The sequence below is a fragment of the Xiphophorus hellerii genome, chromosome 8, assembly GCF_003331165.1.
Source record: "Xiphophorus hellerii strain 12219 chromosome 8, Xiphophorus_hellerii-4.1, whole genome shotgun sequence".
Lineage (NCBI taxonomy): Eukaryota > Metazoa > Chordata > Actinopteri > Cyprinodontiformes > Poeciliidae > Xiphophorus > Xiphophorus hellerii.
In genome coordinates, this window is record NC_045679.1 from 14,878,174 (window position 1) to 15,113,837 (window position 235,664).

The 235,664-nt window shown below is 38.3% G+C and overlaps 21 protein-coding genes and 1 long non-coding RNA gene across 30 annotated transcripts; 8 read left to right on the forward strand and 14 right to left on the reverse strand.

Annotated features, from left to right (window-relative positions):
- Positions 1-456: 456 nt before the first annotated feature.
- On the forward strand, positions 457-18,533 carry setd1ba (SET domain containing 1B, histone lysine methyltransferase a). 2 transcript variants are annotated; one of them, XM_032570097.1, is made up of 18 exons: positions 457-568; positions 2,821-2,972; positions 3,196-3,294; positions 3,985-4,255; positions 5,059-5,180; positions 5,541-6,629; positions 9,348-10,106; positions 10,586-10,759; positions 10,964-11,057; positions 11,477-11,697; positions 11,772-11,850; positions 11,935-12,330; positions 12,775-13,998; positions 15,219-15,385; positions 15,462-15,587; positions 15,693-15,812; positions 16,331-16,468; positions 16,561-18,533. In XM_032570097.1, exons 2-18 carry the CDS (start codon positions 2,835-2,837, stop codon positions 16,732-16,734), a joined length of 5,391 nt encoding a protein of 1,796 aa, XP_032425988.1. In that variant the 5' UTR covers positions 457-568; positions 2,821-2,834; the 3' UTR covers positions 16,735-18,533. The 2 variants fall into 2 exon arrangements, with proteins under 2 accessions (XP_032425988.1, XP_032425987.1); XM_032570096.1 differs by lacking the exon at positions 457-568 and adding an exon at positions 1,516-2,591.
- A 2,997-nt stretch (positions 18,534-21,530) lies between these two features.
- Positions 21,531-25,234, reverse strand: car15 (carbonic anhydrase 15). Its single transcript, XM_032568969.1, has 8 exons — positions 24,812-25,234; positions 24,688-24,717; positions 23,086-23,262; positions 22,835-22,980; positions 22,639-22,731; positions 22,492-22,558; positions 21,892-22,052; positions 21,531-21,811 (listed from the first exon to the last, which is right to left on the reverse strand). Exons 1-8 carry the CDS (start codon positions 24,864-24,866, stop codon positions 21,599-21,601), a joined length of 942 nt encoding a protein of 313 aa, XP_032424860.1. The 5' UTR covers positions 24,867-25,234; the 3' UTR covers positions 21,531-21,598.
- Positions 25,235-26,135: 901 nt separating this feature from the next.
- On the reverse strand, positions 26,136-42,814 carry dgcr2 (DiGeorge syndrome critical region gene 2). 2 transcript variants are annotated; one of them, XM_032569393.1, is made up of 11 exons: positions 42,349-42,814; positions 38,806-38,838; positions 37,933-38,055; positions 35,753-35,839; positions 35,465-35,675; positions 34,741-34,817; positions 34,480-34,662; positions 34,189-34,392; positions 30,841-30,993; positions 30,404-30,640; positions 26,136-29,647 (listed from the first exon to the last, which is right to left on the reverse strand). In XM_032569393.1, the coding sequence occupies exons 1-11, from the start codon at positions 42,431-42,433 to the stop codon at positions 29,415-29,417; spliced, it is 1,626 nt and encodes a 541-aa protein (XP_032425284.1). In that variant the 5' UTR covers positions 42,434-42,814; the 3' UTR covers positions 26,136-29,414. The 2 variants fall into 2 exon arrangements, with proteins under 2 accessions (XP_032425284.1, XP_032425285.1); XM_032569394.1 differs by lacking the exon at positions 38,806-38,838.
- A 465-nt stretch (positions 42,815-43,279) lies between these two features.
- Positions 43,280-48,922, reverse strand: ess2 (ess-2 splicing factor homolog). The gene is made up of 10 exons (XM_032569395.1): positions 48,528-48,922; positions 47,720-47,888; positions 47,520-47,603; positions 47,230-47,399; positions 46,567-46,684; positions 46,290-46,423; positions 45,877-45,979; positions 44,982-45,091; positions 44,777-44,892; positions 43,280-44,682 (listed from the first exon to the last, which is right to left on the reverse strand). Exons 1-10 carry the CDS (start codon positions 48,669-48,671, stop codon positions 44,403-44,405), a joined length of 1,428 nt encoding a protein of 475 aa, XP_032425286.1. The 5' UTR covers positions 48,672-48,922; the 3' UTR covers positions 43,280-44,402.
- A 461-nt stretch (positions 48,923-49,383) lies between these two features.
- LOC116724796 (homeobox protein goosecoid-2) lies at positions 49,384-53,547 on the reverse strand. Its single transcript, XM_032570538.1, has 3 exons — positions 50,903-53,547; positions 49,872-50,116; positions 49,384-49,731 (listed from the first exon to the last, which is right to left on the reverse strand). The coding sequence occupies exons 1-3, from the start codon at positions 51,123-51,125 to the stop codon at positions 49,654-49,656; spliced, it is 546 nt and encodes a 181-aa protein (XP_032426429.1). The 5' UTR covers positions 51,126-53,547; the 3' UTR covers positions 49,384-49,653.
- Positions 53,548-53,650: 103 nt separating this feature from the next.
- LOC116724794 (uncharacterized) lies at positions 53,651-56,338 on the forward strand. 2 transcript variants are annotated; one of them, XM_032570535.1, is made up of 2 exons: positions 53,651-53,904; positions 55,572-56,338. In XM_032570535.1, exons 1-2 carry the CDS (start codon positions 53,775-53,777, stop codon positions 56,243-56,245), a joined length of 804 nt encoding a protein of 267 aa, XP_032426426.1. In that variant the 5' UTR covers positions 53,651-53,774; the 3' UTR covers positions 56,246-56,338. The 2 variants fall into 2 exon arrangements, with proteins under 2 accessions (XP_032426426.1, XP_032426427.1); XM_032570536.1 differs by lacking the exon at positions 53,651-53,904 and adding an exon at positions 53,933-54,390.
- Positions 56,339-56,413: 75 nt separating this feature from the next.
- rnf185 (ring finger protein 185) lies at positions 56,414-59,664 on the reverse strand. The gene is made up of 6 exons (XM_032570537.1): positions 59,083-59,664; positions 58,113-58,131; positions 57,915-58,027; positions 57,589-57,643; positions 57,139-57,256; positions 56,414-57,054 (listed from the first exon to the last, which is right to left on the reverse strand). The coding sequence occupies exons 1-6, from the start codon at positions 59,277-59,279 to the stop codon at positions 56,957-56,959; spliced, it is 600 nt and encodes a 199-aa protein (XP_032426428.1). The 5' UTR covers positions 59,280-59,664; the 3' UTR covers positions 56,414-56,956.
- Positions 59,665-60,275: 611 nt separating this feature from the next.
- LOC116724793 (chemokine-like receptor 1) lies at positions 60,276-62,302 on the reverse strand. 2 transcript variants are annotated; one of them, XM_032570533.1, is made up of 2 exons: positions 62,162-62,302; positions 60,276-62,045 (listed from the first exon to the last, which is right to left on the reverse strand). In XM_032570533.1, exons 1-2 carry the CDS (start codon positions 62,196-62,198, stop codon positions 61,021-61,023), a joined length of 1,062 nt encoding a protein of 353 aa, XP_032426424.1. In that variant the 5' UTR covers positions 62,199-62,302; the 3' UTR covers positions 60,276-61,020. The 2 variants fall into 2 exon arrangements, with proteins under 2 accessions (XP_032426424.1, XP_032426425.1); XM_032570534.1 differs by having other exon boundaries at positions 62,166-62,300.
- A 3,144-nt stretch (positions 62,303-65,446) lies between these two features.
- On the forward strand, positions 65,447-68,770 carry LOC116724861 (iron-sulfur cluster assembly scaffold protein IscU-like). Its single transcript, XM_032570630.1, has 5 exons — positions 65,447-65,626; positions 67,042-67,155; positions 67,293-67,403; positions 68,072-68,150; positions 68,250-68,770. Exons 1-5 carry the CDS (start codon positions 65,525-65,527, stop codon positions 68,339-68,341), a joined length of 498 nt encoding a protein of 165 aa, XP_032426521.1. The 5' UTR covers positions 65,447-65,524; the 3' UTR covers positions 68,342-68,770.
- Positions 68,771-69,021: 251 nt separating this feature from the next.
- tmem119b (transmembrane protein 119b) lies at positions 69,022-74,518 on the reverse strand. The gene is made up of 2 exons (XM_032570628.1): positions 74,274-74,518; positions 69,022-71,030 (listed from the first exon to the last, which is right to left on the reverse strand). The coding sequence occupies exon 2, from the start codon at positions 71,012-71,014 to the stop codon at positions 70,187-70,189; it is 828 nt and encodes a 275-aa protein (XP_032426519.1). The 5' UTR covers positions 71,015-71,030; positions 74,274-74,518; the 3' UTR covers positions 69,022-70,186.
- A 2,140-nt stretch (positions 74,519-76,658) lies between these two features.
- LOC116724354 (mucin-5AC) lies at positions 76,659-82,712 on the reverse strand. Its single transcript, XM_032569994.1, has 3 exons — positions 82,542-82,712; positions 82,218-82,325; positions 76,659-80,424 (listed from the first exon to the last, which is right to left on the reverse strand). Exon 3 carries the CDS (start codon positions 80,404-80,406, stop codon positions 78,904-78,906), a length of 1,503 nt encoding a protein of 500 aa, XP_032425885.1. The 5' UTR covers positions 80,407-80,424; positions 82,218-82,325; positions 82,542-82,712; the 3' UTR covers positions 76,659-78,903.
- A 1,401-nt stretch (positions 82,713-84,113) lies between these two features.
- coro1cb (coronin, actin binding protein, 1Cb) lies at positions 84,114-100,509 on the reverse strand. Of its 2 annotated transcripts, none has more exons than XM_032569992.1 (11): positions 98,361-100,509; positions 91,913-92,112; positions 90,453-90,575; positions 90,208-90,337; positions 89,898-90,079; positions 89,680-89,799; positions 88,602-88,706; positions 88,374-88,519; positions 85,730-85,787; positions 85,388-85,630; positions 84,114-85,059 (listed from the first exon to the last, which is right to left on the reverse strand). In XM_032569992.1, the coding sequence occupies exons 1-11, from the start codon at positions 100,492-100,494 to the stop codon at positions 84,940-84,942; spliced, it is 3,561 nt and encodes a 1,186-aa protein (XP_032425883.1). In that variant the 5' UTR covers positions 100,495-100,509; the 3' UTR covers positions 84,114-84,939. The 2 variants fall into 2 exon arrangements, with proteins under 2 accessions (XP_032425883.1, XP_032425884.1); XM_032569993.1 differs by lacking the exon at positions 98,361-100,509 and adding an exon at positions 96,643-96,954.
- Positions 100,510-104,608: 4,099 nt separating this feature from the next.
- ssh1b (slingshot protein phosphatase 1b) lies at positions 104,609-123,650 on the reverse strand. 2 transcript variants are annotated; one of them, XM_032570730.1, is made up of 15 exons: positions 123,122-123,650; positions 121,767-121,804; positions 119,123-119,223; positions 118,150-118,214; positions 117,661-117,782; positions 117,511-117,579; positions 117,209-117,274; positions 114,875-115,069; positions 114,667-114,760; positions 114,012-114,140; positions 113,660-113,706; positions 113,335-113,481; positions 112,920-113,120; positions 111,729-112,365; positions 104,609-110,981 (listed from the first exon to the last, which is right to left on the reverse strand). In XM_032570730.1, the coding sequence occupies exons 1-15, from the start codon at positions 123,191-123,193 to the stop codon at positions 110,502-110,504; spliced, it is 2,463 nt and encodes an 820-aa protein (XP_032426621.1). In that variant the 5' UTR covers positions 123,194-123,650; the 3' UTR covers positions 104,609-110,501. The 2 variants fall into 2 exon arrangements, with proteins under 2 accessions (XP_032426621.1, XP_032426620.1); XM_032570729.1 differs by lacking the exons at positions 121,767-121,804; positions 123,122-123,650 and adding an exon at positions 120,712-121,431.
- A 175-nt stretch (positions 123,651-123,825) lies between these two features.
- On the reverse strand, positions 123,826-129,837 carry svopb (SV2 related protein b). Its single transcript, XM_032568910.1, has 16 exons — positions 129,705-129,837; positions 129,355-129,488; positions 128,179-128,264; positions 127,997-128,095; positions 127,821-127,892; positions 127,599-127,723; positions 127,428-127,491; positions 127,214-127,339; positions 127,001-127,129; positions 126,812-126,885; positions 126,011-126,084; positions 125,818-125,922; positions 125,601-125,712; positions 125,420-125,501; positions 125,254-125,343; positions 123,826-124,735 (listed from the first exon to the last, which is right to left on the reverse strand). Exons 1-16 carry the CDS (start codon positions 129,764-129,766, stop codon positions 124,595-124,597), a joined length of 1,575 nt encoding a protein of 524 aa, XP_032424801.1. The 5' UTR covers positions 129,767-129,837; the 3' UTR covers positions 123,826-124,594.
- Positions 129,838-135,698: 5,861 nt separating this feature from the next.
- myo1hb (myosin IHb) lies at positions 135,699-147,203 on the forward strand. Its single transcript, XM_032568868.1, has 32 exons — positions 135,699-135,755; positions 137,433-137,594; positions 137,955-138,070; positions 138,765-138,963; positions 139,045-139,125; positions 139,212-139,391; positions 139,564-139,662; positions 139,745-139,858; positions 139,951-140,022; positions 140,108-140,227; positions 141,047-141,114; positions 141,192-141,297; positions 141,380-141,460; positions 141,552-141,643; positions 141,722-141,816; positions 141,968-142,014; positions 142,597-142,677; positions 142,767-142,872; positions 142,974-143,091; positions 143,194-143,307; positions 143,414-143,490; positions 143,606-143,674; positions 143,796-143,880; positions 143,978-144,140; positions 144,240-144,323; positions 144,641-144,734; positions 145,017-145,072; positions 145,150-145,285; positions 146,312-146,382; positions 146,485-146,582; positions 146,663-146,762; positions 146,837-147,203. Exons 2-32 carry the CDS (start codon positions 137,469-137,471, stop codon positions 146,855-146,857), a joined length of 3,069 nt encoding a protein of 1,022 aa, XP_032424759.1. The 5' UTR covers positions 135,699-135,755; positions 137,433-137,468; the 3' UTR covers positions 146,858-147,203.
- Positions 147,204-148,364: 1,161 nt separating this feature from the next.
- Positions 148,365-158,654, forward strand: LOC116723768 (sushi domain-containing protein 2). Its single transcript, XM_032568869.1, has 16 exons — positions 148,365-149,198; positions 150,246-150,444; positions 150,524-150,675; positions 150,766-150,933; positions 152,633-152,807; positions 152,884-153,085; positions 153,545-153,630; positions 153,953-154,221; positions 154,293-154,427; positions 154,513-154,677; positions 154,886-155,134; positions 155,358-155,541; positions 156,197-156,291; positions 156,374-156,553; positions 157,929-158,025; positions 158,163-158,654. Exons 1-16 carry the CDS (start codon positions 149,138-149,140, stop codon positions 158,209-158,211), a joined length of 2,466 nt encoding a protein of 821 aa, XP_032424760.1. The 5' UTR covers positions 148,365-149,137; the 3' UTR covers positions 158,212-158,654.
- Positions 158,655-160,552: 1,898 nt separating this feature from the next.
- On the forward strand, positions 160,553-162,206 carry LOC116723858 (heat shock protein beta-1-like). The gene is made up of 3 exons (XM_032569038.1): positions 160,553-161,144; positions 161,257-161,320; positions 161,724-162,206. The coding sequence occupies exons 1-3, from the start codon at positions 160,766-160,768 to the stop codon at positions 161,878-161,880; spliced, it is 600 nt and encodes a 199-aa protein (XP_032424929.1). The 5' UTR covers positions 160,553-160,765; the 3' UTR covers positions 161,881-162,206.
- Positions 162,207-163,831: 1,625 nt separating this feature from the next.
- taok3b (TAO kinase 3b) lies at positions 163,832-175,794 on the forward strand. The gene is made up of 8 exons (XM_032570653.1): positions 163,832-164,604; positions 167,702-167,938; positions 168,059-168,187; positions 168,281-168,484; positions 169,154-169,393; positions 169,480-169,692; positions 169,836-170,018; positions 173,295-175,794. Exons 2-8 carry the CDS (start codon positions 167,753-167,755, stop codon positions 173,454-173,456), a joined length of 1,317 nt encoding a protein of 438 aa, XP_032426544.1. The 5' UTR covers positions 163,832-164,604; positions 167,702-167,752; the 3' UTR covers positions 173,457-175,794.
- Positions 175,795-177,384: 1,590 nt separating this feature from the next.
- LOC116724819 (uncharacterized) lies at positions 177,385-178,397 on the reverse strand. Its single transcript, XR_004340281.1, has 2 exons — positions 177,889-178,397; positions 177,385-177,785 (listed from the first exon to the last, which is right to left on the reverse strand). It is a non-coding gene; the product is annotated as an uncharacterized LOC116724819 (long non-coding RNA).
- Positions 178,398-179,623: 1,226 nt separating this feature from the next.
- Positions 179,624-181,131, forward strand: m17 (IL-6 subfamily cytokine M17). The gene is made up of 3 exons (XM_032570564.1): positions 179,624-179,736; positions 180,109-180,257; positions 180,365-181,131. The coding sequence occupies exons 1-3, from the start codon at positions 179,682-179,684 to the stop codon at positions 180,830-180,832; spliced, it is 672 nt and encodes a 223-aa protein (XP_032426455.1). The 5' UTR covers positions 179,624-179,681; the 3' UTR covers positions 180,833-181,131.
- A 2,308-nt stretch (positions 181,132-183,439) lies between these two features.
- Positions 183,440-188,964, reverse strand: tescb (tescalcin b). Of its 3 annotated transcripts, XM_032570567.1 has the most exons (10): positions 188,852-188,964; positions 188,675-188,770; positions 188,072-188,141; positions 187,779-187,859; positions 186,567-186,706; positions 186,430-186,491; positions 186,186-186,290; positions 186,055-186,102; positions 185,766-185,875; positions 183,440-185,697 (listed from the first exon to the last, which is right to left on the reverse strand). In XM_032570567.1, exons 2-9 carry the CDS (start codon positions 188,736-188,738, stop codon positions 185,789-185,791), a joined length of 657 nt encoding a protein of 218 aa, XP_032426458.1. In that variant the 5' UTR covers positions 188,739-188,770; positions 188,852-188,964; the 3' UTR covers positions 183,440-185,697; positions 185,766-185,788. The 3 variants fall into 3 exon arrangements, with proteins under 3 accessions (XP_032426458.1, XP_032426456.1, XP_032426457.1); XM_032570565.1 differs by having other exon boundaries at positions 183,440-185,875; XM_032570566.1 differs by having other exon boundaries at positions 183,440-185,875; positions 188,872-188,961.
- Positions 188,965-189,390: 426 nt separating this feature from the next.
- On the reverse strand, positions 189,391-200,313 carry LOC116724815 (NACHT, LRR and PYD domains-containing protein 12-like). The gene is made up of 11 exons (XM_032570563.1): positions 200,086-200,313; positions 198,416-198,538; positions 198,235-198,282; positions 195,866-197,630; positions 195,592-195,765; positions 194,715-194,882; positions 194,342-194,515; positions 193,768-193,935; positions 193,257-193,430; positions 192,783-192,953; positions 189,391-191,955 (listed from the first exon to the last, which is right to left on the reverse strand). The coding sequence occupies exons 1-11, from the start codon at positions 200,144-200,146 to the stop codon at positions 191,709-191,711; spliced, it is 3,273 nt and encodes a 1,090-aa protein (XP_032426454.1). The 5' UTR covers positions 200,147-200,313; the 3' UTR covers positions 189,391-191,708.
- Between the last annotated feature and the right edge of the window lie 35,351 nt (positions 200,314-235,664).

The window sequence follows — 235,664 nt, forward strand, 5'->3', positions numbered from 1 at the left end:
GTTTAAGATTTGGATTACATATTTTGAATATCAACTGTAAGTTTGCTGTATCATTAAAAAAATGTGGGCTACAGCAGTTTTTTCCTATAATCGTTTTGTCAAGTTTTAAAAGTCTGTGGCTAATATGTTCACGTATAAGCAATTAAAAATTTAGATTAAATAGCTAAAAAAAAAAAAAAAATCCGTTACCTTATTAAAACATTTCCATGTAGGCTTAAATGATGTAGCTCAGTTAGAAATGTCGAAAATGGACGAGGTTATACTCGACTTCAATCCTGTCTTGAGGAGAAGAGATGGTTTTGCATATTGCCCACACAGATGATGCTTGAAGATGCATTTTCGCTGGCTGTCAGATGGGGTATGCTTGCCAGTGATGAGAGGAAGAAAAAAAAAAGAAAGACTTTTTGAAAAGAGGTCTAACTGTCGTGCTAATGGAATTCCTTCCTTTTCAGGAGACGCATTCCCACCCCCTATTAAAGCCATTATTAAAGGATCCGAAGATGGGGCTGAAAACATCCCTCCTGTCCCTGCGTTTAGGCCTGTTAACTGCATTCACCAAAGTGTTGAGGTAAATATTTTCACAATGAAAAAGCTTTCCCTCCATCGGTTTTCTATTAGGTTTTGGATTGTTTGGGATTTAAATATTACAAGAAATATTTTTTGTAAAAAGGACTACCTGAATATGCTTCTTTTAGATATTTAGGTATACCCTTGAGGCAAGGTCAGACAGGCGTTTGCACTTTGGACGTGTTTGGCTCTGAAATGGCGAGTGGACGACTCGAACCTAAACGTGGTTCTGGTTGTTTCCACCGTTCCAGGGCAGGGTACAAGACGAGCCATTTTGCTGTTTTGAGAGGAAGAATGTTGACAATTAATAAACAAAACAAAGAATTAGAAACACAATACATTTTTGTGAAAAGATATTTGTTATTTATGGCCTGCTTTGGACAAGTTGCACTTAAACATGTACAGAAATCAATGTCAACATATGAAACTGAAAAAAAAGTCGTTTTCATAATAGTTACTGCATGCCTCACAATTGACATTGTTAAACAATCAAAAATGTTACATTATATATTAAAATAATTAAAACTTACTTATTGCTACTCACTTCCTACAAGGCCATAACAGGAATAGTAACATCTATCACTTTAACTGTTTTCATGTCTAATTTAACATCTCCAATCACTTAAAACAGTTTATTCACATTTGGTTTTTCACTTAACAAATATAAATATTATATGGGTGTGCCATGACCTAGTTAAGACAAAGATGGATTCCAAGCAAAAGAAAAAAAAAGGTTGAAAATGTCACAGGGTATTACATCCAGTAGCTACATTCTCTTCCAATCTTCCCAATCCTTTAAAAGGAGCAAACATACGTTTTATCATAGTCCGTAAAGAGATGAGGAAACCAAGTGTAAAGATCCCTTTTGGAACAAAGGAAACCCATATAGGCCATTGAGTCCTGTTTTAAGGAAAATGGCTGCCGAGAGAGCGTACTCAGCCCCCTCTCCCTGCTCTCTCTGTTGAAGGACTCCTGAGCCGTTGCCTCTAATAGCAGGCAGCTCCACCGCTGCCGGGCTCTGATTGGCCCGCCGAGCTGCCGCTGTTAACCAGCCAATTGCCCGAGCACTGCAAAACAACAGGCAATGTCAAACAAAACCCAGTTTGCTCGACAACACGCTCTTCGTTGAAACAAAACAAAAAAACAAAAAAAAAAAAAGAAGAAAGCTAAAGATCAGGAAATACCAGTGAATTTTGAATAGTTTGATGACTATAATAAGTCAGGCATTGCTGTTTGTTCTAGTTCGTCCGTTAAGTGTCAACTGCCAGAAAGAAACGAAACAAGCCGCTGCATTCCAATAGTCACAAACGTTAAAGAAACTGTAGAAACCAGCTGCTAACTAACCAAATGTCCCTTTTAAGTCGTATTAATTTGATTTAAATGCAACATAAGTAGCCAACTGGAGTCTCTGGAAGCACTTGGGTTTCATTTTTCTATTTTAAAATATGCAGCGACACGTCTGTATAGCACACAGCTCGTACCCGAAACACCTTTATTAGCTTTCAGATGCAGTTAAGAAGATATTGCCCTCTGAGTTTAGCTTGTTTGCCGTTTAAGTCAACGCAATCAGCAGATTCAACACTGTTACTCAGAGTTATAAGTCTAGTGATTTAAGCGCACTAGACTATCACTAGAGCTCAGATTCCCATATGTTTTAGGTGTATTTGTGCTATTGTTCCTCGTGTTTATCCATTATGATTTTTTAGTTGAGTTTACGATGGAAATGGAAGCAACTTTGTGGCGAAAGTGCGATGTGCGCAGGGGGTGGGCAAGCCTAGCGGTGTATTGTGGGAGAGACAGCAGCTAGAGACCAGAGGCACACACACACACACACGCAATATGTGCTGGCTCTCGCCGAAAAGGAGGCAGTATTCTTCAAGCGAAATCATGTAATGTAAACGGAGAAAGCAAGGCGATTTCATCTTTTTGTGTATTTAAAAAAAAACACTCGATCGGACTAACCATGTCCAAGCCAGCGGAGAGGAACAGATTGAACGAAGACCATGGGAGAAAGCAGAGTTCAAGTAAGCTTGTTCTTTTTTCTTCTTTCTCCAGCTTTACTAATGCCTGTTTTTCCGTAAGTGGGATATACGCTACATCCAATTTTCATTTCCCCTCATTGCCGGAGTCATGCATGTGTAGCGCTGGGCTGTTTTAAAGTGTTTGGAAGGGCTGGTTGGTCGGGAGACTGTTTAGCCCTGGCTCCCGATAACGCTAGCTCTCCTCTCTCCCTGTCGCTGGCTGCCGTTTCAGGTTTGGCGAACGGCATGGACAGTCATCCCGTCTGCGGCTCGGCGGAGAAGAAGAGTCACCACTGGAGAAGTTACAAGTTGATCATCGACCCGGCGCTCAAGAAGGGATCCCACAAACTCTATCGCTACGATGGGCAGACTTTCAGCATGCCCGTAAGTGGCGCCGTTGATGCGGCCAAAAAGGCTACAATAGTAACCGAGGAGCCGACCTCCATGATGCCGTTACTATGTGGCTGTTTTGCCGTGGCATATTCAACATCCTCGAACACCTGTTTCACCAAGCAACAATTCCGATTTTTTGCACGACTACTTTGCAACAAGTTAATACGGTGTGAACCTGGCTAACAGGATCGTGTCCCATCCTTATCTCCAACAGAACCCAGGGATACCACCGGTGGACCTGGTCCGTGACCCGAGGATCGGACGTCTCTGGACAAAGTACAAAGAGACAGACCTACCGGTGCCTAAATTCAAGGTATCTGCCATCGGAGTCGAATGCCACATTGCTGCTTGAGGAAAACAGTTGCTGTCAGAAGTTGCAGACACACCCCCCTCTCTGTCATCTTTGGGTCTTGGAGTTAAAGTATGCACCGGTCAGGCATAACATTATAATCAACATGGGTATCCCGACTGAAACTGGAATGTACTTTGTTTTCTGACAACTTTTTGTCTGAATCAACATTCATTCTTCAGCCATTTGAGTTGGATTGGACCCCATGAACCAGACCCTGCTCACTAGGGCATCGCTTTTACTTCTTTGGACGACTGCAGACCAGAAAGGCCACAAGAGCTGCAGTTTTGGAGATGCTTTGATCCAGTTGTAAAACTTACTTCGGTCCTTCTGCTTGTCCATTTTTCCTGGATCTAACACATCAACCCCAAAGATAAAATGTTCTCTTGCTGCCTAATATAGCCCACATGCTTAACAGATGCCATGATGAAGAAATAATTATTGTCATTCATGTCACCTGTCTGGGGTCATAGTGTTATGCCTGATTATTGTATATCAATGTGTGGATACATTGTTACATTTATGGATCTAAGTGCTTTAAGGAATTTATTGCAGCTTTTTATCCTTATCTAACCTGATAGAAATGACCCCACATAGTGCAACATTAAACTTTGACGGCCCTTCTCACCTCAACCCCTGTCATTCCTCTCCCAGATCGATGAATTTTATGTCGGCCCTGTGCCTCCAAAGGAGGTGACGTTCGCCAGGTTGAACGACAACATCAGGGAGGGATTTCTCACGGACATGTGCAAAAAGTTTGGAGATATCGAGGAGGTCGAGATCCTGTACAACCCGAAGAATAAAAAGCACCTGGGAATAGCTAAAGTTGTTTTTGAGAGTGTGAAATCCGCCAAGGTTGCTGTTCAGTCGCTGCACAACACGTCCGTGATGGGAAACATTATCCACGTGGAGTTGGACCCGAAAGGTAAACAGTGATTCATTCATCCAAAGCTTCTGCAGGGTTGCGTTTATGCAGAGCAGGATCAGTTATAAGTTGCATGAACATGGATTTGAAAGATTAGTTTTACATGTTTGTCTTGAATGATCACAATGACAGTAGTCACGTCTTTACATTTATGTGTGTTGCCTGGTTACATGGACGTAATTGAATTTCATTGAAAATGAGCCCGGTCCCATAAGCCCAGAGCTGGGGGTGCTGTGTACTCCCACTGAGCATAATTGTAGACTTGAAAACAAACAATACCAATCTGTCAGAGTCGCATGCACCTCTGTTGATTTCAATTGATGTATCTTTTAATAAATGAGAAATATTCTTTTTACACTTAATAAATCTATTCAAAGTTCCAAATGTCTTTCAAAATCAGCATCTGAAATGCATTTTACCATAGAGCATGTTAATATATTTTTTCTTAATATTTGTATTTATACGGAGTTAATTCAGTAATTTTTTAAGTGCACTTTGAACTGTTTTCATTCATTCCAAAAAACTAAACATGCGCTTTTTAAAAGCTAAGATGCAGTTATTGTATGCATTGATTAGTATTTGCACTATTTGTCTTTTTAGATTGCCATAACAATCTATATTTATTTATTTGAAGGCTTTTAACACTTTGATAATGCATCCTTTGATTTTGCCACTGTTCTGTTTTATTGGCCAACTGTTACAGAGATATGTATTACCAGCTAAAATTTCTGATCACTTTTTATTAGCCGCCCTGCTTCTTTCTAAATCTTGCATCAGACCGGCTCATTTTAACTGTCCTGCAGGTGAGAATCGCCTCAGGTACTTTCAGCTCCTGATGAATGGCAGCTACACACCACGGACGCTGCCTGTTGGCGGAGAGGAAAACAGGGACGTTTCCCCTCGGAGTCTTGCAGAGGCATTACTGGTAAAAAGAAACTTTTAGCAAAATATAAGGAGTATTTTTACACAATGTTGTCTTGATGATTGTTTCTATATGGTCAATTAGGTGTTGTTTGATTCTCATTTGACCAGTATTGTTATTTTGTAAAATCCAAGCCTGAAAAGAGATGTTATCTTGACCTTTGACTCTGGTCTGAACTCTCAAAGCTGTAAAAAACAATGCACTTTGACCTTGTTGTAAGATATTTCCTGAGCCCAGAAACCTACAAAGTTTTAGATCTTCTCTTCACTGAAATGTTGCTATGTTCATATAATCACTTTTTTTTTTTTTCAAATTGCTATACGTTTTTCCCAATATAACTTATTTTAATGTCTTTTTTTTAAGGCCTGTGAACCCATCCGCAGGTTGTCGGAGAGCAGCATGTCTATAGGAGGAGTGTTGCCACCCAGCAGCTCCACCACCCCCCTCAGCCTGGAGACGGGTTACTCCAGCATAAGGCAGGACACCCCCCAGTCCCAGGGAACCCCTCACACCCCTCGCCAGCCGGGTACGCCCTTCTCTCAGGACTCCAGTTACTCCAGCCGGCAGTCCACGCCTGCGTATCAGTCGAGCCGTCCTGAGAGCTCTGGAGGCTACAAGTCCCGCAGGCACGAGAGCAAGTTCCAGGACGCGTACAACCGCCGGCCGGAGAGGCCTCAGTACCGCAGCAACATGTATCGGAATACTCCGTCTGATCAAGCTTCTTTCAAGCAGCACCAGCTGACACCACCTGAACCTCCACCTTCAACCCCTTCCTTTAACTACACAGCGCCTCCTCCTGCTACGCCCAACTTTAAGTCCGCGTTCTCGCCCTACCAAGCCGCTTTGCCGCCTGCGTTCCCCCCGTCAGAGTCGCCGTACCATCACCCGGCTCAAAGGGACGGCGAGTATCTCCGACCGCCGCAGCCGCCTCCGACGGCCCCGACGGACGTCTTGCCCGTTAAGGAAAGACCAGAAACGCCTCCAATCCCAGAGCCGCCGCCGGAACCTGTTCCCCAACCCACCACCCCTCCCCCTCAAACACCAGAGCGCTGCCCTTCACCCGGCTCCCCGGCGCTGGATCCGGAACGCAACAGCCTGGACTCGCGTATTGAGATGCTCCTCAAGGAAAAAAGGACAAAGTTGCTGCCGTTTCTGGATGAGCGGGACTCGGACAACGAGGTGCGAATGGAAGGTAGCCCCATTTCCTCCTCGTCCTCCCAGCTGTCCCCAATCCCACCCTTCGCGGGCGGCCAGCAGAACTCTCGGCCATCCAGCACGGGCTTGGAGGACATCAGCCCGACCCCGCTGCCGGACTCCGACGACGAAGAGCCGATTCCCGGAACCGCTTCGCTGATCAAAAGAATCGGCTCTCCCATCAACGAAAAGATGGGAAAAAGCGACCTCAAAGACGGAGCTTTTCCAGGCAACAGTCCCACTGAGAAAATGGACACGGTAAGACGCAGACACGGGGTGTGTGACAGAAACCACAAGAGTTTTGCAAGAACTGGCGCGCAGGTGGCAGCAGCAACAAGCCACACTTATTAAGTCTTGACTGGGTGATAGCAGTGTGAGGCTGGCGTTGATGAATGCAGGTGTGAATGACAGTTAAACAGGGACACAGGAAGTCAGGTCTAGTTTCAGTGTGAGATTGTAGTAGTAAAGACTTTGTGTCACTGTTTTTGTTCTGCCTTGTGTTGGAAATTCTGGTTTCTCAACAACTGCTGTCAAGACAGGCATCTTTGAAATAAGCAACAGTATAAATTGAATTGCGAGTTTAGATTCCTAACTTAAAATTGGCTTCACAATTATGAAGCTTGGCTCACACTCTGACCAGCAAGGCTACATTTCTGAACTATACTATCTTTAAAGGGAGAAACTCGAGCCGCGTTGCAGTTAAGAGAACAAAGCGTCACGTTTCCTCTTTCTAACACTCGCTGCACTTGCTCGCAGGGAGGAAAACACAGTTTGGCTGTTGGCCCCATTCAGCTTCACACTTCCTGGTTGTAGCAGAGACTTACAGTCGGGATTACGTCTCTGTTCTCATATTTCAACTTATCACAAAGCAAACAGTACAAACAGGTCATTTGGATAACAACGCCGTTCCCCTGACAAGTTTAGTCAGCCTGCTTCCACAACTGCAGCCGCTTGTGACGGATTGTTTTTGCACAAATGTGCAAAATACTTTAAAATGTTTTATTTTTTTATACAGTAGCTCAATCTGACACTGAAACATACAGAACATACAGGGTAAATTTATTGTGAGAGAATTGCCAGTAGTACAGTTATTGCCACCGACACTTTAAATACTTCATGCAACCCCCTTTTTGTCCAAAGAGACGGCGCTTTGTTTTCCACTATAGCATTTCACAAGGTTGGAGCCTATAGAGAGGAATCTTTGACCCTTATTTGCACAATCTGTCTAGATCACCCAGAGTCCGAGGTCCTCTCTCCTGCTCTCGTCTCTTCAGCTCCAGAGCTTTTCTATACGGACTGAGACGATCACAGGGAATGTTGATTTTTGTCTGTTCATAATTTTTTTTGTTGTTAATTTGTCGTTCTATTTTGTATCATTAGAATTTTAACTGACCAAATGATGATCTGGTGTCAGTTTTCTAGTAGAGACTGCGATAGCTGCGTTTCTCAGTCATTTCGAAGAGTTAATGCACTCTGACAAGTTCCCCTGCTCCTCAGCATCACAGATCCTCCACCATACTGAACACTGGGCATGAGGGGCTCTTTTTCCACATTTATTATTTTGTCACGCCACACCTGCTGAAAAAAAACCCATAGTTCCATATAACCAGATGAGCGCATGGCTCTGAAATAACCAGTGGTTGCTATAAAAACTTATTGACCTCAGGATGCCACCTCTTGCTGCAGCTCTCTAAAAGTTAGCTTCAGAGATTTCCTCTTGCATCATTCTGACTGTGTAGTTACCTTTAGCTATCAGGAGCTCGGTGTCGCATCGTATTTTCACCCCAGGAAAACAGGAAGCCACGCATTACGATTAAAAAGTTCCTGGAAATGTTGCAGTTTAATAGGCCAGTTAAAAAAGTGTGCATTTTAAAGGCTTTAGGTACTTTATTTTAATGTGATAGTTAGGAGTATTGACAATTTAGTCACAAGTTATTTTTATTAGAACAATTTTTCTGTTGGATTTTTCTAAATTGTCAGTGTAAGATTATTCTGCTACAATAAATGAACAGATTAGGGATTTTTATGAATCTTCACCAGAGCTGCCAATATATTTTCCTTCATTTGTATTTTGTTATTACAGTTTTCTGTAGTTTCTCCACTGTTGTGTTCTAATAAAAGAGGGAGTCAGCTCTGCTTGGAGCCGTGCTGACCAAAGCCACAGGTCAGCTGTGTTTGACCGCGCTAATGTGTATACAAAACTTTGAACTCAGATTAGAGCTGGAATTATTTATAGCTGGCATTCTGAAAGATTCACTAGTTCATTACTGATTTAAATGTTTCAACTACATCAGCTTCATTAGTCCTAACCGGTTTTAATATAAAATAGTTTAATAGTAATAACGATTATTTTAGGAATCGATTTTATCACTTATTCTGAAGAGTAGTCAATTAAAAGGATGAAAAGAAATTGGCATATATATGCAGATTTTTTTATTTAACAATATTATAAATAATTTGAAAGATAAATTTAATTCATTTTTTAAAGAAGAAAATAAACATTTTGTTGTTTAAATGCAATAATATAGCATTATTTAGTGAATTTGAACCGGGTAAAGCTAAAACTGCATCGCTAGAGGAGTTTTGGGTAAAACATATTGACATACAAAGGTGTTTTTATCCAAAAAATTTATATATGTTTCGTACAGTTTTTGGCTTATTTACTGCTCTGAATATGCTATTTTTTCTGCGAGTGGATTTTTTTTTTTTTTTTTTTTGAGTTTCCAGATAACGATTACTAAATTAGTTGATGATTATTTGAATAATCGATTAATCACAATTAATCAGATTAATCATTACATCTCTATTTAATAGTGTATTTAAAACCTCTCTCTGAAGTAAAAGTTCTCTGGATTACCAATCTAATTTTGTTGTTTGAAGACTGCAATCTCATTTGCTCAGAGAGCACAGACACGGAAAAAGGCTGACGACTGCACAGATATGGGCTCTTGACATGTTTGTCCCCTTCTCGCCCAGGCTCATCAGTCGTCGGGAGAAGACATGGAAATCTCAGACGACGAGATGCCAGGAGCGACCATCACCAGCGGGGAATGTGCCAAGGGCATCGTGGTAAATTCGGCAGTGTCCCCCATGCACACCATGTCCATGCACCCTGCCAGCTACCACGCCATGCAGCATCAAGCCGGCTTCGCCATCGCCCCTCAACACCTGGACCCTCACTCCAACATGCTGGGGCACCCCGCTCACCTGCGCGGTCACCATGGAGTGCCTCCCCATATGATCTCGCCCATCGGCCACTATCATCAGGACGTGATCCAGATGATGGGTCTCATGAACTGCGTGCCGTGGGAACGGTGGAACACGATGCACATATCCTTCCAGATGCAGCAGCAGATGCTGAGCCGCATGACTCAGACGAGGGGGCCGTATTCGTATCCGCTCTTCATGGACGGCGGCACCTCGGGGCAGTTCGGCGGGCTCTACCCGGCGTTTTCACTGGACGCCGCCGCCGCCGCCGCTCCGGCGTGCAGCACCAGTGTGCCAGGGCAACAGTGGCACCATCCCAGTTTACCACAGTTCAACCCCACGGTTCCTCCGCCGGGGTACGAGACGAAAAAAGAGGACCCTCATAAAGCCACGGTTGACGGCGTGCTGCTGGTCATCGTCAAGGAGCTGAAGGCCATCATGAAGAGGGATCTCAACCGCAAAATGGTGGAGGTGGTGGCTTTCAGGGCATTCGATGAGTGGTGGGATAAGAAGGAGCATTCAGCAAAGGTAAAATGCAAACTTCCTGAAATGTGTATGTTTGCACCGCAATCTGAAAATAGATAAAACGCTAAACCATCTACACCAACGTTGGGAGCAATCTTTCCCATTTGAATCATCGGTTCTTTGTAGCAGATAATGACCTTTCTGTGAGGTTGCTGCAGATTTGCCTCCCTGCGGTCCGGCTTTCATAAACTCAGCCAGTAGTTTTGAATTAATTGCGTGGCTGCTGTCAGTGGGACAATAGGCAGAAATGATGCATTTGCTCTGACGTTCACTATGTTTTTATGAATGCAAATACTCCTCGAAATCACGTTTGATTTATGTCAACCAAATCAACAGCTTTCCCTTCTTTGCAAACTTGTGTTTATGAGAGTTGCATATGTCTCTTTGGTTTATTTCTCAAAATAGGTTAGATAAAAAAAGAGGGTTTTTTGGGGGGCTTTTTTGGATTTCTAGAAACCAAAACGCCTTTTCATTTTCTCCAGGCATCTCTGACTCCAGTAAAAGGCGCTGAGAGCAAAGAAGAAGAGCGACCCAAACCCAAAGAGACGATAGGTTCCAGTCTGTTGGAGAACTGGAATAAAGGAGAAGGGCTCGGCTACGAAGGAATGGGTCTGGGGATGGGTTTGCGAGGAGCCATCCGCTTGCCGTCCTTTAAGGTGAGAAACTTTCCAGCGCTGCTTTTCGTTTAAATTAAACTTGATAGTTTTGCGGTCGAGTTATACACGATGCCACGTTCACCTCCCCTTGTCATGTGACCTATGACCATCCCATAATATACTTGTTTGGTCTTATAATGTTATGTTATGTAATATTGTTTTTTTTGAAAATATTAATGAAAACATTTTAACCCTTTAACTCAGGTGAAAAGGAAGGACCCACCTGATACAGCAACGGGAGGAGAGAGCAAACGAGCCCGACCGGCCACCCCAGCAGACGACGAACTGGAGGATGAAGGTAATAATCCACAAACTTTGTTGTAATTCATCAGGATTTATGGAAGGGAAATGGTACATTTTAAAAACATTTTACTAATAAATTTCTATCCTCTCATATTTAATGCCTTTAATAATAGTATAAGTGTGTAAAATGTTGTTATAGTTTAGTTTGCCTTGTTCCTGCTGTAAAATGTAGAATACTTTCACAGAAGCTCTTTTTTTTTAGTTCATTTCTATTGTTTTTATCTCCATATTGCGGTGCTGAAAAAGTTTGAAAAGTGCTTGAATTTTGCTATAGGAAATGTGTGCAAACCTTGTCCTTCTACTTCTTTCCTTCCAAATAAAATACATTAACGTGTGCAGCTGAGACATGAGATAAACGGTGTGAAAACTCTCCCAAAGCCCCCCAACACAGTTTTGGTGACAAATGTCTTCCAGAGAGAGACAGAGACGCAGCCGAGCTCCCGTCAGACGACTCCAAAATGGCCGGCGACGGCCCCTCGGCCAAGCGGCGGCCCTCGCGACCGCTCGAACTGGACAGCGAGGGAGAGGAGGAGATGGACACCTCGGAGAAGGAGGAGGAGGAAGAGTCGTTGTCCGACGCCGTCGATGAGGAGCGCGATGAAGACAAGGCTCCAGACAGGCTGTTGTCTGCCAAAGTGAGTCTCGTCAAAAAATCCTTTAAGGATGTAGGTAAACGACACGATGATGATGATGTCTAATGACCTCGTAGGAGAGTGCCGACGAGGAGGACGAAGACAAAGATGGAGACTCGTCCAGTGACAGCGGATCGTCAGACTCGTCCGACGACGGTACGTCAGATTCCTAAAAGAAACGTTTGTTATGGGTCTGATTGTATTTTTCTGTTATCCACCGTTTTGTGTCGTTACTTGCAGAAGCGGACAGCTCGGCTTCCTCCAAGGCCAGCTCCGACTCCTCAGCCGAGAGCTCCGACTCGTCAGGCGAAAGCTCCGACTCCGAGTACGAGATGAGCTCGGAGGAGGAAGAGACGGAGGAAGACGTGAAAGCGGTCGCAGAGAAGGTGGACGGAAAAGAGGCCGAGACCACGTCGTCTTCCTCCTCGTCCTCAACCTCGTCGTCCGATGAGGAGGAGGAGAACAAGGAGGAAGATGTCAAACCAGCGACTCCTCCCACCGTCCAAGTGCAGGAGTTTAAGGAGGAGCGAAGAGAGGAAGAGGAGCGGAGCAGCAAGTTCAAACGCAGACCTCCCAGTCCTCCCGAAGAGGAGACCCCCGAGGAGCTGAAGCCACTGGCGCACCAGGGGGTCAGAGGTGAGTGAGGGTCCACACCGAGCTCCTTGTGCAAAACCTGTAAGGTTCCTACTGTGCAACATCTGGAAACAGAACGGAAACATCTGGAACACAATTTAAATTCGTTTCAGGTCTGGATAAGAGTGAGGAAAATAAGAGCATGGAAAGATATATTGGCTTCCTTCCTTTTTTCCTACTCACTCACATATTACTTCCTTTTTGTCCTTCTTTCCTTTCTTTTTTCCTAGTGTCATTACTTCCCTTTTTGTTTCCTAGGTCCTAGGGTATTTAAAACCTGTTCACCCCTAGAGCCCCTAGCCAGGAGAGCTGCTGCCACCAGTGCAGGGGGCTTCAGGGATGAATTAATCCTGACAGAATAGCTCAAATTTTACTGTTTTAATATTTTTAAGATACAATTTGAGTTCAAAGATTTTTAACATCTTTTTTTTTAATTTTTATTAATAGTCAAAGAGGAGAAAGTCTGCGTTGACGTCAAGGTTGAACCTCAGGACCACATAGCAGGCCTCCGGCCCCTGACCCCCACCGGCGCTCTCCCTGACGGCGACCAGGAGGTCAAACCCAAAGGTAAAGCAGAGCCTGAGGAAGTGCCCTGCACCCCGACTCAGCTACCCCCCTCCCATCCTGTCGCACCTGCCCCGAAATCCGTCTCCACGTCCTCCATGCACCTCCCCCTCCCCCCTCACCCTGCCGTAGAGAGTCGCTCCCTGCTCCACCCGCCCCCCGGACCTTTGCCTGAGTTCCCTCAGCGACCCCGGCTCCCCACGGACGAGGACATCCCTCGCACGCCGGGCCGGGACCTGATGGAGCGCGCCCGCTGTCTGGGGAAATCCCAGAGCACCGACACGATCCCCAACACGCCAGGCAGCGACGCCCCTCTGACAGGCAGCAGCCTGTTGCTCAGCTCACCTCACATCCCCGGCAGCCCCTTCTCCTACCCGTCCCAGTCCCCCATCCTCAGCGCTGGCGTGCCTCGAACTCCCGGTAGAGACTTAACCTTCACGCCTGTCTTCCCCGAACCTGCAGCCTTGACGCTGAACAGGAAGAGCTTTGATGAGCGGCCTGTTTTCAAGGAGCCGCCGATCAGCGCTCCTCCGTCACTGGCAGCTGGAGCCGATCACTCAGCCGTCGCGCCTGAAGATCTACCGACCGGCGTTTCGGGCGACATCCCCTTGATGTCTGACGCCACCGCCTCCAAGAAGAAACCGGGGCGACCCAAAATCAAAAAGGCCGGCGACGAGCTTTCCTCCGAGTCCACTGATGTGCCCCAGGCGCCGGCTCTGGACAGCGTCTCCCTGACGACGGTCCGATCTCCCAAACACACCAGCCTGGACTTCCGGGAAAGAGACGTGGAGCCGCAGACGCTGCTGCCCTCCGGAGACGGCTTCCCCTCCTACGACGAGGAGCCGCCCGCCGTCGCCAAGCCGGCTCGCAAGACGCGGCGTTGCTGGGAGGAGCTGCTGCTGGGCAGCCTGTCCCCGGTCACCACGCCGCAGCGCGCCTACTTCAAGCCGCGCTCCGACTTCGAGGAGATGACCATCCTGTACGACATCTGGAACGAAGGCATCGATGAGGAGGACATCCGGCTACTGCAGATCACGTATGACAAGATGCTCCAGCAGGACAACGGCAACGACTGGCTCAACGACACGCTTTGGGTCAACCATCCTTATATCCTTTACTGCTGCTCCTGGTTCGATCAATCAAAACCTCTTGTTTACAATCTGAATCTTTGTGTGAATCAAAGAGCAGCTCCCCCTGTTGGTTAAACAGGGTTCGCACAGATGCTTGAAATCTTTGAAAGTTCTTGATTTTTGTATATTGTAAGGCAGCGACTAACGATTCTTTCAGTAAAAGATTATTATGAATATTAATCGGATTAAAACATTTCACGTTCTGCATATTTTTCTTTTAACCACTTGAGCAAATAAATTAATTAATTCATTCTAAATAAGAAAGCAAACACTTTATTGCCTAAAATGTAATAGTAACAGGAGATACATCTGTAACTAAAACATACTAATAACATTAACTTGTGAAAAACTCAGCCCTTGATGCTGGACTTATTAGCAATAGATTGTACAGCTGATATGTTGATTATTTTTTTGATTATCTGATAAATAATTGGATAGCAAAAGGTGCTTGATAGATTTTTGGTTTGTTACAGATTTTGTACCAGGTGACGCTAAAACTGCACTTGCGGAGTTCTGGGAAGAACATATTTACAGAAAAAGAAGCTTTTCTCTTTTTTATCTTCAATGAAAACTTTATTTTTTAAACAATCTGGGCTTAATTCCTGCTCTGAGTGTGTTGTTCTTTCAGCTATCAGCTTTTCTCCTACTCTATTGTCCAGTTAACGATCAGTTGATTACCAAATTGATTACCATTATTTAAATAATCGATTCATAACGATTAATCATTTCAGTCATTGCGTAAAGTTTGGTAATAAAATGCCTAATGTTTGACTAACAGTGGGAGAGACAATAGACAATAAAAAGACACATTTTTTATTCCTACTGTCTGAAGTTAAATCAAACTAAACTTTCTTGTTTTAGGTCAGTTAGACCTAAAATTATTTCTATTTGCTAAATGTCTAAAAACTTCGCAAATATTTTTTTTGAGAATCATTTCAAAACATGACATTTTGTTACATTTTAGTGTACTGTGCTGTAGAATGTACAATCACAAGCCATTATTAATAACGGGAGTACATAATATCATAAATAGTGATTCTTTAGTTTATTTGTATTGTATTGTGTTGCAGGAAAAGTTACCTTGAAAATGTTTGAAAAGTGCTTGAATTTTGCTGTGGGAAAAGTGTGCAAACCTTGTAAAAGCGAGGTACGTTCTAGGAGTTTTGGGTGATTTTTTTTCCCTTGACTTCTGTGCACCGACCCACATCCCCGGGGTGAAGAAGAAGAGGAGAGACGACGGCATGCGGGATCATGCCACCGGCTGCGCCCGCAGCGAGGGATACTACAAGATCGACAAGAAGGACAAGGTGAAGTACCTGCAGAGCTCCCGGGTGCAGTCGGAGGAGCCACCGGTCGACACGCAGGTGGGTGGAAGTTATATCTTAATTAATGCACATGTGTGTGTCGCTGGGCGTTAACCTGGGCGCTGAACTGTCGCAGGGCATGAGCATTCCTGCACAGGTCCACGCGTCCACCAGAGCCGGCTCAGAGCGCCGGTCAGAGCAGCGGCGGCTGCTCTCGTCTTTCGCATGCGACAGCGACCTGCTCAAGTTCAACCAGCTGAAGGTAATCCTGTCGTTTGGTTCCCACGGAGGAACATTTAGCAAGAGCAAAAGTGTTTTGGTACAAACAAAGGATTTTTATTCATTTGTGCGTTTTTGTCCTTTTTAGTTCCGTAAGAAGAAGATACGATTCTGCAAGTCGCACATCCACGACTGGGGTCTCTTCGCCATGGAGCCCATTGCTGCTGATGAGATGGTGATTGAGTACGTGGGGCAAAACATCCGACAGGTGAGACGCAGTTCGGCTCCATCTATACCACATATGTCAAAGTCGAGGCCCGAGGGGCAAATCTCTTGCCGCCATCTCTTTTTATGTGTCCCTCTATTCTCCAGACGCAACATTACATCAGTCGGTTCCTCCAGTTTTTTACCCAAATTATTTCGCAAAAATGGTCAGAATCATTGTGTTTAAGTGATGCTAACTCCCACCTGTGGGTGCCGGTGTTTGTCACTCCCACTACACTGATTATTGCAAAAAAATTTTTTTAAAAATCATAAAAACTGTCGTGAAATCCTGTGATAAGAAGTCCAATACGATTTAATTCTAAAATGTACAAATGCAGACATCTCTTTATTAATATTTGATCAATTCCTCCTATTTCTATTTCTTGTGTTCAGTATTTATGACCAGAAAAAACACAGAAGTGACAAACTAATGCCGCCGTAACACGCAGGAATGTTTGGATGCTGATCGTGTGAAGCTGAGCGGGATTGACGGAAACGTTTGTGGGTTTTTTTGGTTGCCAGGTGATCGCCGACATGCGGGAGAAGCGCTACGAGGAGGAGGGCATCGGCAGCAGCTACATGTTCCGCGTGGACCACGACACCATCATCGATGCTACCAAATGTGGCAACTTTGCCCGTTTCATCAACCACAGCTGCAACGTAGGGCAACGTCATCTTCATTTCACCAACACAAACTTTTAAAAAAAACGTTGTTTTTATGAGTTTTTTTATTGTTTATTTGTCGTTTGCAGCCTAACTGTTATGCTAAAGTCATCACGGTTGAGTCTCAGAAGAAGATCGTGATTTACTCCAGGCAGCCGATCAACGTGAACGAGGAGATCACGTACGACTACAAGTTCCCCATCGAGGACGAGAAGATCCCGTGTCTGTGCGGGGCGGAGAACTGCAGGGGGACGCTCAACTAACGGACCCCCCTCGCAGCGTGAAGCGACCCGGCGCTTCACCCGGGTCGAGCTAAGCTACCTGACCTGCACTCTTCATACATTAAACTCTAGAATGTTTACAATTCACGGTGCTCTTCAAATGAAACTGTGTTTATTTTTCTGCCAGTGTGACTTTTTCTCCCCAGTATTTCTGCACGACTCCTGCAGCATCCAGGCCCGGCTCGGCTCGGTTCGGGGCTCGGCTTTTTATTTTACACTTTTCTCCTCTCATTTGTCTCATAAGCTTTACCCCAAAACACCACTTGTGGTACAAGGAAAAACAAACTCACATGTTCAGCTGCTCAGTCACACTTTAAGATGCCTGAGGTTACTCCCTCTTTGGAGCAGACGAGCGGAAGGCGGAGCGTTCTCTCCGCTTCCTTCCCTGCGCGAAATAAATCAAACTAGACCGAGATACAAATGGTTAAATCTGGAGTATTCAAGCATCTTCCACCTGTCCAGGACAGGTCGTGCTGCTTCCTGTTAGTTTATGCAAAGGTTTAACGATGTTCTGCAAAAATTTGCATTAATCATATTCCTATATATATATATATATATATTTTTTTTTTTTTCTAACAGTTTGTTTAGGTATTTTCATGCCTATTTGTTCAGATACACTATGTATGGGTGCGTGTTTTGCATGAATGAGTGTCGGTACCTGATGGTGCGGGAATGTGAGTGCGCTGCCCCCTGCTGGCCGAAAACGGAAGAGAAAGTCAACTCAAAAGCAATCTTGAGTTTTCAGCTCTGGGGTGGAGTGGGGTGGGGGGCAGTTATTCATTATTTTAAGTGCCAAATTAATTAATTAATGTACGACTGTCTCTGTTTAATCATGAGGAAGCTGCTGATGTGTTAACGAGCAACCGCGAGGAACTTTTCCCCTCTCTTGATGATCATGTTTTGTTGTATTTTCAGTAACATCAAGGCGCCTGCGGCCTCCTCGCTGGAGCCTCTCTGTCTTTGTCGTTTATTTAGATGAAAGATAAAATACTAAATGCACTCGAGGGCTCGCACCTGCGCCCCTCTCCTTCTCAAAGCCCTGGAAGACCAAGTCAGTTGTCGCTTTTCATTCACTTGGATTAATAATGCAGGTTTCTGTTTGTTTTTGTTTTTTTTTTCCACCTCTGATGTTCATATTGTATATGAGAATCTGTACAGAAGATCTAAAGCTTTTTTTATCTTCAGAAATGTAACACTTTTAAGATCCTTTCCCCCGCCCCCTTTTTTTTTTTTTTTTTTTAATCGAAAGACTGAATATTTAAATATTTTCAGGGATCTGTGAAAGGAGCTGATGGTTAAAAGGTTGTTTATTTAAAAGGTCCGCTGTGTACAGGAAAAGCTTCCACTTCCCTTTTTGAAAGATTGTTTCTTGTGGAAACGTCTTCGTTTTCTGCCCATTTGCTTTGAGATCCTAAAACGTGTAAGTAGCTTAACTGTGAATATGATATAAATATATATATATATTTTTTTTTGTTTCTTGGGATTTGCTACTTGAACACAGCTCGGACATGTGTGTATCATAAAGGGGGCGAGCGCTGAGCTCGTCAGCTGGTAGCAGGATATTCAGCTTGTGTCAAGCTCCTGTTATTTTTGTTTTTTTTTTAAATTTTGTTGTAAATTCTATGAAAAACTCTTTGCAGTGTGGAAAATTAAAAAAAAAAAAAGGTGCAGAAATGGCACTGGGAAGAGGACTGAAGTTTCAGCCCATTTCTCGTGTCTATTTATTATAAGTGTATGAAAAAGAAAAAAATAACGAATAAATTTTTGCATACATCCATAAACAGTGGTTGTTTCTTTAATGTAGCAAGGAGGGCCATTCTTATACATTTATAGCATCTTAACACAGTTCAGAGAACATTACATGCATAATACAATTTTAATATGAATTTAAGAAAGGAGAGGACAAACGTCACTGAATCTGATTTATTCATTTCTGGGTTTTTACAGTCTTGAATTCAAAACTTTATTTCTTATTCTGTTATCTAAAATAAAATCTTAATTTCTGAAGAATAAACTGCTTCTTATCGATTCTTATATTTAATCTTTACCCGTCATCTCTCAAATGAAACAACTCCAATTTTGGTAAAATGAATCAAGTGGTTTGGTTTTACAGAGTGTGTGAATTTAGTTTAAATAAAATAGAAAAAACTGGATTTTGTGCCATGTTTTAAAGGGACCATTACACTTTTTTGGTGTCTAGTCCTCCAGTGTTTCCATTCCATTAATTCAGTACACAGAATTATTGTTTTATAGTAGAGCTGATCAATCTTACACACAATGACCAATAAAACGAAATATGTGTGTCTTTTACCACATAACTGGATTGGAAACCAACCTCAGCTTAGTTTTGTTTCCAGACTTACTGAAAAAACAGAAAATAACCCAACTGTGTTTTTGTTCTCTCAAACAACGTGAAAGATTGTTGAATCTTGAGGAATCTGGTTATTTCTGTATGCAGTCCTGTGAAATCCTGCCCCATTATAGATAACGAAGTCATCTGTAACGGATCTATATTTATCTGTGGCCAGAAAATGTCCCTGTTCTTCTGATTGGTTCTCAGAAATCAGGTATATAAACTTAAGCCTCAAGTAAAGCCAGAATGGATGAACGTCAGAATTTGCATCAGAAGCTAGGAAGAAGATTTTAAATATGTCTGAATTTTTAGGTATGGATTATGTCTGAAAGTCGTGAAATTATTCCACTTGTTCAGAATAACATAGTAGCATTAATCAGGAGTGTGTGTAGGTGTGTGTGTGTGTGTGACAGGATGGTGTGACCACAAGCGGAGAGGCAGGGCCGAGCGAAGCAGCATGGGAGCCAAACTCACACCCGTCTCCATCTGCTGAGCTCGAACTGATTGGTCCGAATCATAAAATGCTGCTCTGTGTTCTCAGATTTATTAAACAAACCCCACATTACGAGCCAGAAGTCACTGCAGTAACATCCTAAAGTTTGGACAAAAATGGTCTGAAAATGATTCTCAGAAAAGATGGGAGTAAATATTATCATGTAGGTTAAAAGTTAAGCACTGTTTACAAAGTTTTAGGATATTTTCTCATATTGACGATGTTTTTTCTGGTATCCTAAGTTGTTTCATTTTGTTTGCATGAAGTGACCCGAAGCTGCACAGGACCTGGTATTTGTCTGATTTATATTAGAAAAAATTGTAAAGTAATAGGTTTAGCCTCTATTTCCTTTTAATTAAAACCTGGCATATTTTTCAGTATAACGTTCAATGCTGAATATTCATCAGATCAAACAAAAGAGTGTGAAACAAACGGATTGGATAATCTCTGGCTTTCTTTCATTTAATTGGCTACATTGCCTCAAGGTCCTCTCCTGATTGGCTTGTTCCCTGTGTGTGTGTGCATTTAAATTACATTTTGTTTCCTGAGTCCTTTCCACAGTCGCCACATGCTTGCTCTTTTCCTGAGATGGAAACTATTTAAACCGATTAGCATAATGAAATGAAAACTACTGCAACACAAGGATGTTAGTTTGTATCTACTAAGCCTGCTGAGACATTTCAAGGTCAAACTAGATACAGCAAATCTGTAAGGGAAGAAGATTATATTTGGAAAAGTACAAAATTTTCCACTTAACTCTGTTGTTTATGTCTGATTTAATTTCTAAATATTAAATCAAATAACTTGAGTAATCTTCTTACCAAACATTTTTTTTACTTTTACTTGAGTAAAAATATGTTGAATTAATGCTAATCTGACTTGATTAAATTGTTGGAATGCATAAGTTATTTAATGTTATTCTGTCCCCATGCTTAGACTAAATAACATTTATGTTTTGAATTAAAACTTTAGACTTTCTCTAATGTTTTAAAGTCAAATTTTATGTAATTTTTCTTGTTTAAAGTTTAATTTTAAAAGCAAATGCATCTGTTAAACAGGTCAGTTGTTATATATATATATATATATATAGACAGTACATAGTGCAAGATCCAGTTAAAGTGAAACTGTTGTAACATTTAATATACAACAGCTGTTTTATATTTATTGTTGTGACGTAAGAGAAGCTAAACTGCACAAATGTTCTCTAAAAATAGACAGGACCAAGATGTTCATGGTAACTGTGGAGGAGCTGCAGAGACCCACAGCTCAGTTGGGAAAACAATAATTCGCTCTAGGCTCCATACATCTGCCAGTGAATCACAGCTGTGGCAGCATCATGCCGAGAGGGATGATGGAAGAAAGTTAAATACAGAATAATTATAATTAAAAAATAAGTTACAGGCTTCCAAAGTGTGAGGTTCTCTTAACACGCAGCCAGAGTGACAACAGAAGAGCCACTCAAGTAATATTTGAATAAAATAAATTGCTTCAGGTTGCAACATTAAAAAATGAGAAAAGGTTTGAGCATTTTTAGAAGATATTGGTTGATTTGTTTTTTTTTATTATCATTTTACAATGTTTCTGGTGAGCTGGACCTCATTCAGAGCAAAGGTTTGGACGTTTATCGTCATAAAATGACGAGATTTGATCTGTAACATTCTGTTTTTGTTCTTTAATAAGTTTGGTTATTAAAGAACAAAACCAAAAACAATATTTTGGGCCAGGCTACAATAATATATTATATTTTCATACATTTCATGGAGGATTTTTCCCAACTTTACCTCCGACTCTAATGAGAAATCTATATAAATAAAGGGAAAGCAACATCAGTTTGATGTCATTAGAACACCATTCTAGTTCATGTAAAAATATACAAAATAAGAACCTATCTAGGAATCAGATTTAAAAGAAAACACCAAAACAAAGACAAAGGACCCTTTGACACTTTCCAGTGAGGTTTTTATAGAAATCTCGGACATCATTGTGGGAAAACAGGAGCGTTAAAGTTTAAAGATGAAACCGCCCAGGACGATGATCTGCAGCAGATTTGACCGGTTCGGTCGACCGGCCGCCCCCCCCAGGAGCCCAGCATCTCTGGAGGCCGACACGGTGCGGCTGAAGGTGGGATGGACGTGTCTGAAGTTGTTCTGCAGAGGCGTCACCTGCTCTGCGTCTTCCTCTGTCGAGAAGATCTGTGAGGTAAACTGAGCCAGCTGGGGAAGAAATTTAGTTTTTGTTTTTTTTAACAGCCAGGCAGGAATCCTGTGATTTTTTTTTAGGAATCAGAACCAACCTGAGACCAGGAGATGTAGATGGGGACCTCGTAGAGAGTCCAAACTACGGCCTGAGAACAGGGTGGGGTGGTGAGGCTGCCAGAATAACGGTAATACTGACTCATGTTGTGCTTCGGCAGGAGACTCAGCAGAGGGAATGGCTTCACTTTAGTCGTCTGGCCTTGAGGAAAAGATGCAGCCATGTTAGAAACCTGCAAAAACAAAGTCTTACCAAGTACTTTGGTTCTAGTTTCTAGTGAAAATATCTTAATGCATGTGAAGTAAGACAAAACAAACCCACAAGTAACTTTTCAGCAAAAATTTTAAGTCAGTGATTCCTAAATATTGACGAAAAAGTTCTAGCACTGGCAGATTATTTCTCTTATAAGAAGAGAAAAATGTCTTGTTAAAAGTGAAGCTTGTACTTTTATAAAAATGAAAATGAAGGATTTATTTACTTAAAATAAGCTCCTGTATCTTGCTGAAAACTTGTTTGGAAATTTAGTTTTGTCTTATTTCAAGTGTTTTAAGATGTTTGCACTAGAAACTAGACCAAAAATACTCGGTCAAATTCAGTTTCTTCAGTGCAGCAGCACGTGATTGTAAGTGGTGAGTCTAACCTCTGTACGCTACAGAAGACAGTTTTTGCGAAATGTGTCCAAAATGAACATTGTCTGCATAAACAACCTGCAACAAAACACACAACCTTATGCAAAACATTGCAGCCACATTATAACTGAAGCTGTTGTATGTTTTCATCAACTAACATCAATGAAGAAGCCGAGAACAGCAAATCCTGTTGGATCGTCCAAAGCTGCAGACTCATTGGGGTGGACGGACTTCATGTTGACTATGTGCATCTGTGGACGACATCAAAACCGGCGCAGAGGCGTTAAGGGGCGGCTGCGGCGCGGCAGCCTGCTGAAACAGACGGAGTGGAGCTGCCTACTGACCATACTGTACCTCCATCGGATATCTGCGCCCGTCCACCGTGTGTTCAGAGCCGTTCGTCGCCAGGCCTCCCCAGTGGAAGTGCAGCTGGACGGTGTGGTAAACATCTGGAAGACCTCCGCCGCTCACAGCCATGCCGCTGCCAACCTGTAGCAAAACTGAAGGAGGAGGAGGGGGGAGGAAAGACACAACACGGATGTCAAATCCAACACTGAACACGACGGGAACTCTCTGTTGGTGAGGAGAATCTGCGGGATGCTCACCAGAGTGTCCGTCGTTCTCAAGCGTCCAGTGGCCTGCTTGGACCGCGTCGAAACCCTCAAGATGCAACGGCCCCAAGGAGTCGTTTCGGACCAAGTTTTGGTCCAGGTTGATGGGAGAGTGGTGGCGCTCGAGTAAAGGGTGGCATGAAGGGAAGGAGTCGCCCCATGAATATGGATCTGGTGCAGAGGTAAAGAGAGAATCACTGAGTCCACTGGACTCTCCAGAACAGGATGAAGATAAAAGTTAAATATGTGTTTCAAGAAGCAAAAAGAGAGCAAAAAAAGTATCAAAAAATATGTAATTTTCAGGGGATCTTTTTAAACATGATTTTCAGGTCAGATAACCCTGACTCCAGAACTAATTCAAACCCTCCTTCTTGCCAGCATACCTGTGTGGGCCCCATGTGTGGGCCCCATGTGTGGCCCATTGTTTCAATAAATGTTAAAAACAAAAATAGGGTCCACAAGTACCAGCTTATTGAAGGTTTTCTCTGAAATTGAAGGTTACAATTATACCTTTTATACTTTAATATACATTATACTGTCAGAAATATACTATTGATAGCATTGGGATGAGGGCTTTTCCATAAAATCAATCGGATTTTTGTCATTCTTAAACAGCTTTAGGTGTGTGTTTCGTATCATTTCCCACTTAACTGAAATCAGGTTTATTAGGATTCAGCCTTGGTAACCACCAAGGCTAAAGCTGATAACCTGGGAGGTGTGAAGCATCAACACTGACTAAGACGGCGCCAAATAAGACAGAAGTGATTTCTCCTAAAATCAACACCTTCAAACTTGCTTGCAAACCTGAGATTATGGGACTAAATTATTTAACTGCAGTTTCAATCAAAATCTTCAAAAGGAAACAGTGGTGACCATATAGGCAGCTGCCCAGGGCGCCATTAGAAAAAGGGGCACATGAGGATCATTTAAAAACATAAAACTATAAATACAAACCAAAAAAACTATATGTAAAGCAGGCTTTTAACTCTGGTGCCTCTGTAACTCTATTGAGCATTTTTTGGATGTACTTGAATAAACCTAAGAGATGATAGCAACAAAAAGTAAATAGTTTCCAGTCACTTAAGGACATTTAACCAAATATTAGTGAAGGTTTATGACTATATTTGCGCCTACATGCATTCGTAGGTTTTTATGTTCTTCAGGAACCACAAGGTGGTTTAAGAGAGTAAAAAAAAAAATCATAGTTTCAACAATGAAACTTGCTGAAATAAATCTGAAAGTTTCTGTTAACTGTGAGGAGATAAAACAAAAATCTACAGAAGCTGTTTAATAAGAAGCTGAGATGATCAACAGCTTCAATCTGTAGCATAAGATGCTGCTGAGCTAACATGGAGGACAGGATCAAATCGGGACGCAAAACAACTTTAGCACAAGAGAAATTTGCATCGAAAGCTTTAAAGTCTACCAAGTTGTTTGGAGATGAAATGTTTTACTATATTTTGGTTCAACAGGCTAATTACTGTCTATAAATTTAGTCCTGAATTAAAAGATTTTCAGACATAAAGCTGCTAAAATGATGGATCCAAATGTAAACCTACCCTCGTCGTCAGTCAAACCAATAGTTCGTTTACTTACCACAGTCTGGCTCATCATAGCAATAGTCCTCTGGAAGACACAAATAACCAGCACAATCAACCAGATGTTTCCTTAAACTTAACTAACCAGAAACAAAGTCTTTGATATCAACTTGGACTCTTACGCGAATCAGCGCACAACAGGAGCAGGAGCATGAGGAGAGCCGCGCTCCGCTGCATGGTGGCTCAGGCAGCCGTCTCAGTGCGTTGAGGTAGAATGAAGACAGATCTGCAGGAACGTCCGGCTTAAGTAGGGTGGGTGGTGAAAGCTGAGTTTTATTTTCTCTGGGACTGATCAGTGAACTGTGTCATTACCAGTCCAGTGGTCCTTTCTGATCAACAGCCTCATTGATGTGAGGACGGCTTCACCCCTCCTCCCCGAGGCCATCAGAGATGCTCAGTGACTAGTAACAAGAGCCATTCATGAGAGCCAGAGGATGTGCTTTTATCTATACATCAATGTGGGTATAAAGGTATTTTTATGCTCTAAATGTACATAAACACACTGAATTACATTGTTATTTTATGGTCTAATACAAATTATTTTATTATTTAATCTGATCAATTAAATACTTTTTTTTTTTTAACGGTCCGAGTTAAGATATAGCCGTAAGACGACATAAATAAATCAAATTAGGTCATTTTATGGTGTAAATCTTAAGAAAAAAAAACCCCAAAACATTTTAATTATAGTTTAGTTTTAAAATTATAAGGCAAATTTTGTGGCCCAAATCCTAAACAAAAAAAAGAAAACAAAGAGAAAGAAAAAATAAAGAAACATTTTAAGACTTTGGTCTAAATTCAATAATTTAAATGTAAGAATATGTAATTTTATGGTATAATACTGAAAATAAAAAAAAATCTAATGACTTGAGGATTATAAGGAAATTAAAATAGTTTATTTTATGATTTATATCTAGAAAAAAGGGGGGGGGAAATAGGCATTTTAATTTTAGTTTAGTTCCAAAAAAGTAAAGATAAATTTAAAAAGCTGATTTTGTGGCCCAAATATTAAAAGCAAACAAAAAAAAAGTTTATATTTATGTTATGGTTTAACTCCATAACATAAATATAAGTTAAAAAAAAAGTAATCTCATTGCATGATTAAAAAAATTATAATAATTTTTTATTTCATGGCTTGAATGCAACAACAATAAATAAATCAAAAAGTAATTTTATGATCCATAAATTTAAAAAAAAAAAAAATCATTTTTATAGTTTAACTTCATTAAAGTAAATATGAATTTAAAAAAGCTAATTTTATGGCCCAAATCTAAAAACAGCATTTTAATGTTATGGCCCAACTCCAATAATATAAAAATAAGTAATTTTATTGTGCAAGTCTAAATAAAAGCCACAATTTTAATCTCATGGCTTGAATACAATAAAAAAAACCCCATTAAAAAGTTAATTTATAATCCAAGTCTGAAGAAAAATGTTTCATTTTTTATTTTTATTTCTGATCCTTAAAAACAACCCAATGAATGCTCAGCTTTGTAATTTGACTCCATTCTCGTCACAAACCTGTTAAGCTGAACGTTGAGCGTTGCGCTTCAAGTCTCTCTGATCAGGAATACATTTCCTGATTCTGTCACTCGTTGCTCCGTCGGGGTTTGGGGGGGACAAAGCCTCCTTTCATCCCAGACAACACTCTCCAGCTGGGTATCACTCTCTGCTGCACTCTGAGCTGCATCATATTCGCTTACTTCAAATCATCTAAATCTCCGGGCGCCCCCCGTCTCACTGTTTAGGTCGGGGTGGGGAGGGGGATTTCCCTGCATTCCACCTTAAATCTCTCTGACATTTGGTCAGGTGGAGGGATTTCCTTGACGAAGAAGGAAAAAAAAAAATTGAAGAGGATGAATGTCACGTCTGAATAGGCTCCAGCATAAAGTTTGGATCGTGGCCCCGGCTCGGATTTCGCAGTGAAGCTTATTAAGATTAGATGTAGATCCACGTCAGAAAAACACAAGCTTTGTTTTTTTTTTCCCCCCGTTTTTAATTTAAGGGCTGTCAAATAAGAGACAATGAAATGTAGCATAAGTTGCATTACAATCCCTCCCCCCCCCACCTCGGCTTTCAGTTCATACAAAACGCTGAACTACATGTATGAGCCTTTAAATCTACTGTACACTGTTGTGCTAAAATTATCTCTCAGCATGCCAACACATAGAAAACATGCACCAAAAGGTACATAAAGCAAGAAGAAACCCAAAACAAAGAGGGTGCAAACAGAACCGAACACCATCTGTTAAACACACATGCTCACGTTTGGCAGCGTATGAAAACACGACTGTTTGCTGGATAATCCACTGTGGATTGTCGACGCAAAAAGTAGAAAATAAAAACAAAGAAATTTGTTAAAGATGAGCACAAAAAGTCATGTAATATATATTTATATTCAGTACATTCGAACATGAGATGCGGAGTCAGACATTTTAAACCATTTTTTGGGGGCGGATCATGAGTTTGGACGCTGCTGGTGGTGATGGAGGAAACTCCAAAAAAAAAAAAAACTCCAACTCCGTCGAATCCATCCTCGAATGTATCCGATTGTCGTCTTACTAGCTCCAAACGTACTTTTTTTTTTTTTTTTTTTTTTAAATACACATTTAATCAAAGAGAGAAAATGACAAAACAAGAACAGCAACAGTTTTGCAGAAACCGTCACGTTCTGCAGAGGTTTCAACGCAGGCATGGGCTGGCCACCCATTTTAATTCCCTTTAATAAGATGCCAGAGACGGAGGTAGAGCTGAGGAACTAAACTTGTGCTTGGATTTTAAAGGACAAGAATTCAGGCCGTTTGGAAATATTTTTGATTTAAAACTAGTAAGCCAGCCTTGTACGTTAAGCAGCGGACTGCAGGCTAGACAGATCTGATAATGATCAGTTTTCTGAGTTTTTAAACTGGGCAAAAAGCTCAAATATTCTACACTCATAAACAAAGTTTACACTTCAAAATTATTATTTTTTTCCTGGTAGATTTTATGACAGGCTGAACATTTCAGTAAAAAACACATTGACCAGGTTGAGGTTTATTATTTGGTCGGTTTACAATTCAGCAGTGTGTTAAAGGGATAGTTCACTATATTTTTTGGAAACTGAACAAACTTATCTCCATTTCAAAGTCAAATAAACATGGATTTTTAAATTGAGCATTAATGTGTACAGTAATGAAATAAAGACTCTAAAGCTTTTGATCCATCTCCAGAAATCAATGTAATTAATGCTTTTCTGGCATCTAAAGGCCAATTTTAAAAACCACATGTTTTTCATTTATCCTTGGATTATACAACCAACAAATCAGGTTATTTGTAAATATTTCTAATTTATTAACTTTTGAATGAGTTTGCTTTTATAGCTGGTCAGGCCTTAGAGTGGCAAGTCAATATTTGTCTGCATGCCAATGCAAAAAGTCTTTTTATGGGGAAACCTCACACCTTGATTTAATAATATCATGAAGAATTTTCCACACTCATCCAGAATTACATGATTAAATAGGAACATTGTGAACAATCGACATGTTTGGCTGAAAGCTGCTGCTATATGTAGTTTGTGTTTATTCTCCGTTTAATATTTTAGAATAAAGCCAGTTTAAACTGTGATAATATTATATATCTCAGATTGTTTTAGCAACACAAAGATATGTTTTTAATTAAACCATTAAGATCACGCTGTACGCTGCCTTTTTGTTTCACAGTTGCATGAAAATATCTTGACATGCATGTTTTTACTAAAATTACGTTACCAAGAAAACGTTATGCCAGCCCACGCCTGGTTGGCACATTCTGGGATGGAAAGGAAGCGACAGTCGATGAGCTTACCTCACAAATCAATGCGTGAAGACTGTACACAACGGCTCAACCACAAATAGTACATCATTTGAATGTTAGCATGACTTAATTCATATTTGGAGAAATCTTTTAAATCAATTTTTTTCCTTTTATGAAACACCTTCATCTCTAATCTTTACCCATCAGCTTACACGTTTCCAACAAGCAACCAAAATTACAGCCTGCAGTCATAAATTAATAAACAAACGTAACACCAAACTGAAAACAACCAGCATCTTCTGACATCTAAAGCTTTTTGTCAGCATAACCCGATAAAAACCCAACGATAGTAGACTAGCAGACACCTTCTGAGCTATAAAACATCTGCTTCTGCACATATGCGCTATAAATCTGGAAGACGGCTCCTTAGATCGGTTTGTAAAAATGAAGGTTTTCATCAGCTCTAGGTCATGCTGCAGCAGACAGTGTGGATGCTATAGTAGTTTGGAGATCGGTAAAGACGCTGCCGTTTCAAAGTGTGACGCAACAAAAAGCGTACAAGGAACAAAAGCTGGGTTGGTAGTTTGATGCTGTGCAGGACTGAAACACACAGGTATGAAGTCTGAACCTCAGGGAGCATTTACAGCAGACGGGGTTTCACCCAATTAGGCCGCTTCTCGGCAACAAAACAAGAAGTGCAGCCATGTCAAATTATTGGGATGTTTTTGGTTTTTTTGTACAGAATCAGTCCTCGCTGCTCCCTCGGATGCCAGTGTCTTCAAAAAGCAAACAAAACCAAACACTTCGTCTTCAGAAGGAAAAACCCCGCTGTAAGAAAACAGTCGCCGCTCCTTCTTATACGTCTGTACAAAATACAAGTGTGTTCCCTGCAGCCGACATCAACAGCCTGCAGTTCTGACTAGTGAGATCCGGGTGCGGCTCTGTCCTTCGCTCCTATACCACAGTGCTGAGGGAGGACGTGCAGTCTGCGGGCAGAGGGGCGGGGGCGTGGCCATCTGTTGGCGTGTCAGGGCCCACCAGGAGGGTGCTGCTGTCTATGGAGTCCTCCCTCTCTTGAGACGATGGCACACAAACGGGCGCTGGAGCGGGGGAGTTGGGAAGTTCGGCCTCGAGCCCGTTGCCCAGAGAGTTCATCTGGCTCGGCACCACAGAGACTCCGCTGTGTCCTGGAGGCAACGATGGAGAGCGGAGAGGAGACGATCAGAGCTCCACCAGGGCTCAAACGATTAAACATGCACTGCAGAAACACTAAATCCTACAGGTCTAGTTTCTAGTGCAAATATCTTGTTATACTTGAAATAAGACTACAATAATTTACAAGTCACCTTTCAGCAAGAAATATGAGTTTATTTTAAGTCAATGATTTCTTAATATCGATGAAAAAATACAAGTTATTAGTGAAATATTCTGCCAGTGGAACTAGTACTTTTTCATTATAAGGAATTATCAACTTAAAACAAGCTCTTGTATACTAAGATGTTTTCATCAGATTATTGAAAATACAGATGATTGAAATAATCGTCAACTAATTTAGTAATGGATTAATTGTTAACTGGGCATACAGACTCAAAAACAACATATTCAGAGCAATAATTAAGCCAAAACAGTTCATAATATACATACTTTTAAGATCAAAACACTTTTGTCTCAGGACTCTTTTTCAAGTGACATAATTTTAGCATCACCTGGTTCTAATTCATTAAAAGAATGCTATATTATGTTTATTTGCACCTTTTGAAGCATTTCTAATATTATGCAAAAATAAAGCTTAAGTGGTTAAATGAAAGCTTTGCAGAATGTGACAATTTTTTAAAATCATATTGTCAGAATAAATCGGTAGAATAATCGATAAAATATTCAGTAGCTGCAGCTCTACAGTTCACATGACGAGCTAGCCGGACAGGAGGAAGGACGTTCCTTACCAAAGTCCACGTAGAGGAAGGTGTCTGGGTTGATGGAGGCTTCGTACGGAGGAGGGGGGTCGTCTGGGTGCTGGATGTCGGCATATTTGTAGGCGGCGTACGGCGGAGGCGGCTCCTGGAAATGAAAAGCACCGCCTTCGCCATCATCAGACAGGTGCAGAGGAGTGAGACCGGTGCCGAAGGCATCTGGGCCGTAGTCGAAGCCCGGCACTCGTCTTCCGAGGTTGAAGTGGTGCACTGAGGGAAACAAACAAAAACAAAACGAGAAATGTGACTGCTGTCGTTAGAAAATGCCCGCTAATCAAAGCTTAAATAGAGATAACAGCATCATTAAAAGCCGAAACTGCAAATCAATCACAGGATTATAAATAGTGTGTTATTTATCCCAATTCATCCGATTAAACTAAATGACATCATATTGATCGGTTGAGGCTTACAGTTGCCTCCGATCAGAGTCTCGATGCGTTCGCGTCTTCTCTGACGAAGTCTGTGCACCATGAAGAGCAGCAGCGACAGGATGAGGAAGGACGAGATGCAGCTGACGATCAGCCTCATCCCACTGGCCATCGAGTCAAACAGAGTGCTTCCATCTGAGGGGAAAAAAAAATAAATAAATAAGACTTTCGTTTGTGCATTTAAGCACAATCGGAACCGTACAACTAGTTAATAGTTTAAATTAATTGCAATGAATCAATTATTGAAATAATCGCTACTAATTTTATAATCAATTAACCGTTAACTGAAGTATATGGACCCAAAAAAGACATTTGCTGAAAGAACAGCATACTGAAAGTAATAATTAAGCCAAAAATGTACCAAAAATATAATCATTGTGTATTTAAGATAAAAAACAGCCTTTGTCTGTAAGTATGTTCTGCCTTAAACCCCCAAGTGTCGTAGTTTTGGCTTAAACTGGTTCAAATGCTGTTGGAAAAAAGAAACAAATGTCCTATTCAACACGTTTTTTTCTATTCAATTATTAATTGGTTAATCCCCCAAAACAAACAGATCAGCCCTAGACTGTATTAATGTCAAGTCAAGCATAAAGTGCAGAACTTTTCACATGTGGATGTTAGAATAATTTTTTTTCGCTGCACTAGTTGCGGCCCTAGTCTACATTTCTTGTAGTACTTAAGATTCTGCAGTAACAGGTATAACTAGAAAATTTCGGAAGAAATTTAGCCGGGGCCTGCCAAGGCGCGCCCGTCGGGCTTGGGCCCGCCGTCGTCACGCCACAAATTGGCGTCGACGCTAAAGAACGCCGCAACGTAATCAGTGGCACGCGGAGAACCACAAGAACGTTAAGCGAGGCGGACGTGCACCATTCGGTACGATTTAAAATGTTGTCAAGGCTTTTATTTTGGAAGTTTTGTTAAACTTCATTTCAAAGGGCCAAACTAATCCCATGCGTAATAGTCCTTGGGTTAAAATAGTTATATAATGCTCAAAACGCAAGTAGTTGATGTAAAAATATTCAAGGCTTTTATTTTGGAATTTTTGTTAAACTTCATTTCAAAGGGCCAACCTAATCCCATGAATAACAGTCATTGGATAAAATCATTTATATAATGCTCAAAACAGCAATAATGTCATGTAAAAATTCTCAAGGCTTTTATTTTGAAATTTTCAGTATGCTTCATTTCAAAGGGCCAAACTAATACCATGTGTAACAGTGCTTTGGATGAAAAAGTCAAATAAAGCCAAAAAGAGCAATTACGTCATGTAAAAATATTCAAGGCTTTTATTTTGAAATTTTCAGTATGCTTCATTTCAAAGGGCCAAACTAATCCCATGTGTTACAGTGCTTTGGATGAAAAGGTCAAATAAAGCCAAAAAGAGCAATTACATGATGTAAAAATATTCAAGGCTTTTATTTTGAAATTTTTGTTAAACTTCATTTCAAAGGGCCAAACTAATACCATGTGTAAGAGTCATTGGGTTAAATCAGTTATATAATGCTGAAAACGCAAGTAGTTGATGTAAAAATATTAAAGGCTTTTATTTTGGAATTTTTGTTAAACTTCATTTCAAAGGGCCAAACTAATACCATGTGTAACAGTGCTTTGGATGAAAAAGTCAAATAAAGCCAAAAAGAGCAATTACATGATGTAAAAATATTCAAGGCTTTTATTTTGAAATTTTCAGTATGCTTCATTGTAAAGTTCCGAACTAATCCCATGTGTAACAGTGCTTTGGATGAAAAAGTCATACAAAGCCAAAAAGAGCAATTACATGATGTAAAAATATTCAAGGCTTTTATTTTGAAATTATTATTATGCTCCATTTTAAAGTTCCGAACTAATCCAATGTGTAACAGTACTTTGAATGAAAAAGTCATATAAAGCCAAAAAGAGCAATTACATGATGTAAAAATATTCAAGGCTTTTATTTTGAAATTTTCAGTATGCTTCATTTCAAAGGGCCAGACTAATGCCATGTGTAACAGTGCTTTGGATGAAAAAGTCAAATAAAGCCAAAAAGAGCAATTACATGATGTAAAAATATTCAAGGCTTTTATTTTGAAATTATTATTATGCTCCATTTTAAAGTTCCGAACTAATCCCATGTGTAACATTGCTTTGGATGAAAAAGTCATATACGGCCAAAAAGAGCAATTACATGATGTAAAAATATTCAAGGCTTTTATTTTGAAATTTTCAGTATGCTTAATTTTAAAGTTCCAAACTAATCCCATGTGTAACAGTGCTTTGGATGGAAAAGTCAAATAAAGCCAAAAAGAGCAATTACGTCATGTAAAAATATTCAGGGCTTTTATTTTGAAATTTTCAATATGCTTAATTTTAAAGTTCCAAACTAATCCCATGTGTAACAGTTACTGAGTTAAATCAGTTATATACAGCCCATAGCAGCAAGTAGTTCTAAAGGCCAGTTCTCAGTCCTGATCTGTTTCAACTGAGGATAGATAGAACTACAATGATGCGTATTTGTAGTCCTAATCAGCAGCCAATAGCCTCTTGAGATCCGTTGCTATGTTAAATAAGTTTCACACCAAGGTGTAAAGTGTTAGTGAAAGAGCCTGAGAGCCTCAGAAAATCCTGTCGCATGACTTTGCTCTGAAGCACCGTGACAGAAAACCGTACGGTCTAGATAAATTTCGAAAACATTTTACCGGAGCAGACAGGCGTATCAATGTGAGGACCGATTTTGATACTAATCGTGCGATATTTGTGGGCGTGATGGCGATTTCAAAATTATTTAGGTTGAAAAAGTTGTCTTGATCTCTCACTCTAATCAGCGAGAGAAGCACTCTAACTTTAGGAAAAATGAGAAACTTTGGGTCGCTTAGAGACAAATTGTGGACAAACCGTAACTGGTATCGACGAGCCGTCTTCACTTTCGAAGAGATCACAGACGTATCTACAAAATGAAATTTGAATGGCATTTCTAGGTGAATTTGTGACGACACAGAAAATCCTCAAAAATAGGGTATTTCCAGGATTTTTCCCATTGACTTATAATGGGTTTTTTTTCGTAGTTTTTTGCGAATTATGTCGCCACGTTAACCCCAAATCCCACCAAAAATAATAGCTCCAATGGCGTGAATTTTCTGCACGTTTTGATACCTCATTTGTAGGTGTGCACCCAGCGGTATGAGCCGCATTAACGGTGACGGAAGAAAAATAAAGAAGAAGAATATTAAAGAGACGCTTCTCTCCGACAATAGTAATAGGTTCCTGCCATTGCTTTGCATGGCAGGCCCCAAATATTCAGAGTTTCCTTGTATAAACAAACAGCGGCAGAGACCAAAAGATGAACACAAGTACCGGGATCCAGGCAGGTGAACTTGCAGCATTCTTTGGGATCCTTCTGAAAGCGAGTGCAGCCCTGTGGCCGCTCACACAGCGCCGCCACACACATCTCCGGCTCGCCGTCATGACACGTGCAGCTCAGACACGGGTCGTCCCCCTTCGGGGTGAAGTAGTAGCCCTCATTTACTACATTGTCTTTTATATCTACACATGTTTGCCCTGTGTAGAAAGTAGCCAAAAATGAAGAAATATTAATGAAACAGCTGATTATAGACATATCTGGAAGCAAACAGAGTGAGCACATACTCCTCTTGCAGAGGAACGGGAACTTCTTGTAGCAGTTCTCAGCGTCCCAGCTGTGCAGGCCGTGTTCATTCATGCTCTTGCTCTGGAAGCGCTGCAGCTGGGCGCAGAAGACGTTGTCCTGAGAGGGAGAGGTCTCCCCAAACTTCTCCAGGCCCTCAGGCGGCCAAATCACCTGCATGGACCCTGTGAGGAAACAACACATCCTTACTGCCCAGCCCAGATCACAGAGCAGAGACTATTCAACTCTTCTTCCTTTATTACCTTTGGAAGCCACTTCCCAACGGCCCTCCAAGGTGTGACTTCGATTGGTGATCACATACTGATAGCCCACCCAAAACCTGGACACGATATATTACATTACTACATGCTGAGTCCAAGGACTTATGTCTGGGTTCATGAACTGACACATTTTCACCACTAGATGGCAGGCTATCACTCTATCAGCTCTGAGTCCATTTGCTCAAACATTTATGGATCATATGAAGAAATCTGAATCTGTCAGTAATGACAGAGGATTAGGACTGAAACGATTAATCAGGATGAACTGATTACTGAAATAATGGTCAACTAATTTAGTAATCAATTAATCACAGTTTGCTGAAAAAACATATTCACAGCAGTAATTAAGAGTAAATTAGACAAAATATATCTACATTTTGTTTTTAAGATATATACAGGTTTGTCTTTGAAACTAAAATTCCTCAAGTTTTAGGTTCAAATTTACTAAATGAACGCTATATTATTGCATTTTAAGAAAGAAAATGTTTATTTTCTTATGTAAAAAAAAGGAAACTGAATTAGTTGTTTGTATCTTTTAAAGCATCTCTAATATTGTATAAAAAAAACCCTTCAAAGTTTCAATGAAAAATCTGCAGAATATACCAGTTTTATCCAATTAATTGATTAGCCGTCAGAACAACAGAGTCCTACAGAGCATCAACTTCAGGTAAATGTTCCCGAGGTAAGAAAGTAAACATCAACTCACGTGCACTGTTCTCTGCGCTCACACACTTTGTCGTCAAAGTCCAGCTCGATCTCCAGTATGAACTGGAGCTCTTCACTGGTCACGAACGTAGCCAAGGAGCCATTAACCTTCTGGCACGTATCCACGGCCTTCCAGTAGTTCTCGTTCTTCAGGTAGACTTTGTAGCAGCTGGCCGTCTTCTCATAGTGATGCCAGCCGTTGGGACACTTCTCTGTAAGTAGGGAGGACAATTTGACAGGTGCAGTGAATAAAGCTACAGGAGCACTGAGATAAAAGTGAGATGCTTACTGTTGAAGCGAACCGGCTGAGCCACGCCGATGACGTCTTCTACGTTCTCGTATCCATTCTCAAAGCGATACCTCTCCGCCTTTATAACTGCAAAACATTTTGATTATCAGTCAGTTGCACTTGCAGGCCACACAAATGATCCCTGGAACAAAGAACACAACCCAAACCGATCAACTTTGAGTCAAAAGATCAAGCAGGAAGACCCAGATCTGGGGACAGGAAAAGTAGCTGGAAAGCTTTGCAGATTTTAGCCTCTTCTAAGTATGATTAGCAGTTTAATGAGATTAAGATCTGGACAGACGGAAGAAGCCTGGCATTGTCTACACACAACAAACTCTCCTCCTGCAACAAGGCCATCAAAGTGGTAGCAAATCAGGAGAAACGGACTATATTTGCCTGTCGATGCAGGACAAAAAATGTCCGTGTAGTAAAAGAATACATTATCTCTTCTTGGAGCCAGAGGCCGAATGATTACTTCGCAGCATGCTAAAGGTCACTTGTAAAATCACAGGAGCAGAGTTCCTTCAGAAGCACAAAATAAAAAAGTTAATGCATCTTAAAGGGGATGTTTAATAAGCATGAAGGTAATTTCTAATGACAGGACTTCCTTTGATAGATAAGTTCATACCTGGCACTAAAATCCAATCAAAGATCACCAACTTTCTACAGAGGCCATAGCTCCAAACCGCCACAAGTCATGCAGCCCTCAGATTAACTCAAGAACAGCTTCATGGAGAGCTGCATCCAGTCGTTACAATGCAAAGCTTCAGATGGAGTGAAATAAAGCATGCTGCCACTAAACTCTGGAGCAGTGGGGAAAGTTCTCTGGAAGAATGAGTCATGTCTCTCTAATGTAACAGTCTGGGTTTAGCAGCTTTGTGGATTATAACGTTAATGTGATAATCCAACTTCTGAGTCTGATAAATCAACTGGAACACTTCCCGAGAATTGAGAATCTTTCAAACGCTGACTTCAAGATCCAATATGCACAAGGTTTCCCCCAGAAAACTTACTAAGCCCGGTGGTTGGGGCAGTCATTCGTCCAGCGGTCCGTCGTGTTTTTGATTTAAAAAATGTTTAAAGTTGACAGGAAACTTGAAAATATCACTTTATAATTATGTGTTATTGAAGATGAGAAGATTAATACCTGAACACCAGCTATAAAGTCTTAAAAATGTAAACATTAAAAAAACTTTAATAAATAAGCAATGCTTATCCTGGTGGGGGCACAAGTAAAGCCTGGTGGCCTGCCAGGCTTATAATGCACTGGGGGAAACCCAGCCGCCTCTCCAAAAACAAAGCCTCCATTAACTGGAATTACACCTGCTAATGAAATAATTTCTTTGGTTACACAAGTATCCATTAAGCTTATCTTGTGTTTTCACATCCTCTGCATATTATGACCAAGCAAAAGAAATACTTCGGTTTAAAATTTACTAAAAATATGAACATTTCTAAATGGTTGTAAATATTGAATTCCAGGTGGATTGTTAGATGTGAAGATGAAAACGTGATCATATTTTCTTCTACTTCAGGAGTTTGTAGCCTTATTGAAGAATGAAAAAGGGGCCAGTGTGAAACTGTAATCAGGTGTACCCCACCAGCATTAACGCAAAGCCTGAACAGCTACTCCTTTATGGAGGTCACATGCTGTACTCAATCCTTCTAATAATTCCTATTATGCAATCAGGGATCCGGGGATAAGACGTCAGGATTTAGGGACAAACAATAGGATTTCGGTCAAAAGGCTTAGCTCTGTAACATCTATACACTGTGAGGGGATCAACAGAATGGTAAACAAAAACAGAGACTTAAACCCTGTATAATCCTGTTTTTATACCACTAGTCCTGATTTGTTTGTTTATTAATATTTATGCTTTTTGGGGAATATGGAGGTTTGTTGATACTAATCACTCACTGCAAATATAAACAGTAACTCTAGGGAAGAATACACCAAATATGCCCTTATGTAGTAAAGATGCACAACACAATACAGATTGATGCAATTTCTCTACATCCCAAAGGGACCATAGGAGCAGTCATATTTCTTTTTTAAAAGCTGCTCGCCTGTGATTTGATCCTTTATGCCTGAAACATCCTGTGTGCTGCAGGCCCCCAGAGAAATCAAAGCTCCAGAAGCACAGGTGTTAGAATGGCTGTATAATGGGAGTCGAACTTACGGGGACAGTCCATCTCGTCGCTTTTGTCCTCGCATGCTGTCCAGCCGTCACACTGCCAGGACATCGGGATACACTGCATCTTCCCACTGCGGCAGGCGAACTGCCCAGTGTTGCAGCGCTGCTCTGAAACACAACAAGACGGGTTGTGTGGTTAAATGTGTGCAACTTGAACACCTTTTGAAACAAGAAAAAACACAGCAGGGATATAAAATATGCATGAAGAGCTTTAAAGGTAGCAAAATAAGCGTTTACAATCATAGATGATGGTGGTTGAAATGGCTGCAAACAGGTGTCAACTGTGGGGCAAACTATTTTAGAAACTATTCAGCCTTCTTCTCATGTTCTCTACAGATGTTAATCTCCCAAAAGAGTGATAATAAAAGACAGATTCATAAATTTGCAGACAAATTTGATCTTGTCTGCACATTTTCAAACAGGCATCTGCTTTGTGTCAAACAGCATGTTAAGGCAATCTGTTTCAAAGAATCATTCGTCATACTGCCAAGATCAGGTCACCGAAGTAAAAACAACAATACTGCTCTTATTAAGTTATCAAAAAAAAAAAAAAAGAACAGCCTCAAGACTTCAGCTGACCAGAACTTAACCTCTACAGTCGATGACATTCGATAAGGACAAAAGGCACTGAACCGTCAGCTTCATTGCTTCATGTTTTTACTTCAAATATGACCTTTAAGTTTCTTCTCAGAAAACTATTTTAGGGATTGGGTAACAGAGGACTTTAGACAAAACTTTCCTAATTGGAAAATATTCTGACAATTTTGTAAAACAACGTTTTGTGGCTGCTGGTCCTTTCTCAGAAAACGATAACTCAACTATACAGAAAAAAAAAAAAAAAAAAAAAAGCTTTCTTACCTGACAATAATCTTGCCAGAGCTAGCCGTGGACCTGAAATAAATACAGACAATAATAATATGACTATCTAGTTAATTACTGTTTCATTTTTTTCCTACAATTCAAATAAGTCACTACATTGCAAGTTTAATGATGGTATGATGTGATAAATCAATGGTTCAAAGCCAAACAAACAAAAAAAAAATGTTTTTACATTTTCATCATCCTAAATATCAGTACAGATTATTTTAAATAATTCATATCCTAGTTTCCCAATCCCTTTCTGATCCACATTGTGAATGCATATCAGCCACATGCAGTGTTACCAAGTGAGTCATACGATCATGCTTTGCAAGGTCAATTTTGAAAACTCAGCTCATTTTTATGTGCATAGCTTGCAGAATGCATTTAGGAAGTGCACATTATTGTGTTGAACAACCTGAATATGTTTTAAAGCCTCGACACTGATATTCACAGTGAAAGAGAGACTGTACTGGCTGTTTCATCTTCACATGTAAAATGACCTCCAATCCCCGCTGTGCTCACATATGGAACCTCCCTGCAACCTTCTGAGGAAAATCACCAATGGGTAACGTCAAAATGGAAAATAAAAACGCCAGGATTATCCTTGAAATTCAGCTCAACGCTCCGAACAAAAACAGGAGCAAACACCAGTTCAAAGTAAGCTGTAGAGAAGTGTTGTTAGGACATTGAGTCACTTCCTTAACTTTATTAACTCTGTGTTAGAAGGGCTTATCAAGGCTGTCCTTCAGAAACTCACTTTGCGAAAACAAGAGTGAAAAATAACCAACATTTTAATACCGGTGTTCTTTCACTTAGAAACATTTTTTTGATGTGTAGACAATTTACAGCCCAGTGTGGCCTGGGAAAAAAAACAAAAAACAAAAAACAAAACACAACTAACCAAAGTAAACAGTTTTGACTGTGTAAAAAATTGCTTGCCACTTCTGCTATTTTAATGGACTAACAAGAAGTTGATAATCACATTTTTTTCCCCAAACTTCAGTTTCAGTTCTGATTTGATGAATGCAAAAGGTAAGTAGTACCACTGGACTACCTCATTTTATGAGGAAATGTTAACACTGTTCGTGCAGAAGTAGAGGTAGTAACAATTTAAACTTCAAAAATGTATAAAATTATATTCCAGACAGTAGCTGAGATGTTATTCACAGAAATCTCTCTCAAAGAAATCTGTTTTCACCTCGTTTCAGAATGAGTAAACATTGAATCGCCCAGTCATACAAGTTTGTTTTTTTTTTAAGAAAAGGTCTTAATTTGAGTCAGGAATGTCAAGAGGATCAGGAGTGTTTTACAGGTTTCTACAGGGGGGCATAACGCAATCCAAAACCTGTTCCCAACCACACAGAGAACCCCAACAGATAAATATCAAAGTGATCTTTATACACAGTTTAATATTTCATATTAACAATTAATTTGAATGAATTAACAATTAATTAACAAATTTAATTGTTGCAAAATGATGCCAGACAAAAGCTGAAATGAACTTTTTCATGTTTTAAATTAGTAAATCACAAATCTTCAGTCTATTTTAAGTCCACAAAAACCTGCAGCAAACGGTTATTTTAAAATATGCTGGCTGTGAGAAGTTTCAGTACGCCATTTTATTTTATTTTAGTCTCTAACATAACACCCCAGTTGAAGTAGTCAGAGCAAACTCTTGTGTGGTATTTCAGCCAGCCACGGTTTAATGCTAAAATCCATTCTCCACATTACTGGAGCAAACCAGAGGTCATGAAAATAACCTCAGAAACTCTTGAGAGGCCCATCATGTGTACCAGACCCTACCACAATGTTGCACAAGGTTACGCCACAGTGTGCAGTGTTATACACGATGCACACGCAAGAGTTGCTTCCATCGTTCGACCATAAAGAAGATTGTTTATTGTTTGATTGTCTCCTTTTAATTTATACTTGACTTATGAAAGTCTGTTTCCTTATTTTAAAAATACACTTTGCACTATTAAATATTAAATCAAGCTAAGTAAATGTTACAAAATGTAAGCTTACACTTCCTTGATGTAAGCTTACTTTTTGTAAGACTTTGTGTTGTGAAATACGTACATCTGTTGTGTAAAAATAAGGATGCAATGAGTTTTAAAATTGATGAATGCCGAATGGCTGCATGATTGCTAAATAACATCCTGTTAAAATTAAAGCAAGTTCTATTAATACTTTTATTATCCACCTAAATTATATGAGTAGCAATTTTGTTTCTTTTTCAGTACTTAAAATCCTTGTCAAGTAGCTCTCAAGTAGATAAGACAGTAACAGACTGTGAAAAATATCATCACCCAAGCAACCAGCAGCCGTTTCCAAACATGCACTGAGTGAACTCTACACATTGTTCTCAAAAGCGTTAGACATCTTGATGAAATGTGCACAAAAATGACCTTCACACTGAGGGCTAAAGCTATGGAAATACAACAGCAAAGCTCTGACTCATCTTTTAACCCCTCGAAAAACCTAATTTGATTACAAACTGAAAAGAAGCGGTCAAATAAATGCCCACAACACAAATATAAACAATGTTTTCCTTTTTCCTTTTAATTTGCTCTCTAGGTAGGAGGTCAGCCCTCTGGTTAGAGCCAAACAATAATGAGTTTATCCTTGAGCTCCACTGATAACGGTTACTCTAATCCACACAATTGGCGGGATCACGAGACCAAGCTTGAAGGAAACCACAGATGCATTTGTCTTGTGGTGATGCTTACAAAACTTTTTACAGAAGATCATTCAAAGCACCAATGCATGCTTTTGGTTGAGGAAAATCCACACTTCCTTGATTGATAAAAAAGACATCTAAACAGATAATAGAGTAGTATTACAGTAAAGTGGTGCATTATTTAGAGAAAACATATTTTAGAATACTTTTAATGTCTGTGGTTTTACTGTAATGCTTTTTAGGTGTTGCAACGCAGGGTTTTCGCTTAACCAAATCATCTTTATCGACAGCAGTAACAATTGTTAGTATTTTTTTCTACCAAGTCTGTTGTGTTTAATGGTGGAGATGAAGGTGAGCCAGGTTTGGTGATGCAGGAAGATGAATCCCTTTCATGCATTTCAAATTACAGATTAGGTGAAGAAGACCAACCTAAGATTGCAGTGATTAAATTAACTAATTAAACTAAATTAGGGTGCACCATTTTAATGAGGAATTAAAGTATAATTAACCGAAGTTAGCAGCTTTGATTTAAAAACAATACATAAATAATAAAATAAAAACAATGAAGTCCAATATTTTGTATTTAACTAAATGCATATCTGCTTGCTGTTGCAAGTGACCTAGTTTTGGAGTGAAATACAGATACTGCGTACACAGCTAGCTGGAGCTGCACCCTGAACAGCAGCAGCAGGGAGACAGGTTGGAAACTACCAGAGTCCCAGGTCTGACCAACAGGCCGCTGCGCCTGACCTGCAGCTGTAAATCTGTTTCTCCCACTTTTTTTTTTTTTTTTAGTCGAGCAAACGGAACAGGAACACATGCCAAAAAATAAAAAAATAAACAAACTTGGGTTTATTTACCTGTCCGTGGTGGGTCCGTTAGTGTGAGAACGAAGAGAAGAGAGAAGAGGAGGACGAAACTGCTGCTGTCAGCCTTCGGCAACATTTATCCTCCATTCATAGTAACTCCTCTATCCAGAAATGTAAAAATATACCCAGGTTCAGCAACGCCTTTCCCTTTTCTAAATTATAGCCGCAAAACGTTTAAAACTACTTGTGCCCATTTTTGCGCACACAATGCGTCGACTACAGAGCAGGCGCAAATAAAGCATAGTCGCAACAAGAGGCGAGGTTAATCTCTCCGCGCAGCAGCTAACGATAGCTAGCTGGCTGGCTGGCTGCTCCGCCGTCACCGTCGACCGTTGGTGCTCGGTGCGGAGCGGCGCTCATCCAAGATGGCTGCGGCCTCCCATCACAACAATTCCAAACATTCGGCAGCGCACAGGCAGACCGTCAGCTGGAGGTGCTCCCGGGGCGGAGTCTGCCAGATTATACCCAAACAGACACTGTGTATGTGCGGGCCGGGTGGAGCCACAATGGGAGCAACTTTTTAACGCTGCTCACAGAGGCGGTGGAAGAGAGTTGAACCATTGGGGGCCCGCTGCTGTATCCATACCGTTTCAGGAACAGAATTTTGTTATGAGAATTCTTCTGGTTATAATAACAAGATATAAAACAAATTAGAACAAGTTTTATATTTTTGTTATGCTGAGATTTACACCTTATAAAAAGTCTGGTTTAAATATTAAAGGTACACAAGAGCAAAACATCAACACTTCGTGGGATATTTGAGTGTTGTCATTGATGAAATAGAGTGAGAACCTGGAGAGTCAGAGGGAGCCCCTTTATATGGAAGCATTTAACTGCCAGAGCTAAGGAATAAACTCAGAACAAAATTCAAAACTTTCTTGTTTTAATCAGATGAATGCTACATCTAATGATAACCAGAAACTCAGATTCAGATTCAGTTTATTTTGGCAAATTAACAACTTTCTTGCTCTGGCCGCTAAGCAGTTAAGATACACTGGCCCATTAGCTCTGAGGGTTCACAAATCTTCCAATGATGTTACTGTAAATCATACTCTACTAGCCTAGATGCTATCACTATTATATTAGCTAGTTTTAGATTTTTAGATCATTTTAGCTTGTACATGTTTTATTTTCAAACTACATGGTTGTTACTGTAGGTAAAGATACTAGTCCTAACCTAGAAGCCAATAGTATTTCAGCTAATTTTAGCTTTTTAGCTCATTTTAACAAATACTGTTATGACCTTACAGTTTAGCTTTGTAAACAGTGTTCTGCACAAATTTCTAATACTTTTTGGTTGGGAACTTTGCATTGACTGAAAGTTTTCACTCTTCTACAGGTTTTCTATTTGCAAGCTTTTGCTTTATTCTGAATCTTCTGCCTATTTCTTACATTTCTGAAAGTCTTCTGTAGTTGTGCTTCTGCAATTTTCACTAAAATATTTAGCTTACAGCATTCACACTGCATTTTGTGCAGGAAATGCAAATTTTTCTAGTTTAATATGCATCTTTATTAGGGGTGCCTGTAAAGATGCATAAAGCCAAAGTAAATTTCTTTGGCTTTAAAAAAAAAAAAATAAAATACTACTGTGATGTTACATACTGCGCACTATAAAGCTGATTTAAATTTGTTGATGTAAAAACCGCACCAAAAATGATACTGGACAAAATGACCGCATTTATATTTTGAATTGTAAAAATTCCAAAAGTCGGACATTTTATAACATTTTGAAGTAACAGAAACAAACACTGATATATTGTGCTTGGCTTTATGATCCCATGTGTTTGTATAAGTTTTAAGAACCACACTAGATCATAATAAATACATAATCACTCAAATTTTCCACTTCAAAAAGGAAATACTGAGAAAACTGGACAAGATGCATTTCACAGAGACACTAATAATCATATCTGCCATTGAATTAAGCAACAGGACATTAGAAATTCTCGCTGTCCTTTATTTGGAGAAATCCTCTTCTCGTACGTTTTAATAAAGACTTTTTTTAAACAGAAGTTTTTAAATGTTTGAACTTAGAGCGGCTTTTCTTAGAAAAAGTCTGAGGCTTTCCGTCTCTTGGGAAGCTGCAGCAGATTGTCCGTGAGTGATGTGAGGTCCTGCGTGCTCGGCGTCTTAGCTTTGGTGGGCGTTGGCGTTCCTGAAGGAGTGGCTGGTCCAGCGAAGGGAGACTTGCAGGGGGTGACTCTGTGCGAGGGCGACGGCGTGTAACTCGCCCGCAGCGCTTTGTCTGTGTATTTGCTAGAAGTCCGATTTACAAGCCGCTGCAGGGCGGGCGTCAGGGCTGGGCTCAGACCTTTAGGCGTAAGACTGCAAAGTAGAAAACGTGTTCTCTTATTTTTGAGAATTTCTTCATGAGTATATAAATCAGGAAAACATTTAACAAAGATAGTGCGCTCCTTACCTTGCTAGGTTCTCTGTAACCTTTCTCAATGCCTCCTGTTTCTTTGCACGATTTTTCGCAGCAGCTTCATTTGCCATCTTTATACCCAGCCTCTCTCTTCGTCCTGGTTCGGGAATCTTTTGAACACAACAATAAGCATCAAAATGTAGCGAGATAAATAATTAGACATTAATAACCCAGACATAAAAAAGGATATCTCTCTAACCTTGAATGATGGGCCATGATTTCGCTCAACATATGGCGTATCTGATCCATCCAGACGGAACGGTGTACTCTCTATCTCTCCCCAGGTCATCAGAGGTGAATCAGCAACACCTGAAAAAGCCAAAAATGACATTTGCATGAAACTGTCCAAAAGAGTGCCTCTGAGAAACCCAAAGCAAGCAATAAAATATGCTTAATTAAACTAAAGATCAATTTGGAAGAGATGGTTGAGCAAACACAAGTATGAAAGTAGAAAGTCATCAGTTTGGATAATGGATAAAATAAATAGAAAAGAGGGAACTTAAAAAGTGAGTGAACCTCAAAGTAGGGCGGCAGGTAGAGATTATTTTAGCAATTGATTATTCTCAGATTTTTTCATTTAAACACTTGTGCTTATTTTATACAATATTAAAAATATGCAAAAAATGGGAGAAAAAATTCTAAACAAGAAAATAACATTTTATTGCATTAAAAATGCAATATGATGCATCTGCAGCTAAATAGATAATAGATACTTAAATAAGCCCTTTCTGCTTTACTTACCATTAATGCAGTGCAGGGCTGATCTGTTGACTATTTTTTAGATGTAACAAATTAATAATTGGACATCAAAAGGTGCTTAATGAGAGAAATTTGCAGAATGTGAACCAGGTGAAGTTTAGGGATTCTGGATAGAACATACTTTTAAAGAAAGTTTCATCTAAAATGCAAAATGTGTAATTTTATCACAGTTTTGAGAGTTTTATGTTTTAAGCAAACTGTATATTTTAGGGTCTGTTTACCCCAATTAACTTTTAATCAATTACTAGTAAGTTAGATAATTATTTCAATAATCAATTAATCACAATTGTTTCAGCCCTACTTTGTAGGACTGAATAATTTGCAGGTTTACTCACCAGGGGCAGGTGATGGAGTCCTTTCAAAGCCATATCCATTCACCGTTGGGGATTCATGCGGTATTAGCTCCTTCCCATCAGGGCCCACTTTACCCTGTTTGAACTGCAAAAAAATTAAAAATGAATAAACATAATTCATAAGCGACACCATTCAAATAAACATTTCTTTTGGAAAAAAATGTGACTGTTTGAAGTAAAACAATCAAGTCCTGGAAACCAAAAGAGCAGAGCTCATCCCAATATAAATGTTACAGATCCAATTTTTATAACTAATAATATTTAGCAACAGCTGGAGCAGTATGTGATTTTCTTTTTTGAATAAAAACAATATTATACAAAAAAAATTCTGGTTTTAAACTCATTTTTACACAAGGTTTCTGTGCCGTGAAAACTTCACCCATTATTGTAGGTACCTGTGCATTGAGGGCTGCAGCCTGTTGAATCTGGCTTTTGTTCAGAGCTTTGCTGAACGGATCTCCAACAAACCGAGTGTTCCTGTGCACCACTTCTCTGGGCTTCTTAAAGATTGCATCATCATCTTTAACACCTAAGATAAAGGTAAAAAAATTACATTTTCTGAGTTAAAAAATCTTCAAACATTTTATGCCACACTTTAGAAAATGTTGTGTGAGTTAAAGGGAAATTGACTAATTAAAAAATTAAGCAGTTTTCTCAGTTTAACATTCATACCCTCTGGATAATACATCAAGGCATTTTTTGCTTTGTACTCCCACGTTTCCAGTCCAGCTTTAACGCATTCAAGAGCAGCTTTCTCCATTGACGGGAGGGCGAGGTTCTCCTCGTGGCGCTGCAAAAAAGATCACAGATGATTTAAATCTATTCCACTCTTTCTACAGTAAACCACAAATGCACCAAAAAGCAGTCATGTTTTCTTTTCTGATCTCTAATGTCCAGGAAACATCCAAATGCAGCTTCATAGCAGCACTATGTGTCTCAGCACACTGCTAAACCATTCAGGTGCAGCATACTACACATACTTTAACTCAATTCAACTATAAAAAATGTTTTTTTTCCTGTAGATGATTTAATTACACGGCAGCATCATAAACACGATTAATGTCACTTTGGAAACAAGCAACCCCTACAGGCCTCAGAGTTGTTGTGATGCAACTTTAAGCTAAAACTTGTAAGCCGACAAAAACACCTTATGCTATAATCACACTGGAGGCTGGTGGCTTAATTTAAGCTGTACCCAAATAACACCTCTGAAGCTACGGTGTAAATGATCTGAGGCAGATAATTTACACCATGTCTCCAGAAAACAAAAACAACCTTCAATTCAGGCATCTCATTAAATTACTTTGAAAACAACAGCCCAGAATCAATACCAACCTGTTTAAATTCAGCCTCTGCCTCATATAACCAGGCGTGCTTCAGTTTCTCTTTGTCTTCTGCTAGATCCATTATTTGCTCGAAGGATGCATTATCTTCACTGGTGTTTTTAGCAAGAAAACGATCCAGACTGGGCAGCTCTTTTTCTTCTTTGTCATCATCCTTTCTCTCTACAGAAACATGGTCCAACAAATGGATGGGTCAATTACTGTAGTTTACACATATAGCTACTGAATTTACTTCCACATCAACAGCGTTAAACTAAACTAAGCATATTTGTCTTAACTTACCCAAATCCGAACTTTTACTGCAGTAAGTGGAAGACGGCGATCCTGAGCGACCAACTGGTGTTTCAAAACTGGCAGGGGTCAAATCTTGCATTTTGCCAAAAAGAGAAATAGAAATAAATCACTCAAAAAAAAAAAGCTGAACCAAAAAAATCATATAGTGTAAAATAAATACTCATTTCATTTGGAAATTCTCTACTTACAAGGTGCAGAGGTTTGTGGTGTAGATTTGTTCAACGATGAGCCGTATCTAATGGATATCTCTCTCATCTTCTCAAGGTCTCCACTTTCCTCCGCTTCAAGGTATTCCCTTTGTGCTTGAAGTTTGGTGACATCTGGGAAAAAGTCCCTTTGGATAATTTTCTCCAAGCTCTGTCAAAAGCAGCCAAGTAAAGAAGACACAAGCACTAAGAATACGTATAAAACCAAATTTAAGGCAACATAAAACAGTTCTGCAGTATTAAGCAGAAATTTACTAATTATGTTTTTCTTGGTTCATACTGTTCATACAGTTCTGATTCTGGACCAACTTTGATTAAGAAGAAAACTGTCCAAATTATTTAAAAGGGGCAGTAGTTGTGAATGTAGCAGAAAATTAAGTTCAAGAATCATCTCGATTTTATACATCGAAGAATCTCAAACATCTGGATTTCGTTCTAAAGTCAATCAAAATACCCTGTGGCTCATTAAAAGAAAATTGGTCGAGTCTGATCTCTGCACGACTAATTGCAAAGATCGGTGGAAAAACTGAATCTGTTGCTTTATTATATTTGGTGTTGCACATGTTCTCCTGAACAAAAATCTTAAGAAAATTGTAAAATAGCTGTCCAATATTAAGTAACGATTAGAATATTGTGTAAACATATCCAGTTCCTGCTTCTTATTGGTTTATAACTTTAAGTTTGTACGCTAAAACGTTGGAAATACGTCGACGCTTACAGTGTTCAAGACTATGTTTACATCTTAAGATCAAGGTCGCCTCTGACTCCGTGTTTGTCTTGAGTTACTTACCTGAATATAATCCTCTTCATCGAGAACTTTTCTCTTCAGTTTTCCCTCTTCTTTGTCCTCAGGCTGACACAGAGCCACGGTTGTGACCACTGACGGAACCAGAGTCCCGGACAAGGCTCTCCGAACACTGGCGCTACCCTCCATTGTAGAGCCTGTTAGCCTTTTAGCTCAAAGGCTAACGGCGACTCTATTGCGATAGAAAAACCCCGACTTCTAGATGATACCAAAGGGCGTATTTCAGCTCAAAAATAGCATATGTTTAAAATAAAGTTAAGGAAATAAATATACAAAGACTAAAAGAAGAGTCAGCCTTCCTAAATGTAACGTTTCATCTAACTTTCAGCCATTACGACACTGTACGCCACCGTACACGCGACGTAATTACGTAATGTTGTCTTCTTCTTCTTCTTCTTCTTCTTCTTCTTCTTCTTCTTCTTCTTCTTCTTCTACTACTACTACTACAGTTTAATGGCGGTTGGCAAACACCAATATGGTGCATTACCGCCACCAGGCAGTAAGGAGTCTGAATCAAAAAAACTAAGCAACACTTATTCCTGCCTGCATATAAGATGATTCAATAAGGGTTCCTAGTGTATATATATATATATAATGTCATCATAAAATGCACCAGTACTGATTATACTGATGATGACTGATAATTAATACTTCTACATTGATTGAGAAAGAAAATAGTCTCTTCATGTTAACCTGACAAAAAGTTATATCTGGATTTGAACTGCTAAACAAAGACATAAATTTTATTTAAGATTTTTTCTTAAAAAAAAATTTACAAAAGAAATTTACAGACAACTTTGTTCTGTTGTAGGACAAATCTACATAAGTTATTCACAAACAATAAAGTCATGAAAGTATTTATTAGATCATAATCACATAACAAGAAGCCGTTTTACAAAAAGTTACTCCATTCTTGATATATGGAACAACCATCAAATATCAAATGTCAAAAGGTAAGCGTATATCTCTGCATGCAGGTTTGTTTGATCAAAATGACACAATTAGATCCATTTTGTTCATAAATTTGGTTATTTATTTGACTCATGAGCAAAAAAAAATAACTTAAGGTCTCCATAAATTTCCATGTTGCTGTAAATCTATATGAAAGGAATTAGTTTTCAGTGTTTCCGACTACAAATGACAATCTTTTCTGACGTCTCCATTTTGCTCTTCGGTTTTTAAACCAAACCTACCAGGAAGAAAAGAGACAGAATTATTATTTAATACCTCCCATTCTTCATATTTGGCAGGGTTGTTCATGTCCACATAATCTAAAGAGAGTGAAACCTCTCCATCAAGCATTAGCAACACATGCAGCTGCTGTCTTACTTCTACTCTTTCTTCTCTTAAGTTAGTTTGCTGTGCAAGTTTCTCTCGCGCGTTTACATCGGGATACTGGTTCTGCAGGAACAGTTCCTCCAGTGCATCCAGCTGTTCTTCGGTGAAAATTGTACGGTGACGCCTGGTTCGCCTCTGCACCTGGCCGACCTTAGGCTGCTGCTCCTCCCTTTGAGCCTCCCCCAGCCGGCACGTCTCTGAGATCATAGCTGCTCGGTTCCATCCGTACTGACAGGCTGCAACAAGATTCACATTAAATGAAAATGACAAGTGCACTTTTCTTAAACTGAAAAGATCATGTTGAGTCATACCCACTTAGACAGGAAAATGCTACCATACATGGATAATTAACTATAATTTGGAATGCCACTGTCTATAAATCAAGACAATCACATAAGGGTGTGGTTTTCTGACAAACAGCCTTTAGTGAGAGAACTTTAGACAACCTTGCAGTGTTGCTTTGACAGCCAGATTATTCAGATGTGAACCACAGACAAATAATGTGGATTACGATGAAACTTGACCAATGTCTACTAGGCTCAAAATTACAATGCTGGTCAGAACTGGAGCAGAAATTGCAATATCTACATTAATGCTGACAGGATTTCTGTTTTGATTTCCAGTTTCATTCACAGGGGGTCATTTGACATGTGATAATGACAGACAGACTGCATGCATCACTGGAGAATGCTTTTAAATCTCTTGGGTGCCAGTTTTTTAAGTCTTCTGACTTCCTTGTCCTCACTAAATAAATTTGCTTTTAAGTCTTCATGTCCACATTCTCACTCCTTTGGTGTGGTCTCATGCTTGTGTATGATGAATTTAAGGATTAGCCTTTGAATTAATTTCATATTGCTTCTTATGCTCAGCTAGTAAAACCTATATCAGCTTGAGAATCTATGTACCTTTATGAGCTACAACCCCGCCTTCACATGGCCGAAGTGTTGCCTTCAGGGTTTCAGAACATAAAACTGAATGTCCATAGTTACTTTATACAAAGACAGACGATGGTATGTTCTTACCGTCATGGATGAGATCAGAGTGCAGCATGTCAGCGCAGTGGGAACAGAAACAGCAGCACAAGCAGGTGTGATGAACAGGCTCAGGACAAACCATCTTCTCCTTCAGTCCAAAAACCCCTGTTCCACATGGTTGTTTGTCTCCAATACTGCTAGGATATTTGTTCAGAATGTTCTCAATGGTGAACGGAAACTTTTGTCTTTCCATCTTGATGTGTCTGTCCATTTTTTAAGGAAATTCCTTGAGCTCAAAAGCAGTAGTGATAACCAGATAGAGGCCTGTAACTCTCTGTGATACGTCCCCCTCAGTGGCTCCTCTGCTTCTTCTCCTTCTACAAGAGCAAGTCTGGACCTTATAGGCAAAAAAAAAAAAGAAAAAAAAAAGATGGAAGTAAAACTATAATCCCCCTGTGGACCAGACACATAAAACGGTTGAAACTTAATTCTGAGCTAATCTGGGCAGTTTTGTGAAGAGGTTAGGGAGGACGGCAGATTCGGCTAATCTCGCCTCATTCCTTTCTTCAAGCGAAATCAGATTTCACTGCATAAAATGAAAAGTGGAGAGCTCCTAAAATCCTCATTGTTGAGGTTTTAGAGCAAAGGGGATTGCTTGGTATTAGAAACCTGGACTTATAGATGGACACCTTTGGTGTGGTCTCATGCTTGTGTATGATAAATTTAAGGATTAGCCTTTGAATTAATTTCATATTGCTTCTTATGCTCAGTTTTAATGACAAATGATCTTGTATTCATTTGTAGATTTGCTCTGAAACTCCTAGCTGACATTTAGCAACCCATAATGGATGAGTGGGTGACATCTGAATAAAGATGCAACAAAGGTGCAGTTTTATGGGAATATATCCATCAATGTGGTTTATAGTCAGAATCATACATCCTGTGTCTTATCTTTGTGTTGCAGTCTTTTCAGTTTGACTTCGCTGACAATGTGCACAGCGGAGGTAAAGCTATTACTGGTTAAATTCATCTCCCTCCCAGCAAATCCTGTGATTTCATACAAGGCTATACATCTCCTTTTTTTTTTTTTCAGGGAATTAACGGATTTCCACAATCTGTCTTAAGCTCCAACCTGTTATAAGGGCTTTTGAAAACAGATAACAATAAACACCATTCCCATCCTTTTCACCTGGGTTTAATAGCGTTCAGATGGCTGATGTATAGTATGCGCCGTGTGCGAGATTGTTATCTTAGGTTATTGTGGTTCTCAAAAGAAGGAATTGCGCCAAAATCCGCGTGGGTCCACAGGGTTCAAAATTCATTACAGGGGATCAGAATTATAAAGGCTCGTGTTATTGTTGTTGTAAGCAATATTTGGTACATCTGGTAAAGTGAAGAGAATTATAATGGCTCAGTTGGTCTTCATGGGGTTTTTTTCAGGTGCATTTGAAGAGTAAACTGACTTAGTAGCTGAACTAATTGATTTATCACAAGACAAGAATGACTTGCACCATTCAAAGCAGACAATGTTATTGTGTAATGGAATGTAGTGCTGCAATTTAACAACTCTTCAAACTTAAAATAGTTAGACCCTCGCTCCCGAGTGGGGAGCAAGTGCAATCGATTTATGAAGTGAACATAAAAGGCTGTAGGAAATCAATAAAAATGTAGACAACAAACAGTTTATCAGATCATTTTGTGGCTTACCATCCTTTAGTATTAGTGTATGTCTGCTGGGCAACTATTAAAACAGCAGTCTTCCCTTTGGTTGTGTAGCTCCTAGCACTATTCACCCTACATTTCTGTATTTCAGATGTGTAAAAATGCAATATGTTGCATTTTTACTGCACAGCATTGAAATGAACTTTTCAATAAAATTCTAAAATGTCACATTTCACAGGCCAATGCTCTGAAACTTTTAGGCTTTTTAGTCTTGTATGCAGCAGTTGGAGTTCACTCAGGCCTGAATAAAGCTAAGACAAAATAGCGTTCAAGATCACATTTGAGCCACGACACATAGTGAATTGCAGATTACTGCCAAAAATATTTGTTTTAAATATGTAAGAATATGCATCAAAATTGACACAGATTAAAGAGAACTGTAACAAAGGTAAGGCCAGCATAAAACAAAGACTGCAAATACAAAAACTGAGATTATTACTTTTTTTAAAAAATAAATAATATATGTACAATGTCTAATTGTGCATTAAGAGCATTTCAAATAGTCTGAAGCCAGATGAATGTTAGGAAAGAAGCGTTTTTGCAGCTACAGTTTTTGACCCGCAGAGTATAATCCTACGGTGGCCCTGAGGTGCAAACCACCTCAACAAAATCGAAAACACAACAACAATAACGAAACACAATTGCAAATTCAAAAATACAACAACATTAATGAAGCACTACAACATTAATGAAAGTTACGTTTTTTTATTCATATTTTGAAATAGCAAATGCACGTTGAATTCTGGAATTGTGTTAATATGTTCATGAATACATCACTGTAAAGGTGTGTGTGTGTGTGTGTGTTCATCAATAAAAACGATTGATCAGAATCAGTTGTATCAAATGTAATTATTGTGCCCCAAAACAATTAAATAATCACATCAAAAGTTCGAAATGTTGTCCTTCGTTTTTTTATTTTTCATTCTTATATATAATAATGTGTTAGAGATGGTGTCAGTGGCATTCATTAGTGTGTATTCTGGGTAAAACAGTATTAGATTAAAAGATAATTGACTAATGCGCCCCCTGGTGCCAGAACACTGTAACGCCCACACGGCAGAGCGACACGGGCGGCACGCAGTTCGCCACTCGCGATAACTTGCGTTGGAGCAGCTGCAGCAAGGGCGGAAAAGGCGGGAGGAGCTTGCCGCTTCCGCGTCCGCGCAACAGTAGCAGAAACAGAAAATACAAGGGCAAAATGGAAGATAAGTTAATTTTAGCTGTATTTAATTACCCGGAACTGTACAATGTCACTTTACCGAATTACCGTTGCACGGAAAGTCGGATAAACGCTTGGAGAAACATCAGTATGGCACTTGGTTACCCATGTGAGTATTTGTTTATCGCAACTTTACTCCCAGTTATTGTTTGCTTAGCCGCATCTGCGTCGGGAGCCTAATCAGGCACGAGTTGTTTACGGGACACAGAAGTATTTCACGCGTCTGAACTTGGCGATTTGCTGTGATTCGGGTGTTTATCCCGGTTGCTAGGTCCACTTTGACGCTGATGCAGCCGCGCGCGCCGTGCTAGCGGTGACGGCCGTTGCTCCACGCCGCAGGCCGCGCTGCGCGAAGCGGAGCGGCGCGGCGTGCCTCTACCGCGGAGCTAGCCGCGGCGCTGAACTTGTTCTGCGGCATGGACACGCAGCACTCTCCGACCTTCGAGCGACTCTAGGCGCGTTGTTTGCTGAAACTGTGCTAGAAAGGCTGGGAGAGCAAAGAATGCTCCTGAAAAAGCCGTAAAAGTTCACAGCAGCGCCTCGGTTTGTTAAACATGCCGCACTGTGCGGGACAAATGGAGGGCCCCAACCCAGAGTAAGTGCGCAAAGGCAACAGAGTGCAGAACTGAAATATACTTATAAACCATATACAAAAATGCCTTTAATAATGTTTGGTCTTATTTATTTTTGAAGATCCAACTTTAGAATATTGTTGATAAATAATTCAATTGAAAAACTTTTTACACATCAGTGTAAAGGTTTAAATTATGTAATGACAAATAAAAACACCCAGTATAGGCTTATCCACTGTGCTGGTTGGAACAAATGTTATTATTTTTTAAAGTAATTAGCCTTAAAATCTTTGAAAGGAAACTCAGACTGTTCTTGTCAAACAAAATGCTTTGCAGATGATTCAGAACTCAAGGTTTTCTTCACATTATAGTCACAAACCTTGATGTATTTTATTAGAACTTTGTGTGACAAACAACAATTAGTGCATAATTCTAAATTAAAAAAATATGTGGTTTTATTATTTTTTCAGCCTTAAATATATTGAGAACAACGCCGATGCTTTTGCAGCCTGTTTTGCATTTGTAGAAATTGATGTTTTTTTTTGGTTCATTCTTAAGGTTACATTTAGTCAGATTAGGATGGGAAACGCATCAACATCAGCTGTCAAGTCTTGCCATATTTTTTTTTTCTTTTAAATACAGATCTGAACTCCAAGGCACTTTCCTACTTCAAGATGCGTCCTTTCTCCAACACACCTGAATCAAACGAATCTCTGGTTACACGAGCCGATTGACTGCTGAATCGAAACATCAGTTTGATTCAGGTGTTTTAGGGCAGTCCTGATCTAAACATTTTAAGTTAAATACTTCCAGCCTTTATGGCTTGTAATTTTGAAGATCAAATAAAAAGGGCTAATTTACCCAAAACTGACAGGCTTCTGTTCATGCAGTTCTCTCGCCAATCAAGCACAGTAACACCAAGGTTGAACCAACTTTTGGTACGTTTGGCAATGTGGCCAGTAAGCAAGTCCTGCTGGAAGATAGTCAGCATCTAGATAAAGTTTTTCAGCAGAAGGAAGCATAGAGTCCTCTAAAATTTCAGGGTAGACTGTTGCATTAACTGTGAACTTCAGAAAACTGAGTGGGCCAACACAGTGATCATTGAAAACAATAAAAAGGCTTGAAATATTTCACTATATGTGTCATAAATCTTTGAAAGTTTTGGTAATGTTCCAGTTTTACACTCTGAAATCTTGTTTTTCAGCCCATGAATGCAAAAGGAAATGGAAAAATCTAAGAGACCGCTACCTGAAGGAAGTCCGGATGGAGCTCAAAGGCAAAAAGCAGGGAGAGTTTGTACAAAGCAAATGGAAATACAGACAGCTGATGAACTTTATCGCCCCCTTCACCGGATCCAGAGTGGGAGTGACGGACATCTGTGGCAACTGTGACGACCACAACAACCCTGACCACGAATCCGGGAGTGGGGAGGGAGACACCGCTTCGTCAGAGTCGACCAAGACTTCTCTAAAGGTTTCTACGAGTCCGTCCGAGCAAAAAGCACCGCTGGCCTTCGTAACGCAGCTTCCCGCGTTGTCTCAGGACACAGAGCTGACTCAGCTGGCCATGGTGGCCAAGATGTCCCCCGTCTCCCAGATAACCCCCACCAGCAACACTGGACGGAAACGGACTTTGTTGCCGGAGTCGGCGTCTCCTCAAAGTACAGACTTGTCAAATAAGTGGCTGGTGAAGGAAGGCGGCGGGCCGCTCCCCGCCAGGATGCGGCAGGACGAGGACGAGCTGTTTCTGCTGAGCTTTGTTCCAGCTCTGAAGAGACTGGCCCCACAGAAAAGGTGCGAGACTAAAATGAAGATCCAGCAGATAATGTACGAAGCAGAATTTAACGTGCAGGAAAAAAAGGCGCCGCAAGACACATAGAATCGATCAAAATTTAATTTATTTTTCTTTCCAAGCTTCATTAAGACTTTTCTTCAAAATGTCTTTCAATTAAAATAAAGTGTTGCTTTTTGATTTGTGTGTTTATTTGATGGCTTTTGTAGAGATTAAGTAGTAATAAAACGATAGAGACAAAGAAAAAGTCATAACTCATTTATAAAGTTTTACTGTCAGAGGAAATTCAGTTAGAAAAGTTACCCCCATTTTCAACAAGTCTTCATTTATTCTCTAATCTACAATATTTTACATTTAATTACAGTGAAAATCAGAAAAGAAACAGTTTGTACAGTTTGGAGCAAAACACTGTTTGAAAAGAAGGTTTTTTATCTGATTACAAGCGAAACAAATTCAGGCTCTGGGTTAATGCATGCTCATCCGTTTTGTCAAAATCTGAATCCATTATGTAGCAATGCATTTAATCATTGGTTAGCAGTTTCCAGTATTTAGGTTTTTCTGAAGAAACTGCTTGAAATGTCCCCAAAGAGGATATAAATAGAAGCACAGTCAGTATGAGTATTCAAATATCTATTTAAGGCTTGAATAAAATGTTAAGACTAGGACAAAAAAAAAAGATCAGTATCTTGGTGTGTAAATCATCTGGTTTCAACTGTATTTCAAAGGAGCGACATAAAACATTAAACAAAATCTCCGTCCAATCTGAAGTGACGACAACCTGATCAGTTTCCAAAGCTTTTATGCAATCAGCAGCCAAAACATCATCACCAAAGCAACGAACAGGAAGAGTCGAGAGAGAAAATGCTCGTCGATGTACAGTGGCGTTCCAGGAGCCGCTGCAAAAGGTCAGCAGAGGTTATTTGTGCCGTTGTTTCAAAAGACACACAAAACGACAAGTTCAGGGTGAAATGTGCCGCTACCTGGGGGAGGTCTGCCATCGTTGATGTTAAAAGCTGTGGCAAAAATACCGAACGGAAAGGCGCCGATTCCAAATGACATCTGGAAACCACCATCTCCAAAGCCAAAGCCCTGAAAACCCTGTGAGATGTCATTAGAAATGTGTTATAACAGACAGTGAGTGAGATGTGACGCAATAAGCTGTAAGACTTGTAGGGATTCTCTTGAGAGGAGCTTCAACTCGACTGTTGTGTAATGGATCCCAGTGGGAAGTTTGTCACTGCTAATGAATAAAACACAGGTACACCCTGCAGCAGACATATGTAACGGTTTCATCATGAATGGATGGATTGATTTACTCAGCAGCTGACGTGAATTAGGAAATAAAGGCAAAACTATAGTGATTCTAATATAAAATAAGAACACAACATGCTGTGTTTGGCTCATGCAGCTGTGCCTTCTCATTTACTTACACCACGGTTTTCGGGCTCAGGTCTTTGTCCTTGAGGTCGAGGGGGTGTTCTTTCCCTTTTAAAAAAAAGTTTGAAAGAAAATATACAGTTACATTTCTGAAAATTGCTTATTTAATCCTGCACAAGGCCAAGTATCACACCAGATTAAGACTGCCCTACGGTGTCCAGTTTCTCTCCGTCCTGCAGTCTTAATCTGGTGTGACAGAGCCTTACACAAACTTAATATGACATTTTTAACCTCCAAGTGTCACAATGTGGATTATTATCAAAAAATATATCAAGTTTTAGACTTTGCTACATCTGTGTCAACAAGTTACAGCACCCACCTGGGATCCTGTTGTCCTGTGCTTCCTCTTCCATATAAGGGAATCACTTTTTCTCTGCTGATGCCAGCTTTACAAACTGGACACACTTGTCTGTTAGGTCTGGTTTCCAGCCACTGCATGAGCAAGAAGTGATGCTACTGAGCTTATTTTATAAACCCTGAGTTTTTTTTGGAAGGGGACAAAGAAGATCCAGCTTACCTGATGCAAACAAGGCCAGCTACAAAGAGTAAAGGAAAGAGTGTGAGACGTTTCATCAAATACATGACTTAAAAACGCTAAATAAAATTCAAACAAAGCAATCGGAGGCAGAAAGTGTGTCAGCTTAGAAAGGAACTACGACATAAAAACTGATAATGCTATCATCTTTAAAGACTCATGAGTTTAAGTTGTAGGGCTCCACCACAAAAATAGCTTTATACATTCTAGTCAATTGTTTTTAATTCTACAAAAGCAAAAAACAAACAAACAAAACATTCGCTTCTCAACTACATGTACCTGACATTTTTGTAGCAAGCTATAAATAAAGATGTTGCACAAAAAAGGAAGCAAAAAGCCTAAAAAAAAAAAGTCAAAAATATAAAAGTTGTGTTTGCAACTTAATTTTAGAATTTTTTTTTTTACAGATTTACCGGTTCATCAAGATAATTCAACTATAGTAATCAACTTGTGTTCGGTGTGCTGTTTAGTATCTCAGAGTTTTTAATTTTCATTGTTTTATTCTTTGTTTTATGTCACGGCGGTTGGTGAACATTTTGAAGAACTTAAATGTGCTATACAAATAAATGTGACATTGACATAAAAACATTATTAGACAAAATACATTGAATTTAGCTTAAGCTTTACTGTTTTTATTTAAAAAAAAATAGCTCTTTGTTTCAGGATGCAGCCACATTCAATTGGAAGTAAATATAATGTATGATTTTATTAGGATGAAACTTTCAAAAATATGTTATTCAGTGAGTGGTATATTTTCCTAAAGAGATTGTAAAATACAATCCTATATTGCATTTTTGTGAAAATTTACAATGAAAGTCAAGTACAATCTGCATGTCTGAAATTGTTTAACTTCAAAATTGTTGATTCTATTAGATTCTAACTAAAAGCAGTCCAGCATGTTGATGCTCTGCTCTGATTCTAACCATATACAAAAATCCCAGTTGAACCTCACCAGAAAAGATGTCCGCATAGGCTGATCACGGCATCCTTGGCGGTGTCCAGACAGATGTTACATTCAAAAGTGCTGTCCTGGTTGCCGCCGTCGGCAGCGGTCGAGCTGCTGGATCCTCCGGGACTGGAGGTTTCAGCAGCGGCCGCAGCAGAACCAGAGGCTGCTGCTGCCGCCGGAGGAGGAGCAGAGGCGGCCATTTATCTACTGCAACTGAACTTTCTCTGCCAACCCCCGGAGTGGACACATAGGGGAGTCCGGCTGAACTGGTGGTCGCTGACAAGCAGCAGAAAACTGAACTGGGAGGAGGGATGAAAACAAAAACAAAATCAGCAGCTGCTAGCTCAGCTCAGCTGGCGTCCATCTGGAAACGGAAGCTACGCTAACGTTAGTAAGCGAGAAGAACAGCTGTGCGGACTGTTTAATAAAAAACAAAAAACAAAACTGAAAGTAAAACGTAAACATTAACGAAGCTAAATTCCAATTCAGTTAAGCTGTTTGTAAAATACCAAGTAGTAGCTGAAAATCGTAACGCGCTGTAACGAGTAGGGGAAAAAAAACTCACAGCTGATTGCGTCACATCCGCAAGTTAACCGGTAACTTCCTGTGGCGGAACGTTAGGGGTCGTGTTTATGTAATGAGCTGGGCTCTCTCTGACACCATTAACATTGCTTTTACTAATCAGCTTATTGTAATATATTGATAATATGTGATGCTCTGCAATCAAATGGATGTTACTTTAAAAATTTTACTTTTTTTCGTTTTTACCATTTGACATTCTCATTTCTAAGGACCTAAAAAGTTTAATACATACTTAATTCAGTTCAGTTCATAAATAAATATATATATATATATATATATATATATATATATATATATATAAACTTTATTTACACCGAAGGGAAATGAAATGTCGCAACTTATATCCTCCAAATATCTTCATAGAGTTGTCGTGGATGTTGATGATGCGAGCAGGAAGGACTCCAGTAGAGGTCAGTCTTGCAAAGAATTTGAAGAAGCCTCTGATTGAAGGCTGTTGGTGTTTGACAGTCATGACATGTTAACAGGTCAACATCAGCAGAGATAAAATTTCACAGTAATGTGTCCTGGACGACACAATCAGTGGTTGACAAGCACTACTTATTGACCCAGTTTGTCTCTTTAAACCTATGGCTGGCTGTATAACTGAAAGCCTGGCCGTTGGAGTTGGAGATATGATTGTTACCCATAATGATAATTTTCATTTGTCTGAGGCCTTACGCTTAATTTGATTTGGGGAACATGATTATGCATTCTGACTACTAACCAGACAGCAGTATTATTGTCTCTTTTATATTGTCCACATTTTGCATCCTAGTATTCTGGTATACTTTGGTTTAAAGCAAGCTAGTGAGCAAATGCTGAAATATTTTAATAGTATATTTGATGTGTTTTGAAGTAAAACTTTCAGTAACAGCACCAAGTGGAAATTGACACCCATCTGGGGTAAAACCTGAAGATTACCTACACAAAATTACCCCCATCAATAAAACTTTCTCAACCAAGTTCTAAGTTATGTTTTGTTTGGAGAATAAAATACTTTAAATAACAAACAAATTTTAAGTGTTTATTCAGTGTGTCCTTTGCATATTTTGGATTGTCTCAGTAAAACAACCACGAGATTGTTAATTTTTTTTTACAGTATGTAAGCAAACAATTTAAATAAATAAAGTGCATGTTGAATTTTAATAAAATACTTACTTTTTATTGCATAGAACAACAATTCATTGTAGATAATTCATTTAGTTACAACCACGGCATTTTTGTTTCAGTTACAAAGGATAGCAAAAATTATTAAAAGCTATCAAAAAGTTTAAGTACACAATATAAGTTTTGTGTTTTTTACAGCTAAAGATTTAAATTAACTTAAAGAAGATCAAAATGCAATGAGTTTTTTTTTTTTTAGGAAATAGTGTGAGTTTCAATTATTTCCATTGACTTGGATCTTGACTGATTGAACCCAGTCGTGTGGATATCCTCAGCCATCGCCTCCTCATACCTTGACATCACAGAGCGCTTCAGAGTTTGCTTGAAGTCATTGCCGACGAACACGTAGAGAATGGGGGAGATTAAGGCATTAGCTGCTGCCAGGGTGGCCCCCACTTTTAGTCCAACCAGAAGCATCTCTATATTGTGTTTCATAAAGTTAATTTCCATGAGACAAAAGGTATGGTAGGGGACCCAGCAGAAGAAAAACGACAGGATGAGTGCCACCATGATTTTATAAGGCCTTTTAGATCGAATGGTTGAGCCTCTCAGCTTCAGACCGATCACCGCGCAGCTGAACACAATAATCAAGAAAGGAACAAGAAATCCACAGAAGAACCGACCCAGTACCACAGCCTCATGTCTGACATTGGAGCTGTAATTCAACTGGCACATGGTGTAGGAGCCTTGGACTGCGGTGGTTCTAAAAATGGCTGAAGGAAGCGTTAGGAGTCCAGCGAGAAGCCACATCACGGCGACTGTTCCGTAGGCTTTGTGCACCGTTCGGTGGTTGTTTGCCCACACAGGGAACAAAACAAGGACGCAACGGTCAGCGCTGATTAAGACCAACAGAAACACACTACTGTACATGTTGAGAAACAAAGCAGAGGAGATGAACTTGCACAAAAACTGGCCAAAAGGCCAGTTTGAGGTCAGAGAGTAAAAAACTTCAAAGGGCAAAAAGATACAAAAAAACAAGTCCGAAAGAGCCAGGCTGATGTACCAGGTGGTGATGACTGTTCTTTTCATTTTACACCCACAGATCCATACCACTACAGTGTTCCCAATCAGACCAAAAAATGATATGAAGATGTTGACCACTGCAAGAACATGAGTCACGGAGGCCTGGGAGAACTTTGATTGTTGCAGGACGTTTTCAGTTTCATTGATGGGAGTGTAGTCTTCATATTCAATGTAATCCAATTCCATTGTTAGTTTTTCTAAAAGAAAAAAAAAATATATAACATTCCTCAAAAACATGGTCATACATACAAACACTAAAAATAAAGAGCAACTACAATCTAAAGTGTAGCTTAAAGTAGATAAAGCTAAATACTCACTTCTTGTGTGGATGTAAAAACAGACCGTAACATCTCCCTTCTGTAGTTCTCTGTGCTGAATATAACTTCTCACTTCTCTTTCTCTGAGCGTGTTGCTTAACAGTTTCAAGATTACAAGAAACGAGTAGGTTGGAAACAGTGAGGAGAGGTGTAACGCCCTGTCAGAACGATAAACATCAGAACGCAGCTTCATTCAGCACCTTACAAAAGTGTTAACACACGCAAACATTTTAACATTTTGTGATACCGCCACACATGTTAGGAAGTTTCTGAGACAAATTATTGCAGTGTACCAAGTAGTTGAGAAGTAGAAGGGAAATGACACCTGGTTTTGATTGTTTTTTGTTTTTTTACAAAAACTGTTTTGTAAAATAAAAACTATTTAACAAAACATTAAAACACATGGTTTTTAATTTTGTTTACTTTCTGATGACCAATGTCACCACTCAATACCCTACTTCTCGATTTTCTCTTTGACCCTTTGGTATTTCTCAAGCTTTCTACGTTCCTTCTTCCTGAAGTTGCTTGGGATTGCAATATCTACCATGGCTGTTCTCTTTTCTAATTCGTCTACATTCACAATACCCAGTTATCAGTGAATCTGCATGTCCCACACAACCTTATTATTCTTAAACACTCTTGCTGGTCTGTCCCACATTCTTGTCCACTATTTCATCAACTTGGTTGTGGTGTTCCATGTAAGCTTTGCCTGCCAGCATGCTATGGCCTGGTATTATGTTTTTGACTGTTTCAGGGACATCTTTGCTTGGCCCACGTCCTGGATCTTGTCTGATGTGGTAGACCTCATTCTCTTTAACTCTGTTCCTGTGATTCTATCAGTTCCTCCCTCTATAGAAATTAAGACTTGTTGGTCTTGGCCACTTCCTCATTCTGACAATGTTTTTGTTGTTTGCATTCTGAGAACACCATAGTTTATTTATCTTTACTGAAGCCCACCTTTTGTCAAAGTTTTGCAGATGATGTAATTGGTTGAGATCTCTCAGGGTCCCAGGCCAGCAGGGGTTCTAAGGCTCCTGCAAGACTCTCAGGTCGGCCCTGGAGGAAGAGTAAAGACTAACCTTGGTATTATCCTAAACTGAATCAAACAAGAGTGACTGCAGGCAACAAGTTATCTTTACAGGATGTTATAGGTCTGATATCTTTGAACAAAGACAAACAAACAGAACGGAGCGCGACTGGTTTCTGGTCAGGTGATCACAGAAATGCTGATTTCACAGTATAGTAAGAGAATATGCTCAGTATTATCTTAACAAAAATGAGGAAGAAAAAGTCCTAATAATGTCCAGTCAAGAGAAAACGTGATCAAGACAAGCATGACCAAACCGTGTAACAAAGTTCTGAAAGAGAAGAAACTAACCAACCAACTTGGGTTTATTGGAAAAAGAAATCACCCAGTGGACAGAAAAACTATACTTGCACCACGTGACAACTATTGGTATCAAGTATTTGATCAGGCAGTAATGTGTGTTCTTTAGAGGTTTAAACGTTACCATAGCGACCAGAGTCAGAGGTTATGGCAATGGTCGAGACGAGAGTAGAGTGGAGCTTGTGAGTCTTAAGTCTGGTTCACACGGCACGATTTAAGGATTGTCGGCCGATTTTCCAAACCTCTGTGACCACACACGACACGAGCTGATAAAAGTCCAACAGGTTCGATCGGTTCGTGTGTCCAGCCACACGGCAGGAGCAACACACCACACACGAACCGATTCCACTCACGAACATCCCGATTCCAGAAGAAAATCCAGTAAAACCCCACAACATACCGTACGTGAATTTAAAATAATCAAACACGGATGACGATGTAGAAGCAGCAGTGATAGTTTGTGGACTCATTTTAAGCGATAAAAGACGTTAAAAGAAAAGCCGTTTGATAAAAGACGGCGGGATCAGCCGCTCTATTTGCTGCACTATGATTTGGAGGTGAGTTATGTTTGTTCGTAGTTAACATTTTTAATTGAATAAACATAACGACATATAATAAACATATATAAAAATGACCTTTACATATAGTAATAAACATTTCCACATATCACCTCCGATGTCCACCGGACTCTCAGTTGCCATGTCAACTGTTTGGAATTCCCACCCCCTTCTTACGTCACCGCGCTTCCTGATTGGCTACCTGTCGCATTCAACAGGGAAACCCCCCCCAGGCTGAGATAATCGGGCCAAGACAATGTTGAATATGCCCGATTTTAGATCGGGCATATTCAACACACCACCACATAACACAGCACTCACTGCAGGACGTTGTAGGATTGTCGTAAAGGGAAAAAAGGGGCAAAAAAAAAGGCTTTAGCAGGAACACCAACATGCAGAAGCATTATCTGCATTTGTTTGCATTTGAAAACTGTTTTTATTTACCCTCTTCACTGTCATCCAAAAACGCTAACATGTCAGGTTCCATGAGCACACCAGTTCTGTCATGACAATTACAGTACTCTGTCTTTGTCTGAAATTTTGTTTGATAAGCTCAAACATTAAAAAAGATTAAACTGAACAAATCTATATGAAAAAAAAATTGTCACAAAACTGCAACTTCTGACAGTTTCTATGGTAAAGGGATTAGCCAATAACATCACAAAACCACTTCTAGGAAACATTTCCTCTTTTAATTTGAGTTGAATGTTGGAATGCATAAAATACAGAAATACATTGATGCACAGTTAGAAATTATACTGACTTTCAAGCTTGAAAATATCAGTTTTGCAGGCAACATTTGTTTTGATTAGAAACTTTGTGACTTTTTGTCTGTTTTTTTCTTGCATTTGTTTTTGGTTTTTTTGCAGTTCAAGAGAAGCTAAACTTGTGATTTTTTTACAACAGTGTCTTAGAAGGTATTTATCTTGGATTTAATAATTTGCTTTACATTTTTAAAACTTTAGAAAACCCCTATATATATTTTTTCCTATGATCCTATTACAACAGAGTATTGTGGCCACATTAATAAAATAAAGATAATAACAACAAGACAATTCTAAAAATATAATCATAATATTACAAGAAAAAAGTCACTACGACTTTATTCTCACATTATTATAACTTTATACACACATTATGACTGTATTCTCGTATTATTTCGATTTTATTTTCATACAATTTTATGACTTTATTCTCGTATTATTTTAATTTTCTTGGTATGGCTGTAATACTTCGTCGTATGTAATGGCAGTACTTTGTTTCTGTAAACATTGGCACCAACAGGGCTCCGTATATATATCCTCTGGGTGGTTTACATTAACGGAGCATGCGCAGTTTGCATAAGTCCTCCCCGTTCTACCTCGGTGCGGCTCGTATCTTCTGTCCGGTAACGTTAACTGCGCCATTAGGTCAACATGGCGGGCTCTGTGGCGAAGAAGTGTCTCAGTCCTCTGTCTTTGCTCACTCGGAGGCTCTCAGCTCCTGAGTTCATCACTCAGTGCTGCTACCATAAGAAGGTAAACAGCGTCAAAGCTGCCCTCGAATGTGTCAGGTTAATGTTTACGATATGTTTACTCTTTCGTTTAGGTATAGATGTATTGCTAACAAATAGAATGGCGCAAATATGGAACTTTTCTTTGCTCAGAAAATTACTTGAACGTTGTTAGAAACTCGGGGAGAATCAGAGGAAAGAAGCTTACATACATATGTTGCTCATAAATGTCCCGAGTTACATCAGAGCAGCAGGAGGAGGCGTGTAACTACAGCAGAGTTATAAGTACCATGTTACAAAGCAGGGAAGGAAACTGAGGAATATACATTATTCATTGTTTCATAGTATCTAGTTGGCAAGTTTAAAACTAGAATCAGGTCACTGATCCTCCAACCAGCTGCCCGCAGTTTTAAATGTAATTAGATCCTATTAATATGCTTAAGTGTCCGCGGTGTGCTGTGCTAGAAACAGCTGAATGTCAGTGTAGCTGCTTGTGTTTCATTTACGTAACAGCAACAATATTCAGATTTTTACCTTATCAATTTTGCAAAATAAAGTGGCCACGTGTCACTCAGAATTAGAGAGGCATTTAAAAATATAGGTGTCTTGTTTCACTTGTGATCTCTCGTTTATATAATGTAGCCTACTGAAGTAAAATGGGAAAAAAGTAGGGCTGCAACTATTTTAGTAATCGATCAATCTGTTGATTGTTCTGATAATTAATTGATTAATGGTATAAAAAATTGCACATTCTACAAATATTTCATTTAACCTTTTTTGTCTTTTTTATATATAATATTAGAAATACTTAAAAAGCTGCAAATAAACAAATAATTCAATTCCCTCTTTAAATAAAAAAAAAATGAAAAGCATATTTTTGTGTTTGTATACTCCAGTTAATGATTAATTGATTTCTAAATTGGTTGACAATTATTTCAATAATCAGTCACATTTAATCCAGTTGAAGGTGTTGTAACTTTGTGCAGTCAATGAGACTGGGTTTAAATGTTGCCGTAAAACTCTACATTGCTGATATTTGAAGAAATACGTCAAAATAGTGTAAAGTAAATTCCTTCAACATATTAAGAGTTACGTTTCCTATTTAGAGCGTTGGGATGAACCTCTGACCTCACACTTTGTTGGTCAGAGTGACTCAGCAGAAACGAAAAGTAGGAGGAAGGGACGGTTGATGGGGGACAATGATGGTTTTGTGTATAAATCTAATCCAATCCAAGTCTGTGTACTTCAGTCTCTTATGTAAAAAAAGCCAGGAAACTGGTATTTACATAACATTCAGGAATTCTATTTTAGACATGTATTCTGAGGCAGAATGTACTTTGTGGTACTCTGGGATACTCTTCTCCCAAAATACAATTAGAGATCAGGTCACAGAATAAGCAGCAGTGGAATTGTTCTCACATTTTCTTTACATATCTCAAGGTGGTGGATCACTATGAAAACCCAAGAAATGTGGGATCACTGGACAAGAACTCCAAGAAAGTTGGAACCGGCTTGGTGGGAGCCCCGGCTTGTGGAGACGTAATGAAACTTCAGGTACTGACTTCTTGTTACAAAGAATAGAGGAGTTCAAGCTTTTTAAAATGTCAGAGGGGTACTCTAAAGTGTAGAGCACTAATGTATGGACTTACGTTTATAATCCTTTTGTTTAAAATTGATATTTACGTTTACAGATTGAGGTGGATGACCAGGGGAAGATTGTGGATGCCAGGTTCAAGACCTTCGGCTGCGGCTCTGCCATCGCCTCCAGCTCTCTGGCAACTGAGTGGGTGAAAGGCAAAACAGTAAGCTAACACTTTTTACTTTTTATCTTATATGTTTTACTTTCATGGTTTATAGGCAGTCTTGAACAGTATCAAAAATGATTTCATAATTTTCCAAATTTGGATAAGTATTGAGGAAGCAAAAGAAAAGAAGGTATGGAAAAAAAGTTTTGTTTCCAGACGTCATTCCCTGTTATGTTTCCTAAAAAAATAAAAATTGAAATGACTAAAAACCAGTGATTTTTAAAGTTGGTTTACATTTAAAAAGGATCATTCTATCTGATGAGCTACTTAATAATAAGTAAAACAAAATACTTAAAGATCCTCTGGACAGTTAGATGCCAAAGAAAGAATTGCTATTCTTTCTTTGAATAGTAATTCATTATCATCAAAGTCACATAATTAGTCCAAAATGCAAAAAAACAAACAAAAAACAACCCCAACAAAACAAGTGATGACTTGAAATAGCTTTTCTTAAAAAAAATGCTGATTATAAAATGCAACGAGGTAAAAGTTTAGTTTTTTCAACTCTCCAAAGCTTTAAGAAAACAAATGGAAAAAGAATCTGCAAATTTCAGTTTTTAAAAAAGTACAGAATTTTGAAATGAAAAATTAGTAGGAACCCTACTAATTTGATGTCTTACACATCCGAGTTTTGTTGTTACTTAAACGTCGTGCTTCTGTTTCAGCTGGATGAGGCTTTGGAGATTAAAAACACCGACATTGCCAAGGAGCTCAGTCTTCCACCCGTTAAACTGCACTGCTCCAGTAAGACGTTGTTGTGTTTCTTTTCTCTAGCAGTGTTCTCCCAGTTCAACCTTCTGCATTCATGCACGTTTAATTGACCTTTGCCTGGTTGTCCCTCAGTGCTGGCAGAGGACGCCATCAAAGCGGCCCTTGCAGATTATCGCCTCAAGCAGCACGACGACCAGCAGGAGGCAGTCAGGGCCAGCAACTAAACCGAGCTCTCCTGCTTTGAGCCGGATGCCGTCTGCTTCCCGTTCAGAAGAAGTGAAATAGCAGCGGCCCAGTACCTCTGTTTCACTTTCCAGCAGTAATTAAGACAAACGCACACTGGTCAACCCTTTGTAGAACTGTTACACAAGGCTTTCTGTGTTAGTCTTTGATCCTCTAACCCTGTCTACTGTATGTTTCAGCCTGTCACGTAAACGCACAATGTACTATTTGGGTTGGCTGTAGAAAGCTGAGCCTTATGCTGTTTGAGATTATGTTTGGTTTTCAGATTGTGTTCAGGAGGAGTGTTTATTTTGAAAGGAGTGATTAAGGTAAAGATCTGCGCTGAAGACGGGGGTCCAGTAGTTGAAAGTGTAATTTATTATATTCACAAATGCTTCCTTGTAAGCCTGTAATAAAAATGTTTTGCATCATTATGTTCTCAGCCCAGTTTATTTTTTAAGACTCATAATTAATGGAGCTTATTGACAGATCTGCAGAAAATGTAACTTTTTCAATGCCTTGTTTCAATGGAAATTATTATTTTTATTTATTTTAAATGACTTACATGGTACCTAGAGAAAAAGCAAGCATTATAAATCTAACATGCACATTTAAGTAACAGTAATTCTCTAAAATACTCATCCTTTTGAACTTTTTATTCATTTATAGAATAACAACCATAGATGTTAATACTTTTTATTGGGATTTTAATTTCTAGACTGACAAAGTAGTGCATCATCATGGGAAGAAATTGATTCCTGATTTCAAAATCAATACTAATTCACAATGACCATAATATAAGGCATTATGGTACTTCATCGTAGGGTTGCACAATATTGTGAAAATTATTATTGTTGATAATATTTAGCCCACATATTCCTCAGCATTTTCTACAATCACAGTGCCCTTATTGTTGTTCTTAAGCTTTTCAAACTTCCTCTCCAAGATCTGTATCTTGTTGACTGAGAGTCTCAGAATCATCTAGAATGATTTTAGCAAACAGGGTTTTAATGCCGGCCACCTGAATGGTTGTAGCATCATAAGCATCCAAGTGGTCCTTTGTGCTGCAGTTGCACAAATTGGTGTTGCAATGAAAATTCTGCTGCAATATATTGCGTAGCTCTACTTTTCACCACAAATACAGCTGCAAAACTACCCACAGTCCCACACATTGTGAAATTACGCTCTGGACTTTGACTGGGCCAGTTTAAGATAGGAATATGATGTTAATCAACTCTGGCGGGACGTTTAGGGCTGTTTGAATTCTGTTTCATCGTACTGTCCTGTATTTAGCTCCATCCATGTTTCCCTCTTCCCACAGCATGATGCTGCAACCACCAGGCGAATCTCTGTCTCAAATCCTGCAACATTTAGCAGGTTTTCTTCTGGTAATTCCCTGTTGTTGTGTCAATCCATCCTCCCATCAACTCTGACTGGCTTACCTGTCCCTCCTGGAGAAATGCACAGAAATGAAATAAGTTCTTAGCTTGGTAAATGGGGACCGTATAAAAATACATACCAAACATTTATCATTTTTATTTGAAAAAAAGAAGAAAAAAGCTTCAAAATGAACGCTCTACTTCATGTTAATGTATAAATTCAGTCTCAGTTAAGTAGACTGAAGTTTGTGGTTGAAACACACAAAAAAAATACAAAAGGTTCAAGTACATGAATGCAATTACAAGACCCTTCAACATGCAGTCATAGTTTTAGTACTTTGCTAAAACGTCTTACTACTCGAGTTTACAAGATTTGTTTTCTTTACAAAATTACACAATTTTGAAGAGAATGAAATGTTGCTGGAGGATCCCTGTGAATAAGTTCTTAGCTTGTCTCATTAAAGCTGATTAGAAGGCCGTTTTATCCCCAGCGATCAGCTGCAGTGTAGCAGTTTCATTGTGAATGTGCAGAGACGATGGCCGGAGACTCCTTCCGGTCAGAGGCTCCTCTGACTCCCCGTCTCCCGGGTGAAGATGCTCTGGATGGTCCGACTCCAAACTTGCTGTCTCAGCTTCCCTGCTGTCGAGAAGCTCACACTGCTCCTCCTCAGGCAGCGTCGGTAGCTGCTGCTCCAGGATGCTGTGATCTGGTTTCAAGTCGTCCTCAGGACTGGGGTCTGCTGCTGTCTCACTGCTTTCTGCAGCCTGAGGACATTTAGTTGGCGTTCGTAGGCTGCTTGCGGCTCTTAAGATTTCAGCCTGTAGCTGCTTGTTGGAGTCCACTGGCTCCATTTCCAGCTCAGGAACGGCTTTGCCTTGCACTTCGCTAAAGGGCTTGGTGCCTCCGGTCTTGTCCTGATGGTCCACGTACATTTTTGAGGGGAAGGAGCAAGGGTGGTAGGAGTTCACCTTGAGCCTGCGGCTCATGAAAAACGCTCCACAGGTAATGAGGAGGGTGAGAAAGATGAGTGTGCTTGAAACAAGGACGAGGAGCATGTTCTCCTCCAGGAACTTGGTGAACTCGCCGAGGTTTCTTTCTTCTCGTGACGGTTCTGGTGGTGTGGTTTGGTACTCAGTGGGGTGAAATCTGGGAGCGACAGACGAATTTATGAGACTAAGCTCTTCCTCATCTGTACTTCCCTCTAGGGAACCGTAAGGATGTAAATGTGTGGCCAGGCTTCTGGTGATGCAAAACACCACACACAGGCTGATGGGACGCAGGGCTCCTGGATGCATGGCTTCCTGTCCGGATCTGTGAAGGTCCATATGGAAAGACAGTTAATGCTGCATGGAGGCATAAATCACTTGTTTGTAAACGGAGCTCTAATTATCATGTGAATGACAGAATTTTAAACAACTGCACAACAAGTCTGAGTCAAAATTTTATTTTATTGTTTTCAGTAAAAAATAGGCACTGGCTTGTGAGCAATGTAGAGTTATAGCGAGAGACTTTAAAAGTTTATTTATTTTTTTAACAAGATAAGACTCTTGATACTTAAATGCCTCCAAAACTGTCTGTATTGTCCGAAATGTTAGTTTTATAATATTCTCCACTGTTGAGAGTATCAATAGATTGCAATGCATTTGAAAATATAAATTCATTTAACGTGTGCTGTTTAGTGACGCGTATTACAAATGGAAATGTTTTTCAAGAGCAGTATTTGTGTGGCTATGATTGTGAATCAGTCAGAGCCACATAATTACCTAAAAAAAGAAGGAACAAAAAGTTGTTATTGTCACTTTGGTCGTTATCACAATAGTAACACAAAACAATGTCATGAAACTTTAAGTCCATATTGCCCATCCCTATGCTATAGTTTGTTACTTTTGATGAAATGGTTGGGAGAGTGCTAGAGTGATAGAGCTGCCTTCAGTGAATGAAAGCAGCTGCAATTTTCCATCAGTTTCAAGAAAGACAAATTCAGCTGTCTGGAAACATTTCTTATCACGACAAACATGAACTGTCCTGGTATAAAAAGCAAATAAACACACTGTTCTTATCAAAGGGAGGCTGTAAAGCTACGGTGTTAGAGCAGCTTGCTAGAAATGTGTGGTGGCTGTTGCCTACGGCAATGTCGGCTTGCATCCTGAATTAATTTTATGTTAGATATTTTAATACTTAATAGGTCCGCCCCGCCCCTCATATTGAATAGCTGACCCCTGAGTGCTGCTGACAGAGAGAGCTGCTCATGTTGATTGTCAATAAAATGCACCAATGTGAGCTGAAGAGACTCTACTGACGTCTCCTTTGTCAATAACTAAAGGATTATCATGCTTTGCTATCGTTATTTAGAAATGCCAAATGGGTACATTTAGGGAAATAACACCTTAACAACAAGAAATGTTTTGCACAGCTTCAGGACAGCTCAAGACGCTCAATAAAAAGTTTAAAAAATGCACATTTAAGGTACAGTGAGCATGTATAACATGCCATGTGGTATAAGATATTTTAAATGGCATGTTATACTGGTGTTGTTTGATAAAGAGCGGAACAGCAAAAAGGTATAAAAAGTCACCATATTAGGCACCTAACCACTACTACTAATATGTTAAATATTTTAATTACGTATTTATACTGTGCTAAACAGACTGTAATCAGGCAGTTCAACTGCTTTAGCAATAAAATAAATTTCTGTTGTTTTTCTGTTTTAAATAAAGAATATATGGGTTTGCTTTAATTTTTTTTCCTAATAAAACTCTGTTTTTTCACTCTTTGTTATACCATGAGAAACACGATTTATGCACTTGCAAAAAGGACTGTCATGACTCAGAAAATGCCTTTTTGTAAGTCAGTATCAACTTAACAAGCTTGAAACACAGCACCTTGTGTGGCACATATTTACTCTTCAAACTTTTTGAAAATATTTGCAATGTAATTTAATGTCAACATTTTTTCATCTTTGTTTTAATGCATTAACCTGACCCTACATAACAGGAGAAGACTTCAGGCTTAGGTCACTCAGTTTAGTGACCTCTAGTTTGACCCTGAACTGGTTTCAGTCTCAAGTTTCATTCCCACCAAGCCTGATGTTGAACACATGTTGACATTAGCGAAGGGAACGTAAACATAACACACAAAAACATCTATTAGTAGATATTTTATTGATTTACTGTTTTGGTTTTGGAAAGTCGTTAATTAACAATTTTCTGTCTCTGCTGCTCATCTGCTCCATATATTTTTTGTGTTTTTCATAACATGTCAAATCTACTTTATCTGACTGGTCTGGACTAGGAAAATAATAGAACAGAATTATATTTATTGCCCATCAATGAAGAAATTAAGACGTTTCAGTAACAACAAGCAAATCTCAAAAATAAGACAAACAGTAAAGTCAAATGTACAATGTGAGAAAAATGTTCAGTTATGTAAAATAACAGGCCTGCCTTTCAAAAATGAATGTTTACAGATTTAAGTTACTCTTATTATGTGGTTTAAAATTAGTATTGAGATACCAGAAGATTGTTTCAATTAAATTAATTACTTAATTACCACATTTTCTCCTAATTTACATCTGTTGATTACATATATGTTTGTATTCCTGGCTTCATTTTTGTGTCCAATTCACCAAAGCAATTGCAAGTTGTCATGAAAGGTCTTAGTTTTTTCTGGTTTTTAGCAGTTTGTTGCTTATTATGTATAAATTTACATTTCCAATGAGTTTTATTTTAACCTCACACAATATGTTTCAACATGGATTTAGAGTATTTTGAGAGACATTGTGTATTCTATACAGTATATCAATTTACAAATATAATGAGCAACTTATGAATGCAAATGAAGGTATTATGAAAATTATACTTATAAAATGTCATTTTGCTTGAAAGTACCACCTTTAGAACTGTAGTTAGTGTTCATTTTTGCTCACTGTGCACTTCTATCACTGGAAGGGGACAACAGAATAAAATATAATAAATCTACTTGGCCTAATTGTAAATGGTTGTTTGGGAGATTTTTTTTCTCTATTGCATATTTCATGAACTGGCCCTGTAAAGCCAGCTGTATTTATTGACTTGGCCTTCTCTCTGTTCTCTGCTCTGTCTGTGTGTTAACTGGCAGCGGCTCACTTTTTTTTTTTTTTTTTTAAATCCCCTCTCAGCTGCATCTGTGCGCAAGCTGTCCCACATGAAACCCAGCTTCATGTGGGACTTTTCCCCCTCCACTTCATGAATCACCCCGAGCCAAATACCCAAATATGTCTGTGCAGTCAGACACAAAAAACATGCCAGCAAAAGGTGACCAAATGAAAACAAAGGAAAAGAAGTTACACAAAACATTTACGGAATATTAAAGTTTACCATCAGTTTCTTTTATAGGTAATTATCAGCTCTGGATGTAAAAGTATCCAGAAGTTTAAATAGCTGCTCGAGTCTGGAAGGATCCTGATGCTGTCATGTCTCCTGACTTCAGAGAGCATCATGCACAGGAGCTGCATGATGCTCTCTGCTCTTTCCAAACTAAGAAGAAAACGTTCTAATGTGTTTCCATTTCACTCACCATTCAGGGTGGAAGAAGTTTCTCAGCTTGAAATCCCCTCTGGTGGAAGGGTGACTGAAACCAGTTTGCAAGAAGCAAAGTGAGAGGGAGAGCAGGGCACATGTGACTGATTGGGGAACCGTGCAACCGCTGCAGGTTTCAGGTTTCAGTGCGGAGGTTTGTCTGGATAGCGCAGGAGAGATGTCATTAACCATGAGTACAGATCCCTCCTTCTGGCTCTGCTCTGTTCTCCTCCCCCCTCCTCCAGTTTCCCCGACAGTGTCTGGGTTCTCCAGGCCTGCGCACAGATTGTTCTTGTTAGGTATGAGTTTATAAAGTGCTGTGGGGGCAGGGACCGCCTCTCTGCTCTTTGTGTGGCTAACTGGACATGGAAGGTATTTAAACCTCTTTAACCATTTAGACATTTTGTCTTATTCAAACCCAAAGAAATCCTGTGTGTTTTATTGGGGTTTTATGCTGTCGATCAATTCAAAATCAATTGTGAAGCAGAGTGAATGAAATGAATAAAGTACATTGCGCTTTTCTTTACACAGAGAAATCCAAAAAGTTCATAAAGCAATTGTTTTTAGCCCATTTTTCCTGATGCTACAAAATAAAATCCAGTGTAACCAACTTCACTCTAAAAAAAAAAAATCTCTTCAAAGAAACGCATCATGCTGCAAAAATTTCCTTAACGAAGCGACTGAAAATCTGCTCAATAAGGATGGAGCTAAATACAGAAAGAAAAGCTGCAAAAGACTTTGTCAGAGGTTGACCCTAAACATGCAGCCCAAGCTCCAATCTAAAGGTTTAGATTAAAGCACATTCATGTGTTAGAAGGGCCCAGTCAAAGTCCAGGAGCAGATCCAATTAAGAATCGGAAGCAAAATGATTTTCACAGATGCTTTATTCACTCTGACCAAAGACAGAGGTTGATAATTTTAGTATGTAGATCTGCCCTAAAAAAATCTACAGCTCACCATTTTGTACTGTTTCACGTGGGTCTATCACTTAAAATGTCACAAAAACACATTGGAATCTTTCGGCTGCAATGTGACAAAATGGGGAAAAGGTTAAAGAGAAATGAATACTTTTGCAGGACCCTACAAATAAGTGGCTGAATTAGCAAAAAACCATTAGCTCCGACACTTTATGCAGCGAGATGACCCGATTTGGCAGCCTGTCATGTTGAAGTGATGCCAATGAGTAGCAGCAGACCACCTGGGGTTAAATAAAGTAGTCAGAGAGCAGCTTGAGTGATTGACCTTAATGCAGGAAGAGGTTAATGTTTCCTGTGGAGAGAAAAAAACTTCAACAACCAGAGAAAAGGCAGGGAGGAGAGACTATTGCAAACAATGAAGCGTTTTTCATCCACAAGCAAACAATTCAATGCACACGCCGAGTGTGTGACCAGTTTAGGACTGGAGTGAGATTTTCTCTTTACTACTCTGCTTTGTCTGTGGCCGAAGACAATCCTGGCTTTATATGGTCAAGAGGAGCATCAGATGACGTCCGGCGTCAGAAAGGTTTGCGTCGGTCTCAACTTTGTTGATAGTTGCTGCTGCCTGCTTCACATATTTGATGGGACACAAAGGGGGGGAAAGGGGGACATTGTGAGGCTAATAAGCATTCAGAGAACTGTTATCGTTTCACAAGAAGGGAAGTGAATGTGAAATTAAAATCCAGTGTAGGAAGCAAAAGGTTGTCTGTGGAGCCTTTTGTGAATAAGGGAACTGAATGAGTTTAGAGAAGATCCAGTTTTATTGTGACTCTGCCCTTTACAGAGCCGTAAAGAGAAGTTACAAAAGAAGTACCAAAACTACACATTTAATGATGAAAGACACTGTTTCCTTCAGCAAATGTACACAGTAAATGTATCATTATTGATCTATTTACTCAGCTCAGCTGCAGAGAAGAGGGAGTTACAGTTTGGTGAATTTGACCAATTCTCATTTACCTTCCTAAAGAGATTTCTGATTTTTCCAATTTTAAACAATACACAGATTGTGTTTAACATTAGACAAGAAAACAAATATTAAGTCTAAATTCATGATGCAAAATTGTGATTTTTGATTTTGTGCATTAAAAGGTCAAAATGACTTTGATTCATCCTCAATTTCCTGCTGTCACAACTTCAATAGTACGAATCTCTATTCTCACGTTTCTCATCAATTACAGATTAATCTTTGAGGAAAGCACATGTATCAAAATAGCATCCTTATTTACCAGTCTGAGTGGACTGGGCTTTTTATAAGAGTATCGTTAAGAGCGAACAAAACAAAATGGAGACAACAAAACATAAAACGTTCTGCAGAAATAATATATATATATATATATATATATATATATATATATATATATATATATATATATATATATATATATATATTTTTTTTTTTTTTTTTCTTAAGTCTACAATTTCCAAGAAATACACAATTAAAACTTAGCTTGGGCCCCTTCACTGTCAACCATACCAGCACTCTCTACACTTTTTTATGCTTTCTTCCAAAAAACGTATGCAAAGATTTTTCTCAAAGCTGCCAAAAAAATAAATAAGAAATCCTGTAGCCCTACCAGGAAAAAGCCACTTTCAGCAGAATACTATATAGTGAATATTAAATATACACACCCAGGTTAAAATATGATGCATACAACTTACACCAAGATGAATAATTTCACAACTTGTCATCAAATATTTTCTCTGTGCAAATTAGCTAAAACAACAAACATATTTTTAAAATGTGGATGAATAAATCAAATAATGTGGTTTCATGGGTGCGTACACTCTGTTGTCATACATTCATTTTAAATTGGAGTTAAGGTTCCTCTGATGAACTCCAAATAAAGTAAAACTCTTCTACTAGGCATTTCCTAACATTTTTTTCATCACATCTCAGTGAAAGCAATGGTTTGCAGAAACCTTAATAGAGCATCAGAGGGATCACAGTGTCAAAAAGGTGTCAGTCAGGATAAGGCACAAACTTTCTCCAAAGTGTTAGAAACACAGTGGAGCATAGAGAAGACACATCAACAGTTATGACAAAAATAAGAAAACTGATCCAGATTCTGGGTGGTACTGGCTGTAGAGCACATGTCTGGGAACTGGGACAAGGTGGCAGGATGGTGGCTCAAATTCAACAAAAATACTTTGGAAAACGTTTTGTGGTCTGATGGGAACCGATATCAAAGTTTTTGACAATAATTCCAAAACTTACAAGTTAGCAAAAGGACATGAAACCCACAGTGAAGCATGAGGGACGCAGCATCATGTTTGGTGTTGTTTCTCTTCAGTTGGACTTGAGGCATTAGTCAAAATGGAAAAAATTCAGAAAAAATTATTTCCAAATACCAGTGAATGTTTTATTTTTAGCAGGAAACTTCAAGTTTCTGCTAAAACACTGAGGAAGAAAAGAAACTTTTGGACAACGACTCAAATTTTGGATTTGCTTTGTGCTGGGAAGTCGGATTTTTCAGGTTTGTAGTTGAAAGCAAAATCTAATATAAAGGACTAGGAAATACAGAACTCAGTGAGGAACTTTTAGTTTGTGTTTCAACACGACTGAGTGCATTTAGACTGTGGTGAAAATTGCTAGTATTAGCTATCACCATTTCAGATATTTGTCCCTGGTTTAAGGAACGACACATAATGCCGTAATATATCTACTTGTTACCATGTCCCTTTTGTGTTATAAGGCATGAATTGTAGAGATATATTTTGTTATCAGCTATAAGCAGAAGTTAGCAACTAAACAGGTAACAAATCCCAAAACTAGCAAAACTGACCAGCCGGGAAAGGAGAACATTATTCTGATGCAGAGATGCAGAACTCAGGTGGGGGAATCTGTTAAAACTACGAGTGGTGCACATAAAAAATAATGTTTTTTATGAAAATTATCACTATTCAAAATGGAAGGATGCCTTTACTGGAAGAAGAATAAAGTTCTGAATGGGTCCAGTCAGTGCTCAGACCTGAATCAGATCGGATAACATGCAACCACATTATTTTAGTTTGTAAATCCACCTCTCTAGGCTCGTTAAAATATTTCAGATTTTTTAATTAAGTAAGGTTCTGAATTAACTGGAAGTAACATTGGTTACAAAACAACCTGTCATGTCAATAGGTGTGTTGACTTTTTTATATGCCATGCATGTGACATAAAAAAACACAATTATTGCAGTTCACAAAGTGTGCTTTTACACACAGATAAACGGTAAAATCTATTCAATAAAGTTTGATTTTAAATTGTTAAGTCTTCAGTTTCCAAAAAACTGAGCAGTTTCTGTGAAGAAGACATCTTTCTTGACAAAGCAAAGGCTTCCTGTCTCTTGTTGCAAAGTGAAATCCCACAAGAGTTTTTGGTCCGGATGTTTGAAAGAAAAAAAAAAACAGAGAGAGCAGCTTTGATCGTTCTCTGCATCCTGGTTTCAATTCTCCCATGAGGGGGGAGAACATATGTAAAGTTATGCAAAAATGACAAGTTTTGCTCAAAGTCAACATCCTTCTGCTCAAATGTCAAATGTTGGTGACCCAGCTTTGATCATTAAGTGGTAAGTGTTTGTGGTTTTTGTGTCTACCACATAAACTGACTCAATTTCTGCATCACTGATCCAAGGCAGATCCATTCCGTCTCACAAGGCTACACCAAACCAGCTAAACATAGCGGTCATTTTCTGGCAGGAAGCTGCTGAGAGTGAGATTATCCCCACCTTCCTCATCGCTGTCTCCTCCCACAGGGTACACCAGGACTCCGTTGCTCACCGGATTGCGCTGCCTTGTGTAGGTGTGACTCCTTTCAGGCAGCAAAGAGGAGATGCACATCATCTCCGTGTCCTGCTGAGGTTTCCTAACTTTGTATTTTCTTGCTGACAACTTGATGCAAAGGACAATGGTGGAAATTACAAAGATGGTGGCCACCAAGGCCAAGACGGCGACAACTATGAGGCACTGCTTCACCACGCCCTTGGTGGAGCAGGGCAGAACCTCGCTGCTTGACGAGTCCTTTGACGGTTCGCAGGGAGCTTTTGTAGTCGATGGAGTGGAGCGTGTTGTTGACCCAATGATGTGAGGAATAAAAGCTCCAGCTGGGCTGGACGAGTTGGCGGTGGTGTTGGAATAATCTGTTGAAGTGGAAACTGGTTCAGGTGATGTAGAGTTGAAGTTAGTGGTGGCGGAAACAGAAGAGGATTTTGATGAGAGCTCTGTGCTGGTGGACTTAATGGTTCCTGACGTAGGAACTGAAGTTGTGGGACCACTGGAGGTGGAAGTGCTTTGGGTAGAGTTATCCGAAGAGGTGGTGGAAGGTACCTCTGATCTGAATCCAGTAATGGATGTTGAATTTTGAGTAGAAACAAATGAGGCTGAAGTCGTTGCAGAATGTGTTGCAGGAGAAGTCGTGTTAGTAAAACTGGAGGCAGATGTGTGGAGGAGATGATCTGTTGTCTGATTTACTGCTTCTGCTGTTGTTGAACGGTTGTACAACGGTTGCACTTCACTCGTAGCTGTCGTCATGGCAGTGGACGGATGTAGTCCACTTCCAGTTGATGTGACTTCTGTAACAGTGTGTGCATGGCCTGTGGTCTTTGACGAGGAAATTTGTTCTTTACTTGTAGCAGTGAAGATGGCAGTGGAAGATTTAACTCCACCGCTTGCTGTGGTCACTGGAGCAGAAGTTTCTTCTTCTCTTCTAGCTGTGATTGGTTGACTGACAGACAGAGGTTTGCTTGTACTTGACGTCAGCCCTGCAGTGAAGGTTTGTGCAGTTGCAGTTGTCGTCTTTACATAATCTACATCCTTAGTCGTCACCTTTTCTGTGGGGGTGAGAGGTTTGGAATGGCTGACTGCTTCTTCAGCAGTAGTCAAACCAAGCTGTCTGCTCTCACTTTTACTTGTGTTTATGTCACCGTTCTTATGGTGCGCTGTGGGTGACTCTGCCTCCGTCGCATGAGCAGCAGCATCTGTAGGTTTTGCTGGATGCAGGGTTGCAGGCTGCAACGTGTTTGCATATGCAGTGATTCGCCGGTTGGTTGTGATGTCTGGTGGAACAGTGACGTTCGTGCCGCTGTTTTCTGGTGCTGAACTCGTCACCGACTCCACAGGAAACAACACACACACTCCCCACAGCAGCACAGCACGTATCTTCATGCTGGAGGGCATGGTTGTTAAATATGAGATCTGAAATCACAGAAAAAATAATTTTGAAAACACTGCCTGTATTAAAGAGACTTAAAGTGACAGTGAGGAATTTGTACGTGTCATGAAATGCGGTGGTGAAGGTGGTGAGGCAGACGCTGTAGACCCAGGATGTGATAAATAAATGATTTTAATGATGAATGTCCAGAATAAGTCCACAAAACCCGGCAGCACGACTGAGCGGAAACCAGGGCTCATCGTCGGTAGCAAACAGGCTAATTGAAGGGACAGCAAAAGAGACTGGTGCATACGACACTGAATTGACAAGGACCCGACGAGGAACAAGGAACACAGGTGGAGTTAAATACACAGGGGGTAATCACAGAACGAGACACACCTGGGAACAATCAAGGGGAGGACAGGACAACACGAAGACTCGGGGACACAGAAAACTCTAAATAAATACACAGAAAACACAGAACATGACAGTACGCTTTTCTTGAACATATATATATATACATATATATATATATATATATGTATATATATATATATATAGCACTGACATGTGGACATGTCCTATTTACAAACAGAGTAACAAATATTTTTGTCGCTGTGGTCAACGTCTTGCAACAACTCTGGCTTTGTAGATCGAGAATAGGTTGGTATCAAGAATAGACAGTAGATTATCAGTTTCTTATTTTTTAGTCCCAAACTTTGTCTAGCTTCCACCTCGCTGGTTTGAAAAGAGGCTGGGGAAGTTGGAGGTGGTCTTGCTTCAACATTACTCAATTAAGTTTGTCAATAAAGCAGAATAGACCCTCAGCATGAAGCTGCCACTACCATGTTTGACAGCTGGTACAGTTTTCAACGTTGAAACTCTCTGCCTGACTTGTCCAAACATTCCTCTTGTAATATGACTAAAAAGCTCAATGTTTGGTTCTTTTCACCATGAAACGTTTCACCAGGATGCATTTTTCTTGTCTTCATTGTAGGTGAAAATTTCCATCCAGTTTTTACTTTGAAGGATCGACTTATTTCTTGGTCTGTGTTCTCTCAGCCCATGTTGCTGTGGACAGTGACGCTACAGCATCCTCCATATACTAATAGCTTTGAGACTCATTAACTGCATAATTAGCCCTGATGATTTCCACCGATTACCTTTAATCTGAGTCTCATAGTTTGGGTCAGATGGTTGAAATCTGGACATAATTGGGTATCCTAACAGGAAAAACTAGTTCAAATCGAGTTTCTGCATTTACATAGACCTCAGCAGTATTCAATAAAAAAAGAGATGAACCAATATATATGAAGTTTACAAATTCTGAGTGGCTAAATAACCAGACAGGATGACGCTGAGACCTAGTTCAAGGCTTCAGAAAGTGTTTATCCTCTAAAAATTGCAAAAATGTATATGTAATCATACACATTGCAATAAAAACAGCTCAAATACATCCTTAACCCCCCAAAAATTAATATATTCACGCACATGATGAGTGTATAAACTTCCCACTTCAATATTGACAATGTGTCATTTGTATGGCAGTAACGTCTTACATATAATGAAACAGTCATGTTCCTTCACCACACCCTTTGCTTCATTCTCACCAGAAAAAACACTAAAAACTTCAGCAAATATTGGTATTTTGAAACACTCAAACTGCGTTATCTGCTTTTAAAGAACTGCCACTGTGTCACAGTGGCAGTTAAAAAAAAAAGATGAAGTTGAGGAACATGTCATAACATTTTACTAACAAACTCCGTTACATGCAGGTAAAATAGGTGTTAAAAACTGTCTTAAGAAGTGTTTTCAGAATCACCTGCTCATGTCTTACCTCGGTATTGGACGAATTTGATGTTAGATCCAATGAAAATGTTCACCTCAGCTCATTTCAGGCTCTCTTTGCGCACATCCTCGTTGCACTGATATGGCAACTGTTGCTCTGCTTGATGACAGAAACAGGAAATGAAGAAAAAAGAAACATGACGGTATATCACATTTTTAGATGACTTAGATATGAGGAGACACTTCCTTTTGAAATCCATATCTTTATGCATTCACTAAAATGAGCAAATGCAGTTTTAAAGAGATAATGACAATTTCATTTAACCCCACCATCAATATTAATTTGTATTTATTGAGATAGGAGGAGATTCACCTGACAGATGTACGGCAGAGCAGAGCTCAGATTCGTTGTTGCGGAGCGTCCTTAGCATGTCTAGAATACTGGTTTGTTTAAAATAGCAGGAAGTGCCCAGTTCTGTAAAACACTCAGATGCTTGTCGCATGGTCAGCCGTTGATCACATTTCTGCCTCACATTTAAAGCTGCAGGTCATGTGGGAGAAAAGCTCTAAATGAGAGATTTCAAGGGACTGAGATGTAACCACAGGGACTGAAGATCAGTCATATGAGGACGTCATTGTTTTCTTAGTATGTGTGTTTTTTTTTTTCCAAAACAAAACCGTGAAATCAAATGAAACTCCCTTTTATCAGTCATAAATCTTCATGCTGAGGTAACTTTGTGGTCAGATGACTGATGACAGTGGCCAAACTGTAAAAGACTGGTGCATAATTTCATGCTTGGCCTTCTACATTAGACATCCGGGTGGAAACAGACTCGTCCATCTAATGTGGAAACCATAACTGTCACTTCCTGTACTGAGTCACACTGGCATGTGGTTTTGCACAACGTTCAAGTCACATATACACTTAGCCTGTTTTTTGTTTAAGGGTTACCAAGCAGAAGTGACAAAAATATATGTATGCAATGGAAAGGCCGGGAATAAACGTTGCGTCCAGGCCTGTTTATTTATTAGTAAATAAATAGACAGATGCAACGTCTTCCTGTGGTTTGTTACTTGTCCTTTTCTTGCTTCTTCCTCCTGCGTTGACCCACCTGAATCCAAATAGCAGAAGTTCTCCTTTTACACACTTTTTGGCTTTTAGATATGGGCTTTTTCAGCACACCCAAGCTCTGTTAATTGCTAGCAGAGGAAAAGAAAAGCATAACCGAGTGCACATGAAACCATATATTCTTTTCTTACTGGCCAACATCGAATCTGACTAAACTTTTTCTGTCCTAGGTCTGTTAGTGTTACGAAAATCCTTCCTATTTGCTACATACCACAATAATGAGAGAAACAGTTTATAGACAGTTATTATCTAGCAATGAGGTTAAAACAGAGGTCCAGCACATTTGGTCAGCTGGTTTTACTATTGTATGTGCTGTACAATGGCTGCTGGAAGTTTTTTGTTGACTTGCTATCCAGAAACTTCTTGTTGCTTCTTGTTGGCTGTGTAGGAGGCTCTACTTCTGCTTTTCAAACATGTATGATTGTATAACTGCACATGGTTGCAGCCATTTTCACATGCGAGTGTAAACGAGTCGGGTGGGCGTGGCCAGCAGCTTATTTGGATTTAAAGTGACATGACGCATTACAAAATCTCATTCTGAAAGGAGTTCAAAAAAGGCACAACTGACCAGACTGAAATTACATCATCTGAGAATGAATTTGTGCAGGAAATACACCATAGACCTATCCTAACCTGTTCAAGGAAGCATAATAGTACATTTTACAATAGTTTTTATACTGTCACTGGTATGAATAGTTGAAATGTGTCAGATTTTTCAGATTACAAATGTTTATCTGATAACAGAAGTGAAATAGAGGAAATGTAAAATTGTTGACAGATCAGATGGTATTAAATAAAGAGGAAAAGAAGCAGTGCTTTAATGTGTAAAATTTTTATTATGTGCACAGAACTGTCTGTCAGAGGTTCAGTAAAACACGGGCTGTGAGTGGTCCCTTCCCAATACCAATACGCACCGGAGAGGGCAACTTTCGTCTGACCCTTAACAGTGACAAGAGGCACCACAACATTTTCACAACATTTACAGCAGGAAGATGTTACACCCACCCACCCTCCTCCTCCATGTTCGGACCCCAATGGTAGATTTAAAAGCCCCAGAAGAACCGGAGAGAACTGTGGTAGGATCTCTTCCATATTCATATTCTGACTGATGCCAACGAGCAAACTGCGGGGAAGAAAACAGTCCGACAGCATTTGTTTTAAAAATAATCCAGCTTTGACTTGTACTGTTCTACCAGGTTGTGACTGGAATGTACAACAGGAGGAGAAAAGAAAACAACAACATAAAAGCAGTGCATGAAACGGCACACAAATCATATTTGGCAACACAATAAGAACAATGGAAATACTGATGCTACAGTTGTTGAGCAGTAAGTACAACCTTCACGTGAGAATGCTTCACCACATCTTAAAAAATAAAAACAGTTAAGACTTTCTTTAACAAAAATGTCTTTTCTTCGGATGCGAACATGAGCTTTGAAAGTTTTTTCCTCTCCTCTGTGAGGGGGTCAGGGCAGAGTGTGAAACGGGAGGACCGATGAGCGAAAATAAAAGTTCGTCTTGGAATGTGGGCTTGGTTTCGACGGAATGGGACGGAAACCAAGCTCGGTGAAGCCGAATCTTTAAAAACTGGCCGTAGCTGACTCCGAAAGAAAACAGCAATCCTGGCAAGGGTCTCTGCGTCTTACATGGCAACCTTGGAGACCTGATCTTCGAGTCGGGCGATGCGGCGGTCCTGGAGGATGACGCGGTCCCTGAGTGACTTGAACTCTCGGAGTACCTCTTCCAGTTTGTCTTCCATTTTCTGAAAAAGAAAAAAAAACGAAGAGAAATATTGAATATTTGGAACCAGGGGAGAAATAATTTGGATCGTGAGCAGAAAAAAATAACATCTGTTCATCCGGTCTAAGTCAAATGTGGTCCAGCGGGCAATGACGTTTATTTTTCCTTGCAGCTGTGCTAAATTGAGAGCCAGAAACAAGATTATGTACTGAACCATAATTTTCTTGGATTTTCCAAAATTATGACTGTGAACGAGGAAAAATCCTGAAATCACATCACACCATCTGCTCACAACAACAGTCAATATTCAATAAATGTTAATAAAAATTGTATTTTCTGCAAACACTTACAACAGTAGATTGCGGAGAAGCATGTTTCTGGATGGTCGGGATGCTCTCTGCTTTTGTGGCTGGCTTGCTCTCCAGGATGTTCGTTTTGACCACCTTCAGGTCCCGGTTCTTGGTGGAGACGTAGCCGTCTTTGAGTGAGATCAGGATCGGGCCTCCGTTCTTCCCGGCGAACCATTCCTCTGCCTCTAAGGCGGGATCAGGGCCGGCCGTGTCCGGGTACAGGTCGTCCTGGAACAGATCCGACTGGGAGGGTGCAACGCGTGGAAAAAGGGGAAAATTATTAGGCACCAATAATGGAAAAGCATACCAGCTCACAGAAGAGTAAAAAACATGATGGCTTACCTTACGTGGGACTGTCATGATGATTGGTTCACATTTTCTCTCATGTAATTTATAAAACCTAAAGAGATGAGAAGTGATAAGAGTTTAATATAAGAGAAAACAAAGTAATTATTTTAATGGCACTCAAATGTTATCAGAAGAGAGGCAGATTTTTCCAAGGGTGCAATTTACACATGGCTGAAGGAGACTTTTCCCTGTTGCAAGAAATATTATGCAAGTACAAACAGCAAGGAACCAACCTTCACACCAGAAGATTGGTTCTGAGGACCCTACTTTGGTATGAAATGTGTGAATAAGTACAGAAACAAATAAAAAAACTTTGTGAAAATGCTGGCTGAAGCTGATAAGATGATGATGAAAGGAGTCCAACATGACCTGGAATGCCACTTAGTGAGGAAGAAGCCATAACTCCAAATACAACATGGAGGACAGATTACTGTTTGGAAATACTTTCAAAGACAAATATCAGGCATGTCCTTTGGTCTGACACAACTAAAATGTTAAGCATATCAGCTAGAAGTATGTCAATAGATAATAATAGTGAATAAATATATGAATACAGTTGCAGCTCTATGAATAGAACAACTTTCAGTTTGTTTATTTTTAATAAAAGCACTATTATTATTATTATTTATATTGATAACATATAGGCAACATTTACAGTGTGTGACAAAATGACAACAACACTGCTTCTAAATGACTTTAAGGGGATTTCCAGCAGGGTTACTACATATTTTTCCAGATTTATGCCCCTTCAACGCTAACAGAAACATGTTGCAACGTTGACATTTTCATACATCTGGAATCTTGAAGTCAGATCTTTTAAAGAAAAGTTTATTTTTGGTCTCTTTATGATTTCCAGGAGAGAGGAATCCATTCCCTCACTAACAGGTAATTTCATTTTAATTTTCTATGCACTAAGTGAAACTGGTTTATAAATAATACTGATCTACACAAAATTGGTTTATCTGATTCACAATGTAACTTTTAGATGTTTTTCTCATTATTCTCTTCTTCTTTAAGTGGTCAACTACCGATGTGTTGCCATGGAAGCGCACCCATAAACAGTGCGGACTGGTGTGTTTAATCTGCCTCATCGGGAAAGAAAACACACCAACTGGAGGAAAGACTGATGATTGAGTGTTTTGGGGTTTAGTTTATTGTTTAGTTTTTAAATTAACTTGTTAAAGTAAACTGGAAATTTGTAAATGTTTGTCTTCTAGAGATTTATTGTAGTTAATAGAGTTTGGCTTCACCCAATATGATTAGCAGTGGCTGTAATGGTCTGAAAGGGAATCTACTGTATGTCCATATGTCAAAAATGTATGATTATGAAAAATCTATATAAAAATTTTGAGTTTTGCAACTTTGGATCCTGTGATTTCTCTTTTTAGTTTGCATTTCTGCTGCTCCAGCCACATTAAAGACAAAAGCTTTTCCTTTTGTCCTCAAATCTTAATCCAGTTTAACATATATACTGAAAATTTCTTATTAAATATTTCTACAATATTTTTAAAAAAATATTTTTATTTTAACGAGCATTAAAAAAAAAACAATCAGAGGTCTGTTGATATATTTAAAATAATTAACTCAAGGGCTTATGTGGAAAATGTAATACCAAAAGAACATTTAATTTAAATTTTGTTTTGATAAATGATTTAAAGAAAATTGCTTTTTGTGTTTAAACAAAGAGAGAGTATTAAAGAAAATTAGGAAATGCAAAACCTTTTCCATATTCTGCTTCATTTTTTCCATATTTATCCAGACATAAAGACTGGTAAAATTTAATTCCTCAGATTATTCCAGCACGAATTACGTTTGTAAAGCTGCATCTGAATAAACCACAGAATGTCTAAAAAAAGTCCCTTGCAGAATCACGGTGGTGTTTGTTATAGTAAACCCAAACACCACATTTCTATAAAAACAACCCAACCAACCGTCAACCACAGTGGTAATAATATGGGTTTATATGTTTGCCTGACAGAATACAATTAATTGGAATCATTAATGCTTTTAAGCCTAGAGGAGATTTAGGTTTAGACTCATTGTTTTTACATTTTGCTTTATTGTTTAAAATAAAAAAGTACTATCACGATTTTGCTTCAATTAGACCTAAAGAAGCAAAAGGGAGCGAACTTCTTAAAAGTACTATATATATATATATATATATATATATATATATATATATATATATACACAGTACAGACCAAAAGTTTGGACACACCTTTTAATTCAATGAGTTTCCTTTATTTTCATGACTATTGACATTGTAGATTCACACTGAAGGCATCAAAACTATGAATAACACATGTGGAAATATGCACTAAACAAAAAAGTGTTAAACAATTGAAAATACCCCTTATATTCTAGTTTCTTCAAAGTAGCAACCTTTTGCTGTGATTACTGCTTTGCACACACTCTGCATTTTCTTGATGAGCTTCAAGAGGTAGTCACCTGAAATGGTTTTCACTTCATAGGTGTGCCCTGTCAGGTTAATAAGTGGGATTTCTTGCCTTATAAATAGTCATGAAAATAAAGAAAACCCATTGAATTAGAAAGGTGTGTCCAAACATTTGGTCTGTACTGTATATATATATATATATATATATATATATATATATATAAACCAGTAATGTCTTAATACCTTGCTATTTCACATTTGTTGACATCCAGGCCTCTCTTGGGCATGTAGCCCATGCCTCTCTGGGGCTCCTTTGTTGAAAACGTGTTGAGGTAATGAACAAACGGCGCCTCGTCAGTGATCTCAAAGTACCGAATGCTGCTGTCTCCCTGCAGGTACAGAATAAGTGAACCTTTCGATTTAACATTTGAAAATAATTTTAAAAAATGAAGCCTATGTAGTGTCAACTACCTTTCCACACAGGTAGACTATGCTAGTGTCTGGATCGTAGAATGGCAGCAGAACCCCATTACTGCTGTCCATCTCTTGGACACATATTGGCTCATCCATGTTGTCCTGCAAACACAGAATTATATATTTAACTTTTACTGGTATGCTTTAGGATTATATTAATTAAAAATGGGGGAAAAAAAACAGACCATGAGCTCTATTAGGAAATGTTACTTGGTATTCATCGCCCTCTGCTGGAAAGGAGGTGCACAGCAGAAACTTTGGCATGATTGGAAAAAATAGGAAATGTTCAATGCTTTAGATTATTTAGATATTGTGTATTATACTGAAACTAATCATCTGACTGGTCTGTATTTAAACAGCTGTGCAGATTAACAAGTCATCTGGCCAGAAAAATGTTATGCTTTTAGTTTCATTAATACTAAAGATACTGATGCAATTCTATATGCCTTGAAAAATTATTGTGAAATGTAATTATGTTTTTAATGAATTATTACAACATTAAAATAACATAAATGTCAGAATTTATTTCCTGTATTCACTTCTAATTTGATTAAAGTGTTGCCCAATAAAAGTAGTTATTTAACGGCTTATTCATGTTTTTGATTCTCTCTCATCGCTTTCTAAATTAGGGCTGCTAAAAACAATTTCAGTCTGACGGTTATTCGGTTGGTTAATTTGAGGATTAATTGGTTAATCAGATAAAAACAATTTGGACATTCTGCAGATTTTCCATTTAATCCTTTTTTATACAATATAAGAAATGCACTAAGTCATGCAAGTAACAAAATTCTATTTAAAAACTAAATATCAACATTTACAAAACTTTTTTTATCTTAAAAACAAAATGCCCTCTTAATACGTCGATTGGGATTTTTTGAGTCTATACGCTTCAGTTAACAATTAATTGTTTACTAAATTTGTTGACAATTAATTCAATAATTGATTCACCACAATTAACCTGGTTGTTTCAGCCCTATTGTAAATCACTGGTGATGTCAGGATTTAAAAATTTGGCTTCATGATTTGAGTAGAGAGTACATTTTAGATTCAAGAAGACCAAATGATGAACACATACAGATTTCCACAGGGCCAGCTGACGCTCGCTCATGCGGCTGAATCCAGTGGTGAAAATGTTCCCGTCTGCTAAAAAGATGGCTCTCATGGGTCGAGCTCCCTCATGGGCTTTGTCCTTCTCCTAAAAGCAGAATCGCACCAGTCAGATTGTAAAACTGTGTCACCAGACGTGTATTTATTGGGGAGACGTTAATCTCTGATCTAGCACCTTTTACTTACCGTCACTATCTTCTTTTTACGTGGGTCGATGATGCGGACCTTTTTGTCCTTGCAGGCGGTGCACAGCAGGCTGCCGTTGCGACTCCAGCTGACGCTAAAGATGACATCCGGGTGCATGTCGTCCAGGCTGATCATGGCCTCTCCCGTCCCCACGTTCCAGATGACCACCTGGTTGTCACAGCCTGGAACGGAAGCAGGTTTATTCTCAGCAGACACTACAATCCAACAGGAGCCGTTCGTATAAATTGTTGTTCTTGGTTCCGCTGTGGGCCAATTTTATTTTGATTTGAGGAATTGAACCCAAACTCACCGGCACTGAGGAGAACATTGCGAGCCGTGGGATGCCAGGACACAATGCCGACCCTTTTAGAGTGGCCCTCCAACACGACCACAGGCTCTGACAGCGCAGCGTCCAGTCCATTCTCAGGGATCTGCCAGACCTGCATCGAATGAAGGGAAGTTAGGAACCACAGAAGTAACATCACAGAACCATATTTATACTTCGCTATAAAGCAAACATTGAATGAGTGCTAGAACATATAGATATGGCCTTGCCATGACTGTGCAGTCTTCCGAGCCGCTTGCAATGACGTGATCATTATGTGGACACCAGTCGATGTCCAACACTGGGCCTGTGTGACCACAAACTGTCGGGTACGCCTTGTCTATACGGCCAGTCTAAGAGACAGAGGAAAAGGGTTTGTCATTCCTGATCGATACAATTCAGTTCAGTTTATTTTTATATAGAAAGAGAGCCAAATCACAACACAAGTCATCTCAAGGCACTTAAAAAAAGAAGCAAGCCAATCATGCATAATTTCTGACATGGTGCTAGCAGGTTGGTGATATGGGTTTCTCCCATTACACTAATTTGTTGAACTTGTACAGAACAGTAATGTGCAGATGTCTTCTTTCAGCCTGCTGGTTCGCAGTGTGTAGCAACAGTTGGAGGAGGGGATGATTGTGTTCCTCCTTACTGGAGAAAACTCCAATCACTATGACACTTTCTTGAAGCTGTAAAACAATGTAAAATGTTTGCTGTTTGGACACTAAAACCTTTTACATTTTTTTATGTACAACTCTGGAAAAAAATTAAGAGACCATTGCAAAACGATCAGTTCTCTGATTTTACTTTTATAGTAAAATGAACATTGTTCTTTTATTCTATGAACTGCTGACAACATGTCTCCGAAATTCCAAGTAAAAACTTTGTATTTATTTGTGGAAAATGAGAAATGGTCAAAATAACGAAAAAAAAAAAATGCTGTGCTTTCAGACCTCAAATAATGCAAAGAAAAAAAGGTCATATTAATTTAGAAACAACAATACTAATGTTTTATCTCAGGAAGAGTTCAGAAATCAATATTTGGTGGAATAACCAGGAGGTTTTCAATGGGGTTCAGTGCAGTGGCCGGGCTCTTCAATTTTTTCCAGAGCTCAGGTAATTTGCAGTAATAATGCAGATTGTACAACAATCTGCTTTTGTATTATCCCAAATGCATGCAGGTGTGTCCTAAAAAAGTAAGCAACATATTTGGAGAAATCTTGACAAAAAGTCTGTTTTATGAATTTTTCACCTTCTAACAGTCCAAAACTATAAAAGATTACACAGACATATATTTTACATCATTCTCATTCTCGTTAGCTTTTCATCTTCTACCCTCAAAATGGCTGTAGTAGAAGTTTCTGACCCAGTCTGCTATTGTTGGTTGAAGGAGACGACATTTACCAATAAACCAGTTCAAATGGACAATCATAGAATTTAATCGATTATTAATGTTTCACAACCAAAGTGAGGTCCTAACCTACACTTTGGGAAAATCTGCTTGCTTTAGAAAACACTCCTAACACTGTAGGGTTGATGTAACATTTAGTGACATGTCCAAATTCAAGTTCTAATCAGTATTTAACAGGGTTTTCTTTCAAAAAGACAGGAAGCAAACAAAAATGATTAAAAACACAGAAACTGAACATCAACCTTCTAAAATGCACAGGGAAAATCACAAATTGAATACCTTATTTAAAGGAAGGATGAGAAACGCTCCTCCTCCGCTGGCATCTATGATGATGGCAACAAACTTGGGATTGACGGCACAGAAGGAGCTGTCCCATGTCACCCGGGATACACGGATGTCATCGTAACACTGGTCGTTCCTCACAGCCTGACCGAACACGTGACGGAACTTGCTCTGTCGCACAACTCGCCGCGACATTTCTGTGGTGAGAAACAAAACAGGGAGAAGCATGGCGAGTCTGAGTTACTCCATCAAAACAAACAGAAGAACGGGATCAAGTGTGTCCAAAAGGAGCTTCTGCTGCTCCAGCAGCTTTAAAATGGGAGTCATGGCTCTGAGATTGTGTTTATTAATGACATCTGAGTTTAAGCTTTTATGCTCCATCAACACCACTTTCTGTACAAGACACGTCTTCTCCTGATGCATTTACATACATCAGTGAACATTTCCAGACTAAATTCAATGAGGCCGTTTGACATGGAGTACATTTTACTTAAGTTGGTCTGATTAAATCATATTCCCAGTTTAAGATACAATATAAATAAAAAACTTAAAAATGGATTCACTGTAGACATTTACAGAGGCTTCAAAAGCAGGATAGACAGACAGACAGACATACAGACAGATAGATAGATAGATAGATAGATTCAAAATTCCTTTCTCTTGGTAAATATTTTAAGCTAGTTAAATTCCAGTCTGACCAGTGGACAACCTATTTTGCTGCCTAAGCTCTCGGACTCTAGTTTATTTTCGGGATCTGCAGAATGGGAAGCAGGGCGAAGGCTCTGAGCCGTCATAACGGATGTTATAATTTTAAGCTGCTGCATCAGTTCCTGTGAATGCAGCACAGATGGGCTGTTAGTTACTGCTGCAGCCTTCACAAAACGATCCCCATCTTTCATCAACATTAAACTCCGCTTGATTCAGCGTTGCTCTAAACACAATGCTCTAGATGCTGTTCATTTCTTCTCAAACACAAGCCAGCAACCGAATCATTTTTGACATAATGTTCCAATTTGGTGTTTAAACATGCGTAAAGTCTTAAACGGGCACTCGAGCGATACATTAGTTGTCTCCTCCCTCAGTTATGACCAGGTTTGACATCACAGCAGACCACCTGCTCCCTCACAGTTGAGAGATTTCTAAAATGGAAAAGCTGACTCACCCCTCTTTGAGCTGAGACTTGGATTTAATCCAGAACCCTTGTCTACAAACCAGACTGCAGAGGTGAACTGTACTTGTATCACCGCCACTGTTGGTGTTATTCTGATTTAAAGCTGTAATCTGATAAAATAGCTCCGTTGCTTGGAAACTTGATATTTATTTTTGATGGGACTCCAGGATTTTTTTGGACCGCTGTTGTTTCAAAGCCCTTACATGCACATTATACACCCACATAAGTGCCAATTATTTCGTCCATTTCAACTTTATCTTACGACCGTGTGGGTGTGTGCAGACTGACTGACAGCATCCTTTGCTTTGGTCACATCAGGTGTAATACACAGATTTTTATTATCTTTTATTTAAATGCATTTTGCACTCTCCAAATCATTTTATTTGCACACATCTGTGGTGTGGAAAGCAAATTACCACAAGAAACAAAAGCTAAAATTTATTCAAACCCGGGGATGACTCACTCCGCTTTCTCAAAAATATAAAAAAATGTCTTGGTATTTTCATAGGTCATAGGTTACTAGGGAACATGAGAAGAAGCCTACAGCATCACAGATCCTGTATCATACCTAACAGTAGGAATAAGGTCCTTTTTCTCATATTTATCTTTTGGATAATGCCAGAGCCACATGAAGTGCTTTGTGTCTTCTGACCGCAGTCAAAAATTTATAAATCTATAAAAAATGCTTTACATTTTTTATTTTTATGGGAACCTTAAAAGGTGCCAATAGCTTTGGCACCTGGGATTTTGAAAACAAAGAATAAAAGGTTAATTTTGTCTTTTATGTATCTTCTGATGTCTGTTACACAATAAAGATGACATATAAAAGCTTATTAAGCAGCAGGAATTTCAGCAGAAGACTATAGAGTCCTGTCTCCTTTCTGCCACTTCTAATTTAATTCTCCATTCTGTGACTGATTTTTTCAAGTATTAAATGATAAAAGTATCAATGTAAAGAGTTAGTAGCAATAAAAGCCTCATGCAAAACATTTGTAACTATTAATATGTTCTGAGAACAGGATGAAAAAGCTGACAAATCTTATAAATCAAACGCAAGACCTAGACATGGGAGAGATGACGTTGACACATGGCATGTCTAGCCAGCCGATCAGAACATCCTGTATGCACAGAGCCCCATTCAACAGCATCTACCAAGATTAACACACACATTTATCACACAGGATGGTCTGCAGTAATACTTTACTCTCAAATCTCCAAAAATGGGATCATGTTTTGAGGTCAAGATGCCTACAAAAAGGAAACATGTTATGGTCCAACGTCAAAGTAAATCAGATTTCAATATTTCTATGATTGTTTGTATCCATAATTAATCAAACATACTAAATAAATATAGTTGATTCTTTCGTCCTTCCAGTATAGTTTATAACCATTGCTGTTCTCAAACGCACAAAGTGTTTACATCTCTGCTGTTATTTGTTGTTTTCCCTCATTTCAAACAACATTCATGTTTTGGTTTACACATCCCTGTTTCTCAAGCACAAATATACACGCACATTGTTATACTTTTTTCAATGATCCTACTCAGTCTGCCATTTTTAAGAACTGCACAGTATTTTCATATTCTCTAAAAGTGCAATTAGTATGTTATTAGTATTAGAAAGTATGTTATTCTGTTTTTATGTTATTATTTTTGGGTAAATCTACCTCACTTTCTACTGGTCCATCTGACTTTCCCCAATGAGGGAAAATAAAGGTTATTTATATTTCTCAAGCTAGTGGCCTTGATAGTTTTTGTTTCCTAAATGTCTGTAACCACTTTGCAGTTTCAATTACAATATTTATGTATTTTTTATGGCTTAGTTGTACTCTACATTTAATCTTGGGCATATTGACTTAATATTTTAGATCCTTTGCATGTCTAAAGCCAACTGTGTCACACTACTAGTGGCATTATATGTTTTATTTCAGTCATCTGTTTTCCTATACATAGTATATAACAATCTAAACAGCCCGTAGTCATTTTCAGTTCTTTACTTCCATTTTGATGTAGTAATATGCATTTTTGGGAAACAGGCAATGAGCCCCGGACTCCTCTAGACATTATAGTCAAAAGCAAACAGTGAAACGGTAGCATCATGTTCTGCAGGATGCTACCGTTAACAAGCTACTATCGCTTTAACTCGGCTTTAGCCTATCACACCACCGGCATGTTGAACATTTGAATTCCGCTTCGTGTTTTCAATGGAAGCTGCGCAGCACGGTGCTGCTGTTAAACAATGGCTACCTAGCAGGCAATGCTAGCGGCATTAGCTAATATTCCCATTGAGCTCTACATTAAAAACAGGCGTTACATACAAAGGAAATTAAGGAGACAGTCACGCTAGAGTAGTGGTTCAAAAACGATGTTGCCAGACATTATCAAGCATCTTTTTTTGACTTTGTAAAAGAGAATGCTAATTAAAGCTAGCCGCACTTGCTAACCTTAGTGCTATGTTAAACAGAGGGTGGACTTTGAAGTTAGCTTCCGATTCATAGAATGAGGGTCTTTTACAGAGTTGTTGGGGAATATAAGCCAACTTTCGTCTGCTCTAGTAAAATAAAAAAGGCTAAAATAATAGTCGAATAATCTACAGATAGCTTAAAACAAGTTTTATGACTGTTCAAATCTTTATCTGCAGGAGTGCAAATAAGTTCAGTAATATTTGTGGATTTACACACCAAGAAAGGTTTCACAGATAAAAAAAAAAAGTGTTTTATACAACTACTTTATGTAGAATAATTCAGTCTATTTATATATATGACCTGTTTAAGAATAGCAGGATTTCACCTGAGGTAATTTGTTCCCAAAGTTGGGGCAGGATCTCATTGGGGGTTTCCAAATGATAAAGTAGCTACAAATACCTAAATAAAAATCTGAGAAATGTCACTGTTGAAGCCATAAATATAATATATATTACATTTAAGCAACACAAAGAATTAGTTTAATAGCAATTTTTAATAGCTTCGTTTGAGATGAGATAGTTTCATTAAAAGAATAAAGGTTTCACATATTGTAGGTTATGTTTAAACTGTAGCCAGTTTAGAGTAAATTAATCTAATTTTGACCATTTTATGATTTTTGACTATAGCCGGTGTAGATTCCGTAAAAAGAGCGAAATGATCCTTTACACAACTGCCTCGAAAGCTGTGAATCGAAAGCTAACTTCAATGTGGTGGCAGCTGGACGCTGTAACGGGGCTGGTCCCGTCAACAGACGTCGACACAGACGTTTCACCGTTAGGAGGCTGAACAATAGGAGCTGTGAGCTTCATGTGAAGCCACCATCCAGACAAACAAGCCATCCTTTAGTCCCGAAATGTGTTTTCCATCTCAGCTGTCTGTGGGTTAGCAGGCTTGCTAACCGTTAGCTGCGGTGGACCGCTGCCAGCTGACGCAAGTGCAGAAATTTCCACCCAGGATTTTTTTTTTTTTTTTGGGGTTGCTCCCATTCCCAAACCCATCCAGCGAGCGTCCACGGATGCTGCAAAGCTTACAGAATAAATGCTAAATTGCACGATGCAAAAAAAAAAAAAAAGCACAGTTTAAGTTTCCTTACCTCCTAAAATCTATGCAAGATTTTCCAACGCAAGGAGGGTGAAAAATCAATCTCAACACATGAATGTGGCAGTTTAGGCGCGCCCTTATCCTGCAGGACGGTGCTTCAGTATCCCTTGTCTCCGCTGGAAAAAATGAGCCCAGCTGCAAGGATCTTATAGCCCCCTCAAGCACTAATAGGTAAAGTGAACCAGGATTAAAATCTCTTTAAATATAGTGGTTAAAAAACACAGCATCTACTGTCCGCTCCTCACCTGCGGAAGACTAGCAGTACTCTATTCTCATCCCGTTATTAAATTCACCAGGATACGTTGGGCTACGGCACATGCGCAAACCAAATGCCAGCTCTGATTTCTCAATGATCTGAATGGAAATGGGGATGGGGGTGTTAGAAAACAATACGTCAGTCTGTCCTCCACATGTCTTTATAGGATCATTTTGTTTTCTTAAGATAAAAAATTTTTGAGCTCAAGCTGAACATCTTTCCATTCCCTCATTCTCCTTTACACTATATAGTTTCTGGCGACAACTGCTAAAATAAATCACATTTGAAAGAATGCGCTGTTACAATTTGTTCATCAGTTTTCATTAAGCTGATATCACTGACGAGTTGTGTCCACTGTGTGGACAAAGGGCCTTTTTCGGCCATTTTAATGATTTTTTTTTGCCACCCCTTAGAACAATAGTGTAAGTGACCTGGTCATTTACACTATTAAATAAAATCTTAAAATGCAAAGTTTCAGAATCAACACAGCGTATTAATCTTATAGGAGCCGCTCCTAATTTTAACTTTACAGTAAATTAAACACACAGACTCACTGCAGTGTTTCATTGTAATTTGTCTCCTTCCCTTTAGCTTTTAATGTACCTGTGCATATTTGTTTTTTTTTCTTCTTGACATCTTTTGCATTTTGTGGTTTTCTTCGTGGAGTCTGCATGTTTCCGTCATTTGGTCAGATTAAAGTCTACTGTGATTTTGTAGTTTTGCACACTAAGTGGTTGATTTTGTTCATATTTTGTAATATGTGTGTCCAAACTTTTGGTCTGTACTGTATATAAAAGAAGAAGGTTTTCAGACCTTTGGACTCTTGGTGTTTCTTCCAATAGGTCCACAGAATTGTGTTTTCATGTAGATCATGCACAAAACATTGAAACCTGCAGCTGGGAATGACTCAAAGGAATAGTTTGTCAGACCAATAAAAGTGATCTTGATGTGACCTGGTAATAGACTACTAACAAATATGTCTAAAATCTTTTTCATTGTGATTTCTCTCCTTGATTTCCAGGATGTTGTCTTCATTAAAATAAAATAAACGCAATATAATAACCAAGTGATGAGGATATTGATTAAAAGGACCGACAACCAGTAATATTTGAGACATTTTTGTTTCTTTTAAGCATATACTTTCTGAAGAGTTTATTTATAAATTCAGTCATAGCTTAATAAATTTAGTATTGGTCTGTAAATATTTTTTCTTTTACCTCTTCTAGCCTTATAATGGCATAGGCTGGCAGAAAATTAAATAAATTAGTTTAAAACCTAAAACCTCAGAAGCAGAAGGGATGGTTTACTGTGGTTTCTGGGCACCAAGTTTGGAGTTTAAAAATAAAATAATAGCCTCTAAATGAGAGACATGTTTAATAATGTTGAAAATGTGGGAGAGGACATTAGTTTTTGTGTATATTTTTGGTAAGTGTCTATATAGTTGTGGTTCCTACCTTTCTTTGGAGGTGCTTGGATTTCCACTGGCCTCTCCTTAGATTTCTTTGGGACATCAAAAGTATTCTTCATTTGGGAAACTTTCAAAGTTGGGTTCTGCTCTGCCAGACGAACCTGAACTTTGGCCTCTTCAGGTTTGACTCGACCCTGCTGTCTCTGCATTTGGTTTGTTTCTTTCACAATTTCCGCCACCGGCTTGTAGGACCCCACCTCGCTGCATCTTTCTGTGTCTCTGTTGCTGGTGGGATCTGTTAAATCTTTAGTATGCTCGCTTTGGCTGTGTGTATTGACTCTGTGAGTCAGGAGGATTGGTTGTGTTTCCTTTTTCTCTAAAAACGTATGTTTTCGGCTTTCAGTTTCATCGTTACGCATGTCCCCTGGCCTGCAAAGAGTTTCCGTAACAGGAGGAGGCGACCATTTGCGTCTGGATCGTCTCTCTAGGAACACCCGTCTCTGCATCATGTCCAAGTTTTGAGGCTCTTCCTCTGGAGACAGCTCTGCCATTCGCACACAATATTCATAATCGATCATATCTCCAAAGCGATCATCCATGCCCCTCAGAGAAAGATGGTCCCACAGACCAACGTCAGCTGATAGTCGGCGAAAGTTAGGCAGTGCAGCATATGAGCCCCTTTCATCCCACAACATGCACATGTCCTGATTAGTCGGTGCACCATATGGAAGATCTTTGTTAAAATGAAACGTGTGTCTCCTCTTGGCCCTATCCTCCGATCGTAGATGATCTTTGACTCTTCTTTGCACATCAGTAGACATTAGCTGTGCAGTTTTAAGCTTTATGAAAGGATTTTTGGGCTTTTTGGGGACAGGAGGAGGTGGACCTTTAGGTCTGGATTTCTCTGCTGGCATGGTGGACAAGGCAGACGGTGCTTCTGGTGGACTTGATGTGTCTTTCCCTGGTAAACTATGAGTTACAGGTGGAGGTGTGAAGACAGCAGAGAAGCAAACAGGGTCCCTTTCCTTCTTCAGGCAAGCAACTTGCATAGTTTCATCACAGCTTCCCGCCTGCAGTGGAGAAGGCATAGAGTTAGTTTGTTCCAGGGTAAATGAATGGTCGTCTTGCAGGCGCGGTTCTCCGGAATTAGATGCAGCAGTTTGTGAAAGATGAGAGCTGGTGACTTGAATGTTATCTCTTTTGGTAGAAGATAATAAGTTGCTATGGACTCCAGCTTTGGCCCTCTTAGATACAGCCCCAGCAAACCTGTTCTCATGGTTGTGATCAACTTCTTGCCGCTGATCCTTACAGCTGTTTTGCTCCTCCCTCATACGAATGGCAACATTTTGGTCCGTCTCTGCCATTCCCTTACCAGTTGTCTTGGTTAGAGCAGCCTGGGCACAGCTTACTCCTTTTAGCTGACACCTGCTGCCTGTCACTTGAGTCGAATGACGACCCATTTTTGTCTCTAAACTGTCTCCGGCTGAACTCTTAGCACGTGCAATGTCTTTATTTTTCTCTTGAGGAGAAATCCTGGAAGATTGGGAAAGTTTGCCATCATTGCAGCTGTCAGAACTGTCCTCCTTGCCCCCAGGTCTGCTTTGGTGACCTGTGTTGTTGTTTTCCACATCATTCGACATCCAGTTCTCATCTCTTTCCAGAACTACAAAGTCTTCCTCGTTGGAAGGGTTGCATGCGGTTGCTACCCCCTTGCTGCTGTCTGTTTCTGAGAAGTTCAGATTGTCCTGCTCATCCATCGCTGCAGTCCCCGTCCCGGCTGCAGCCCCTTTTTTAGAGCCTTCCTTTTTGTTGGAGATTCGTCTTGTCTCCTTGAAGCTCAGGACCCTTTTTGAGTCCCCAACAGTGTGAGAGTCTGTCTCCCTGAGTGGAGCCACCCACTCTCCTCTGGAGTTCAGAAAGTGTTCCTGCTGACCCTCAGCCCTGATTGGCTGCCTGCTTTGGGGGCCTGTACGTGAAGTAATGACAGCCAGCTTCCCCGAGTTACCGATTACTCTAATCCCACCAATGCTCAGATGGGACACAGAACTGCTATCCTCCTGACTTTCCTCGTCTTGTCCTGCAGCCTCCGAGAAACGCTTGTCCCCGGTTTGCTCGGACCAGTCAGAATTACCCAGGGATTCCTCGTCTTTTTCAGACACCCTCTCCAGCTTCTGCCCCATAACTCCTTTTCTGCAAATGCAAAAGCAAAACACACACATAAAGGATGCATTTTGTCTCTACCCTGAATGAAGTGAAATTCCACTACAGATTTTACAGATTATCTTTAATTATCTAGAACCTCTCTCTATTTTTAGATATTCTTCCACTGTTCGTAATTGGCTTCCCAAGGCCTCACTATCTTCCTCTCCCTATTCTGTCAGACAGGAATGCTGCAGAGGCTATAATTAAAGCAGGTCTGACTGCTGCCAGTGAGTCAACAGGCCAAAAAGGAAACAAGATAAGGTTGATAGGAGGTCAGCTGCCAGGTGCCAAGGTCAGATAAGATCAAATGATCCCACGCCTGCAGACAAATACGTCAACGAAATAAATACGTCTTTTGTTTTTCTTTGAATCTAAATCACTAAGCTTTGATTTTCTATGAAATAAATTTTTCTACTATAGACACACCTACTCTGTTCTGACGTACCCCACATTGCCAATTACTGCTGTGTTGACAAGGCTTGTTTGCGCCATGCGTGCCTTCCTTCAGACGGTCTGAATGTTTATGATTGTTTTGGTGACGGGAGCTACAGAAAGGTCGCCGGGAATACGTGATTCGAGTCACAAAGGCTCTGACACATGAGGGGAATTGTGGTTTGATGAGCCTGTTTTAGCTGCAGACATGATGGATGGTGCATGAGGGATTATAACAAGGGGAAAACAGCTCAACTGACTTTACTGTCAGGCGCTCCGAGTATTTTTAACTTACAAAGAAAGCACTAGACCTAAACAGAAAAGATCCCCAAAATAATGCAATACCAGGTAGTTTTGTTGAAATACCACTTACAATCCATATAAAGTTGATTTAAAATGAACTTTGGGATGAATTTAATTATCATTTTAGCAAGATAATCCTGCTTTTTGTGTTCTGGTTTTAACAGCCAACTTTAAAAGTTTTCCAGTGATTGAAAGGTTCACAAAACTGAATCAAAAGATAAACAAAACACATCTGTGGCTGGTTTTACTAATTTCTAAGCTATAAAAATCTCACTCTTTTTCCATAAGGAATTTATATTTTACATGGCTTTTGATGACTTTCTTCCTGCTACTTCTCACTAAAGGGCATTTCAGGGAGTTCCTGCATGTCTGCAGATTATTCCACCTGAGCTGTGTGTCTCTACAGCTCCCCCAGTTACTTTACGCCTCCAGCGTTTTTTCTCTGATTCTTGTCCAGTCTGTTAGTTTAGGTGGGCGGCCAAATATCAGTGGGTGTCCGATACGCACCCACTGGACGACAGTTGGAACAATGCTTTTTGAGATTTTTATACCATAATAATTCTTCAATCTTCAACACAACTTCATCCCTAACTTGTCTGGTATTTTCCTTGGCCTAGATTATGCTGTTTGTTCTCTAAAAGTCACTGAAAATGTCTAAGACTTTCATAAAACAGTTGTTTATACTGTCATTTAATTTAACATTTAACTTCACTGAAACTTTTGTGGTAATTCAGCTAGAATACACAAAGTTTTTGCTACATGACAAAGTCAAAAAGGTCAAAAGGTGCTAATATTTTTGGAAGACAGCGTGACTTTAATTTTTGCTAGTTAAATATTAGAATAAAGATATAGTATATTAATTGTATTCCCTGCCTTGACGATTATGGAAATGTACTGGATGAGGGTAAAACAGATAAACTCAGAAAAGTTGGATGAGCAAAAGGGACTTTTTCTGACCGGAGTGTGGGAGTACTGCCACATTTTGTTCAACTTAAACTCCTTATATTTCTGTATCAGCTAACATGTTTTCACTGCAGCTCTGTTCATCTGGTGTGTCGATGGCGGCAGTTTAACAGCTTGACAGATGCGTGCTCTTGCGGCTTTAGTGCATCTGAAGCGTTATTTTGAGATGGATGTGTTAAAATGGCAGCAGTGGGAGGCATTCATGGTATTGGATTGTGAAACCCCCTCCAGCCCCACTTCTTCTCTGTCTGTATGCCCATTTCCCATGTTTGTGTCTGTCACGCTATACAGTGCAAGCCAAAAGTTTATAAGAGCCTTGTGACCAAGAGTACCCGAACTATTATCTCCGTCTTAGAAGAGGCCTTGTTTTCCAGTTGCAGAACTGACTATACTGTCGGTAATAAACTGAAATTCAAATTGTTGGAGGTGATATTCAGATGTCTGATCAAGCTGCACAGTAAAATTTACATGGAGACAAGCAAGCCAGGATGTACTATGATGTGAAGAGCTTCAAAAAGTGTTTACAAAAACTCAAGAAATGTTTTTAATTAAGGTTCGGAGATGTATTTATGTGTTCATAACCCCCGTTTACATATTTTACACTGATCTGGCCCTGCTGTTTGTTTTATATGACAAATACTCTATTATTATAGAAAAATAAACCAACCATTAACATTTAAGCCATAAACAGATAACGCATGAGCATTAAAGCAACAAGAGAAACCATTACGTGTCAATAACAGTGAGCAAAGTTTTCACAAGTTATAATAGCATTAGCTAAAAGTTTTGCAGCTATAAGAGCCAGAGGGATAATTCAATAGAGTGAACACATACCTACGATGATGCTGCGCTTGACCGTCGTCCTTTGGGACTTTGGTCCGTCTGGGAGATCACTCCTCCCGGAGTCACCTGCCCCGTTATGTCTGCTGTACTTCATTTGACTAATTCAATAAAAGCGCCTGCTGCTCTGTGCATTTGACTAAAAGAGACAGTCAAAGCAGAAGCAGGCAGATCTGGTTTGTGTCCTTGCTGGTGCTCTTTATTATTACATTCTGAGCTTCTTTCATGACAGTTTCTTCTTTTTTCTCCAAGGACATTCACCTGCGAGTTACATTTGGGCACAATTGGTCTCGGTTAAGAGTTCTCTCTTGTCCAGTGTCAGTTTTACGAACAGCAGAAACCAGGTAAGAATAAGAAAACACACAACATTTTTTTCTGTCTCTGACATTAAAATAAAACTAAGCTTTTCCTGTTTCTGCAAAAAGTAAGATGACTATTTGTGGGTTTGTAGGTTAGTTCACAACATTGGAGTTAAATTAAGGAACGCCGGTAGATTTATTTTAAGGGATTTTAGGACACAATGCTTCTTTGTGTGAGATTTTTGACCAATAAGATTAAAAAAACTCATGCAAGATCATGAGGAGAATTGTGGACCTCCACACTTTTGATTCACTTATAACTCAAGTATTAACAGAATGGGACTGTCCAGCAATTAATACACTCAGGAAGGAGGATCTGGTTCCCAAAGATAAATGTGTTTTGGTCCGAAATGTATGCATCAATTGCAGAGAAGCAAAATAACCTGTGATGATGCTTGGTAAGACTGGTGAAAAAAAACTCCTTTACCAACACTGGCTGAAAGACAACTCAGAAGAAGAAGGCATTTCTTCAACAGCAACATAAAAATGCACATAAACCATGGTTTGATGAAATTAAACTTAAAGTGCTTAGCCACTATGGTGACCATTACATCAAGAGAAAAAGAAGGAGTGCTTTAAAAGCCTGAGAACACCATTCCAGCTACAAAGTATGAGCATTTTAAGGCATTTTGTTGCGGAAAGTACTGGTTCATTTCACAAAATAGATGCTTTTACCAGGAGGGAATAATAAATGGAAATATTTCAAGCCATCAGGAGCCAGGAGTGGTTGGCCCATCGCCCGGATTTGAGTCTCGTACTATGAGAGAAAAAAGGTAGTGCAAGAATATAACCAAGAGGAACTCCACATGTAAGTGGATGTACTTTTCTGTGTGATCCACTTGTTCAAAAAAATTTAACTTAAAACCAACACTCTCTAAGCATTTACAACAACTTATTGCTCAGATTTTACAGAAAAAATTATTTATTTCCATTATATACATCAGACTGGACACAGTGTAACAAAATGTAAAAAAAAAAAAGTGTGTACACCTGAACACCGATACAGTACACAGATAACCAGAAAACAAAACGTGAACATTAAATCAGCTTGCTCTCCAGGTGTTTTTTCTACGTTTACCACTCATCTCAACCTCACATGCTTTGGGAAATACTTGTGCTCTGTACACTCAATAAATACAATCCCCCCTTTTAAACTACAATACGCCCCACGGCCCTCACGGCCCTCACGGTTATGTCCGGCCCATAACTGGGATTGTCCTTTTTGATGCCTGTATTTGGCACTAATTGAACTGAAAAATAAATAAATAACAATTTAAAAAACTAATTCACAACTGGAAAATATTTTCCAAAGTTACAATGATTGCAAATCATTTTTACTGTGCTAAAAACACAATAATTCACAAGTGCTTCTTGATACACGATAACACTATTGGCATGTTTTTCTTAATGTTGTCGTTAAGCTGATGTACTGTAGAAGAAAGACTTGTCCAGACTGCAGCATCTCAAAGACAAACTCTTAATTTGTAACAATTTGATGCAAATGATTTCTCTTTTTCCATCAAATAAATGTTCTTCAGCCAGCTACTGAACCGATGCAGCATACGGCAAGCTTTACGATAACAAATACAGTATCATTACAGGCTAATAATAGATGGAAGTCCATTAAGTATGTGAGTTATGAGGGAGAGGATGGCATGTATGAGCATATTTGTTTGCATACAATATTCATGTGCCGAGTTAAATGCTGCAAGAAGCATAAACTTTCAAACAGTGAAGATAAATTAAAAGTTAACACATTTTCTGAAAACCCATCCGCAATCGCTGCGGTACTTTACAACAGAGCTGTGGCCAAAGCTAAGGCACTTCAATATGAAAGGATATTTAAATGCGAGGCAAAAAGCAAAACAAATATGGTGCTGAAGTTTGAAGACAGAAAGAGAGTACGATGAATATCAAGTAAAGCAGCTGTTAAGAGTCTAAGTAAATCAATAACTTACGAAGAAGGAGACTGATGCAGACAGAGCTCCAGGTAACAAAAAACTAAAACTGAAACTGAGCATTCTGACGATATTCTAGATGGTGGCATGGTGGATATTTGAATTTAAGGCTCGTGAACAATTCAAATTTTTGATAATTAGTACTCATTTTGTACTCATACATCACCATTTCATGCCTTCCTGCTTCCATTTTATGCCCCTGCACCCAAAGCATTGCATATCAATTTATTGAACTGTTTTTCATGAATTATGGAGAGCTCAGAGCTCACAGAATTCAGTTTTAGCAATAAAATATGATCTGAACCTTTTATAGTCCAACTCTGTTTCTAATAATTGTGATTTTGATCTCTTTTTGGGACGGTCAGCACCTTTTTTGAGTATGACCCCCAAATGAAGCAGAATAACTTCTGCTGAAGGCCATTGTTTATTGGAGTCATGTGATCCCATCTCATTGCAGCAGAAAATCGGTCGTCACAATGAGTACAAATTGTCCTGTGGTAGACGGCTCTTTTTTTAAACACCAGAAAATGCTTTGCAAGAAACCACCACACCTGAAAAAGTACCATACCCAAATAGTCACCAAAAGCTCACAGAAGTCTAAAAATATACAGAACAAAATTGAGATATTAACAATTAAAATAAAAACAACAACAATGGTTTCCTAATTAAACAAAAACAATTGTAAAAATCATAAAAGTAATAGCACCGGATGAGGCATAGACCTCATACTTCTGAGTGATAGACACACGTTTTATATGTAACACCTGAATTATATAAATAAACTCTCAGAGGCATTTTTTAAAAAAAGAAATAGAAACAATTTTGAAAACATATCACACAGGCACATATCTACGATAAACGCAAAACAAGAAAATCAGAATGTAATTAATGTAATTAATATTACAGTGAACTACATGGTTGGCTAGATTTAAAACATCCCAGCGTAGTCCAGTAAAAGTAATATATTAATGAGTGAAATATGTGAAAATAATATGTGGCACAAAGAAGGTAAGATGAAGCTTTTCAGGAAGTTGCAATTTGCAGCTTTACCACTAGATGTCACAAAATCTAAACAAAAGGAAAACCTGAGAATTTGATTAATAGGTTTACGCAATTCCAGTCTGCAAAATTAATTATATAATAATTAGAATTGAATTATTCTTTTAAATATAACAGTTAGACTCTTAAAAATGTCAGGAATATGTGTTAAGGATGCTCAGACAGTCAAAGGAAGGAACAAAACAGCTTGAGAAACACCCAAAGTATTATAATTTCATTAGAAGAGCAAACTCGCAGCTCTCTCAGATTCAGCCAAGACACACTGGATGCATTGTTTTCTTCTAAGATGTATAAAAATTTGTAAAATAACACAAAAGGAAAATGCAACTAATCAGCAATGACTCTTTCAGTTCTTTCATTTCCCTGAAGTGCTCAAAATAGACAGAGCAAAATAACAAACAAGTGCTTTTCCTGCACATAAGCAGGCATCATTCAACTCAACCGTAAAAATAATAATAATAAAAAAATACCATCAGCTACACAGAAAGAACCTGCAGAGAAACTAATCATGGCTCAACTTCCAATAAACTGGACAACTATGAGTTGGACTGGATGCTCAAGTAAAACCAAAATAATCTTCAAAATAAAATGAGAAAGATTTAAACAAAATGGATTGGCCAGACGTCGAAACCTCCATGTGCCATAGACCATTCAGTTTATAACAAAAGTAACTTTTGTTATGGATATCAAATATTTTTCAGCTTTTAGCAGAGTTTCACTTCTTTGACAAAAAGGAAGATTACCATTAACATTTCTTGATGCTATATTTATATTTCTTGAAGAATGAAGATTGACTGGATTTAAGAGGAATTATACATTTTTGACTGGTTGATGTGTAATTACAAATGTATCACCACCATAACCTCCAGAAACACCATCCCTATTAAATTTGGAAAACCTTATTTTAGTGTCAAGGTGAAAGATATATTTTTTAACAGTCTACATAGTTTTATTACACAAAGAATAAGATTCTGCACTTTCATGACCAGATTCAGCCTTGCTGTGGAGTTGCAAACAATCACACCAAGGCTGTAAAGCCTGAAATATTTTTTTTAGTAAGTAAATATAATAAATTATGGTACTCAGAGCCAGGTGTGGGTGTGATGAGGTTGAATCCTTGGCTTGAGGTTCATGTTCCCAGTTCATCTTCAAATTATGTGCTTGCAATCTCCTTATTGGCCGAGCGGATCAGCTAATCAGCTGCAGTTGAGGTGCCAAGGACACAGAAAAAAAAAAACTTAGGGAGGAAAAGGCTTTTTCCATTGAAGCTACCAAATTATAGAAATTTGAAAGGCCTCTTCACTAGCCACATTTTTAAATCTGCTCTAAAGACCCATCTCATTCCTTTAGCTTTAGTGTAACGTCGTTAATCTAATTTTTGATTTTCTTCATGTCTGTCATGTTTTCTTCTTGCTAATGTTACTTGTACAATGTTCTGCTTTTTAAGTATTTCATGCCTACTCTCAATTATTTTTTTATTCAGTTTCATTCATTTTAACCTTGCTGTTCTTAAAGTCCTGTATTAATAAAGTCAGCTTTGCTGCTACTATCAAAATGAGCAATGCATGCTCAAATCATTCAGGAGTACCTGATCATTCTGCATACCTGACGTACTCTATTAGAGCTCTCAAAGACTGCAGAGAAGACATGACACATTTTGGCTGTTCTTTAAATGACTAAATATTTAAATAAATAGGATGTGATTAACTACGATGCCTATGATTTGAACCATAACCAGGAACAAAAATCTGATGTAGGAATCAATAGTTTTCAATACATTTTGAAATCACACATTTAAGTCAACCTTTCGGCTTTTTGTTATGTCTTATAATTCTTTCTTTCTTTCGATTTTAAAGTGAGGACTGAAGGCACAATCTGACTCCAGGGTGGCAATACTTTCCCTCATTTACATGGAGTACTTCTAGAGTCTTTAGTTCTACTCATTTTTTAGGAAAAAAAAAAACACTTATAGTGGATGTAATTTGTATAAATGGCACAGTTTTGTATCAAAAAGTAGAAAAACACACAAGAAGTGGCCGAGGTAACAGGAAAACTTTGTTATGGGAGGAAATAGTTAACAGTGGTTCAGTCAAATAGTACCTCGAGGCAGGCCCGGCGGCATGGGCGGGCATTGGGAGACATTGCCCGCCCACAGAGTCAGTCCCTCTCCCCGCCCACCTTCCTGGACTGGAAGCTGCTTGTTGGTTTTACCTTAAAGTGGCCAACTCTCTTTTATTCCTATATCGATTTTATACAGTAGGGGGCTTCCGCACTTCCCATACGTGTGTCTTCTGTCACTTTTTTCAGCAGTTAACAGCGTTTAATCCCTTATTAACACGGGGTAACCTGTTTTCCTGAGCCGCTTTTAAACGCAACGTGAACGCTAAGACGCTCGCTCTGGATTTACACCTGTGCTGCCGTGCAGAGCTGCTCAGGTGTGTGTTAGAATTATGGCAGCAAACCGCAAAGAACTTTGCACAGATTTTTCCCCCAAACTAACCGACTGAGTTCAGTAATGCTGTTGGATGCAGGTAATCTAAAAGATGACTAGCTAATACCAATACAGCAGGTTAAGCTTGTTAACAAGTGGCCTGTAGGCTATTGGTGTTGTTGTTTATGGATAGTACTGGTTACATTCACTTGAGTAACTTTTCTGGAAAATAGGTACTTATAAGAGCCGTTTTACTGTACTGTACCTTTTTCTTTTACTTGAGTAATATTGTTATTGCTGCGTGGATTCATTTTGCCCCCCCTGTTAAACTCATCTGGAGCCGGGGCTGCCTTGAGGTAACTAATATTTTAGTCCATTTACAAAATTTTATTTTAAATCAATGTGCTTTCAGTTGTTATTAAATAGCGTGACCCACAGGTAAAATATTAATACAAACAAAAATGTAAAAATGAAGAAATGTTTAACAAAACATGTGTTTTGTAATTTTGCATGCTCACTCATGGGCTAAACTGAGCGCCTAAAGTAGATGATTCAATTAACTTTAATAGAAGAGGTCAAGCTTAACAATAAAAGAGAACTGGGAACAAAACAGTCCTTCACCAAAACAGTCTGAAAAGCGTGTAGTCCAGACTCATGATTACATCCGTTTCTTAAATTATTGTGAATACACACACAACGCAAAAAGCAGCTGCAGCAGCAACAATATCAGCAAACAAGAGGATAACATAATGTGTGAGAACAGGCCCAAATGTAAATATTGTTTTGAGCTCCCGCATGAGTACATACTGAATACTTTGAATATGATTGAAAACATAGAGCATGCTGTCAGAAGCTGTTTGTGTTAAGATTAATATGCCAAATTTAGTGTTTTGTATCCAGGCAACAACATGAACTAGACCTAACAACCTCTGCTGAAGGTATGATGGGTGCTTCTCCACTGAAATGTGGTGAAACTGCATGTGTGCTGGGACTGGAAAGTGTACAGGGTTCATATGAGGCTCTTAAACAGTTAATGACGGGTTAGGAAGCAGTTCTTCTCTCCTTACTTAGCCCCATCTATCCAGGTTTTGAAAACAGCCAGCTTCTATAAAAGGGCACTCTGTAAAGCCGCACATAGCTGCTAGACAGCAAAAAACACAAAATCTTAAGTATTTTTGGTCAAGTTTCTAATGCAAATATCTTAGTGCACTTGAAATAAAACAAAACTAACTTACCAATAACTTTTCAGCAAGATAAGAGCTTGTTTTAAGTCAATAATTTCTTATTAATAAAATTGTACAGTGATATAATCTGCCAGTAGAACTAGTAATTAAAAAAAAACAATATTAAGGAATTATTGACTTAAAACAGTCTGCTGTATCTTGCTGAAAAGTTATTAGTAAGTTAATTCTGTTTTATTTCACTAGAAACTAGACAAAAAAACTGTGTTTTTGCAGTGTACTGACTTATTTTCTGAAGTTATGAGGCAAGGTTGAAACAGCAGAGGTCACTGCAGAGCCTCTGCATTCCTGGTGCAACACCACAGCATCTAATATTCACAGCCATCACAGCAGCTGAGGCAGTGATAAGCCAGCTCCTTCATGGAGAGGAAGCATCAGTTTGGGTCTAAGGCGGAGGACCTACTGGAAGCTTGCAATCTCAGCACCAAATTTGAGGCCGTCGGCTTCAGTCACATCGATGGCCTCGTTACTCTGCCTCGTGACCTCGTTCTGCGGCTCCTCCATGTCCTCGGTCTCCACCGAGCTGCCGTCCGGAGGCGTTTCCTCACAGTTCATGGGTGAGAAAAGTTTTTGATGGTTGGCTTCAGGAGCGGATGTGCTACCGATCGTGCAGCTGGAACACTGGTAGAAGTTAGTGCAGGGCTGGACCAAGTTAGACGGAATGACCGTCGGGGTTGACAGAACCGGGGTTGAAATAAAGTGCGTCCCAGGAGGATCTATGCATATGGAGGGTATGGTGCAGTGGCGGGAGGGGTTAAGGCGGTGTGAACGGCCTCCTGCTGGACGGTCGCAGCGCCGCCCTTGTGGTAGACGCATGCAGTCTTTACAGGACTGATAGGAAGGCTTCACTTTTAATGGGTTTCCTGCGCTGGCACTGTCCTAAATTGATCAGAATTGAAACAGAAACAGAGTAGAGTCAGTAACATAATTTAAAAAATAAAATAAAATCATAATACTGGTCAGTATTTTGAAGCTGAATTCTGATTTCCGGTTTTTGTAAAAGCTTGACCGGTCTTCTTGCCAAGACTAGTTTTAGCCAATTTCTAAGTTCTCTTTAAAAACCATATATAAAAAATTCACAGATATTTTTTAGTATTCAATATCTAACCCTTTCAAGACAATTTTAAGGTTTTACATCAGACTTTTATCCAATTCTTATTGTCTGACTTTTCTGTTTGTAGCTGTGTTGCACATCTGTGTAAAGATCAGGAGTGTGAGCACTGGAACCTAGAATAAAATTACTAAGATTTTGCTTTTTTGCAGTGTACTAGCTAACACTAGTGATTTTATTTGTGCCTGAATTTATGAGTTACAGGCTACCAGAATTACAACAAAGTTTCTATTGACTTTTGGATGTGTTGAGAAACCTTTGTCTATCCAAATTGGATGTCAGACTTCCCAGCTTTTTCTCTGAGGTGAGAAATTTTAAGCTCAGAGTAAAAACCAGATCCAAAATTATAAAACATTTGTTGTTCAAACATGCAGAGAAATGGTTCGCTCAAATGAAAATCATCCTATTCCAGTCAATGAACAATTTCTACATGCATTTCTGTTTAAAGTTCTGTTTAAAACCTAAATAATGTTTAAACTGACCACTTTATCATGATAAATATTCAAATAACTCACATCAAAAGCTGCAGGACAGCTACGCTTGGCAGCCAGGCGGTTGCTGTTGTTGGTGTTCAGGTTGGCTAAACCCAGCTGACTCTCCTCATTCCCCTCAGCTTCCTCTCCTGTCTTCCTCCCACCCGAACTCCCGGGTGTCTGAGTCAAGGCCGCCATCTCTTCTTCCTCCTTCTTGGCCTCTTCCTCGTCCTCTTCCTCCAGCGTGCTGAATTCCAGCCTCAGTCTCATGTCCTCCATTGGGTCGAGGCGGCTGCATGTCTGAGCAGCGGTGCCCTCGCCGGGCAGAGTTAGGTGGGCCATGGGGAAACCCTCGTCCTCCAGCAGGGCATCTCTCTCCACATCCTCTATTTCGATGAAAACTCTCTCCATGCCTAGCAGAGGAGGTCCCCGCACCGGTGTGGACGGCTCGCTGTCGAGTGCAGAGTCCGATAAACGTCTGAAGTAATAGTTATAGTTGAGAGAGTCTAAAGGTTCCATCTCCAGACCCCGGCATGGTGACGCCCCGCAGCCTCCCCAGGCCTCTTCCCCTCTGAGAACCGGCGTCTCCTCTCCACCTGTACTGTGACCCGACGCTTGCAGATCGTCTGAACCTTCCTCGTCTGTGTCAGGCCGCCACAGCTTGTTGTGACGTTGTTTACTGTGAACATAAAATAAGTTCTGCTTCAAAATATATGCCAGACTCTTATCAAAGCTTCTACTAATTTTCATGTTAAAATTGCATTAGTTTATAGAGTTTTCAATGCCAGTTTATACACATTTACTCTTGAATTTATGGAAGATATAATAGAGGACAGGATGTAACTATAGAACTACAAAAAAACAGGAAGGATGAAAAATAAACAAATGTAAGGAAGGAAAAAGTGACCATTGGACAGAGAGGTCAATGGGTGGATGAATGGTAGGAAAGAAAGACAGTGAGTGGATGGACGGATGGATGTGTGGACATATGGACAATTCAGAAGTAAGGATGGAAAGAACGAAGGAGCAAAAAAGGAAGGAGGAAAGAAGGAGGTAGGAGAGAAGTAAAGAGAGAACTAAATTTACGTATCTGTGCACCCCTAATTAAAATGTAGATGAATGACAAAGGAAAACGGAATAAACACACTTAAATGATCTAATTTCCATTAAGGCAAATCTGCCAAAAAGCCTTTTGTCTTATTGGATACATGCATAAAATCTAGATCAGCTCACCTGGCATCGAGGATTCCCTCATACTCCGCCAGCTGCCGCATGAAACCAGCATTTGGCTGAGCTATGCTCCTCTTCTGCTTGATGCAGTTGTACGCTTTCTCCAGAGACCAGCCATATTCCTTCATGGCGTAGGCGATAACTGTGGAGGCAGAGCGGCTCACACCCATCTTGCAGTGCACCAGGCACTTTGAGTTATTCTTCCTAATTCAAACAAAAGAAAAAAATATCGGGTAATTCAGGAAAACCAGCTAATTATTATTAATTTATAATTGTTGATTTAATTTTTACTTCTACTTCAAGTAATCATCTCTCCACTAGACACTCATAATTCATCTCCTGTGCTTCACATGGTGTTTATTTTGGACAAATCCTCTCTAAGTGATGTCAGATTCATGTTTATGTGAAGGGCTCTCACTTGGCTTTGACAATAAAGTTGTAGGTATCGTTCCAGTGGGCCAGCAGGTCAGTGGCGTCCTCGTCGTGCACGCGGACGTTGTGATAGGAAAACATCCCTGGGAAGAAGTTGTCAATCTCTCTGGTAACGTTCAGAATGTAACCGACTCTGCAAAAGGAAACATATGGAGTTGTATCCTGTAATCTGTAACCTAAGGTTGCTGACGCGTACACAGGGTCAAATATGAAAATTATGTTTAATGCATTTTTTGCTTCAGCTTTTAAATGGAGTAAAACAACATATTCAAGATTTTATTATGAAAACTTAAGATGAATGAACTGCTAACCCGCAGTTTTGTAGTTCTTCAAGGTTGGAGGCGTTCCACTCGGAACCCTACAAGGAAACAACGCACAGAAATCCATGTTTTTAAAACCTTCTACTGCTATTCAGAGGTGCAAGAGGCTAAAAGATAAGTGAAAACAGAAGAACACGTGTAAGAAATTTGAAATAAATAATTACTAATATTACTCTTTATAATATAAGAGTAATCAAAACTTCAATTATTTATCTTAAAGTTAACAGAAATTTTGTGACATCACCTTTTGTTTGGACATGTGTTTGCTGATAATTCAACTCAACTATGAACTCAACTACCAAAAACAATCACTAAAATAAAACAAAGTAAAAAACGGACTCGCCAAATAAACGTGGTCAAAGATGAGTGTGGCTTTATCCATCTGACCCAGGATCAGGAGCATCTCGTTGTCGATGAACTCCTTGTACTCCTTGAGGTTGCAGCTCATGTGCTGCTCCAGCTCATTACGGATCTGAAGGAGAGGATTTCATCACTGTACTATACCAGATTATTTTCACATTTTTCAATGTAAAACTCCACAAATATGCAGTCACTTTGATAAACATACAGTTCTGACCAGATATTTACATACCAGATATTTTCTTACACATAGTAAGAAAAAAAAAATCTCACTGTTGGAAATTAAATCAGACCAAACATTTCAACGTATAATCAGTTATGATGAACAAAATTGCTAAATGCCACAATAATAACTTTCTTCAAAATCAGAAGTTTAAAAATACTAATAAAACTATTTTGGTTTTACTTTATTAGAGGACATCGTTTCCTTGTGTGACATCACAGACAAACTACCGTAAATCAACTAAGATAAGAGAGAAAGAAATGTCCACCAATTGTCTCCTTCATCCTCGGCTACGAGAAGGACACCCAAAACGTTTGATACATATCATCCAGTTTCAAATATAAAGTAACACTTTTTGTCAAAAGCCTAGGATTTAAAACGTTTCACACTGTTCGGGTTTAAACCTGGTACAAACCTCCTTTGACGTGATGTTCTCCAAGTCTTGAAACATCATGATGTTGCGAAGCTTGGACTTGATAAGACACTCTGTTCTTTCTCGCTCTGTCGGTCTAAAAAGCAAGTTATACCATAAAATATAAATATTTAAAACAAAGACAACAAAAGAACAATTAAACCTAAACGCAAAAAGGTAACATCACAGCTGGTGGCTTGCAGGCTCTTACCCATCGACGAACATGTTGGGGGAATCGGACCGGGTGGTCTCCAGGTCAGTCATTGCGTTCCACTCATTGATGAAGCTTTGCTCTGAGGTGATGCAGCTCTCATAGAACGCCATCCACGTAAGAGAAATGCCTCCTGGGAAGTAGTTGAACCGGCGGGACACCTCGCATGCCTTATGGAGGACCTGCAGGGCAGACCTGTGGGCATAAAGGCAGCTTGGTCATCTGCAGTTCGCAGTCAGTCAGAATAATATGTAGTGAGATAACTAACAGTGGAGGAGAACAAAAAAAAGAAAAAACAAAACACTATTTATTGTTATTTTCACAACTGACCAGCAGGTGGCATCTGACATGTTTACACTTATAATAACCAAATTATTTTACAGTAATAAAATATTTGGAAGAAGTTAAAGCTAATACTTTTTCAACAGAGAGTGAAACTTAAAATTTCAGAGACTAAAAACAGATCTACAGCATCATACATCCTCTACCATACTTAACAGTGTTCATGAGGTGATTTATTCCACATGTTCATCATTCGTTCATTAAATGTTTGCCATTCTAAATATTTCAGTGTGAGATTATGTAACTGCAATAAACATTTCATTTATTTTAAGTCATTTTAAACATGTCTGTATTTTGTAATCTGTGTGCTCTGAAGTTTCCCCAGTTAATTTCCAAGAGAAAAAGGGAAAGTTAAAAAATTTAACACTATACAAATTTTCTAGTTCACCCTCTAATAAATGTAGATAAAACTCAAAATTTAAGCAACAGAAGAAATAAACTGAACTCACAAGGATGATAACTATTCAAAGCTTTTGTATGATTTTTTTCATATTGCTACATACATCATTGCAAGGGCGTAAATCCCATCTCATTATTGGGGGGACCATAAACAGGGAAATTTTTTAAGAGCAATTTTGCGGGGGTTGGAAAAGTTACAGTCAAATGTAACGTAAAATGTGGTTTAAATTGTTTTTATTGTGTTCAAGCTGCACCACCAAAAATGACTAGAAAGTAGCAATTAATAACAAACGTGTTTTGCTCAGTAAACAACCTGTTGAGACTCATAGGAGTCAAAATAAGATTCAAATGCTTAGATATGAGTTTGGTTCAGTGTCACAGATCTAATCTCTGCTACATCTTTACAAAAATTTAAGGCTCTGACTAAAATGTTTTAATAAGCAACTCCAGTTAATAAAATTCCTCATAAATATTGATTTATTGCAGTGGTTCTCAATACAAGTCATGTGTTATTTAAATTATAACTTAAGTTGCTCTAAACTAAATTATTTTTTTATTTTTATTTTTGGGGGAATGGGGAAGGAGTTCATGTCCTTGGATGGCTGAGAACCTATAAATATGTAGAAATTGAATATTTGGGAAGTATCATAACTTAAACTTAAGGGTCACCACCAGAGTTTTCTAGAAAAATATTCAGATTTTATTTTTTGGTTTTAAAGGCTCTACGTTGAAGATAAAGGCAGACTTTATTTTGTTTTACTGTCAGCTGTTGTACCTCCTCTGCGCTCGGCTATTGCTAACGCTCAGCCACTTCCTCCAGTTTCAAACTCTTCTTATTAAAGTAAGACTTAAAGAGCTAAATATAATTTGAATACTGGTTACTTTCGACAGAAAAAGAAGCCAAGTCTATGAAAGCAATATAGCAATTAAATATTTGGGAAGTACTGGGAAGCAGTTTTGCTAGTTTTGATTTCAAAGGCACAAGGTGGCAGTTTAGCATGATTCGGCCAAAGTAATGAAAAAAACTGCAGTCTGATTTTTATTGTTAATGTGTTTCTTCCTATTAAGCAGTGAAAGTAAACAACATGTGTAACATGTCTTTTGCTTTAAGTATTTATTTACTTGAGGGTTTGTTATTTGTGCTGCAGAGCCACAGCTACAACTAGCTCCTTTGGACTGAACCATTGTTCTAACAATGGTAGGGGGGGGGACCTAAAAATTAATTCTTATTTTCTTCTTAGATGAATGGTAGATTTATTTCATTCTTTGTTTCTATTGCCTTTTTATATTGATATTGTTTAAATACAAAGATTTATTTCATGATTTCTTTGGGGGGGACAATTCTAGACTTTTCCAAGATTGGGGGGTCCGGACCCCCTGACCACCCCGGGATTTACGCCTATGCATCATTGTTGCTTGATATATGTTTATGTCATCCAACGATTGAATAGTAGAAAATTATCTATTTTGTAATAGCAAATATGGTTCTTTTTAGGTCCTTGATGCAATTTTAGAGCTTGTGAAGTTCTGGATAGCTGTATTGACTGTATTTGCTGTTTTTATTCTCTGTTACCAAATATTGCATCTACTTACCACATAGCCTGCACAGAAACAGGTTTGAAGACATGTGACCGGCCTGCTGTGTTCACGCTGAAGCCTCTGGTGAGGAAGAAAGGAGAGAAAAGGATCCGTTTCAGGTTAAGGTTAAAAAGCAGGACAGGATTTGTTTAGTGGGCCCAAGCGGTGGAACATTCCTCCAGCATACATAGGCAATGTTACCAGGTCAGCAAGAAACGTTGTTATGTGTAGTTCACTTTTTTGACACTGGGAGGCAGTATGTTACCATGTGACCCCAAACAGACAGACTGCACGTGTGAAAGAAAGACCCATCTTACCCATCTCCGTCTAGATGAATGTTGGTATCACTCCACAGAGGCAGGACCATCCCAATGGAGCAGTTTTTACTGGAAATTAGCAGAATATCATTTCAGCAAATTAAATAATCTGAAAGTACACAGAAAGTAGTGGCTTGAAAGAGAGAATACCTGTCCTTGTCTGGAAAATCCATTCCCACAACAATGTTTTCTTCCGTGTCTTGATGGCCGTTAGTGTAGATAACAACCATGTAACGCACGCGCTCTGACCATCCGCTTTCCAAACGCACAGCCTGGGGGTCGATAGGAGAATATTTGGTGATAAAAAAACTATTTCAATAAAGATGCAACAGAGCAACACTGTAGAGATATTTTAACTTTAATCCAACGATAAAAATAGTAACAACTTAGAGAGGACTTGAAGTTGTTGTTGAAAGCAGGTCTGGATTATTATTTGGGTCATATCTGCCATCTGTGCTTTCTGTTGAAATAGCCTAAAATATGAATCATCTGTTTTAGTGTGCAGTGCTTAACATCTCATCCTTATAAGTTCCCCGCAATGGATGTTTAATATGTGTATAATTTAACTCTGTTTCAATAATGTTAAAGCTGTACATAAATGTAATGATGTTTATGTTTATAGAAGAACAAAAAGCTGACCAGCTTGATGCGATCTTCAGACCGCAGGATCTTGAACATGACTTGCAGATGTTGAGGTAAATCACCTGAAAAGGAAACATTAACATAAAAGATAACAAGAGTAAATACAAAATGCAGTTCTCAAATTATAGTTTTATTTATTAAGAGTAAGGGTTTCATGAACAGGTACGGAACAAAGTAAGCGGTAAACCTTTGTAGCTGAAACCAAAATTACCCCAGGAGGACATTGATGACACATACCGAACGTCACATAAGAACCCAGAAAATCATCAAAGCACTGCAGGCCTCTCTGCCTCAGTTAAGGTCACAATTCAACAATAAGAAAGAGAGATGGGGTAAAAATAGCAGCCAAGGCAGCATTTCAAGGTGAAAACTATCGCTGATCAAAATCAGCACAAAGGTCCTTCTCAAATGATCCCAAATAATCTGCTACCAAGCAGAAAAAGCGGAGGAAGAATGCACAGCCATCAATTTGTGAACTTGAGCACAAAGACACTTGGATTATTCAGCAGAGCAATGATTCAAAGCAAAACTGGCTCAAAAGCCAAAGTGAGGGTTTTCAAGTGGCCTACTTAAATCCAATTGCAATTCTATGGCACAACCTTAAACAGGCAGTTTATATAAAAAAAATGTCCAGTGTGGCTGAGTTGAAACAACTATTCAAAGAAGAGTGGGTCAAAGTTCCTCCTATATGGTGTAAGAGACTCATCGTCAGCAATCACTAATGTTTAATACCAGTTTTCACCTGCGTGGGTATGAAAACATGTTTTCAGGGTTATTTCCACAAAGGGAAAAGCTGCTTTGGATAAATAACTGAAATCATCATTTGAAAACTGATTTTTGTTCATTGATGCTCTGAAACATTTCAGGTGTGACAAAAAAGGCAATAAACTTCCCCCAAACACTGCAGAAAAATACGGTTTAGTATTTAGCCTTTAGAGTATCAAAGCTTTTGGTGTCCATTTCTTCCTACCTGCATGTTTGTGGTGCGTGGGAGTCTTTGGTCCCTGTGTGTTGCCGCCCTGCTGGAGAAAGAGGGCAGCTCCTTTGACCATGAAGAAGCTTTCACTGATGCTGGAAAAAAGCAAAACAAAAGGTCTACATTGGACTGACAAAGGACATCAACACAGTGGACAGTAATGCGATCAGAAATAGCGAGGCCAACATAAGAATGTTGCGTTTGCTCCAGTAATGATAAGCTTTACTCAATAACAGAGTAAATACAGTTAATGTCCATTCAGTGTTGGTACAACAAGCTGTTTCCTTTTAAAATAGCTTATTCTGCTGCTTTTTCTCTCTTCATCTCTTAAAAGAAGCTACAAAAAACTTAACTACAAACTATAAATCTCTATTTGCTGACTCATTAAAATATTATATACCCACTTGATAAAAGAGCCTTACAAACTCCTTGCACGCTGACTAGGCAGGATTTTGCTGAATGAAACTCAGGCGAGTCCCAATCCAGCATTTAAGACATGTTGCATGTTTCGCATGCCTTTGCCGATCACAATGCCAAAAGACGAACTTCACACTTTAACACACAGGCAGCAGAAAAAGAGTTTTAGCCCAGTACAGAGTTTGGTTTTGTTCCACCACTTATTTATTTTCCTCTTTCAACCAAAAACCCACAAAGCCTGGTATGACTGAGTGGGACCATGACAAGGCCTTTTGTTTCAGCTCTGCTGTTACTGTCATTTGATGAGTTGGCAGCAAAAAAAAAAAAGGAAAAAAGAAGGCCAAGGCCTGATTTCCTGAACCAACATAATACTAGAAACAATAATTTATTAAAAAACAAAACAACATGAAGACTGTCAAGTGGATTTTTAAACAAATTGACACCGACAATATAAAAAAAAAACAGAGCTAGTTAATGATATGCAAAGTTTATAGAAAGGGGTTTTAAAGAAATGAGTTCCTAATTGGAGTGCATCTCAGTTGATGACATCACACAAGGCAGAGGAATTGACCTGACCAGATGGGAAAATGATCAACTTTAACAGCTTTTATCATATTCTGAAGCATTTTACTTTAGTTTGATTCTAAGAAGTCCAGCATCATGATTGATGCTCTGTGCATTGCAGAGCAAATGGTGATAACATACATCTTCAGAACCGATATGCATCTGTTTATGTTCCTGTATGAAAATTTCCATATGTGCATATTCACTACCCAGAAAAAAAGGTGAACATATTCTACTTGTATGCCACTGATACCATATATTTAATTGTTGCAAAGCTTTCCTGGAAAACCACACATTAGTCTCGCATAAGAGACCAACATGGTTTGGGAAATGGAAAGACAAACAAGTAAAAACCTCTGATAAAAACATGCAAAGAACTGCTTTCATATCACATTAAAGGATTCGACAAAAGTCTGGCTGTTTGCAAACAGCAAACAATCCTCATCTCTTCATCTATGAAGAGATGAGGAATGTGCTTAACAGTACTGTAACTGAAAGGTTTAAAAAAAGTAAAATTTTTTAGTAAATTAACCCGATGAAACTCTCATGTCTTAAACTCGATACGAGCCCACTCACTACGTTTTGCTGCTCTGAGAACTTACATGAGACAAATCTCCCTCCGAGTCACAGAAGCTTTCTCCACAAGGTGAGGCAGCTCTTTGAAAATGGATCCATGTGAAGACTTCACAACTAGATGCATCCTGCTGGTTTTAATGTTTTCAGTCACTTCAGAGAAGTTCAAGCTCGTCCAAAAGGCGGCCCTCATTTCCACCCTTGTGTCCATGTCCTGCAGCCTCCCGTTCCTCTAACTGGAGCCTGATTTGGTTCGACTCATACCGTCTTCCACATCCTTCATCTTCTCCTTTCCTTCCACCTCACGCTTCTTCCATATCCGTGCTGCCGGCTTCTCTTCGCTGCATGTGATTCAGCAATCAGCTCTCGCGGTGCAACGCTCTGCAACAATGCGCTCATTCATGCGAGTGTGTGCAGGCGGGTGGGAACGTCTCGTGTTTGACATGCAAGAATCAAGGCTTCGCGCCGATGATGAATCACGAAACATGACGGGGCTTTTTTCAGCCTACAAATCCAGCACAAAGGCAAGAGTGTTCGGCAAAGCTTTGCTGACACATGCCTTGACTTCTGTGACGTTGGTTGGATAAAGAAAAGCCTTGTTTCTGAGCGAGGGGGGGGAGTAAAGTTTATGCACTGTTTGTTATGTAAGAGCATGAGAAACAGTTCTTTAAAAATTGAATCTATTTTTTTACCTGCTTTGTCTATGAGAACAATGGAGGAAAATTAAGTATTGAATAGGCAGGAAGAAAGGCAATACAAGATAAAGTCTACTCTCTTCTCACAGCGTTGTTCAATGTTAACTTGTGTTTGACATACAATTTAAAAACATTGAGGATCAGGACATGAATAATTATGTGGCATTTCCCAGGTCCTAAAATGATTTAAAACAAACCTCTACTGTATAAAAGCATGAAGAGTATTCCAAGTATAATATAAGAATAACAACACTTGACTGACTGGTCACCAGAAAGTGTGACCACCTCTATAAAACCAAACTTTTGACAGTTTTTTGGTGTTAAGGATACAGGTGCATGTAAAACTTAAGGATAATGTAACTGATGAATTCCTTTAGACTAAGTCTCACCTCTGATTATTTTTCCTGTCATCATCACTTCCGAAATCCTGAAAGAAAAAGAAAAGAAAGAGCAGATTTTGAAGGGAGCTGTGAGTGAAATGCTTTAGATCAACTTGGAAATATGGGTCATTCTCTAAGAAGGTCGCTTACCTTTGCATACCTGAGTTCATTTGACCTAATAATCAATTTTTTTAAATGTATATATTAGACTGTTCCTTTTATTTTAAAAAGTTAATTTAGATTATTTAATTATTTAAGAAAACAATTATTCAAGATGTCTAGGTAATCAATGTAATGTTTGTAAAAAAAACATATTCTGTAATTATTGCAGTTATTTTGAGAAAATTAAGTCTATTTCTCCAAAATGTAAAACAAATATCACAATTTAAGTTTTTCCTAATGCTATTCTTAACCACTCTGCTTTTAACAAAATTCTGATTTGAACAAAAACAGCAGATGAAGAAATGTTGATACTACTTGTATTAGCTCATTGGTTCTAAGTTGAAATATTTTAAAATATTAAGCATAGATAGAAGTGAACCTTTTTTTAATAATATGAAATAGTTTTGTTTTTCTTTGTCTTTCTAAACGTACACAATAGATGATTTCTGACTTACACGGTTTGCTGTAGCGCCATCTGCCGGTCAGCTTTCTACCGTTTCATAAACTCTTAAAGAGTCACAAAGCAGATATTCTTTTTTTCTCCCTCGTTACAGAATTGAAAGCCAAAGAAAAGAAAATGTGATATGAAGAATTGTTGAGGATGAAAGGACACAGCGTTTTCTTCCAACTCAGAAAATCTATTTGTTTTTAATCTGTATAATAACAAAATCTGCAGTTGCAATCTGCAAAATAAGGGATACAAAAAAAACCAACAGAAAAATGCTGGCTTGTGTGGTTTTCTAGAGAAAAATTGTTTTCCTTGCAAAGCCACGTGTTATGCCTTTAAATCAGCTGCCATCCCAAAACGGAGTTGTTTTTGTAAGTTTTATTGCATCACTTAAATATCACGGGTCAATCCAACAGTCTGTGGACCAAACTGTGTAAAAAGACTACCACTCTGCCAAATTGCAAAGGCTGTGAGAGCCCAAATCCCAGTTAACAAGCAGAGAGAGCAACCTCTGAGTGCAAAATGAGCACTTTGACTTGACAGCTACAGCCTGGACGGCTCCCCCTCCCCCTCTGCAGGATTTTGTTTACAAATCCGCTGCAAAAGCTGCAACAAACTAGCGAAACAAAACCCTGTCAAGTGCACAAAACACGCAGGCGGAGGTGACTTGCAGGAGGTTAGTCGCCACACACTGTATCTGTTCGTGCAGGAGCGCTTCTTCACACAAATCCCGACCCCCGACTTTCCCACTCACCTCCCCCGCGCTGCTGCTGGCCGAGGATGCCGCACTCGGGGTGGGAGATCGCTGCAGAGTCACCAGGGCCATGGCTGGTGGACTGCGGCGGCCGCGGAGGGCAGCAGAGGAGCAGGGAAGGGAGGGGAGAAGGATGCGCCGCTGCTTCTGCCTCTGTCACCGGGTAGAAAATAATGCCTAGTCAGACCCTCTCATCCAGCGGCACCTGACTCCACAGAAGCCCGCTCTGCGTCTCCTCCGCGGCTCCTGGGGTCCTCATGGGCGCGAAGTGGGGCGAGACGTCCCGTGTTTGGCTCTAGCCAGCGGTCGCAGAGATTTTCACGGCACACAGACAAACAAAACACGCTGCAGGTAGCAAAGCGGAGCAGAAATGACATGCAGCTTTAGCGGCCGCCTGTGATTGGCTGGCCTAGTTCGCGTGCGGGCTGTCATTGGGCCGATGTTGTCAAGGTGACAGACCAGACTAGGAACTCCCATGCCATGCTGTTAGCGTTATTCTGCGAAATAAATATTATGCAAGTCGTCCTTTTTAAAAAATAAAATATTATAGAAATTATACAACAAAATTTAAATACAATTAGTTATAAAATAAAACTCCTGCTAATAACCTTTAAAAATAAAATTATTGAGGTCATAAAATGATGATGATAAAATGTATTTAAATATTAAAATAAATGTAATATTAAATATTTACATATCTGGACTCTCAGTAAAGTATTTGTGTTTTATTGACCCAAAGAATAAGCAGTCACCATGTTGTACATCTTTCATTATTTTTTGTTGAAACAAAAGTTTTAAAGTAAAAGGAAAGGCTAAAAACAAATTGAGCACAGTTTACATTTTTTTTAGTGCAACACAAAATTAAAAATTCATGGGATAGCTTTTGAAATAGAACATGATACATTCCTATTTCCAATTCTCAAAAGATTTGAAATGACAATCCAGATCTCCTCCTTGACTGTCTATTAGGTTTTATTTGACTAAGATGTTTTTTTCTTTTTTTTTTCTACATCCAGTGAAGTAAAACAGACAAACAGGAGAAAAACTATCAGAAAGTAATTTTGAAAATTGCTGATCTTTCCATTTGGCTCAAAGTGATCTCTTGTTTTTCTGAGTCTAAAAAATTAAGCAGCATCATTTTATGAGTGATCCAAAAATTTTCTAAGGTGACTAAGACTCAATAATTTTTTTGGTTGAAACGGAAGATGATGTACAAAATTAGTCAAATATCAAACATCCTTCTGCTATTGTTAGACACAGACAGCAGCCCTTCATTTATTTCCCTCCTGTTTGTAATAAGATTGCCCTCTGACCTCCTCCAGTCATCATTCTGATAATTCAGTTCATTGTTGCAGAAGCAAATGTATTCCTAGAAGGCTTAGACGGCACAAAATATTACTTTCTTCCTGGTTGACCTGTCATTGGTCCATGGAGTGTGTTGAACTACGGTATTTGACTGTCTGGTTATGTTGTTTATCTGTCTGAGTCAAGGCTGGACTCCTGCAGACTCCTGCCCAGAGTCTCAATAGGCAGAAATATGGATGCAAGTGCAGCAAGCAGACTGCAGCCACAGTACACCGAGAGGGTCAGATACATTGACGTCCTGAGCAGCACCTTAAAACGACAGACAAAATCACTTTGTCAGAGAAAACTGCAAATCTTCTCGCTTTAATCTGCAATTATAGAATTTAAACAGTGTTATTCTGTTTAGAATAATCAAATGTGATTTAATTTCCAAATGCTTAAACCTACTTAAATTTACATGATTTTTTTCCCTCTCAGCTACTGCAAAAATGGGGATTTATTGTAGGAGTTTTTTTTCTTAATATGTTTATATAGAAAGAAAATACATTTGTTATTTTTGTTGAAAACTTAAGTCTCACTCAATAGGTTTTGGTGTGTAGCAGTGTTAGCAGCTGTTTGTTGATTTATATCTTCACTGATTTATCAGCGAAATGAAGCAGAATTGAAGCAGAATAGGGTCATTCCACAAAAGCTCAAACATAACTATTTCTGGCAATTCTAACTAAAAGTTTAGTCTGATGTATTATACTGATGGTGAGAAAATATATGTATATTTTTATGCACTGTATATAAATATCTGGCTTCAACTGTATAATAGAGATGCATACCTGAGCCACAAATGGTGTAATCAGAGCACCAATTCTTGCAAAAGCACTGCAAGTCCCCATGCCCAAGGCTCTGATTTCTGTAGGAAAAACCTGAATCACAAAAATAAATACATGTGTTGGACAACAGTTTGTCTGCAGATATGTTTAATGCAAAACTGATTCATACCTCTGGTGTGTAAACAAAAACAACTTGATATCCTCCAGAGATGAAGGCTCTTGCAATGAAGATGAATATCGTCAGAGCTACCCTGCAAAAGCAAACAAACAAACAAAAAAAAATCAGTGTCAGCGATGCCACAAGCCTCAAAGTGTACGTTTGCTGTTGTTGTATCACAGAGCAATCTCACCTCCCAATGCAAGCATACAAGGGCAGAATACACAAAGAAAACATGAAAAAACAAATCGCCATGCTTTTCTTTCTGCCAAGGTAATCAACTGCAAACAGGATTATTAAAAGGCCTAAAAAAAAACAACAAACAAAAGAAAAAAATGTTAAAACACACAACGATGTTACAGTTCGGATCGAGCCCTCAGAAGGAAAAAAAATACTGGCAAATGTTTTACCTGGGAACTCTGCCAAGGTTGTCCATAAGAGATCCTTGTAGTCAGCTGATGTCAAATATTTACATTCTAAGCTGCACCTCGGTTCAATGCTGCTTCCCTGGGCCACTATAAGGAAGAAGAGAGACGTTTGATATCTTTTTTGGTGACATTATAAAAGTATAATTTATTATAATTTGTGAAAAATGGTACACACTTCCACATGACTCTGTTTGGAACAGTTCAGTGGTCAGCAGGACAATCCCAAAATAAGAGAAGGCAAAAGAAAACCTTTGGTGAAAGAAAAAAAGAAGAACAGGAACAAATATTAGATTTTGGAAATTTTAAAAAAATGGAGAATAAATAATAAGAGCTAGAATTAGAGGCATGTATATATATGTACAACGGACATGAATACAATATTTATTCTGGCTTTGTAATAATTTATTTGAGCCCCATCTCTTTAATACCCAAAAATAAAAGAAGGCAAGTTGGTCAATTTGTAAAAACTAATCTGAATCATTTAAAGCTAATTAACCTACTTTCAAAATCCTTCCTAAATAAATCTGGGTTCTCAACAATAATAATGTTGCTAAGTTTTAAATCACAGCATCAAACTAGCACTAACTTCTAGATTGTTGCGGATATAAGCCCTTTTGAAATAATTTTTTATTTATTTCAGTCAAATATCCAACCTGACCAGAAGCTCACTGATGACTATAAAACCTAAGCAGTTCAGGTGTGTGAATTACAAAAAACAAATTCAAACTTGTGCTTCAAAAAAATACTTTTGCTTGTTTAAAAATCCAGTCACTCCGAATAAAAGAATAGATCAAATAAATAATGGAAAACTCCAATATGACATTTATGTACATGATTATACATGTTCTGATTAAAATTAAGACAATTGTTTTTTGCTAAATGCTAACTAGCTACAATCCCACTGATTCACCCCAAATATTTCAACTTGATTAAAGCTGAAAGGTGACAACAAAGCACACACATTATACAAACTAACCATATAAACCATAAAAGAAGAGTAATCTTCCAGTACTGTTGCGAAAAAAGATCTTTATACTGCCCACGTTCATTCTGTGAAAATAAAAGTCACAAACAAATGATTGTTTTAGTACATATAAATAACCTGTACCCTGTGAGGACATCTTCATCATCTCAACTCCGAGGAAACATTTATCTTTAACGTCACCTGTTTATATTCGATGAGTGTTCCCTGAGGTAATTCTTTGCCATTCTCACGGGCGATGCGAGTCAAAGTTGCTATTGCCTTTTCTCTTTTCCCTGACAGCACATCAAAACGAGGACTTTCAGGCAACCACTGTGTGACACATGAAGGCAAGTTAGAGTTTGTCAGTAACTTATTTTGCTATGTTTATGTCTTAATCTTATGAAATATACTCACAAAGCAGAAAGAAACAAAAATTCCCACTGGAATGGCAGAGAGACCAAGTAACCACCTCCAACCCAGAGTGGGCATTACCCACAGGGCTAGGAGGACCTCGGACACGGTACCAAGGACCCAGAAAACCTGAAGAAGAGAATGATTTCTGTAATGTTTCTGAATGATTTCTTCAGTGTAAACTTTGATAAACCACATAGAAACAAACTCTAAATACCGCCATCAACATAATGGACATGCCTCTTGCTCTCACGGGAAGGAATTCAGAGTACAGAGTCACTCTAAAATAAAATAAAAAAAAAAGCAAAGAAAAAACACTCAAATGCAAAGAATCATTAACCAATTGCTAATGTATCTCACTTTCGCAAAAAGGACAGAGCGAACCTACGATTGAGGTGTTCCTCCGATGCCAAAGCCTACGAAGCCTCGAAGGGCCAGCAGCCAGCCGTAGACTGGACTGAAGGCGCTGAGCAGGCCGTAGTACAGAGCCCAGCACATGGAAATTACCAGACCCTGTCACCAAGACACAAACAAAACAGAAGGTACTGGAAGGTCATGAAACACACCTAAAAAAACAACAACAAAAAAAACCAAGCAATGTGACACTTACTACTTTTCTTCCGTACTTGTCAGCCACATTACCCCAAAGGAGTGAACTGAATCCCATTCCAATAAAGACAACCTGATGCAAAAAAAAAAAAAAAAAACAGAAAAAAAAGCTGAATGCAAACAACAGCAACCATCACACAGTCACCAATTCTCAAAAAGCACCCAAAGGCTTTTTACTGATGTTATGAGCGCCACTTGATAGCTGGGGAGACTCCAGTCACAGTGCAGCTCGGGGCCCAGGATGCTGAGGATCATCATCTCCATGGAATCTCCCACCTGACACAGAGGAACACATGAGACACACGTAGAACGGAGAGAATGACAGAAAGGCATTTCCAGGGTCACTTATGGATTCCTACCCATGCGAGTCCCGTAACGAACGAGATCTTCCACTGAAAAACTCCAAATCCGATCACTTCTAGTGCATCGTCCACTGAAAACGTTTCTATGGAAGGTCAGGGGCAAAAACAGTGATTGGTGTCAATTTATCAGGCACTTTGCTTCCATTTATCATTTTCCTTCCACTTCACAATTAAATGCCACATAAAATCTCAAGAAAAACTCACTGACGTTTGTGGATGCAATTTAACAAAATGCAGGTTTCTTATTTTTAATTACTTTAATAAAAGTTTGTGGTTTGCATTCAAAACTTGTCATCCTCAAAGGCCTAAATAAACTCCAGTGCAAATCCAGCTGTTCTATGAAGACCTCAAGGGATTTTTAAACAATATTAGAGCAGTGTTTCCCCAGGGTCCTCAAGGCACTCTGTCCTACATGTTTAGATGGTTTCCTACTTTAACAAACCCGATTCAGATGATTGCAGTCAGCAAAGGTCTGCTAATCAGCCAAAAAATTGAAATAAGCGGGTCGAATTAGGAAAGAGATTGTGAAGGAAATTTAAGTTAGGATATAACTCTGCTTAAAAAATGCTCCAAACTTAGAACAGCTTAGTAAGCAAAGTTCCATAAATCTTTCTGGAAAAGTAAAAACAAGAAAGCAAAATGGAAGATGATTCTCTGGTCAGATAGGACTAAAGCAAAATTCTATGTATGATAGAAAAACACCAAAGTTGCACTTATTTTACCTCCCTGAACTGTTATTTGTCATTACAAAGACAACATATTGTATTTATGCAACTTCCTGCACATAGAAACAGACGAAAATTTACTCAAGGGTTCCAAAATCGGATGAATGTGTAGTAAAGAGTAAAGCGTGTTCACTGACTGAATACTACGGGTCTAGTTATTAAACAGAAATAAATCAAAAGCATTGATCCTGTGTTTCACAGTTATGGATCCAGTTGTATAACCAAACACCAAAAGAGGCCACGGCCTACATAAACGGTTCTCATATTTCCAGACTGGCCTGTAATTAAGCATTCTGTACATTGCATTCACTCTTTTCTTTTAGAAAACTATCATAATTTATCATATCAGCCGATTCTTGAGCTACTTCTTTGGCTACTGTTAGCATTCAGGTAAAGTTGATAACACAAAGAAACAAGTTTGTGTAATTCACAAGTGGGCCGAGCAAACCTGCAGATTTATTATTTCCAGAACTGTTGGCGGACTCTCTGCTCCCTGAGTCAACTTTTGCTGAGGCAATGGTGCAGATCTCATTATCGGTGGCCTGGTCTTCATCAGTGTGACCCACAAAATCTCCCTCATCTCTGTCAGCACACAGAAAGAACACATTCAGTCATTGCTAAATTAAAACGACTCATTTCACAGCTTAAAGTAAAAAAAAAAAATATTTACACGTTCAAAAGAGGAAGTGACGGAGCATTAGCAAACACTGAAAGCACATTTGTTTCTAAGAATATAACACCTGTCAATAAATTACAAAGAAAAAAACAAAAATCTTGTTGTTTTTTTTATTTTTTTACCCTGGTTCAGGATTGCTCCAGCGCTTGTAAGTGACCTTAGCAGATCTCGTCCAGTTTTCCATGTTTTAGTCCTGCAATAAACAGGACGCATAGCTACAGCTGAAGACAAACCGGTCATTTGTTGTCAAACCTGCTGGTGCAGTCGCTTCGAGTTTCAATGAGACAGCCAATCAGAGAACAATACCTGCAGAAACTCAAGGGGGCGTGGTTACACCAGGAAACGACAAGGTTGCTTTTCAGGGATTCACAATAAAGCTTTTTAATAAAAGAATCAGTGCGAAGTAGGCACAATAAATACAATATATCAGATGAACGATGTTGGAAAAAGAAGGCTAAACTAAAAAATAAAATGCTCCTCGTGGTAGACTATCATTATCAGTGTAGAGTTTGGTTAAAGAAATATAGACAAAAACAAGCTGGATCAGAAATCCTTAGAGAATAAACAAAGGCTTTACAGGTAAAGAGTGGACATCATAACTAAGTCTGCATGTAAGGTATTTAAATAAAGGTGAAAAATTAAAGGCCAGAAATAGTGAATGGTACTTTATTCTGTTATCTACCTGATTAGCTATTTTCTACATCAAAAATAATTTTAATTTTTTATCTGACATTGCAGAAATAAAAGCATAAATAATGTTATTCTTTTTATATGTTATATTTTAAAATTAGCTAACCTGCAGGCAAATTTAAAAATGTAAATAGAAGGGCTACTGTAATGCAAAAAAAAAAAGAAGCAAGCATTACTTACAATTTTGCATGGCTGAGTGTCATGATGTATGACAGACTGTAGGTTGTGCTATTACCCTTGATTTTTTTTAAACTTTCTAGCCTAACCTTATGTGTTGTCAGTTGTGTTTCTTACTTTTTGTGTGTTTGTTTGATCAGTAATAGTATTAATGCCATTAAGAAAAACAGTATGTTACCAGAATAGTCAGTATTTTATTCAAATTGCACAGATACATTATCCAGGTTCTTTCCAAACTGAACCAGACTTTTTTTGTTTGTCTTTGTAATAAACTCAACATCCTGGTGAGCTACCAGTCCAAAGCACATATTGTAAAACAAAAATGTCTCCAAACATTGATGAAGTGCATTTCTCCTGTACAAAGCTGATTCCAGAGTCTCCAGATTTCCTGCAGCTTTTGATGAGCATCTAAATCGTACAGTCCTCTGTACCCTTGTACGTGAATAAGGTCAGGTTTGGAAGCAGAAGCAAAGTAGGACATCGGAGGATGCGCTGCGGCTGCGGCATGGACAGCCATAAATACAAGACAGGTGGATCGCACAGTGCATCCCTCTGTCCCATTATCAGCCTCAGACTCACACTGAACATCACAGGAACTCAGCAGAGTCGTAGCGCTTGGCACAAAGACGTCCGATATGGAATCAAAGGTAAGGTTTGATGTCTGCTATAATTTATTTTGTTTTTTAATTATTTTTAAACATTGAAGTTGTAGAGTATCTGTGACAGTTTAACAGAGGTCCCTGAAACTAAGAGTCCCCTTCAGCATGAAGCTGTTTCCTCACATAAATAAGTTGGTTTGCACTTGTTAGACCAGCGGTGGAAACAGGTTTGTCTCTCTAGAAACAAGATTGGCTTTATCATAAAAAATATAGATACAATATAATTTCTATGGTGAAGAGTACAGTAGCTGAGGATTTCTGGATAATCTTTGTTTCCCCAAATATTATTTAGATATCCGGATGTGACAGAATAGCCCATGTTTGAAAGCCTTAAACAAGACTGTGTTCATTATAGAAGAGGTTTTATATTAATTAAGTACTCATTCATTTTAGAGTGCGCACCACCTTAAGGTCCATCTAGGTTTTACAAATGTGTAAGTATTACATAATGCATAGCTGGATGTTAATGAGCATTTTTCCATCCTGCTCTCTTGTATCACTGTGTGGTTTCCCCAATCATGAGGCAGTAACGTAAGATGGCTCCGTTGATGCTTTCAGGAAGCAATGTTAAATTTTAAACAAATGCAATTAGACGACAGCGCCGCAGGGCCTGGCAAGGATGAACTGTAGCAAATGAAAAACCAAAGGTGGAAGTTGCAGATTCGTTGATAGTGTTTCACGGCGATGGATGTTTTCAATGTCAGCTTCTTTCATTTCTAGTTTTCTGTCAACTAAATGTTGTACCTCGCAGATTTACTAAGTAATCTTATAACATGTTTTTTATTTCACATTCATAAAAATAAACTCTTTCTTCCTGGACATTGAAGTGAGGTCAATATTTATCATTTGAACTAGAACAAATAAGGTTGCAATAATTCAATCCTGGAATAATCTTTTACCTTCTAGTTTTATCAGGTTGCAGATAATTACTTTGAAATACATCCATCTAATCAAAGATCAGTAACTGAATACCTTTCCTGTATGTTGTGTGGAGGAGGGTGAGAGTGGGTCTCTGCGTGGCTCGGATTACAACAACATGGTATTACATACCTGCACAGACATAGACATAAAAAAAATACACAGACCTACACCCACACACTCTTCTTAAACACATAGTTCAACGCTCAGGTGAAGAGCTGGATGGATGTTTGCTGCCTCGGCTCCATTAATGTTTGAGCAGCCCCCTGCTTCCATAACCAGGTGGCCCGTTGCTGAATCACCAGTGTCAAAGCAGCAGCCAAGCAGGAAGCAGCAGTTCCATCCCTTTCTATCTTGAATTGTGGTGAAGGGTTTGTGTTAAGGCTGTTTTTTTTTTTTGCTTTTTTGCTTTTTTGGTTTTTGGATGAAGGACAGTGGAGAGTGTGAAGACCGAATAGATTAGACCACTGCTGAACTGAAGAGGCTCAAATATGGAAGATATTCTCATATTTTAAAGCCTCTGTGCTGGAGTTTGTGTGCCCGAGTTGAACACCCGTGGACTGAGAATCGTCACAGAAGACCGATTCAACCATGACACACATGGCTCTGGAAGAGAGGGAGGTAAATTACTTACGTTGGTATATTTATTTACACGACCATGAAAAAAAAATTGTGCAACCCTTGCTTCTTTCCATGTCATGTTTATTATTTTTCTTCTTCTCCTGTGCCTGATCATGACAATATTGTGCAGAATTTGCCTAAATAAATAAGGAAAGTGAACAAAACAAGGACCAAAGAGGAAATTCTTGGACATCAGAAAGAATGGGCTTCAACTAACTGGTGAACCTTGGAAACAGAAGAGACCATGTGGTTTATTTCCAGGCTGTTGAAGAGTGGACCGGACTGTAACTTTTGTAGTGATGCTGATGTGAGACTTCAGTCCACGTGTGTGTAGTGCTGAGGTTTATCATGTGCTTTTAATTGATATCCAGTTCTTATGAGTTATGTCTGCATTTTTTGTAAAAAGTTGACCTTGTTGTAATCATTTCACCAAGGCTTCCACATATCACTTATCCTGCTGTGGCGTTCATCGAAAGTCATTTAGATTAGCTTTGTTGCTTCGAGCTACGACTGCTCTGGTCTGTCATAGTAAAGAAAGAGCCGACTCAAAAACTGGTTGATCTATGTTCCGGGTCCTGATCTTGAGATACATGTATCTGCAGATCATCAGCAAAAGAAAAAGATCCTGAATGCAAGCAGCTGAAATGAACTTCATAAACTCCCTTTTTCGGTAAAATGGGTTCAGCCTTAGAGATATGGTGAAGGTCTTCATCTGGGGACAGCTTGGAGTCCAGCTGCCGCTTCTCAGGAAAAGGAATTAGTCTATGGAGGTTTTCGGACATATGATCCCACTTCAAGTTTTCTGGGTACATTGCAGTTTGAGGAGACACAGAACAGACTTTGTTTATTGCAGTTTTCTTTTGGGGACACTTTGGGATCCCCTAGAAGTATAATCGGGGTGTGGCTGGTGAGAGAGGTGTCAGGGCTTCCCTCCAGGATCTCAAAACTTTATATTTACAATAAATTAGCAATTGCAAATGTTGGTCCATTTATCTGAATATTGGTGAAATGTTAGATAAGAGTAACACAAAGATGCTATTTTTGTGTTGTGGTACAATTTAGTTTGTTTTGCAGGTTTTACATTTTTACATTTGTTGTTCCTTCTTACAAGCTAAAGCATGACGCTTGGCACAAAATGCTTTTAAAAATTTCTTTAGGCCAATCCTGTCTAATAAACATTTTATTTTTAAATCTATCAGCATCTAAGCTCTAGCGTACAAAGCTGATTCAGCTGAGCTGGCAGGTGTGTGTAGCTTGGGGGAGGCACATTTTGGGACTGGTGTCTTTGAAGGACTGATTAAGGTCAGGTTTCTCCAAACACCTGAAGCCCCCCTAAATGTATGTTGCCCTTGGTGATGTATGGTGTCATTCAGCAGCCCACGAGGAGAGCTATCTCTTTCAGGAGGCTAACTGCCACTTTGTGGCTGGGTAACAGGATCCAGCACCATACTGGATGGACACGGACAATGGGGTGTCTTCTCAGGTGATGATCTTCAAGTCAGATAGACTTTCCGGTTCAGATATGTTTTTTTTATTGTGGTTGCTATTACTGGAATGCCGTCACTTGGGTTATGTCGGGGTTTTTTTTTTTTTTTTTGGTTTACAGTTCAGGTTTACTGACTTCCATTACCAGGAAAACAAACGTTTCCTTTAGTGGTTTTTGGTAACATTCCAGTATAGTGTTTTACCTTCTGTCTGTTTCTTGAGGACACATTTCCTTTGATTGGTAATCTGTCTTTTACACTAAATGATACCTGAGCACTTAGATGATCACAGAAACATGATGTGAGGACAACAGGGAACAACAATCTGGTGCTCCCAGTAGAAGCCCCCTTGACCTCAACGACGTACTGGGAGCACAACAATATAAAATATCAGTGAGATATGCAGGCATTTGCTCATATAGAGTCCTTAAAAGCATTTTTGAAAGATACTGGAGAGATATGCAACAACTGTAGCATTAGCATCTCTAGGTGTAAAAAGGAGATATTCAATTGAATATAATCTGCATAAATAATGTTTGGATATTCTTCCCTTTCATTCACGGGTTTTCTCCAGTATCCTCTCAGTTCAAAGACATCCTTGTTAGGTTAACTGGTTTTCCTGGATCTAATTTCATATTTGGATGGTTTTCTGTTCTTTATCTTTGTGTTACAATGTGATGAACCCCCTACCTGTCCAGCGTATGTCCTGCCTCTCACCTATGACTGCTGTTAGAGATTCATGCCTTCCCCAAATTAAATAAAATAGAATAATGGATTGATCCGACCAAAGTGGCCTACCAAGCAAAATACATGTTGACCAGTAAAAGGAGAAGACAAATTAATCAGAGAAAACCACATGTGGAAACAGTGGAAAAAAGAAACAAAGCCTTAAACAAATACCAAGAAAATGAGTTCGGAGTAAAACAAAAAGTTTAAAAAAACACAGCAAGTCTTAATGATGATCATTCATAGCCGCTTTAGAAAGTATGCTCAAATCTCACATGTTATTATCTTATATATTTTTTATTTGTGACTCCGTTTGTAGTAATTATTTAAATCCTCATTTGGGTCTATTCAAACTACAAGATGGGACAGATTCTGTGTCCTAAATAAAATAAAAACAATTACAAGCAGCTTGCTACTGTTAGATATCACAAAACTAAATTTCCTTACTGTCGATTATGAGTAAATTATAGACAACCGCCTTTTATAATCTGCTGCCGAAGTGAGTACAAACGTCTGTCGAATAGTTGTTTTCCTACATTCCAGTTCGAAGGGCTTTTTGAGCTTTGAATCAGTCATGATTTTAGTAGGAAATGTGTTTTAGTAATCCCAACTGCTGAAATGAATCTATTTTAGAAGAGAGTTTTGTTTGTGTTTTCAACTATATCCACCCATAAACTTTAATAAAAGAAGAACACAAACAAATACATATTTAGAACTGGACATACTTCCTTTTTTAAACACTCCCTACATAATTTACGACTTCCTATTGGAGGAAACTGAGGATATAATCCATCAGTGTTTCCTGTGTTCCCCCAATAAAAGCAGATGTTCAGGTTCAGTTGGGAAAAAAAAGAAGAGAGGCACACATCAGGACAACCGTCGAGGGCCCTGAGAGTAGGTAATTATTTGATCTGACTTCCAGTCAACCATTATTAACTTCATTATATTTGAAAAATTCAAATATTTTATTGTGCATTTCATCTGTCACTAAATCAGATGTTATTAAATCAGTTACTGTGACTTGATAACAGCTCAACTTGGCAGAGATAACACCAAACTACAGAAACGTGATACAAGACGGCTCATACTGCTGTAATTAAAGTGCAATGACTCTCTGGTTATACCCTGGCAGAAACTGAGCTGTGTATTAAATAGCTAGGTATATTCTGTGTTTATGCATATAATCATGAAGTCTTCTATCTCTTAACTGTACTTTGATACTGAATTGTTGTTGAAATCTACTCTGGCCTTAAAATGAAATCTGTTTTGCAGGTTTGGTTGCCTATTTTCTGATTTAAAATGGCAAAAAAAAGAGTAATGGGTCTATGGAGAACACATAACCAGATAAGATAGAAGTGGCTGAATTTAGATTCACATAGGAATAACGGATGTGGCCAAGGACACTAACTGGAATTCACAGATATGAGCACAAAAATGCCGGCAGCGAGACGCCCACTGGGAGAGATATTTTACCAGTATTGTTGGCATTTGTCTCAATATCTTCCTCACCGACAGCACAGAAAAAAAAAACATTAGAGAGAAAAGTGACACACAAAAAAAGAAAACAACAGCTGCATCCATCTAAACTCGAGTAAAAATAACTTTACCAGTACTGTTCAAATTAAACCAAAGATGAGACAAGTCTAATTCACTTAAGCCTTTGATTAACCCTGATAGTTAAAACATTTATGTAGATGTTTCCATATTTCACTTCTCTTTCACATTTAAGCTTTGCTTCGATAAAAAGCAACGTTGTCTTTTCTATGTCTTGTCAATGAAATGTTGCTCTCAAGCAAAATACTGTCCTGAGATTTCTATTAGTTTTGCTTAGTGTATTATTTTTAAAGGATCTTGTAGTCTTCCAGTCTTTTAAAGTTTACCTCTTATTTTCACTTTGGTTCTCAATAAAGGTGAATAGCATTCAGTGAGTTCTTGAAAACTAAAAGAAAGAAACAAAAAAACTTCCTGATTTTTTCCATCTCTTTCTTTTTTCCTTTGATATTTCATTGGTTTGGTTTGGTTTGGTCTGATCAGGTTAAAAATGGCAGCCTGTAAAAAACGGTGATGCAATTTTTCTGGTCTTTTGTATAAACAATCTTGGTCACAAATTTTGACCATATATAATGTTAGACCCAAACAAACTTCTTTCCCAATGGCATTAAACAGTATTTGGGAAATATGTTAAAGGCATTTTATTAACTGCTAACAAATGCTAACAGAAATGATACTATGTTCATGTCTGTGCTCATAAACAAAACATCTATGAACAAAAAGCTATAAATCCATTTTCTAGTTGCATTTTCTAACTTTTCCATTTTTCTTAGCAAAGAAATGAAAAGATAAAGTCTTGCTGTAAACAAAGAAAATAGTGAAAAGCCAGGGGTGATGTTATCCGGGGCCATTTTAATGGAAAGTCTGGCTATTTAGAAGCAAAGTCTACCTATATTAAGGTTTGACTTCAGACTTTTGCAGCTCTCCACCATACTTGTTGAGCTAGGGAGTTGGACCTGAATGAACAATAACTTGTTATCTGCTTTTGTTGTTTCCCTGTCTTATCGCTCCTGTTTCGACACAGAGCCTGGAGGAGCGGTGTAACCGGATCCTGAGGAACATGGAGGCCTCCCTGACGGCCCGGGATCGCGTGGGCATCCAGGATTTTGTTCTGCTGGACGCCTACACCAGTGAGCGTGCCTTTCTGGACAACCTGAGGAAACGCTTCCATGAGAACCTGATTTATGTGGGTGCTTTCCTGTGCAGCTTATTCCCTTTAGTCTAATGAAACCTCACAGCCCTCAGCCTCTAACCCCTGCTGTCCTAATGAGGCATTTTACCGTCTATCTGTCACCTTGTGCTGCTGATATAGCAGCTCTGCTTCTTTGAATCTGCAGAGCGAGCATTAAAAAGGTCACAACCACCCAACAGGCCATGATGACAAGTGATTAAATAAACTTATTGCTGTTGGTAAAGGACAAAACTAAATATAATCGTGGAAGAATATTTTTTTAATGTCATGTAATCAGTAAGAAGAATAGTTGTATTATTACTGAACGTGCAAGAGCTGCAGATCATGAGTCCATGTCCTTGTCTCTGTTTGAAGACCTACATTGGGACGCTTCTGGTGTCGGTCAACCCGTATAAAGACTTGGACATCTACAGCAAGAAGCAAATGGACACCTATATGGGAGTTAACTTCTTTGAACTACCACCTCACATGTAAGTTTTTGGGTTTTTTTCTATATCTTTTTAAACATCTGATGGATAAATAAAATGAATCAGTTCAGGAATATATTGTTTCAGAGAGTATGGATATTTTTGAATTGCTGATGATCATCACATTACTTACTTGTCCTTTGGAGAAATAAGCCACCAGCAGGTTTTCTCTATTTTTACCCTGAGATTTATTTCATCAATATTTAATCAGCTTTTACCAGATTTTTTTTTTCGCTGCTGAAGAAAAGCATTCACACATAAACCACTGCTCTTTACAGATGATGAGTTTGACTATTTTTGGTCATTGTATGTCTTAAAAAGAGGAAACTTAGGTTTTATAGAAAAAAAAAAAATTAGTTTCAGCATTTTTACTTCCAGGATTGAAATCTAAAACTTAAGAATGTGTTTGTCCCTCTTCCAAATAACTTCAGGTAAAACTTAAAATAATTTAAACTAAATCTTATGCAAAATAGTGGCTTGTGCTGTTGTGTATCTGTTCTGATGTGGAAATGACAACAGATACACAGATAAGGTGTCAATAAGAAAATGAGAAATACAAAGACATAAATTGTTATGTTGGAAAATTGGTGAAATAATCTAAAATGTGGAAAAACTGATAACATTACTGAGCTGAAAAATATGGATCTATGAAAATCAAGAGTCTTCTTGCATTACCTTAACCTGTTTCTGTTCTTAGTTATGCTTTGGCAGACAACGTTTTCCGCACCATGCAGTCGGAGTTCAACAATCACTTCATCCTGATCTCAGGAGAGAGCGGGGCTGGAAAGACAGAGGCCTCCAAAAAAATCCTGCAGTTCTACGCTGTCAGCTGTCCGAGCACCAAACTCCTGAACAACGTCCGGGACAGGCTGCTGCTCTCCAATCCAGTGCTTGAAGTCAGTGGCAAACTAATGTTATGCTCTGTTTCAGATAAACATATTTTAAATCAAGTATTTGATTCTTTTATTTTCCTGTAGGCTTTCGGAAATGCCAAAACCCTGAAAAACGACAACTCAAGCCGCTTTGGGAAATACATGGACATCCAGTTCGACCATCGGGTAGACTGGAATACTTACACAAAAAGAATAAAAAATAATGACAAATTACATAGCATCTGGAGTTTAGAGATTGTCTTTTTCCTTAGGGTGGAGCTGTGGGTGGTCACATCCTTAGTTACCTGCTGGAGAAGTCCCGCGTGGTTCACCAGAACCACGGTGAGAGAAACTTCCACATCTTCTACCAGCTGGTGGAGGGAGGAGAGGAGGATTTGCTCCGCTGGCTGGGCCTGGAGAGAAACTGCAAGAACTACCGTTATCTGGTGCAAGTGAGAGAAAATTTAGAAAAGAAATCCACCAAAAATCTCAGAAATTTAGAGATTAATCTCTGAAGACTTATTAGAAAAAAATGTGGAAATTTCTGAGTTTCAAAAGCTGAACATTTCCTCACACACATGCCACACAAATATTTAATCAGAAGTTTATATTTCATGCTGTTAGGGGGATTGTGCCAAAGTTAGCTCGATCAATGATAAAAGTGACTGGAAGACAGTGCGGAAAGCGCTGTCTGTCATAGACTTCAGCGAAAGTGACACTGAGGTGAGGTGACACAGTCAACCATGATGTTCAAATTTACGTGATGATTTCTTTCTCTGATTGTCTCTGTTTTGTGTTGATGCAGCACCTGTTTGGTATTATTGCCAGTGTGCTCCACTTGGGAAACCTAAAGTTTGAAGCAGACGCTCGAGGATATGCCACCATCAAAAACAACCAGGAGATGCATTGGGTGTCAAAAGTAAACCATCTGTCTGTGATGCACCAACCTTCTCACGTGTACCCTGAATGAATTTAACACTCAGTACGTGTTTTTGTCTGTCTTTGTTGCAGTTGTTGGGTATTCCTAACCAGGTGCTACAACAGGGTTTAACCCACAGAAAGATAGAAGCCAAAACAGAAGAGGTGACGCTCCCGTAGCTTTGGATGTGTTTTACCAATTTGTGATGTTTATTTGCAGTCAAACATTCACATTACTTTGCTCTTAAAGGTGCTCAGCCCATTCTCAGTGGAACATGCTGTATATGCCAGGGATGCCCTTGCCAAAGCCGTCTATGGCCGAACCTTCGACTGGCTGGTCAACAAGATCAATGAATCACTGGCTAACCAGGTCAGCACTGTGTGTTGATATGTTTTAACTGCTCTACTGGACACAGCAAGAAAACCTGGATGTGACATTTGATTAGTTTGAATTCTGACAATATTTTCTACCTTGCAAAACAATTTACAACACTTCAGCTTTTTGCCTCATGTAGTCTTTTTTAACATATAAAGTGTTCAGTTTAGTCCTCTTCTTCTTAATAACTCCTTCATGAAGAATGCAGGACTACTAGTTTATTGGTTGTTTTTTGGATTAATGTTCTCATTTTCCAATGAGTCACTTTATGTGGACACAAATGTCTTGGCCAATACTTGCTCCTTTGACAAATTAAGCAGTTGTGTTCAAAGCTTGGCAGATAATTTTATAACCTAACCCTGTTTGAAATGTGTCCACATCTTCAGCCTTGATCTGTCTGCGTTTTTTTGGTTTTCATGAGGAGGTTTGTTCATTAATGCTGGCTAATAAAGTGCTACAGTCTCATCAGAACAGTTGCATTTACTGTATACTGGGTTTAAATTACAAACCCACAGACCCATTTACTATTTAGTTAACTGCTGAACACAGTGAGGTGTGTCAAATTTTCATTTTGGTGTATCAGAGTAAAAGCAGCAGCACGCCACACATAAAAATGTTTTAAGTATATAAAAAAAGAATAGAAAACTGTTACATTTTTCACCCAATTCACAATTTTGAGACTTTTTCCTTTACAAAAGAAAAACTCAGTGAAGTTAGAAAATATAAAACACTTTTGCAAGACAACATATGTGGTCAAACTCCTCTATATTTTGCGCTCCTGCCACTGTTTATATCTTCTTGTGCTACGTTCAGGATTCCTCCAGGAAAAGGGTGGTCGGCCTGCTGGACATCTATGGGTTTGAAGTTTTCAGTGTTAACAGGTGAGATCCTGCACATTTGACCACTTTCAGGCAAAAACATTGAACATAATAATACCTTTTCCCCTTTTCCATTTCAGCTTTGAACAGTTTTGCATCAACTACTGCAACGAGAAGCTGCAGCAGCTTTTCATCCAGCTGACGCTTAAATCAGAGCAGGAGGAATACGAGCTGGAAGGGATTGAAGTAATAATGCAGTTATTCAGTCGCATCAATAAACGACATGATTCATGAGACAATCTAATGTTTTTAATGTTCTTGTGCAAAGTGGGAACCAGTGCCATATTTTAACAACAAGATAATCTGTGACCTTGTGGAGGAGAAATTCAGAGGAATCATCTCCTTGTTGGTAGGTATTTAAATAAGCTATGGTCATTAATAAATGAATTAATACACCTTTGGATAAATAAAATACATACGTTTGATTTTCATCTTGATAGGATGAGGAATGTTTGCGTCCTGGGGAGGCCACCGACCTCACCTTTCTGGAGAAGATGGAGGAAAAGATTGGCGGCCATCCTCATTTTGTCACGTGAGACTTTAATTCTTTGGAAAATTCACCTTTACAGCAACTAAACTCCAGTCACCTTAAATGTTTCTCCTCACACAGACACAAACTTGCAGACAAAAACACAAGAAAAACACTGGAAAGAGGAGATTTCCGCCTCCTACACTATGCTGGGGAGGTTACATATTGTGTTGTTGGTAAGTAATAATTAGACTGTTGTTAACTATTAGAGAAGCTTAACTTTGCTTTTTCATTCCTTTTACGCTACAGCTATTTTCAGCAGGATAAGAAATAGTGTGTTTATTAAAAAATGTATAAGTGAAATATTGTTTTCTTTTGACATTTCAGGATTCTTGGACAAAAACAACAATCTGTTGTATCGAAGTGGAAAAGAGGTGATTTTATTCTGGATCTCTGTGTTCAGTAAAGTGGTGATTCTGTGGACAGAAATGTGTTTTATTTAAACATTAAACAAAGTTTAACAATAATTATCCTCAATAGTCTGCTTGAAAAGCTTAATGTTAGGTTTTTATCCATTTCACATTTTGCCTTGGCAGAAATTGTGCTGTGTTTTTCCCCCGTTATTGACCTTTCACCTTGTTCAACCTGCTTGGTTCGAGGATCAAATAAAAATCATTAATTCATGATGGTACCTCCACCATGCACTGTAGCTTTGCTTGACTTCAGTACTTTATTTTTACATCTCAAGAAACACATTTCCTTTCATTTTTCTGATTTGAAACTTTCACATAAAATAACTTCTGGTGATATTATCTTGAGTAAAGTATTTTGCCTTTTGATTTCAGGAAACAAAAGAGAGCAAAAAACATTTTTCCCCCAACAAAGCAATATATTTTTTACCAAAGAATACAATTATCAATAAATCACAAAAATGTGTCCTTGCACTGGGGTTATTAGCATTTCTTTTGAATTTCTAACCAAGACTGATAAGCGTATTATTTTCTGTTTTCCATAAGGTCATGCAACACTCCAAAAATGGCATAATCAAACACTGCTTTCCCTCCTCTGAACCTGACAGCAAAAAGAGACCAGAAACTGTGAGAAGATAATCAGACGACACTTAATTTTCCTCAGATTTTAATCTGAAAGTGGTTCAAATTGTCCACTTTGTCCTGCAACACTTTAGGTGGTGACCCAGTTTAAGAACAGCCTGGTTGGTCTGACTGAGATCCTAATGTCCAAAGAGCCTTGGTATGTGCGCTGCATCAAACCGAATGAATCCAAACAACCAGGTGAGACCAGATTACATTTGTACAAAATGGAGTCTGTTCACCATGCTGCTGATGGGGCAGATAACAGAGCTGCAATTTCAGTCCTCTGGTGTGTTTTGCAGCAAAATTTGATGATGTGCTGGTGAGACATCAGGTTAAATACCTGGGGCTCATGGAGCACCTCAGGGTCAGGCGAGCCGGCTTTGCATACCGACGCAAATATGAGCTCTTTCTCCAGAGGTAACAGAACATCTTCAGCCTGATTTAATTATCTTACTTTGTAAAGTTTTCTCTAGTTGTTGACAAACCTACTACTATACAAATGCTCCTCCTCTGCACTAGGTATAAAGCTCTGTGTCCAGACACTTGGCCCAACTGGAAAGGTACGCCAGCAGAGGGTGTTCGCTGCCTCATTAAACACCTGGGCTACAAAACTGATGAGTATAAGTTAGGCAGGTTGGTAGATGCACAGCATGGTTTCGAAAGATTACCAACAATCTATAATTCCTGTGAAGAATCACTGGATCTTTTGACGCTTTAAATGTTGGCTTTCCACTTAAAGGACGAAGATTTTCATCCGCCATCCCCGGACTCTGTTTGCAACAGAAGACGCCTTTCAGGTCTGCAAGCATCAGCTTGGTAAGAAATAACTCGGTTTCAATCAATTCAAAAGTAAAATATGAAACATTACTATTTAATAGGACAATCTTATCAGAAGTGCCGTAAAATGTGAAAACATCATCTGTCACTGTAGCAACAAGGATTCAAGCCAAATACAAAGGTTACAGAGTGAAAGAAGAGTACCTGAAACAGAAAGCGGCTGGTGAGTGACTGAAGTGACGCTAATTGAGTAAGATGTGATGATGTTTTCAAAATCAGAAACAACATGTCTTTTTTTAGATGTTCATTTTAAAATAATTCATCCCGTGTGTTTGTCCAAACAGCCACTAAAATTGAGAACTGCTGGAGAGGTTTGATGGCGAGGAAGGAGCGTGAAAGGAGAGCTTGGGCGGTCAAGGTCATCAAGAAGTACGGCACAATAATCACAAGATATAGATAATGTCTAATAAAGCAGCTTAATAAGATACTGTGTTGTAAGCTGACCTGTTTGGTTGATTTTTGATAGATTCATCAAAGGTTTCATGACCAGAAATCAACCAGCCTGCATCGACAACAGTGAGTACCTGGTCTATGTGAGGCAGAACTACCTCAGCCGCCTGAAGGAAAACCTTCCCAAATCGGTCCTGGACATGGACTCGTGGCTCACCCCGCCACCCATTTTAAAGGAGGTAAATGAGCTTTTCATGTTTTTGAAGAATGCTTTGGCAGGGATTGTATTGTATGATTTTTAAGATGTAAAAAAATTACAATGCGTTTTTATTTTGCAGGTCTCGCAGCTCTTGCAGAACGTCTTCGTTCGCTATTTGGTGAGGCAGTACGTCCGAGAAATCACCCCACAAAGGAAAGCTCAGGTAGGATCCACTGTTTTCAAAAAAATATCTTCAACTCACTTTTTCTATCTTTGTATGTTTTTTCCATCTCCCATTTTAATGAACCTACTGTATATGTTACATAAAAAATAGTTTGGTAGTTAGATAAAAAGACAATATGTGTATATTGGAAACACAAAATCTAATTGCACAGTAACGTGCTTTTTCAAATCTATTTTCATGTAAAGCCTCTTTAGTTATTTTCATAGTTCTTGCATTTATTGTTCTTGTTTCTCAGAACTCAATTTAAACAATTAAAGTCACCATGTGACATTGTTTGGATGTTTCTTCTTCTCCAGCTTCTCCTCAAAGCCCAAACAAGCTCCATGTTCAAAGGAAAAAAAGAAAACTACCCACTCAGTGTGTGCAGCCCGTTTGTTGACACGAGGATTGGTAAGAATATTTTAATAGTATTTTTTATCTGTGAGACATGGTGGTGGCAGCATTATGCTTTGTGGGTTTGTGTTGTGTTAGGACAGCAAAGCTGGAACCAAATGCAGCCAATAATTTTTTGTTTTATTAATTGTAAAAAGATGAAAACACTATATTCCTTTCTTCCATTTTACAACTATACACTGCTTAATTAAAATACATGAATGTTTGTTAAAACATATGAAACTGTAGGCTCTGTTCAATTTGTTGATTGGATCCTCTCTTTTTAAAATTTTCACCAAGCTTTCGAAGACATTAACCTCAAGGTCCTTCAGACAATTCAGCATGAGCACCTCAAGGTAAATCAGAGCCAGAGTTTACTCTGCCTCTTTTTGTTTTTCCGATATTTTCCTAATTGTTTGCGTTTCGTTCACAGTACGGCGTTCCAGTGGTGAAGTACGACAGGAACGGGTTCAGGCCTCGTCTTCGGCTGCTCATCTTCACTCAGGAAGCCGCCTACTTGGTCGAAGAAACAAAGATCAAGCAGCGGATTGATTTCACCTCGTTGAAAGGTAATAAAGCTACTAAATGAAAGTAAACTTATTACACACAGAGAAGGATATATTCACTATTTTGTGTAGCTACATCTTAATTTCCTTCTTGCTATGGCATTCATGCTTATTAGTAACCCATGCTACAGATGTCTTAAGAAAAAGAACTCAGCTTGGGAATCAAATCTTACATTAAGGATTAATTAATACTAAGTTTTTCCTGATATCCATAGAATAAAGTAGATTGATACATTTATATGCTGATTCTGTGATATGTTTTGAATCGTGCCAATGAAAAATAAAATCCCAATGTTTTTTACTGGCAGAGAACATTGAATTTTTTATTTAAATGTCTTGGTACTTTAGCAAATTTCCTAGAACCTTTGAAATAGAAACAGGCCCACAGCATTACAGATCCTCCACCGTAGTTAACCTGGCACAATACATTGTTTAGTTTTTTTATGTTACTAAAATGCCCTTAGTGTAATATCAGAACCTTCAAACATAATTTTCATTAAATCCATATGTCTGGGTTAAACGTGGTTTGTTATTTTACTGGATTTATGTAATATTCTAATCTTAAATGTTGTGTTTCAATCTGCTGTAGGTGCAAAAAATAATCATCATTAACAGAATTAAAGGCTTGAAAGCATAATTCTGTGTGTAATTAATCTATATACTGTGTTTTACTTAGTGAATGGAGGTAATAAAATACATTTTCTAAATATAATCTTATGAATATGTATGTAATTTGCATCTATTGCTTATTATCGAGACTTGGTGACCCAAAGTTGTAGTTTTCTGGAATTGAGCTTTGGAGATTTTTTTAGTCTTACTGCTAGGGGAGCAATTACATTGTTGTATTTATTGTCATTAAATAACTATTCCCTTATTTTGATTTTATTTTGTATATTGAATGAATTCACTCAAATTAAATGTTGGATTTTTATAAATTTAACTATAAGATTATCTAAGTACAAAAATAGATCAGTTTATTTTAGGGATTTTTACAAATCAGAATAAGATCCTGATCTGATTCTTTTGTAGGTGTGTCTGTGAGCAACCTGAGCGACAACTTCCTCATCCTCCATGTTACATGTGATGATATCAAACAAAAGGTTTGGTGTTGTTTTTCTTTTACAATGAAATATCATTATGAGACAGTAATCAGATTATTACTGTAATTAAATATGGAGGACCAATCACGTTTGTTGTTTCAGGGAGATCTGGTTCTGCAGTGCGACTTCCTCTACGAGGCTCTGACTAAGCTCAGTTTTATTGCTGACAAGCAGAGCCGTATCAAAGTGGTTCAGGGGAGGTACAGAATCTGGATCATATTCAGCATTATTTTAATAATTATTGTTAAGAATTAATTAAAGCATTTCCCTTTGTGTTCAGTGTGAGGTTTGACATTCAGCCTGGCAGAGAGGGATTTGTTGACTTCAAAAGTGGCCAGGAATCCATGGTCTACAGAGCAAAGAACGGCCACTTGATGGTGGTGAGTGTGGAGTTCAGATAATAATACTTTTTAAGCAAACACACAAGCAACTCATTGAGAATTTTGCTTTTTAGGAATCAACAAGAACCAGATGAAGATGAAGCTTAACTGGGATGATGAGGCTCTTAGAAGCCTCAGAGATGCAGATCTTTAAAACAAAACAAAAAAACAGCCATGCTTTCTCAACCTGTTATTGCTCATGCTCTTCATAATGACTGATTTTAAGTTTTTCATCTTTATGATATTACTTTATGGTAGTCTGATGTTGTTCGTCACCAAATAATGCCAATATCTCAACAGCAGAAGGAGCAACTGAAGAGTCTGATCAGAAAACATATAAACTATATAAGCTAAAAAAAAAGCCTGTTTTGTATTTGACTCTTGTTGATATGGCAATTTAAGACATGCATGTGTAAAACCATAAAGAGCTTACCTATGCCACACCTTTGTGTAAGAACATGCTTAACCTTACATAAGTTTATAGTAATTACCTTTAGAAAACTAGGTTAGTGAAAATACAGTGCAATAAATAATTCTCAGTCTATCTATACTCTGTGTTCACTGATGATGCTCGTATTGCAGCTCCCCCTGCTGAGCATTTGCTGATTGTGCATAAGGTTGTGCTGGAAAAACAAATCCTGAAGTGTCTTTCCTCGGTTGTTTCAGGTAGAACAGGAAAGATTTTGTTGAGTGACAGCAAATCTTTAATCCTTAGTGCTAAATATAATGTTGGTCCACACTTTGCAGTTGTAGGACTGACCTCTTGAGGCTTTCCAAGAGATTTAGGAAAGTGGCTTTAGGAAGTGTTGATCAGAGGGGCAAATATGAGATCAGACATTGATGTTGGACAACAGAGACTGGCCTCCATTCTCCACTGTTATTCATCTCTAAGGAGCTCAGGACTCTGCGATGGCAAAGGAAATGGAAACTCATGAAGCTCTACATAATATACTTGAGCTAATCTGCTAATCTGAAGGCCACATGAAGTTTGGAGAATCTCAACCCCCAACATGCCTCAGTATCTACCAACCCAGCTCTGTTATTCCCAATACCTTTGTTATAAAACCTCAGTCAGGCGGCTGAGTGGGGATTATTCGAAGAAAAATCCACAACTGGGATTAACAGAGCTCTGAATAGTGATCTAAACTTTCCAAATGTTCATAGAAACAGTCTGAAAATAGGTGCTGAATTTTATACCTTTGTAGTCATGAAAGTGGTTGTAACACCTAATTTAATATTTCTAATGGGTAGCAATAGTACATATGTAATGGTGAAAAGTAAACATCCTCTTATATTTTAAAATGCATTGAAAGTTTGCTGCTATATGACTAATAAAAATGACATATACTACATATATTACAGACTACATATAGTTGTAATAAACTCACATTATTGGACATACTGATGATTTGGTTGCAAGCATAATTCAGTTTGTCAATTATTGTCTCCTCACAATGTTACAGCATATATAATTTTATGTTTTTATTATTCTGATCTGATATTGCAGTTTGTTTCTCTTACTGCTTGTTAAAAAGAGTTGAATTAAAATTAAATAAAATAGTAAAAAAAATAACAAAAACAGACTACTTTTAAAGTTCACATTATCATGGGTGTAATAGTAAATTATCTAACTTAAATGTTATTGTTGCATTTTTTCTATGCAATGATTTGCAAAGATACAGTACATAGCTTCAATAACAACAAAAAAAGTTAATTGAGAAAATATTTACATTTATCAGTGTATTTGTTAAAGAAGCTGTGGTTTAGATTTAAATTTTTACATATTTATGATGTTATTTTACAATAATATAATGTGGTTTGTCATTAAATAATGCTAATATTTCAACTGTAGAAAAAGTAACTAATAGATCGAAAATCATATAAACTATATACATATATGATTTTTTTTAATATTGTAGTTCAACAATACCAAGAGGGTGTATTGAATCCCTCTCACACAGGTTGAGTTGTTAATGACTGTAAAGTTTTATCTATGCTAAAATTGCCACTGTGGTAGTAAATATTGATGTTTTTACAATCAAGCACATTTAGGATTGTTGATTACTGTCTTTTTTTTCTTAGATAAAATGCTTCTGAATGCATCAGCATATTTAATTTATCTTATCTTAATGCAATGAGTTTATCTTACATTTATAATCAGGTTTAGCATTTTTTTTTAAAGCGAGAGAAGGTCAAAGTTGAACACGTGAGCGTCCAGCTGAAAATGTTGCAATAATGACTCCTAGTTAGTGATTGACAGGAAGGTATATAAAGTTCATGCCAGGGCCAAGGTTTGGAAAAATGCTGAGCACATCAGCATAGTGAGAATATTGTTGCAGACAAGAGAGTGGAGCTAACAATCTGACTTTGCCAGGATGAGAAGATCAACAGCAGTGATTTTTGTATTTCTGGTTTCATATATCTGCAAAACTTTAGGCAAGTATCTCCTGCATTATGGGTATTCTGAATGATCCAATTTTCTTTTCTTTATTTATTTTATTCATTTATGAGCACTGTTGCCTTGCAACAAGAAGGTCCTGGGTTCAATTCCTGGCCCAGGATCTTTCTGCATGGAGTTTGCATGTTCTCCCTGTGCATGCGTGGGTTCTCTCCGGGCACTCTGGCTTCCTCCCACAGTCCACAAACATGACTGTCAGGGTAATTGGTCTTTCTAAATTCTCCCTAGGTGTGAGTGTGTGTGTGTGCATGGTTGTGTGTACTGTCTGTCTCTGTGTTGCCCTGCGACAGACTGGCGACCTGTCCAGGGTGACCCCGCCTCTTGGCCGGAACGTAGCTGGAGATAGGCACCAGCACCTCCGGACCCCACTAGGGACAAGGGTGTAAGAAAATGGATGGATGGATGGATTCATTTATGATGCTGAGACTGATCTACAGGGAATACTTTACTAAATTCAGAACAAAAACAATTTTGTCTTTGAGAGTAAATATGGATCAAAAGTATTCACATTCTATAAATTTGAAGACACAAAGTTTTATCTTGCACACTTACATTTATAGCTCTTAAGTCTCCAGGGCACAGATTGTATAAAAAACATTTTTGCTAAAATTATTGAGAAGCAAAAGAAGGAAAAGATATTCACAAAAACAAGTAATGTGTTTATGTGTTTTGTGTCATTTGTAGACACAAAACTTCATCTATGTTTTTTCAAATGTGTCTAAATGAAGTTGGGAATATGAATCTATATGAATAATAATTCAAATAGATTCTTGTTAAGAAACAAAGTATCCCAACTTTAATACAAAAAAAAGACCGTTGGATCATCTATGGCATCACAAGAAGATGTTTAAGTCATACGTCTTTATTAATGTAAAATTACAGCTTAAATTTTAAAAATATAAAATAAAAATCTGTCTTGCTTGCAACTTTTTTTTGACATGCAGCACCCTGCAAAGACAGTCAGAATATATAGAGGCATAACTTTGTGCATTTACATTTACATTCATCTTCTTTTTTATGGACAGGAGAGACGTGTGAACAAAATTGTGGGAAAAAATTAGACTCCTGCTCCTGCCACCCAACATGTGGGTCTCTTGGATCTTGCTGCTCTGACTACAAAGAGTACTGTATAAACACGTCTCCGTACTCTGGGTCCATACTGGGTGGGACGGACTTTGCTGTCCTTGATGCAAACTTCAACAAAAGCGCTGACACTGTTTGTAGGTAGGAAATTATTTTACTCCTTAATACTTGACCCAAACTAGTTAAAAATCAACTGATCAATCTTTTTTTCAATTGCCAGGTTTGATAATAAAACTAACACTTTAGGGTATGTGGATGGAGATGGTAGAGGCCACTGTATTTCCCCACTGTTATACGAAACCGGATGGGTTTCTTTGCAGATCTCCTCAGATAGCGGCATCACATTCAACAGAGCTGGATCATGGCTTTCAGGTACTGCAACTAAAGAATAATAGAATAAAAACAAAATGTATTTTTGTTCAATAACTGGAGGTCAAATGTTATCCACATGTGCTGCTGTAGTTCACACAGGCAAGTTAGCTTCTCAATTCAAAGCTATTCTGGTGAACTCAACAAAGTGGCAGTACTATGGAACACCTAATGTTGGAGGCGATCTACAGATGACATGGAATACCACTTTAGTCACTGCAGAAAAGGTCAACATAGAGGTCTGGGGATACGAAGAGACAGGTAAGAAAAATATATATCCACATTAAGGATTTCAGACACTTTAAATGTTTTCATTCCTTCATGTTACTGTCATGAATTGCGGTGGTGAGAGGTGGTGAGGAAGACGCAGATGACCCAGGTGAGATGATGATGGTTGTTTTAATGAGAAATAAAGTCAAAATAGTCCAAAACTAGTCCAAAAAACACAGGCAGCACGACTGAGCGGAAGCCAGGGCTCAACGCCGGTAGCAACTGATTTTACGACTGGACACACGAAGGACTGAGCGCACATTAGACAAGGACCCGCCCAAGACACAGACACACAGGTGACACTAAATACACAGGAGGGTAATCACAGAAACGAGACACACCTGGGAGTAATCAAAGGGAGACAGGACAACACGGAGACACAAATACACAGGAAACTCAAAATAAACACACAGAAAAACACGGAACATGACACCTACAACCAGACTTCAACACATTTTATCGTGACTTTTAGGGTTAGACTAAAACACTAAAAGTTTTGGCTAGTCACAAAGAAGCAGGGAAATAATACACTTTTCATATCTTATTTTTACAAATAAAAATATGAAAAGTCTGTTGTACATGATGGTTTATACGCAGCAGATTCTGCAGAGTTAAATCAACACTATGCCGACTCTATTTGGTCCTTATCAGAATTGGTGTTAATTTAACTCTTTAAGAGTTATTTCAACAATAATAACAATAAGTAATTTTAACACTTGAAATAGCTGTAACTACTCAAACTATTGTTGAAATAACTGTAATTAATGCCAATTCTGAAAAGGACCTAATCGACTCGGCATAGTGTTGATGTAACTGCAGAATTTGTTGTGAAGAGTCACTTTTTGCATCAATTAGCTCAATACATTTGAGATGCCAGCTATGTACATCTTGGTTGGATTGGATTTAAAACATCTGTGCACGTAGAATTTTCAACTCTTGACTGGTCTTGGTCTGGACTGAATGTGATTTGATCAAAGCTGCTCAAGTGTTTTGAGCTCTTACATGTTTTCTTACATTATTGCCCTTTGACTCCATCCGTCTTCCCATTCAATCTGACCAGATTCCCAGTCCCTGACAAAAGGGAGAATCCTTACAGCGTGATGCTTTTTTTCAGGGTGATTTCACTGTCATTTTCCCACTGGGGAATTGTGTTTTGCATTTAGGCTAGAAAGTTTAAAAAGGAACCATTAATCACTTTCTTTCAAAAGTGACTCTTTTGAAGGAAAGAGTCACTTTAAAAAGCAACATTAAGCACAAATTAATTTGTGCTTTCTGGCTTCAACTCTTTTGTAAATGCCAGATATGTGACATGTATGGCTTAAAGTTTCTGTGTCACCAAATTCTCTCACCTGAGCTGTGGATGCTTGCAGCTCATCCAAAGTAAGCATAGTAATCTTGGCTGCTACTCTTATTAATAGTCTCCATGCCTGGCATCTCAGTTTACGTGGGGAGCCATGACTTATTAGTAGGTTACAGATATATGTTATTATTATTGTTGCAAAAATAATAATAATAAAAGTTTCTTTACTTCAGTTGTGCAGAATTTTGCACAAGCCTTTTACATCAAGGCTTGTGGTCGCAAGATGATAAAACAATGACATCTTTGCTGGAATGTGAATACATTTTATGGTACTGTATGTGATCATTGCATTTTAGGAAAACATGTTTTGTAAAAAGTGTTTCTCGACAGGGGAGCAGTACTCAGAGTCCTGGCAGGGTGAGTGGCGGTATCTGTACTCCCTTACCAAGGATCACCCCAACAGTGGCTCCTTTAAGTTTTTACCCAAAATAGCAGAGGGAGATTTTTCTAGATGGGAGCTTGGTGCCCTTCGTGTCAGCTCAAGCAACTACCCTGACGGCATGTGGTATGTTCAAGATCATCAAAGATCATCATCCAAGACTTTCAGTGTAAAAGCTGTTCTGCCTGTATGTTTTATTCAGGAACGTCCAAGCTGCATGGAGTGAGGATCACGCTCTGGCCTGGCATCTAGAGGAAAGCTTCAGGCAGAACTCAACAGGATGGGCTCTGGATAAGTGCTTAGCCTGGGACAAGCTGGAAAACGAGCTGCCAAACTTCCTCACTGAGATCATCGACTGCCCATGCACGCTGGCTCAAGCAAGAGCAGACACTGGGAGGTTTCATGTAGGTGGAGACAAGATATTGAGAACCAAATAAAAAACTATGCAACCCAAGAGCACATGGACTGAGCGTTAAACATCTCTGTAGTAAAATAAAAGTGAAGAATTTGAACAACTCAAGAAAGAGAAACTCATGAACTTCAAAGTCCTGAAATCTGAATTGGTGCTCAAAGTCAATGTGTAATTGGTTGATCTGTTTATGATTGCATAATCCTCCTCAGTTCAAAGTCAAGAAGAGGTATCTCTCTAATTATAGCATTTATGAGAACTCTATCTACAAGGAGCATGCTGCAGGTAGAACATGTTTACCCTACAAACACGACTACTGAGTTCAAAACCATAAAATTATTTCTATTATAAGGTCACTGCTGTGGATCATTAAAGCACAGAACAGTGTGGTTTCTTTTCTGAAGTTGTGTTGTTTACCAGGTAGTTATGATTGAATCTTCTCTTTATTCCTCAGACTGATTATGGCTGTGATATAGAGAAAGGGAGTGTGTGCACATACCACCCTGGGAGTGTCCACTGTGTGAGGGCGATACAAGCCAGGTGAGTCCAAGTTGAGATAAACATGGCTGCTTCACTACAGGCTGAAAATGAATTACAAAAATGCTTCACTGGGTATATCTGGAGTTTGCATGTTCTCCCGTTAGCATGCAGAGGATGGTGCTTTTTTTCCAGCTTTTACAAATATAAATGTTGGGTTAATCGATCTAATAAATTTGAATATTGTTGAAAAGTTAATTTATTTCATTATCTCAATTCAATGTGAAACATATAGATTCACTACACAAGCCTTTATTTATGTCAGTTGTGATGATTCCCGCTGTTCCGCTATTAAATAACATTCGGTGTTATTTCCTTTCTCCAGTCCTAAATATGCAGCAGGACAGCAGTGTTGCTACGACAGCACCGGTGCTCAGGTTCTCACAGCAGACTCGATTGGCGGTAGCACTCCAGACCGGGCCCACGACTGGGGGTCGCCTCCTTTTAAGAAACCCCCTCGGATCCCAGGACAGTCCCACTGGGTTTATGATGTCCTAAGTTTCTACTACTGCTGCCTTTGGTCAGACAATTGCTACTACTACTTCAAACACCGGCCCTCCAGCGACTGCAGGCGCTACCAGTCTCCCAGCTCAGGTACAGTTTGCTAGAGCAGCTTTAATAGGATTATTATTTTTGTTTATGCTTACATTTTGGTTTAATATCAGCGGTGGTGTTTGGAGATCCACACTTTATTACCTTTGACGATGTCAGCTACTCGTTCAATGGCAAAGGGGAATACACTCTGGTCAGATCAGAGGAGAAACAGCTGACAGTCCAAGGCAGAACAGAGCCTGTAAAGGGTGAGATGCTGAGTTTTCCCAACTATTTTAACTATAAAAGAAGAAAAACACACAGAACATTTTCTTTCTCTAAATGTGACAACAGATTCAGAAAAAACGATAAATGCAACAAAGTTGACGGCTGTAGCTATGAGAGAAGGGTCGTCAGACATCATAGAGGTCCGGCTTGATAAAAGAAATGATGGCCTTGAGCTACTGCGCAATCAACAAACCCTCTCCTTTGCAGAGCAGACCTGGATGGATTTACATGGTGAGATTTCACTAATATCATATATTTTAATACTTCTGACAACAAAAGAGAAAAATATTCCCTTGTTTTATTCAACAAAGAGCTCAAATTTGGGCATTTCTCCTGAAAATGTCAATATTTTTGCAATTAAGTGATACTACAAATGTTAAAAACCTAAAACCCTGCAGTGTGTGTTGTTTCCTCTCTTCTCTCACCAAATATTTTGCAGGCGTGTTTGTGTTTTCTCCCATCCCTACAAATGTAACTGTGATGTTTCCATCTGGAGCCGGGGTGGAGGTGCGACGTAGGGCTGAAACTATGACCACCACTGTCCTGCTGCCGGAGGAATTCAAAAACTCCACTGTGGGATTGTTGGGGAAGATGAATGGTGACGCCACAGATGACCTTGCCCTCAGCAATGGGCAGCTAGTGCAGAACCACAGCAACCCAGAGGAGCTGTTCAGCTTTGGGGCAAGCTGTAAGAGATAACCTTAGATAATGTGTTGTTTTTTAAACTAATAGAATTGAATAATAAGAATTTAAGGAAATAGTAATAATAAATAAATAAGGTATTTTTAGATAGAAATATAAATAATAAAAAGAAAATCTGGACAGATTCTACTAGAAATCTTCCTATATTGTGTAAATTTTTCACCAATAACAGTATGTATGTTTAATCAGGGTTTGTTTTTGTCTTACAGGGGCTGTAGAAAACACATCCGCTTTGTTTACATATGATTCCGAATACCTTCTGAACTCATATTTCTTCGCTCCAAGACATGATCCAAATTTTATGCCAGTATTTTCTGTCCCTGAGAATCCAGATGATCCGCTGAACACCCAGGCAGCTGAGATATGCACTGGAGAGGGATCTCAGTTCTGCAGGTGAGAAGAAAAGATGACAAAGAGTTTGGTTTAAAACACTAACAGAGCCAACGCAAAGTTTAAGTTAGAAAAACATCACCCATGAGGCTCCAAGCATCACTAGAATCTCTTTAATCTTGACCAAGTTGTTTTATAGTTACCAAGTGAGCAAACAATGAACTTCTTAAATCAGGTCTGGTCTTAGATGAGTTCCTGCTCCAACACAACTTATTTATTGCTCCATTACTTCACATCAACAAGACCCAGCATTTGATTCAGGTGTGTTGAACCTGGGAAAAATTAAAACATGCTATATACCAACCACTGGGGACTGACTTTGGAAACCACTATTGTGAATGATCTGTGCGTGCCACATTGCATTATTCATCTAACAAATGGCACTGAAGAGTCCTGTATAAATTAAGATTTTGAATCTTTGCAGTAATAAAGACACATACAAGTTATTTACCCCAGGTGAGATAGTAGCTCCTTTTAATATTTTAAAGAAGAACCTCAAATAATATGAGTCACAACATTTAATTTCTCTTTGGGGTCATTGAAGTATTGTGAATGAAATTTAAAAGTAAAGTTATTTGTACTGAGAACAAAACGCAATGGTTGTGTTTGAAAGAAGAAATGTCGTATGATTCTTCATGAGTGTTTTTTTTTACTGTAGATATGACATCCTGGTCGGTCGTAGCCCGTTAATAGGAAATGCCACAAGAGTTTCTTTCCAGAGTCACGTTTCTCTAGTGGATGATCTGAAGCCAGGTATGATGTTTTGAAAAACCTCAGAGATTTAAATGGTTTAGTTCCACCTTGGCGTCACATTGATGGTTTTTATTTCATGCAGTGATCTCCTGTGGATGGCTCCCACCACCTGCTAATGGGAAAAAGCAGGGAACCACCTACCTACAATGGGCTAAGGTCAAGTTTTCTTGTAATGACGGCTACAAACTTAGTGGATCAGAGGAACGCACATGCCAGAGTAACGGCAAATGGTCTGGAGAAGATGCAAGCTGCAGTGTTCCCAGTATGAAAAGCCAGTAAAAATAAAATGAATCAATAAACAATGAAACTTTGATTTTCACAAGTCAACAAATCAGTGTCTCCAAATGTGTCTGAGATTGATCTTGAGTTTGTCTCTCGGTGTATTCTCTTCCAATCAACATGTGTTTTATATGAACAGATTGCACCGTCCCTATGCTTGATTTCCTTGAATCAGAAACTTCTCAGAATTCAATCATGGAACAAAACATTGGAAATGAATCATTACTACATTCCTTTTCCATAATTTTGGTTGGGAAGCAATTGTTGATTGAATCCTTTATGAAATACAGTCACATTCACATTTTTGGGCTTCAGTGTAAACCTATTATATTCAATTCAGTCTTTCGTCCAGAGAAGAAATTCAAATCATTATGCAGTTCAGTAGGGGAACATAAAGGTTCCTGATCCTGGTTCTCTTGCTGTATGTTTTCCTCCCTTTTCTCTACCTCCAATTTATCCTGGTTACTTTGAATAAACAGGCTCTACTTCAACAAAATCTTTTTAAAAAAAGAAGAGATCTCATCAGCATAATTTGGGACCTATGGTTATGACAATTTGAAAATAGTGAGGGATATAACATCACAGGGATGTAACTAAAAAAAAACAGGAAAGCAGGAAATCCTTGTATGCCGATGATGTGATCCTGTATTTAAAAAAAAAAAAAGTCCTGCCAGTCTTCCTTACATAAAAATAAAGTATGTCGATAGTGTTCAATTGGCCATATTAATAGTTCAGACTCTGGTGTCTGTTTTTGTAAACTAGAAGTTAAAGTTAAATAATTCTGGAACCTGGTAAAATGAAGATCTTTCCATTTTTAGTATTTTCAGAGTGTGTGCTTTCTTTTTATATTGCCTGCATAAACTTGTCCACTGTTTTTCAGACACAAATATAACTCCATATTTTTTGTGTACTGTGGTTGTTATGCAGTGTATAAAAGTAGAACGTGTTAACGTTGACTAATATCACACCAAAGGTTTAGCAAGTATATTTCATTGAACAACAATCTGTAGCTTTTGAAGGGCTCTGCATCTTTAACTTAGCAATGGCCATCCAACAATTCAGGCCCGATATTGGTCTTGCTCAGGCTAAATAGGTAAATCTAGGATTATAGTTGTTCTGTGTCAAACCTAAAGAGGCATTTGATATGCTGTCATTATTTCAAATGTTGGCAAATTATATTTTTCATCCAGTTAGTAGACACAGTGCTCAGACACAACACTAGGTGGCTTCATGGTTGATCACTGCTGATCTTTAAAGTTTGATTTGTTTAATATTAGTGCAATAAAAAGTTGTAATTGAGGCGCTGGCGCTATGAGGAGTTACTTGCTGAAATAATTCAAATCCTTGTTGTTTTTCAGGTAACATTGCTGGAATAGTTGCTGGTTCGGTCATTGGAGCATTGACTCTGATTGTAATTATAACAACGATAATTCTCCACTCCAGAAAACAGAAAAGGTAATTGATTAAACTTTCTCGCATAAAAAACATAATACATCACATATTAAAATTTAAAGTCCACTAAGATTTTTTTTTACTTTTTGTTGTGGTTTCATATATTACCATTCCTTAATTTGCCTCACTTTCTGTTTCAGGAAAAGTTCAGATTCAGATGAAGAAAGAAGTAATACCTCCAAGCTCTAGTTCTAAATGCCATATTTTATCTGCATTGAAAATGTGCAGGTCTGAAAAATTTAAAAATGTACACCCGGAAGAAAACATTGATCATTCTCAGAAGGTACAGTACATGCAAGTTCTGTATAGTTTGTATTTGTGAGCAGAGAAATAAAAACAAGGTAAACTTTGAATTTAAGCCAATTTTTTTCACACAAAAATCTAACTTATCATTAATGCCCCTTGATTTTTAAAGAATGACTATGAATAAGATTGTGTTTTACTAATGCCTGTATTTTCAATATTGCATATACTGTAGTATATACTGTATTTAGTCTAGGTTTAAAAAAATCTGTAAAGCTATTATACTTACCTGTATGCCAGCGTTTTTCATCGTTAGTTAATTCCTCTCTACAACTTGACATAAAATGTTATTAGCAGTTCAGGACTAATAAACTTCTTCTGGCAACTGATAACTGAACATAATTTATGGACTAATTTATAATAATAATAATTTATGGTGTTTTATTCATGCACTATTTTGAGCATATGTGGACCATAAGCATATACGGGTGCATTTTTAACTGTGGATTTTGTAGGTACGTAACATTTTCGTATATGTAAATAATCTAAGCATATTTGCATTAAATTAAATCTGTTTTATATCAGCTTGACCTGTTTTTTGCCACCAAAACAGTTTTGACACATTAAAAAGCAAACATTTAAGGATTTTCTAGCATACCATGTTTTCATCAAAAGGTCCTCTATGAATCATGAAGACTGTAGAGCTGGGTCTTTGTTGATTCTTGCTTTTCTTTCATCTGAAGTATCACATTGAAATCTCTTCAGGAAACAAGAGGAAACACCGGACATCCTTGTATGCTGATGATATAATTCTCTATTTAGCAAACTTTGAGTCAGTCTTCCTAAATTTATGCATCAGACTGAAATATTTGGAGTGTCTTTTGACTTTGATTTGTAGACAGTATCCTGTTATTGTGTCTCCTACATTTGTCCAGAAGAAAGTGTTAACATTTTCTGAATTGCTCAGAGTCTCTCCCTGATTTCTTTGCATTTTGCACCTTTTCTCATGGCTAACTTCAAGCCAGAATCCCATTAAGCTGCTGATGTGTTTACAACTGGGCTGTTTACCTCTTTCATTGCTTACACTATTGGCAAAATTAGACCTGTCCTAAGCTGCTCAGTTTATTTATTTAAAAAAGGAACTAACCATTTATTTAAATTTTATTCTTAAGCAGAAAATACAAAACCCTTAAAAAATATGTTTAAGACCCTTAAAAAATATGTTTAAAATGACGACATAAAGACTTTTAAATAAGACGGAGCTTCAGCCCCTATAGGTTTTCAGTAAGAAATGCCAGAAAACAAAAGATTCTACTTAAACCTACAAAAAGTAACATATCAATCAAGTTTACTCAAACAATCAATCAGTCAAATTTATTTGTATAAAACATTTTAGCAACAAGGCATTTCAAAGGGTTTTACTTCACAAAAATACAAAGTCATAGAACATTGACGCGTTACATTTTGTCAAATGCCAAATTTACACATCAGAATGTTTATTAATGTTTCACTCAACTTAATTCAAGTATTTTTGTATGGTTTTTACACATGAATATTTAGTTTCAATGTTTAACAATTTATTCGCTCGTGTTGAAAGCCTGTACTACACTGCTTTAAATCAAAAACAGTACACTACACAAACATAAATGTTTGGTCAAAATAAATTTTAAAAAGATTTGAACTTCATCTACACTTTGCTTCACTGAATGTGTTTACCAGATAAGTACTCACCATTTATCTGGCCTAACCTTTGAGCATAACTGAGAAAGCTTCAGATATTAAGTCACTAATAAATACCTCCCTCTCCAAAGGCATGATTTTCCCTGCAGATGCTTACTTCATAACTTCAACAACTTGTCGCCCACAAAGATGCGACTGTGAAATTCCTCACTGCCATCTGAATTCACCAATCCCTTCATCCATCACTTTGTCCGGGCTGTGAACACAACATGTGTTTGGGTTTTCCTTGACTAAAAGAGATTATCCAGAGATAATCTTATTTTGTTGTTTTTAGCTCAGTGTTTAGTTTAGTGACTGGAAGTAACTTGTTTGTTTACTGTGTGACTTTAAATGAGCCGTTGTTCCCTCACATAACAGACTGCAGTGGTTTCTGTGGACAAAGAGCACCAGTATGTGACAAGACTGCAGAGGCCAGAGCTGAATAAACAGGCTTCTTGCTGCTTCCAGCAAGAGTCAAGAGTTATAAATACAAATAATTAGCATTGTTCGTTCCACCTACCGGGGCAACAGAGGAGCATCACCTAGACTCATCATATATCAAGTCATTCTCATGTCTTACATCACACTTTCTGCTGTGCAAGTGCTACATTGAGTCAGCTAGATATATAAAGTGTGTGTGTTCAGCACTGCATACCTCAGAGTAGCTTTCCTCCTCAGACCTCCTCCTCACTTGTTGTCACATGTGAGCAATAAACTACAGCTGCTCTATTGTTTTGTCAGCGTTGGAGCTACAGGAGCTGTCGAGGTTATCTTCAAGGACATGGCTGAGCAAAACAAACTTTTACCTCGTCCCATCTTCCGTAGAGATGTGACCTGGGAACCCTTCCCGAACTGGACCCAGCCAAGCCGCATCTTTGCTCAAGACTTTGGGCTACCTCCTTTCCTGGAGCCCGGTGACATCGATTGGCTTGACTGGGCAAAGAAGAGGCTCGCTTCTTTCACCTGGCCGGGGTACATTCAGTCCCCTCTTCTGCCTCCATTGACCAGTCACCGTGGTGAACAGGACATACCACGGGTAACGTGTGGTGTGTCAGAGATCCAAACTGGGCAGAACTGCTGGAAAATCACCCTAGATGTCAATCACTTCACACCAGAGGAGATAACAATCACAACCAAGGACGGGTACTTGCAAATATCAGGTAAAGTATTGCTTTATTTAAAAATACATTTCTGAATAAATCTTTGCTAAAATTGCAATAAAATATTATTCTTAAACATTGATATTCTTTGAAAAATTGGTTTGTTGTCAAGGAACTCATGAAGAGAGGCAGGATAAGCATGGAGTGGTCTCAAGGTGCTTCAGTCGTAAATACAAGTAAGTTGTCTGACAGTATAATCCATTTCACACATTATACTGATTATTAGACCTGTTCATGAAACACAGTTGTTGACAAATGAACTATAAAAATCAAGTTAAAGAAGCAGGCAAAAACGAGAAAGGAGTATCAACAACTCAATAGGCTTTATATCTTTATATGTCAATAACATGCAACAAATCTTTCTTTCATTAACTTTCCTCTCAGAAACAAACTGTGTGGTTGAATAAAAATTATTTGAAATCTAAATCTCTACTTGGATATGACTCAGATGATGCAAAGTATATAACAGACATAAAAAAACAAACTATTGCTGCATTTTGTTTGGTTTCACTCAACAAAACAACCTCAAATGTGAAGCACTTCTGTTTGTTATATACTGACAAACTGTATCTGTTTAAGGTTGCCACAGGGGGCAGATTTGCAGCACATCAGTTCGGCGCTGTCTGATGGAGTCCTGTCTGTAGAGGCTCCCGTCTCTGGCACATCTGTCAGCAACACATACAGTGAGATTGTTGTTCCAGTTCAGATCAAACAGACAGAAGATGGAGAGAAGTGAGCTAAAGACTCGGCTGTGTAATAAAAGAAAAAATAAATCAATCAGCGTCAATCTTTTAATATGATTATTTACTAAGTTTGCATGTTTTAAATATTGTAACGTAAAAAGCATCTAGACTATTTTAACATTTTTGTTTTTAAAATTGAAGAACTTAACCTAAATCTTTCCTCTTTCAAGCAAAAAAAGAATTTAGTTTAGTTTTCTGACTTCTTTAGCAAAATTTGGGGTGAATAATCATCAAAATGCTACTTTGATATAAAATAATCTACAAATGTAATAATAAAACGCTTCTGGCATCTAAATAAAATAAAAAAAGATTTTTTTTTATAACTGTGGTTCAGTGTGTTTGCATTTTCTGTATTTTGGGGTTTTTGCAAATAGGTCAACACCGACATCTAGTGGTCAGACCGAATACTACATCCAAGTGGTTCAAAAGCAAGAAAAGCGGAGGCTTCTGTTTAAAAGTTGTTTAGAAATACTATTTCATTGATCAGCACAAAATTAAAAGGCTTTCACACAACCTTTGCAACCATCTAAGGGAAGTTATCAAGCTTTCAGTCATCTGTGGTAACTGATATGTGCGGTATAATTCTACTATTATTAGTTTTGGTTTCCTACCATAAATGCTAACCATTTACACCAATCAGTCATAAAATTGTGATCACTTACAGGTAAAGTCAATAACATTGATTATCTCTTCATCATGGCTCATGTTATTGGATGAGATATCGGCAGCATGTCAACATTTTCCCTCAGAACTGAGTTGCTAGACAATCATAATAATGAGAAAGTGGAAGCATTTGATTGAGACTGGTAAAGGCCAAATTGTCAGTCAGTCTGGCCTCTTTTAGCAGGGTTATGCACCCTGCTACAAAACAAAAACAGCCCAGGAATGGTTTGTTAAGCACCACAAGCATGAGGTGATAAAAAGAGCAGCAACTTCAGATCACAGTCAGTAAATCATCCATGCAAGGTGCTGTACAAGAAAATGGTAAGATCCATGCAGGATGCACCGCAGAACTTAAAGGATCTATTGGCAACATCTGGAAACCAGACATCACAATGCATCCTTGGGTTTCTGGTCCAGTCCATTCCTCAACTGCTCAAGGTTTTGGCTGAAAAAGGTGCACATTTACGCCTTTATGTGGTAATAATATTATGCCTGATTACTGCACAGTAAATTCAGACTCTCAACATGTCACTGGACAGGAGGAGATAAAGTAAGAGGGCTGTCCTGCCCCCTTATGGTAGCTTAAGGACATAGCGACATACATCAGGAATGGCATGTCAATAAAGCGAAGCAGAAGAAACAAATGTTTAAAAAGTGGCAGTTGCACCGTCACATCAGAGGTCAGAGATTAAAACAACACAGCCAAATTCAATTCCACTTGTTATTCTCTTATACATACATGCTAGTGTTAGCATTGCTGCACAGCTAACTGTTACAGGATGTTAGAATACTCATTACTTCACAATCTATGGGACTGTTTATGATCTGGTTATTAATTTGTGTTATGAGCAATTGAGTAACTTCAATGACAATGATCATGGTGAAAACATTTATGTTGCCAGTGTTTGTAACATTCAAATTGATGAAAGCAAAGGTAGAAAAGTTTTGTGTCAGTATTATTCAGACATGTTGTAAGAAGTCAGATCTAGTTTATTCTATTTTTTTCTTCATAATACAGTAATCAGACAGCATTTGAAGCTCCATATAATCCAATTTGATCTTTAAGAAAAACAATGTTACATCATAATAAAGGTATGTAAGCTGTAAAAAAAAATGTTTTATATTGTAAATCCCTTACATCATGGAACATCATTCGTCTCATATTACAGATGTCTTAAAAGATGATAGTTAAAAAAAGGAAGAAAAGAAAAATTGCATCCCTTTAGAAATTACCTCAGCCTTGTTGAGATGTGCCTCTACTGTTGTGTCTCTTTAAAGGAAGGGGGAGTGTAGGAAAGGGACAGAGGAAAGAGATGAATAGAAGGCACCAGAACCACCTACCATGACCAAGTGCGCTGTAAATGTAGGGCAGAAATTCGAGTGGAGTACAAGCGGATCATTGAACGACACATTCGTGGAAAAATCATGTTTGGATGTGCCTTATCAGAATCAAGTGTTTTTCAACATGGTACCACATTCGATCACAGGAAGACAGGGAAACCATTTTTTCTCCCAAATATCTCCTGCATTTTGAAACGGAAAAGAAGAGAGTCAGGAAGACACATTACTGAGGTATCTTTCTGATTATCCATGGTAGGCTTTGTATAATTCGCCTTCATCCAGCGGAGCCGTTTAATTCCTCCTGTTTTCCAAGAGGAGGACGCCAGAGAGCGAACGACTACATCCAGAGGCTGCTCCTTTCGGTGTTGCCTGCAATTGGTTTGGCAATGCCCTTTTCTCTCATAGGAAGGACTTGCACGCAGTAGCCGGGGAGCAAGCAGGGGAAAGGATGCATTTAACGCTGGATGCGTGCTGCTTTCGGGGAGATTCGGCACTGACAGCAGCTCCAGCGGGAAAAACGAGCGCGGAGGGCCTGGGAAGCACCCAGCCCCACTATCTCCTCCTTTTCCTCCCCCCTGCAGGACCATGCTTGCGTGAGGGATGAGGCCGTGCACAGGGACGCCAGGCCAGAGCTGCGGCCTACATCTAACCAGAGTCGGTCTCTCGACTGCCAGATCTGTGAACACATCACCACCATCAAATCAGCACCTTTGGTACGCTGCGCGCCCGAGTTCCGCCGTTTGCATGAAAATACGCGCGCGCGCGTGCACGGGCGCGCGCAAGTGTCTGTGTTCTCAGCTGTACAGCTGTAGTCATGGCAACCAGATCCAGTTAATGGATGTCATTCCCCCCCCCATCTTTAGTTTCCACTCTGCCTGCGCTTTTATGTGTGTGGATTGCGTTTGTAAGGACAAATGTCAGCCAGATGCCTTCAGTTCCAGCCGTCTTGGTTTTTATTATAAAATGTGAAAGGTGTCATTAAAGATATTCCTATTATTCTGATTGGAGAGAGGTGTCTTGATCAGCCTTTTGTCAAATATTTTTTGTTCATTGTGCTAGCTTTTCGTCAAACCTGGCATTAAAGAGAAAATACTGCAACAAAATTTGATCCTGATCAACAGAGCTGACACTTTTTATGGGCTTTGATGTGATTTACCCGCACAAAGTGGCACGTCATTGTGAAACGGAGGGAAAATTTAACTTCCCCCCCACCCCTCAAAAAAGCTCTGATGTGCCGAGCTTTATATGACTATAAGCTGAGATTTTTAAGGATTTTTTTATTTTTATTTTTTGACGGTCAATTTTAGAAGAACTCCCACCATTCCTCAATTTGATTTATATAGCTCTGCTTGATGGTTCAGAGTTGTTTTCCACCAAGATCAACGTGGATTTTGCTCCTTTAATGTTCTCATTAGTTCTGACCAACTTCCCTGTTCCTGCCAAAGAACATTTCCCCACACCATGATGCTGCCACCACCATGTCACTGTGGGGGTGGTCTGTTCAGGGTTATTGTTTCATATGTTTGCTTTGTTTCTAAGAAGTCCACCCTTTAAGCTGGACTTCTTATGCAGTTGTGCTAGTTGTTGTTCCTATTGTTGGACGAAGAACTGAACAGCACGCCTTTAGATGGGATATAGTTTTGTTATCTACTTCTGCTTTAAACTACTCAACACTGCTACCCCTGATCTGTATGATGTGCTCCCTTGTCTTTATGATGCAGTTTGTTCACTAATCTTCTCTAACAAAACCGAGGCCTTCACAGAACAGCTTTATTTATGAGGGTTAAATTACACACAGGATGATCCTGTCTATAGGGCATTCAGAAGGTCATAGGTTGAACTGGACATTATTTGGGAGCGGAAGGGTAAAGGGGACTGAGCCACACTTTTCAGATTCCTTTTTTTACACTTAAATTTTTGAACATAACCATTTTACTTTCAGTTGTGTGGATGTAACTCTGTGACAATAAGCAGAAAAGCTGTAAGAAGATGTAAACACACTGACTGAATCCCACGATTAGTGAGGTTTGAAAAAGGCCCAAGTACAGAGACCGACTGTGGCACAATGAGAATTTTAATAATGAGACAGCAAGAAGACTTACAAAAGTCAGAGAAACACGTGGGGACTGGAGAACAATAATGGTAAAAGGAGAATAAAAATAAAATAAAAAAAATCCAGAAACTTAAACACAGGGGAGTGTGATTGTAGACAAGAGGCTGATTACTAACAGGGTGTAGCTGGGAGAGGAAGAGAAAATGAATAATTAACACTAGGGGCAGAACTGAGACTCAAAGAAACTACAAAGCCGTACAAAAAGAATGATACTGATCTAAGAGGGCTATATGCAAAATCACAAGAATAGTTGCAGAAACTGTAATTCTATATAATGGACAGATACAGAAATACATTTCAAACAACAATGAATGCAGGAACCAGAATAGGGCATTGCAAAAACATGTTAAGCAACAACAAGGAACAGAAACATAATCAACCCCAAAACCAAACACCAAGAAGCTTAACGCAGAAAGAGAAAACTAAAAATAAACACAAAAATCACAACAAGACAAATGCTCTAGGCTCAAGAAAATCCCACACACTTACTTAAAGACTTAATCGAAAGTATAACTCTGCAAAAGCTGTTTTAAAAGGTCGCTGCACATTGCTCAGTCAGGGTAATGAAGCCACGTCAACCATGTTCTTTGTCGAAACACCAAGATTTTCATCTAGTGGTAATGATGTCCAGTTAAGCAGCTCATAAAGTTTGTAATGGTGAGTCCTTGCTTTTGCACCTGTTATAAATCACATAACAGCATTATAAACTATATCTACTTTTTGAAAAGACCATGCAGTTTCATTATTATAAATTACATCATCAATGTCTAATAACCTAAAGTAACCTGTGTGCACAAGTGTGCAAAACTTTAAACTGATACTTTGTTGAAGCAGATTTTAATTCACCTTCAACTTTGAGTCTTCTTTAGGTCACGACTGATATCAACTACAATGAAATTAACCTAAATAAAAGTTCAGCTGTCCTAGTAAGATTATTTGCATCTTTTAACTATTTATAAAGTATCAGAATTATGTAATTTTACTCCTGATTTTGTATCAATCAGGAGAAGGATAGAAATGGCACAATGTAGAGTGTCCTGTACAACTGGTCAGATAAAACATTGCAAAAACTGGACATTCTCTTTAAGCTGATGAAAAAACAAAAGGGAAACTAGACATGGAGGCCGAGAAAGGAATGTTTTTGAGTGATGTAGCCAGAGATCAGAGCTAAATTTGACAGAAAATATATGGAACCACATAAGGAAGAGAATTCCTCATAATCTTGCAGCTAGAGTGGGCAATGCTGGTTAAAATGATGATTAAAACCCATTAAAGTCAGCTGAAACACTGACTTCTTTTAAATCTCAACTAAAAACCCACCTGTTTAGAATTGTATTTGAAATGTAATCAATTACAAATTTATTGATGGAACTTGACTTAATGCTTTGTTTTTGATTCTATGTTGCATTGTGTTTCTGTGTTTGTAATGATGTAAAGCACTTTGAAATGCCTTGCTGCTGAAATGTGCTATACCAATAAAATTTGATTGATTGATTGATTAAATAAGACTGAAAGCTGAGGTTGAATCAAAGCTTCCAGAGAGTATTAGTTTAAGGTTTTACACACTTATGCAACTACTTTATGGTTCACTTCTCTTTATTTTGTTAGGTGAATGTGACGGCAATGTTTGAAAGTTTTTATTTTGCCTTTGCTTTCGCCTGCTCAGCTTCTTTCCCTTCCTGCGTTCTCCTGTCCAGGGCATCAAGTAGATCCAGGAGCATGAGCAGGACTTTGAGCTGCGGGAGCAGATGTCTGGGTATAAGCGCATGCGGCGACAGCACCAGAAGCAGCTGATCGCCCTGGAGAACAGGCTAAAGGCCGAGATGGATGAGCACATGCTCAGGCTGCAGAAGGAATTAGAAACTCATGCGAACAACACTTACATTGAACTGGAACGGCTGGCCAAACGCCACGTTGCTCAAACGGATAAAGAGGTATAAACAGCAGCTAGTTATGAATGAGCAGGAGACTAAGGAGGGATTTAAGTCTCATTTGTGTCTATAGAAACGTGAGCATGTTCAGGATGGAGTGATTATTTCACTGTCTGTTCACAGATGAAATCAGTTGCAGCAGAGGAGAGGAGAATACAGCAACAGATTGTTGCTCAGCAAAAGAAAGAGCTGACTGGTTTCTTGGAGAGCCAGAAGAAGGAATACAGGCTTTGCAAAGACAAGATCAAGGATGTAACTATCACCAGCAGATACGTTCGTGCGTGAATTCTGCTGAAGACATCTTCAGCATCTCCAACCTTCGATCCTGTTTGTGCTTTGTTGCAGGAGATGAGTGAGGATACTTGTGCAACCAAGGAAGAGAAACAGGAACGACTGTCCAGGTACAAAGAAACAATGCAGCACTCCCAGGCTGAGGAGGAAGCTCACCTGCTGGCCCAGCAGAGGCTGGTCTATGACCGCAGCTGCCGGGCCCTCAAACGCAGGAGTCTGATCAGGCGGCACGAGTTTGAACAGGAGCAGCTAAGAGAGGTAATGGGATTTTCTGTCATTGAGCATCACTCAGCATTCAGGCTGTGAAGGCTGCCGCCGGTTTAGGGGAAATATCTTCTGTTTTCTGAGAAATTGTGACAAAATTCCAAGAAATAATCACATGAAGCTGTTTCTTGGTAATTTGTTTAACTTTTGCATTCATTTTAATGTGGTACACAAGATAAGATTTCTCTGTTACCTTTCACATGTTATTCTTTGCAACTTGAGTATTATGACTACTTTAAAGTGTCTGGGAAAATTCTTTATTTCCTTTAAAAACCTTAAAAACAGATAGCTATCTTGGTAAACCTGCTAAAAAATTCCTGCAATAAATTTCTGCTCTCAATTCTTTTTGTTAAAATCATCAAATATTCACCATGTATCTTTTGTGAGATTCAGGAGGAAAGAACGGTTTGTCATGAAAACCTTGTGCATTTAGTTTGGCTTGGCGTAAAATAGCACATCACCAGCATAGATTAAAAACACAAAAGTGTAAGAAGCAAAAACATACAATTTATGTTTCAGATGTCAAATTTTGTCATCTTGTCAATGGGGCTTGTCAGACTGAAAACTAATGGCTATAAAATGTAATGTTGGGAATAAATACATGAATAAATAAGTACATAAGACATAAAAAATGCAAAACTGCTCTGAAACATCGTGTTGCAGGAGCTGAACAAAAAGAGGACACAGAAGGAGATGGAACATGCCATGATGATCCGGCAGGATGAGTCCACCCAGGACCTGGAGTACCGGCAGCTACAGATGCTGCAGAAGCTGCGTGTGGAGCTCCTGAGGCTGCAGCACCAGACCGAGCTGGAAAACCAGGAGGAGTACAACAGCCGACGACAGACAGAACTGCACAGAAAACACACTCTGGAGCAGCGGCAGCAGCCCAGAAACCTCAAGGTGTTGGAGAAATCCTGCTTAGTTCTTTATTGTTTATTTAAACTTCATTGCTAATTGGGATTTATGTCTTCCTTACCTTTTCACAGACCCTGGAGATGCAGATCAAAAAACAGTTTCAGGATACTTGCAAGGTGCAGAACAAGCAGTACAAGGCTCTTAGGAACCATCAGCTGGAAGTGTCTAACAAAGGCGACCACAAAACTATCCTGAAGAACCTGAAGGAGGAGCAGACTCGGAAACTGGCTATACTGGCTGAGCAGTACGAACAGAGCATCAACGATTTGATGGCCTCACAAGCGGTACGTCGTATTGTCATTTCAAAAGCATCATTATTCTTCATCTTTTGGATAGTTGTTTGATAGCAGAATCTTGACAATACATAACGTGGACACCAACATTTCCCGTTTCTCACTTTTTTCCCCCCAATCGTTTAATTTTCCAGATGCGACTAGAAGCAGAGCAGGAAGGTGAGATCCAAGCTCTGAAACAGCAGCTGAAGCAAGAGATGGAGCTCCTGGACGCCTACCAGAAAAAAACCAAGTCCCAAATGGAGACCCAACACGAGCGAGAGCTCCAGAAACTTGAGCAGAAGGTTTCCATTCGGAGAGCACACCTTGAACAGAAGGTAAAATCAGAGCATAAAATACTTCACGAGACGATAGCTGCTGATACTACATTATCAGTGGAGCATATATTATCTGATTAATAACTTTATTATTCAGATACTCTAATCCAGGGGTGTCAAACTCAATTTCACCAAGGGCCACTTCAGCATATTGGCCATCCTCAATGGGCCACATTGACGGTATAAATCAGGAATGCCCAAGTGCAGCCCTCCAGACTGCAACTTTTAGATGCGTCCCTGCTAAAACATACCCCAGACAAAAAGTTGACTTCCCTCATTAGCAGTAACTCAGTTCTGTAGAAACCTATGAATGAGTCAATGATCCAGGTGTGTTAGAGAAGGAACGCATCTAAAGTTGCAGAGTGATAGGTCTGGAAAACTAGACTTGGGCAACCCTAGCATAAATGTATGAAAATACAATGTTAAAAATAAATTAAACAACACCTCATATTGTTAAATAACTGATTTTATGTATTCAAGTTTTAAATATTACATTTGAGTTTGCATGGATGTAAAATTACTGCTCAGTTTAAAAATTACAATATTTTTAAACTGAGCAGTTTAAAAATATGCTCAGCTAAACTTCGCTCTTTAGCTTGTTAGCTTGTTGATGTTTCAGTTTTATTCGCTGGGAAAATTATTCTTTGTCTGCTTTAAAGATAAGCAGACAAAGAATAAAAACAAGTTTTGATATTAACTCTCAACTTCATTGACAAAACTTTTTCGTTATTTATTACACAACGAACATGTAAGATAAGATAAGATAAGATAAATCTTTATTGTCATTGTCACAAGGACAACGAAATTCAAAGGGTGCCATCAGTCGGTGCACATGCCCAAAAACAAAAAATAACTCTCACAATTCACACACAACGCAAGAATCAACAAACTGGCAAAAAAAAAAAAAAAGTAAGAACAGATTGATTGCATTGCACAGATTGATTGTAAGATTTTTGATTGCATTTAGTTTTGTTATTGCTAAATGTATTTCACATAAGAACAAAACAATGAGGTGATGTTGCCTGTCCTTGAACACAATGCCGATCCCTCTTCACCCTGTTACCAACTCACACACATCCTCATTGTAACCTTAGCCTCCTTATTGGACCTTAGCTCTGCATAAAATGCCACTGAGGTTTGCAGGCATTAAAAAAAAGGAATGAGCAATACTTTTTCCACAGTTAAGTTATAAAGAAGATCATTTCTTCAGGTTTACAACTGTTAGAAAAAACATAGCTTTTAAAACATCCGAATAATTAATGACACAGTTTAATACGTTAATAGAATTGGATCTAGGAAACAGGAACCACCCAAAAGAAAGTCAAGGGGGAGTCATAAGAAAAAATATTCAATGTGACCATAAATTTAAAAAGTTGCTGTGTCAGCCTAGCTGTTAGGTATTTGGAAAGTCTCAAGCAATTTGCAAACTGATTCAAAGACATGTCTGTCGAGACAAAACACAGTGTCTGGCTTCTATGACATATTAAGGTAACACTTTATTTGACGGATTGTGAATAAGACTGTCATGATACCGTCATAAACATGACATAACACCTGACATGAACATGAGTAAGTCTTCATGAATATTTATGACTGGTGTCATAAAGTATTACTGATTAAACTTTAGCTTTAGTAACATAAAGCTAAGGTTTAATCAGTAATACTTTATGACAAATTTATGTCAGATCATGATTTCTTGGTTAATGACAAGTTGTCATAACAAAGACATTTTGAATAATGTCAACTTTGTATTAAAAGTGTCATGATTTACCGAATGACACTTTATGACAGCAGTCATAAATATTCATGAAGACTTACTCATGTTCATGTCAGGTGTTATGTCATGTTTATGACGGTATCATAACAGTCTTATTCACAACCCGTCAAATAAAGTGTTACCCATATTAATTGTGAAATGTATAAACTGCCCTTTTATTATATTTTATTGATATTTTAGAAAGTCTTCTTTCTTGAGATGTAACAACAATCAAAAATGTGGTGATTAATTGAAATTAATTCACACTTGGTTGTGTGACCAGTTTTTTTTTATGTTATTTGCTATTCAAGCCAGAGTTACCTTGTAAGAAAGAAAAAAGTAGTTTTCATGCAATATAACATCTGTTTATATAATTTTTAGTGAGAATTAAGATCGTTTCAGGTATCAGACAGGCTTGTGGTTTCAGACAGAAGAGAGACCATGGGTTGGCACTGTGCAGGATAGTGTGCACAGCTCTCCATTGCTGCAATAATTACCTGCTTTAAGACTCTGGTGGTAAGGATTTCCAGATTCAGGAACTTATTGTTTGTTCCAATGTTTTGTTTTTATTAATGGAAATTGTGTTTAGTTGAACAATGTGGGGAGAAATGGTGTGAAACTGTCAGCAGGACATATTTATAAAACCATTCTTCAATATAAAGTGCTGTCAATTCAGGATTTGCTAATCAGTATTTAGAAACCTAACAAGCCAACACCCTACCCCGAGTTTTAAAAGCACTCCGTGGCCAGGCTAGTTAGCATGTAGACAAAGCATGCCTTCTGGTCCTCTTCAGCTTTGTTACTCTGTATGTACAGACATCACTACTCAAATTTCTTCAACAGCTGTCATCAAAATAGCTAACATTAACTTTCCAATTACTGTTTTTAGTAGGTAAGGTGAAATTCATCCTCACAACTTGTGTTTACTTTCACAGAGCAATATTAATAATTTTGTAGCATACATGCTCACTATAGTGTATTGTGCCTCATGAGAATGGTGTTTTTGTCAAGAAAATAGTTTAACATCATTGTGTCTTTTAAACTCACCAAATTTAATCCCCAGATTTTGGGCTAAAGTAATCTTTTAGTTCATTTAGTTTCTTCTGATTGAATATATAATAAAATTTTGGAGGGGTTTAGCCACTCTGGACTTGAATTAAAAAGAACTAGAGATTGATAGCAAGGAGGCCTTCCAACTTTCAACACTTGGAGCTCATCACCAAAGATAAGTTGTCAAAATAGTAATAGAAATATATATAAAAAAGTGATTTGGAATCGTGAGAAGAACTTGATTGCTGCATTGCCATGAAATATGTCTTTCATGAATTAGATTGAGATATGCTATGAAAATAAAAAGAGAAATGATTTATTTCAAAATTAGTACCCCTTTTCTGATAGATTTCCGTCTCATTTTCAATCAGAAACAGACTTTTCAATGAAATAAAAGATGATTTTAACTCTTAATCTGCCAGGAGCATGAATATTTTCAATTCCATCTGCATCTGTTGTGCTGATTACAGATTGAAGAGGAACTGGCTGCCCTTCAGAAAGAGCGAACTGAAAGGATCAAGCACCTGTTGGAGCGCCAGGACAGAGAACTCTGCGCTTTTGACTCGGAGAGTCGGAGCCTCGGTTTTGGAAGCCTTGGATCTCTGGACTTCCCCAAAGAAGACAACAGATGAAAACGGATCTTATCTTTTTAAAGGACAACATATTGGTGCCCTTCTCATATCCACTCGGCCGTTTTTCTGCATCCACGATGACAAAACTGGATAACTTTCTCCGCTACTCTTCTTCTCTTTCTCTCTCTCTCTCACACTTCAGATATTGCATCGTCGAACAAGAGGATGTTTTGCTTTTGCTGTGACATTCGGAGGGAGAAAGCAAAACAGAAGAATCCTTAAACACGTCCGCTAACGAGCAAACTTAGTGTAACTCAATGTGTTCAGAAAACAGACTCTTTCCTCCATGCCATCTCCTCTTCTTTGGTATGAATTGAATAAATCAGGAAATTTTAGTAAAATGGGCACTTTGATATGTTCAATTAGAAACCCATCATGTTCATGATGCTTAATGTGTGTGTTACATGGAGGGACATTGTGGAATGTGAACTACGGACTCCCCCGTGGTGTTAAGCTGCTTTTATTTCTTTTTTATCATTATTTGATTTTTGCTGTATTTATTTAATTTAAATCTTTGAATGTGAATATTACTGTACGGGGGGTCACTAGGGGTTTTCTCTTATTTATTTTTTTTTTTTTACAGGATTCCTTTCTCCTACTGGTCACATATCCAACATATGCTTACTCAGTATACTGTGTTCCCTTACTTTTCTACCAGATTTTATTTATCAGTATGTAGAATCAATTGGCATCAACTCAATCGACCCGTTTAATCCTCTCACAACTCAAGATCCCACTCGCTCAAACTGCTTATTATTGCATGCACTTTAAGGACAAATTCAGGTTGTGAAGTGAAGCATGAATCTGTCAGAGATTTTAGCTGTTTGTAAATAACTGGTCATAGCATATGTTTTTTTTCTTGTTTTTTTATTTTTCTTTTAAGCCTATCAATACTAGACATAAGCGCCATATTTGATATGATGTTGTTTTTTTTCACAAATGCCTTTATTTGAGTTGTGCCTGAAGCAGGTTTGCGTTAGGTGTTTGTAATATCAACATTTTAAATTACTTATGACGGCACTTTTTCTTTTTCTTTTTTGTCTTTTTTTTTGTTGGGTTTGTCTAAACTTGTGAATCATTTAATTGTTCACTAATCTTGTAAAGGAAAAATGGTGAGATCTGTGCTGTATAATTTTTGATATGAATATTTGTACATGAAAACATAGCTAGAATATACAGAGACACTGGTCTATTACTGATAACAGAGGTTAACGATAAAGATTTTGCTTCTTTTTTTATAACGTCAAGAAATGGTCACACAATAGTTCAGTATATTGCTAAGTCAGACCATTAGACTTTCAGATTGTATAAATGCTGGTGAATGGAACCACAGACTTCTTGTTATTTTCCCTGTGATGATCTTTTAGAGATCAGAGACTCTGCAGACAATGCGGGGCTGGACTGCATTCAAACGATTCGCGTCTGAGGAGTTCAATATTTTCCACCATGTTCATTATAGTCATTGAACAGGTTGCACAATTGTTCCATTCATGGTGAATGGAAAGATAATTTTCGGTGCTTAATTTCTAATGTCACCTTTAGCCTTGTTGTCTTTATTTTATTTTATTTTTTTTAGTTTCTCTTGTTTTTTCGGAGAACGATTGAGTTTCACAAACTGTTCGTAAGCATTTTGCAACCCCCTCTGAGTAAAAACATAACAGGTTTTTCAAAGACTCGTGACCTATTTGAAGCCCCAATGCAGTGAATTTCTCAAATAATGAACTATATGTATGAAGAAAAAAAAAAAAATGCTACTTCATCATGGGTCACTTTTTAAACATGGTCAAAAGTGTTGATCTTGAATGCAACACTTTTCTGTTCAACAGTGTCTTTTGAGTTTTCTTTCTCTCCACAGCAGAAGCTTGTATTAGTTCCTCACAAGGGGGGCTGGAAAGCTGGAAGATGTCCCCAAAATTCACAAAGTATTTCAACAGGAGGAATCTAATAACACTCAAGTTTCTGGTGGCAATAGAACCTGACTGCTCTCGTCCAACTCGACTGAGTTCTGAAGTTGGAACGGCGAAGCTCGATTTTTCATGAACTTTCTGAAATTTAATGAAGCTGTGTCTCATATGCAGTAAAGCCTTTCTTTGTCGTCTGGTCGTGTATCAGCTGAAGCTTTGTGGACAAATGGTTTCATAGAGAAAAAGTGCTTTTGAGGTGCTCGAGTATGTTTGCCTGAGAGCTTCAGAACAACAGACCTTACAATTTGTGTACATTTTAGGTTATTAGAAAGATGTATTTAGTTAGAATAAAGGGGGCTTTCCTAAAGAATTTTATTCACCATTTCCTGTGCAGTTCGAAGACAAAATAAAAGAGATTTTGTTGAAAACAAAAATCGTCTTGACACTCAACATCCTGCTTCTTGACACAGAGAAATCCTTGGTGTGTGTGGTTTAATTTCTTAGCAATGTCTCTTTTATGTGGTGTGAAACTTCACAAGTTTTCTTTTGTTTGGTGGGAAATGACCGCCATGACCTACATTGATTCGTTTGCTGTTTTCTATATTTAACAAGCATACAGTAAATGCGGGTCAGAAATAGCCAAAATAATCAGAAACATAAAAATGGGAACAAGAGGTGAGAGAGAACTTGACCTGCAGAGGCTTACTTTCATGTCAGTGAGATGTTGCTGCATTCAAATGCCAAATAAGAGTTTCTTTTGACACAGTGGCAGGAATTTTACTATAGTTTCTTTGAACTGCCAGCCTCTGAGACAGACATCTGCAGCAGTCGCCCACCTCAGCACCACCACCCCACTTTTATAACCCTGGGGCAACTGGAAAGCCCCGTGGGATGGCATGAAGAGCGGTGAGACTTTACCTGAAGTGGTGTTGACACGGTTGTGGTGCATCGAGTTTCCCTGCCTATTCTCAGGTAGTCGGTGGTTTGGCAACTAAAGCATGCCTTCCTGTGCTGAAAATGCTTTCAAAAGTCATGGAGGTCATGTCAGATCACAACAAGCTGTTTCACTTTCACTGCAGTCGTTGCAAAGGGGAGCTGGGCTACATGATGCACACACACACACACACACACCCCTACCCCCATGCACACACACTAACCAACTTACTTGAATTGTTTCAAGTAATTCAATTAAGTTTATCCAACTTAATTTATTGAGTTGGTTTAACTTGACAAATTTAAGTCAGTCTTACTCAAATCATTTAGTTTATTTATTATTAAAGAAAGACATAAACTAATAAAGGATCTTTCTTTTTAAAAGTGTTTTTGGACTCAGACGACCTTTGAGAGTAGTTGGACAGGAAAGTGGGGGAAGACATGCAGCTAAGATCATCAGGCCGGGAATCAAACCTGTGACGTCTGTGTCGAGGACTAAGGCTTCCTTATGTGGGTTGTTATCTACCCCTTCACCACCACAGCAAGTTGTCATCACTAGACCAAAAGAATTAAATGAGATTAATATAAATCCATAAAATGAACTACAGCTCAAATACATTTTTTAAAGTGCATGGGGTCTCAAACTCCAGTCCTTGAGGGCCGCTGTCCTGCAGTTTTTAGATGTGCCACAGGTACAAAAGCGCTGGATTGAAATGGCTTAATTACCTCCTCCTTGTGTAGATCAGTTCTCCAGAGCCTTAATGACCTAATTATTCTATTCAGGTGTGGTGCAGCAGAGGCACATCTAAAAGTTGCAGGACAGCGGCCCTCGAGGACTGGAGTTTGACACCCCTGTGACTTAAATAAATAAGCAAGCTTTGGAAACCAATATCCACTTCAAATCTGTGAAGTGGAGGGAAAAAGGTACCTAGTTTAAACTCCTTTTCACTGTTAACCTTAAATAAAATCCACAATTTACTCTCAGGAATTACTCGTTGGTAATTAGACTAGTTTATTCTGAGGTTAATACAGTTGTCCTGCGAGTGACATGTTCGGATTTAACCTTCTGACCCACATGCAGAATCAACAAGTCCAAGTAATGAATAGGTTTTATTTTCTTTCAAAGGAACAAACAATTGACAGGTTTCCTTGACGTTTCTGGGAGCGGTTAGTGTCACGCAATCCATGGCGCCTGGAACGAGAGTTGGGGTTATTGGTGGTCTGTAATGAGTTGATCAGATGAAGTAGATAAAGCTTACTTTCGAATGGGTTTAATGAAGCGTGGGAGAGAGGTGCCCAGGGGTCCTGTGTGGAGTGGTGATGGCGCTTCCTGAGGCGAGTGCGAGGTAGGTGGTGACCGAGAACCAGAGGTCTGATGAGAGGAGTGGAGATGGGGTGAACAGTGGAGCAGGCAGGCAGGTCCTTACTGGTGGGTTCCACAGGAGGAGAAAATGGTTGAACTGATTCCTCTAGAAAGATGCAGTGACAAATCCTAAGGGAGCAAACACAGAAACTATGAGCTTCAGGTAGGTACTCAAGAGACTGATCAAAAAGCTTAAAATAGCCTGACAACAAGAGGTGGCCAGAGTGACTACCAGTAGAAGTTAATCATCCAGCACTGAGTGAAGGCTCTGCTGCTCCTTTATCCCCAGCACTCTGATGAGGCAGATGAGCTCCACCTGTGAAGGCTGCCCAGGCTCTCCACCAAGATCCTCGCAGGAAGAGATGTGTTACTCGCACTCACACATGCACACAGGAACCCTGACAGTGAGATTTGTTTTTAAACTATCCTAAGCTTTTAACAAACCTACCAAGACATGGCCGTCCACCTAAACTAACATGAAGGACGAGGAGAGCATTAGTCAGAGAAGGTTTAAGCCTGGCGCTGATGCTCACCACAACAGGACGACGATACTAAACATGCAGTCGAAACAAAAACAATAAATGCAATGAAGAATCTGTGGCAAAGCTTGAATATGGATGTTCACAGAAACTCTTCGTTTGTCCTGACCAAGCAGACGGACTGAGAAGACAAACTGCCTAACATTTCAGTCAATTTCATAGATTTATTCCTTTATTCTTTTAAGGATTGACTGAGGGTTGAATACAAATACATGCCATGAGTTTTATGCTGGTATCTCTAAAAGAAATTTTTATAAAGCATGTATCATTTTTCTTTTACTTCACAGCTATGTGCTACTTTATGTTGGTTTATGAAAACAAAAGTGTATTGAAATAAAATGAAATCAGGTATCTAAAAGGTAAAAAAGGTAAAAAAAAATCTCTAGGGGTAGGAACAATTTTGCAAGACACAGTGGTATTTTGTTAATATTTTGTTTGCTTTCAGGATTTCGTTCCTCAATACCAGCCGCGGGTATTGTCAAACGGAAGTGACATCTTTCCTAAAAAGCTTTGTGTGGCTAAAATCCCTGAAAGACGTAACACAGCAATGTGTAGCAATGAACTCATCCGCTCATTCTGCCTGTCAGAAGTTGGGCTCATTGCTTCTTGTTACGCAGATTCACTCATCTTTACGTATATGTAAAGTCTGTGATTGTGAAACGCATTTCCTGTGACCTGACAAGCACCCTGTATGGAATACCACATAAAGCTATTGCTGCAAAGCAGAAAAGTTTACCAATATTCTCAGAAAATAAGATGTCACTGTTTCTGGAAAAAAAAAAAGCAAAGAAAAAAAAAATCACACTAGTCACCTCAGAAATGCATTTAGTTCTCATTTTATTTTTTTAAGTATTAATCTACTAAAATAAAATGAAGGTTTCATCAGACAGTTAAAATCTTCCAGAGAAAATATGAAATAAAGTCTTTTGGTAGAACTTTATTTAATTTGTGTTAAAATAAGTAAAAGTAAGTTCAGAACTGTGTCACAGTTTGAGCTGAGCAAAGGACAGAGAACATTTCTAGTGACTTGACGCCTAATCGCCAAGTCAAGATGGTTTTTTGAAGTGACATAAACCCACCGTTTGTGTTGATGTTTTTCCAAGCCTGCAACCATTTTGTCTTAAATACCTCTGCAACTTTCAAACCGTCCCTCCATATATGTCCTTGGATTAGGTCATTGCCCTGACATGTCTGGACACAGATCAGACATGCATGAGAATTGACCTAATCTCATAACACATATTGTTGTTATTATTAAGTTTAGGTCAATGCTATTCCCAAGAAACATGTCACAGTTAATACAAATAATAAAATGAATAATTGCAATAAGAAGAACTTAATATTTTAGTCAGGAGGAAATTGCCCAGGATGACGTGCCGTTCATGAGGTTTGGTGCACGTCATTTCCTGTGGGTTCTTCTAAAGAAGTTTCAAAGGAGTGTGATCATGACAAGTCCACACAATTTGACTGTGAGACACAGAGGAGAATGAATGGTCATGTAAAGAATATGCATTTTCAACAGCTTTTGGAAAGAGCAGCAAGTAAGTTAACCTACATTCACTTCTTTTGAACTCAAAAAGCAGCTTTAAACCTCATCGGATCGTTTTCTTCTTAAAATTATGCAACCTATTTTTAGTGACTTGTGGCTGTTGTGAAACTAACTGAAGTTTGCAGTTTCCTGCATGAATGAGTCTGATTCCCTTTTAGCATGTTTTTGTCCAGTATTTGTGTAATAGACATTTTTTCCACACAATTTCAGAATATTTAGACTGCAAAACAATAAGACATTCTGTTTTTCCTGTCAGTGTGTTCTACAGTGGAAGGAGTTTGGTTCTGCGATTACAGTTTTGTAAATGAACTTCTCCTGCAATGTGAGGCAGTTTACAATAACTGACCACTTCTGTTCTCCTCAGCAATACTCTGCTTCCTGCTGCTTGTATTTGTTGATTCAACAAAAACAGTGGCAGCCGCCAGAAATCAGGGGTGCAGCCATGACCTGCATCAGACTCTGAAGCTCACCAGGCTTGTCCATAAGGACACTGGTGATCTAATAAAACAATATGTGAGTAAATTCATAAATCTGCTTCATTTTTACCTGAACAATCATGTGTTGTCACTGTATTAAATTATGTTTTGAATCTGATTTGAATTTCCATTCATCTCTGGCAGAAAGCATCCCAAGGGGAAATGGCAGAGCTCCTGTGCAAGGCTTCGGTGAGTGGCATCCCTGACCCAAACATCTCTGGGCTGGAGCCTTCAGAGAAAACAGCAAGCATGTATGCACAGCTCCAAGCCTTCGCCCCTCATCTGAGGAGGGTGTACGAGCAGCAAACAGACTTGCAGCCCCCCAAGAGTCCGCTTCTAAATCTGCTTAACATGGTGATAAATCGGACCGGGATGCTGACTCGCCGCATAAACAACTTTTATCACAAAGTCTTCCCGAACCTTCCTCTACCGGAACCGGCGGGTGAATCCACAACACTACCGCCGCCTCAGAACATCTTCCAGCAGAAGGTCTACGGCTGTGTGGTCCTGACGACCTACAAGAAGCTCCTGACAAACATGTCCAAAAACATGAGGACTCTAAGAAGCAAAGTCTGCAGAAAGGCACCAGCAAGTGAATTCAACTTATTTTGATGACCTGGGACTGACCTTCGGCGGTCAGTTTCCAGCAGCACTTTACTTACTTGTAATAGACTTACAAAAACATTAGCTTGAAGATGGCAGGTACATCAGAGTAATGGAGGATATTTATCGTATTTATTATTTATTTTCTGAAAGTGTTCCTGGAACGAGTGAAGTGTGAAATGATTAACAGGCTTATTGTTGCATGTTTTGTAATTTAAATGTTTTTTTTTGCTTTACACATAACATTAATCTCTTGTTCACGCCTGATTACATCAGTAAGGAGAATTAAAAGATGCAACACAAGCTGATCTGTCTGTTGGATTATTTCTGTAAATTTTTCTAATAGGTTTTTTTCCCCCCAAAGTGTATGAAAAGTATCATGTGCTGTTTTTTTTCTTTTTTGGCACAGAATCACTCCCTAAAAGAGGAGTTAAAAAGAAAATCGGGAAGCTGCTGAGACGCTGACTGTGTGATATCAACTTCTAGTGACGCATGTGTTCAACACAGGGCTGCATCAGATAGGAAAGATTTCATGAAACTAGCAGGCTGTCTGGTCAGTCACAAGGTGTGTGTGGGTGTGTGTGTGTTTTGACAGGGTCAGACCACTAAATTTGTTAACGGTGTGTCACTTGCAGCTTTGCATCGTTATATAGATGCTCATGTAAGGGCGTATTAAGATGGGGAACAAAAATGATAACATTTTGGATAAAGTTGCCCCCATGAATGAAGACCTGAAGACTTGAGCTTTATTATTCTGGATAATATCGTTTCCACAAAATTAACTAATTTGAGCTCAACTTTCCTCCAGTCACAAGCTGTCAGGAAACTAGAAGTAGATAGGGGATTTACTCTAGGTCATGAATCAAGTTCCCTGTTATAACTTTGCTTTATTTAAAGCAACACTGAGGGCACATTAGGGCAACACCTACTATTGAGTGTGGATCATGCATTTCTTTTAACTGTACTTATAATATATACCTCAGCCCACATTTGAGGAAATATAAAAACAGCTGCTGACATCTCAGTAAAAGCAAATTTACCGAATACTGCAGAAATAGTATTACCATTAAACTTGCCCACATTTTGTCACATTAGAACCACAAACTTTCATGCATCTTATTGGACAGCACAAAATATTGTGTGACAGCGATATGAAAGAATTATGATATGTAGTTATTTGAAGTTTTCATAAATAATTATCTTAAATGTGTGATGCACATTTACATTCAGCCTATTCTGAAGAATGATCTTTTGCTGTGGATACAGCGGTGAGTCTTTTGGGGTGTGTCTCTACCAGCAGACTGAAAAGTTTGAACTCTGTTTTTTTAAATTTTTTTATAAAACAGCAGCTTAGTCAAACTGGGTACATTTTCACACAAATTCTAGATAAGATTTAGTTCTGGTCTTTAATCTATCCCATTGTCGCTGAGCATGTTTAGTGTAGTTGTTCTGAAGGCAACTGAACCTCTGCCAAACCCTGCATGTTCTGCACATTCACGTTTTGCTTCCGGATTTCCCATCAACTCTGACCAGCTTTTCAATCCTTACAAAGCAAATACGAATCCCTTCAGCATGATGCTGCCACAACCCATATTTCACAACGAGGATGGTGCACTGAGATGTGCAATCAGTCAGTTTCCTGCAAGTGTGACGTTTCACATCTAAGTAAAGACTAAGTAAGCTTAATCTTTTTTTATGGCCTTCTTTCAACAATGTCTTCCTTTGGAAAACCTATGTATTATTTTCCTTCCACTTCACAAATATTAATGTTAGTCTATCAGATCCAAACTAGTATTAATTTATTACATTCGAGGAAACAGTACACTGTCAGGTTTCAAAACCAAAAATGGATCTAAGTCTTAATTAACCCACTGGACAGAGATTGAGCACAGGGCCACCCATAGCTGTTTAATCACTACTCATCTTATAGAAAATGTCAACTTCATCAGTTGGTAGTGTCAAATTAATAATAATAAAAAAAATATCTTTGAATGAACTTAAAAGTGTAAATATAAGCCAGGGAGCATGACAAACCTTTAATAGTTGCAGGGGTGTCAAACTCCAGTCCTCAAGGGTCGGCGTCCTGCACTTTTTAGATGTGCCACAGGTACAAAAACGCTGGAATGAAATGACTTAATTACCTCCTCCTTGTGTAGATCAGTTCTCCAGAGTCTTGCTAACGACCTAATTATTCTATTCAGGTGTGGTGCAGCAGAGCCACATCTAAAAGTTGCAGGATACCAGCCCTCCAGGACCGGAGTCTGACACCTGTGGTTTAAAGGGTGTTACAGGTTGCTTTAATATCGCTTCCTTGAAATTTTATTTCTTTAAACAAATTATTTTGAATGGCCCACTCAAACACTCTCTTTTCAGAGAAACGGACTGAAAGAGGCTTGAAATAGTGCTTCCGATAAACTCATTTTATGAAAATTATGAGTCAAGTGGAAAATAACTTCTGAAACTTTGAGTGGTTGAATCCTGTGGTGACACCACAAGTGTTTTTTTTGTTGTTTTTTTACCTACGCTGCATCACAACTACTCATATGCAATAAATTAAAGCATTATTGGAACTCAGTTCAGTTCAGTAATTGAAACACAAGGAAACAAATGAAAACATGACAGAAAAAGTTTCATGTTTAATAGCAGATTGAAAGGTATTCATTTTCAAAAGATACTTTTAATTTTACAACTGATTGTGACACATTTACTGAATATGAATGTATGAGGAGAAAATGCAGAGTCCAGGTGTAGCAGGACTCTAGATGTGGCACACATTCAGGGTGATTTAAGTCACACACACACTTTAGCATCAGAGTGGGCCCAGAAGCTGTTTGGGACCCTTAACATAATTTAATCTGAACTATTTCTGACTACTAATGGCCACCAGAACACAATATTTTTTATCTTGTCATCCATATTTCTACATTTGTCTATTACCCATTTAATTTAATAATTTAATAACTATTATTAAAAAACTCAGATATGAAACAAATGATAGACATATTTTGAAAAATACACATTACTCATACATTTGTAAATATACTTTTTATTTATTTCGTTTGTTTGTTCCCTGCTAGTAATGAGGCCCTAAACTGCTGTTTCCCGATTTGAGAAATACTGCCACTAGATGGCAGTATTTCTCAGTAACAAAGTAAGATAAAAACTGAATAATAGGCAATACGCAATTACAATAATATTAATAATGATTAACGTTTATGAGTTCTAACTTTTTTAAGCGATTTCATTATTTTATGATTGTTTTTAACGTTTGACAGTCAGAAAAGCGTGGGTAGAAGGAAGAAAGATGACAACATATCTTCCGATTGCTGCAACATTTGGTGTAAAGTTCAAATGCTGACTTGCCGTTTTTAAGTTTCATTTTGTTTTGATTTTTATGCTTGTATTTATTTTTGTTCAGTTTAGAAAGCTTCTCAAAGACTCTTATGTGAAAATGTCAGTTGTGTTTGTCAAAAATTGTATCATGAACTTTGAGAGAAAAGTAAATGTTTTAAGTTGCTTCAGTTTTCTCACCATTGCTCAAGGAAAATGGTTTCCATTACGGTACTTATTTTTATTTCAGGTTATGATGTTTTTTTTTCTTCTGATAAATCTTCGCAGCATTTGCTCAAGTGTAGTTCTCTCCCCATAAAGAAATGTTTTAACCTTATACTAACCTTAATATATGAATGATCCTCTTATGATGAAGTAGCACAAAGATTATATACACGTTATTATTCTGCTTATTTGAAAATCATTGAGGCTTTGTTGCACAATAACTCCATCCTGAGAAATAAAGGGTTCATGCATCGTTCAAGGCCCTACATTAATATGGATTTTATGCCCATATTTTTTCTTTTGAGAGAAATGCAAATAATAAACAGTTTCAATGTCCTTTATTTTGCATCTACAGAGTGCAGGGAACTGGCACTTACTGCTCACAACCAGAAATAAATATTTTCTGTAATAGAAAGAAAATGACAAAAAAACATTTTGCCATGAGACAAACTATACTGTCTTTGATCAAGGAGCATTACAAAAATAAAACGTTGCATGTTGAAGCCCCTGCATTGACATATATAGTCATTTTTATTTAAATATCATTCCGTTTCTTGAACACTGCTAACAATAAAAGAGGATATTTATTTGAATAAAGTTCCATTCACAAACCTACACTCATTATTGGCATGAATGTTAAATCAATTTTTGGCTTTTAATTCTTTTTCAGACTTGACTGGTTATGGTGCAAATTTATTAAATAAAGAAAATCTATAAATGAATCAGAAAATGGCCCATTCTGGCAAGAACAGCAGTCAAACCATGTTAAAAGCTGTTAGCCATATACAGCTATAAGAGTTGTGTATTCGAGGCATGATGCCATAAAGGCTTTAACCCCGTGTTTGCGGTGGCTTGGTTGGGTTATGACATTCACTCTGATCTAAAAAAGACAATTCAAAAGTCTGCTTTATGGCCGAAAGCTGAAAGAGCATTCATGCCCATGAAGTGTATTGTAAAGTTTTCACTGGAACCAAAATGTTATTTCTTTTAAAATAAATGCAAATAATAAAGTGTTTTTGTGCAAACAATGCAAGGCAAGCACATTCTATAGTAAAGAAATAAATATTTTCTGTGATCATAAGACAACTACAACAAGACAACTATAATATCACATGAGATTTATGAAAATAATTTGTATATTCATTCCCATTTAGATCAACAAATAGAGCCATCTATGTTTGAATATCATTGCTCTGTCTTGCCATACAGTAGTGCAATCTTATTGCTTAGAATTAAGTCTTCTAATAAATTCAAATTGTCGTTCAGTTTGCATAGTTGTTCCAACATGCAGGAGGCGTATCGTCAGTGCAAGCATGTTGCTACAGAGCAAAACAAGAAATTAATATCACACAGTTAAGGCATAAAACTTTCTATTCTCAAAGCTTACTTAAAACAGCTGGACACTTCAGGCTAGCAACACAACTGGCAGAAAGGGTTCACACTCGACTTTAAAAACCGAATGTTCATCCTTGATTCGATGTCAAAGTTAGACAACAGCTGCAAAGAAAAAAAAAAACCCGTCAACTAAGCTACGCGTTTCAGACTCATACAAATTCATTCAAACTAACTAAAATCAATTTCAATGTCATTTTAAAAACATATGCTGACTAGCTGTGCAACACATTAAATATTGGATGAACTATTTTTCTTCTTTTAAAAGCACAATGTGAACAAACCTTCAGGAAATGCTCGAAGGTGATTCCCTCATAAAATTCATTGGGGTCCTGAGTTCAAACAGGAAACTTGTGATTTAGGCTGTGCAAGGAATGAAGCAAACGACTTTATCTAATCAAAACCACTTCCTTACCTTGTGACCAACTGTTCTGGCCACTTCAAACATGGCTGCATCAGCAATGGCTCTGGCTGTTTCTTTCCCCAGTGCTCCGCTGCGAGATAACAACTCCTCCACCACCTGGAAATATCAGAACAAGACCAGCTCTGATTTCTGGAGGTGAAATCCTCAATTTCCAGGTGACTGACAAACAATAATTCAAATGATTCTTATTACAATAAGGATGTTTTGAATATTTTGGATTCAATAAGAAGCTCACATGTCTGTAATCCTCAAGCGTTACCAATCCATCGCCGTCTGAGTCATGCATGTTGAATATAACTGCGGAGAAAAATGCAACTTTTATGCCAGTCACTGGCAAACATCGATTAGAGATTCCCTGAAGACAAAACGCACATTGAAGTTTTTCCCTCCTGATATTTTTACGCTGTTCATCTGTTATTTTCGGAGACGGGGGCCTGAAATGAGACATGACCACCAGAAATTCTTCAAAGCCAATCTCGTCTGCCCTGCCCTGATGACTCGGGGAAAAGTTTCTGCAATAAAAACAACACAAAAAAAATACATGCCATAATTATTCTAAGAGTTAACTTGCACGCACAATAGTACCAACAGTAATAACAAGCAATTAAATAGAGAAAACCGAGCCCAAGTTTCATAAGAGTAAAGTTATGTTGTAAATGCGAATGTAGGCATCAGTGTAAAATGCCTACACTTGTCCATATATATATATGTATATATATATGTATATATATATATATATACATATATATATATATATGTTTAGTTTTTTTAAAAAATCTGTCTCTTCCTGGTTATTTCTGTCAGCCAGCAATAACAGTAGGCAGGCCCAATAAACTTTCACTTGAAATTTATTCGTCACTCCTGAGTCAAACTTGACAGATTTTCTCTTCAGCAAGAAACATCACCATCAAATGGTGATGTTAGTTCTTATTAAAAGAGTAATGCCTGCATTTTTGGATCACCTTTCAAGATAAGACTGATCAGAGTTTGTGACTGGCCGGACATTGTTTTGTTCAGAAAACAGCTGACAGCACACGGGCAACACCTATTTCCTGCACAGAGGATCTATGGGGAAGGTGAAAGTGCTGACACCATCATTCTGCATTGGCAAAAAGCTGTGACACATACAGTCCATATATTTCTTCAAGAAAGGTCTCTTTAATGAAGAACAAAACTGTCTCTTTCTCTTTATAGCACAGACTGCGTGTCATTGCCCATATATGGTAGTGCTTCCTGTTGCAGGGACAGGAGTGATTGATATCTTATTTCTTAATCAAGATATAAAATTAATTACCTGCTGTAAAAAACATGGAAGTGCGAATAAAGATTCATTTATATTTTACATTTCTTGCTTTGTATGTTTCTTAATAAAATAAAGAGAATTGTAAGAGAATATGAGAAAATCAAAAATTACTGTTAAATATATTTCACATTGCTACAGTGTTCCATAGATTTCTTTGTTACACTCTTGGCTTTTTGCTGTTTTTTATTTTAATTGTTTTACGTTATAGAGGACAGTTAGAGGAATTAAATAAAAAAAATAGAAATTATTATTCATAATGAAGATTCATCGCTGTACTGTACCTTCGGTTAAAGAAAGCCTCTATGATCTCTACACGAATGGGATTGTATTTGAGAGAAGAGATGCATCGCAAATGTTCCCTCCTGAGAGAAGAAAAGGAAATTAAGATGCCAAACTTGGTGCAATAGTTTCATGTTAGATGAGATGACTGAAGCTTTGCAATTAAGGTTTCCAGTTTAAAAATAATTAAGTTGGCATTTCATGATCTGTTACTGACTGGAAACGGTTTGTAAATGAGTCAAGTACTCACAGAAGACCCAAGGAATCAGTGAACAATTATGAACTTACAGCTTACCTCAAAACATCATCTCCATCACTCAGCTCTCTGAACCTCTTATGAAGGACTCTAATCTGCTTAAGTGAAACTGAAAACAAACCACAAAGTGAGCAAATACTGTAATAATTGTACAATTTGTAAGTTTAAGCTGGAAATTCAAGGCTCCCTTTTCACTAATGGATGATTCCGAGCTACCTATTTTGTGTATTCAAATTTCATTTTCCACTTATTTAGTTTGCATTCTGTGCGTCTACCAATAAACCTCTGAGAGAACAGAGGAGTTCACTTGACAAGTAGTGAACAGTGTTGCAGCAACATCTATTATTAACAGCATTGTGCTGTGTAAAGGATAATGTTACACTTCCCTTAACTTTCACTCTAAATTATTCACCACTCCTCCGCCAAACTTGGCACATTTACGCGTCTTTTCAGCACGAAACCAAATGGTGGTTTGTTCTTATTAAAAGAGGAACGCTTGCATTTTTTAATTTTTTTTTTTTTTTGCATCCCCCTTCAAGATAAGACTGAAAATGAAAACGCATTTCCATTTCAGGAAGCTCTTATTTAGACTTCCTTCTCGTCCGACAGGGAAGATTTTGATAACAGATAATGATCACTCACAGCCAGTTTTCTCCGACAGATCTGAGTATTCAATCGGATCCGGTGTAGACTTTAGTGCTCCCATCGTTGCTAAAGGCTCTCTCTCCCCTCTCTGACCTGTGGAGTTATCAAAGGATGTAATCCACAGGGATCATGCGATCATGTTTCAGAATAATCCATGTCCGTATTAGTGTTTACCTCAGATCCCGGGCTCCCACCTGTTTTTTGCTTTCGTGTGCAGGCCAAGCAGTTCGCATCCCCCTGCAGGCGGCGATGGCTACTTCCGCAACACCAGTTGCTATGACGACACAGTCCTTAAAAACAACACGGCAACGTCTGATTTAAATTTCTGAAGCTTTTATTTACCTAATGGCTGAAAATAATAGTAATTTAAAAAAAAAAAATCTAAATCCGGGTTTGAGGTTAATCATATTCAATAAGTCAGAATGTTATTGGAAGATTCAGTTATTTCAGTAAGTGGTGATTAATTATTAGTAATTATTTCTGTTAATTGTATTTTTTAAACTTACAGCTATATAAATCAGGATTACATCAAAACAACAAAAATCATGTTTTACTTACAGAAATTAGACCTTAATAAATGTACGTTGAAGATTATTTTCAAAATGTACTTTTAATTTGACCACTATAGCTTTATCAGAATGCACACTAATTTATTGAAAATGACTAAGTGCATAATGTAACCCTTCTTTTTCGTTCTGAGTCAGTGGGTTCGCTTGACAACACACACTTGGGTTTATTTTATTTATTCTTACAAGAAAACAAAAAATCTAAGTTGTTGGTTACGATCAACCAGAAGCTTCAGCTCTAAAGTTGCAAGAGCAGCATAAAAATGAGATAAACAGACTACATACATTTTCATAATTAATTCACATAACTAACCTTTAGCATAAATAACAATAAGCATATAAATTATTAATAAAGAAAGGAGAATGCACTCACACATAACATTCAAAGACTATCCCAAGATTGTAATTAAAACATTACTTTGTATAAAAATAAACTAACAGAGAAAAACCAAGTTGGTGATTAACATCAATCTAGCAGCTTCTGTCCGTATGCATAACAAATAAATACAATAAATAAAGCTAAACAAAGTACAGAGATTAGTTCCCAATGAACAGTTGACAAAATAGTTTACAGTTACAAATTAAAATACAGCTGAAATGGACAACGTTAAATGTTCCTAAAAACGTATTTAATCTGCAAATTTTACTTGCAGGTTAAATTAAATTGATTTTGAAACAGGAGAAAAAAGATGCACATCTTTTCAGATCTTTGTTACAAATCAAAATCTAAAGTGTGGCATGAATTTCTATGCAAACCCGTATACTCTTATATTCCTAAATGCATTGCAGTACAGACAGATAACCCCCAAACAAACAAACTAGTTTTGTGCTGTGTGATATATATATAAATACATAAGTTATATAGTTTCCAGAAAATTGTCATCAGATGTTTGCGACTCATCTCTAACAGATACAGATTATTGTAACTCATTAATTCCCCAGAGTGGTAAAAAAAATAAAAATTAAAATGAAAAACACCAAACTCCAAAAGAAATGTTGCTGCACTAACTGAACAAAACCTCAGAGAAAGACTTTTGTGGTTATGGTAGTTGCTTACATCAATCCTGCTGCACATTATGTAGCATGAGGTTTAAGATGTCTAAGAGTCAGCGGTATAAACCACAGATAAGAACATTGCCAGTAACAAGTTTCTGCCCCGTTTGAGTCATTTGACAAGTTCCATTTAATGCTGAATTTGACTTGATAAAAAGATAATCTTGACAGACAAACAAAAATTCCTAGTATAGCATACAAAAAATATGTGTGAAGGTAGGAAACCAAGAACAGTTGAAGGAAAAACGAGCAGCAAAAGAGTAAATAGGGCATGAATAAAAGCCTAACCACTTGCTATTATGTTGTAATCAAATATAAATGATCTAAAAAAATCATATGAACCACATAACAATATGAACTAAGTTATATTATTCAAATTTGGAAACTAAAAAAATCATTAAAAAAATACTGTACAAATTGTGTTACTTGCAGTACTTCTATGAGTCGCATGGGGGCAACACAGGAACACATGTGTGTGTTTTCCAGCCCAACTAGCTGTTAGCAGTGGTTAGCATTATTTACTTTAGAAGCAAGAAGGGTTTGGATTCAGTTTCTTGTTGTGGAGTTTGCATGTCCTCCATATCCATTGATAGATTTTCATTATGCAAACTCAAATCCTTCAGCAAGAAAATATGATAATCTTAATACATCACTGTAAGTGTTTACTTTAAAGATTTTAAAAGTAATTTTTGACCATTTTAATTTTATACACACAACATGCTAAAGAAAATTTAATTGAACAAATAAAATCACATTCCTCTTGACAATTTATAAAAAGTCAGTAAAGCATAGATACCGAAGCAACTCTGCGGTTTCCAAAGACAAGGTGACCACTCCCTTTGTTTCTGGCATTACACTGCCCTCTTGTGCGCAAATGATCTAATTACCACATTAAATCAAAATCACTGAATAAAAAAATCACCGTAGTTCATTTCCTGTGTAACATAACACCCAGAACCAGTTGCCCAAACTGACTAAATTCAAACTATATCATGTAAAGAAAAAAAACTATTTACGGATTAAATTTCTGCTGCTGCTATCAAGTTCCTCCAGGCTGCACCCTGACCCACCACCATAATGCCACCACCAAAATCTCATCAAAGAAATATTTATAATACTTCAGAATGTAAAAAAAAATATTCATTATTGACTGCAGATTGTCAAAACGTAATATCATATAAACGCTCAGAACTGTACACTGAGTCTAGATTACCTCTGCCTATGCAAAATTATAATTGTAACAGTCTTCCCATCCAAAATGGGACAAATCTTAAGACAAATGTTATAGATAGTCAAGTTTAAAGCGTTTGTGAATTTACAAAATTCAAGAATATAACATTTAGGTAGTAAACAAACTGAAGGACATAAAAACGAAAAAATAAACATTTGCGGTAGCCAAGCAGGACGTTATGTCAAATAATCTCTAATTTCTTCAATTTCTCTGTCAGTGTCGCTAACAGGGCTTGTTCTTTGAACACATTATGATCTGTCACAATCAGTGTCTGCAGCTTGAAGTCGTCATTCTTCTGTAAGTCAGTCAGGAACTTCACTGATTCTTCTGAATGACTGTTGCTCAGCTCCAGCTCTCTCAGGTGTGAAGGGTTTGACCTCAGAGCCGCAGCTAGCAACTCACAGGTGTTCTCTTTAACAAAGGACAACCTGGAAAAAAATAGTTAAATATCGAAGTCAACCAAAAGAGGGTGTATTATGAAGACTTTAGAGATAATGTACAAGTAATTACAATTAAACAAAATATGAAAAATTTTTCCTCTTGAGTCCAAAGTTAAAAAACGTTCAGTGTTTAAGTACATGGGTACGAAATGGTTTCTTTACAGGCTAAATTTGTTAAATAAACTGCAGATATACTACATTTATGGATATAAAATTAGTGTAGGACCAAGTAAACTGTTGTTTGGCTCACAACTTCCTGATGTGAAATGACTAATGATCAAAACTGCTGAAACTGTGTGTGCCTTCAAATTAAGGCTAAAATATTTCACTTGTTTAGAGCTGAAATATCATAAACTTACTGCTTCCTTTACTTCGCTACTGCATTGTAATGTTTTTTTTGTTTGTTTCAGTCATGTCATTTACTTTCAATTGTTGCTGATGTGCAATACAAATAAACTGCCTTCCTAATTTACCTGCCACTTCATAAGTTAATCTGTATTTGCATATATTTACCCTTTACATAAGTTGGCTTATTGGAACAATAATTCAGATTCTTCATTTAAATAGTTTTGCTCAGGACTCAAATCTGAACTTTAAATGACTTAAATTACTTCTTAATTGTTCATGCTTTTGTTCTGAATTTCTGATTTTGTCAGAAATTCAAAGGTAAAAGGTAATCACCACAAAACATTACTTTTGTTTGTTGTTCTTCACAAAATACATACGTTCACTGTTCACTGTTGTCAACCACAACCAAGAAACATTTGGTTCAAATCTTCAGTTGTCCTACTAAAAAGACACAAAGCAAGTCTCACCTCAGCACTTCTAATTTGCATTCGGTTCTGCTCAGCCAATCACACATCAGCGTCAGGCTCTCGTCCATGAACAGGTTGTACTTGAGGTTGAGCTCTCGGAGGGAAAAGCAACGACTGACAGCTGAAATCAGAGGCTTGCATCCAGCTGTGGTTACAATGCAACATTTCAGGCTGCAAGAAAAGATTGACATTTTTAGCATTGGTATTTTTATTCATAAAGAATCCCAATAGCAATCATTTTAAAAACAACAGTATTTCATGTAACTTGATGATCTATCAAAAATGCATACAGTTGCAATAACACAAGTTGTCATTGGTGAAATAGGTTGAGAATTACATTGTTGGTACCTTGATGAACATATAGTGAAGTATATAACACAATTTAGAAATTACTACTTGGGTGGAATTATGCATTGAGTTTTATCTCTATCATAGAGAAAACAACGTGAGAGGTATGTTGCACATGGTACTCACTTCAGTATCTCCAGTTGACAGCTTTGGTCTTCCAAGAACTTGGAAAGTTCTTCAATTGCGTGTTTTTTCATGATGTTTCTTCCCAGATCTAGATCTCTTAAATGAGCCGGGTTTGTCTTCAGAGATGAAGCCAACACGGCACAGCCTTCATCTGTGAAGCGACAACCTTGAAGTCTATGGGCAATAAAAGTGAATTGAGCTGTAAAATTGGACTGGAAAGAAGTGTTTATTTGTGGTAAAAAAAAAAAAATACAAAAAACATAGAAAGGTGTTCTAAATATAACTCACATTGTTGTGAATTATATTTAGCCAGCTTAGTCTCTTTCCTGACTGAGTAGATCATGAAACACCAAGAGGGTCATGTTTAACTGACCGATTGCTGTATTAGCAAAACCCCACAAATTAGGTTTTCTTTTTTTCACCCCCAGCACATTTGAGCGTCTTCAACATTTTCGAAATATTCTTGATCTAAATTTGTGTCAATATTTGTGCAGCATAAAGTCTTTCTCACCTCAGGGCTTCGAGTTTGCTGTTTGGACTCTTCAGCAGTTCAGAAAGTTTCTGCGCCCCAGCATCACCTATTGTATTGGCTCCTAAGTCTAATTCCTTCAGGTGGTCGGGTTTGAGAGCTGAGACCAGAACAGCTGCACCACCCGCTTGTAGGTTTGTTTTGAAAAGCCTTGGAACAAAAGTAGATGTTTGCTCACTTCTTAAAAACCAGAAGAGTTTACCTTGTGGAAAGACTTAACTTTATGAACTTAAGTTTAATCTATTTCCATGCACACAGTCAGTGCATCTGGTTGGCCGAAAGGCCACAAAATAAACAACTAGTCAATAAATATTCAATGTGCTTTTGAAAGGCTAGATAAATATTAGTAAAACAATAAGTGTATTCATTTTTCTACTCTGCATCTTGTGGGCTGAAGATGAAAACTGGAAAACAATAATTGTCCTACAATTGCATCCCTACAAAAAAAAGTCTTTAAACAATCATGCATTTAATTATTTTGTTTAAAATGTTTTTCTTTTTAGGTGTTGAAATTTAGTAGAAGTGGAGAGATCTCTTTCTTTTTGTCAAAGCTTACCACAACCGTTGCAGCTTACTGTCAGGATGCTGCAAGAAGTTAGAAAGCTGATTGACTGATGTTGTGCTGAAGCTGTTCCTGCTCAGATCCAAGTTTTGTAGATAAGATGGATTGGAGCAGAGAGCTGACGCCAGATGTGTGCATCCTTTCTCTTCAAGACCACACCCAGAGAGTCTGCAGAGAAATTATTTTATTTCACCATGATCATGTGGAAATTTATACTTAATCACAAAAGTCTTATTAATTAATTTACACAAAATCTTGCAAATCACAAACTCTCATGATTTGTAACGTTTGGGCTATCTACAAGACAAATTGTCCATTTAAGATCTGATCTAAGATTAGTACTTATAAAATCTGGAAAATATTTTACCTTAAAGTTTCCAAACGGCAATTCACTAGAACATCGCAAAGCAGCATCATTCCATTGTCATGAAGTTTATTTTTGCTGAGATCCAGCTCTCTCAGATGAGATGGATTCGATGTTATTCCTCTGGCCAAAGGCCGGCATCCTGATGTTGTCATGCCGCACTGCTTTAATCTGCATCACAGAACAAAAGTGACATAAAAACATCAATCAAGAAAAGATCTGACTCAGGTCTGTATTGTGTCCTTAGTTTTACAAGAGACAAGTGTTTTAAACCAGTATTAGTTTGGAAGTATTTTTGCACTTTATTTCAGTAAAGTTATGCTACACATATGAGCAATGGCAGTTCTTGCAAGAATAGAGCATTGGATAAACTGGTCCTTCTGTGCACTTCAGTGATAAAGCATGTTTTGCAAGCAAACAGTAACTAAAAATGCAACTAAATATAAAAAAGTGGCCCTGATTCCTTAGAAAAATAAGCCTTGAGGATATTTTCAGCTTTATTAAACATAAACATGTTCAACAAAATGTTTATACAGTGCTTACACTGTGCACAGTCTGTTCCCTACAGAGCTGACATGCAAAACACACATCAGGAAATTTGTTTGATGAAACTGACTGACTGCTTTTCCCCCTTTTGAGTTCCTGTTCTAGTTAGTGGGCATGAATAACTGAATGTGGCTCTGGTGAGTGCTTGTTGTGACTAGGAAAGTTCAGTTTAAATTAATTTTACTTACCATTTCTAACTCCTTTGATGCTGAGCTCTAAAAAGACACAAAAGTGTCTCGTGTCTATCCAAGAAACCTTGCTTGCAAAAATTACAAATCAACAAATTCATACTCTAAATCTGTGAGTTACAAAGGGAAGGATTTATATATTTTACCGGAGTTTGGAAAGTTTGCAGTTGGCATCCTGCAGGCTGCCAGCGAGCAGCTGCACTCCGGAGTCGTTCAGATTATTTCCACTTAGGTCCAGCTCTTCCAGTTCTCCAGACTTCATGGTAAGAACTGAAGAAACATAACTGCAGCACCTGTCAGTGAGGTTACTCTCACTTAACCTGAATTGAGCAAGAAAATTATGGTAAGCATTTTGCAAAAAAAAAAAAAAATCCTATTGCACCAAGTAGAAAAAGATTAACATGAGTTAGATTTACTTACAAAGCTATCTTTGCTACTTTAAGCACCGGTAGCAGCCGCTCTAGAACAGCTTCAGATCCATAGTACTTTCTCAGATCGAAGACAGACAAGTCTTCATTGGAAACAAGCAGCACGAAAGCCAGAGCTGACCAATGGACTGGTAAAATTTTGCTGATATCCCCTGACTTGTAATACTTTTGGACCTGCTCCACAAGAGATTGGTCTCCTAACTCATTTAAGCAATGGAATAGATTAATACCCTTGTTGGTATATGAAGTCTTCTGGATTTTACGGTGAATGTAGTCGATTGTCTCCTCACGGCTCTGTGGAAGTTTGTCCTTTTTTCCAAATATTTTCTGAAGAAGCCCCAGATTTTTGTCTTGAGAGAAACCCACCAGGAACCGTAAGAACAAATCCCATTGTCCATGATCACTGTTCAAAGCCATGTCCACAGCACTTTTGTGTAGAAAGATAATTGGACTTTCTCCTCCCTCTGACACCGGTATCACAGCTCTTGGGCTGAGAAGATTTTTTCGCTGATCTACAAAGGTCTTGTGTACATACAGAGCTGCAAGGAACTCCTGAACGCTTAAATGTATAAAAGAGTAAACTTCCTTTTTGTGAAGACCAGATTCTTTTCTTATGATCTGTGTGCAAATGCCCGAGTAAACAGCAGCTTGTTTCAGATCGATGTTGCATTCTTTCAAATCTTCTTCACCAAAGATTATGTTGCCCTTTTGTAGCTGCTCAAATGCCAGTTTTCCCAATTTCATGATCATATCTCTGTCAGTATCACCTCCATGGTAATCTTTTTGATTTTTCAGCTCTGTCTGTTTGATCAGAAAATGCATGTACATTTCTGTTAGAGTTTTTGGGAGCTCAGCTTGATCCTCATTCACGAGGAGGCTTTGAAGTGCTGTGGCTGAAATCCAGCAAAACATAGGAATGTGGCACATTATATAGAGACTTCTCAGAGGTTTTGACAAAAGATGATCCAAGACCTTTTGAGCAATAGTCTTGTCACTGATTTTCTTTTGAAAGTATTCCTCCTTCTGCTCATCGTTAAAACCTCGTACCTCTGTCACTCTGTTAATGTGCTTTGGAGGAATCTTATTGGCTGCGGCTGGTCGAGTTGTGATCCAAACTGAAGATTTGGGCAGCAGTGTGCCTTTGAATAAGTTTGTAAGTAATATATCTACTGTTGTTTTCCTTTTAGCATTGCGACACAGCTCGTTTTGGTCAAAGTTCAGAGGAAATTTGCTTTCATCCAGGCCATCAAAGATGAACAAAAGTTTGGAGCTTTTGTAATCTGAAACATCCAAACACTCAACCTCTTCAAAATAGTAGCATATTAAGTCGATGAGAGTGAACTCTTTTTCGTTTATTAAGTTTAGATCTCTAAATGTGAAGGGAAACACGAACGTGAAGGTCTGGTTGGCTTTTCCATCTGCCCAGTCCCGAGTGAATTTCTGCACAGCCACTGTTTTACCAATACCTGCAATTCCCTTTGTCAAAACTCTCTGTGGTGGCTCTTCTTCATTTGCTAAAGCATTGAAAATGTCATTGAGATCGATTTTTCTTTCTTCATTTGTAGACCTTGTACACTCCAATTCAATAACCTCATGTTCAGTGTTGACTTCACCACTGCCTCCCTCTGTGATGTAAAGCTCCGTATAGATTTTGTTTAAAGAAGTTGATGATGTTTCTTCTTCTGTTCCTTGAGACAGAGTCTTTGTCCTTGACTGAAGGTAGGATTTTAGTTCATCTTGGCAATTCTGGATGTTTTCTGAAAGATTAAAACCAAAAATCGAATTTTAGATTCTTGATTCAAAGTTCATACACCATAAATATACAGCTCTGGAAAAAAATAAGAGACCACTGCACTGAACCCCATCAAAAACCTCCTGGTTATCCCACCAAATATTAATTTCTGAAATATTAATTTTCTTCCTGAGTTAAAACATTAGTATTGTTGTCTTCTTTGCAATATTTGAGGTCTGAAAGTTCTGCATCTTTTTCATTATTTTGACCATTTCTCATTTTCTGCTGATAAATAATACATTTTTGCTTGGAATTTCGGAGACATGTTGTCAGTAGTTCATAAAATAAAAGAACAATGTTAATTTTCGTCAAACATATAACTATAAAAAATTAAAATCAGAGACGCGGATAATTTTAAGTGGTCTCTTAATTTTTTCCAGCTGTACATATACATGTTGGGTTTCATTGGATTGTGAAAGGGGTCAATTTTATTGTGTTATTTCTTTTATTTCTTTTTCATCTTCTGTTCGTGTCATATTTTAGTGTAACACAAATAGTGCAAGCCTACATGACAGTATTAAGTAACATATTGTATCAGCCACAGAGATGAACAGCTCTATACATCTTACCTTTGAGTTTGGGAGCGACGCCCTTAACTTGGTCTGTTGCGACTGGAGCTGAAACAGAAATGAGCTGAAAACTTTAGGTCATTTTTAATCTGGTTTGAAGAAAATTCACAATTCTAAATTCGACGAATCTAAACTAAATCATATAATCAGACATGTTTTAAAATTCATTTCGAATTATTACCATGTGTGCAGTTTGTGTTGACAATAAGAGTGCCATTGGGTATGTTCACATTACTAAAAATGGGTGCGCTGATGGTGCTTCCATTCGTGGCGGTGAAAATGTTGCCTTCTGCTGCAGCTCGATCTAAAATGGAGCAGACAACTTAGTTACATTTGTCCCACATTTAAAATATAATCATAGCAATCACCAACAAAGAAATCTTTGTTAAAAATCTTACACTAATCTGGACCTCAAAAAAATATAAAAATTATTTGCCTTTTAGCAAAAGTAAAAGCTACACCAATAAGTTCTGTAGAATTAAAAAATGTAAATAAAAATGTTTGTGCCCGTTTTTTTTTTTTTTATTGTAAGTATTTTTGCTTACTCTTAGAGGTGAGTAAATCTGGAAGTCATGAATAAAAAGCCTTACTTGACAAAACATTATTTTATTTACTAAGAAGACAGCCTGGGCCTATGTCAGATAAATTATCTACGAAACGTAGGACTAAATTTATACTGACTTGAAATTTATGACATAATGCCTTGTTGTTATGCCATAAAGCTGCTGTCTCACTGTTTCCTGTTTGGAATATATGCTAGTGTTTTAAAAAGCACATTGTGTGGCTGTAAACAGAAATAAATTACTAAATATGACTACAGCTGAAATTGAAACCTAGTTTAGCTATTATTTTCTTATACTCGGTGGTGCCTTGACTTGGTAAGTCTGATCTAAATGACTAATTTTGTTAATCATTGCCTGAGTCTAGATGCGTCAAACTCAAGGCCCGGGGGCCAGATGTTTATGTAGCTTTTTATGTAGCCTTCTAGAATCCAAATTACATCAATAAGTCCTTCCAGTTTTTCACAAATCTACAAAATTTACTCAGAAATTTCACACAAATCAGCAGATCCCCACATTTTTATGATTTTACTGTAATTTTTTACCCAAATTGGCCAAAAACTATGACACATTATGTTGCAAATATCATAGAAAGTCCTTCCAAATATTTCTAAATTAGCAGCACAAAAACTGTGATTTTGATTGAAAAACAAAACAAACAAACAAAAAACACAAAAACAATCATAAAGTCCTGGATAGAATAATCAGTGTGAAAAGATGTTAAATATTATCCAATTTTAAGAAATTCTTACTGAATGCTGAAACAGCTATTTATTGACATTTTAGCAATTCAATGGGTTTTATCAAAACATTCTGGCACAACCAGCCCTTTTAAGAACATTCAGATTTTTTATATGGCCCAAAATGAAAATGAGTTTGGCACCCCTGCCTTAAGCACTTAAAAATATTGTTCATAGATAAATAAATCAACTGCTGTGCACTTTTGTTTTACTACCACCTTACCCACACATACAGAAACAAGTTCTCACTTGATTTGACTGTCTAGACAGAGGATGTGGGCTGCTATCGAATAATAATGTTCTCATTTCTGTCTTTGCCAACCTGTGTTAAAATGTCACTAAATGGCATTCTGGACCAATCTGGTCTGGTCACTAGCTTTTGTTTTGATAATTTGACAGATGATTATCTTTCTGCTCTCAATATATCTGAATTTATTTAGAACCGGAGAAAATATTAGAATCATTTACTATGCTTGCTATTTCTTCTCAAAGTCAAACCAAGCCTTGTAAATACATAAGTGAATCACTGTAAAATTAAGCTTTGATCTTACCCTGTTGTGATGTTGCCACGTCGACAGCCTGACTAGTTGCAAACCGGTTTTCCATAGTCATTTTAAACTACATATTTTAAACTACAACAAGCAAACTAAGTGACTGAGACATTACATTTACTCTCTTCCTGTATGTCCATCCTGACATAGTTACTTCAATCTGTCTGTTCACTCTCCTCTAAGCAACACTAGGTTTAGACTTCCTCTTAACTGACATAAAAAGGAAACCTAAGAGTTTGCAGCTGCCGGTTTCATTTGAATTAGGTCACGTGAGGCAAACATTGTACATTGTGCATGCTATGACTCACTAGAAAAACATCCCTTTGTGCTTATATCATAAACCTGCAACGACACAAACGCACAATAAATGCACTGAAAGTAATAACAGTGAATAACTTACTTAATGGTGCTTCAAATTCCATTTGGGTATAGTTTTCATTAAATAAAATATGATAAAATACTACAATTGTAGAAGAGAAGCATATGGGAGTGGTTTTTGATGCAATCTATAAAGAAGTGCAAGGATTAGAATAGCAGTAAAAATGCTCTCTCAGGTTTATGTGTAGGGAGTTTGTGTAACCTGTGATCCTAAATGAATTTTTGCAATATCTTTGAATTGTGTGCGCTTAACCTTAAACTGACTCAGAAGCTTCAACTTCAAACAAAACCTTAAAAAACATTGTTGAACTTTAAAGTATATTGTTAAATGTAAAAGGGATTATTAGTTACAATTTGAGCAAAGACAAAAACGAGGACTGACTGGAAATGCTTGGATGTCATAAAAATTTGACTAACTGCAAATTTTTGCTTGCGTTTCTTTTTCTGTCAGTTTCCTGTAAGAGTGAATGAGTGCTCGTGTGCTTCCTGTTTTAATGTTTTTAAGACCAAAGTGTAGAAATTGATCAGTTAAAACCCCTTAATTTTGTAAAAGAATGTTTTTGTTTGACATTTCTTCTAAGATCCTAGATTTTTTTTGTGTTAGGATAGCAATTTTATTTCGACTTTTCATGAAAAGAGAGAGATTTGTTACTTTGAAAAGGTATAAGAGAAGTTTCATGGATGAATTATCAGATAATTGTTATTATTATGTGTCAAACAATTCAATTCTTCTGTATTATTTAATTGCTTAATTTCCAAGATTAATACGAATTTAAAACTATTGTATATTATATATAGCCCTCTATTCAATTAACAAGGAAACCTTTGCAGTTCTCTGGTTAACCACAAGGAGGCAGCATTAATAAGGTAATAAACATTTTTCTAACAGCTAATCTCAATAAGAGGGTATGACTATATCGTTTATAAATTAAGTGTAAATAAATCTGGTCATTTTTAGTTGTGTTGATGCAAAAGCAGACATGACAGCACTTGCTCTCAGTCTAAGGTCACACGTCTCTGTTGCCTTTCAGTGTGTCTTTTCTACCTTATTAATCATTGCACAGAAATGTTATCATCTATCACCAAGTTCGCTGCAAAATGTCTTTTGTTGCTGTTCTTAAACATGTCTGCTTGATTCATTTAAAAAAATGTCACATTCTCTAGTGACAGGAAAAGCTGTAATTGCTAATATAAAATCTAAGAACTGTAACTACCTAAACACACTGCCATATTCTATTCTAACTATTTTATCTTGAAACCCACTATTGGGCATTAAAGTTTTATCAATGATTTGATAAATTACTGCTCACCTCCGTCCTTTTTGCTGCGCTATGGCAAGTTCCTCACAATGGACCCTGCCATGAATGCTCAGGTTAGTTAGCATAGCCACCGATAACCACAGATAAATAGTGTTTCTGTAACGGTAAGTTGTTTTTCCACCATGGACCTTAACAAGCTCCACCCACAACCGACCTAGAAAATCCCACGTGGCCGCAAGTCTCACAAACAAAGCCTGGCAGCGCCTTGTTTCTGTGTAAACATGGCGTCTTCCACTTCGACTGATTCTCTGCAGTGTATTTCTGACTCGATTAGTGCATCATTTCTACAAGATTTTCACAATATATCAGCCGCTACAATGGACAGTGGAACTAAGAAGTTAATGTCATCTTTTTTGGATGAGATCAAGGTGTTTGAGCCACGCAATGCCTCCAACATTGTGCACGTCACAGCAAAATGCTTTCGCTCGATGAGGAAAACGGCAGATCCACACACCCTCTACATCACTATACTGTAACTGTGGACAAGATCACTGATGCCTATTGCCCTTGCAAGGTTGGGTAAGTCAGGCATTCATCGTTTTGTAGGTTACTTTTGAAATCAGTGGGTGATTCCTGTGGTTTGTTGGCAAATGTATGAGTGTGCCGAGGCCTGATACACTGTACTTGATGCCAGAGTGGCTAACATGAGTAACAGTTTAGTCCAAAGCCTTTTCTGCTAAAATAAAAATCTTTAGTGTATGTCAGATACAGCACACATTGCATATTGATATGTTTAGCTAACGTAAGACTGTGTAGCAGACAGGCTTCAAGGTGTAGAAGTTGTATCAGTGCTGCCATTATGCTGTACTTAGCTAACGGGAAGCTAAGTGTGTTTGTGAGACGGCCACGCTAGCCATGCTACCACGTAGAATGGGCATCAGCCAATGAAAAGCGGCCCCTGTGGTAAGGTCCATTAGCACATTGAGCAGCATGTGCACAAGATTGATTGACAGTGCTATGACCCTCCTCCTGGTTCTGATTGGTTGTGTTTGAACTGGACTTCTGCAGATGGCTGCACTGGGAGGAGCCAGAGGAGCTTCATCCTTTTCCAGATTATCTGTCTCATATTATAACGTCACGACACAGTAACAGTTTTAACAAATATATAGAAAAGTAATTTTGTAAAGTTACATAATGCAGCTTTAAGGATTATTCCTGTACATTTTGGACATGTTTTGGTTGGGAAACACTGTGTGGTGCAGATGTTCAATATCTGGTGCTCAAATGTCCTACTGCTGCGAATGACGCACAGTAACTTGATTAGACTGATGAGTTTTACTTGTTGATGTGATGCAAACTAAGGACAAAAAAATTAGAAAACTCATGCAGCCAAACCAAAACTTTTCACCCAGAAGAAAGCTCACCTTCGAAATAAAACTGAACTGTCTTCACCTTGACAAGGTTTTGAAACCACAATTTTAAAGTTAACTAACCAAAAATGCAGCTTCTCACTTTATTAAACATTGAAATCCTGGTTTTACTCTTTTAAACAAGTACCTTCTTCAACTTTCAGTACCCTGGAAGGGTTGTGTTTCACCACTATTATCAGATTATTTAACAGATCTAATACATCAGTTGCAATCTTTTTGTCAATACAAAGTTTTTTAACAACAAAATAAATCAGCTGAATTCTCCATATATCACTGACCTTTGGTGATTAACAGGACGCCAGCAGTCGACTAAACGAAAGCATTTTTATTTATTCTCTCCTTGCGGGGGAGAACTGATGCATCTAGCGGAGTGCAATCAATCGTCAAAGACAAAAACAATACACTTCTTTTCATAATCAGTCTCTGCCCTTGAAATGTCCCTTCCTATAAAATTGTCACACTTTCCTGCCCTGTGTGTTTGTGTCTGTGTGCTTTGTAAGTATTACCAAGCGCACTCCATTTGACAACCTGAAATTGATTTGAATAAAAAGGCCAGAGAAAATAAGGAAGTGTCTGTTCTATACGGTGACAAAAAAAAAAAAAAAAGGGGGCCAGAAAAGCACGGGCAAGGAGAGAGGGCAGTCTGTGCCTGCTTTGCATGCAGGGAGGGCTTCTTCAGGAGAAGGAGTTTGACAGGGCGCCGCAGTGCCGCCTCCAGCTCTCAGACAACAGCTGCTCAGAATGAGGAGACGTCCTGAGGGTGCTGCGACATGTCTCCCTCTTTCTCCATCTCTCTTTTCACCTGTCTGCTTCTTCTTATTCTCAGCAAACAGATTCATGCTAGACACATGCGCTACATGTTGCCTCCGCTACTTTTTAACAAACAACTCCTTTTCAGGGAAGAGCATATCCACTCGTGAGGTTCGTAAGGCATTGGCAGGCTGCTGGTGCTCGAATAAACAAACAAAAATAAGCCGGGTTCGTCTGAATTTTGATGGGATCTGTAATTTGCTCTGCCTACTTGAAAAGGTGTTTATAAGGATTAATTAACAGCCCTTTACTTAAATTGAAAAACTCCTCTTCAGCCGAGGTATTCAGGTTGACAAGCTTTTTTACGAGCAGCAAAAAACTCATTATCTTAGTTATATTTGTCTCATTTGATTATTCACAAACTTTTTTTTGATTTGTTGACCATTTTCCTTTCGTGAACAGCTACATTTCTGTTTTCTACTCACTCTGCAGTTGTTTATTTCCCAACAAACACAGATGTATATCTCAGAATAACAAGATTGTGGTATCTTGGCATGGGCTATAAATCATGTCCCCCTTCAAGGCCTTTGTGAATAATTTTACATCATAGAAAACATGAACAAAAACAGAAACATAAAAATGTGCTGTAATAAAACGCAGTATAAAAGTAGGTATGGATTTTTTAAATAACTTTAACTGTTTAAAAAACACAATTAAAAAACAATCAGCTGGTTGAATTGCCAAACCTCCTGAGAACACACAAAACAATTTCACATCCAAATAAAAAAATGAATAGATATTTTGTAAAAATTAGGATTTTAATCCCTAAAAATAAGCATTTTTGCCATTATCAACTCCCAGCCTTTGCTTGAGAATAATAAAATTGAAAATCTGTGAGCAATAATAAAATCTACGCCATGCAGGAAAATAGCACACTATTGTTAACTGTATAACAATTAGCAACCTTGCAAAATTAGACGGTTTCTCAGCTTGAACAACTTGCTTAAGGTCTTATTTATATGAGACTTATTTATAAGTCTGGTTTGTAAGCTTCTTAAAAACCAGACTTTGACTAGACCAATCCATTTATTCTCTTACTGTTGATGAATGGATATTGGCTTTTTAACTTGAACCTTTTGTTCCACACATCCAAGTTTGTCCGAATGCTAATTTACTACACTTACTCCTTCACATGCAAATTGTATGAAATACTGGTTATGATAGATAAACCGTATTTAACTTCAACACTTCATTAGCATGACATTATACCATGTGAAATACATGTGGGTGCTGGTTTGCTCCAGAACAAAAATGTAAAAGTTTTTGTAATTGCAAATGCACGCAAGTAACGTCTTCAGTTTTTCTCAAAATGTTTTTTTCTTTTGCTTTTGCACTCAGGCCTTTGAAAGAGTAGAAAGATTGAGCTTTTCTATAGTTTTGCCCTTGCTTTGTCAATAAAGGGCATACTCTAATCTCCAGACAGAAAGAAATCAATTTCAGAGAAGACAGACATGTGAAGCAAAGGTACAGTGTGTGCATGTTACACAGATAGTCTGTTTGTTGGAGAAATGTAAACATTAATGATGAGCTAAGGTTTTGTTTCATCATAGATGGAGCAGTAGCTTTACAAACTGAATTAACAAACTTAGAAGTTTGACTTCCTGTTTAACAAAAAAGTTGTATTTTCCTCAATATGGAAGAACCTCCTATTCTCCTAGGCTGTGTTGGACATGCAGGCTTTTCAGTGCCTGTGTTTCCAGTTGGTCACACCTGAGGGAGCCTTTTAACACAATCTGGCATTACATTAGTTACCCAAGTCTGACTTTGGCACCTCCCAATTTAAAGGAGCTTTGGTTCAGTGCTAAAGGTTTTGCAGCATCACTGCAATCTTTTAACATATAAAAAGGTGCAGCCATCCAGTAGTGAAAACTTAATATGAATCTTTTAAATGTTTCATAGGAAGATCATTTAAAGTTGATAAGGTGAAGATTTGAAAGAGGAAAGATTAGCAAATTATTTTGCATTTACAAATACAATTTAAACTTCTCCAGGTCACACAGAAATGAAACTCATTGTCTAAAAATTTGTCAGGAATTATAGTTAATTTTAAAGGTAACACATATTATATCAGAACATAATCTGTTTCGAATGCAACTCCATAAAAAGCTAAGCCCTTGCTGTTCTACTTCACGTGACTATTAATGTGCAGCATATACACACTACCAATTTACTTTATTGCTGATGTAAATGGGTGTGAATTACATCAGTTTGTGCAGCTCTCTATAGACATCAATGCCTGTTTTTAAAGGGATGATAAAATATAAAAACAGTATATGCCAATGCATGTACATATACCAGATACTGCAACATGAAAACTGACAGGTTAAAGCAATTGAGGTAAAGCATTGCTCGTCGTCCAACAACTCCGCTGAAAAGCTTCCACCCAGGTATCCACTTATACATTATTTTGATGCCTGCCACCCTCCAAACATTACTCCAATAATACTCTCAATAGATCCCACTCTTATACTACATTACATCTCTTGAACTGAGGAAAAATAACATTGGGAATGGCTCAGTGAAGATGAGAGAGCATCAGGTGTGCCACATTCCAATCTTATGGGATCTGTGGGAGGCAAGTCTAATCCACAGAGACTCCGGCCCACAATCTGCAGTCCCTCTGGGCTTTATTACTAACATGCAGGTTCCAGACATGTCAAAACACCTCTCAGATGTGATCCATCCATGCCCTTTTCCACAAAGAAAATGTAGAAGCCATTCAACATAGGTGCCAAGATATATTTTCACCCTGCATGCATGGATTTGTCATATGTGCCAATAATATTTAGTGTAACCCTTCTTCAGTATGCACAAGTATCCCTAAAAACATTTAAAACTGACAAAGGTTTAATCAAATTATGCTCTTAAGAGGCTGCATGTGTGAAATAGTTGAAAACTATAATCTGGTACACCTCAAATGGTAACATTTAAGTTTAAGATGTACATTGTCCTTTTTTAAATAGTCTTTACAGGATTGCCTACTGTGTCCCCAGTGGAGATAAAACCTCAAAAAGTTTAACAGGATCCCTTATTGCTTATTCCACATTTAGCTGAAATTAGATTTCATATATCTACACTTATAATCTGGGCTCATGGAAAGTAATTTTAAAATAATCTGACATTTGTTCGCTTTTCTTCACCCGTTCCTGAAAGCCTTTATTGTGTATTAGGTCGTTGTCCTTAGAAGTTCAAAGACCTGAGGCAGAGCTTTCCGACTGTGGAATATATTTTACTCCAGGGTATCTTGGCCGTCTTGAGACTTTGTTGTGCCCTTCACAGATTCAAGGTTCCTCATTCAGAAAAGGAATGTTCTTTTCTTTTTGAACTTCTTTGTCACATTGTTTGATAAGTTCAGGTCCCAACTGCAGCCAGGCTTAAAGCAAACGATTCTGAAATCTTAAAGAGGAAATCACGAAGAAGGTAAACAATTTGTAAGGAACATAAAGGAGCACCAGAGAGCAGATATTGCAACAGAGAACTAACGTGCCAACAGAAGGGCTCCGACAAAGAACAAAGTAAACCAAAAGGGATGCTGGGGTTTCTGTTAGCAAACAAAAAGCAGGTGGTTGATTGTTAACAGGCTGCAGCTCAGGGGAAAGACAAGGAGCTGAAGTCTACAAAATATGAGTTTCACGTTCTGAAATGAGTGAACATTTTCATGATATTGGAATTTTTTGAGTTGTACTACAATCTTCTTTCTCTGTTTTATGTTCATTGTGCTTTAGACAACAATACCAAACCACAGAGTAGTATGTTTGTCAACTTTAAATAGATTGGTTGAAAGGCTGAAGATCAAAGGTATCTATTAGGGTTTGATTTATTGATTAATTTCGACTTCGTACATATGACACAGGTTCCAATTTAAGTCAATTTACCTTTTGTATTGAATAAAACCTGCTTTCATGGGAGTAGTTTGACTTGTTTCACAGCAAATTTTTGATAATTTCATCACTAAAGAATCATTTAATAACAATTTCTTACCAATACACAACTGAGAAAAGTCATAAGTTCAATACAAACAGGATTTCTATTGGTCTATTCTGGAGATGAATCACCTTGATAGGTGTCATACTCTTCCTAAATGTTTTCCTGTTGAAGGGCATGTTGGCACTTATTGTTAAGCAGGGAGCTTAACTCCAGTGTGTCAAAGTAAGTCTTAGAGCTTTAACCTTTGTACAGTCCTATTTGCCTGTATAATTACATTCCACGTGCAGGGAATAAATACTTACCTTGGAAAGTTCACTAAGTGGCACAAAATAAGAAGAGCTTCCGGTTCAACAGTGGAAAGAATAGTTTTACAAAAAGGTCATAGATTTCACTTTGACCTCAGCTGTTATGACATAAATGTTTATGATCTTTAAAGTGTACATCAACTGGCTTATTTAGAAGTAAATTCTGTGCTATTCAAACGGAAAAATCCTAAATGCAGACTGTGTGGTCTTATCAGAACAATCCAATGAAATTTCAAAAGCACAAAAAAAAAGGACTTCTGAAAGTTACTATTTCTCTCTCTGCGTGTGTACAGTACGTGATATGCATATGTTTTGATATCAAAAGCAAGGACAGCTGCTGAAATCTGAAAAGAGAGAATACTGAGTACATGTGGGGCGTCACAGAGGTGGTGGATGGTATACTGCTGATGAATATCTGATGATTGGATTGAGCAGAAACCTGTGATTAGAAATTAGAGTCGTCCCATCTGGACTCTGTTCCGCCCCTTCTGTCATCAGTTCAGCACTAATTCTGAGCAGACAATGTTATTTGGAGGTGCAACAAATATTTTTCCAGGGTAAAATCTTTCTGCCTTCTTTAGAAACCTCTAGATTTAACAGGATTTAACATCATCGGTGTCAACACAGCTCACCTTGTTGGTCTTTCTTTTACTTTCATTGCATTTCAGCAGGTTTATATCAGAGAAAGAATGAGGAGCTCACATGTGGATTCATTTCTAATCTGGTCAGACATTTTGTATAAGAAAGACTTGAACAGTTAGGACTGTTCCAAGTCTTAACTTGAACAGATTGATTCTGCTCATACGTTTCATTAGCAGAATCAAATGTAAAATTATTTTAATTGAAAAATTTGGTTTTTGATGGAAAATGAACAATGTGCATAAAGTTCACCTTTCTCAAATGACATGAGAAAGGTGTTGCTAATTCAGTAAGTCATTCACTGTAAAAAAAATTATTTTTTTAAATTCTATAAAATAATTTAGAGCTCTTTTAAGATGACAAAGATCTGTTTTGGAGTTAACTTCAGTTCAGCCAGCAGTAAGTTTGGATTCTCAAAACCAAAATCCTTCTGTCCACTTAAGGTAAGATACTCACTTTTCATGTAAAAACCCAGTTTAAACAATCCAAGCTTTTCCTACAGAGTTGAAAACTTAATCAGAATTTCTAAATCCTGTTTCTCCTTAACCTTTAAATAAAACACTTCAATTCAGCCGTTTTAAAGACATTTTTTTATTGTTTTAGACTAACTACAGATTTATTATACCCAGGATGTTTTCCCTTCCTCCTCTCCTCCTTCCTCTCCTTCATTTGGTGGGCGTGACGGAGCTGCTGCACATCACCTTCATCTGCTCATCAAGCTGTCAGCACAGGAGGATCTGTCAGATCCTTCCTCTGGTTGCTGTAAAACTTACTATCCAATTTTGCTATTTTGATGTCTGTGATTTATTGCACAAAATAAAAAGACATACACTTTTTCCCCCTCATTGTCTGAAATCAAGTCTGGTCAAACTTCTCTTGGTTTCGGTTAGTTAGAATTACCAAAATTATTATGTATTTGCCAGAAAACTTAACAAGAACATTTTTAGAGATTTTTCTTGACTAATATCAGGGATGAGCAAACTCAAAAGGTTTGTCCTTTACAGTTATTCAATTGAAAAGACAAAAATATCTCTGATATATTCAAAGATACCTACAACATAAAACAACCCTCTGAAATTTTCTTGCATCCTAGAATTTGGCAAATAGAGAAGATTTAACTTTAAACAGTGAGAAAAAATAGTACTTGTCTTTTTATTTGGTGCATGTAAATATTCGTTTTCAATTATGGATTTGTGCTTTCAAGTCCAACCTTGAGTCTCCTCCATGCACCATCTGTATCCTTTCATGAAACCCCTAACAAACACACACAGGGCTCACCTGGACTCTTGGTTTTCTGCCCCAGATGTCTGACCCCTGAACCTCACCTTAGGTCAGCCTGCAGTCCTCATCTCCGCCTGCCTGACCTCCAACACCATTCCTGGACGATGAAATTAAACCCAGAGACACACAGCTTCACTTTTCTATAATCTGCATCTAAACACAGAGAAACAACAAAAACCAAGCTCCTTAAGACGTTGAAAGAAGAAATTGTAATTGTTGTGTTTGAAAACTTAATTTAGATCTTGATTTAATTAGCTTCTCATTGACTGTCTGCCTTTGGGTCCAGAAAAGACCAAAAGCAGAATTGGGTTGGCACTCTACAAACACGATGAGTTTGTAGAGTTTTGCCAAATTTTGCCTTAAGTATGCTGTTTCCATCACTGCAGCATACTTTAATGGTCAAAACAAAAGTTTTAGGTAATACTGCAGTTTTAGGTGGGTTTTTAGAGTAGAAATGGCCAATATTGATGATTTCTTTTCCCTAAATGGACTCTCTTAGAGTGCCTCAGTGATCCGATTGATTACCACTCACTAATTGCATCGATTGCAGCTTCCAGTCACCTGCAAAGTCTAGTTTTAAGAGCCTTATTTCTTTTAGGCAATGTAGAAAAGAGGATTTTCTACATTGATCGGTGTTATAACGATCACGATCATAGACCTTTAAAACCGAGAAGATTGGTCTTCTGTCATAACAATAATTTACTTTGCTGTAGAGTTTCAGGTTTTACAATCTTATTTGAAGAGAAATCTGAACATCCTTGAAATTGTATCTTGGCAGAATTGTGAAATGAAAAATTGATTGTAATGAATAAAAAGAAAAGCTGTGACAATGTTGCAAAAATATTAAGACAGAACCAAGCTAATCATAAATCATCCCTGCTATTTTTAGTACTTTTTTTTTGTGAAATAAATGTGACTCAGTGTACTGTTTGTCTTCTCCCTGCACCATTCCAGCTTGTGACACCTCCTCAAGGCAGTTTCTGGGAGCTTCAAAAGCGCTTGGCCGTCAGGGGAGTTTCAGTTTGTTTCATCCTTCCTTGTCTTCCTGTTGCGCCGCTTTCCAGTCGCACAGGGGACAGGAATTATTTCACAGAGAAGGCGGCTTTGCATTTTAGAGGGACAAGGGTTGATCCGGAGACGTAGTCCAAAGGAAACAAAATGGATTTCGAATCCAGTTATGTCTCTGTAAAATGTCAGAGGATTTCTGACAGGAGCGTGGTCCAAGAGGTTTTCCCTCTCTGACTGTAATTCAGACTGTATGTCAGAGCCTCTGGTAAATCCCAGCCCTCTCTAATGAAACTGTACAGAACAGATGCTGCACACCTTAATGAAATTCTCGGACTAGCTTCAGTGCGGGAATTGGTTCGCCTGAAAGACACTGACTCCTAATTGAAAGCTGAGAAGAGTCCTCCATCCCTCCTGCAGGGTGCTGTGGTCTCTCTGCACCACTGCGTTTTTTTTTGTCTGTGACCTGCATCTCCTCATTTTTCTTTCCATCCACTTTTCTGTGCAGCATGAAAGACTTGACATTCGGTACTTCGAAAGGAAGGATGAGCTTCTCAGTAGCGGTGCATATTATGTTATCTGAGGCCCAGTCTCTCCCCAGGTCCCCGCTTAGCACTCAGAAAGGGTCTGTTGTGTTGAGATACTGGCCCCGACTCATGCTGCGGTCTGGGACCCAGGTGATCCGATGTAATGCTTCCCTTCTGCTCTGCAATCAAGGTCAGTGGACTGGAACAGCTGCATCACTCAATGCAAAACTATCAAGAGCAACCTCTGCAAAGCAAAGAGAAACACACATCTGCTGCGGTTTAAATTCAACTGCTTTTTAAACTGCAGACTGAGCTGCTGTGGGATTTTGTGTTGGCTTAAGTGATTTCCTTCCAGTGTGACCATCAGTCAGGTTTGACACGGAGTGTGTGTCACTAAAGCGATGATCGTCTCCCACGAGTTTCTTCTTGGCAAGTGTGGCGGCCATTGTTATTCTTTCTCCTATGAGCCAGGTGAGACGCATGAAGGCTGCACAGCATAATTAAAAATTAAACTATATTAAACTACAAGGTTGGTTAAACAAGAGAAAGAAAGAGAAGGTTAATCATATACATTAGTTTGTAGTGTTTTGCCTTTATTAGCAGGCCTAATGTAACCTTCACCCTTGCTGCCCACGTGTTTTGCGCACTTGCTGCAATCAGAGATTTTAATTGTTTATCAGGGTCATTATTATTCAGGTGCAGGCAGTGGTAGATCCATAATGAATAAGATGGCAGAGGGGTAATCAATCACAATGTGTCGGGCAGCAACACTTGACACGTGGCATGTAAAATCTGAAAGCGAGAGAGCTACAAAGGATCCTGCTGCTTCGAAGGGCTTCGGCGTTATTAGGAAGAAGCTCAGCTCAGCTCTCATTTAAATGGCAATACATCAAAGTAACAATTTTCTGAGTTGTCTTACTTTCATAATCTTTAGAAATCCTCATCGGAGCTTTCTTGCCACTGTTTGTAATCATTTTTGTGCTCTGCAACACTGAAGATGACCACCGAGTGCCTCTCTGGTGGTTAAAGGGCAAAACGCTGTTTACACACTGGTCAAGTAGAGTGGGACAGGGCTAACAGACCAGTCTCTGACACGGTCAGACTTAAGGACAATTTTAAAAAAAACATTTAGTGTAATGTGCATTTTGGATTGAACTAAAAAAAGAAGAAAAGCATGAAATGGGGAAAAACCCTCGATTTGAAGGTAGAAACGTTTTGCAGTGGTTGAAGAGCTTTAAAGCTGTTTTTCCTGAAAATATTTTTTTTTACTCAGACAAACATAAAAGAAAAATGACATATTAAATGAACAAAAGACAAAAATATTGACAAAACTGATAAAACAATTATAAATATCAACACATAACTGCATGATTAGTTCTGATTGGTTGACATATTTCTACTAACCTTAAAAAATAAACATAGAAAGTTAGGATAACTATTTGGTGAAAAATACTAATAAACCTGTCCTAAACCTGCATTGAGCTTAGTGTTTCATCTCCCTTTGAGTCAGACAACCCTTTGACCTTTATGTCTTCAAATTACTCACTCTTTTGAGGGATAAAAAATAAAAAAAGTCATTTATGACACCATAATTAAATTGATCAAATAATTTTTTTCAGGTCTTTTTGTCTGAGATCAGATAGTGAGCTTGCATCAGGGAAAAGGAAAGTAAGTTTCATCTGTTTGGATATTCTGCTTCTCTGAGCACCGTAAGCCTTAACATTTTGAACCGCCAATCATATTTTTAGTTTCACTCAGTAGAAATGTCTTCACTGGTCTGAGGCATTCTAGCTGGCTCTAATGACGATCATCGTAGGAGACAGATCAGAGTTGTCAATCATCATTGACGTTCAGTGACACTAAAACTGCCATCAGGTGGATCTAGACACAGCCAGCTTATTATTTTACCCATTAAAAAAATAATAATAATCAAAAGATTTTAAAATTTAAAATAAAGTGTGAGTCCTGGATTTTTTTTTAGCCTTTTTTGGGGGGTTAGCATCTGGAAAGGGTAAAAGCTCATGGACAGCTAAACACTGCTAAGACTAAAAACAGAGATATATCCTCAGGTGACTATATAACAGAAAGCATATACACACGGAGAAGCTCATAAAAAATACAATACTCAAAGTTCCTTTGGTAGTGTTGTTTCATTGTTTTTGTCATGTTCAGACTTATTATAAGAATGAATAAACCACTAAAATGAATTCACAAAGGCATGTGCACTCAAACATGTATCCATAATCCAAAGGGAAAATTAGATGGCAATCCCAGTAGAATGATCCCAGTTCTGTTATCAGTGGTCAACAGCTTCAAAGTCAGATTATTACATTGTTAGGCTTACAGCTCTGACAGCTGGAAGTTTTTCTTTTTTTTGAGTCATCAGGTTTTTTTCCTCCTCACTGTCATTCGGTTTATTCTTTTATTTTGTGAGCATAGCTGAGATGATGGCCCTATAAGTATGCAGAAGGTGAATCCATGCAGTGTGTCCAGGTTGAGTCGCAGCAGGTTGATTTATACATGGGATCGTAATCTGGCTCGGTGCTCACTGCTGAACAAAGGAGATAGTTCTGCTGTAGCAAATTTTATATGAATTTAGAATATCTTGTCATTTTTCCTCAGGTGAAGAATTGCTTTTCAGAAACGGAGTAACCCTCTGGAAGAAACATAATGAATTTCTTTTTTTTTTTTTTTTATCAAACATTATTAGTGCTGGGTTGGCCAAAATAATTTTGTTGGTGCTGGATGGGATTAGAATCTACTGTAAGTACAATTGCTTCAGCTGTAGTGTTGGATCTTCTTTTATTTGTGATCTTTACTTAGAAAATTGTAGAAAAAGCCTGAGACAGTTGCAGCAAAAAGTAGTCGAGTATGCAGTTAAACTTTCCTGTAAAGTGGTGATGAAACTACAAACTTTTTTATTAATGCATGAAACAGAGACTAACCCCCCAAAAAGTAGCTACAGCGAATCTGAAAGTGAGTTCTTAATGCAAAGATCAAATATATAGATAAAATAACTATTGGAAACCTAATAGTCCAGCACCCTACCTGGGGATTTAAATGTTTTCTCTTGAAAGGCCACTTTGAGTTTAATTTGTCGAAATGGAAAATTACTTTACATGCCAAAAGCTGTGAAAACTGCGGTTTATGGAAGCATCTAAAAATGTCAGTTTTCTCTACATTTTATCTCTGTTTTGCTCATATGGTTAAATAGCACCACAATGAGATACAAAAACATTAACATAAAATCCATATGTGGTGATAGCGTTTCTGTTTTAGAGAGGCATGTCTTGAAAAGATTTTATTGTATTGGAAAACTGTGTTTTGAAATAACTGATTTCCTGCAAAGCCTGTGCCAATATCTTTTGGCTCTAGAATATGAAACGTGTAGTTCTTTGATAGCTATATTTCTGCATGTGCAAAACAGTTTAAAGAAACATATTTGACGTGTATGAATTGAGTTTTTTTAAATATAAGTTACTAGACATCAGAATTCTGCCTATTATAACTAACTTTCTAATCCCTCAAAACAAAGTGGACCAAAATTGAAGACTTTATCAATTTGTAACACAAATCCGATATATTCTATTCACACAAAACAAACAGGTCTGTCTTTTATCTTTGTGAACATGTAGCTTGTTTCCTACCTGTGTGGAAAGCTTATTTTACCATCTTTTGTTTGGCTATTTTTAGAAAAGGTGGCCTGAGGTGACTGAGGTCAGTAATGAATGTCAGCAGAAGAAAGGAGCTTGTCTGTCCTGATTGACACACCAGCACACCAGCAAGGTATTCTGGGATTTTGCACACAAGTTTGACACACATGATGGTTATTTAGAGTGGGACTAGTTCCAAATGATTACAAATCTACTCCAAAAATAATCACAACTGTTCAAATAAGAGCTGTTTTATAAGAAGATTATCTCAGTCAGTTTAAGATCTGTTGACAATATTCATGTGGAATGCTGGACAGAAAGTAATGCTTAAAATCTATATAATGTGTTGAATTTCTATAAAATATTTGAGAATTTGTTTATAAAAGTAATCTGCTAGAGCTCCTCTCATTCCAACTTGTTTGATATCCTTAATTCAAGTATTTCCACAAAATGCATTCACAAGTTGAAATCGTGAAAAGTTTTTTTATTAAGAAATGTTGACCTCTGTTAGGAAATGTGAGAATAAAACTGTCGGCGAGGCACGTAAATCCATAATTTGCATCGTAGCTGCAGACTAATTGTAAACCAGTCAGCTCCTAGTTTTCTTGTCAAGGCTGAAGTGGCAGCTGATCAACCGAACTTGTTCACATGAGTGACGGACTGAAAGACAAGTCAGCGACCCCTTCCCCATTTCTTATTTACAGGGAGGTCACACTGTCACGGAGGAAAATAGAAAATTTGATAGGCAGTTTTTTTTTATTAAATTAGCATCCGGCACCAAGCTGCAAATCGAACTGAGAGAAGTGAGCAGCAATTAGAGTAACATTTTCCAGGGCTTCCTTTAGAATTAGATAAGTTCTTTAGAGGAAATGTTTGATCACAGAAAACTGATAGCATTACACTTATTAGAGAAACAAGAAAAAAGACAGAAGTCTCTGCTTAAGGTAACCTTTAGAAGTGAAAAACATTCCTATCAATCTATGGATAAAAATGTACAGAATTAATCTTACTCTACATATGCAATCCACATGATTACCAGGCAGGATCTGTAGCTCTATTAGAGGAGTCGTTCTTGGAAACCAAATCTCCCTCTGTGTTGCTTCCTGTCTACTGTGGAGACAGCAGATTAAAATGGCAGCAGAAGTGAAAGACAGGGCTGTTCATGAGAAGTGTTTTAATAGCGCTGATACATCTAAATCAGACAGCTGTTGTCTGCACATACATCTTCCCCCTCCAGGAGCTTGTCTTAATTGTCAGCATGGCATGAGAAGAATATTGCAATCATCTACAGGCTGAACATTGAGATTCACACATAGTTTGCAATCCTGAGATGCCAGGCAGGTCATATCAGTGGGTTTTTACATTTTGTACGAAAAGTACTACACACATGGGGCTGTGGTGTGCAAGAGGAAACAGTACGGGGTGAGAACACGTTAAAAAGAAGAGGCAAAAATGCAAAAATTAAGACAGAAAGGGAGATGTAACGAGTTTTCTGAAAGTTAGGGTTTCACAAATGTTATTCATGGAATTGCATGCCTGGATTAGAAAAGGTTTTTCAGCCACATAACATTCTCACAGCCTGAAATTGCCACTTAATTCAATGACAATCCAATAAGATTAGGGCTGATTAGTAGGGAAAAGGAGCAGAACAAGACAGACTCAGGTGTATGAAGAAATGTAAGAAATTACACAAACAGGACTGAGATTTGCTTGCATGACAAATTTTAGTATCAAGCCTATTTTAAGTGTTATGTTAAAGTAAAACATAACTGGTAACATGGCAGATTAAAGTGACTTTCGCTCACTCCTATGTTCTAGTTATTGTGGATTTCTTTAAATCTTTAAACCAGTTTTTTTAATCTACCCCTTTGTTTGCCTCTCTAAAAATTGTAAGTGAAAATAGACTAGATTTGCTGAGAACAAAGAAGACGGTTGGGTGAAAGAAACCCACTTTGCTTCATGCTTTGTGCTCCAAGCCACTGGGCCTCTCGGGCACATAATCTCTTTCCTGAAGCAGTCCCCTCAAAATAAATGAGTTATTTCCACCTACCGGACCAGACAAAGCCCCAAACTCTCTGATGTGAAGTCTGACTTATCGGATCTGGATGGCTTAAACATCCAGTACTTAACCCAAGTACTTATAGACCTTAAACTTCTTCACAATATGGAATGAAAACCACATATCACAATGATGTGCCGTACTGCTGGATCTACAATTAAATATGTTGTTGTAAGATGACAAAACATACAAATATTTAGGAGCTATACGTAATTTTGGCTAAAATCTGAAAACTAAACTCTTCATCCAATAAGTTGAATTTATGTTTTCATTTAATAATAAGTGTGTAGGTGAACATATCAGAAAGTACCAGACATTTATGTATACTTGGCAGGAATTGTTGGAATATTTTCCAAACATCCAGCTCCCAATTATCCGACAAAAATGACTTTCCTTCTTAAGAATGAACAGATCAATCTCAGAGTCGGTAGGGTTACACTTGGTGTGCAAAACTCAAACATAATCAGATAATCTTGGCTGACCACAAGTCGTGGCCCAGCATCTGATCCCGGCCCTCTGCAGGGATGCATGGCTAGAGTCCGATCAGAAACGGTCCTCGTCCAGCGGCTTGTTCCAGAGATAACAAATCCTCAGGAGAGGAGGGCCAACAAGCAGATGAAAGAGTTAGGAGAGACTGAACAAACACTGAGTTGTTTAAAATAAACTTTACCTCACAGAGGACCTCATTATTTATGTAGGAGAAACTGCAGCTTTATTAGACGTGGATCAGCTCAATTATTCATTACTTTTTGAGTGCATGTGTCTCCCCAAGATCATCACAGTGACATCCTGATGACAATGCGTGACACTGACCGGCGCTGTCCGCAAGCATTCTTCTGCAAAGCTGCTTTAATCTCATCTCCCAAATAATTGGGATATAATAAAAAAAAAACACCAGAAAATATTTTAGATGTAAAATAAATAGAAATAGCAAAAGGTACAATAGCAACGTTTGAATCCAAATTGCGCTGCAGGGTTTCAAATACATTTATATAGTAACAACTGGAGAAGGCGTAATGCATAAATACATAAATGCATAAATGAAATTCCTTATCTTGCGACAGATTAAACAAAAACTCGCAATGTAGTCTGCCTTTGGGACTCTTCTCGTTCAAACCTGGTACATTAGGACCCTGCTTATAATAAAAATCTGCAACATTATGCTGCTACTGCTGCTTCGGCTTCACCTGAGCGTCTGCTGGCTGGCTGGACTCACGCTGCTGGGATTTCCTTCCCTGTTTCACTGCAGTAATTGAATGCACAGGTGTGATGCTCAGAGCGCAGGGAGTTCATTAGTAAAGTGAGAAATTATACCTGACCCATTTTCCGGAACACCCTGAATGGTGCTGACAGCTTTTTGACATTCTGACTTCTGTTTTGACATAAAAAGGAAAGGTGTTTAATTTATAGTCGGGGTGTGAGGATCCCTGGAGGACGTCTTCGCATAAAATCCAGACCTTGAATATAAAATCTGTTCAAGTCAGAGGTCAGGAGAACCCAAGGCTAAATTTTAAATGCCGTCCTCTACATTTGGATTTTGTTCTGTGACTAAAATCTGACATGTTAGGATCAATAATTAATCTGTAGTTTGTATGTTTACAGAATCACTTCAAGGATATATGCAGATAATATACTTGGGCAGTCACACTGTGAATGACAGAAGTAAACCTTGTGAAAATAAAATATCACCACTGATGGATTCAAGCAGACAATCGCACTGAATCGTCTGGTTGGGGAATCACTTTACTGTGAGCCGGCTGTCCACTCACCGCAAGCAAACATTGAAACATGACAAGAATATGAAGAGTCACACACACAAATGGGAGATTGTTGTTTTTTTTTTTTTTCTTTTTGTGAAACAAAAACATCCTATACTATTATCACTGAATTTTAGCAGGAAAGCATTTCATGATATACATTTTTTTGCAGATTTTTTATGGAGCTCAAGAGGAGTTATGATTTTTTTTTTTTGCAATGATAGATTATTTATACCTTGTAAATACATAGAAAAACTCTCTATATTAACAATCTGCAAGAGCAATCGGATCACAAAACGTGTACAGCTTTTGGGATTTTTTGTTTGATCCAGAACAATCGAATATTGTTTTCTTTTGACTGCACAGTGAAAAGCATAAATCAATAATGGGAGAGAAACAAATACAGAAAAGCAAAAAACAAGGGCAAAGCAGTGCAAAGATAATTACAGTAAAAGAAGAAATGAATGAATGAAAACACATTTTTATGAATAAATAAATTCTGTCAAAAATTAAACGGCGGAGAACTTACAATGTTGACACCAAAGTAAATTATTTCAGCTAGAAATTGAAGTCGAAATACTTTTTGCAACATTTTTGTCATGGTTTGAGTTTTTCTGTATATTAATTTTGAGTTTCCTCTTTTTCTGAGTCTCTGTGCCGTCCTGTCTCCCCTTGATCATTCCCAGGTGTGTCTCGTTTCTGTGATTACTCTCTGTGTATTTAATGCCACCTGTGTGTCTGCGTCCTTGTCATTTGTAGCGTGAATGTGCCTGTCGTTCTGTCCTCGTGTAGCCTGTTGCCACCAGTGCTGAGCCCCAGTCTTCCGCTCTACTGTGCTGCCAGGGTTTTGGACTGTGTATTTGTGGATTTTCATCATTAAAACATCTTCATTTCACTTACCTGGATCTACTGCGTCTGCCTCACCTCCCTCTACATCCGCACTTCATGACAATTTTAGATCATTTCTGAAATTGTTTTGTTTTAGTTATGTTTTTCCTGGATTGTTTTGTCTGTAATTTCAATCCGAGTCATCCAAGTCTGGACTTTTGCAGACATTGATATTGATGTTTGGGATGTTCAGCCTTAATTTCATAGATTCTATAAAAACAAAATAAACTTTTCTTTGACATTGTTTTCTGCTGTTAATTTTTCATTGTTTTCCTGTAACATCACAGAATATGAAGTTAAACTGAAACCATTAGATGAAGAGCTACATTCATCAGTACAGTATGGACACTCATATTCATTAAATTGACAAGCTCATTTCAAAAGGTACACTTAATTGGACAAACAATCCTAATCAGATGGATATTCTGATTTATCCAAAATGACTACGTATGGTTGAAACAGTAATTGTGATGCCGCCTCCTAGCCAATAAAATAGTCTGGGAGTTCTTGCCGATCCTTAATGAATCTGGAGTCGGCAGCCAGCACAGCAGCATCGGTCCTGAGAAGCTTATTTAACTACGAATCAACGAGGGAGGCCGATTTTTGATTCGTCCTAAATCTACATACCCAATTTACATTTCAAAAGGAAGCAATCCTTTTAATTTCTATGAAATTGGGTGTCTATCAGAGGCTAAGTCAGACACACGCAGAACAGAAATCCAAAAACATCACACTTGGGAAATAGACACACAGATTTTTGATGTGTCAACCCGCTATCATGATTACTTTCTAAACCATCTTAAGCAGTATATTATCAATAAAAGCTGTGTGATCCTTTAAGCTACGAGGAGGAAAATTCTCATATTTTATGCGTTCAGGTCCAAAAAAAACCCCATTACAGTCCTTATCAGTGTCTTCTTTATTCCTAATATTTGTGTTAATTAGATTTAGTTGTCTTCTTATCTGTGCCGGAATTATGTAACTCCTTATGGTGCTCTGATAGTTTCTCCGATGCTTTCTGAGCAAGACAGAAAGATTTTGTGACCTAATTCTCAAAATGTGGGTCAGCTTCCTGCTTTTTGGGTCAGTACTGCTGTGGGCCTGGATTTTAGGGATGCAGGAAATATTGCATAAATTAAAATTCAGAATGAGATTTCTTTTTCCCCTCTCAAAAACTGCAATAAAGTTGCCAAATGTAGGTCTTTACTTCACAATGAGTTCTCAAGCATTTTATTTTCATTTTAATACTTAAAACTGATTGTTCTCAGCAAAGCTGCTAAAAATTCTGCACAATTGTCTTTTGGATAATGTCCAATAAGGACATTTAATTAAATTTTTATCCCCAGAAGACACATTGTCTGAAATATGCTTTTACTCTCACTGAAAGATATTTACAGGACATTATTGTTCTGTCTGTGTGCCCACAATAAATTACAAAAGAGCCATGACCATTTACTTTCTTTCTTCTAAGACCCAAATCAAGCAGCCAGTTGGAGCCAGTTGGGATAATCGCGGGCCTACAGCTCTACAGCGGATTGACCTGTTTAGCACGGATCTGCTCTCCAAAATTCTGACTAAGCATCTGCCCTGCGGTCATCCATTGTCACCTCTTTGCTCAAATGACTTCTGACAACAAAAAGACATGTGACAAAGTTAAATGTTTTACAGTAAGCTCCAAGAATAAAAGCATGGCTCCTCATACTCTTTTTTTTGTATTTATTTATTAGCCTTCCTTCCTTAGTTTCCCTCCTCTCCACCTGCCACAGCTGTACCACATTTCCTATGATTAGTTCTTCTTCTTCCATTGTCATTTTCCACCTCTGCCTCCTGGATTTTCATTGTCCTCCGCATTCTTCTGTAAAAATCTCTCTTCACTACCTGCATTGCTCTTCCTGCTCTTATGTGCCACCTTTTTCCTAGTACTGATTTATGAATTTTCATTAGTATTCTCCAATTTGGATGATAGTTTTCTCTTAATTTAGGTCTTTTCCAACCACAAATCATAACAGGGGTTTGCTGTAGGTCACTCTGGCAGAGTGTATCCTCTGCCAGATTTTTCTCCTTCCAGCCACAAAGCACATATAAACCCCACCAAAACAACCCTGTCTCATTACCAGCATATCAAGAAAACGTCGAGTTGCCAACTGTAAACTTTTCCCCACTCTCACCATCTATTGGATTGACTTAAATAGTTGTTTTCTTCCCTGCTGTAAGTGAAAGTAACCACAAATCAGCCACTGACTGGAAATATTCGTACGAAATCTGTTTAATGATTAGGAAGCTGACGAAATATACAGCAGATGCTGTATCCAAAACATTCAAAAATATTTTCATACTGTTTCTGAGATTTTAAAAAATATATATTTTTCTTGATTGTGTTGAGGGACATCACCCTCTTTGAATTTCTGTCGCTGTGTGATGTCAGTCAGAGTCGGACATCCCACTCTTATGCAGCCTCCCTTTTTTCTTATCTACTGTTTTTTTTAGTGTTATTTAAGTGGTGTGAGAACAAACCTAATTGATTATAGAAAAATATGCATTTTTTGCAGTGACACATTATTAGAGGGTTACAACAAATCCCCCCATTACACCTCAAAGGTGTTTGTAATGTATCTTCAAACCAGAAATTCAGACGTTTTACAATGCTCTTGTGATTTCATTTGAGGTTTTCTTTGTGACTAACCTCTACCTAAAAAAAAAACAACAATTCCAGTGTGGTTTTACCCATTTAATAAACTACAAGGGCAAATCTTGATAACTGAAGATGTAATGAAACAAGACTACGTGAAGCTTGATGATGCAAATTGTAGCAAACAAACACAGGGATTCGAAGCGCTCTAATTGCCTGCCTGAGTTGTCATGGCTGCTGCTTCAATTGTAGTTCAGGGTTTGCTTTCAACTCTGCAGGGGAGCTTCTCGGGTTTCTTTGATACACTGACCATCCTCTAAGCCCAGGCTCCTGCTTAGCCTGTAAACACATGAGTGGTAGCAAACATGTTCAAGTAGCACTCAGCAACAATGATGGTACTAGAATCTCAGAAATCAGGGTCCCGTTTCAGTCAGTTTGCATTTAAAATTTGAGAAAGGCTAATAAAGAAAGAGATGATGTTTAAATTAGATAAAAAGTAAAGAAACTGGCTTTACTTTAAAGGATAAAGAAGCATAAAATACTGTGAAGATTGGGAACAGTGACGGGGATTGAGTCATATTTAAAAAAGAAAGCGGGGGTTAATGAAATGCTAACATAATAATGTCTTTGTAGGGAAACCAAACAATCCTCCACTTAATTTTCCAATTAACTCTCTCTGACAGGGATTTGGGATGTTGAAAGAGCAACCAAGACAGCATGAGAAGATAAAAGACGGCCAAACTCTACAATTATGCTTTGAACTTAAGAAAATGAAGAGAAAGCCTTCATTTGAAAGGTCACGTGAAACTAAACATTAAACAAACCGTTATCAAACTTTCTGTGAGGTTTTGGCTTTGGCATGTTTGGAGAACATGGCTGCCTGAGGACATGACAGAGTCACAGGTGTTTTTGTTGATATCAATTTGAGACAAAAAAAACAAGACGGAGAGAGAAAACAGACTGCTGCTGTGTGAAGCAGCTGAAACCTCACATTCAGAAAAATGCAATCGTTTAAACAAATAAGCCAATTAACCAGGACGGAGGCAAAAGAGTGTTTTTATTGGCACTAAAAATATAGCTGTTGTTAGAGCTTTCCCACAAATATATAATTTTTTACAGCCACATTAAAGAACATTTGTTTTACTTTTGTCTTTCAGGCGATCAGCATCTGGAGGAGATGATTGTTAAATGTGAATAAAGATCAAATAAAATATGATGAATATTTTTGTTTGGCAAGGGGACAGAACGCCGCTGGGATAACAGCTTGAAGGATCTCTGAACTGTGAAACGTAATATAACGTTTATATCTTATGAAGGTCTCTTTAAGGGCTCATTTAAAAGCAATAAGTAAAAGTGACTCTTAGAGCCATTTCTTAAACAAATCTGCAGCTTTAGTTCTGGTCTTCAACCTGTAGTAGTTGGAAGAGATTTTGAGTAGATTGTCTGCTTGTTGCCAGAAAAAATAGCTCCTTTTGCTTACAGGTTGCAAAGTTTAAGACCATCCATTGGTTGGTTTGTTGCCATGGAAGTCAGAAGAAACAATATAACCCAAATCTGCAGGTGTATTAATAATTTTATTCCTATTTCTTGAAATAATTTCCGAAAGAACATGAAATTGTTCCCATGCAGATTCAGAGAAAAGTTCACTCAGGCAGTGTGATTGTTGCTTATGTGATCTCCTTTTCTCAGTTAAAATATAAAAACCATAAAAAAAACATAAAGCTACTCTATATTTCAAAACATCACACTAAGTATTCTTTTAATTTGCTCAATAGATTTTTTTTTTACTTAATTCTAAAATGTGCTGCCTTATTGTAAAAGGTTGAGACGAAATTAAAAGAAAATAAAATTTCCTTAACATTTTTAAATTTAAACATACAGCTATATGAACAAAATCTCTGACAATTATGTTTTTGTTATCTTTTATATTTCAAATCCAGCGCACATACCAGAGATACTGTATGTTCTTTCCTTCTCTATGTAAGGTGAAGGTTCAGAAACATTTTATGACACAGCAAGTGTATCTTTTAACCATGAATTCGGGGGCTTTCCTTCAGCTTGGTTCCAGGTCAACGCGCTGTGCACATAAATGAGCTCATCCATCGTATATCTACTGGACTTTCTTCACTCCGCCTCCCACTCTCCCAAGAGAGACAGTGTTAGGAGTCAAGTTTTTGAAACTAAGGTGCAGTCAACCAAATACTTTTACTCTCTCCAGGCAGCTGGATGTGGAGGTGGACAGCTAAGGTGGTGCTGTAGTGATTCTTCTCAGAAACAGCAACATGAAAAAGGTGTAAAGGATGAGAAGCGTCTCATTCTAATTAAATTGATCATTTTTAAAACTTTATCAACCGAGAAACTCCCTAAAGTATGACACAGCTATTTCAATAAATATTACTCCCTAGGTCATTGATGAGAAACATGCTTATGCATGCTGGTGTAATTCTAAAAACATTTTTGAAAAGGAAAACAAGCAACACAATAAATTAAGTTACCTTTCTTGAGATATCCATTAGATAACTTCCTTAAGGGAAATAAGTTACAAAACTGCTTGTGTTAGAAAAATTACATCATGTAATTTTAAGAAGGAAGATCTAATACTACTGCAAAACCAAAACAAGATTATTTGCTTTGCTTTTAATTTTAAACTTACGTAACTGTGACATTAACACGAATGCAGTGTGATTACACACAAGCTATGTAAACAGAACTGCTTTCAGTTTGACAGAAAAGAGGCGCAGGGATGTTTACTGTCGTTGCAAATGAAAATCACATAACATATGCTAAAAGTATCTGGTTTTGCAACAGAATCATTGCACAAACAAATAATTTCTGGGTATGTTAGAGCATTGTTCAGAGGGATTTACTTTTACCCCTCATTGGCATAGAAATGATTAATTAAACATCATATTTGACAGCTGTTTGACCCAAATGGTAGCAGGACAGAGGCAGGAGTGTGAAACGATAGATTTGGAAGGGTAAAAATCTTCCAAAAGAAGTAATTTAACTGTAATTTACCATATTCCTGTGTCAAAGAACAGCATAATGCAGAACTAAAGACACTAGAGAGATTAAATACTTTGAAAGTATGATTGTGATTTGAAAACTAAATCCACAGAATGAATGGCAGCTTGAGTAGGAAGCAACAATAACGAGTTGGGTTGACTAGACTGATGACAGGACAGAAACATAGAACAATTTCAAGTAAAACCAAACTCTTAAATAAACAGAACTAAATATGTTAAGAATACAGAAATAACCCAACGCACAGAACTGCAAATAAAGCAACCAGTCTGTGGGATCACAACATTCTGGACTTTTACTGATAATCCCTGAAGCATTTACCAGAACTCTGTTGAAAACTTGTTTGCTGTCATTACAGACAGTGCCTCTGCCAGTAAACCTGTAATTTAAAGGAACATAACCTGCTGCAAAAAGAAAAGTGCTCAAATATCCAGCCAGAATTTTGCCAGAAGCTTGTTAATGGCCGTAGGAAGTGTGCAGCTTACCTGAAATATGCTTTTTACTCATATATTACTGGGAGTGTATTTATATACATTTGAGGCATATATGGCAAAAGAAAATAGATCATATGTGTCTTTAAAAGCCACAATTTAAACTGATATTTATGCAAACATCTTGCAGGCATTGCATATGTCCCAGTACATCCAGCAATGCTTTGAAAATTTATGAGCAACAAAACATAAGATTTTAAGTTCTGTTTTCCAAGGTTATTAAAGTGTCTCAGTAAACTCTAATTGCTAAATGAAACCCAGGAAGACGACAATAATCACAGATTCCTGGCTCTACTTCGGAAGAGACCATCTGCTGTGTCATTAAACTCTCCTGCCAGAGGATGAAACAGACTGTCTTTCCTTCAGATCCAACAAACAACAAAATATTTATTCTATTTACAAACTTGGAGAGCAGAAATGCAATTTTTTTTTCTGCAAAGCACAAACGTATATGTACAAACAAACTGCTCAGTAGATTTGTTGACATCCAAAATGTATAAATTAATATTTCATTGCAGTAAAATCCAATAATCCAACCTTTAACTTAAATGTATTTCTTCCGTTTTAATGGCATCCCTGCTACTTTTTACTACTCTCTTTTTGCTAATAGCAGAGCGCTCATTCTTCTCCTGTAAAATTTGACTGTGTTATCTCTTATGACTTCTTCTCTTCAGCTCTTCAGGGTTGTTCTAAAGAATAAGGTAAGAGAACTCATAAGAAGATTATTTAGTGCCTAGTAAACCACTTCTGTGTTGGTTTGGTCATATAGTTTAAATCACTAGCCTCATGAAAGACCAGGTAACGCCACATTTTGTGATTCTATTTAAACTCTTCTGGTACCCCAAAGAGCCTCTAACTTTTCAATACATTCTTAATTTGTTCTTAATCTAGAGCCACTGTTTCTGAAAATCCCAGTCTGAACAAAATATGCGGTTCCTGTTAAAGTCGCAGTAGGTTTTAAAAAACTTTACATGTTTACTCTTTTGATATTGGACAGAACAGGCCTTTTCAGAAACAGATGATTTATTTAGCATTTAATGGTCGTTATGAAGACTGGCTGATTTCAAGATGCTGCTCTTTGGTGCAGATTTTTTTTGTTGCCAAGATAAATATTAGTCCTCATACTTCAGTTACATTTATTTTTAAAGATATTGCTAGGTGACAATAATTATTTCTTAATTTAGGTTTTCTCCTGGATGTATATTAGTACTCAAAGTAAATGTTTAATTAGATTTTTTTCCCAGTGGGTTATTATGCTAAGGCTATAAAAGGTTCATTTATTTTAAGGCTTTTGGTACGCTGGGGATGGCAACAAATTTAGGACATTATTCCAAGAAACAAGAACAGCGTTAGCAATCCCCTGGCAAATTTGAGTTTTGAAGTAATCTTTTAATTTTACTTACATGTTTTCTGACTGGAAATAGTATTAATGTTTTGAGGAAGACAGAGACTCTGTTCAGGGAGATAAAGATTAGGGGGATAGTGATGAGGCCATCCAACTTCAAATAGATTTAGACAGTTGGCAAAAATAAATCTCCAAGATATCTGTGAAAAGCAAAACCCTAGTCAATAATTATCAGAAGAGTTCAGTTGCTGTCATGCCAAGAATTTTCCATTAAATACTGAGAAGGGTGTTTTTCCACAATTTAAATAGTTTTTTTAAAATGATTCTCAGTTTTAAAATAAGCAAACTTCTTGAATGAAAATAATTTTAAATGTAAAGATGCCAAATGTATGAACAGTTTTGGGCCAAAATACAGACTTTGAGACATTATAACACCTTATCTATTTAAAGTATGAACTCTGGCATTTCATGATGATGACCGGCTGTCATCTGACTGTCTGTGCGAAAAAACTCTGTGACATGAGAGCAAAGTGTAAATCCAGCCGACCTTTCACAAATTAACTATCTGTTCATTTTCTCTGAGAGTCGGTTAGTTTGGCACCACAGGTGACTCTCAGCTATTTAAACTTTCTTCAAAATTGGGATTGTCTAAAGGCTTCTGCACTAAGAAAAACAAAATATCCTGTAAGTAAAATGTTAATCTATTATTTATTTACCATTTAGCTTGAGTTTTGGTCAAAATGATCGACTTTAGAGCAGGAAATAAAACATGATGCCATAATATTGCCAGCAGTCACTGTACAGCCAAGACTGAGGGATGAGTGAAGAAAACAGCTTTATTACTCCAGAGGCAACAGATCCACAGAACTGTAAAATTGGTCACAGAAATGGTATTGATCTGGCTTTTCAAAGGGCTGTTGTGACCAGACTCATAATGTTCCCATGAAAAGGCTCTCGCTTTCTTCTCCGTCTTTATCCCATCCTACCAGCCACAAGTGATGCTATTATGCAACGTAGAGACAGGCTGCGGCTGAGTGCCCGAGATTACACGGTGAAATGAGAAAAAGTCCTTCGCTGCGTCTGTGTTTAAAAAACAAAAAATGCGTCACTTTTGGGGAATCTATTGGAATAGCAAGACCTACTCACTCAATGGAGATTTCTCCGCTAAGATGAAAACTTTTGATAATTCATCCTGAGTCATGCAGATGTAAATATACAGAAAGCTGCATGTTCTGAGCAAAGCAGTGACCTTGCTAGAAAATTCCCTTTTTCTTACACATATCCCCACCTGGGCTGCAACGTAATGGGATGGGAGATGAGGAGGATGAACCAGTGCAACCAGCTCGTGCAGACAGTGACTGATTGTCTGGGGATTGCTACCTAACGGTATGCATTACCAAAACATAATTGACTTTAGTGCAAAACAACATCCCGAGGGGTTACGGTTTGGCCTCAAGGTCAGAATTTTGGGTAGAGAGTGATACTGGAATGAGATGAAAGAATAACAGCGAGATCCATTAACCTTGACCTTGCATTGAGGAGCTTCTATTAGAAATATTGTTGTTGTTTTCTCTGTCTCAGAAGAGCTATGAGTGTTGTTAAATAACAACAACTCAGACCAGTGCAACACAGTTGTGGAGCTTCTTTGTCCCATTTTAATATTTTCCTGTCAGGGCTTTGACTAATGGTGGAAAAAACAAAAAAGGAGATTAGAAAGCATAAACCTTCCGTCTTTAGCAAATGTAGGCACTGAAGCTGCTTCTGATACTCTACTGGGCCCACCGACCAACTCAGGCACTAGTCTCAGACAAAATGACAGCATATTTAGTGTCGTCACCCATCAAGCATCTGTCACTCGGCGCTGCCTCTCTCTCTGATTGATGGACACCCCCTGGTGTGCAGAGAACAACGAGACATCCAACTATCGTGGCAGTGTCTGCGGCTAATGACCCGCTGGAAGGCGTCTAAGAGTGAACAAAGAGCAAAAGTTAGCTGAATGTCCGCACCAGCAATCACAATCAATGATTTTAAACACACACGCCAGCAGACTTGCACACAAAGGAATGGAGAAAAACATCCAGATAAAATGTGCAAAGAAACAAGTAAGCATTTTAATAGGATTAACTTGCACAGAGCACAGTACTGCAGGGATTTGTCTTCATGGGCATAGATTATATTGATAGAACCGAACTGTAAAAACAAAGCATTGTTTAAACATTAAAATATTACTCTGACTGTTTCCAACAAAACGGTGCATCCAAGCATTTTATTCAGGGATTAGGCTCACACCTTCATTCCAGGAGAAACATTTGTGTATTTATTTTACTTTAATCCACAAAGTGGCTTGAAAAAAATATTCACATTGTTTGAACTTTCTCCAATTTTGTCAAAATACAACCATAAATTTTGATGTATTTTATTAAAACTTTATATGTTTGACCAAGAACACAAAAATTAAAAAAAAAGGAGAGTGCATACTTATGGTATGACTGGGGGAGTTGCAGAAATTAACTACTCAGGTGCAGCAAAGACTCTGTTAGACATTTTTCTAAATACAGGAGGGGTTTATTTCAAATTGGTCCATGATGCAAATGCTGAGGATGGAACTGCTGGGCAAGAGACTTAGAGGAAGACCAAAGAGGAGATTTATAGATGGAGTGAAAGACAGCATGACTTTGTCATTTAGCTGGTGTGAGAGAAGAAGCAGCAGACGATAGGGTTACATGGAGACAGATGACGTGCTGTGGCTGCCCCTAAAGGGACAAAGCCAATCAGTACACACGACCAGGGGAGGATTCTGAAAGTGATATTGTAAAAAGAATCTCCAAGGAAATTATTAAACTATTTGGGAGACATGCAAATCACTAAGAGTGGTGGAAAATGATCACAGCCTGTCACCCTGACCACACCAACCTTGCCCTGAAACTCTGTGGTTTTGCTGTGGTCCTAGTTAGATCAGTGGTGCCCAAAGTGGGTCCTGAAGGGCCGGTATCCTGCATGTTTTAGTTTTCTCCCTGGTTTAGTGCACCTGCATCAAATGATGTCTCATTAGAGCAAAAAGAAGAACATTGACATGCTAATAAGGTTGTTACTACCACCAGGAAGAGAACTAAAACGTGCAGGATGCCCGGCTCTCGAGGACCCACTCTCAGCACCGCTGAGTTAGATGGAAGAAAATAAATTCAGGACTGTCCTGAAGAAGAAAAATCTTTTACAGGATACAAAAACAACACCTTCCAGCAAGACAAGGACAGAAAGCATAAAGCCTGAGCTTTCACACTCTAGATCAAAGCATAATGTGCTATAATGTGTGTTAACACATCCTGACCAAAATATAACTGAAAATCTGTGACTTGAAAAGTGACATTCAGCTTGAGCTATTTTGCAAAGAAGAAAACTGAGCAAATGCAGCTAAACGAAAATGTTCTCCACACTTGCCATAAAAAGTGTGAAAGGTGAGGGGACGTGAATACTTTCACATGACTCTGTTTTCAGTGGGTGTGGTGAATGTGCTGCTCAGTGTCAGTAAAGGTTACAATCTGCTGTTGACATTTCATTGTTAGCTGCAGCGAGCTATGAAGAAAGACTTCAAATGCAACCGTTCAAGTCAAATAACTTTTCCTTCGGGCAAAATGTTTATGGATTGAATAATCTACTGGGGATGTGTGAGACAAATACGTTTTGCAGGGTTCATTCGGTGCAAATATTTTAGGTCGACTTTACTTCCCCACAAGCTCAATAGATGCTGAAGGTCTTTCACAAGAGCAGAGGAAAACCTCTGGTTTAGCTAGTTAAAATCTTTAAACCTGTTAAGTCCTGTAGCTGTCCAGATTATACACTCGGGAGAGTTTATTGAAATTGAACATCAGGGGTCTTTCCCAGTCCAATTCCATCACATAAAATTTTAAATGAATAGTTTTTGTTGTGGTTCCCTCTGTGAGTATGATTTTGAGCTGGCGTAAAAGTGAGCGAACCATCCAATCAGAGTTTTATATCGTTCCTATCAAAATGCTGAGACTTCAATAAAGGGAGCATGGGCGTGCCGTGGTGGCGGAGGGGTTAGCGCGACCCACATTCAGGCAAAATGTAGCCTCGACGCGGCCGTCGCGGGTTCGACTCCCGGACCTGACGACGTTTACCGCATGTCTTCCCCCTTTCCTGTCAGCCTACTTTGAAAAAGGGACACTAGAGCCCACAAAAAGACCCCTTGCGGGGCAATAATAAAAAAAATAAATAAAGGGAGCATGATAAAAGCTCAAGAGAGAGCTTTTAAATCCACCACATTTTGCCTTCAGATACTTCCAGAGGGCTTGTTTTCCTCAAAAATTTTACCACTGAGCATGCAGGCTTCCCCCTGAGCTGTTTTTCACCTGTCAACCAGATTTTATGTCTGTCGGGGCGGCACTGGCCATGTTTTACTGATTGGAGGATTAGAAGAGGAGTGGGGTTGAGATAGCATCGACTCTGTGTCCTCCAGGCAACATGACGATAGCAGTGTTGTTTGATGTGCAAGTTGAGGGTGAGTTTAAACGATAACTAATATCTGCATGTCCCATCAAATCACAACCTTACAAAATGGGGATGCTTTAATTAAAAAACACCCAGCAATAAAATTTAATCTGCCACTGAAAGTCAAATAGATGCAGAAAAGCAGCTAAAAAATACACATTTGATCTGAGATGATTGTTGAATTATTTCTCCCTCTTAATATTCAAAGGAATGTATTATTGCTGCTGATCTCTTACCGACTCTTAGATTTTCAGAGTTGTTTAGTCACAACTCTATTGAATAAATTTATTACTTTATCTTAAACAATCCCATTAAGGACAGGGATATAATCCAAGTCTAGATAGGTTCTCACTGAGCCGTAGTAGGCAGGATAAGTAGAGAGAATTATAGGTCTATTGAAGGGGTTTAAAGTAAGTTTTATTTTGGTTTGGAAGTTGATCAGCTTATAATAACTCCATACCTTTCAAAGGGGAGTTGTGTTCAGATGTTATATATTCTGAGTACTCGAGTTTCCTCCTGCAGTTCCAAATCTGAATGTTGAGTCTCTTTGAATTTCTAAATTAACTTAACGTGTAAGGAAAGTTTGAAGAGACTAACTAACCTAATGCATGTTTTAAACTGTGGGAGGAGGAAGGAGTGAGAACCCACTTAGACTTAGACTTAGACTGACTTTATTGTCATTTTGCATGCACAGGGTGTATACAGAACGAAATTTCGTTGCATGCGGCTCAGAACAGTGTTTTGACCATACACAGGGGTTAAAATACTGCAGGAAATGAAGGAAAACATGAAGAAGACAACTTGTATTGACATTTATAAAGGTTTAACACAGGTCATAGACACAAATTAAGGAAGTAACATTGATCAATAGGTGGGATGCTTTGCAATGCAGCCACGTTGCTTTGAAGTCCAAGAGGTACAATTTCTACTTGAAGCAACTGAGAACTTGTGAATTGTCTCCTTATTGTTTGAGCTCTCACTGAATTTACTTCTATAACGATGACACTCTATTAACCAGAGAATCCAGGATGTCAATGTGATTCATTCCTAGATTAGAGTGAAATGAAATGAAATCAATTTTTCATGCTTCGTGTATATTAAGCTTTTTTTAGCATCAGCTGTTAACAGCTGATTAAGCAGCTTGATGCTGAGTAATAATAAAGCATGGCCATAATTTAATTATCATGTTCCTATACTTTATTGATCTTGTGGCCACACTTCACTGGTCCTGGACTGTGACAAATGCCTTTCCCGAAAAATATATCACAAGAGAAGCTCTATAATCTGTCTATTGACTGTTTATATATCCGAAGATTTGTCAGCTCCCAGTTTTCTCGGCGTCAGTTTGGAAGACGGCCAGTCACGACCTGGGATGGATGGGCTGCACCAGAGCCGACCGGTCGGGTTTCTGGACACGCTTGGCACCTGTTCAGAAATCCCCAGGCTGCCTGAGGTATTCAAAAGGTTGCACCAGTTGATATCCTCATTATGTTTCGATACATTATTTGAATAGGTGATGATGTAACAATTCACTAAGCGCTCGTCGGCACTCTGGTTCTCATTTGGCCCTCTGAAGGTGCTGGAAGAAACAAATTATATTGTTATTGGTCACGAAGTTTCTTGATGAATAATTCATCAGGATGCAGGGGGATTCTCACAATCGCTGTTAATGACAAAGCGTGCCATCTGCCGCAGCAACAGGTAATTTAAAGACTCCATCATAATGTCAAAAGCGTAAGTGTAGACATGATACAAATGACATCGCCAAGAGGCAACAGACAGTACCCAGATGTTCTCAAAGAAAAAAAAAATTCTGTTATTTTCATGCTCATCTGAGTGAAAAAAAAAATAAACAAATGTTTTCAAGCACTGCTTGTTTTCCTCCCAATTTAATATGTCATGCAGGAAGATGACATAATAACCTCCCGGAGGAGGATGGTGCATTAAACCACTGTTTGCATTGTGTCCCACCCAAAATGGAGCGAGGAACAGACTGACCATGCCAAGGACAAATTAGTGTCAGGGAACTTGATCGAACAAGAGCAGGTGCTGACTGTGAAACATTGGGATAATGCATTTCACCATCAAATATTCATGAGTCCATGCACATTACGCACCATGCCGTACGTCATCCACTCGCCAATTATACCTGCAGCCCCAAAGAGAAAGACACACCTAAAGGGTAGTGGGAACAACATGTAGAGTCATAAAGCTGTCCAAAAGGGGTAGATTTGCATAAAAAATAGTCATCTCTGTGAATGTGCTCTGAAATCTAGGCGCTGCTAGACGATAATTAGGAGGAATTCATCGTCCTTAAAATTGACCAGAAATGAAGATGAGGAGATGTCTGCTGCTGCATGGGGACATCCTGTCCTTCTAATGTTAAAGACATAAAGAAGCATGGATCTGTTTCTGTCAGCAGACTTTTATGTGAGCATTATTCTTCACTTCAGTGTATGAATAAACCTCATAATTAAATTGTCAAACAGTCAAACTGAGAAAGGTAGACAGCATAAAGGGGGTGATTAAATTAAATAGCTGCTTATGTGTATTTTGAAATTAAAAGCTGTCATAAACTCTTAGTCTGAATTAAAACATAATTTGCAATTGCACATAGCTGTATTTAATCTGTTTTTTTCCCAGTTTGTAATACCATTTTCTCCTTTTTTCTTCTTTATGTCACTTTGTTGGATTTGCCCTTAAAATAAAAAACAAGAAAACTTCCCCTTGATGTTCTCTCTGCTTCTTTCATGCACAGAACTTATGCACATGCAGAGCTGGTGAGTGGTTTATGTACATCATTCACGGGAATAAACACAGATCCAGAACTGAATGTACAGGCTCAGATATATACATACACCTACAGTGTCACCTTGACTCCTCCAAACAGGTTTTTCATCCACTCCAGATATCATTTGGGTACAAAAAGAGCAATACACCCTGCTCTCATTCGTCTTGCAGATTTCTCACTCTGAATTTCTGTTACACTCACCAACTCACCAACATGTTCACATATGTGATGCTTTTTGAGGAGTTAAGGTTGGCAAAGATATCTGATAACTACCAGTCCAGCCTCCCTCAGCATCACTCTTTGGTAAATTACTGCCTCACAGATTTAATTTAATGAAGTTAACATTCTTCAACCTCAAGTGTTACTCTACCCGACTCGTCCTCATTTTCCTGTTTTTAAAACTCCATCTATTTCTTTTGAAAACAAGTGATTTCATCTGCTGCCATTTTTTTCTTTTTTTTGTGCTTCAGCTGGCTGGTGTCTTTCTTAATTAAGCTCTTACTGCAGATGTTTGGACACCACACAACTTGTGTTATTATCCGAAAACGGTGTTATTTAAAAAGATAAAATATAAATAATGCCATGTTTTCTCTGTCCAAAGCAGATAAATGTGCTTAGTGTGGATTTTTGAAAAAGTTTGATGCTGATTTTGTGGTCTTACTTCTTGCAATCTGGGATGGTGTTTCGCTGAGTATGAGTTTTCACTAATTTTTGAAAATCCAACTGTGTAAGCAAATCTAAAGAACTGTAAAAGCCAAGTCCCTTGGAAACCAATCTGTTTGAATAAACTCTCCTATAACTGCTAACAGGAATGGGGAAATTTCCGGTTAATGCCTGTGCATGCGGACAAAATATTACTAGGCGCTCTGCAT

Coding starts and splice junctions, on each gene's coding strand:
- setd1ba (XM_032570096.1), top strand. CDS start 2,531: ATGTCCAAGCCAGCGGAGAGGAACAGATTGAACGAAGACCATGGGAGA. Junction 2,973..3,195: donor GGCAGACTTTCAGCATGCCC/GTAAGTGGCGCC, acceptor TATCTCCAACAG/AACCCAGGGATACCACCGGT. Junction 16,469..16,560: donor TCATCAACCACAGCTGCAAC/GTAGGGCAACGT, acceptor TGTCGTTTGCAG/CCTAACTGTTATGCTAAAGT.
- car15 (XM_032568969.1), bottom strand. CDS start 24,866: ATGCAGCGGAGCGCGGCTCTCCTCATGCTCCTGCTCCTGTTGTGCGCT. Junction 22,732..22,834: donor GGCGCAGATATCCGATGGAG/GTACAGTATGGT, acceptor TGTCGTCCACAG/ATGCACATAGTCAACATGAA. Junction 22,559..22,638: donor TTCTCGGCTTCTTCATTGAT/GTTAGTTGATGA, acceptor GTTTTGTTGCAG/GTTGTTTATGCAGACAATGT.
- dgcr2 (XM_032569393.1), bottom strand. CDS start 42,433: ATGTTGCCGAAGGCTGACAGCAGCAGTTTCGTCCTCCTCTTCTCTCTT. Junction 34,663..34,740: donor TTGGGAAGTGGCTTCCAAAG/GTAATAAAGGAA, acceptor GTTTCCTCACAG/GGTCCATGCAGGTGATTTGG. Junction 29,648..30,403: donor CTTCCTCTACGTGGACTTTG/GTAAGGAACGTC, acceptor CGTTGCCTCCAG/GACACAGCGGAGTCTCTGTG.
- ess2 (XM_032569395.1), bottom strand. CDS start 48,671: ATGGAGGGTAGCGCCAGTGTTCGGAGAGCCTTGTCCGGGACTCTGGTT. Junction 47,400..47,519: donor CAGTAAAAGTTCGGATTTGG/GTAAGTTAAGAC, acceptor ATGTTTCTGTAG/AGAGAAAGGATGATGACAAA. Junction 45,092..45,876: donor GACTCCATCACCTGCCCCTG/GTGAGTAAACCT, acceptor TGGCTTTTTCAG/GTGTTGCTGATTCACCTCTG.
- LOC116724796 (XM_032570538.1), bottom strand. CDS start 51,125: ATGGACAGACACATCAAGATGGAAAGACAAAAGTTTCCGTTCACCATT. Junction 50,117..50,902: donor CTCTGATCTCATCCATGACG/GTAAGAACATAC, acceptor ATCTTGTTGCAG/CCTGTCAGTACGGATGGAAC. Junction 49,732..49,871: donor TAAGAGAAGAAAGAGTAGAA/GTAAGACAGCAG, acceptor TCTTCCTGGTAG/GTTTGGTTTAAAAACCGAAG.
- LOC116724794 (XM_032570535.1), top strand. CDS start 53,775: ATGGAAGATAAGTTAATTTTAGCTGTATTTAATTACCCGGAACTGTAC. Junction 53,905..55,571: donor TATGGCACTTGGTTACCCAT/GTGAGTATTTGT, acceptor CTTGTTTTTCAG/CCCATGAATGCAAAAGGAAA.
- rnf185 (XM_032570537.1), bottom strand. CDS start 59,279: ATGGCCGCCTCTGCTCCTCCTCCGGCGGCAGCAGCAGCCTCTGGTTCT. Junction 57,644..57,914: donor ACAGGACAACAGGATCCCAG/GTGGGTGCTGTA, acceptor TTTTTTTAAAAG/GGAAAGAACACCCCCTCGAC. Junction 57,257..57,588: donor CTGAGCCCGAAAACCGTGGT/GTAAGTAAATGA, acceptor GACATCTCACAG/GGTTTTCAGGGCTTTGGCTT.
- LOC116724793 (XM_032570533.1), bottom strand. CDS start 62,198: ATGTTACGGTCTGTTTTTACATCCACACAAGAAGTGA. Junction 62,046..62,161: donor TACATCCACACAAGAAGTGA/GTATTTAGCTTT, acceptor TTTTTCTTTTAG/AAAAACTAACAATGGAATTG.
- LOC116724861 (XM_032570630.1), top strand. CDS start 65,525: ATGGCGGGCTCTGTGGCGAAGAAGTGTCTCAGTCCTCTGTCTTTGCTC. Junction 67,156..67,292: donor GAGACGTAATGAAACTTCAG/GTACTGACTTCT, acceptor TTACGTTTACAG/ATTGAGGTGGATGACCAGGG. Junction 67,404..68,071: donor AGTGGGTGAAAGGCAAAACA/GTAAGCTAACAC, acceptor CTTCTGTTTCAG/CTGGATGAGGCTTTGGAGAT.
- tmem119b (XM_032570628.1), bottom strand. CDS start 71,014: ATGCATCCAGGAGCCCTGCGTCCCATCAGCCTGTGTGTGGTGTTTTGC.
- LOC116724354 (XM_032569994.1), bottom strand. CDS start 80,406: ATGCCCTCCAGCATGAAGATACGTGCTGTGCTGCTGTGGGGAGTGTGT.
- coro1cb (XM_032569992.1), bottom strand. CDS start 100,494: ATGGGGCAGAAGCTGGAGAGGGTGTCTGAAAAAGACGAGGAATCCCTG. Junction 88,707..89,679: donor AGCTGGCCCTGTGGAAATCT/GTATGTGTTCAT, acceptor CTGTGTTTGCAG/GACAACATGGATGAGCCAAT. Junction 85,788..88,373: donor AACAAATGTGAAATAGCAAG/GTATTAAGACAT, acceptor TCATCTCTTTAG/GTTTTATAAATTACATGAGA.
- ssh1b (XM_032570729.1), bottom strand. CDS start 120,893: ATGGACACAAGGGTGGAAATGAGGGCCGCCTTTTGGACGAGCTTGAAC. Junction 114,761..114,874: donor CCCAACATGTTCGTCGATGG/GTAAGAGCCTGC, acceptor CTTGCTTTTTAG/ACCGACAGAGCGAGAAAGAA. Junction 110,982..111,728: donor GCTGTCCTGCAGCTTTTGAT/GTGAGTTATTTG, acceptor TGATCAATTTAG/GACAGTGCCAGCGCAGGAAA.
- svopb (XM_032568910.1), bottom strand. CDS start 129,766: ATGGAAAACTGGACGAGATCTGCTAAGGTCACTTACAAGCGCTGGAGC. Junction 128,265..129,354: donor TGGAAATAATAAATCTGCAG/GTTTGCTCGGCC, acceptor GACCTTCCATAG/AAACGTTTTCAGTGGACGAT. Junction 127,724..127,820: donor ACAAGTACGGAAGAAAAGTA/GTAAGTGTCACA, acceptor TCTTGGTGACAG/GGTCTGGTAATTTCCATGTG.
- myo1hb (XM_032568868.1), top strand. CDS start 137,469: ATGGAGGCCTCCCTGACGGCCCGGGATCGCGTGGGCATCCAGGATTTT. Junction 141,115..141,191: donor GAAGTTTTCAGTGTTAACAG/GTGAGATCCTGC, acceptor TTTCCATTTCAG/CTTTGAACAGTTTTGCATCA. Junction 146,383..146,484: donor GTGATGATATCAAACAAAAG/GTTTGGTGTTGT, acceptor TTGTTGTTTCAG/GGAGATCTGGTTCTGCAGTG.
- LOC116723768 (XM_032568869.1), top strand. CDS start 149,138: ATGAGAAGATCAACAGCAGTGATTTTTGTATTTCTGGTTTCATATATC. Junction 153,086..153,544: donor CAGACACTGGGAGGTTTCAT/GTAGGTGGAGAC, acceptor TTTATTCCTCAG/ACTGATTATGGCTGTGATAT. Junction 156,292..156,373: donor AGTGGATGATCTGAAGCCAG/GTATGATGTTTT, acceptor TATTTCATGCAG/TGATCTCCTGTGGATGGCTC.
- LOC116723858 (XM_032569038.1), top strand. CDS start 160,766: ATGGCTGAGCAAAACAAACTTTTACCTCGTCCCATCTTCCGTAGAGAT. Junction 161,145..161,256: donor CGGGTACTTGCAAATATCAG/GTAAAGTATTGC, acceptor TTTGTTGTCAAG/GAACTCATGAAGAGAGGCAG. Junction 161,321..161,723: donor TGCTTCAGTCGTAAATACAA/GTAAGTTGTCTG, acceptor TATCTGTTTAAG/GTTGCCACAGGGGGCAGATT.
- taok3b (XM_032570653.1), top strand. CDS start 167,753: ATGTCTGGGTATAAGCGCATGCGGCGACAGCACCAGAAGCAGCTGATC. Junction 167,939..168,058: donor TTGCTCAAACGGATAAAGAG/GTATAAACAGCA, acceptor GTCTGTTCACAG/ATGAAATCAGTTGCAGCAGA. Junction 169,394..169,479: donor AGCAGCCCAGAAACCTCAAG/GTGTTGGAGAAA, acceptor ACCTTTTCACAG/ACCCTGGAGATGCAGATCAA.
- m17 (XM_032570564.1), top strand. CDS start 179,682: ATGAATGGTCATGTAAAGAATATGCATTTTCAACAGCTTTTGGAAAGA. Junction 179,737..180,108: donor GCTTTTGGAAAGAGCAGCAA/GTAAGTTAACCT, acceptor TGTTCTCCTCAG/CAATACTCTGCTTCCTGCTG. Junction 180,258..180,364: donor GTGATCTAATAAAACAATAT/GTGAGTAAATTC, acceptor CATCTCTGGCAG/AAAGCATCCCAAGGGGAAAT.
- tescb (XM_032570567.1), bottom strand. CDS start 188,738: ATGGGAGCACTAAAGTCTACACCGGATCCGATTGAATACTCAGATCTG. Junction 186,492..186,566: donor CAGGAGGGAAAAACTTCAAT/GTGCGTTTTGTC, acceptor TTTTCTCCGCAG/TTATATTCAACATGCATGAC. Junction 185,876..186,054: donor CCTTCGAGCATTTCCTGAAG/GTTTGTTCACAT, acceptor TTTTCTTTGCAG/CTGTTGTCTAACTTTGACAT.
- LOC116724815 (XM_032570563.1), bottom strand. CDS start 200,146: ATGACTATGGAAAACCGGTTTGCAACTAGTCAGGCTGTCGACGTGGCA. Junction 194,516..194,714: donor TGCCGTTTGGAAACTTTAAG/GTAAAATATTTT, acceptor ATTTCTCTGCAG/ACTCTCTGGGTGTGGTCTTG. Junction 193,936..194,341: donor AGTAAGCTGCAACGGTTGTG/GTAAGCTTTGAC, acceptor TTTTGTTCCAAG/GCTTTTCAAAACAAACCTAC.